Consider the following 288,358-nt stretch of genomic DNA (forward strand, 5'->3'; position numbering starts at 1 on the left):
GGGCGGTCAGCTTCAGATCACGTAAGGTGCCTCTTACCCCTGTCCCATTTCTACCCAGGTTGGGAGGTAAAGCTCCGCAGATAAACTTTCGAACTCTGGGGCTGCCCTGACCAGGGACAGAGACTTTTGGGGCATTGGACTTTTGGGACTTTGGGTGATTTGGGGTTGCTGGACTCAAGAACCAAAGGGAAAAGGGCATGCCCCAATTTGCCTGGGGTGGGTTTTTTTTTACTCATGGGTTGTGTTATGAATCCTGTTGGTGGTGTTTCCCCAACATAATGCCACATTGTTTCTCTCTGTTATTAAAAGACTTTTGCTACACTCAGACTATGTGCTTGCGAGAGGGGAAGTATTGCCTCTTGGAGGCGCCCAGCGGGGGTGGTATATATTTGTCCCAGGTCACTGGGTGGGGGCTCGAGCCGGTTTGCATTGTGTTATTGGAATGGAACCCCTAGATATTGAACCCGGCCCTTGTTGCTGCCAACTCTGACGGGCAGAAGGGTTACATTTTTGGGGGCTCGTCCGGGATCACCTGGGTCAGTACCCCTCGCAAGCACCTGTTGAGTGATCCACTACATTGGGAAACAATTTATATTTTTTTTGTTTGTGCTTATATTTTGAGGAAATTACTGTTTGTATAATGGCTAATATGTCAGGTTTGTTGGGCCCTGGCTCAGCAGCTTCTAGCTCAGAGGCTGCAGCCTCGGCTGATGATTGGACAAAAGCTCTGGGGCAAATATTGGAAAAGGTTGTGCTGCCCCATGCTGAGTCAGACTCTTGTCGTAAGTTAAGATTATTTGCTGGGGAGGAGGAGTTTGAACCCTGGTTAGAGCATACCACTGAAATGCTGCAAGAGTGGGCCGTACCAGATGCAGAAAAGCGAAGATGCCTTATAGAGAGCCTTGGCGGCCCAGCATTAGATGTGATTCGCACCCTGAAGCTCATTGACCCTGGGGTCAGTGTGAAGGACTGCCTAGAGGCCCTTGAACACACCTTTGGGAGCATAGAGGGCCCTGAAGACAGCTACTGTAAGTTCCTTAATTCCCGACAACAAAAGGGCGAGAAGGCTTCAGCCTACATACAGAGACTGGAGAGACTGCTTCAGAGAGCTGTCATGAGGGGAGCAGTGACTGCTGAGCAGATGGATCAGACCAGACTGGCTCAAATTGTAAGAGGAACTCAGTATCAGAACCCGATTCTACTTCATCTCCAGCTAAGAGAACGACGGGAACATCCCCCAAGTTACTCCCAGCTGATAAAAGAGGTCCGAGAGGAGGAAGAAAGGCAGGCTGCCAGTGAGTTTTGGGAAGCCCAAACATCGGAGCCAGCCAGCACAACACCACTGCAAACGGCCAGTGTACTGATGGTGAGCACCAGAGAGGAACTTGCCCAACAAATGCAGGTCCTGACGGAACGGATAGCTGAGCTGCAAAGTACCGTTGACCGAGTTAAGACTTCCAGGAATAAGAAGCCTCAAACTGTGGCGATTGAGAAGCCCGCACTTAGAGCCACCATCCCCCCCAGGCGAAGGGGGAAAGGTCAATTCTTCTGCTACCGATGTGGTCAGGATGGACACAGTGCTGCCAAGTGCCGTAATGAAGAAAACCCCTCCTTAGTGTATGGAAAGCTGAGGATCAGTTGGGAGAGATCCGGTAGCTGCCAGAGGGTCTGGGGTTGGGGACCCCCCAGGTCTGCAGGATTTGAAGGTTCCCCCAGAAAAGACTGTCCAGCTGGGATCCCTGCAGGACTGATAGGGCCTCGAGCAGAGGTCATGGTGAGGATCGAAGGGGTGGAGTGTAAAGCAGTGCTTGACACTGGATCTCAAGTGACTATTATATTTCAGTCATTCTACCAACAGATGCTTAGGCACCTGCCTATACAGCCACTGACTGGCCTTGGCCTGTGTGGCCTCAGCATGGATGAATACCCCTATCAAGGGTATGTCATAGTGCACCTGGAATTCCCAGAGGAGGTTGCTGGGGTGAGAGAAGAGGTAGACACAGCTGCCTTAATATGCCCTGACCCTAAAGGGACTTCTGATGTGTCTGTGCTGATAGGGACCAACTCCAGTCTCTTCAAGGTACTCGCGGATTACTGCAGAAGGCGGGCTGGGGACCAATACCTGAATACCCTGATGATCCATACGCTTTGTGCTGAAGCCTATAGGAAAATTGAGAGCGCTAAAAGGGACACATCTGAGCTACCGCTTGGGGCACTGAAGTACGCGGGCACAACCCCCTTAGTAGTGCCTGCAAGGACGGAGCAAGAAGTGCTTGTCATGAGTACCTGTCTGAAAGGCAGTAAAGGGACGTTAGCAATGATAGAGCAGCCGATGGGAGGAGAGCTCCCTGAAGGAGTGCTGGTCCCCAGTGGAGTCATAACCCTACCTGCTGAAGCCCAGGAAAGGGTGACTATACTGATTGCTAATGAAACGAGTAGTGATATTTTTGTGAAGCAAGGACAAAAGATAGCAGACCTCTTTGAGCCTGAGTCGATTGTAAAACCCCAGTGTGAAACTCAAGTTCCGACAATAGACCCAGCAAAGTTTGACTTTGGAGATTCACCAGTGTCCGAGGACTGGAAAGATCGCCTGAGGAAGAAACTTCGTGAAAGATCCAAGGTGTTCTCACTGCATGAGTGGGATGTGGGATGTGCAAAAGGAGTAGAGCACAATATCAGACTACATGACTCTCGACCTTTCAGGGAGAGATCTAGGAAGATTGCTCTCTCTGAGATGGAAGATGTGCGACATCATCTTCAGGAGCTGGCTGCGAATGGCATCATTACAGAGTCCCGCAGCCCATACGCCTCACCCATTGTGGTAGTCCACAAAAAGAATGGGAAAATCCGGATGTGTATTGACTACTGCACCCTAAACAGCCGTACTGTGGTCGACCAGTACACTATGCCTCGAGTGCAAGACGCCTTAGACTGTTTGCTGGGAAGCCAGTGGTTCTCTGTGTTGGATCTTCGAAGTGGATACTACCAGATCCCTCTGGGAGAAGAAGATAAGGAGAAGACAGCCTTCATTTGCCCATTAGGGTTTTATCAGTTCGAACGCATGCCCCAAGGGATTTCTGGAGCACCTGCCACCTTTCAACGTCTCATGGAGAAAGTTGTGGGAGACATGAATTTACTGCAAGTGTTAGTTTATTTGGATGACCTGATTGTGTTTGGAAGAACCTTAGAGGAGCATGAAGAAAGACTTCTTAACGTGCTTGATAGGTTGGAGGATTATGGTCTGAAGCTTTCAATTGACAAATGCCAGTTCTGCAGAACCTCAGTGAAGTATGTGGGTCACATTGTGTCCCAAGAAGGTGTGAGTACTGATCCTGATAAAATAGAAGCACTCACTACATGGCCACGTCCAAGTAACTACAGAGAACTCAAGACCTTCCTTGGATTTAGTGGCTACTACCGCAGATTTGTGAAAAACTATGCTACGATTGTAAAGCCTCTGAATGATCTTACCAGGGGACATCAGTCCAGCAAGAACAAATCTAAGTCCAAGAATAAGGGGAGGTCCCCAAAGCCTCCTGTGCAGAGACACAATGGCCCCTTTGCACCATTTGGGCCACGGTGGGATGAGAGATGTGAAAGGGCTTTTCGAGAAATCATTACTTGCCTAACTCATGCTCCAGTCCTAGTTTTTGCTGACCCAAGCAAACCATTTATCCTGCATACTGATGCCAGTTTGGAGGGTCTGGGAGCAGTCCTGTACCAGGAAGTGGAAGGCAAATGTAAACCTGTAGCCTTTGCCAGCCGAGGATTGTCTGATAGTGAAACTCGCTATCCCACCCACAAGCTGGAATTTTTGGCCTTGAAATGGGCTATCACTGAGAAATTTCGAGACTACTTGTATGGTGCTCAATTCCAGGTGTGGACAGACAACAATCCACTGACTTATGTGTTAACAAGTGCTAAGCTGGATGCTACAGGGCAGAGATGGGTGGCCGCCTTGGCTAGCTATGAGTTCAGCATTCAGTACCGATCAGGGAGAAGCAATGTAGATGCAGATGCATTGTCCAGGCGTCCGCAGGCTCCAGAAGTTGCTGTGATACCCACAGATGGAGTGAGCGCTATTTGCAGTGTGAGTCGCCGAGAGCCAGAGGCCCGTGAGGGCTTTCAGGGATGTGTTGCAGAAGCTTTGGGCCTGCCCCCTGAATGCATGCCTTCTGCTTCGGTGAACTATTTTGCATTAGACCAATCTCCTTTGCCCATGCTCAATGCGGCTGACTGGCAAGAAGCCCAGCGGCAAGATATTGACATTCGTGATACACTACTTGCCAAAAGGGAGGGGCGAAGCCCAGCTGCGGTTGTCCCACCTAACCCGGAGGGTAAACTACTATTGAGAGAATGGACCAAACTAAAACTGATTCAGGGAGTGCTACACCGAATGACCACTGACCCTTTACAAAAACAACGAGCACAACTAGTACTGCCAAAAAAGTACAGAGCCCTGGCCATGAGGGCCCTGCATGATGACTTTGGGCATTTAGGGATGGAGAGGACCCTGGAACTTATTCGTAGTAGGTTCTATTGGCCCCGAATGGCTGAAGATGTTCGCAGGAAATGTGAGACTTGCGCTCGATGTGTTCAAAGGAAAACTCTGCCCACGAGGGCTGCATATCTCAAGAACATCACCAGCAACAAACCTTTGGAGTTGGTATGCATTGATTTCTTGTCTGTGGAGGTAGACAAGAGGAATGTTGGAAACATTCTAGTAGTGACTGACCATTTTACACGGTATGCACAAGCATATCCCACACGTGATCAGAGGGCCACCCCCGTTGCTCGAGTATTGTGGGACAAATATTTCTCAGTCTATGGATTCCCGGCTCGGATACACTCTGATCAGGGGCGGGATTTTGAGAGTCACCTTCTGAAGGAGGTGCTGAAGATAGCAGGAATTAAAAAGTCTAGGACAACGCCTTATCACCCCCAAGGTGATCCTCAGCCCGAGAGGTTCAACCGAACCCTATTAGATATGTTGGGAACTTTGCGACCAGAGCAGAAGGCAACCTGGAGCCAGCATGTCGCATTTCTGGTGCATGCCTACAATGCCACAAAGAACGATGCTACGGGAGTCACCCCATATCTCTTGATGTTTGGGCGAGAACCAAGATTACCCATAGACTTGTGCTTTGGTGTATCAGAGGATGGAGATAGCTATGAAACTCATCAGCAATATGTATCCCGACTAAGAGAAAAGCTGCGGGATGCTTATCGCTTAGCTACCGCTGCGGCTCGGAAGAACGCAGACCGCAACAAACATCGATATGATGCTAGAGTGCGTTCGCAGGAGCTCCAGCCGGGGGACAGAGTCCTGCTGCGAAATTTGGGTATTGCTGGCAAACACAAGATAGCTGACAGATGGAAGGCAATACCTTACCTGGTGATGGAAAAGCTGGGAGATCTGCCGGTCTAAAAGATCAAACCTGAAGACGGTCCAGGGCAAATAAAGACGGTACATAGAAACCTTTTGCTCCCTGTGGGGGAATTGGTAAGCACCCCTTGTGAGATGGGCCACGGCAGGGCCGCCGGGCAGAACAGAGATGCTAGACCAAAGCCGCCATCCAACACAGACAGTGGGCCCCCTGCAGCTAACTTACCCCTATTCTGCACATCTGAGAGTGAGTCTGAGGAGGAAGACACAACCCTGGTGTATCCTGGGATGGAGACAAGATTTCAGTCTCGATCAGCTGAACCAAACGAGAGTTTTCCCTCTTCCGCCCTAAACCCAATGGCGGAACTATTTAGGCCCCTTTCTGATACCCCGGTGCTGCTGATGAGACCCCCCTGTGATGACACACACAGGTTATTGGACAATGGGGACAGACAGGTAGAGGATGTCCTGGGCACCTTGGACCCTCCAGCGTTAGAACTAGGAGTGCAGGGGCCTACGCCAGTAGCCGAGGGACCCTCCAGGGAAGCCTCTCCATCCATCACTCAAGAGGATGTTCCCCCTACCTCGGCAACAGAGATTCTCAATAGACGAGACAGGGTGATAAGACCAGTGAAACGGTTAACTTATGATGCACCTGGGGTGACTAGTGAGGAGCCAATACATTTAGCACACAGGCTTGTGGAAGCTAAAGTGGGCTTCCTGAGGCCCTTTGGAGGAAACCAATGAGTTGGTATAAAGGGAGTGTGATTTGTCGGGACGACAAAGTCTCGGCTGGGGGGAGGATGTAAGCAGAGTCAGGATGAGCTCCACCCTGACATCTGGTGGTGAGGTGTGGCAAGTTGTGGAAAAGAACTTCAGGGGCCGATCTCATTTGCATAGGCACACCCACCACGCCTAGAATGAGACCATAGCTGCCCAAATGGTCACTTTGGCTGTTGTGGGATCCCCAGTGTCTCTGTTATTGGGGCGGGAAGAATAAATTGTTATTACCCTGATTATGGAAACTGTGCTTGGAACTGCACGTGGCCTTTTGTTATGATGGAGGGATTCACCATCAACTAAGTAGCACTCGCTAGGCAAGGGTCATGGGTTCCAAAACTGTGTGAATGGAGAGAGGCTGGGGACAAGTATTAATACTTGGTGGCATGGGCCCCTTGGTGCGGGCCTTATATGCTAATTGCACTTCCTCCTCTCTCCACTGTGGAATATCAGAGCTAATTTTGATTTCATTAGAAGTCTAGTTATAGGCTGCTGAGCTCACTTTGGGCTGACAGTGCACCAGCACTGGGGCTCCCCTATTATAAGCTGAATTCACCTAAGAGCTGAAATCGCTGAGTGTTGTGTTAAGTAGTGGGGGAGCCTGAAGATATATTGTGGAGCAGTTCGATGCGGCGCAGTGTGTGGATGGCAGGAGCTGCTTGTGGGCCGTGGAGCTGAGTGAAGGAGTTCGTGGGGCGGCTGGCGGAGCGGAGCGCAGCTGAGCGAAGGAGTTCGTGGGGCGGCTGGCGGAGCGGAGAGCAGCTGAGCGAAGGAGTTCATGGGGTGGCTGGCGGAGCGGAGCGCAGCTGAGCGAAGGAGTTTGTGGGGCGGCTGGCGGAGTGGAGCGCCACTATGGAGCTATGGGGCGGTCAGCTTCAGATCACGTAAGGTGCCTCTTACCCCTGTCCCATTTCTACCCAGGTTGGGAGGTAAAGCTCCGCAGATAAACTTTCGAACTCTGGGGCTGCCCTGACCAGGGACAGAGACTTTTGGGGCATTGGACTTTTGGGACTTTGGGTGATTTGGGGTTGCTGGACTCAAGAACCAAAGGGAAAAGGGCATGCCCCAATTTGCCTGGGGTGGGTTTTTTTTTTGCTCATGGGTTGTGTTATGAATCCTGTTGGTGGTGTTTCCCCAACATAATGCCACATTGTTTCTCTCTGTTATTAAAAGACTTTTGCTACACTCAGACTATGTGCTTGCGAGAGGGGAAGTATTGCCTCTTGGAGGCGCCCAGCGGGGGTGGTATATATTTGTCCCAGGTCACTGGGTGGGGGCTCGAGCCAGTTTGCATTGTGTTATTGGAATGGAACCCCTAGATATTGAACCCGGCCCTTGTTGCTGCCAACTCTGACGGGCAGAAGGGTTACACTTAGATACAGTGAGGGATAAGATTCCTTTAGCACAGTGGAGTCTTTTCCCTCGCCTCACCTCCTCAAGAAACGAATGACTGCACGTTACTCTTACCACTAAAGAGAACTATGTGCATGCTCCCTGAAGGAAATATACCCAGAGCGTTTACACCAAGTACTGTGAAGTCATCATAGCTCTATGGACTATGAACATTCAGGACCAGATTCTTCTCTCAGCTCCACCTATGCAAATCTAGAGTAGTTTCCATTTAGTGTCCTTTTTCAGTGGTGCAAGGAAAAGCAGAATTTGGCCTTGAGTCTTTTTTGTCTGCCTGAAGGAACACGCAGCAACTCTAGGCAATGTGATATTTTAAGGCAAGCAAAATGCCATAAACAGGCTGCACCCACTTGAATTGCCCCCCTGTAAGCAGCAAAGAAGAACTCCATCTACCAAGTGCACTGGAGAGAAGCTCTTGAAAGAGGAACAGAACATGTTTTGTTTTACAGTAGTCTAATAATTTTAGGCTTTATGCTCAGTTTGGAAGCTCAGAAGTACTGTGAAGCCTACAGCTGCCAGCTCTAGAATAGACAGTGGTGTAATACTCATTTAATTCCTCTGCCCTTTTATCTGATGGTGGACTATGTTCCGAAGCTTCTTTTAGGTCTAACTGGAGAATGAAATCAATCATAGTGTGCACATTACAGGAAAAGTGCTGTTGGTGTCAATTACCTAAGCTCTGTGAACTAACTCTTCTAATTTCCTGTTAAATCAGTAATGTTACCAATCTCACTCTATTATTTTAAATAGGCCTGTGACTGCAGTTGCTAGGAGCCGAGTGCACACAGACAAATTTGAATGTGTAATTAGTCCCACAAACTAATGGCAAGTCGAATGTGTCAACATCATGGGTAGCTGCAAGAGTGGGAGGCTAAGTGATTTGGGCCATGTACCGATACTGGTATCCGTCCAGAGTAACTCACTGAAGTCAGTGGAGTTACCCCAGACATATGCTGGTGTAATGAGAGCAGAATCTGGCCCATGGTCTTTAAAGTTTCTTAAAGCTTCATCAGGGGTTATTTTTAATATGTTTTATGTTCTGTCTTGCTTTTATCACTGATTTTTATCACTGTAACCTCTTCAATAAGCAGATTTTCACACAATGAATGCTGCAGTCAGGTTAGCTGGATGTAGGTGTTCCCAGAGCTACTATGTGTTGAATTCCAGTTACTTGCTCAGAGAGCTATTGGTCCCTGGGGATAAGGGAATTACTTGCCTCTGTTCTCTCCCTTGCTAGCTATAAAAACAGTTCCTCTGCCTGTGGCCACATCTGACTGCCTCATGCATCCCAAGCACAGCCAACGCATTGACAAAGGAAGCATGGTTGCAGACAGCAATCCCACATTAGTCACCACCTCACCAAAGAAACGGGTGGGGGACAGAATCTGCAGCTAAACATAGAACTGAATGGTGCAGGGGGGTGATGCTCTGTCAAAATTAAAAATGAAAATCATCAGCTGCAACTCTTTTATGACCCCCTAAAATTAAGGGCCATGGGTTGCCCAGCACACACCATACACCCAATGAGCCAGTCTGCCTACAGTGTGTAGCTCAGAAAGGCATAGACAGGAATAATACTGCTTTAATTAGCACTTGGCTATCAGTCAGCCTTCTGCACTCTAGGCCAATTGCATGTCATCTCAGCTCACATGTTACAGAAATCACATGGAACTGGTGGAACCAGTATTAGTGCAACCAACCTTTAGGATACAGCTGGGTTTGAGGGGAGATCATCACTTTGGGCTGTACCACATTTTGGAGTCAAGTATTCGCTTCTACCCAGTGGTCAAACCCCACCATCTATGCTAGAATTTCCCTGGATTAGTAAATCACACGTGCCTCACTGCCTCATTCATAAGGCACTTCCTCTGTCAGTTTCTGTAAAGCAGGTTTGGGATAACTAGATTCCCAGGAGCCACAGGGTTGATTCCTGATAGGAAGGGATCTGTCAGTCCTCTTTCCAAGGTAAATACACCACAGTGGTGCACATGAGATAAATACTTTGACAAAGATAGGGCACGGTGCCATTTCCCATGTGTATGGGTCATTCAAAAGAGACCTGAGATTCATTCAGAGATACTGTGGTGAGGAAATCACTACAAATACCATAGATGACAAATTTTAAAACTTGGGTCCTGTCATATAATTAAAGATTCAACTTCACTTTCCGTAAATGCATACTTGTGGTGAAGATATGCCAGAGGGGATTTACCACTGGGCAGGTAGCATAGGGGCCACAGGATCTAAAGCAATAGACACCCAGAGGCCCCAAACCACCACAGAAGGAGAGCGGAATGCAAATGGCCACTCTTCCAGCCCAAAGGCTAGACTAGCAGCCGGTCACAGGGCAGGACGCGCCTCCTGCTGGTCTCTCAGGGAATTAGCATTCCAGCCTCCAGTGTGCCCTCTGCAGGCCGGTGTCCTGCTTGCCGCTGGGCCCCACTGTCCCTCCCAGACCCCAGTGCCCCTTTTACCTAGGGTGCTGCCCCCTGGCAGTACCCCCACAGTCTCTGGATCTCCCCTCCCCAGGGAACCCCCACCTCAGTCTTTGGCTACTACCAGTCACCATTGAGCCCCCACACACTGGGGAGGACTGCAGTGTATAAGCCAATCATCACAGGCAAGGGGGGTTTGGACCTGCTGCCTCTGCCTACCTTTGGGCTGCCCCCTACAACCCCAGTACCTATCCAGCCTTACACTAGGCCTGCAGATGTGGGGGGGGAAGGGGTATTCTAGGCCTGAGCTCCCTTGGCCTTCCCCCCAGCCCTGCTCCACCTCAGGTACACTCCCCAGCAGCCAGGCCCATCTCCTTCCACAGCTAAAGGAGACTTTATCTGAGCATCGAGTTCACAGCCCTTTTATAAGGGCCAGCTGTGTTCTGTTTGGGGTGTGGCCCCAGCTGTGCCCACTTCCCCAATCAGCCTGGGAGCTACCTGCCCCAAGCCACAGCCCTCTCCTGGGCTGGTTTAAGCCCCTCTGGGCAAGAGCGGGTGACCCAGAAAAGACTGTGTTGCAACCCTTCCTATATGTTGTTGAAGGTCAAAGTGCTTAGGTACCATGTTTTTGGGCACAGGACAGATATCTAGGGAGGCTGAGAGAATTCCATCCCCCAAGTACCTCATGTAGATACCCCCTAGCCTCACCCCAAAAGCCTGTTTGCTTGGCCTTGTACAGAGAGTGGTGAATTTTGTCCTGAGAGAATCCCTACCTAGTGCACTTCCAGTCTGACAGAAACAAGGAAACAACCTGTGGGCTGGACCCAGAACTGCAAACATGGGGATTATCAGTACCTGGCCAAGTGCCATATCATCAAGCTCACATCCCAGAGCTCTCTGTCTGCATCTTACCCAGGGAAGGTCTAAACCAGCCATAACATAACAACTCCAAGCAGGCTTGGCAGGTTTTCCAAGCAGCTCACCTACACTGTTAGGTAAACAGTAATCCCATGCTTAAGGTCTGGGTGATGCCATAGATGTATAAAGATGTCCATAGCCAAACAATTGTGCAACTAGCTTGTAACATGCATGTTGATAAGGCTATTAAGGTTTACAAATATCCTGCTTTTCTTTACAGTTTATAATTTAATTAATTGCCAGTTAATTGTCTTATTTTTCCCTTGCGATTGATGTCACTGAGCAGGATTAGACAGCATCAGATGTCAGAGAAAGAAGGGATGCAGCGTCCTATGACAGTATAAGAGGAGATGTTTTTATGGACAAATCCCTTCCGATATGCACGAATACCTCAATGAGATATCACAGAGCATGAGCTCAATCCATATTGTAATGGGATCATTAGCAGAGGTACCAGCTGTGTGAGGTTTGTATTCACAAGCCACAAGTGAGTAACAGGGAAATATTGGTGTCTTGGAAATATTTGCCAGGCATAAATCTCTCTCTCTTTTCAGAGTGCTCAGTTTATCTGCAATGGGAAAATATTCTGTTTCTGAAATAAGGCTTGTACTGGGAACCGATTCTGCTACCATTGTAGTCAACAGGAAAATTCCCAGGGAGGCGGATCGGATTCTAAATGCAGCCTTTATTTGGTAATGCTATCCAGGTGGGAAAACAGTGATGCGGCGGGGCCTTCCCTGCTGGGGACAGTGACAAAGAACCAGCTAAATAACATGTGCCTTAGTCAAGTAAGAGCCCCTCCTCTAAAGCAGCAAGCACCCTTTTTCCCCTGCCAGTCTATGGCCTCCCGGTCATAGGGGAGAGACTGCCCCTTTAGACATTTTGTTGCAGAAAGAAAGCATTTTAAACATTGCCTTGTCCCCTCCCCCTTTGTCACTGAAGATTATCAAAGGCAATCTCCTCTGGATATAAAAGGTATCTCTGAGGTCCCAGGATTTGAAATGGTGCCAAGAGCATTGCGACAGAAGGTCAAGGGGTCCAGTGTAAACTGGCGGCTTTTGACTAGACTCTGATCTCACTTGGAGTCTGTCTACACTTTCAGCTCAAGGTGTACTTCCTAGCATGAAGAAAAGGAGGACTTGTGGCACCTTAGAGACTAACCAATTTATTTGAGCATGAGCTTTCGTGACCTACAGCTCACTTCATCGGATGCATAAAAGTGGAAAATGCAGTGAGGATGTTTTTATACACACAGATCATGAAAAAATGGGTGTTTATCACTTCAAAAGGTTTTCTGGAGCCATACTAGTGCTAGCTCTGAATGAGCTACTGCACAAGCTGCAGGAGGGGTTATCTGTCCCAAGTATGTACCCATCCAAGACACTAGGCACGTTCTCAGGCCACCATCAGAGCTGCACTTGGTTTTAGCATGCTAGCTCATTCAGAGCTGGCACGGGTTTGTCTCTGTGAGCTGGGAATCCTACCCTTAGGCCAGTGTACAAATCCAGAGTAACTCCAATAACCTTAGTCTGAATGAGATCAGAATGTGGAGCAGTGTGTGACACCGGGAGTTTGAGAAAACCACTGAGAGGCTCCAGTGTAGGTGAATGGCCCATTTGAACCACTGCATTAATCAGTGTGAGCTATCTAGGTTATCTCTAATACTGTAATCAGAACAGTCAGCCAGCCAAACTATGTCTGCTCGTTTTAATTCATTACTTACATTTTGAGAACTTATCCTTTAAAAACAGCTATCAGTGATTACATAAAAGAGATTAGCTAACGCTTCAGCATAAATCAAAGCTGGTTCGAGATGTTTCCTATGTGCATTGTGAAACCCATGCTGACAGAGGACAAGTTCCTCATTGCTCACGGAGTCTCCCCTCCCCCCATCTGGGGAATGCAAAGCACCAACTCGGGAGAACTGTACAGAAAAACTGCTTTGAGTTCTTCTTATACTTCTCAAGATGACTGTTTAGAAACAAGCTTCTGAAGAAAATTTAGAAGAGACGGTGTACGGCCTATCCATTTTTTTCCTTTTATGTGCATAACTTTTTCCAACTAAGATACATGATAGAAACAAGAGGGAGTGGGGGAAGAGAAATATCCTGGACAAAAAGAAGCTTACTGTAAAGCAGATTCCTGTGTCTGAATGCAAATCGATCTTGACACACAATTCTGCTTCGGTATCAAAAGAAAGAGTTAAAGTATAGTATGCAGACACTTAACAAATTATCTGGATGTACCTTTGTTTTATGGTCTTTTTATGATTGTTGTTTTATTAATTATTATTATTGTTTTATTATTTTAAAGAGCTATTACCATTTTTGTTCTGCTTGTTTTGATAACAAGAAGAGAGAGGTTGTCTTAAGGTCGAGAGAACTGGAATTTCCCCTACCACATTGTTCCACTTCTTGTCTTCCTGCTTGTCTCATTGTGCTCTGGCTACCCGTTGAACTTTCAGGTTAAAATTTTTCAAAAGAGGCCTCTGATGTTGGATTCCTCAGTTTTTGGGCTCTCAACTTGAGCCCTCTTGAGGCTGATTTGCAAAAGTGTTCGATACCTGCAGTGCGCATTAACTTCAAATGGAGTGCTCAGCACCTGCAAAACATCAGCCCCAGCGAGGCTCTTTACATTTGCTGATTGTAGCACAGCAGCTCCGAGTCGCCTCACCAAGGTCCAGGCCCAATGTGCTAGGCACGGTGCAACCACATAGTCAGAGACAGTCCCTGCTCCCAAGAGCTTACAGTCTAAATCAGGGGAGGGCAAATGTTTTGGCCTGAGGGCCGCATCGGGTTTCTGAAATTGTATGAAGGGCCGGTTAGCGGAGGCTGTGCCTCCCCAAACAGCCAGGCATGGCCTGGCCCCCGCCCCCTATCCAAGCCCCCCAGCTTCTCACCCCCTGACGGTCCCCCGGAACCCCTGCCCCATCCACCCCACCCCACCCCCGCTCCCGGTCCCCTGATCAGCCCCGGACCCCCCGCCCCTAACTGCCCCCCACTGACCCATCCAACCTCCCACTCATTCCTGACTCTCTCCCCGGGACCCCTGCCCCATCCAGCCACCCTTTCTCCTTGACCGCCCCTGGACCCCGTGCCCCTAACTGCCCCCCACCACCCCTTTCAACCCCACCTCCTTCCTGACTGTCCCCCGCCCGGGACACCTGCCCCCATTCAACCCTCCTTCTCCGCCCTCTGACCGCCCCAACCCCTATCCATGCCCCTGACCACCCCGCGAACTCATCGCCCTCTATCCAACGCCCCCCCTGCTTCCTGCCCCCTTACCGAGCTGCCTGGATCACCAGTGGCTGGCGGCGTGGCTGCACCAGGACAGGCAGCCACGCCACGCAGTACAGAGCACCAGGTCAGGCCAGGCTCTGGAGCCCCACCGCCCAGAGCATTGCGCCGTGCAGTGGCGTGGCTGCGGGGGAGGTGGGGGGAAGCCTCCCAGACCAGGAGCTCAGGGGCCAGGTAGGACAGTCCCACGGGCCCTACTTTGCCCACGTGTGGTCTAAATAGACAAGCCAGAGAGATAGCTCCATTTAAATCAATGGAAGTTAGGCACCTAACTATCTTTGAGGATCTGGGCCTAGATTGATGGGGGAAAGGAAGGATTATTATCATCATCCTCATTTGACAGATGGGAACTGAGGCACATAAACATTAAGTGACTGACCCAAAGACATACAAAAAGTCTCTCGCAGAGCTGAGAATTGAACCCAAATCTCTGTCCAGTGCCTTAACCACAAGATCATCCTTCCTTTCTGCTAATCTTAAAAAGGTGCCTCACACGTGCTCAGCCAAAATGATGACAGCTATAAATTTTTGGTATGACCAATATTTCCCTGCCCCAAGATTGGCTGATGCTGCTTGGAAATAAATGCTTCAATCATCATGACCTCTTACCCCGGTGCAACCAGAGTGCTTTCCAGGGTATGTTCATACAACTATTACAGATGTACACATTTTATGAAAAACTTGAATTTTTAAAACAGAAGCACAATTGCGAATCAGGGAATGTAGCTCTTTCTGTTGCTGGAGCTTAGTCTTGCCTGATCTTTCTACGGGCTTGTCTACATTACCCGCTGGATCGACGGGCAGCGATCGATCCAGCAGGGGTCGACTTATCACGTCTAGTCTAAACACACAAAAGCAGACTCCAGAATCATTCTTAAGATCATCAAGGTCCAGCTATAGTATAAAGTGCTTGTTCTGTGTTCTCACTGTCACTTAATTTGCAAGTGTTTTAGGACCTGATTGTACAAACCCTTACTCACATGAGTAGCCTTTACTAAAAAAAGTCAATGGGAGTATTCACAGCAATAAGAATTTGCTCACACATGAGTTAGGACTTTCAGCATCAAGCTCTGGGTCCCATTCTGCACTGAATAATAGACCTATACAATTTTGACACACTGTAATGCAAGCAAGGCCTTTTTATGTTAAATATCCAGTGGGGAGAAGGAGAGAGTCTGGGGCAGCCAATCACCCACATACCGAAGAGAAATCTGAAATTCCCACTATGTTTCTTTACACAGCACAACATCTGCGAGAGACATTCCCATCTTCACAGCTCTGGTAATTTACCTTATGAATATTTGCAGCATCTGAGATCTGGAATCATGGTGTTTCATGCTTATAGTAGACGACTTCCAATCAGAGAAGTTTCATATGCAATTTCCCCGAGGTCTCAGAATTAAAAAACATAAGACCAGACTGTGGGGGGAAATCTGATGTTTCATCATTCATAAATGCATTTTCTATCCATAATATGAAAGGGAAAAGTTTTGGGTTTTAAAAAAATAGTTTGGGGAATTAGCAACTTCCTTCTTTCAAGCAAGTATTGAGATAAGATCCAGCAATAAAATAATTGTAACTAGGTTTGTCTTCGAGATTATGCAAAACGAATGATATTTCAATCAGAGAATTCATCAGAAGAGCTGTATCATTATTAAGTGAAATTAAGAACAAAGCAGATAGCCCAGGTTATTTGCTGTCCTCAAGAAGCCGTGGACGTGAAATGAGTTTGACCATTTCAGTCTGGTTTCCGGGGGCGGCAAGTATCCAGTCACAAAAAGTAACCTGGCAAACATGCTGGCAATTGCAGAAAAGGCTCAAAATTGGAACCTTGGAGACGGAACTATGCTCTTACCCTTTAGAAATGATGTCTGCAGGTTGGGACTGAGAGGCAGGGTGAGAGAAGCTTGCTCTGCTGCTGATCGGGTTGTGGGTAAACAAAACTCCAGGAGAATCTTTCCTCTGATGAACACTATCATTTGGGGAAAAAGAAGCAATTGTGGTCCTTATATTTCCAAAAAGGAATGAGTTTATTTTTACCCACATGACACCTATTTTCTCCACTTTTCCTGTTGAGACAATCAAAAATATAATTGTTTGAGGGAAGGGGCACTTTTAAAGAAGAAGGTGTATTTTGTAACTGGCTCAGGAGCTTAGGCTGTAGAGAATTTTCAAAAACTTAATTGACAGCTGAAATTCTGAGACTGAATCTGGTGATGAAGAGAGGAACTCATGTCATCAGTCATGAAACTCTTCAGATAAACTGGATCTTAGACTCTACACTCTGGAAATACCTAAAGTAGACACATTCTGACATCTTTCCTATCGCTTTAAATTAAATACTGTACATAAGAAGTGTTGCTCCACAGAAGGAGTGCAAGCTGTGGAGAAAAGCCTTTTGGATTTAAGGGTTCTTTTCAAACAGAGGACCTCCAGAGTTAAAAGAATGAGCTGCAATAGCATGAGCTAAAGCCCTGCGTGGCTGTCTTTTGCCCATTATTTAGGATAGATTCATATATTTATATTATTGTTGGATAATTATGTATGGTGTGGGTTTTCTTTAACTTGATGTTCATCTGTATTTACCCTGCCTTGTGAGATAATTTCATCAATGTATATGAGGTGCTCCTCTGTGACAGCAAAGAAGAACATAAGAATGGCCATACTGGGTCAGAGCAGTAGTCCACCTAGCCTAGTACCCTGTCGTCCAACAGTGGCCAATGCCAGGTGCTTCAGAGGGAAATGTAAGTACCTAGAAAGAGAAAAAGCTATAATTTGTGGGAATCCTAAACCAAATCTTTATCATTAATGTAGTATGGCTGTTGGATTCTGGCAGTCCAATTAAACCTAATATCTGGATGCATCTGTGACCCATTGGTGAATGTGTGTTATGGGTGGAAGGGGAGGCTGCCTCTATGCCCAGTCCTTAGCAAATATGACTCTATTACAGCCACCCGCCACTGAACTTGGCTCTTTAGGTCACAGTGTAGCAACTCAAGCTTTTTAGCTCTGAGGTCCCTGGTTCAATCACTGGCATCTCAGCCAAGATGTTGGCTGTCACACATTGTTAGCAGAGTCTCAGTTTCCAGATCATTAATTGTAAAAATTGGTTATTATTGCTCATATGTAAAACATAATAACTTGCTCTTGTACCTTGGAATGCATTCTCCTTTCATCCTGCCAGTTTTTTACATAGCACTGTATAATGTTTAATTATTATATATATATATATATATAAAATTCCAAATAAACACACTAATTAACTTTTGTTTTAAGAAATGTAATTAGTTAATGCCTATTCTCTGCTCAGATTTGAACACTTTTGAGTGGGAAAAGTTCCCCCGGGAAAGCTTGACAGAATTTGTTTGATGTTGAACACCTTCATTTCTTCAGCAGTAACGTGAGCAGAACTGATAAAAAAAAATGCATTATTACAGGAATTCAGATCTTAAAATGTTTGAATGCCAAGTTCCTAAAGTTGCATCTCACTGCAGCTTAATAAAAGGTATCTACATTTACAGCAGTGGTATGAATGTTTCATTTCTCTCCAAAGTGAACTGCCTGCCTGTCAGACCAAGTATGGAGAAAATACAAATGCTGGTCGCACATTAGGAAGCCTGTCATGGGCTGCTACAAAAGGCCTATCACCTGCAGCAAGAAGGACAGTTTTTGTGGGCATGGACAGAAGAGGTTCTACCTTATGTACCATTGCTCTCTGTGCACTGACTGCCCATTGGGCAGTAGATAGAGTTCAAGGTTTTGGTTTTACCTTAATGAGCTGGGTCACATGTATCACAGGGCTCAGTCCAGTGACAGGTGCTTGTCTAATTTGTTCCTAAAAACCTCCAAAGATGGGGTTTCCACAACCTTATTAGGTAACCTATTCCAATATTTTACTATCCTTATTGTTAGAAAGTTTTTCTGAATATCTAACTTTAATCTCCTTTGCTGCAAATTAAGCCGATTACCTTTTGCCCTACCCTCCGTGGACACGGAGAACAATTGATCACTGTGCTCTTTCTGAGAACCTTTTGCATATTTGAAGACTTATCACGTCCCCCATCAGCCTTCTCTGCACTAGACTAAACATGCCCAGTTCTTTCAACCTTTCCACATAGGTCATGTTTTCTAAACTTATTTTTTAGCCCTCTCTACCTTTTCCTTCTCTTCACTTGGGGCTGCTGGAGCCTGGAATGTCCTGAACTAGATGGGATGCCATTTTTATATTTGCCACTGCCTCCCCAGGTTTGTGGAATGCCCTTTTGCTGGCCTGAAGGGAGGTCACAGAGTTGGTGGGCCAGATTTCAATCCCTTTCTCTTCTGGTACCCAAGGTTGGTGGGTTTAGAAGTTTATTTTCTGCATGATTTTATTCTTAAAACATTTTCTACTGCTCTTTTACTGTGTAGCTTTAAGCATGTAAAAGGTCTATGCCAGAGGTACACAGGGATCTGGCAGTACGGTGATCCAGGATAATATGCAACTGAATCAGTACTTATACGTTAAAATTAATTTTAGCCCTTAAACAAATACTGTGTGTGGAGAGAATCTGTGTTAAAAGGTGGGTCAAAAAGTTGGTGAACCCCTGCTCCAAGTCCCTATTGAATCACAGGGCCTGATCCAGTTCACACTGAAAGCAATAGCTGTGTTTCTCCACTGCACCTAAGCAGAGTGGAGAAGAAGGGGGTGACACAGAGCTATTCATAGCTTCTTGATTCTCCATCACCCTGGCTTGGCATGAGGTACAGCTGCAGAAGAGCAGTTTTAACTTACGATGCTAGTGTAAGGGGCTTTGTTCCCCTTCCCCACTCCTCTCCTCCCTGGCACCTCTCTCCATTCCCCTTGCCCAACACCCTCCCCCCTCAGCCCTCAGTATGTCCCTCTCCTTATTCTACTGGCAGTTTTCTGATAAAGGTGCTGCTGGTTGTGCTGCCTTTCCAGCTTTACAACAGCTGGGATTCCCTCTCCACAGTGGGAATTCTCCAGGGGGAATCTCCAGCTGCTCTAAGTGAACTTGAAGGATCAGAGAATCAGGCCCCAGATATATACTGGCCCATTGTGTCAACCTGGATTATTAGTTTTCCCTGTGGTGGTACACTATGCTCTGAGGTCCCGCAGAATAATAATTATTGTGTGGGACACAAGTCCCACACAATAATAATTTTCTTCAAATATTTAGACTTTAATATTTTCCCCAGCTGAACTGTAAATAAAATTATTTCCTAAGAGCACTTATTTGAGCTTGATTATTAAATGCATTGCCAAAATCTGGTTGGTTAATATACTGCCTGCTACTCAAGCTGAAGTATCTAAAAGACAAAGAAAGAAGTAAACGAAAAGGAAATCAACATCTTGCTAAATTGCATGGTTTTTAAAAATCCTATAATTGAGGCTGCTACTTCATTTCCATTTGTAAAATGGATTGAACTCCCCTTCCATCTACTAATAGATTTGGTTTATCTCTGATACTAATTACAGCATTTGCATGGCTTGTACAGACTGACTACAACAGCTCAGAAGAGTCATATTAACACAGTTAACCCTTGAACCACAATGCAAACTTGAGATATACTGAGGTCCAATCCCCCATTCCTCTTACAATGGATTTCAAACTCCAGAACAGCATGGGTTTGGTTTGGTTTTTTCCCGGTTTACTTGTTGCAGTTCTGCTGCAGTTCTTACTTTAGAACCAGTAGTGAGAGAATCTGAAGGTTTGGATAGAAGTAGCATCCAATAGTTTGAATGCTTAATTAAACGTACCCAGGCCTTCTTTGACATAATGATTGGGCTGGGACAGAAATATCTCTTTTCCCATTCTTTCCAACTACCCTTTGAAAGGGAAGTTGATGTTAGGAGGTCCAGAAAAAAGCTATTGGTCACCTTCCAGGAGATGAACAATCATTTCCTCAGAACTCACTATAGCCAATCAAGGTTCATTCACATGTGATCTGTCTCAGTCTTATTACTCCAGACCTCTGTGTTATAGTTAAACTATAGACACACACTGGGTCATCACATATCTGTTTTCAACTCATCTTGATTGAAGGTCTTTATTTAACAATAAGACTGCCAATGCTGTCATGTGTAATCCTTTTTATTCCTAGAAGAATATGCAGCTACAAAGACAAGTAAACCAGAAATGTAAGACACTGGACTAAGCCCCTTTAAAGAACCTAAAAGTTTTTGGAGGCAGGGTGTATTGCCCCTTTAAGGGATAGTCTGGCACTCACAGCAAAGACAGCCCAGGCCTGTCAGGGTGGTTTGGGGCTGGGCTATATAAACAGGAAAAGGAAGTTGAATAGGGAGCATAGAGGTAGCTAAAAGCCAAGTTGGTGGTAATAGGTTGCAGCAATAGGGTTACTATTCGTAACCCTATTATAAGTATTTTCCCAGACATGTCTGGCTTTTTGGTTCTTAAATCACCGTCCGGGAGGACTTTTTAAATAGCTAAAAATGTCCGGGATTTTGCCATTATTATTTTTCCCCAAAGAAGAGTTGATTATTCAAGAAAGAGAGGTTTCAGAGTAGCAGCCGTGTTAGTCTGTATTCGCAAAAAGAAAAGGAGGACTTGTGGCACCTTAGAGACTAACAAATTTATTTGAGCATAAGCTTTCGTGAGCTACATCCGATGAAGTGAGCTGTAGCTCACGAAAGCTTATGCTCAAATAAATTTGTTCTTTTTTCAAGAAAGAGGGTGAATGTTGATCACTCGAGAGAGTGCCAGCTTTTTCCCCCTAGCTCCCAGTGCTTGCGCCGCAAAACAGCTGTTTTGTGCAGCTGGGAGGGAGGAGGGAGGAAGGGCAACACGGCGTGCTCAGGGGAGGAGGCGGGGCCAGGTCAGGGATTTGGGGAAGGGGTCCAATGGGGCAGGGAGGGGGCAGAGTTGGGGTGGGGACTTTGGGGAAGGGGTTGGAATGGAGGCAGGGAAGGGGCAGGGAATTGGTGAAGTTGCGGTGGGGCCAGGGGCAGGGGGCACAAGCAAATACCGCCCTTCCCCCCATGGATTTCCTCTTTTTTGAATGTTCAAATATGGTAACCCTAAGGTTGCAGGCATTGGCTTAACTTGGGCCCTAAAGGCCTTTGTTTTTCCAGCTGGCTGTATGTTTGGTTGTCCTGAGTTAAGGCTCTTATGAACTGATCCTACCATGACCTGAGGCCTAAGGGAGATAGGCTGCCTGGAATAATAAGGGAACTAGGAACACTGCTGACTGGGGTTGGTATGGAGACTTCCTTAAATGGGACATGCGTAGATTTGTTAGTTTAGTTTTGTCTGTCCTCTTCTTGGATCCTATATATGCAGGGGTCATCTTTTTGCTATGTGAGTACAATGCCCAATACAAATGAGTCCTGAGCCCTGATTGAGATTCTAGGCAATATGAATTATAATAAGAAATTATAATAAGAAATTGAGAGTCATGTTTTAGCTTCTATTAATTATTTTAAAGGCTCTTGAAAATGCTTGATTAGATTCCCAAAGAGTTAAGTGTAGCAAAGAATCATGCAGGACTGTGGGCTCTCTGCCACAGTGTTGTAATAATGACACAAACACCTACCAGTCCCAGATGTCTACTAGAGGGTTTTATTTCCAAGATACATGGCTGCTGGTTTCACAAGAACATGCGGGCTATGGGGGAGGTTCCACCCTAATATATATGACTTGTCCAAAGAGTCTGCAGATGTTTCAATTTGTATTGAAGCTAAGGAGCTCAGATATGATACACAGCTGCTGAGGTACTGCTTTCTCTCAACAACTGGTGAGAAGGCAGTGTGATGCCATCCATGTTAAATAGCAGGCAGCTGGGTAGCCAGTTTGTCATCTAAATGAAAACCAACCTTCAGGCCATACCATACCTTCCTGCAGTAAATCCCAAGAGAAGACCCACAAAACTCCATAAGCTGCTACCCATACTCCTTTAAAAGTGTGGGAGGGACTAATGGACAAGCAACTGTGGGGACCTCCCACAAGCCCTGTGTATCCTTGAAACTCCATGCTGCTTTGATGTCCTCTGTCCACTCTGGCATGCACAATTGTGCCAATAATGCCTGTGAGGTGGACCCAAAGGGAGTTAATGTTGCTGCTGTGTAGTATTCACTCAATATCCATGGGGTTAAAAGGAGCAGAGAGCACCTGTGACCCCACCCTCAAATTTCTGTGACACTTGATCCCTGTGGAACTCAGGTGAAGGGGCTTCCTGACTTCTACACTGTCCATCAGGTTTTGTTCTAAGCTGGCTAAAATGGAAAGGGGCATTGGAGTTGTTTCTATATTACCATTAAGTAGCTTTTTCTTTGAGTCCCACCCTGCCACCCCTTCCATGCAGTAAATCCCCATTGAAGGCAATGGGAGTTCCCCCCTGTATAGATAGGTGGGGTTGGGAGTGGGGGGCCAGATCTGAGTCAAGTCTCAGATGAGTTTTGAGTATCTCCCCTGGGGATGGGTGAGCCTCAGGAGGCTTAGAGATTCTGTTCAGGTTGGATAAGCATTATAAAGTTAGATGCTTATCAAACCTCCTTCGAAACCTTTGAGTCTGAAGAACTGCTCTGGTTGTCAAAGTAGTTCTGCTTTTGGAGAGACCATGAGAACAGGATGTGCAGACTCATGGATGGAAAAATATTTTGGGTGATGGCTCAGAATGATTCTCACTTTATGCAAACCAGTGCATCCTCTCTATCCTATCTGTATTTCTGACAGGTTGGAAGTGCTGGGTTTGCTGTATAATATCTGACCTACAGTGCTCCATTCCCCCTTATACAATGGGGTCTTATTAAAACGGCCTTGTTGGTGGGAAAACAAAACCTGTGGGCTGGGTAGCATGGAGAGGTAAAGGGACTGTCTCAGCAGTATTATACCACCACCTTGTAACAACCCCCAGCCCCTCCCTAGCCCTGCTATGCATAGGTGCTGGAATTAGGGGTGTTGGGGGTGCTGACACACCCCGTGGCTTGAAGTGGTTTCCATCATATAAAGAGTTTAGTTTGGTTCAATGGCTCTCAGAACCTCCACAGTACAAATTGTTCCAGAACCCCTACTACAACCAAATCCTATACGTGATGGTATCCCTTTAAATATTTCCTACACAGTAGTTTGGTTCTAAAGAACCAAAAGGGGTGTGTGGCTGCTAATGGAGGGGAAGAGTCTGGGAATACGCCATGTATGTGGTATGCTGCTTCAGGATGCTCTGTGACATGACCTCCTCAGACTGATTTCACGAATAGTGATAGGGTTAGAGACATGGATACCTTCTGTTCCCCAAGTGGAGAGCCCTTCCCAGGGGCTTTCGGGGTGCCTGCTCTGTGGGGGCTGGGGTTACTTTTAGTTTCTGATAGGTTTCCATCAGAAGCAGCATTACCTCTGGAGGGGATGTACTGGTTTTGTGCCTCACTTGTCTTCTGCATCTACACTGCCTTCCTGACCAGCTCTTCCTCTTCTGGGCCTTCTGATAGAAGGGAGTCTGCAGCCTGTTTCTCTCTCCTGGCAAACTCCTCCCTTCTGCAGCCCTGGGCCTGTGCTGAATGTGTCCCAAAGGACCCTTCAGCCACCTGAAGTAAATTCTTATTTCCCTATAGGCCACAACTACTGTGTAATGTCCCCCATTGCTACATTTCATTCAGTGCAATGACTTCAAGGGCACCATTTTCAATTCCCACTACAGAGCCAAAATTAATACTAAGCTTATGCAGCGTTAGAGCAAGGCAGAGCTTTAAGTGTCCACCAAGAGCGTGCATATTTCAACATAATGTACTGTTCCCTAAAAACAAATACTGCTAAAAGTACCACTCCTGCTTTCACTGCAAATTTCAGCCTGTCTGAGCTATAGAGTATAGAGTACAGCAATAGAGTAATTCTCTACTGATATTTGTGTCCCCTCAATATTGCACCAAGATGATCACTTTATTAACATGACAGTAACTGTATGTAATACAGCACATCCTTGACCACATACAATTATAGCCCTGCCCAATGGAAAGTATAAGGGCTTTCCATATTGTCATTATATGCCACAATCTGAAGGGTGGATAGGTGGGATTTTTAGAAAGTGGATTAGCCCCAGATCCTCAAAGGTACTTAGGTGCCTAACTACCACTGAAATCAAGGGGACTTAGCAGCTCTGGGCCTGAGGCTCCTATGCGCCACTGACTTGCCATGAGACTTAAGCTCTGAAAGTGCCCAAGTAGCTTTTGGGGGGGAATGGGGAGGGGGGACTTGGGCTCCTAAATCACTTAGGCAATCTTGAATATCCCATCCTATAACTGGCGATGAATAAACCTGTTTTGATATAACAGGACCCTAGCTGTGCAGCTATAGGATGAAACTGCAGAGTACAGGGGGCAGTTTGAGGCCAAATCACCATGGGGGGGTCCTGCAAAGGATTATTCTTCAGGTCTTTGAGGGACTGTGTGGTTTGCCCCTGCTTGCTATACTTGCCCACTTCATGGGCCAGTGTGGAGAGATGGGAATGGAGGCTGTGATACCCCACCCCGCACTGTCCATGTCCTAACCACAGGGCTGCATGGAGGAAGCAGTCCCTGCCTTTCTCCAACTACAAAGACTGCAGTTGTGGCTAATGCTAATGTGAGCTACACAAGGGGTGGGAGAAGACTCCTTGTTTCTCTTCCTCATGTGTCTGTACATGAACCAGCCATGATCTGGCCTTTGAAGGGCAGGTGAGTGTTCTGGACCAGCCTAGGGCACTGTACTCAGGGTTGGGATCAACCTTCTCTGCCACTTGTAGGGGTGGAGAGGGGAGGCTTGTTTTAGTGTTCCTGTTTGGACCCATCTCTGATTATTGGGGGAATGCATATGGGTAAAATGCTGTCCCTGTTGAAGTCCGTGACCAAACTTCCATTGACATCAAGTGGGGCTGGAATTTCACTCTGTGTGTGTATCCTATACAGAGCTCACAGACATAGAAGATGCCATCATTATGTTTGCTACAGCTTATTCTTGAGTGTCTTGTGCAGTCTTTTCATGATGCAATGGGCTTTCCACCACTTCCCTTGGGCGACTACCTTGTGACCTAACAGATCTTGCAGCTAGGAAGTTTTTCTTGTGAGGAAAAATTTCCTGAGGCTTAGCTTACATTTTTCTTTGGTCTTTTTTATCTCCTTATTAGTAGTTTTGCCCCTCTCCAGATGGTGTCTATTAAAGATGGGATCAAAGCAGTAAAAAGTAGACCTGACTTTCTTACTCTGAAGTTCCAGGGTCATGGTATTTTGATCTAGAACTTTAGTTTACATCCTTCAGATCAGACTCTTCCCTCCCTTTATACTGGATACATACATATTCTTGAAGAAATAAGGTTGGGTGGGAAGGGAGAGAAGCTTGTCAAAGATATCTGGTTATAAGCAATTGCTCTTGGCAAGAGCAATATATTTACTGAGAGCCTTGGGTCTATATGTGAGTCAGTTTTTAGATTAATAGAAGGATTATAAGATGCTTGCATGAAACACATAGAGCATGCAATGTAAGAGTGTGAACATTCTGTGATGTGGTCTAATGAGTTAACAAAGCACAAGGAAACCTGTGGAAAATATTAGCAAAATCTGTCAGGATGTTTGTCTTAAAAGCTGATCTGGATGATCTCATGTCTCTCTCTGAAATGTTGGAAGATAAATGTAAGGTACTGGTTGAGCTGGGTGAGCTAGCTAGCATGAGACTGGGATTTAGAACAGGGGTTCTCAGGACAAGTTTTTGGCCTCAGAGTGCGGTCACCAGCTCTTGCTGGCGTCTACTCTGACAATTTTTCCTAAAATATTAAGTTAACTTTAGGAAAAATAAATATGCACATATACACATCCAAATCATTGTAATTTATTTATTGCTAGCTAGTAAGTCTGTTGTGAAAAGTGATATTAACAAACACACAAGTATCACTTTTCACAGCAGCCTTACTTAGCTCTGGTGAACCTGGGGACAAATTAAGCCCTGGATGCGGGGGATCAGGGGAGGCAGTGGGGGCCAGAGGCAATGGGGGGGATTGGTGGGGAGCAGGGGAGGCAATGGGGGACTGGAGCCCCGTGCCCATTGCCACACAGCCAGAGCCCGCCACCCCACTACCCCAGGACCTGAGCCCTGCCACTTCGGGGAAGGTGGGGAACTCACTGGCTGCCTGCTCCTCCAGCATTGTGCCCCAGGTGTCTGTAGAAGGGGCAGGGACCAACTGCTCCTGGCGGCCCCAGCAACCAACACCAAAACTGTGCATCCAGGAGTAACAGGGAGGTGGAGGGGCCTCTACTTCGCCCTCTCCCCCCCCAGTCACAGCCCAGGAGGGTGTGACCCCAAGAAAAGCCCCTGGTGGCCACATTTGAGAACTGCTGATTTAGAGCACGCTAGAATGCCTTGCAGTAGCTATGGAGGGGAGGTTTAGAGAGTGGGCAGATAAGGGAAGACAGCCTCTATAGGCAGCACCAAAGAGCAGATGTCACTGGGAATCCAGTATATTTATTGACCTAAAACTAGTACCAGACCTGACGGGGGGAAGACAGAATGGGTACAATTAAAGGGTACAAGTTATGCAGAAAATTGCCTTTTCCTGCCTCTCTGAAACAAAACAACCTACACAACCTAACAACCTGTATAAATTGGCTGACAACTGTCCAGTGCTAATGGAAGAGGAGCTGAAAATATGAGGGCAGTTTTCCTGCTACAAAAGAGCAATGTGACACGATCAGTGACCAGGAAAACAACAAAATGAGACCAAGGACTCGGCATGCAAGTACCTGGTGAGGCACAGCCATGCTGTGACTTAGAGGACAAGTTGCAAAAGTCTCTGGGGGTAGGAAGAGAAGGGTAACTTCCTTCAGGGAATTCTCCTCTGACCTTATTACAACATACACCGTTCCTCCATATTATGGCCTTAGTAGATAATGCACAAGGGGATAAGGAAACAAAATGCAATCCGATAACCGTAATTTAATAATGTCATGCAGAGGTCAGCTTGCTGTCTTTTTATTTAGATGAGACCTCCCCTGCCTTGGCTTCTCATTCATGCTGAAGATGACTGTGAACTGTGCTTGAACAGGACTGCTGGCAAAGACTGCTTTCAGAAGCAGAAAACCACTCCCTTTATCCTTGCTTGATCTCTTGGAGTGAAAATATGTGCAGGGCCCTTGTCAGGCAGTAAGAACCCTTGTGAGAAAGAAAAGAAACATTAACAAGCAGACAAGGATGAAACTTTTTTGCCTTCATCAGATTTTCTCTGTGTGTGCAGCCAGGATTCAGGGACAAGAGAAGGTGGTTTTTAGACAGTGTATTTGCTTAACAAATGTGCATTTGCATCGATTTGCTGTGGCCTAGACTTTATTTGGCTAGCACTTTTTTTTAGTTAAACGTTGGGTTTAAATTTAAAGAGAGCAAATCCAAATAAGTCACCCTCATGGTCTGTTCTGAATTGTCAGGATACAAAAGACAAATGAATGAGAATCAGCATGATGTAATGTGGCACAGCCCAAGCCAAAATCAGTGGCCCAGTTCAATAACATGGCACTTTGCTGTATTAAAGAGAATAAGAGCCTGGTAATCTGATTTTACGTATCATTCCTTATCACCAAACTCTGTATTCAGTGGTACTCTGGATTTTCACTGAGCTGAATCCAAGTGACTCCACTGAAGTCAAAGTCCAATATGTTTTCTTTAGTGAATGAGTCAGCTCCTACTCTCATATACACTAGTATAAATCCAAAATAACTCCTCCAATGTCAGCACAATTACTCCTGCTTGGCTTTGCTCCATTTTGTACATCTGTTTTCATAATGCATTACATATTGCAAGGTACCTCTGGTGTTTAAAAGTAAAATCCAGAATGTAAAGGGCCTGATTCTCATTTACTGACCTCTTTGTACTGCCAGAATGATGTGAAGAGGCCTGAGTGTAAATGAAATTAGGTCCCAGGTAATTTGATTTCCTCATTGACCAGGCAGCCCTGGTGAGGTTAAAGATGAGATTTTTTTTTTTTCAAAAGCCCTAAAAGGGTTTCTTTGATTTCCATGCTGTATTGGAGGCTTAACTCCCTCAGGTGAGTTAGAAAATCCCACCCTAAATGGGTTAAGTTAAGGTTGTCCATACAAAGTAACATGCAAGTAATTAGTGCTGGGCTTAGGTTTGTCCTTTTCAGCCATTAACCATTCCTAGCCATGCTTGCTTTTCACTAGTTCAGAAAAAAAGCTACAGGATTAAGGTGAAAATACTGTTTAAGGTACGGTGGGGCTGACATTATTTCAGTTTCTCCCGTGTTAATATTTTTATACCATACTCTGGAATATGACACTTAAATCCTGCATTTTGTGTCCTTTGGGCTGAACAAAGTAGATACACTACAGTTCTTGTACTAAGGAGGCAGGGCTGGCTGCTCCCTTCAGACCCATCAATTTCTTTCCATCAGCTGGCTAGAAAATACTCCTCTCCCTGTTAGGGACTGAACACAATGCATCAGAACCATCACGGCCCAACTCCTGCCAGCTGCAAAGTGTAGCTCAGGATCTTTCATGTGGCTGAACTGCTGCTCCTGCCAGCTGGGAGCTGGGGCTAACTGACACATACCTCCTCATCTCACAGAGCCGGGGTACAAGCAAAGCACCCAAACTGTACCTTCACTTCAAATGTTTTCAAAGCTCTTGCCTCTTTACAAAAGAGCATCTGCTCTAATTCCTCAGCAAGGCAAGATGACAGTGGTAACAAAAGTATTTACTGTATATGGCAATGTTCAAATCGGCACCAAACCTTCTTCCGATGGAATTTTCTGAATCCTGCTGTCTCGTCCATAGTGGCTGCTGCTGACTCACTGTACTGAGGCTTGGTCGTCCCCTCCCCCATGGCCAGGAAGGTACTTTTCAGACATTGTAACACAGCTTCCCCACCCCCAGAGGGTATTACCCATATATTTGCAAAGACATTGTCTGTTTCCCCTCAAAGAGCAAGTGAACAGTCCTCTTTCACTGACCACACTGCTAACCATGCCGCATCCTGCACAGGTCACGTGACAGACCACTTACTTACAAAGGACTGAATGGTAGCGTGCAGCTTACCATGTTATTACAGAAAAGTGGTCTAGCATCAGAAATAAAGGGCCATATCATCAGCTGGTATAAACTGACGTCTGTGAAACTCTGCTGATTTGCACAGGCTGAGGATCTGGTCCACACAAGTCTAAGATAACGTACTGAACTGCAGCCAGAGACCCGCAGTAGCCTCACGGTTTTTTATTAAAGTAGGTTCGCAACTTTCTCTTCTTTCAGTGTTAAGGCACTGCATGGAACAGGATGAACAGAACCAGTTTCACACTTTTTCTCAGTCACTGATTTTTTTCCAATAGGTGATCTTTCACTTGTGCTCTAGGACTCTGATGGGACAGGGATGAATGACACAATATTATGCTTGAGATGCCTTCCAGTTTTCCCTGTGCCACTGGATGCATTATCAATCTCTCTCTCTCTCTCTCCCCTATTCCACTGTGTTTGGGTAGGGACTTTACATGTGAACTATGAGAGAGAGGGATTTAATCAGTGACCTAAATATGGAGTTTATTAAAATCAACAACTAAATCAAAACCGAGTACATTTTTTTAAAGTGATGCTTTAATGGAGGTACGGTGTGGATATTCCCAATGGCAGCAGAAACTCAGAGATAGGACCCACCATTCTGAGTATCATCAACCATACTGACTAAAAGATGGTGATGAGAAGAGGTGACCATATATACTGGTCTATACACTGAGTAATTTCTGCTAGTCTGTCGTTCTCGGGGAGTTTTGGGGACCTACCTATCACACAAGTAGATGAATGGGAATGGCAAAGGGGCTTGGAAAAAGCCACACGGACTTTGGGAAACCTGCAAGGGGCTAGAGAGAAGGCTGGGAAGGCCTGAGGCAACAGACAGGACCAGAGTAGGACTGGTTTAGCAGCCAATCTGAGGTTGGTAAAATCTCTGCAGGTTGGACAGAAGCCATGGCAGCTGAATCAATTAAAGAAGCATGTGCAAGTGTGGTGGAGTTTGGGAGCAAAGGGATTTATGCGCATCATGGGTTAGTTGTGTCCTAAGTCACTGTCCTTAAATAAGAGTTGGCCTGTACACAGACTGGCTTATAAGTGGATATATACAGTAATCATCAGAGAAAATACATCCATGCAGGTGGCTTCTGTGCCATGTGTATCCTTAAATGGCCTCAGTACTATATAACTTAGTGGAGTAGAGAAGATATGTCCATTAGATTTTCTGTCACACATAGGGCCTTCATCTGAGGATTTTCCCATAAATTCTGTTAGTTTCCTATACGTAATAAGGAAAACTAATAAACGTGAATTTTCACTCTGTATTCCAGTTTTTGATTTTTGTGATTTGTTACACTGAGGGCAGACTTTGAACTTGCATTCCTTTTCTGAGGAGGTGTAGATTAGGTGCTAAAAACCAGCCCCATGGCTTCCAGTGTCTTCCATAAACTTCTTCCCCAGCTGTTGTTCAGTAAGCACACATTTTCTATAGCTGTATGGTCTTCTTTGATCAAATAGCAGGGAAGAAGCTATTTTTTTGCCTTTTTTTTTCTTCCAGATACTATAGTTATCTCCTTTGTTAGTTTTCATGGCAGTTCAAACAAAACCGTTCAGCTTCCTCCATGTCAAATATTAACCAGCAAAAAATTCTTTAGATGTAAACTGGGGACGACTATTCATTTTTCAAGTAATGCATGAGTCATAAAAATGAATTGCAAAGGCTTATCAGTACTGTCTGCTAAAGCTGTTCAGAAAATAGGGTTTTTTCCCTGGAAACTCTTTAATTTTGGCAAAAAATGGAAAGCCAAAAATTTTCAGATGAAAATTTTCAGCCAAAAACATTTGGTTTCAAACTGAAATTTTGGATTTGGAAATTCTGCCATGAAGTCTCATTTCCCCCATTCTCTTCTACAAGCTCTCGGGCCAGACTACAACTTCCATGATCTCCCCTTTTGCTGAGCCACTGCATGTCTCATAGGATTTACTGGTTGTGATGATTATAGGTGATGTAGTCTGGCTGGACACGTCGTCCTACAGAAGAGAATTGGGATATAAGGTACCCAAATGACATCTCCCAAAATGCACCATGCCAGTTCTTCCAAATCAACATTGGTTTTGTGTCAAAAACTGAAATCTTTTCAGTTGTTGAGTATTTCTTTTGACATAAAATCTAATTTTACCACAAAAAGCAGGCAATTTTCACAAATATTAGTCAAAAACCTATTTTCCCATAAAAACAATTTTAATGAATTAGCTCTATGATGTAACATCAAGAAAGGACATCTAGATAGCTTCTGGCCTTCCTCTGAAAAAGCACTGAACTGGCAATGCTTTGCCATCTTCTTAGCTTTGAAATCCAACTGTTGCTTTCTTTCTGTTTCCCTCTGACATTTAGATCTCTTATACCTTGTGTCATGTAATCTTTGTAACCAATGTTCCCTTCATGATGGATTCTAAAATAGAATGAAAGATAACGTAGAATTACTAAGATGGCTCAGAATGAACATAACTATTCCAAAATGCTTCTGTACTATTCTTCAGGTTGATGATCCAGTACAACTTCTTCTGTTCTTCTGGTTTGAAAGTAAAATAGTCAGTCAGCCCCAAGCTGTAAAAAGTGAATACAGTCACCAAGCTAAGATGACAAATACACTTAGGAGAAGTGGTACATCATAGACACGTGTGATTCTCCCTGCCCATGTACTGCACCACATGGGTAAATGTACTACATAAATGGCATCCCAAGATGAATAGAGGCGGCTGGGTATTGTCAGTCATCCACTGCAACACAGAGCTGGAACTCCATGGGGATGATCCAAAGACCACTGAAATCAATAGAAAGACTCCCTTTGATGTCAGTGGGCTTTGTAAAAGGCCTCGTGGGCAGTCAAATGTGTGAGAAATTGTCTTATTTATTTGTTGATATATTCTATCACAACATATCAATATTACATTTATAATTTAATTTCTAACAGCAGGATCTTATCTCATTAACGTCACAAGAAAGACTTCTGTTGAATGGAGCTGAATTAGGCTCTAAATGACTTACCTTTTCCACAACCCTAAATCGGGTCTCTTGGGCTTAGTCTTGGGTCCTTCCCTGCACCCCATACTCCTCTGCTCTGGAATACACTGTAGTGTGGAGTGAAAGCTCATGAGCTGCAGTGGTACTGCATGGACAGAACTGACCGATGTGACAGGGACAAATCACTCTCATAATATAAATACAGCACATCCTGTCACAGTTCTTATTACCCAGAGTTGTATTCCTTATCTTAAACTTCCTTATTTTTAAATGTAAGGCCTGATATTTTCTAGCCAATTAATAAAAAGGGTTGGGGGAAGAGACTTTGAAATCTTCTGTTTGTCACAAATTTGTCGTCTCCAGAGTTCTCAATCTGGCACCAAACACAAATGAAAAATTGACTATAAAGAAGCGTCAAAGGTGCTGGAAAATTGTTAGCCATTTTGTGAACAATGATAAACAGGGCTGGTTACTTCAGTGTCCTTAGGACTAACTGTAAATGTTTGGGTTTGGCCATTATTGGTACGTGAATTAGACATGTGCTGAACAATTTATTTCTTACATTTTCACTGCACATGGGATTGTGAGATTAGGCACTAAACTATTCATTACATCATGGCCATGACATCAAATAATCCCCTAAATAGAACTGCATCTGTCTTGGAACTAGGAAATTTGGATTGGGGGTGGGGTGGGAGAGCTGAATGATCTTGTGTGCTAGAAGGAAGGCAAACAGAAGAAATATAGCTTAGGTCTGTCACGTCCTATTTGGCTCATAAAACTGTCCATTTTAAACCTTAAACAAGATTTCTTATGTATAGTCTAGATTTGGGTGTTTAGTAGACTCCAGATACAGATGCTGGGTAAACAGGCTATTCCCATTTAAAGTATCTGTGAGGTGGGCTGCATGCATAGCCCATTCTGGCTAGAATATGGGTGCACACTAATGTTGGTTTTGCAAAGTATATGTGCACCCATTTGAAGGATGCTTATCGGGAGTGGGACCAAAATTTGTCCCTGGTAAATAACATATAGTGATTTAAGACACATCCTCCTATATCTAGGCATGATGGGGTGAGTTAAAATCATCAGCCCTAGCTCGATTTCCACATATCCATATGTAATATATTCAAATCAATAGTGTATGGTCTTTATCTGCACACTTAATCACAAACATAAGAGTTATTTATAGGGATGGATTTTATTCTGAATGCAGTTATGGCTCATACAATAAATAAAGGACTTCCAGAAATCTTGTCTCTTACAGTGAATATTCTTTGGTCCCAAGATGCACCATTTACACAAATATTACAGAGCTTTGGAAGTGCTCTAAACTGACTCTGTTTCATGGAAGTACTGATTCAGGGCCAAGTGGTTGATTATATCAGATGATCTCACAAGGAGTTAGAAGGCTGAGAAGAGAATTAGAAAACCGTGCAATTAGAATAATGCACTGTGTGTGTGGAGGGAAGGGGGGGGGCTTAGTTTATTAGAAAGCTTTAATTCTTTTATTTCTATGTAACATTTTTGGGTGACTAATATAAGCACTATTGAAACTAGAAGATAAGAGCCCTTAGCTACAGAACTGAACTCATGATCAGGCCCTCTTAGGGTCACTAAGGAAAGGCTACAAACTCCTGCTTGGAGTTGGAAAAACAAGCATGATTGTATGACCCATTGAAAGGAAAATAAGCTGTGTAACACCTCAGGACAGGGAATAAGGTACACTCAAATAGGAGTACTGGTGTGTTGCCTCCAGGCCAAATTCTACCCTTATTTACACAAATGGGGAAGTCAGTGGGGTTTTCATCACTGCACTGTAGGCAGAATTTGCCCTCCTTGTGTGCACTGAGGGTAGCACTATGTGTACACTGTACATGGATCCCTGAAAATGAGCGTGGCCAGAGGGAAAACCACAGCTAACACAGTGGGGTCTTGGTCAGTGATTGGGGCTCCTAGGGACTACCCCAATATTAACAAGCAATATATGTTCCTCCAGCCAACATGTGCTCACCAAAGATGCTAGAAGAGTATAATTCCAAGTGCACTGGATCCAGTCAACATCACTTGAGAGCTGTTGGCTGGGATTTCTGGGCTGTGACCTGCGTCTCTGTGAGGTACTCAGCCATGCTCTGTGTGGGATGTCTCATTTGCATGCAATGGTTTCTCAGGCCTAGCCTTTCCAGCAGTGCTATGACGAAGATGCATCTCCCACTGTATGTTTCAGAGCCCTTCTCCCCATCTATGCCGCCGGGATGCGAATATTATTCCCTTCCAGGCTGTGATGTGCACATTGGTAAGCCAATGTTCTCTCTACGCACTGTGTGGGCTGACAGCAATTTACTGAGAACACTTTTAAATCAGCAGTTTATTATTTAGTATTTCTCAGGGCTAGAGGTGCACATAGCATTTTACAGACATAGATGAAGAAATGGTGCCTGGCTGTTACTGTTAATAGAGTGCGGGCAGGCTCTTAATGCCACTATCCTTGCTGGGGTTTGTAGCTCCTGTGTGCTAGGTTTCCAATATGACTTTGAAAAAGATGTAGTGAACTTCAGGTATCGACTTGCCTGCCTTAGAGTTTATTTATCCCCAAAGTGGGTCCAGCACTGACATCTGCTGTGCAAGCTTCTCCAGGCCTTCCAACTCAGCCCTCTACTGAAGAGACTGCCTTCAAAGGGTGAGGGGGTAATTCAATCTCCTTGCCCCTTGGTTTTTATGCAAAGAGTGGGAATACAGGGTTGAGTGTGTGTGTGTGTGTGTGTGTGTCAGCTGAGGTGGTGGTTGTGACATACACACCATCTCCATTCTAAGTTCTCAAGGGCCACCACCCAGCCTTCTGAAAGACCGCAGCTGGATTTGAACCAGTGACACACAATACTGTTTTTTAAAATACTCTAATATTTCCCTCTTTCTAAATAGGAGAGGATTCTTGAACAACTTTGAACATCATCCCTAATCGACCATAGCAAATTATTGGTCAGATTGCATATCCCATAATCCAGTAGTGAGCAGTTACTTGCACAAGTAGTTCCATTCTCTTCTGTGGAATTACTCATCCAAGTCACTGCTAACCGATGGGACTAAGAGGTTCACAATCTGGCCCTGTGCAGTTTACAGCAGTTTTTATAGGAGAGTAAGAAGATTTTACATGTTCTTTTACCTAGTTGTCCTAGTAGTGAGAAGGACCATTAATTGGAAACATGAACTCTGAAAAGAGTAAAAATCAAAGTTGACCCAAGAGCCTGAAGGCATAAAATCTACTGAATTACCAACCCTGTTTAATGAAATGGAGCAGCACAAAGACAAAGTTCATGTATAGATTTATACATACCAACAATACTGCACTCAAACAGTTTACAGAACACATTGTAAATTGAAAGATAGAAAGCGTGGCTTGTATAAGGATTTCACAGCGATTTGGGATAAAAAAGACATACTATAATACTTTGCATTTCTATAGTGCCAGAGGGTGCCATTCTGCTTTAGAAACATTAATCACCTACTGCAGTCCTCACACCACCCCTGTGAAATGGGAAACAGTTGTTATCCCCACTTTGTAGCCATGGAAGTGGTGGGTAAGTGACTTGCCCAAGGACACAGAAAATATGTGGAAGAAGTAGGACTAGACCTCAGATCTGCTAAGGCTTAATCCTGCGTCTTAAAAACAGGTCCTTCATCCCAGACACACACACTCATCAAGACCTTTCCTTTTTGTAACAGGGTGACTGTCCCCATTAAGGATAGCAGGGGCCGAGTCCGTTAATCCGTGGTCTACAATGTGTCTCTCTGTAAGGTTCCTGGGAATTTTGGAGTAGATAAAGACCTTGGGAAAGCAGAGCTAGATGTCAGGAGAGACGGAAATGGTCCCAGGGGAACAGCCTGTGCTTAGGAAAAACCAAGACTAAGGATCAGGAGCCTTGTAGTACAGGGTCAGAGCAAGGGTCCCTACTCTCTCAGCCAACAGGGATGAGCCCTGGGAAGAGCCCTGGGAAGGAGGGCAGTATATATGCTTTTTCATACTTCAAAAAAAGGGAGATTCCACTTGGGCAGGGGTGAGCAAACTTTTTGGCCTGAGGGCAACATTGGGGTACGAAACTGTATGGAGGGCCAGGTAGGGAAGGCTGTGCCCCACAAACAGCCTGGCCCCTACCCCCTATCCACGCCCTATCACTTCCCACCCCCCTCAGAATCCCCGACCCATCCAACCCCCCCTGCTCCTTGTTCCCTGACTGCCCGCTCCTGGGACCCTCCGCCCCAAACCACCCCCCAGGAGCCCACCCCCATCCAACCCCCTGCTCCCGTCCCCTGACTGCCCCGACCTGGCCACACCCCTGCCCCCTGACAGGCCCCTCGGGACTCTCACGCCCTATCCAACCCCCCTCCCCGTTCCCCGACCGCCCCAGAACCTCCGCCCCATCCAACCACCCCCTGTCCACTGACTGCCCCCCAGGACCTCCTACCCAACCCCCGCACCGCTGCCATCCCCTTACCACGCTACTCAGAGTGGCAGAAGCTAGCAGCCTTGCTGCCCGTGCAGCTGCGTGGCTGCAGGAGAGGGGGAACAGCGTGGGAGGAGCCAGGGGTGAGCCTCCCAGGCCAGGAACTCAGGGGCCGGGCAGGACGGTCCTGCGGGCTGGATGTGGCCCGCAGGCCGTAGTTTGCCCACCCCCACTAGGGGAAGGGATGCTGCTCGCTGACCTCTCCCAGTCCAGGGAGGAAAGGAGTTAAGTAAAGAGGGGCTAATTTGGAAAAGCACTTCAAGGCTACAGCTGGCCTGACTCAGGGCCAATGAAACAAGGAGGCCTGTGGGACTCCTGAAGCAGGAAGAAAAAAGGTTGGACTTGTGGCGCTAAAGAAGATATTTGTACCCTGTAAAACAGGTAATAAGTCAGACTCCATGAAAGGGGGATTTTGTTCTCAGTACTGGGGTCTGGAAGTCAATTATTGTAGAGAATCCCAAGGGAGCTGTGTATAGGGCTATCCTGGAACATGGGGGGGTTCTCTGGAACCAATGATCATATTACACTTTGCAAATAAAGGATATAATCTCCTGCTACACCGATGCTGTACTTGATGTTAGCAAGAAGGCAGCTGCCTGAGAGAGTTTATCTTATGTGGTATGTTTCTTTTAGCAGGTTAGTGTTGTGTGCAATGTAGATTCAGGAATGTTGACTAATTGTGTCTCTTCCAGTCATAAGGGATTCACGTGACAAAATGCACTACAAGACATGAAATACTTTCAACATGTGCCTGGCTCGGATACTGGTTTAGGTCTTTTGGATTGCTTAGTTTTCTCCTTAATGGGTTTGATGAATGCGCAGCTCCTCAACAGTAAATAAAAAATGTCACTTGCTATATTACTGGTAAACTTGAACTAAAACAAGGGCTGGATTTTGCCATCATTTATAGTGGGGGAAATCCTTTTGGCATCCATGAAAGTTGAGCACCTGCAACTGATAGGATAATTGGGCCCCAGAAGTGTGCAATGTTAGCCCATACCCCACCATCAAGCAGATGAATAATCCCATTGACTTCAGTGGGACTACTCACGTGCTTAATGTTAAGTATGTGCTTAAGTGTCTTGTTGGAAACTGGCCCTCGTTTGTACTAGGAAAACTACTAAGTAAAGATCTTTAAATGTTTCTACTTGGACACTGTGAGTGTGTCCTCACAACTGGGCATATGAAGGGAGTTGGGGCTAATGCTTTGAGCCATAGCTTGTGAGTCTGGAGACCGGGGCCCAGAACCTTGGCTACCACCAGTGCAGCTCAGGAAGTGGGGGTGCAAAGTGGCCTCTATATATCCCTCAATCTGGACTCTGCTCTCCAGTCAAGTCCCTGGCAGGCCTGAGCAGCCTGAAAGATACTAGCTGCCAATGACCATAAGGAGTTTTTGTGGCAGCCGGGGATCAGCAGGGTGTAGAGATGATGCCTTAGCCATGGCTCTTCTGCAGGCAGAAGTGAGTGGAGAATCAATAATCACTCTAGCAAGCAGTTACTAGCCCAAGCCTCATTGGCTTAATTAGTGTAGGGGGCTGAGATTCCGATTTTACCCCATGGTGTATTCTCCTACATTTGGATGACCCCATACCCAACTACACCAGGTCTAGGGCCATAATCTGCTGCTGGTGTGATGTAAAGCAGCTGTACGGGAGTGAAAGCTCTGGATCCTGGGTTAAATCCCCAGCTCTGCCACTGGTTTGCTGTATGACCTTGGGTGAGATGCTTAGTCCCTCTGTCAGGAACAACACTTACCTGCCTCACTGGGGTGATGGGTGGTTTAATTAATGAATATTTGTGGAGCACTTAGATTCTTCATTTACAGGTACTATACACTTGCTAAGTAGTGTGATTTTACATTCAAATCAATTTGTATAAGGTCAGCACAGGACAGAGTCCTTGGTGAATATTTTTGTGTTCAGGTTTCTAACCAGCATTACTGTTTACAGCAATGCATCATCATTAACAGGAAGAATTTAGAGGAGGCATGAATAAAGTGAATGCAATGATATTACTTATGCCTATGGAAGTACTGTATGACAGATAACCAAACCATTCACTTTATGTTTTCCTGTTACTTTGTGGAGGAAAATGCAATCCAACTAAATTAGCCCCTGGTTAAAATTCCATGGTAAACTGATCCGCACAGAGGTCAGGATAGACTTTCCTACATGTACGTCATTATGCTACTGACAAAGTATGCTATGAGGGTTTTTTGCTTTCTATTGAGACATCAGGTATCAGCAGGTCACTACCAGAAGTAAGGTTTGTAAGTGAAACTCTCCTTAACTTCAATGCACTCTTTGATAGTGGGGTTCCGTACTACCAGGGGACAGCGTTGGCAGAGGGAAAGGGTAAGAGAAGCATGAATTTGTCCTGCTGTCCACTGAACCACACAGCAATGGCAAGTATAATACTGCTGCAGTTAAACCTGCTGCTCTGGTTTGCCGTCATTCATTGTTCAAAATAGAGCTGCTTAATGACAGGATGTGGGAAATTAAACATTTCTGACATCCTGATAGATTTTAATTTTTTTTTAAAAAAGACATTTCCTGAAGAATGTAAATAATGCAGTTTAAAAATGGGCTCAGGAAAAAAAGCTTGGCTGAAAAATCTGATTGAGGAGAACCAGTGTGGTCTGTTGTTTAGTGCCCTGGATAGGACTCAGAAGACCTTTGTTCTATTCCTGGTTTTGCCCTGACCTGCTTCTGGACCTTGGGCAAGTTTGTTTCCCCACTCTGTGCCTCTGTTTTCCTTCCCACCCTAGGTTGGTCTGTCTGTATTGCAAGCTCTTACTAGGCGTTTGTACAGCACCTAGCACGTTTGGGCTCTCATCCTGGTAAAAATAATAGAACCTAAAAGGTAAATGTGCTTCTGCACTGTTTTCTTTGTTTAAGCTACTCCTTTAAAGGCATGATCCAATGCCCCCGGAAGTTAGTGAGTCCTTGGTTCAGACCTTAAATGCTTGGGGAGAGGGGCAATTACAGATTAAAACAGAACGAGGGATAAGATTAAATCTCAGATCCTAAGGGCATCTGCAGAGAAGGCCTGATTAAATAAATGATCTAGTTATCAGTGTAGATCCTCAAGCATGGCAGAGTTGTGATTGGAGTAAGGATGTGTGTGCAAAAGGTGGCTTTAAGTTGTCTTTATGCCCCCTTGATCCTGAGGCTGCCTTGAGCTGATACAGTCCCCACTCTCAAGTTAGAACAAGTACCTGGTCCACCATGCTGTGGCTGCTTATAGCCAAAAGGAGTTATTCACTGCACCTAGAGATCTTTGGGGTTCAGGGATTATCATCCACACACCCTTTCACCTGGGCAAATCCTGTGGGCCAGCTGTGGGGAGAGGAGCTATTATGGTGTCTGTCATTTAATTCCAACTATTTCACATTGATCTTAAATTTATATGTGGCATTATATAGCTCCAGTCCTTTAGTCTGTCATAGGTTAACGGTTTACAGTAGACAATATATAGTTACAAATACACTCTTCCTCTTAAGTAGGAATTGTTTTCTTTGGGTGAGCTGCACATGGAAGTAAATGGGTTTGGTGGGAAATTGATTTCATCGACGTGCATCCATTAGTCTAGTCTCTGGCCTCAAATAGCAGGCATGACCCCTGCACAATTGCCATGTGCTGGGGTGGGGTAGGGTGACCAAACAGCAACTGTGAAAAATTGGGGTGGGGGGTAATAGGCGCCCATATAAGACAAAGCCCCAAATATTGGGACTGTCTTTATAAAATGGGGACATCTGGTCATCCTAAGGTGTGGCCTCTGGATCTGCATAATTGCTGACCCAGTTGTAGTGCCATTATCCCTTTTCTGGTCTGCCTCTAACTATCCCCCCTCTTGCTACAAATATTCCCTAAAGTTTGCCCTGGGGTATGCGAAGCTAGTATGAAATTTGCCCAAGTGTCCTCTCCACAGTTACATTTAGCCCCCATCCCTCCAGCAAAGTGGAACTGCTATGGTTCCATTGTATTGACACCTACTTCAACTTTAACTACTTAGGTCAATTTCACCCCCACGATCACTTGACGTGGTCTTAGAATGCTTGGTGAAGAGCAATTAATTGCCATACTTCTCAGCTGTGCCCTGTTACAAGGGTTATTCTGTCCTTTAGATCCAGAGTGCATTCCTGCAAGCCTAGTCCTATCTCACTTGTGCTAGTTTAGGGTTATTTGCTACATCGAAAATGCTGACTCACAAAACTCCGAGGTGTAGAAAATATTGGCTGTGTTAAGAGAATTCTTCCCAGATCACTTTTCCTCTGTAAATATTTTTTTCTTGTGTCCCTTATTTTTGTCTTTTGGCCCCACATTATGCCACGTATTTTGTGTTTTGGCAGGCCGAGAGCTATTTCTAACAGCCATCGCCCTGGCCTCCCCAGTCAAGTGTCCTTTCTGTATTACCCTGAAGTGTTTTATGTACCTGATACAAATGTCACACAACTCTCACACAGCTCATAAAATTTGATCCCATGCTGGAAATGTTTTGTGGGAATATCGTGGCTTAATATGCTGCAGCAATTCACAGGTAATGCTCTCGCAATGAGCATCAGAGGTTGCGAAGAATGTCATTGGCTCAAGCAAGTTTGGTGTGTTATCAGAAATCCACACGAAGAGGACTGGAACAAATGGATGCCTGATGAAGTTAAAAATAATAAGCCGTCAAAAGGGAAACGAGAGCAGCCTCGAACAAACCCAGCTGTCTGGTTGGCTTAGCTTTGATCCAGTCAGAACACTATCTAATTGCTGAGATGAGTACCAGCTACTGCTGTTTAAGAATGACAGCTGGAATACTGAATAAAATAAATAATGTTGCACTAGGCCATTCCAAGGTGTGCATTCATAGGTTACTGATGTGTAGTGAAACAAGACTAAAGACCTAGAGTGCAATTTCAGCCCCGTGGAAGTCAATGGCACAGCTCTAAGGGGGCCGGATTTCAGCCCTAGTACTTTAAGCACTGGCCAGAGGGTGGGACCTTGGGGGGAAGAGGAGGAGCAGGGGTGGGATTTCAGGGGGTAGAGGAAGGGAAGGGGCAGGGCCATGAAGTGGTGTTGGGGTCCTCCGTGTGTAATGCTTTCGCCTTTTGAGAAGGTGGTCACCCTTGTCCCCAGCCATATATAAAGCACAGCCTTTATATAGATAATAGCCTCATCTTTAAAGCATTTTACAAACATTAATTCACCTTACAATATTGCTCTGAGACTATGTATTATTATAACTATGCATTATTTTTATTATATTTATTCCCTTTTGCAGATGGAGAAACTCATGCACTGAGGTTAAATGGCTTGCCTTAGGCCACCTAAAGTCTTTTTTAAAGTGGAATTAAAACTGAGGAGTTCCTGGCTCCCAGTCCTGTGTTCACACCACTAGATCCAAATAAAAGAATTTGAATGGTGTAATCACAGTGACATAAAAGCACCATTTAAGGTGTCAGCTACAGGTAAGAATATATCCCAAACTGGCTGGGCTCCTGAGCTGGCAATTAATATGAAAATAATGTGCTAGAGATTAATTTAAAACATTTTGTACTTTTTAGCTTGTTTATCTTATATAATTATGTCAAATAACTTAGACTACATTATGACATTTAAAATATTGAGTGTTTCTGCAACCAAATCCTGGCACCCTCAGATACTCCACTTCTGTCTTACTTCAAAGCCAAATGCTTCTTGTTAGATTAAAGCTTCATAAAGTGTGTGATATCCCATTGTACCACACCCTTTTTTGTAACAATGTTGAAATAAAACAAGTCAGGATTTGCCTAGCTGTTTTATGATGTACATCTGGGTTATAACTTCTGCCATAGTTTTGCTGTGACTGTAATTACAAGGTACTTCCTGGTATTTCTAGTTGAAAAGTAACAAGCTGGTTTTTTCCATTTTAAAAAAGTGGCTATTTACATATATAACTTTTTTTTAAAAAAAGTTATATATGTTAAAATAACCTTAGGGACATGATTAAAGTAACAGAATAAATTTGCTACCATGTCCTTAACTGAACTCATTGTGCCTAATTATTGCAGATGTTTTAGAACATTGTTTGTTTGGTGTGCTTGCAACAGAAGTTGCTTTAACGTTAGCATGCACACTGCCATGGTGTGCATTTGTCAGAATTGTGCATTTCAAAGACGTATGATCATAATTCACAGGCCACCAAAATGATGATCATTAACCTACTCTATTAAAAAGAGTTATTAATGTCCCCCGATAGAGAGAAATGTATTAACTCCCAGAATAAAATAACTTCAATTTCGCTTCCCTGCTTGTTCACTGTTTTTCCTCCCTTCTCCCCATTCAGGTAGAGCACCGCACAATTGTTTAGGGGTCCGATCCTGAGGTGTATGGACTGTGTTCAGCATGTTCCAGGAGGCACCGATCATGCAGGATTGAACCTCCAAGTAGGGTTTTCACTTTTTTTCTTAAAGCATCAGGAACTGGCCATTGCTGGAGGCTGAATGCAATGTGCAACGACATGGAACGGTATGGAACCACATGGCAATTCCCCTGCCACCTCTTGACAGCCAAATGATGGGGCTGGAAGTACCAATGAAAATATGTTTTGCTTCTTTAAACAGGAAAAAGATAAAATAGGGTGAAAATGGCTTCCCTGTGTGAGAAGGGGAGTGGTGGGAGCCCTCAACTGTCTCCTCATTCCTGTGTTAGTCTCACACTTCCCTTAAAAGTATGTTAAACTGGCACTGGTTTAAGTAGCTCATGTCAGTGCGTTCGTGCACAAACACACACACATCTGTATTTGCAACAACAACAAAATCCCTTAAAGATGCTGCTAGGTTTGTGGGTGATGGTTCAGCAGCTCAGGAACTGAGTTTGGTACTGGCCAACTCTTTGGAAGGCTGTTCAGTAGTTTAACACCCCAGCAATAGATTCAACATTACAGTGTTTAGGATTTGTAAAGTTTATGACCTGCCAACCCTGACAATGACCTTTAAGAATATTGAGTGAAATTCACCCTTGCGCAGACAGATCAGCACAAGGCTTAGGCCCCACTTAAGTCTCACAGGAGACTGGGAATCATTAGCTAATTGTTACAAATGCACAACAAAAACGTTATAGGACAGCACTCCAAGAAATGCAGTCAGACTAGATACCTGCACTTCTCAAACGACTGGAGGCAATTGGCTTTTGCCCTTGGGTCACACAATGTACCCAGAGCATATAGAGAAATGACCACTCACTTTATTCTGGTATTACTCTCTTACTACTTACCCAAGAAACCAGAAAAGTCTCTTAGATCTCGGTGTGTATGTGTGTGCATGTGTATATTTGTTTGACAAATACCATATTATTTTGTAATGGAATCAGCTGTGCTCTGTAGATATTCACACATTATTTAAAAAGCATGCAATTTAAATAATTAAGTGGAACAGCTTCATAGGCCCAACATGTAAAATATACATGTATGAAAAATACTGTGTGTATTTAAACTATCTGCTTAAAAAAAAAGCCCTTCAGAACTGTTGGCACATATGCTCTCTTTCTAACATGCCTGTTGCACAGTATCTTGGCTGTTTTTCAAAATGCGTAAGGCATTACCAATCAATTGCTAGGCTAACTTAGAGATATAGGATTAGATCCCCAAAGGTGCTCAGTACCAAAGCAAACTAGTGTCTTGCCTCTTTGGCCCATAAAAATGGAATTCATTTTGTTGAGCTACAATTAGCGTAAAAGGTTCAAAGTTCAAAACTGGTGAACTTCTGTTTTTTTTTTTAACATGTGCACAGTACAATGATACATATAGCACATAATCCAATAACTCAGTGGTTCTCAAAGCCAGTCCGCCGCTTGTTCAGGGAAAGCCCCTGGTGGGCTGGACCGATTTGTTTACCTGCAGCGTCCGCAGGTTCGGCCGATCGTGGCTCCCACTGGCTGCGGTTTGCCGCTCCAGGCCAATGGGGGCTGCGGGAAGCAGCGCGGGATAAGGGACGTGCTGGCCGCCCATTGGCCTGGAGCAGCGAACTGCGGCCAGTGGGAGCCGCGATCGGCCGAACATACGGACACGGCAGGTAAACAAACTGGTCCCGGCCCGCCAGAGGCTTTCCCTGAACAAGCGGTGGACCGGCTTTGAGAACCGCTGCTATAACTGATCCCATGTATTTATCCCACAGGACTCTTTACATAAGCAAGGGCAAAATCCATTAACAAAGTTAACAGAATTGGGCCCATAATTACTTTTTTTTTTAAATACAGTGGCAAAGGTAGAAACCCTTACTCCAATGCATAGCCCCCCTGTTGAATGATTAAGGCTGTTGCTCCCATTTAAGTCAATGACCAACTTCCCACAGATTTCAGTGGTGTAGAATTAGGCCTTTAGATTGGTCAAAGTCTGCAAAACAGTTTTAGGATGAAATCACTATATCGATTTGTCATTGCTTTTTTTTTTTTTTTATTTGCTGGAAAATGTTAATAAAGCCACATACTACAGATCAATGCTATCCCAGAAATTTTTTTTGAGTGGGATACATTAATTATTAATCTTGTTGTTACTGCAATGCTTACCTGTCTCAAGGGGCATTGGGAGGGTTCATTAATTTTTGTAAAGATGTAAAATGCCATGTAAGTGGCCATAATTATGACTGAAGTGCTTTGAAAATGGAAACCATTACATGAATGCCAAGTATTATTATTTATGGAGCACTGACCGTGTGCTTGGTACTGTACAAATACAGTGCCTGATACTTCCAGCACTTGCTACAGGACATGGTACTCACCATCATTCATAATTCCAGCAGCAACTGCAGCGAGACTGCAGACAGATACCGAAGGGAGAACATTTTCCGATACGGTAAAACCCTGATTTGGGGATTAAGGAATTAATAAATCTCAAAATTACAGCAGGAACAACACATATACAGTAGAACCTCAAAGATACGAACACCAGCGTTATGGACTTACCGGACACCCTGTGGAACTAGAAGTCCTCAAACAGGCAGCAGCACAGACAAAAGGGGGCGGGCAAATACTATACTGCCTTTGGGCTTTAGCCAGGGGGGAGGGTTGGGACAGCAGCCACAGAGTGGAGCAGGGGTCAAGGCTGCAGGTGGGTGGTGGGGATCAGGGCTTCTGACCCTGAGGGCTTTAGATCGAGGCAGAGCTTTGGGGCTTCAGTCCTGCAGGGGATGGGGGGCTCGGGGCTTTAGCTACAAGGGAAGCGCCAGTTTCAGCCCCCGCACTCCCGCTTCTAGCTAAAGCCCTGAGCCCTGGCCCTCCCCTCCTCGCTGAAGCCTGGAGTGGAGCCATGGGGAGCCCCAAGTCCCAGTGCCCCCCGCAGGGCTGAAGCCAGGAACAGAGCTGTGGGGCTGAAGCCCTAAGCCCCGGTGCTCCCCCCAGCTCTAAAGCGCTGAGCCCCAGTGCTCCCGCTGGGCAGAAGCCCTGGCCTGGAGTCCCAAAGGTCAGAAGCCTCAATTCCCCTTCCCTTGCAACTGCAGCCCCAAAACCATGTGGGGCTGAAGTCCATAATAACTATTTCTTCAGAGTTAGGGACAACCTCCATTCCCAAGGTGTCCGTATCTCTGAGGTTCTACTGTATTGCAGCATAGCGCACTCCAGCGGTTTCTTTTTGTCCTTCAAACCCCTGTAAAGCAATATCCAATGTGTTGAAGGTATCGGAATGTGAAGGGATGTTGACTTTGTTCTTCATCAGCATCACTTTTCTTATGTGATTTGTTTTCTGTCAGGAAAAATAGTTTGTATTCAGAAGGTTGGTGTTTGGAAAATGAGGTTCTCCTGTAGTTGGAGAGAGACTGAACGTGATGCACAACGCGACACTAAAGTGCTCAATAATGAAAATAGTATTGTTGTTCAGAGGTGTGCTTGAACCATGGACCCAAACTTTGTGGGATTTCGGATCTAGTTCCTGATGGAACTGTTGTGGTTTAGCCCTCTTTCTATTTGCACGAGAGGGCTTGGAAACGTAATAGTGCTAAAGGTTATTATTTAATTAAATGTGACTCTCCAGGTTCTACATATAACCCAACTCCGTAAACCCTAAACACAGATTACTCATTTAACAACCCACTGTAAATAATCTTCTTTGTCCAATTACCCCATATCTCTCAACCCAGCCTCTCCTGGTAAACTGAGTTCAGCTGTATGCAGGGGCAAGAGCGTTCCCGGCTCAGAACAGAAAGTACAGTTCCCTATACCCAAGTCCTATTCCCCTGCTGCACAGCACTGCTGTGGAATCAAAGAAGGAAAGAGGTGGTCTCTCAAGAAGCCAGGTCCCAAATTATTTAGGGCTTTACAAGTCAAAACCAAATGCTGCCCTGCCCTCCAATCATTTAAGCATGTGCCTTGCCCTATTGATTCCATTAGAAATACTCACATGGTTGTAGTTAAGCAACTGTTTAAGAGTTGGTCGACTGGGGCCTCATTACAAACTTTTTATTTTAAAATTATTTAAGTGCTAAGATTATTAAAGTATTATGTACTAAAAAGCACTGTACAAGCTCTATAAATTATTATATTTTATATATATATATATATATATATACATACACACATAAATACACCTACTTGTTCTAGGCCCCTTGACAATTTTCAAAATTAAAAATCAATGTTTAAAAATATAACCATCCAGTACCAATCTGAACCCCAAAATCAGCTGGTCTTTACCTAAGGATATACAACTCACCCTCTGCAGAGTCCTCAACCCCTGTCTATGATTCAGCTGCCTTCAAAATCCCAGGAAACCAGGTGGACTCTGCAGCATGCCTTAAAGGCTGATAGCCTTGAGTTATTTTGGTCCAAGAATTAAATAACTTGAAAAGAGAAAGTGCTATCCTCCATAGGGGCTAAATATTTATTATTAATAACAACAAAACATTTAACAAAGACAAGGACCAGGGCCCTCAACCTTGTTGACAGCTGAACGATGCAGGGCCATCACTTTGTCCAGGTGGAGCATGGGGCAGGGGAGGGGGCGCAAAGGTCCACCTGTATGGATCAGCTGGTGGGATCCCACATCAAGCCCTAGGAATTAGAATGAAGGCAAAGTCCGCCTCTGCTGAATGGCAAAGTTGGAGCTACAGTGCAGTTCCTCAAGTCTGCTACTCTGGCCTGTGGGCTGGAAAAGCAACTGAGTCCCTCCACACCACTTACAGGTGATGATAGGACTACTGTGTCTCATCTTCTGGGTTGATCACAACACCTCACTTTACAAACCTGGCACAAAGAATCCCTCCATGGACCACATTGATATAGAGCCCCCTGCCATGCATCCTCATCATAGGCTTGGGTGGCGCAGAAGTCCTCATGCATACCTGCCTCATCAGTATGAATATCACCCCGGCCCCTGATCCTGCAGTCAGCTCCATGTGAGGTTTGTAGGGAGTAGGGCTCTGTGTAGGCTCAAGCCTCTGCACACGCAGATTCGACTGCAGGATCAGGGCCTGTGAGTGTGACCCACAAAGTGCTTTAAATTGCAAAGCACCGTGCAGTGATGAATGTGATTCACATTAATGAAGCTTACTTTTAAAAAAAACCCTGTGATATAAATGCTAAGTAGTATTAAAGCATCCTAAAACAAACAGCATGTGTGGGGCTAGACATTATTATCAATAAGAAATTTTATATTAAACAAGGAAGCTGTACCCTGATGTAATTGGATCAAGGCAGGTGCTCCCCTGAGCATGGGTGGAGTCCTGGAATCAGCCCATTCAGAATCAATTGTACGATTGGGGCCCGAATGCCATTGTTAATAATAAATGAAGAAAAGCATTTAAAACAATAAAGCATTAAATACATGCTAAATGCTAATGTTATGAAGTGCATTGGACATGAAACATATTCTGGAGGTGCTTAAAATGCGATCAACAATAAAACCACACTACCCAGCATTATTGCGCTGTGCAGGCTGTTTCATGGCTGCCGGGGTGCATGTGCATGGTCTTAAGGGAATGTATCTCTTTCAGTACTGGAACCCCAGCGTCCACCCCCACTCCTCCTTGCTTGCTTTTCTGGCGGCTGCTGGTTTGTACATCATTCATAATAAGACAACACCACCTGGCAGCATGGCTTAGTGTAAAGTGTTGCCAGGCCTTGGGAGTGTGTGTTCCTCGAGGCAGGGGAGGGTCGCTCCCTGAATGCTTCCCCCTCCATGCACGCTGCTTGCTTTGCTTTGTGTAGTCTTAATGATAAAACAATCCTGGGCAATATTGCCCGATACAGCTTGCTGCAAGGTGTGTGTGTGAGGTCTCCTTTCACTGTATTAGACCCCCGTGTCTCCCCCGCCCCCCGCTGCTTGCTTTGCTGACCCTCTGTATATCCTTAATAATAAACAGTGCCTGGCAATATTGCCTTGTGGAACTGGCTGGGAGTGGGCGTGAAGGAGGAGGGTCACCCCTCACCACACTGGCCCTCGGTGCCCCCCACTCCCCCTGCTTGCTTAGCTGGAGGGGTGCACAGTGCATCATAATACAGGTGCCCCGCCTGGCCATATGGCCTTGCTGCCCGGTGCTGGGAATGGGTGTGAGAGGGAAGGCGGGAGGAGGAGGGTGTCTCTCTCCCCTGCCGGGGAACCCCAATCTGCACCCTCCCGGGGGGCCTGTACAGGCCGCATGCTAAAGCAGCCCTGCCTGGCAATATGGCCTGGTGCAGCCCGCTTGGGGGGGGAGAGTGTGTGTGTGTGTGTGTGTGGGGGGGGGGGGGAGGGGGTGTGAAAAGGGGAGGGTCTCCCCTCCCCTGACTGCTTGGCTGGGTTTGTGCGGTGCCGCCGCCGCCGCCCGGCCTGCTCCTCCCCCCCCCCCCCCCAGCGGTCTCTCTCCCATTTCCGTGCGGCTGGCCACCCCGCTCCCCACCCCCATCCCCCCAGCGCGGAGTGTCTGAGAGCCGTTGGCTGCTCTGAACCGTTTGGCTCCTTCCCTTAGTAACAGCTTTCACATTCTGCCTCAATTCCTCCTCAATCTCAATCACACACAGCGATATTGCCTCCCTCCGCCCCCCCCGCCCCCCCCTCCTCGGGACTTGATCTCTCAGCCCTGCCCCCCTCCTCCCCCCCCCCCCCGGCTTGGGATATAATTGAATATCACAGCACGGTTTGGTGGCGAGTAATCCCCCCCCCCCGCTTTTTTTTTTGTTTTTTTTTTCTATTTTTTTTGTCTTTTTTTTTTTTTTTTTTTTTTTTGTGTGCGTGGAGTGGGGCACCTCAGCTGAGAGGGCGCTGGCATGTGTCTCTAGCTGTGCAAAGAGGAGGAAACCCAGGGTGCATTTCTTTTGCCTCCATTGCAAAGGAAAAGGGGGGAGGGCAAAAGCAGCCACTCAGCCATCAACTGCAAGGTAAGGACTTGGGGTGTTGTGTGTGTGTGTGTGTGTGTGTTTTTTTTGCACTAGCATTTAACCTCTCCTGGGCTGCATCAAGTGCATCCAAAGGGGGGGGGGTTATTATGGAGCTTCTTTGGGGGAGGCGGGGAGGGCTTTGGGGAAGTGATCAGGGTGGGTGGTGGGGGGGGGGAGGGAGCTGTGTTTGTCTGTTGCGAGTTGGGGTGGGGGATGGGCACCAGTGTAACCTGTCTTTATTTTTCAACTGGGTTCTTCCCCCCCCACCACCTTTTTTTTTTTTTTTTAAAATGTATTTTTGGGAGCTGGTGGTTTTAATTGTAAATGGCACCTCTTTTTAAAGCTTGTGGGGGGGGGGGCTTTCTTGCCCCTCTTCCCCCTTTCTTGTTTTTCCCCTCCCCCTCTCCCCCTTTTGGATTTGATTTTAAAGGCTTTAAGGGGAAAAAAAAAAAGAATTTGCACAAATTGAATCAAGGAGCCATCATGAGGCAGGCTGGTTTATAGCCTATTTTTAGGCTGATCTTTGTAAAGAAGAAGAATCTTTCTCCCTCCCCTCCCCCCAGTGCATATTTACTACTTCTAAAACCCGGGGGGGGGGAAGACCACCCAAAGTGTGACCTTAGGTTTGTATTTATTTTGCAGTCGGTTTATGGTTTGTGTCTGCAATATATAATGTTAAGAAAAGCTTGGGGAGAAATGGGCTTGTGTCTGAACTCATGCTGGAGTGGGGGAGGGGAATCTGTGTCCACACTTTCCTCTGTGTGATTTTTTTTTTTTTTAAATTTCCTTTTCAACTGTGTATGTTGTTTTCATTTGTAACTTAGAGGAGTGTGTTTCTTTTTTGTTTAACTCCCCTGGAGATATAGCCCTGGATTTAAGAGAAGAAAATATCTGTAGATGTAATTTTTTGTTTTAAAAGTGTAAAGTGCCAAAGTTATTGTTGATCAGTTTCCTGTTAAGTTCTGGGTGGAACATGATCACATCTTCTTTTACAGGGTAAGGGCTACATGTAAAAGACAAAACATGGGCCTTAGTTTATGGAAATAAGCCTTTATACCTGTTAATGGGCTGTGTGTGTGTTTTAAACTTAATAGTATCAAATATCCAAAATGAAGCAGGCAATCTTGTTCTGTGTATTATATATTTTAAAAAGATCTTTATGCCTAAGTTATGTATTTTTCTGTGCTGTTAATTGAATATATTTATCCATTGTAAATACAAAATATGTAGTTCATTCTACCATTTAATGGGATTAATTGTACATTGAAGTTGTTCCAGGTGAGTTAAATTTTCATCACCAAATTCCTTTAAGGAAAATTTATAAGATCATAGTCTCTTTATTGAGAGAGAGATTTGTACTTCATGACAGAGTCTTGTTGCTTGAGATTGAATGTTGAGTTTTCAAGATAAAGTTTCATCTGTAGGTTGCTGTGTAGGATTGCAGAGTGAAGTTTGCTCATAGAGTTTTTACTATCAGATGTACCCAACATCCTCATTTTACTGTCTGTATAAATCAAGACTTAACTGATTTATGGAAGAGATCACAAAATATACTCATTCTTTGCTGTTAAAGCATGAGAGGTAAAGAGTCATGATCTGGAAAATCCAGTCTTGTCACATAAAAATTAGCTGAGCCTGATTGCTGATACCTTACTGGTCTAGTATATAGAGTAGATATTTGAGGACAAAGCATATTAAAAAGGGAAGGGTCTTTATTATAGATAGGCCCTACCTAAAGCCCAAGGTCAATATCCAGAGAGCATGGCCCATCTAGAGAGAAGTGCTACAGGCAGAATTCACTTTTGGATTTTGAATAATGCCTGAAGTTTTAGGGCTGTCCAAGTTTTGGTCCTTGATTGTGCAGTGAACTTTGCAAAAGCTCAGATATTTGGTCTTGGTTTGGACATCTCCATATTTATCTTTTCAGCATACAGTTCAAACTTATTAAGGCTCAGATCCTGGAAACACTTATGCAGGTGCTTAACTTTAACCACAAGAGTAGTCCCATTGGTTTTAATGAGACTATTCATGAGCTTAAAGTTAAGCATGTGTTTAGGTGTTTGAAGGATTAGAGCCTGAGGTTTAAAAAAAGCTTTACTGTCAAGGTAAATCTGCTTAGTATGCTGTCGGTGTTATGTAAATAATAATAAACATTTTATGGTTTCCCAAAGTGATTGACTTTTTTTTTTCTTTTGGCTAAGATCTAATGAAATAACACTGTATTTTATTCGTAATCACAGACCATGAGAGTGTAGTCTCAGGTGGTCTCTTACATTTTGTTAGTTAGGGAAGTGCAGGCTTGTCTCCATGACCACATGGTTCATATGGGATTGTATCTTAGGAACTTTGTGGCAGGTCTCCCAAAATAGTATTCTGAACACCTGGAAAACATTTAGCATTCACTCCATAAGGGAAGGGGGAGGGGAAGGAAATACAATTTAAACATGTAAGAGTAGTTGGGACTTGGGTTCGTAATTTTAGAACATACAAGAGTTTACAGTTTGATTTTGTTCATTTAAATGTTTCTCTGCTTCACTGAGAGTAATAAATGCTGATCAAAATTATTAGACCTATTTGCTGCTCAAGGTCCCCCCCCTTAAAAACCATTAAAAATTTTCTTTCAGAAAAAAATTACAAATGCCACTTTTTTCTTCCAATGATTGATATTTCCTACATTGCTGTGAAGTTATAAAGGATTATATAAGTGCTAAGTATTGTAAAACTTTACTTGTGACTTTGTAATCATTACCAATCAGATAGATGTGATGGTAGAGAGCACTGTTAAATCCTACAAACGTGAGGAGCTGGATGGAGTAAGTTGAAATGGTTAAAACACGAATATATATATATATTGTGTGTGTATATATGTATATGTGTGTGTATATATGTATATATATATATATATATATATATATATATATATATATATATATATATATATATATATATATATATATTCACTTTGTTTTCAGTTAAGTTTTTCAGTGAGGAAGAACAGATCCAAGTGCATGTAAAGTAAATTGAAAGGTTACTTACACAGGAGTTCACATTCAAGTCAGATGCCCACTGTTATAAATGTTATAGAAGCAAATTAAGACCCAGTCCTACAAGAGGTTCCACCTGGATAGACCCACACTGAAGTCAGAAATTCTGAAAATACAAATGCACATGCTTAATTTTAAGTACATCAGTGACCGCCTTAGGGTTCTGTACACGTGCATAAAGTTGATCGTGAGAGTGTTTGCAGGATCAGGGTCTTAACTATACTTTCTGTAAACTGTATTGGGATGTGTGTGCATGAGAGAGAGAGAGGAGATGACTTTTTTTGGTGTGTACAATTAATTCCTACCAAAAGAATATATTTACTGCTTGTTGATTGTTATTTCTGTAGATATGGTAAAAATGCTTCTGAACTAGTATCTGGTGAGTGAGGGAGTGTAAAATAAACATACAGATCATTAAAAGGTGAATGACATGACTAGTGGACCTTCTGAATGACCACTTGTTGAATAAATAAGTCTGTTCCTGTGTAGCATTGCTGTATAAATAGGGCCCTACCAAATTCATGGTCCATTTTGGTAAATTTCACAGTCCTAGGATTTTAAAAATCATAAATTTCATGATTTCAGCTACTTAAATCTGAAATTTCATGATATTGTAATTGTAGGGATCCTGACCAAAAAGAAGTGTGTGTGGGGGGGGAGGGGCGGCGAGCCACAGGGTTATTGCCGGGGGTATGTGTGTGATACTGCTACCCTTGCTTCTGTGCAGCAGCTGGTGGTGGCGCTGCCTCAGAGCTGGGCAGCTGGAGAGCAGTGGCTGCTGGCCGGGAGCCTGGCTCTGAGGGCAGAGCCGCCACTAGCAGCAGCGCAGAAGTAAGGATGACATGGTATGTATGGTATTGCCGCCTTTCCTTCTGCGGAGCTCGGCCCTCAGTCAGCAGGCGCCGCTCTCCAGCCGCCTAGCTCTGGAGGCAGCAGCATAGAAGTAACGGAGGCATCGTATGGTATTGCCACCCTTACTTCTGTGCTGCTGCTGGCGGGGAGCTGCCTTCGGAGCTGGGCAGTTGGCCAACAGCCACCGCTCTGCAGTTGCCCAGCTCTGAAAGCAGCACAGAAGTAACGATGGCTATACTGTGACCCTCCTAAAATAACCTTGTGACCCCCCCCAACTCCCTTTTGGGTCAGGACCCCCAATTTGAGAAATGCTTGTCTCCCCGCTATAATCCCTATAGTATAAAGTAAACGTACACAAAAGACTAGATTTTTTTGGGGTGGAGGCCAGATTTCGCGTCCTGTGACGCACTTTTCATGGCTGTGAATTTGGTAGGGCTCTAAGTATAAAGTATCACATCTTCAGATGAATAGTTGAAAAAGGAATAACTACTCATTATTTCCTGTTGTAGGCTCAGGATCCACCAAAAATCTTGGCTTCCCCAGGTGCAACTTTCTGAACACTTCAGTGCGATGTTCTTTTATTTAAATTATCATAGTTTCCATAAAGAAACTTAGAGATAACAACTGTTTTTTCACAGACCATGTTTCATCCGAAGATCTCAAACAAGGTAGATAGGGGACTGCTTCACTCATCATGAAAATGTAGCCCCTGTGAGATAAAATATGGCAAAATAGTAAGTTGAAAATGTCTTACCCAGGTGAAGCTTCAGGAGAGTCTGCAGGGTTGGGCATTTGACTGGTGCAAAAATAATTGGTCAATGAACTGGTGAAATATTGGTCAAATGTCAAAAATAGTCAAATATTTTAAACCACTTTTTTTTAGAACAGGAACAACAGTCACACAAAGAATAAGACTTGATGGTCCCCTGTAGGCATAACCCTAGGTACTTATGCCTTTATTACAAAATAAAAAGTTAGTTAACGGAGTTATTTTAACTCAGAAAAATGGGCAATATAATGAAATAGTGATCTGAAAAATGGAAGAATGTCACTGTGATATAATCCCCAAAATAGGCCACCACGTACATCAGGTAATTCTTGCTGGAATATTTGGCAATATTTGACCATGGTCAATTGTATAAATGTAGTATTTATTTTGGCAGAATGTGATACCTAATTGTAACTTGTTAGGACACTGAAACTGTGTCTTCACTAGGAAAAAAAGGTGTGCTCTTCGCTCCTGTTAACTAATGTGAGATGAAATCCAAGTGAATACAAGGCCGAACGTAGTTTTGATATGAGTTAACTGGTCGAGTTCAAGACCAGGCTCCCTGGTTGTCTTGAACCTGACCTGCCATCAGGGAGCCTGGTCTTGAACTCGACCAGTTAACTCATATCAAAACTACGTTCGGCCTTGTATTCACTTGGATTTCATCTCGCATTGGTTAACTCGAGTTAAGATCACGCTTTTTTCATAGTTCAGACAAGGCTGAAGTTGGTTTCAAAAAGGGGATTTTTAATGACCATGAGTGGTCAGAAGTTTAGTTTTAGCTATCTCTGAAAGACCTGCAGCATCATAATGCCTGACGTCTCCTAAAACAGTGATTTGGATACTGCTACTGCTACTTCAGGCTCTTGTGAGACTCTTTAGGTTCCCTGTCTTCGTAATGAACCTCTGTTCTGGGCTTGTGATCTGGTGTCGGGAATTGGATGTGAACCAGTCCAAGTGGCATTATGGATTAGAGAATGTACAGTTACATGGGAAGTGGTGTGCTTGTACAGATAAGGTGAACTGGTACTGTCATTGGCTGAAAAACATACTGAAGGGGTTTAGGTCAGGACTGACTTGGAAGGAAGATTTCTGCTTACTGAGTCACCAACACCACAATATGGAGCACTCATGCATCTTTAGAGGTTTTCCATGCAACTACTGAGCCATCCTGACAGATCCTAGTTTTGACATCTGAAAAGATGATCTTATACCGTGAAGCTGCTTAATGCATTAATTTTTCTTTTTAAGAGTATGAATTAACACCTTTGTTTGGAAAAGAGAAAATCTTGGGTAGACATTGATGGTCATGTTTTCAGATGCTGAGCACCCATAGCTCACTTTGAAGTTTGTGGGAGCTCTGTGTGCTTAGCCCCTCTGCAAATCAAGCCCTAAGTGTATTTCACTGGCTTTTGCAAACTTCAGTTCAGGCTATAAGTCCTATTTCTGTTGGGTGTCATGATAGTGAAAGACTACCTCCCCCTTTGCAGTCTGTGACTTGAAATTTAGAGTGTGTTCCATTGTTGTAATTTTTTTCCCTCCATGTTGCAAAAGAGTGATCTTGATTGATATTGATGTCTAGCTGTAAACATTCAGAATAATCCACAGAACATCCTGGGTGTCTTGTTTGTTTTGTTTCTTTTATGATCCAAAATCCAGTTCAGCCTCTTTTCTATGTACTACATTACGGAGAAACTCCAAATAACCTGTCTGCCATAAGCAAGCATTTTGGAATACGACTTTGGATAGCTGGAACTGCATTGCTAGACATTTTAGTTGGTCTGCTGGAGCTGTGTATTAGGCTTCCCCACCCCCTCTGGCGAGGCAGGCAAGCAGCTGTTTTTGCAGCTGATGCTAGTGCTGCTCTTAACCCATTGGTGGGGCTGCAGAATGATTTAATCACCTCCCCAGTAGTGTAAGTTGCATTTAAAACTCATGTTGAACTCCCACTGACATCACACTGTTGTAAATCTTATGAATTAAAACTACCAAATTGATTATGGAAACTTTTTTTTTTCTTTTACATATGCAGTTGCATTGTTTGTTGGCAATGGCTTGAAACTACATAGCACAGTCTCACAAAAGCTCATGCTCAGATAAATTTGTTAGTCTCTAAGGTGCCACAACTACTCCTTTTCTTATAGCACAGTATATTTCCAGAGCCTTATTCAAGGGGAGAAATAAAATTTCACTTTACTGGTGAAAAGTGAATGGTGCTAAGTACTGTACCTGACATGAAAACTGTGGACCTCAGCCTTGAGAGACCCTAAATTTTTAACTTTTTGAATATGTTGTGTTCCCTTGACATTCAAACAGGCAGTGTTAAAGTTCACGTTCTTCAGATGGGCAACCTATCGTCACCAAATCATGTGAGCTGGGGATTCTTGCAAACACAGATGCACTTGAGGTGAATGTCAACACCCCAGTGGCTCAAAAGGAAGAGTTGGGCAGGGAAAGTTGAGGGACTGTGTTGAAGGGCACTTAGTGCCAGAATGATGCTGGGTGGCCTGACTGAGGAGTGAAATTGAAGATGTTTCCTTTTGTCCCTCATTTTGGAGGGGCCAATCAATGTTTGTCTATCAGGATGATTTCTAAAAGTATTTGTTTTCCTGTACAAATAGATATCAAAGGCGGGATTTTTTTGTGTGTGTTGGCCTAGCCTCTGCCCCTATTGGAGCAAATGCATTTTTGTCATTGACTTTCAATGGGGAATACTGTTGGCCCAACTCTGAGTGATCTGAATTCCTACACCAAAATATCAATACCACATCCCAGATCTGCTCAGCAAAGAAGACGACTCTCTATTTGAGGTTTAGCCAAAAATTGTTGGGAGGATTTAGTTTTGATGCTGCATTAATTTTTTTTTTTTTCTGTCTAGGTGTGTGGGCGGTAAAGGAGGTCAGTGACAAAAATTAGGTTTAGAAGTTCTTGAGCATTATTTGTCCCATATGAGGTTAAAGGAAGTATTGGTGGCTCTCCATTTGGCAATAAATCCTTCTGTCTGCAGTGTTTTGTACAGAGACTACTACTATTAAACAATGAATCATAGCTAATTTTTGTATGGATGTCAACATTCTTATTCTATTGCAGAGGTTCCTGCTGGGAGTCTTAACATAAACACACATCCCTAAATAAAAGCTCTTAAACCTAGATTTTACTTGGAATGTCCTTTACAAAAATACAGAACTTGCTGTGGTTATCCGCAAGAACCTTTCACATCCTGTTTTTCAGAGTGTATTTTCAAATTTAATACTGTAGTGACTTTTAATATATATATTTTTTTAAATTCACTGCACAGGTGTAGATAATGCAAAAGGCAGAGAAACATTTGACATCAGCATTAATAAACAGTTTGCCAAACAAGTTATGGCAGGGGTGGGCAAATGTTTTGGCCCGAGGGCCACATCGGGGTGCGAAACTGTATGGAGGACCAGGTAGAGAAGGCTGTGCCCCCCAAACAGCCTGGTCCCCGCCCCCTATTCACCCCCTCCCACTTCCCGCCCCGACTGTCCCCCTCATAGCCCCCAAAACATCCAACCCCCCTGCTCCTGGTCCCCTGACTGTCCCCTCCTGGGACTCCCTGCCCCAAACTGCCCCCCCAGGATCCCACCCCCTATCCAACTCCCCTGTCCCCTGACTGCCCCGACCCCTATCCACACCCCCCCCCCCGGACTCTCATGCCCTATCCAACCCCCCCTGTTCCCCGACCCCTGACCACCCCAAAACCTCCGCCCCATCCAACCTCCCCCTGTCCCCTGACTGCCCCCGGGATCCACTACCCAACCTTGCACCATTGTGTGCGCGCTGCTGCCGCCCCCTTACCATGCCGCTCAGAGCAGCAGGAGCTCGCAGGCCTGCTGCCCCTGTGGCTGCGGGGCAGGGGGAACAGCGGGGGGAGGCGCCAGGAGCTCAGGGGCTGGGCGGGACGGTCCTGCGGGCCAGAGTTTGCCCACCTCTGAGTTATGGTAACAACATATATTTGGTAGCAACACATTAGCTGTTTCTAACTGCTAATATAACACCCTGGTATGGATTATAGAAACAGGCTGCACCTTGATTTGAACAGGCTGATTGTGTAGAGATAGCACTTGATTCTCATTTCATTTTAGGTGTGTGGTAATCCACCTACATGTAGCAATTGTTTGATATTTCTTGTTTCAGTTCTGAATTCATTGCACTGTGTAAGCAGAAAGAGTTTATAGCAACATAACCTCAGTGTTTTAAAGTGAAATACCACTCAGGCTATAAATTCCAAAGAAATTGCCCACCAAGCAATTTTAGATTGGTTTGATGTGACACAAAAAGAGATCTGCTGCTAAATTTGAAGATTAACATAAACCAACAATTCTATCTCAAGGACACTCACCATTACTGGAAATAATTTGCTCATTCATTGGTGAGTTGTAGAACCCACCTTCGTCTTTTCATTATTGCATCTGCTACTTGTGTAGATTGTAAAAGGTCTTTGGTGCCTTACTGGAAATATCCTTGCATTTATGTGCTTCATGTTGGCAAAATCCATGTTGTTTGGTTCTTCCGGTGTGTCCCCATACTAGGTTATTTTTATAAGGTTTATTTATTCCAGTTCATCAAGTACCTGTGCAAAGTTCTCAGAGCTTTCTTACTGTGTACATGCTGTATTCATTATAACTTAGACTCTCCACCATCAAAAAAACCCTTGCATACTCAGACCATTCAACAGCCCCATTGAGCTTTCCATGCACCATAAATAATATCCATTTTTCATCTTCAAGTACATAAAAGGTTGTTACAAGGAGGAGGGAGGAAAAATTGTTCTCTTTAACCTCTGAGGATCGGACAAGAAGCAATAGGCTTAAATTGCAGCAAGAGTGGTTTAGGCTGAACATTAGAGAAAAACTTCCTGTCAGAGTGGTTAAGCACTGGAATAAATTGCCTAGGGAGGTTGTGGAATCTCCATCATTGGAGATTTTCAAGAGCAGGTTAGACAAACACCTGTAAAGGGATAGTCTAGATAATACTTGGTCCTGCCATGAGTTCAGGAAACTGGACTAGATGACCTCTTGAGGTCCCTTCCAGTCCTGTGATCCTATGATTCTATCTTCTGGGTGAACAGATAGCCTTTGGGGCATGTAGTAAGGCCTAACAAACCCGTGTTCTCTGGGTGGGTCAGGTGGATATTACTAGCTATTTCCACTGAATATTCTTGAGTTTAAAACAGGAGAGGACAAATGTCAAGCAAGCAGTGTTATCCTGAGGTCCTGGCCTGATCAGTATTGGTTAGGCATCACCAGAGAGAGAGAGGCATGTTGATTGCTTAGGGGTATGAAGTAAAAAAGTAATTTCTGGATGTTGTTTATATTGACTAAGGCTCATCAAAAGATTTTAAAAAAATGAGATGAAAAATGGGAAGGGGGCAATAATTTATAAATATGTTATCCACTTTCTGACTAACTCTTTTAATACAGTGGCTCCATACCAGAGACTGAGCTGGTATGTCACCTAGCATATTGGATATCTGTTAGTACTAGTGCTTCTGTTATATGGGCTGAGATGTTTTGCTTTTGTCATTTTAAGTTACCACAACTGTTAACATTAAGGGCCAGTCTTCAACTGGACCCCACTGAAGAACTGAAAAACTTGCAGGCATGTCATTGGAATTTGTAAAATCCTGTTTGTGTATGCATTTATTAGCATGCTCAGTTGAGCTCCCCATTCCTTTTCCATGTCTAACTACCGCATTTTGGAATAGGTAGTTGGTGTTTTTTCAGAGTACAAAAGAGAGAGACAGCACTTTTGTGATTTGATTTGGAGAGACTGAATGAAAATGACTTGCACTTTACTTGCTTTGACAGTAGTATAAATGGCAAAAGCCAGTCAGTATAATGTTGGTTTTGAAACCCACCGATTTCTGTTCACACATTGCTTATTCCAGGAGAATCTGGACTTAATATTAAAGCTTTTAAAGTTTTTTTTTTTTCTTTCTTTGTTTTTCGGAAAGACTTATACCTACTTCTGTGCCAATTAACACCACCCCTCATTTCCCTGCCCTTCCCCCCCCAAAAAACAAACAAACCCCAAACAAAACCATTACATACCCAGCAATAACGTGGCAAAATGTTGTGTGTTTCATTTCTGTCTCTCCCCAAAACTCACCCCAATTTGCCATCTGCCAGTGATGAGCTTTTTATTGTTTGCTGTCACATGAATAAATAAAATGAAGTTAATAGACCTAAAACTTCCATGTCTCTCTTGGCATTTCGCATTTCTTTCTGTTCTTTTCCTCAGCCTCATTCACTTCTTCCCCACCCCCCCCCACCCCTTTTCTGCCTTTTTCTCTCAATTCTCTCATTTCCTGTTATCATTTTGTCTTTTCTGTATTTCTTTGTTAATATAAAGGCTTTCTCTGGCCGTTTTTGTATTTGATACTCTTAAGCCAAAACAGTCCTCTCACCTTATTCTCTGTTTACTGTTTTATGGTTTCTCTGCCCTACTCTTTCTGTCTTCTCTGCTTCCCCGAACTTATCTGCCCTCTCTTCCCCAGTCCAACTTATGCATGTGGAAGTGATCTTGTGCAGTCTTTGAATCAATGGGAATTTTGCTGTGTGTAAAGTCAGCAAAATCGGGCATTCTTCCTGCACTGTGTCATGCTGTTTAATTTCATTGTGTGTTGCAGACTGAAACTTACTGGAGACATTAGTAAGTTTCATTCAGCAGCCTCAGTTGCAGACAGTATGCTGATGCGCAGAGACTAAGATGTGGAGTGGGGCAGCTATGAAAGGAAACAGAGTTGGCTGCTTTTGGTAATGTCTTTTATTTAATAAAAATAAACATCCCTTCTGGCACTAAGGGTTGATCCAACTCCAATTAAAGTCAACAGGAGACTTTAATGGGAGTTAGCTTGGGACCTTAATAGGAATTTCAAAAGCTGCACTGGATTAAATGAAAGCCTTTTGGTGTTTTTCTTTTTTGAGCAGTTTATTCCCATGCTTTTTAGCATAAGGATTGTTTAAGAAGTGACATTCAGGTTCTCACTTAAAGCAACAAAATCCAATTCAGTCATAGTCTCACCTAGTTTGTATTATGGTAGTATCTAGATGTCACAATCAGGATTGGTGCCCCATTGTTCTAAGTGTTGTAGAACTTGATCATGGAAACTGAAGTCTGTAAACCGACTCCTTTAGTATGGGCCTCAACCAGCACAAATCAATTTGTGGAATTGCAGCTATAATGTTGGAGGATAGTCTCCAAAGGGCCTACAGTCTAACTGCATCCAGGAACTGCTGTAATGCCTGGAATACTCTGCTTAATATTTAATCTCGAGAAAGTGACCACTCCTGATGGGTAGTTGTCCAGGAACCAAAGAAAATAAAAGTAGGAAAAATTGATGTATCATAAACCTAGCAAAACCTTTTCTGATAATGAGTGTGTGCCTTTCTCTGAAATACACACAACCATCACAGGAGAGAAAATAAGATCTACTTTGAAAGAAGGCAGTAGAAATGGTTTTTACTTGAATGTATTTAAAATATGATTATAAGCTCTCTGGTGCAGAGACAGTGTCAACACATGACATAAAAATATCGCTACCCGCCCATAGGTCATAGACTCTACGTAGATTACTGTTATTGCAATACCGCACTCTTGTCACTTACAAATTTCCATATTCAGGAGTATATAATGTAGAAACTTGCTCCAGCCAGAAACTTGGCATGTAAAGTCGCTGGGTGTAATCAGGCAGTCATATTCAGGGAAAAAATCCCATTGGAATTGATGGGAGTTTTGCCTGAGTAAGAACTGAAAGATTAGATCCTCTGCCTGGGAGTAATTTTATTTTATTTTTGTTGTTTTTTCCATTTCTGAGGCTTGGCCTATACTAAAGGGTTAGGTTGATATAAGCTGCCTTTCATCAATCTCTAGCCATGGAAGTGTGTTCACATAAATTTGACTCCCGCCGACATAAGTCCCTCTGTACCAGGGATCTCAAGCACATGGCCCGTGGGGCTATTTCCTATGGCCCGCCAAGCTCCCTGTGCCCACCCCCAGGTCAGGCCCGCAGGATTACCCCCCGTGGCGCCGCGAGCCCCACGCTGCTCCCTGAAGCAGCCGGCAGCAAGTCCCTGCAGCCAAGAGGGGAGAAGAGGGCTCTGTGCGTTGCTTTCACCTCCAGGCACTGCCCCCCTGCAGCTCCAATTGGCCGGGAACCAGGAACTGTGGCCAATGGAAGCTTGGGGGAGGTACCTGGAGGAGCGGCAAGAGCAGCGCACGGAACTCTCTGCACCCCAGGGAGCCTGCCCTGGCCCCGATGCGTGCTGCTGCCACCCCGGAGCCGCTCTAGGTAAGTGGCGCCGGGCCGGAGCCCGCACCCCAAACCTCTCCTGCACCCCAACGCCCTGCCCTGAGCCCGCTGCTGCACCCTGCACACCTCCGGCACCTCAACTCCCTGCTCTTAGCCCCCGCCACACCTCGCACCCTTCCTGCTCCCCCTGGGGGCAGGGAGGGGGCAGAGTTGTGCTGGGGACTTCGGGGAAGGGGTTGGAATGGGGGTGGGGAAGGGATGGGAAGAGGCAGGGCCTCATGGAAGGGTTGGAGTGAGGGCAGGGCCGGGGCAGCGAGGGGTGGGGGTGTCAGTGATGCGGCCCTCGGGCCAATGCACTAGTCCTCATGTGGTCCTTGTGGTCATTTGAGTTTGAGACCCCTGCTCTATGCTGATTTAGTAACATCACCTCCCGAAGTGGCGTAGAGTGATACTGCATTGACCTAATTACATCAAGTGTCAGTGTAGACACTGCATTGCTTACGCTGACTATTACTGGCTTTCAGGAGTTGTTCCACAATGCCGATGCAAGTGCTCCTGGTGAGGACACGCACCACTGATCCAAGGAGACAAGTGTGCACGCACACAAGCAATTTAATAACTGTGGTGGCTGTATGCCAATGTAAGTTAGGTTGACATAATTTTGTGGAGTAGACATGGCCCTACTATTGCCAAACATAGTTTAGTTTATTTATCTGACTCTGTGTTTTTGACTCTGAGGTTTTTAGTGTAGACCAGGGCTATCTTGTTATAACTACATCACTCAGGGATGTGGATTTGCTGAGCGATATAGTAATACTGACCTAACCCCTACTGTAGACGGTGCTATGTTGATCAGAGAGCTTCTCTTGTCAACATAGCTAGTGCTTCTTGGGGAGGTGGTGTACCTATGCTGATGGGAGAAGCTCTCCTTGGCATAAGAAGCATCTTCACCAAGCACTGCAGCAGCACAGCTGTAAGTGTAGACAAGCCCTTAGAATAACATTTTGCAGGTCATTAGTCCACAATCTGGGTTGAGACATATAGTGTCGCGCCCCCCCCACGCCTCAAAATATTTTGTCTGAATTATTAAACATCGATTCTTCCAGTATGTTTTATAGCATTCACCAGTGTGCCCTAAATTGTGACAGCTCTCGACTGTGTATTATTAGGATGCTTGGAAAGATATGGATCCTGAGTTGGTGTAAATTTTCATAGCTCTGTTGACTTCATGTTGACATGCCTTCAGCTGAGAAATCTGCACCTTGGTGAGCAGCTGCTATAGTCTACTGTTAAATGACTTCTTTTGGTGGCTTATAGATAAGTTGTAAAATATTATTGTAGTTTCATTACAGCATCAACAGTAAGTTTTTTGGATTCCTAATGCAGTTATTATAGAATTACTGAACATAAATAGATGAGTCATCACTTAAGGATTTCAGCTATTTTTTGCACCACTGCTGTTTACCTAGACAATCTCTTTTCAGGAACTGTTCAAAGAGAATAAGTTGCAGTTTTTGAAGGGCACTGAAGGAAGGACCCATGGAATTATCTTGCAGTTTAGTGTTAATCCCCCCTGCTGTCATAGAAATTATTTCTGCAGATTTCCATAAGCTTCCACACCTCCATTGCAGCAACATTGTGTGTCCTTGGAAGTGTAGAGAACTCAAACATCTAGAATTCCTATTTTGAGACTAATATATATGGTAAGATGCTGTGTTAACTTTTTTAACTGCAGTAAAGAATTTCCATACAGAAAATGAAGTACTGCCTCCTGGTTAGGGCTGGGGGCTAGGAGTCAGGATCCCTGGGTTTTACCCTGTGTTCTGTCACTGTGTGATCTTGGTAAATGACTAACAACTTTATCCATGCAAAACTGATCTTGTACTTCACAGGGATTTTCGAGGCCATGTTTATAAAGTGCTCTGAGATCTTTTACAGATGAAAGGCTCTCTAGAAGTGCAAAGTAGTTTTAATTTTATTTTTCAACCTTTGCTAACTTGGAGTTCATAGCTTAGCCAAAAATATTCCTTTTATGCTGATATTTTCCATGCTGGGTCTACAGTCTGATAGGATTTTTTCCTCCAAGTTGGACAAAATTTGGGACCTGAGTCTGCAAAGGCTTGCCTACTGTGTTTTAATTTATGCACTATGAATAGTCCTGTTGAAGTAGTAGGACTACTCAGTGTATTCGCAAAAAGAAAAGGAGTACTTGTGGCACCTTAGAGACTAACAAAGCTACAGCTCACAAAAGCTTATGCTAAAATAAATTTGTTAGTGCTCACGAAAGCTTATGCTCAAATAAATTTGTTAGTCTCTAAGGTGCCACAAGAACTCCTTTTCTTTTTGCGAATACAGATTAACACAGCTACTACTCTGAAACCTGTCAGTGTATACAGTTACTCACATTTGTAAGACCTTGTAGGACTGGGTGAGTTAGAATCTAAGACAATTTCTTCCAAAATTCCCATGTCTGGTGGATCGTGTCACAATGTGATGGTATCCTGACTGTTCGGGCTTGCCTGTGTAGCTGTGACTAAATGGCAGTATAATCATGTTGCTGAAATAAAATTTAGTAACATGGTTATACCACAGTTTGGTCTGGTATTCACAAGCAAGATATAAGAGTTGCTTTTGTGTTTGTTTATGTGCCTTGCAAAATAGTTATGAAAATTTACAAGCCCAGGCACAAAATGTTCATGTGTGCCCTTTACCATGATTCTTGATAATGAAAAATCTAATGGTATTTTACTTGCCTATTAAAGAGAGACATACCCTGGGGCAGATAGAATTTTGCAAGCCTTGTCATGAAAGTGTACATCTTGTATGAAAATTAATATTAGACAAGGCACTACTGTGTTATAAGACAATTTCCCACCATTCAACTTCTGGCAGTGTAGAAAGGTTCTAGAAGGCAAATCATGGTCTTTGGGGAAAAAACAAACAAACCCAACACCATAAGTGACCTTTGTGCGTGTGCATAATTTGCCTGCTTTACTAAAGATTTATAACAACCTGTTTTCACATTTCATCTTTTGGGCTAAAATTTTCCATCCCTGCTTGATGATGAAGTTGGGGTTCATTCTGTTTTTTAACAGTTTCAGGAAAATCTCTTCAGGAGTTTTTGAATTATAGGAGAATTTCTTTTAAAAATACATATTATTACCTTGTATAGACGTACCCCAGAAAGTACTGACACTTGTACCGTATTCTGAACATAATCTACATAGCGTAATTGCTTGATCTTAAAATTAAAATAGAACTTAATTAGTGGTTAAAAATATCACTTGTGAGCATGCTCCTTAGGCTTCTAAGATATTTCAAAGATCTTAATGAAGCCCCTTTTCCTTTCAGACGTATCTTTACGTTCTTCTGACAGACTACTCTAGGAGGCTGGGATATTTTTCAAGGGAATACCAATTGACTCAACTAAAAATTCTCTAGAATCTCCAGCCTTAACATTAGGACAACTAATATTATTGGTGTGGGGGGAAAAAATTGTGTTTACCATGATTTTAGCGCTCCCCTATCATATTATAACAAGAAAGGCGGCAACCCATTTTCAGTTTAGAATCATAGAATAACACGGTTGGAAGGGACCTCAGGAGGTCATCTAGTCCAAACCCCTGCTCAAAGCAGGACCAATCCCCAATTTTTGCCCCAGTTCCCTAAATGGCCCCCTCAAGGATTGAACTTACAACCCTGGGTTTAGCAGGCCAATGCTCAAACCACTGAGCTATCCCTCTCCCCTATGATTTCTTATGATTCTCTGAAATTTCTTATGATTCTCTGAAATTTTCATATTTGGGGCTGCAATTTCCCAGGCTGTCTCTGTCTAAAGATGAATTAAAAAAAAAATTTTTTTTGTGGGGATAGTGTGTGTTTATTTCAGTAGAACAGAAAAAAGATTGCTGTTAAAATTTTTGTTAACCATTTCTTTTGTTGAAATTTGGCACAGCAGTACCCTAGCCAAGAAAGATTCTTGGAGAGTTGTAATCTGATGAACACAGGTTTTTATTTGACCAAGCTGTGAGCCTTTGAAAATTGTAGTCTAAGCATATGTGCTAATTTTGGAACAAAACAATTAGAGCTAATGCCTCAGTTCTGCACACGTTTACCCATGTGCATAATATTAAAGTTAAGTCTGTATAGGTGGTGCAGCATTGATGCCTATACTTGTAAAGGGCCTATCTTCAAAAATTGCAGTATGCTTTGGATCAGGCTTAAAATGTTCAGCTAGGGAAAGCTGCACTTTATATACCTGTCATGTGGCTAACCCAGCCAAAGTGAGCAGGCCCTCAACAATTGTACACCATTTAATGTACCCTATTTGGGAAGTTTTCTGTTTAGTGACACTCTGGAGAAGCGGAAGAGGCTTTTCACAATATTGAAAGGTTCATAAGCTGGGTCAAATGGAAATCAGTTTTCAGGTCTGCAGATCTTTTACTGTGGGGTTGAGGTGGGGATTGAGTAATGCCCCAAAGGCAAGAAGGTTTCTCTTTCCCACTATCCCAAAGCCACTGGAAAAGGCACCAAGACTCCTAGGAAAATGGGCTCCAGAACAGGATGTTCAAGATAACGCCCCTTCAACCTGTACCATTCAGGCTTTCGTTCTACCTGACACAGAAGTTCTGTTGGGAGTCTGTCTTCACACCAGAGTTAGCCTGAGTTCTTACTTGGGTGTTGCACCAGCCCCCCCTCCATTCACATGTGCAAACCTCTCACTTGAGTTAAGTGGTGCTTTCAACCTGGGCACAGCTGAGGAGTAGGTTTAGAGTCCAAGTTCAACTTTCACTTGGACTGATAACTTGCAGTGACGACGCAGGCTAAATTATTCAACTGCTGATAGCTCTCTAGTGCCTTTCCACAACTCTCCTGTCTGTCATGAGCGTACAAGTTCTCCCACAATTCACTGGGACGGAATCTTAGAACGACTCAGCTTACTGCAGTACAAATATCCATGGCGCATGTCCCAAGGAGTCCTAGTGACATACTGGAGTGAGTACAACACCTGAGAGATACAATAACATGGGTAGGTCTTTGCAATGTAGTTGCATGCAGCCAGGTGCCAATCACTGCAGCTAACTCTGTAGTGAAGACATGCTGGGAGAGCAGAGAGCCAGGACAGCCCTGACCTGATGAGACAAGAAGCCAGTAGAGGTATGTCCACCCAGCCCACAAGCAAGCCTTCCAGTACTGGTTAATAGACTCAGGCTAGCAGAGCTTGTGCTAGTGATATAGAAATAGCTGTGTAAACAGTGCTTTGAAGTTGTGGCTCAGGCTGGAGCTCAGGCTCTGAAGCCTAGGAAGAGGTATGGGCTTCATAGCCTCTGCTCTAGCCCGAGCCGCAACTTCAAAGCACTGTCCATACAGTTCTAGAGCACTAGCTTCAGCCCTGCTAGCCTGAGGCTATGGACCAAGCTGGGACGCTCACTCCCGCTTGATCCAAAATGCTGTGTAGACATACTGTTAGGGACCAGAAGGCCCCCACTTGTCACTTGGCCCCTCACCTTCCACTGAAGATGTAGGCCAGCAGATGTACACCTTTGTGCAGCAGCACACCAGCCAGGTTACAAAGCCTTCATTCATCAAGTGGGCTGCCCCCTTGCCGAATGAGCTGCCATTTTTTTTTTATGTAGCAGCACCTATTTGAGGCATTGCTCAGTGAGTCCTATTTCAGTGTCAAATCATGCCTTCTAAGGTTCGTAGAGGAAAGGTTCGCTTCTGTAGACATTGTGAGATTTATGGGACACAGTGTTATGGTGGAGCCTGGGTGTAGAGTTCCAGATTATGGAATTTTCTTTAAAAACCATCCAGCCACAAACACCGTAGGACATTCCTTCTGTGTATGCACTGAATGATCTTTAATTATGATCACATACTGTTTCAAAATGGTGCAATACAATATCATAGAATTATTTCTATCATCTTGTAGTACTGTGTATTTCTCTTTACGTCAGACTACTTTAAACCTTCATCCTGCAAGTTGCTTCACACAGATACTGGCTCCTGCATAGGGTCCCATTGACTTCAGTGGAGCCTTGTGTGGGGCTGTGCGTTCACTCACACAGAGTTCATTGAAGAATCAGGGCTTTGCTGTCATTTATATAAAATTATAGTACTGTTCTTATACAAATACTTCATGTTAAGTAGAATAACGGAGTAATAGAGAAATAGCTCACCTAAATTTGCAGATGAATTATCATTAATTGTCTCTTCCCAGGCTGTGCTGTTGGTTGAAAATAAATTGTATAGTGCATTACTGTTGACTTAATTATTTACATACGTTAGAGAGAAGAGAACTTATAAAAAGAATGCCAAAGACATATGGAGCCATCACAAAAATGAAATGACCAAAAAGAACAAATACAAATATAGCATAAGGTGATTTTTTTTCTGTCTAAGATTGTAAGAAAAATGATGTAACTATACCACTATTTGAGATGTAGTATGCGATCATGTTAATTAAGCTCTCTTATATGTACTGAGACTGAATAATATGTAATAATAATGTAATCCACTATTGTGGACATCTGTGTATGAAATGCTAAAAATATTTTTTTAGTACAAACAAAATATACAAAAAGATATGATTGTCCAAAACAAATGCAAATTAACAAACTATAGGGAAATAACACCAACTACCCAGCTTATCAATTGCTTGCCATGCTATACATATGTATTAAATAAAATATTACCCGCGCTATCATCCTGTTCTGTTGATAATCCTGTGTGGTGAGCATTTTACAAATGTTGTGCTATATGCAGAGCATACTCTTAGAGTCTTGTTAGTGGGAAGAAAAAGCAAAAAAGGAAACTACATTTTCTCAGGGTTTTTCATTACATGACACAGAGCAGCGCACATATACTATTGGCCAACTTTTTTTGGCGTTCTCTAAATTACAAGTTCTTCTTTTCAAAATGAAATGTGTTTATATTAAATTGAGATTTCATTTAAAAGTATGTTACGGCTTAAACTACTTTTAATCTCTTAAAACATTTATAAAAAAATGTACTAAATCCATGAGCCTCTGTTAAAATCTTTGTTAAAGGCTGCATTTCTACATCAAGAAAGTTGGTTTGCCCCCTGATTCTAACTTTTGAGGTCAAGCTTTATAAATATGACACAGTAAATCATGTAGTATATTAAGGGCATGTTTCGTTTAATAAAAAATCAATTTTATATGTTTGTGTTTGTTTAAATTCCAGTTACCATCTTAATGTAACTTGACACAAATTAACTTTTTCCTCATGATCTAGTAAATAAGGAATATGTCATTCACTATTTTCTAACATACTAAAAATGTACAATTAATAAGAATCTGAAAATATTAAGCTATATAATTGCTAAATAAATGTATATAGTTATAGTTTACGTTCCTAGGTAGCAAAAAGATGTACAAATCTAGTGTAAAGGCTCTACTGAGTTGTAAATCAAGATGTTTTAATTGTTATATCAACTAATGAGAATGCACCCTTCTTCAGAAAATAACTGAAGTATAAGTGGGAAAGTTGATTAAAAAATTATTTAAATTTAGACTTTCCACTTGGTGATTTAAATCACCGGTTTAAATTGTCTTGGTTTTAATCAGTCCCCCCTGTTAGCCAATATTTATTTTACAAATATAGGTTTAAGTATGTGGAGGCTAATGGTAGTAATTTATCAGCAGATTATACAGCTAAGTTGTTGCATGAGGCATACCCAGGATACTGGGTGATTGTTGGAAATACTATAATAATTAGAAATGGTTAGAGATGGGCCTAACCCAAAGCTACAGATCCAGATCTGAAATTGCCAAACAGTTTGGGGTTGGTTAGAACTGGTGTTAGGATATTCTAGTGATAAGGGACAGTCCTAAACTTCATATTTGGAGTCCTGCTCTCTCCAAGTTCGGGGTGGTTTGGATATGGGATTTGGGTTCTGTGCTTGACTCTATCAAGTATTAAAAAAACAAACAAAAAACCCAACCCAAAATCTAAAAATCCAAAAAACAACTTGAAAATGAAACAGTGTTCTGTATCAGTTTAATAATAGACTGTATTTTTAGGCCGGGCTGGTAGTGCTGCCTATCATTAAGGTTGCCTCTCACTTCCCATTATCAGACCCTGTTTTCACTTCCTTATAACCTTCCCAAACCGTAACCATTTGGGCTGAAATTTTCAATGCCTGGTGACTGTTTCAGGCAGATTTTTTGGAAAATTTCAAGTTAATCTGTTCTAAAGAATAAAACGATGGGAAAATAATTGTGTTGTCCTTGTTAAAACATTCTGGTGACCTTCTGTGTCAGGTATGTGTCTTTTGTTGTCCCCGCTTAAATTTGGTACAAGCAACCTTAGTTCTGGCATTTCCCAACTTTTGCGTGCTTTGACTAATACTCTTTTAGTGTAGTTTTTATGCATATTTAATTGAAAGTTAAAATAGCAAGATAGCACTAATTAGGACATAATCGAATGCTCAAAGATAGAACAAGAAACTAAATTTTTTATTTTAAAGGGTTAATATTCATCAAACATTTATGAAGATACCTAACAAATTATGACAAAACATTGTCTAATAAGGATGAAAGGGATGAGATTTTTAAACACTGACTGTTGTTACAAAGAATTTTGACTTAATGTATTTCATCACCTTGATGTACATTTCCAGTTTATTTTCTCCAAAACTTCAAAATACTTTTTAAGGCTTTGTTGCAGTTTATATTTTCTCCTTATATTGATGGGTGATTATTTGTGTATAGAATTTATGCAATGGTGTTATTTTGGAGGAACGGACTGATTAATTTTGTCTGTTTCATTTAAATCTTTATAGAACTGTCCAAATCTAAACTACGACATTGGTGGGATGGACGGTTTCTGCAGGGAGCCTGAGAAGTCAGTTGAGGAATAGAGGTGGGAGAGGGAGAGAACTCTGCTCTCAAAAGGGATTGATTCTGGCTGTAGAGAGACAAATCTGAGTCCTGATTCAGGTCTGCACTGAATCCTGCACCTACTGCTGAAACTCAAATTCCTCTCCAGTTGTTGTCATCTTGCTGTGGGTTGTTTACTACTCTTTTGGATGGCTAATCAGAAGGGCCATGTGACTTACATTAGAAGGCCAACCTGGGATGGGAAACCAACTTTATAGGAGAATGGCAGAGGTGGACTATAATATCTAGGCTGTGTCCGTTCTTGTTAGGGAATGGAAAGGTGCAAAAGTGAGGAAGGAGTGGGGACAAAAGTTGGAGGGAAGGGTGAGCGGGGCCTTATAGTGTATGTCTACAATGCCATTTAAAAACCTGCAACGGGCTCATGGGGCTTGGGCTAAGGGGCTGTTAAATTGTAGTGTAGACGTTCGCCTTTGAGTCTGGGCTCTAGGACCCTGCGAAGTGGGAGGATCACAGAGTTCAGGCTGCAGCCCAAGCCTGAATGTCTACAGAACACCATGATTAAACAGCCCTGCAACCTGAGCATCCCGAACCCAAGTAAGTTGGCATAAGCTGGCCGCGGATGTCTAATCGCAGTGTAGACACACGTATAGATTCATAGAGTTTAAGCCCAGAAGGGACTATCTTTTTTTGTTTTTGTTTTTCACCAAAAAAATTAGTAGCAATTTTACATCTAAAACTTGTAAAATTAAAAACTTCCTAATTGTGAAGGTGGTTAAGCACTGAATAAATTACCTTGGGAGGTTGTGGGATCTCAGTCATTGGAGGTCCTTAAGAGCAGGTTAGATAAATACCTGTCAGGGATGGTCTAGAAGATAATCCTTGTACCATGAGTGCAGGGGACTGGACTAGATGACCTCTCGGGGTCCCTTCCACTCCTTTGATTTAATGATTTGAAATCATCTAGTTCAGAGTTTCCCAAACTTATTTTGTGGCGGCCACTTTGGAAATTCATGCCCCATACATGTCCCCCTCACTGAGGCCAGGTCAGGAGGTGGATGGAAGGAGTGCCCAGTATGGGGGTGAGAGGTTGTACCCACCAGGTGGCAGTTGAGGAAGCCTTCCGCTTCCTGTAACAGTCAGGCGGTCTCAGCTGCCAGGACCCAGCTCCCTACCCATTTTGCTTCTCACCCCTTTTGGAGCTGCTCTGAAGGGATGGGGATGGGAGGGGAGTGTAAGACTGCGCCCCTGAGTACTAGACCTCCTGCCAGACACAGCTCTCTCTGGCCCTTCAGCGCAGCCCCATCCACTTCTACCCAGGTTCTGTCTGGCAGGGGAAGCGGATGAGGCTCTGTGCCCTGGGGCTGCACTGAAGTCCAGAGGGGACTCTGTCTGAGAGAGAAGGGAGTGAAGGGGTCAGGACTCCCACGGTCAGCCTTCGGCTCCCTGTTTGCAGAGTGCCTGCTGGCTTTCCTAGCAGAGGAGGGTAACTGCCAATTGGTGGCTGCTGCAGCAGTGGGGTAGAGATGGGCTGGGAACCTGGTCCTTGCAGCTGAGCCCAACTACACAGAGCCCCATCCACTTCCCTGGCCAGAAAGAATCCCCTGCTATCCTTGGCCCTTCAGTGGGGCCAGGGGGGAGGGGTCCTTGGGCCCCCAAAATAATGTTATTGCATGTCCCCCATTCGGGAACCTCTTCTCTAGTCTGACCTGTATCTCACCCAGGCCCTTACATTTCATCCAGATGCCCCTGAGTTTAATGACTTTAGTTTGGCTGCAGCTTTTCAGTCCTCAGGGGACTGAACTACTGTGTGCCACAGGTGAGTACAGGAGGGAGTGACTTCTCACTTCTGGTGAGCACAGTTGTTTTCTGTCACTTAATGCACAACATGAGGATGTGCATACTAGCTTTTGTGTGCTCTAAGGCTTAATGATACCATAGGATTTACAAATTGTTTCTTTTTTTTTACAAGAAAACATAATGGCTCTTAATTCAGTGTCCCTTTTGAACAAGGTGTGCACTCTGGCAGGAGGTGAGAGGCAGTTCTCAGGTAGGCCAGTCCCAGGCTGTTGATGGCTCCTTGGTATGCAACAAGCAGCTTGGAGGCTTTATTCAGCCTTCTAGACTGCACTATCTGGCCTACAGGTCTTGCACAAGCACTTACTGAGTTGTGACCAACCTTGGAGTTTGTGTAGCACAGCATTACCGTGAGAAGGAATGATGCACCCCCACCCCAAAAGAAAAAAACTATTTCTACTATTGAAGATGACAAATCCTGGGGGTGTGGGCTCTGGGGTGGGGCTGGGGATGAGGGGTTTGGGGTGCAGGAGTGTGCTCTGGGCTGGGACTGAGGGGTTCAGAGGGCAGGAGGTGGATCAGGGTTGGGGCAGTGGGTTAGGGCGCAGCAGCGTGTCGGGGTGCAGGCTCCAGGCAGCGCTTACCTCAAGCAGCTTCTGCAAGCAGTGCCATGTCCCTGCTTCGGCTTCCACATGGAGGCGAGGCTAGGCAGCTCTATGCGCAGGCACTGCCCCCACAGTTCCCATTGGCCACAGTTCCCGGCCAATGGGAGCTGCAGAGCTGGTGCTTGGGGCGGGGGTAGCGTGCAGAGCCCCCTGGCTGCTTCTACACGTAGGAGTTGGAGCAGGGACATGCCACTGCTTCTGGGAGCCGCGCGGAGCTGGGCAAGCCCCCGACCCTGCTCCCTGGCGGGATCTCGAGGGTCAGGTTAAAAGGTCTGACAGGCTGGATGCAGCCCGCGGGCCATAGTTTGCCCATTCTTGTCCTACAACCTGTAGCTCTTATTTCTTTTTTGCTTTTCTGTAGAGCCAAAAGACTCTTAACAGATATCATGACCCCATTGTGCTAGGCACTATACAAACACCTACGGAGGGAGAGATCCTGCCTCACATAGTTTACTCTAAACAGACTAGACAGACATAGAACAGAAAGGGAAACAGAGAAGGAGGTGAAGTAACTTGTCTAAGTCAGTGGCAGAGTTGGGCGGGGGGAAGAAACAGGTCTCCTGACTTTCAGTCCAGGGCCCATCTACTGGACTAAAATCCTATGCTCTTGGTCATCCGCCTGCTTTCCTAAATGAGTCTAACTTAACCTCTGTCATTATTAATTCTCCCTTTATTTATGTACTTTGAGGTAGCACCCATAATATGCTGGGTGGTGTCCAAACCCACTGGAAATCACATTGGCCTGCATATCTGTATTGTTGCTCTGTGGCAATGGATGCTGATTTTTAATGAATGAAATGGCCATATTCAGTTTGATTTGAACTACAAGATTGTCCTGGTATCTAGCGGACCAGTGGGAAGGGGGGTGGGAGTGTTGAGCATTGTTGTTTTAAGGGTTAATTTTTGTTTGGCAGTCCATTTTATTGATTGACACCACAATTAATTCAGTGTAAGATTCCAATATCACTGCTTTGCATGAATTAGGTTTTTTTTGTTTTTTTGTTTTTTTTACATTTTATAAAGTGTCTGAACCTTAAGCTTTGCATATAAATAACTGAAGGAAATAATAAAGAGTATGCAAATGTTTGTTTGAATACTGTGGGGGGTAAACGTATGATTTCTAACATAAATGGCTGGTCTGCTCTCATTATTCTGCATACTGTGGCAAAGGTGAGCTCTTCCAGAAACAAGGTTTTTAGCTCCTACTGCTGTGTTGCCCCTTTGCAGGCTGTGCAGCGCTCAGGAAGGCGGGCAAGGTGCCATACTTGGCTGCACTCTGAGTCAGCCAACGAGTGCAAACACCTTGTGGGAGAAAGCTGACTCAAGCTATCTGTCCAATAGTATTGTTGTGCCAGCAGTAAGAATTTAAAAGTATGTAAAAGATAAAACTTGCTGTTTCCACAGATCACTGCCATGGAAAACAGAGCAAGTTCTGTCTAGATTCAGGGCCAGATCCTCACCTGGTTTAAATCTGCACAGCTCCACTGAAGTCAAGAGACTTGCCAACTACTCCATCCATATTGGCCAGGGGTTAATTTGGAAGCCATGGCCCTCCACTTTCAAAGAAGCATAAACTAAAACCAGGTTGGTTGAATGGAACTTGAGTTATGCAACAGTACTCATGGGGAACTGTGATCAGAGGAGGAAAGAGGAGAATGCCAAGGCATCAGGAGACTAGATTGGATGCCCAGCTCTGTGCCATTGCCCTCCAGGAGCTTCAGACTTAGTTACTGACATTCCCTCATGTCCTCTGTGGCTCCCAAATAAGGGTCAGAGCCTCAGATGGTACAAATCACCATAGTTCCTTTGGAGTTTAGATTTCCTTTTTCTGTCTGTCTGATTTAGAATTTTGTCCCTTTTATATAATTTCTTGGCCTTAGCTGTCTGTTATCTCCGCTAACAGGAGGGGCTACATGGTATACCTGATAATCTCCCATGAAGCTCTCTTCTTCTGTGATCAAAGGAATAAAAGTATAGCTTTTCCTCCCTTAGAGGGATCTGACCTACTGGGTAAGAAGTCGGTCACCCTTTGCTGTATCACTGTTCAGCTCCACAAGAGTATGTTACCCACTCAGCAAAACATATGTCTTTGTTTTATCTGCTGGATGACTCTGTGTAGTTGTTCACATACTGAGTATATGACAGGTACTTACTCTGCCTCTAATCTCTATATGGCCAGCAAGAAGGGGAGCCCCATGCCTTGGGATGGGCACCCCTTCCCAGCATCCCTTGATATAGGAATAGGTCAGTAATTGATGTCTGGGACTGAAAATGTTGCTATAGGAGCCAGAGGTCTAAATCTTTGGTTTAAAATTAGGGTGAAAGCCAGCAAACTAGAGAATAATGTCGCCACCACCTCCATTAAAAAGTGGTGTGTGAAACGGAATAGGAAATGGTTAGAATTATAGGACTGGAAGGGACCTCGAGAGGACATCTAGTTCAATCCCCCGCACTCTGGCAAGTCTAAGTATTATCTAGACCATTCCTGAAGGTGTTTGTCTAACCTGCTCTTAAAAATCTCCAGTGATTGCCTAGGAAGATGGAAATTCCACAATTTATTCCAGTGCTTAACCACCCTCACAGTTAAAAGACTCAATTGGTATGACTGTCCAGTATGTCGTCTTGTGATGAGTACAGACAGATTGGGTTTGGATGACTTTGAACATACCTGGTAGGTATTGGAAAAGAGAGAGGTTGTCATGGCTGATGAGCAGGTCAGATTGGAATTGGTACGAAGAGAGGTTGATATTGCTTTTATGGTTGATATGGGAGGTCACATACTATTTCAGCACATGGGGAGGGAAATTGCTCATTAGGAGAGAAATTGCATTTGGCTTTGGGGAAGAGCTCTGTGCTAAGGAATTATTCAAGAAAGGCTATGAATGCCAATTTGTTTTATTTTTGGGGGGAGGGTTGTTGCTAGAGGGTAAGAGAGGCATTTCCTTTTCCCTATGCTAGGCTATATTAGAGAATTTTTTCTTTCTTAGTCTTATCTCAACACCACGATAGAAGGAAAATGCTTTTTGTCCTATTGGATTAGAGTGCCTATGGCTGTTTAATAGCAGGTGTCTGTTTTTTGAATTGAGAACGAATGTACCATGTGTCTAGGTAGAACAGAGTACACATGACTTCAGTGTCAGAAAGAAAAGGTAAGATCCCAGTACATGTTTTGCTTACAATGAGCTGAGTCAGATGAGAAGAACATTTAATGGTCTGACTGAAAAGTATTGGGGGCTAGGAGAATCTGTGCTTAAAACATTTAACCAAATAAGTTATGAAAGGTGATATTGGGTAACCTCGGTCCACAGGGTGTTCAGTGCTGGGTGGTTGTTATCCTGTTACAATCCTTGTGGATTTTTACAGGGCGCTTCTTCCTTGCATGATGGGCAGATTGTAGGATGGTGCTGATCAGAAAATTTGACAAATGGACGAACAAGGATGGCATTGTTGGTACAGTGTAGGTGGGAGTGTATATCTCTCTAGTATACTGGAGATGAAAGATGAGGTGAGGTTAGGTTGTTATTTAATGTTTTGATGCCAATCTGGTTTTTGGTCTTGTTGCCCTACTCTGTCTGACAGGTTTAGTAGCGACTTTATGACAACAAACTGGATCTCCAAGTGGGACATAATCCCTTGCATGACTCAACAGCAGCCTCCAGCCAATTGAATAGTGATGTATTGATAGTCTTTATAGGGATTGTTGGCTGCAATGCCATGCCTCCAGTCAACTGAGGTTAAAATATGTGTATGTATATGAATTTAGAGCAATGAATGCATATAGGGTACAGTCACATGCTGCATTTAACTGTATTTAAGAGCTGTATATATTACAACCACCGTCCTACTCTGAGCTCCATGTGGGCACAGCCTTGATCCCATGCAGAGACCTATTGACTTCAGTGGGTCTCCAGGTGAGAGCAGGGAATCACCTGCACAGAGCTCAGTGCAGGTTCCCAGTGTTTAAGCATAACAAAGTGCTAGTATGATTATCTGCCATTCTTGAGGTGGGGGCCCATACGGCAACATTCTTTTTATTTTGTAGAACTGCATTGTCTGATTGACACAGTGAGTAAAAACAAAATATGAAACTACCCCAAAAGGGGGCAAACAACAGTACTAGCATGCACTTAAGACTGCAGTGGGATGGGACCTTTAGAATGAGGAGATTTACTTTACTCTTTTCAGTAAGATAGACTATAAGTGGTCAAAATTGTGAGAGATCAGATTTTTCCTTATAGCATGATGATGATACTCATGGTTTTTGGCAATTCCATTCTTTTTCAGTAGTGTGAGTAAGCCCTTTTGTCACCTCTCACTTGCCCCAAAAAATTAACAAAGGCTCACCACACACAATGATTTGGAAAGAAAAGTGGATAAAATTTGGAATTCTCATACAAATGGACATTCTCGTAAGCAAACCAGGGGAATGTGGTCTAGATAAAATTACTATCGGGGGAGGGTTCAGAACTGTTTAAAGGCCATATTCAGAATAGTTATTAGTAGTTCACTGTCAAACTGGGAGGACGTATCTAACGGGGCCCTGTAGGGGTCAGTTCTGGGTCTAGGACTAGTCTGTATTTTCATTAATGACATGGATAATGGAATGGAAAGTATGCTTATAAAATGTTTGCAAGCACTTTGGATGACAGGTTTAGAATTCAAAATGACCTTTACAAATTAGAGAATTGGTCTGAATTCAGCAAGATGGAAGTTCAGTAAAGACAAGTATGAAGTAATTCTCCTAAGAAGCAAAAATCAAATACACAACTGCAAAATGGGGAATAACTGGCTAAGTGGTAGTACTGATGAAAAGGATCTGAGAGTTATAGTGGATCACAAATTGAACATGAGTCAACATTGTGATATAACTGCAAAGGAGGCAAATGTCATTCGGTGTGTACTAACAGGATTGTTGTGTGTAAGACATGGAGATACCTGTCCCACTCAGCAGTGGTGAGCCCTGAGCTGGAGTATTGTGTCCAATTTAGGGTGCCTCACTTTAGGAAAGATGCTGACAAATTGGGGAGAGTCCAGAGGAGAGCAACAAAAATGATTAAATGACTTGTGAAGAAAGGTTAAAAAAACTGGGCATGTTTAGTTTTGAGAAAAGAAGACTGAGGGGGGATCTGATAACAGTCTTCAAATATGTTAAGGGCTGTTATAAGGAGGACTATGATCAGTTGTTCTTCTTGTTCTTTCCCAGAATTCCACCCTTGTTCATACTGTGGTTACCATTCACTTCTCCAGGGACACGTGATAGTTGAAGCACAGAACACATAGGCTTTGCAAAGGCTTCCTGCACAATTACTTTTGACAGCACAAGAGATATACAGATCTAGGCAAAACAATAGCATACGTATAATGGGATTATTATCCCTGCAGCAAGGGAGATGGATATTGGACAAAACTTTCTAACTATTAGGATAGTTAAGCTCTGGAATGGGCTTCCAAGGGAGGTTGTGGAATCTCCATCATTGGAAGTTTTTAAAAATATGTTGGACAAACAGCTGTTAGGGGATGGTCTAGTTTTACTTGGTCCTACCACAGTGCAGGGGCCTAGATTTAATCACTTCTCAAGGTCCCTTATAACCCTACATTTCTACGTTAAAGATGCAGTAACTAGAAATGTTTCTAATTCTCTTCAAAACTATTCAGTCCTTTACACAAGGCTTCAAATCTGTTTTGGTGGACATGGGAAAAAGCTATTGGGTATAAGTGATGACAAGAACTCACAATACATGGAATAGGAGCAGTCCAGCATTGTTGGACTATTGTGAAAAGCTGAGACATTCTTGTGAACTGTGAGAAGAACATAACTCTATTAACAACTATTAGAATGAAGACTTACATTTCTCCAGCAAGTTTGTGAATCACTTGTGGGTTCCAGATGTAAGGGAAAAAGTTGGCCGTACAATTATGGAGTCTGTCTACCTTGAATTATTCTCTGTGTTGCAGGTCCAGGGTATTATTTCTCAGGGCATGGGGAGAGATTTCTGTTTGTACCTCACAGATACAACTTTCAAGTCATGTTTACTAGAAGTCCCTCCAATATATATATATATATATATATATATTTTTGCATTGCAGTGATCCATGTGATGACTCTAGGACTTTAAATTCCTGCAGATTAATGTGTGGCTCTTTTTTGAAACTTTGGAACACATGGACACATTCCTCACAATGAGAGAGGAAAATATGTGTAATAAATAAACCAAGTTTGGTGCTGTTTCTTATAAGTGAGTTTCCGGCATAATTGTGTATAGTTATGTTAGTTACATATATATGTGAAAATTACTTAGTGTGAATGGTTAGCTTTTCCATCTCTGCAGATTTTGGCTCGTTGACACTTGGCAATCTGTTCTTTAGGCTTCACTGAATACTCTCTCAGAACATCCAGAAGAATTTGGTTGTGCCTTTGGGTATATCTACTCTGCACACTAAGTCTGTGGAGCGTGGGCTAGTGGACTCAGTGTTTCCAAGCCCATGCTTGCGAGCCCCTACTGCATTGAGAACCTCGATTTACAGTTGCTGGCCTGTGTCTCTCAGCCATGCTAAGGCGTCCATGCTGTATTATGCAGACCTTCTGACTCGGGCATGTACCTTGAGCTGCATCCACGCTGCTAAATGACAGGGTTTGGACGCAAGTCACAGTGGGACTTCGGCTCCGACACACGCCCCTGTCAGGGCCCTGGGAACTGGGTCCTGAAAGCTTGCTGACCTGAGTCAGACTGAGTTGTTTGTGGATGGAAGCAGAGATTGGGCTCAAACCTGAGTCAGAGCCTGGACTTACCCTTAATATAGGTTTGTAGACATATCCTTAATGACCCTTGGCAGTTATAGGTATGCCTCTGAGGCATGGAAACAGTCAGTCATACAACGAGAGGACTTAGAACTCAAATACAACTTCCTTCAGGCAGTTTTGTGAGGAATTAATTATTTCCCGCAAACACCAAAGCAAAAACAAAACAAAAAGGAAGTTTAAAAAGCATTTCTGTCATCTATTGCTTGCAGTTAATTCATCTAATTTTTTGTATTGTTCCATCATGTAAATTTTGCACCTGTCTTCCAGCCACAACTGTGTCAAGGGGGAAAAAAATAGTATCCTGTGAATAATGTCATATGCCTGTGGTGATACCGTTGGGGTTTGTACAGTGCCTAACACAATGGAGTTCTTACCAACAAGGATGACTTTTGCTACACTTGAAGTGGCATGTAGGGTATGTATAACTACACAGTGCAGTGAAAGGTGGGCTGCATCCAGCCTTACTACAGAATGTTGCTACATGTGACAGTGCCCTGTTGCTGGTGCCTTTCTCCACTGCCTCCCCACCATCCTAGAGCCTTTTCCTGCTGCTGGAGCCATTCACTGCAGTGAGGAAAGGCACTGGGAGGTGGGAGCTGCGGAAGCCTTTCTCTGTGGCAGGGAAAGGTTCTGGCAGAGGAGAGGCAGTTGAGAAAGTCTCAAGCAGCGGGATACTACATTGCTAAAATAGCATTGTGGACAAGGGAGATACTGGTTGGGCATGTAGAAAGCCATGTAGGATACGTACCCACAGAGTTCTGGCACGTAGGGCATGCTACTCCACATGCCTAAGCTGTCCTGAACGGTCTACACTACTGTTTATACCCATGCTAGTTATACATGTGCTAGCAGTGCAGTGTCTGTATATGCTGCTGCAGATGTAGACATACCTTATAGCTTCTAGATGCTGTGATAATACACATAAATAGTAAAAATGGATCTTTATATTGAAAGGTTTCAGAGTGGCAGCCGTGTTAGTCTGTATCAGCAAAAAGGAGGAGGAGTACTTGTGGCACCTTAGAGACTAACAAATTTATGCTCAAATTTATTTATGCTCAAATAAATTCGTTAGTCTCTAAGATGCCAAAAGTACTCCTTGTTCGTTTTATATTGAGAGCTTTCCCGTACCTGCTTAACATCTGGACAGGGAACCTGGAAAATCATCACTATCTAACTGACATCTCCTTTTGAGGCCTGCCAGAATATTACATGCTTTTGGCACTGATTCCAAGTAAGGCTTACCGCATGGGCTGCTTTCCCAAAGGACTGGATAGCTCTCTCAAATAGGGCAGTCTCGCTATCCAAGGTGAGTTAGTGCCTGATTTTCAGAGTTGCTGAGCACCCACAGCTCCCACTGGAGTTGTAAATGCTCAGCACCTTTGCAAATTAGGCCCTGAAGTGTATCACTACTTTGAGAAGCTTAATGTTTAGCAGTGAAGCATTTAAGAAGCATTAGGACCAAGGGGGTGGAGATGCAGTTACAGATGTTGGTGAGAGAAGGGTCTGTGCCCACTGAGGAAAGATTGAGGTGAAAACAAGTAGTTATGTTTAATGCAATAGAGAAGAGGAAGCCAGTGGAGATGTGCAAAGAGTGTGTGAGAGACATGGTCAAAACGAAGGATTAGGAAAAAAAAATCTTTGCAGCAGCATTCTGAGTGGATATAAACAGGGCAAGATTGCATTTGTCAAGGCTGGATAAAAGGATATTGCCACAGCTGAGATGAGAAATTATGAGTTTTAGCTGTGTGGATAGGAAAGGCCACATCATAGACATGTTTGCAAAGATTTTGCAAGATTCAGACATAACCTGGATGTGAGGGCTAATAAATAAAGTGCAGACATGTTGGTGTTTGTAGCTCATATTTGTGTGTGGTGTGTCTGAGGCAAAACTATTCTAATGTAAGCCACTGGTAACTGGAGAAAGAGAAGGGGTGGGAGTTATGTGCTACCCTCTCATAATAAGAGGTGATCAGTTTCTTGTTTCAGTCCTTCACGTATCAATGGCTAATGAAGTAGCTGTTCCTTCTCATTTGCTTTGTCTCTTTCTGGTATTGGAGGTTCTGCTGAGAGATGGTGCTTTGCTATGACCAGAAACGCGACAAAGGAACAGAACATGACAGGATTCTTTATCTGTAGTTGGGATCATTTTCAGAATACCTACTGTGGAGCAGTTGTGGCAGATTGCAGAACACATTTTGATCTCATCAGTGGGTCAGAGAATTTCTGTAGCGTCAGGGGAGCTCCAGGCCTCAAGAAATTGATATTCTGAAGTAATAGCCTTTTTGTGACTAAGTCATCGTCATTGTGATGGTGGAGTTCTGAGTAGCAAAGGAGAAGGGGAAAGGAAACAGTGAGCTAAAGTAAACAGACACTACCCGGGGAGAAGATTTGGGGTAGTAGAAGGCTCGTTAATCTATCAGACAAAGGCATAACATGGTCCAATGGCCAGAAGTTGAAACTAGATAAATTCAAGCTAGAGATAAGGTGCCCATTTTTAACAGTGAGGGTAATTATAAATTGGAACAATTCACAACAGCTGTGGTGGATTCTCCATCACTTAAAGCTGTAAATGAAGACTGGATGTCTTTCTAAAGAATATGTTGTAGTTTATTTAACTAAAAGATGTGGACTTGATGCAGGGATTACTGTGTGAAATTCTATTGTCTGTGTTACACAAGAGGTCAAACTAGATGATGGTATTGGTCCCTTCTGGCCTTAAAAATCTAATAGAACTGTCTTAAGGTAGAGAAAACCTTCCCTTTTTTTATTTCCATCTGCCCCCAAATATAAGGATCCCCTGAGCGCACACCTCATGGGCACCAGGAGCTCCATAACCAAAGTTGTCCTCTCTCCTCCATGAATATTAGAGGAATAAACTTTCAGAACATGCAGTTTTAGCTGCATGACTCTTAGGGTATGTCTACACTGCAATTAAAAAAATATCAGCACCGAGTCTTAGAGCGCACGTCAACTGCCTTGGGCTTATGGGGCTTGGGCTGTAGGGCTAAAAAAGTGCAGTATAGACATTTTGGCCCAGGTTCTGAGGGCTTGTCTACTACACTACCACTAAAGTCCATGAAACTTGCGTTGCTCACAGGTGTGAAAGAACCCCCCCCAAGCGACGTAAGTTACATCAACTTAAAGGGGTGTCTACACCTTGCTATGTCGGCAGGAGACGCTCTCCCGCTGACATAGCTTCCACCTCTCATCGAGGTGGAGTAATGACGTCGGTGGGAGAGCATTCTCCTGCCGATGTAGCGCGGTACTGAAGATAAGCCCTAAACCTGGGCTTCAGGCCAAGTCTGAACGTCTACACTGCAATTTTATAGCCCCTCAGCCTGAGCCCTAAGAGCCTGTCACCTGACAGGCCAGCCGCAGTGGTACCAAGGATCTTTTATAGCTATAAGAAAAGGAGTACTTGTGGCACCTTAGAGACTAACCAATTTATTTGAGCATAAGCTTTCGTGAGCTACAGCATCCGATGAAGTGAGCTGTAGCTCACGAAAGCTTATGCTCAAATAAATTGGTTAGTCTCTAAGGTGCCCCAAGTACTCCTTTTCTTTTTGCAAATACAGACTAACATGGCTGTTACTCTGAAACCTTTTATAGCTATGTAGATGTACCCTTATTGACATCTGTGGGAGATGAGAAGCAATGCATACCAAATTTAAAATGGGACCTTGGAATGCTTAATAGCTGGTATTCCAGGCATTTACTTTGACGGGCCTTTTCGCTTCCAAAAGCACCATTATTTTAGAGGAGAATGCTTTGATTAGCAAGGTATGCTTCAGGTATATATAGAAGTATCTGTTTCAAAGCATTAATCTTTGAAACCCTGGTTTATGGTTTCTATTAAGAGATTCAGTATTAAGACATATGTATTAACCATAAGTATAGTTAAAAAGAAGAGCGAGCAAAGCATGCTGGTATCTGTAAATTGAACAAACATGCTATCAGTGTGTCATGTATAGTACTTCAAAAAGATTTAAAGTAGATTTTTCAATTCTGAAAAATATTCCCAGCAAATCAGGACAATTTTAGTGGTATGTCACAGTTTGGGCCTAAATTATCTGACATTCCTTTAAAATATCTTGGATTGCAGGAAATTTTAAGTGGTTTCTATGGGTGCGATGGCAATGCTACCGTTTAAATTTGCAAAGATGCATGCATTAGAAGTTTTCCTCTTCTTTTTATCTCCTCAGAGGCTTACCGTTGAACTTCAAACATACTTTTTGTGCCATTGCTAGTTCTGTTTCCTGCCAAAAGGTGACTGTGTGCGCGAGCAGTTTAGTAAAACTCGTTTATCGTTTTTGAGTTCTCTGTGTATGTAGGGAAAGGCAAGCAGGGCTTGTATGCTCCCAATAAATTTTTTCATGCTGCCAATACATGTTTCTGCTACTTTCCAGATAACTAAAACACCTTTTTGTAAAACTTTAGACTTCTGTTTTCTGTGTGACCATGTACCTTGGACAGATTTGCAGAGGTTGGCTTAGAAACTAGTTGTGTTCACAAACAGAGTCTTTCACTCGCTGAGTTTGTAATGTTTTCAGTAAATTTATAACAATGCGTTGAGTTCCAGGGATGTGTGAGCTTGTGTGTGTATATATTTATAAAAAGAGCGAAAGATATTTGCATGTTGAAATAAATACATTGTGTTTGTTTCTATGTGTGCCATTGTGTATTTATGAACATTCAGATAAACATGGCTGGTTGTGTTTACCTGACGGTGTAATTACTAAAGTCTCACATGTCTCTTCAGAAAACACAAAGATATTAATTACAATAGAGCTCTGTTCATACAGTTTTATGATTATGGAATTTAAATGCACAAAATACAGGGAATTCCCATGGCTACCAACAAAAATTCCCATTGCAATCATAACCTGGTTCCCTTGTGTATGCACAGTATTTGCTTAGAAAATTTAGCCCAAACAGTTAAAGTTTTGCCAAGTTATAGGCAACTGAAAGCAGAGTCTTATGGGAAGTGTTGAGCAACCCTAATAATAGGTGGTGCTACTGGTTATAACATGTGGTCACAGCCTCTGTTGTCATTGTGTTCCTTCTGACCGCCATAGGCAGCGAGCCGGAACTCAGTGGAGTCTGTCTGCTGCTCTGTCAGCTCCTTTTTTTTCCTTTTGGGAAAACTAAGAACATAAGAACGGCCATACTGGTTCAGACCAATGGTCCATCTAGCCTAGTATCCTGTTTTCCGATAGTGGCCAATGCCAGGTGCTTCAGAAGGAATGAACAGAACAGGAAATCATCAACTTTGCATAATGACAGGTTTCAGAGTAGCTGCTGTGTTAGTCTGTATCCATAAAAAGAAAAGGAGTACTTGTGGCACCTTAGAGACTAACAAATTTATTAGCGCATAAGCTTTCGTGAGCTACAGCTCACTTCATCGGAAGCATGAAGTGAGCTGTAGCTCACGAAAGCTTATGCACTAATAAATTTGTTAGTCTCTAAGGTGCCACAAGTACTCCTTTTCTTTTTAAGGAAATCATCAAATGATCCAACCCCTGTTGTGCACTTCCAGCTTCTGGCAATCAGAGGCTAGGGACACCCAGAGCATGGGATTGCATCCCTGACCATCTTGGCTAATAGCCAGCGATGGACCTATCCTTCATGAACTTATGTAGTTTTGTTTTTGAACCCTGGTATAGTTTTGGCCATTTAGTGCATGTGTGTGTGTGTGTATATGTAAATTTACTGTTGCCCTTTTCGACCGAAGCATTTAGGCAAAGTTTGGAGCCCTGGGGACCAGTGTTCCAGTTGGAAGTAGAAATTGATGGAGTCTGGTAATTTTTTTTATTCCATCTTGTTTATTTACAAGGAGTGTACGAAGTCCTGTGTCTCTGAATGCAGACGGAACCAAGAACACACAGTTACAGCAGCCAAGCCTCTTTAGCCAACACCAGACCCAAAAGCTCTCTTTCTAGCGTTTTCCAAGCAGATCGTGCTTACAAGCTCCCACTTGGCTTTCTCACCTCTCCCTTTCTTTCTGTTCTTGTCTGTCGTCAGTTTGTGTGTGATCTCTTTTCCCTGATATATACGCACGCTGCTACCCAAAACAATACTCTGCCAAAAGTTTCTGGGCCAGGGTCTCAGACACTTTTTTGTTTTAGGTTGGGGCTTGTACTTACAATGATGTTAACTGAAGAGTGTGTTCACACCTGTCAATCTCAGTGGAGTTCTAGCTCCACTCACAACAAAGTTTCACCCAGCTCATAACCATACAGATATCAGATATATTTGCTAAATCATCCTCCGCCATTGGGTCTGAAGTCAAGAGTCAAGTTAACCCACTCTCCCTTTAATTATGGCAGTCATATTCCGGGTGAGGGGTGGGTGGTGGTGGTAGGGGAATCAATTATTATCAAGCTGCTTCTATGCTACCATAAAATCCTCTACAATATAGGGGCACAGGCATGATAGCATGGAAGTATGGTAGCAGTTCTCAACCTGCAGGTCGCATGCGCTAAAAAAAATCAAAATTTGCTGCTCTGGTCTGGCAGGGGGCAGGGCTGGTTGAAGGGGAGACAGCATCTTGCAGTCTGCACCAGCGCTCCTGCCAGCAGGGGGCTGGTGAGTGCCACAGGGGTGGGAGAATGGGACTGTGGGTAGGTTTTGGGGGCTACCCTCTGGACAGTGAGAGCTTGGGGGGCATTGGGAACTACAGATTTGTCAGGGTGGTGCAGCACCCCCAAGTTTGGGTGGGGATCCACTCCTGGCCTCCCTTTTCAGGTCCTGGCTGCTGGCCCTGCACAGTGAGGTCCCCGAGATCCCGTCTGCCTGTCCCTGCATGGTGGGGTCCAGGTTTGGCTGCAGCTCGGCCCCACGCGGCAGGGTCCCGGGGTCTGGCTGCTATCGGGTCCTGGGCGGTGGGATTTGGGGTCTGGCTGCCTGGCTCTGCGCGGCGGGGTCCAACTGCTCAGCCCCACATGGTGGGTCCGGGTCCTGGCTGCCTGTCCCTCACCCAGGGCTCCGCTCCTGACTCTTTGCTGGGTAGGGGCTCTGAGCATAGGGGACTGTGGGTGGGGTTTTTTAAGGGGGGAAGGAGGTTCTCAGGCTGTGGTTCTCAGCCTGTGGCCCATGTAACATAGGCAGCCCACAATTATAAACAGGTTGAGAACCACAGAAGTATGGAGAATCATGAAGAATCCCTGTCTGGTTGAAGGGTGATCCGCAGGAAGATGAGGGAATGTTCATTTAAATGTTAAATAAGTAATAAGGCACAAAAGTCTGTATTAGTGCTCATTAATGCACATCTCCACATATATAATGAGCCACAGGCAAAAGTAGCAGGAGGGGTCTTGAGCAGAGAGTGGGAGCAAATTATACAAATGGGGTTGGGGAAAGATGGGGGGGAAATAAAATTTAGCAGAAGGGGGAAAAAGAGTTAAAATAGTTGTAGAAAGCCCTTTATTTTGACTTGAAGCTGTTGATTTATTGGATTGTGGCATGTTGATGTAGGTTTTCATTTATTATTGTAATGAACTTTACCTGTAGAGAAGGAGGTTCCAAACTGTGGAATACTGCTACTTAACTGTAGCATCACAAGAGCACTTTACCTAGTCACAGTGAAGACACCTAAAGTTGTGTGTATCATGTAAATAGAGCAAAGTCCCCATCAGGCATTATCCCCGGGCACCTTTCTTTGAAGTATTGTTATTCCCATTAGTGGCTTAAAGAAAAGCCACTCTTTTGCAGTAGTGGGACTCAGTAGCAAAGTTGTTCTGAAACTCATTTTATAATTGGCTAATAAGTCACACCTTTTATTATAGCTTATTGCATCCAGTTTAATACCTGCCACCTTGTTGGATTGTGGGATCCCTGTTCAATGGTAGAACTTAAACCTTTTTTTTGACGAGTCTGTAAGAAGTTTATAAAAGTACAGTCTACTTTTTTGAAACCTACCTTTCGTGGTAAGCTGGTTTTTGAATTAGACAAGAGACTTATTTTGTGCTTGGGCTAATCGGAATGCTGCAGGTTAAGAAGGATGTAGTGAACAGCTGTCACTCTACTGAATCCTATACCTTTAGATGAAATCTACGCCATTATAGGTATGAAAAAACAAAATAATTGGAATGGAGTATTATCACGGGATCAATGTCTACTGGTTTGAAAACTAACATCTCAGCTTTGCTTCAGCCATTTGTTTTCTATAAATGGCTGTTTCTTTTTCCTTGTCATGGATGTAGCAGCAGGTGCTCATTATTCTGTGACAACATTCTATTCCATTGACACTAAATTTGAAATTCCCATGTGTTAGATACATTTTTGAGAATTTGGTATAGAGGAGAAATGTGTTTGACAGCTTTGGAGGCTGAAGTCCTTAAGTTAGCTTGCATACCAGGTATAGCATGGTCAGCAAAGGGGCAAATTCCAGCATAGGTTTTTTTAAATGGAAGGGTAGTCCAGTGGTTAAGGTGTTAGCTTTCTGCTTGGGAAACCTGAGTTTGATTCTAGCTTTTGCCACAGGCTTCTTGTATAATTTTGGACAAGATGTTCAGGCCCAGATTTTTAAATGTATGTAGGCATTGCTCCACTCAGCATAAATCAGTTAGGTGTTGCAGTGCCTAAATACCTTTAATCCAGGCCTTAGTCTTTCTGTGCCTCAGTTCCCCATCTATAAAATGGGGGTAATGTACTCCCTTTCCTCACAAGGGTGTTGTGATGATAAATAAAGGTAAATTAAAGATTGTGAAGTGCTCAGATACTAGATAATAGGGGCCATATAAGTACATAAAATATAATTAGATCGATAGAAAGATAGACATCTTAGCCTGGAGAAACCTTCTCTAGTTGAAAACCAGTAGCTGGTGCAAATACATAATTTCTGCTGAGTAGTATATTTTACTGTTTTTATTCTGTAGTTTTTGGGGAGTTGGTGTGAAAGAAATGTGGTAGTTCTTTGTCTTGGGCAAACATACTGTTTATTTTTTTTCACCAATAGACTTATTACATAATGTGAGTTCATTATATTTCAGTTATAATTTTTGAGTGTTTTCTCTAGACCTACTGAAACCATGATGATTTCCTGTTTTCATGTGGTTTGACAGATCAAATAAATACACCGAAAGCAGTTGTTTTAGTATTGGCTTTTGTATGCGTAAATTGGACTGTATAAAATCAAATATGAAATTATTTAACATTAAAATGTTAGTGTTTTGGTAAACAATTTAATTTTATTTTCATGAAAACTGTGGCAGTACTGCTATATGATTTGTTTCACCCCCCCAGTAAAATGAAACTATGTGTGTATGTTGCTTGCGGTGTTGTTGTTAGCCAGGATATTAGATAGATAAGGTAAGGGAGGTAGTGTCTTTTATTGGACCAACTTCTGTTGGTGAAAGAGACAAGCTTTCGAGCTACACAGAGCTCTTCTTCAGGGCTGAGTTCTGTGTAGCTGGAAAACGTCTCTCTTTCACCAAGAGAAGTTGGTCCAGTAAAAGACACTATCTCCCCCACCTTGTCTCTGTGTATTTATATGTATATGTATTTACACGCATAATTTGTAAGTGATGTGTTTTTATAAAAACATATGGCCTAAAATTTCAAAAGAGACTTGATTTTGGGTGCCCCGATTTTTTGGGTGCCAAACCTGAGACATGTTTTATAGGGTCTTGAATTTCAGAAAGTGCTGAGCCAGAGCCACCCAGCTCCTTTAAGGTGTTTCAAAATTGGGCACAAAAAATCACTAGTTACTTCTGAAAACTTAGGTCTGGCTGTCTATCAGTAAACCTTGCCACAAAATTGCCTACTAAAATAGCTATCAAACTGCCTTTAACTTTTTCACTTATTTGATACTATTGTTTTTAAACACAAACTCTAATCTAGTACTTGAAATCAGTTCTAATGCTAGTGAAAGGAGCTACCAATAATATTAATTTAAGTATTCTTTCAAGTAGTTTTTAAAGCAGTTTTATGGAGACTGTTACAGGTATATATGTAAAAAGTAGCTGAAAGTATGCTTTAGTGCAGTGGTTCCCAAACTTGTTCCACCGTGGCTTGTGCAGGGAAAGCCCCTGGCGTGCCGGGCCAGTTTGTTTACCTGCCGCGTCCACAGGTTTGGCCAATCGCAGCTCCCAGTGGCCTTGGTTTGCTGCTTCAGGCCAATGGGAGCTGCTGGAAGCGGCAGCCAGTATGTCCCTCGGCCTGTGCTGCTTCCAGCAGCTCCCATTGGCCTGGAGCAGCAAACCAAGGCCACTGGGAGCCACGATTGGTTGAACCTGCGGACACATCAGGTAAACAAACCGGCTTGGCCTGCCAGGGGCTTTCCCTGCACAAGCGGTGGAGCAAGTTTGGAAACCACTGCTCTAGTGACATTACCATTACAAGAAATCTTTTTGTGTCCGGTCAGAACAGATTTTTAACTGTAGACTTAATGCAGCATGTTCATTTGTATGGATTGCTACAATTGGATTTTCACACGAATAACGTAGTAAAGTGTGTGTGTGTCTGTAAAATGTAAAATTTTTGCTTGACTTGGGATTGCTAAATAATTGGTCATCAACATTTCTGTTTTGCGTTACAAGAAAACTGTGGTTCAAGAAATTTGAGTGTTGAATAAACAGTGCATTGGGTGACAATTTCTTTTTACTCTTCACTCATCAAAGAAACAGGAACTGAGAAAGAGAAGAGAACATGATTTTTATTGCCAATTATCATTATAGTATGACAATAATAGACTCGTAATGCCCTTTTAGAACTATACAGTTAAAAATAAACTTTCCATTACATTCTTCTTGATTTTGAAATAGTCTGTCTACCAGCAGATGTGTGGTGTTAGAAAATAAAATCACAAAGGTTTGTGATTGTATAGCTCCCCTCTAATAAAATAGTGCACTCCTCCCCCATCTCCCCTTAATTCTTTCAGTTTTCCAGCAGCAATAATTGGAGATTCCTTTATAGAGTGGGGAGCAGGTAACCTTGGAGATAGTCTTGTTTCCTTTACTCAAAGTCCTTCTTCCTCAGTAGTTCTCATTGTGTTTGGTCATTGTGGAAGCAGTTAGAAACACATTATTATTCTCTTAGGTTTTTCTTTTTTGATAGTCATGTTGCACCCAAGATATCTATGGCCTTCTATTCAAACATGTACAGGACAGGGTCCTGGTCCTAAAGGAGCTTAAAATCTAATATGGAAGGATACTGCACAATTTTTTAATGATTTGGTTAAGATGGAAATCAGGGGAAATATTCTGTAGATCAGGCGTGGCCAACCTTTGGCTCCAGAGCCCATGCTGCTCTTCAGAAGTTAATATGCGACTCCTTGTATAGGAACTGACTCTGGGGCTGAAGCTACAGGCGCCAACTTTCCAGTGTGCCAGGGGGTGCTCACTGCTCAACCCCTTGCTCTGCCACAGGCCCCGCACCCTCCCCTGAGCCTGCCATGCCCTTGCTCCTCTCCCCCCATTTCTCCCCCACCCCCCAGCCTCCTGCATGCCATGAAACAACAGCTGATCGGCAGGTGTGGGGAGGGAGGGGGAGGCGCTGATTGGCAGGGCTTCCGGTGGGTGGGAGGAGTTGGGGGGGGGAGAGCTGATGTGGGGGGCTACTGACGTATTACTGTGGCTCTTCGGCAATGTACTTTGGTAAATCCTGGCTCCTCCTCAAGCTCAGTTGGCCACCCCTGCTGTAGATCATCTGGTTTCATATGTGTAGGCACGTCTGTGTGAGCCAGGAGTGTCTCCCCAAAGTGTAAACTGGCCACATTTTTTGGGAAAAGGATCCTTGAGAGGAGAAGCCACAGAAGTCTTTAAACAATGATTTGAGGATGTTAGTAACTCAGCCAGAGGTTAGGGGTCTATTGCAGGAGTGGGTGGGTGAGATTCTGTGGCCTGCAATGTGCACGTCAAACTAGGTGATCACGATGGTCCCTTCTGACCTTTTAAAGTTTGAGTCTATGAACACCATAGTGTGTATGGAGAAGGGACTCTGGTCTTTGTGGGAAAGCACTTGTGGAACTCAGCCTCTCTTTCAGACATGTTGTATTTATTATTCCGAATGAGTGAGTGCAGCCTGATTCAAACTCAAGTGTAGTCAATGGGAGTCTTTTAAGGGACATGGGGGTCAGCCTGTAGATATAATCACCTCTTTATGCCAGAGATGATCAAATTGGAAAAAGTTTGTATTTTCTTTCTTTCTCTCTAGTCTTTTATAACACCTCTCCTTGTTGCCCAGTTTCTCTTCCATAAAGGATTTTCTGAGTCCATAAAGATCTCTGTTCAGGTGCTTTTAATCATCTTTCATTCCACTTTTGTTTATTTTCTAAGGCCATGACTGATACATCCACAATCTTTCATTTTCGTCTTTTAAATTTTCTGTTGATGAAACCAAAATAAAGTCAGAGACTTTTTTTCAATTGTCTCCTTAGTTTGTGGGCCATAAGCCCTCCCCCACCCCAGTATATGTTTAGTTGTTCACGTGGTAATTTGTATTTATCTTAACTGCCAACTAGTTTCTTGTTTGGTAAATTATCTGTGTTTGTTTGCAGCTGATCACTTTTGTTTCATAGCACTTTCTATTACATGGCACGGTGGTCTCCTAGGAGAACAGGCTTTACTTCTAGTGCTCTAATGAGTTGTTTTTCTTAGCTTTCCCAAATAGTGGCCCTTTCTTAGAAACAGGCCAGTAAGCGTACTCATTCTGGTGTGAATATACATGAGAGTTTGGCAGACTCATTCTGCCTTGTTTGGAAATTTCTCAGGCATTGAACTGAATAAAAGTGAACCTGACAGCAACTTGATCGAGCCAAAGTGGCAATTAGATGCCAATCCAGTCTTGTTTGATCCTCTTATGCATTTTCTACCTAGGGATTCCAGTGTGCCTGAGTTCAATTGCTTTACAGAAAGAAGTGACTCAGCAATATGCTAATCATCCAATATCTCTAAATCAGGAATAAACTAAAATGCTATATGAGACTTGAGGCAATGATCTAAAAGGACTTAGTCTCTGAAAGAGTAAAATTCTTCCAAAACTAGTCAGGAGGACACATCTGCTAACAAAGGAGAATTTTCCTATTTCCTTGACTCTTCCAGTCCTGGTGATGATGCAAACCACATAATCAAATAAGCCCTTGAAATAAATAAATAAATGAGGATAAATTCTTTAGGTTTCAAATTCCTTTCTTAAAATGTTATCCTGGAAGTGAGAAAAATCCTATCTGCCCAGAAAAAAATATTTTTGACATGCATCCCTGCCACCACATGCCCTGATTTGAAAAGGTGGATATGAAGTTTTGAAATCTTGTTTTTATAAATATTTTAAGGCCGCAGCTTTCATTTTTTTTCAGATCTGTTTGGCTCATCTGAATATTTGCTACAGTACAGTTTGTTTAGCATAATGTTCAAAGATGTGTTTACATTGCCACCAGCTGAAATACCTTGGATTCCCTCAGCCTGGTTATTTTGGTGGTGAGATGGTGTTGATTTTTAAGGGAACTTTGAAGGCTGTCTCGTACCTAGTACGATAGGGCCCCAGTCCTGATGGACACTTGAGCTTTCCTGCAACATAAATGTTTAATACTATTAATAATCCTTTACTGGCACTGTAAAAATTGGAAAAAATTTGCTGCACTTTGTAGTAAATACTGTGTAAGGTTGCTTTAAAAATTGTGTTCTTTAATAATCGAAGCACCAGAAATGACATCGAGGAGGAATTAGCCTGAGGCTGTTGGCTAAGATGGTTGCTGTCATCTTGATGGTACATTTGTAGCTTTTCTTTGTTCAAAGTTAACATTCAGAGAAGACCTGGCTGCAGGAATAAGAGGGGTATAGCTGTGTCTGGTGTATAAATGAGGGAAGTCAGGGGCCACAAATAGACGGCCTATAAGCTGAATACACACAGTGGAGGAAGGATGTTTACCATATAGTATACTTAAGAGGGACAACCATGTGTGTAGTGGTCTTCTCCCTCTCCCAAGCTTCATAAATTTAATATTTTTAAAGATTGTCAAATCTCATAATCCAAGTATTGTTCTGTGTTTTATTGCAGAATTGAATTTATTTCCAGACTTGCCAGATTACTTTACAATTTTATTATAAAGCCAAAAAACAAAAAAAAAACAACCCCTATTCCCCCTAAGAAGGTAGGCTTACTGGCATAGAGAGTAAGTAGTCTAAATATTGACCGCCGGATCCCATTGTTTCTGGGATTTCTTCTCCTTCCTATGGGACTTAGCGTGAGAAAGTGAACATCCTTTCCATGAGTTCAAGCCATGGTGATGAAACTCGCACTAAGCCTGATAGACCTGAGAAGAAATCCCACAAACAATGGGATCCGGTGACCCTGAGCTCCGGTCCACCGGTACCATCATTACTGCACCCCACAAGATACGGGAACCTTCCAGTCCAGGAAAATCCATAGTGCTGGCACCGATACCGGGCAAAGAGAAGGGTGTGTCTGACACTGGGGAGATCTAATCTGTAGCTGAGCTGCAACACGTGTTTGCCTTACCAGACCTGGAGTCGCTGCATCCTTCACGTCCCTCCACCTCTAGAGAGACTATTTCTCTGCCACGGATTCTACCCCAGAACAGGACCCTCGCCATCTGCTCTGCTTCTGCCAGCTCTGACAGTACCAACATTTGAAACAGAGTCCACTTTCTCCTCCGCCGACGAATCAGAAATGGGAGAGGAACTGGCCATGCCCTTTCATCCCTATGCGCCTTTACGGAGACCACAACATCCATTGCAGCATCCACCACTTCTACCTTGGAGTCACTGGTACCTCATGCCGTTGGGACTATCACAACCTCCTTCAAATCCAACCTACTGGTCATACTCTGAACCCTGATCCCAATACCACCCCTTAGAACTGGCTTGGTCCACAAGAGAACCTTCACCTGCCTCCCTCCCTAGCAGGCACTCGGATCCACTGGTAGAGGAAGAACCCCTTGTTCGATCCCGGTGGTGATTTCTGATCCTGGCAAGAATTCCATCTTCCTCTCTGGATGCAGTGGTGACTGCAGCATCCCTTTCACCGCCGGATGACTTTAGGCAATATCAGGAACTATGGCAGAGAGTCATGGGGAAACTCCAAATTTCCCCAGAAGAGATCCAAGATACCCGGAATAAACTGCTGGATATCCCCCATACGTCAGCACTGGCCAGAATTGCACTGCCAATTAACAACACTATCCTGGAGCCTGCCAGGACAGTATGGCACACCCCTACCACATGCATAACTACCCCAAAGAGGCCGAAAGCCATAACTATGTCCCTGCCACAGGGTCTGAGTTCCTTCTTTCGCACCCTCCTCCAAATTCCCTGATTGTCTAGGCTGTGACCAATTCAACTACACCTTCCCTCCTCTGCTGCTCCTGCCTCAGGTACTGCACAAGATCTGATGAGACAGAGCAATGGTCATTCTGATTGCCCCTTGCTGGCTGAAACAATTCTGGTTTTTTAATCTCCTTCGCATGTCAGCCAGCCCACCTATGCACCTCCACAACTTCCCCAACAGGCTGACTCAGTGCAATGGCAAGATCAAGCATCCCAATCCACATGTGCTCCACATCAGAACGTGGAATTTGGATGGGCATCTGCTTTTAGAACACATGTGCTCTCCGGCTGTACAAGACATCCTCTCCAGCAGCAGGAAGGACTCCACTAGGCAATGTTACCGAGCCAAGGGGAAATATTTCCCATCTTGGCGCCAACAAAAAGGGCTTTTACCTCAGTCAGCCGAAATCCCACTCATTCTGGATTCTGTTCTGGCTTTGGAGTTATCAGGTTTTACCCTCAACTCTTTGAGAGTTCATCTGGCAGTGATTAGCACATTACACCCTCTAGTGGAAGGTTGCACCACCTTTACACACCCACTAACTACTAGATTTTGGAAAGGCCTCATCAGAACCTTCCCAGTTGTCCAAAAGATTGCACCCTAATGGGACCTGAATCTAGTTCTTTCCATGCTAATGAAATTACCCTTTGAACCGTGAACATCATACTCCATGTCCCTCCTTTTCGTCAGTCACCTTCCTTGTTACTATCACTTCCACGAGAAGGGTTGGCAGCCTTGGAGATATAATCGCAAATCCTCCTTTCATAGTTTACCACAAGGACAGCGTCCCCCTAAATCTATACCCCAAATTTTTACCAAAGGTGGTCTTCCAGTTTCACATCAATCAATTCATTCATGTATATGTTTTCTTCCCAAAGCCTCACACATCCACAGGGGAATGTTGACTCCATTCTCTAGATGACCAACGAGTCCATGCTTTCTACCTACATAGAACAAACCCTATCAGGAAGTCCCCTACACTGTTTGTTGCAGTAGCTGAAAGACTCAAGGGCTAAGCCATCTCTACCAAAAGAATCTCCAAATGTATTTTTGATTGCGTTAAACTCTGTTACCAACTATCAGGCCTGACTCCCCATACTGGGGTGAGGCTCATTCCATGAGAGCTCAACCCTTGACCGCAGCCTCCCTTCAGGACATGCCACTTATGTACATATGTAGGGTGGCCACATGGAGCTCTGTGCACACCATCCCAGCTCGCCATGCTTCAGTGCAGGACTATGTGGTAGACAACTCCTTCACTATGGCATTTCTCTTCCTGTCTTCCTTCCCCTTTGCTACGGATCTGTCTGATTCAGGGTGGAGAAGGAACTGGAGATGTGGTTGATCTGCCCCACCCTTTATCACCTTGGACGGAAGCATGGGGCGAGCCAGGGCGCATGTGTAGACCAACTGACACTACTTTTAAATTCTCCAACGCTGGAGAATGCATAACCCTCAGTGGAATACAGCTAGGGACTACGCATCTCGAAGAACCTCCAGTTACAGGTGAGAAACCTCCTTATCTGTAGACTCAAATACTGCTTCTGTTTAAGCATGGTTCATAATTGGGCTAGATAGTTAATTTTCAAAAAATGGAGGATTCTGCAGACATTAATGGTGTCAGTTCCCTCACTTGTTAGGGTGTTTCCTCATCACCCAGGGTGAATGTATTATTCCGTCCCTATACCCTAGATAGTTAACAGAAAGAAATTCAAGTAAAATCATCCATTTAAAATTTGTATATGTGTCTCTACTTTAAAAAAAAAAAAAAAAAAAAGCTGAGGTATGAGATATTTATACACAGGCACGGAACCATACATGAAATCAAATCCCTGCCCCACTGGCAATTTTGCTCTATCCGGGGGAACTGAAACAGGCCAAGTAAAACCATCTCCGTACATACATTTTCCCATCATATATGTGCATATACAGTACTGGGTTTCATTTTGCATTACTTCTACAATTCACTTCCGTTTCCTTATCATACCCTTTATGGCCATATCTTTTGCTCTGTGAAAGTGGAGTTAGCAGTGGGAAAGGAAAGCACCTAGGTTACTGACATGACTTTTGTATTTGTGCTTTATTATGCCCATGTGTCTAAAGGGCTATAATAATCAAATTAACCCTTCACCTGCAAAGTAAAACAAATGATAGATTACTTTTATAATGTATTTGGGTAGTTTCTGAGACTAAATGCTGTCCTTTCACTTTTGCCAATACTGTTAATAAGTATGAAGTAATAGGTATTCTGAATCATTATGTAAACAGCAATATAGTTTATCAATAACGCATATAATTCAGCTCAGTCTGATATAAAACCAAGCTATTAATTAACTGCTTCTAACACTTGTCCTGTAGTTTTATATATGAGTTTTATGTTAGTCAGACACTAGAGCAGTGTTCTCCAACCTTTTTACGCCCAAGATCACTTTTTGAATTTAAAGGCAACCCAGGATCTACCCTGCCCCTTCCCTGAGACTTTTCCCCGCTCACCCCATCCTCCCCTCTCCCCGTCACTCACTCTCCCCACTCTCAGTCACTTTCACTGGGGTTTGGGACGGGGGTGCGGGCTATGGGCTGGGGCCAGGGGTTTCGCAGTATGGGAGAGGGCTCTAGGCTGAACCTGGAGTTGGGGTGCAGGAGGAGGTAATTGGGTGTAGGAGGGGGCTTCGGGCTGATGCAGGGTGTTGGGGTGCAGAGTGTGGGCTCTGGGAGGGAGTATGGGTGCAGGAGGGGGCTCTGGGTTGGGGTGCAGGAGGGGGCTCAGGGCTGGGGCAGAGGCTTGGGGTGCAGGAGGAGGTTCGGGGTGCAGGAGGAGGTATGTGGTGTTGGCTCCAAGAGGTGGCTCAAGGCTGGAGGTTGGGATGCGGGCTCCTGCTGGGGGGCATTTACCTCCGGCGGCTCCTGGTGGGCGGTGCAGCGGGGTAAGGCAGGCTCATCCTCCCCATCACGAGCTGGGCCTCTCTCCCTCCCCCCCACCGCCAGTAGTGCATCATGGGTGGCCACGCTGCTCCCGGAAGGGGCCAATGTGCCCCCTGGGGGGGAAGGGGGCACGTGGCACCATGTGCTGCCCCTCTCTGCAGGCGTGCCCCCGCAGCTCCCATTGGCCACAGCTCCCCATTACCAGCCAATGGGAGCTGCGGGGGCAGTGCTTGCAGGCAGGAGTAGCGTACGGAGGAACCCCCCCCCCACGCGCGAGGCCACCAGGGTGTGCTGGCCGCTTCTGGGAGCGGCATGGGGCCGCGGTAGGCAGGGAGCCTGCCTTAGTGGCAGTCAGCCCCGTTGCATGGACGGAGATTGCAATCGACGGGGAGAATCCTCAGGATCGACTGGTCGATCGACGGGTTGGTGACCACTGCACTAGAGGAACAGCAAGATGCAGAAACGCTTTGATAAATGATTGAAGTTCCACATTGTTATGCTCCCCCCCTCCAAAATATATTGAGCATTGTTTTAATCTGTTTGACTTGACAAGCAGTGCACTGGCATGAAAACATAGATGGTGGTCCACTCATAGACTGCTGGAAATTGTGAAACAGACATGCCAAGGATGGCACCGATTGGAAACTTATTCGGAGAGGCAAACTTAGCTTCACAATCACCCTCCCATACAGCCATATCTGACGAGTACTTTCTTCTTTTTCTTTAGGTTAGGATTGAGGTCATGGTGGGAGGGAACTGGATACAGAATTTCAGGATAAATGCCACTGTTATATATTTGTCCTAAAGAAAGTGGAGAGTTCAAGTTATTGAATCTCTTATGGTTCCAATGTTCAAGTAGTTAAATTAAAAAATAGTAACTTTCCAGGACCTTAGTAAATCAGATATTTATGTAATCTCAGTATTATGCTGCCAAATTCTATATATTGTATAGCGCTTAAATGACACAATAAGATGTATTATTAATTACAAAGTGCTATTTTTTTAAAAAAAAAACTAAATGGATGAAAGTATAAAATAGGAAATAAGGTTTTATTAATTTATTAAGCAAATAAGAGCCATGCCACAATATTTGGTGGCTGTGACATATCAAACAAAAAATAAAATTAATATATGGGGTATTTTTGACAACGTTTATTTTACTCTTCTCGCTATAGTAATAAACGGCTATAGCAATAAACAGTTGCACGCTTGGTTAAGTAGCACGTTTTATTATTATCACCACAGAAAGTAGCAAAATGTGATACAGAGTGATATGCACAGGTGCCAACTTTACCATGTACCCAACTCTGCCTCAGGCTGTGCCCCCACTGCACCCCTGCCCTACCCCTTCCCAACCTGTTCCGCCCCTCCCCCAAGCGCATCGCATCCTTGCTCCTCCCCCCAGAGCCTTCATGCTGTGAAACAGCTGATTGTGGCAGGCAAGAGGTGCTGGGGGGGAGGGAGAGGCGCTGGGGGGAGGTGGAGATTCTGATGGGGGGCTGCTAGTGGGTACTCAGCACCCACCACTTTTTCCCTGTGGGTGCTTCAGCCCCGGAGCACACACGGTGTCGGCACCTATGGTGATATGATCTTTAGGAAAAAAGAAAATCTATATTTTGGAACTGAAAATGAAGAAAGGTGTAAATCATGGAATATTTATTAGACATTTATCACATTTTTTTTGTTTCCAAAGCACCCATCACATGGATCTTAAAACCATGATTAGATAAAGCGGACCCCAGTGGGCTAGGCTATTAGTGGCTCTAGTAAAACCAAGCTAAAGGCAGGGTGGAAGAAAGTGTATGAGAGGAACGAGAATAATTGTAGTAATAATGAGAATCATATAGCACATTTCATTTAAAAATGCTGTACAGACATTGACTTACAGCACCTTTTTGAGGTTTTTGAGTTGTATTATACCCATTTCAAAAAATGAAAGAGAAATGAGAGAAATTAAGTGACTTGCTCAAAGCTGGACAATAAGTATCAGAGTTGGGATTAGAACTCTTGTATTCCTTGCTCCTGTTCCGTGATCAATCTTCTAGCTCACAGTGATGCAGAAATATTGACCTGAATAGAAGGTCACCAAGACCTGAAGACAACTGCTGAGGGACTCTAGCACAGATCCTCTGACAGGGGATTCCATAGAGGAAGTTCCTGAACTCAGGAGTCCTCTCTCCTGGCCTGATCTGTTTTGAATAGTGAGATTCCAGCAACTATAACTCAGCCAATGTTGACTGCATGGGAGGAACTCTCATTCAAGAAATATAGTAACTCGAAGAAGGGGAGCATATGAAGTCTTCTGTCTCCCAGCCAAAGGAGGTTTACTTGCTACAGTAGGTCTATTCTTCATTCTTATTTAAAATATTCCAAGCTATGGGGCTTCCACCAGTTACCTTAAGAAGCTGTTCCACAATGTGCATGATATCATTGTTTGGAAGATTTCCCTGATATTCAGCCTACATTTTCCTTCTAACTTCTCACTGGCTGTAGTTATGTCCTCTTGAATCACTCTGCATAGTTCCTCTTCCTCCTGGATCTCTAGACCTGTTAAATATATATTTTTAATTATGTCCCTTCCCCCATCCTTAGTAGTAGCTTCCCAGTATCCCAGGCTTAGATTATTAAGGGCTTTATAAGCTATCAGGAAGACTGGTGCTTATATTGTTGATTTTTTTGTTTTTAAAGAGCATGTTGACAATTTGTGGGTTGATAAATGCAAGATGTGGCAACTAAGCCTTGACTGTTTTGTTTTAGAAAAAAATGTAGGTAATATGCCTGACATTGCTCATCTTTTCTAAGTACTTTGGAAGGTGATAAATCGAAGGTCAGCTATTATACTCAGAACAGCTTAAATAAGATTAAATTCCAGTCACTCTTGATGGCATTAGAATACCTCTGCCATTAGTGGTGGAAACATGTTACAGAAAAAAAATAAGATTGTGTAATCTTTTATGATGAACTCCAATGAAAACCAAAACAGAAAGTAGGAATGGAAAGGTGAGACTCTGAGGAGAGCATTCAGTCAAGTTACCATGGTGATAAGATTTAGAACAGAACAGCTTTCATAGAAGGAACTTGTAAGGAACTGCTGATTGTTTTTGCTGATGAAAACTTACTGTCTATGGGCCAATGTTCTTTTGGGAATAAACTGTTCAAATTGAGTGGCATGATTGTAAATACAGTCCTGGACACTCAGCATTCTCTTGTTTCAAATTCCTGTTCAGTATGTCATGGTAAAAAAAACAATATTATATAGATTTTTTTTTTTTTTTAAATTTCAGTACCAGCACTCATTGCTGTGATTTTTGGCTTGTTTGTATTTTTGTTGTAATATTTCTTGTATGACCTGTTGACCCTGTGGACTTCCTCCTTTAAACCTTCCTAATTTCTCAAAGGCAAAATGGTAACTTTGTTAAATCTGATGGAAAAAAATATTTGCAGAGGAAATGGGGAACTTTCCTCTAGCAATAGCAAAAATGTTTTTAGGTGAAGCAGCATAATAAATGGAACTGTGATCAAACATGCAGTTCTTAGGTTAGGAGGCTACTTTTATAGACATAAAACAACTTGTTTGGAAATGACTACTAGTTGAACGGCGCATCTACAGTAGTGGAAGGATGATGTATCATGTTCATTTGGCAGTGCTTTCAGGGGGAGCAAAATGCATATATTGACTTCAGCATTCAACTTCAATTTGAGAACATCTTTCTAGTGTGGTACTTTTAAATGATTACAAAATATGTAATATTTCTTTTACCAGTCTGTGTTGAGATAAATCTGTTCCTACAGCAGGAGAAGATCAACACAATTGAGATGCTATAAATATAGTTAATAAGCACCTTTTGACTCTGCAGGAGAAGCCACCCACATGGGACAATGCTCTTTGCCAGTGACCAGAGATTTTTGCAAGTATTGTAGGCCAGTACCCAGGCATTAGGCAAACAAAGAGGATAGCTCCTCTCCAGAACAGGGATTTTTCTTTTTATGTGGCCAGGATCCAGGCACAGTAGCTCAGTGGATACAAAGGTCACCTGTATACCAACCAGGACATTCTCCTTTCCCACACAGGGAACAGTAACCCAAGAGGATTTCCTTAGATAGGAATTAATGGGCAGAACTGTGGACTCCTGACTCTGAAGAAGCCACAAAGCCATCTCCATAGCTGCAAGAGAATCTAACTGGAGGATTTCAGAGGTATGAAATGACTCATTCATCTCTATGGGATGTTCTGAGATGAATCAGAACTCTTCCTGGAAATTAATACAGCCTGACACCATAATAGCTTGGAGAAGTGTAAACAGGTTCATGAATCTCAATGAGTGTTCTCCGACCTCTCTCCAAAGTATACCTCGGCCATTGTACGGAATCCTGTTCATCAAGGCATATCCCAAAGGGAGGTAGCCTCCTTGCAGGTGGAGTGCCATCTGGAACAACCTCTAGCTAGGTCCTTAAAGTGGTGTGTGTGGATGTTCAGTCTATATCGATCACTGGTGATCTTATTGTGCCACCAAAGTTGTTGTGGAATATCAATTTTCAAGACACTCTCACTGAGTCAAATGGATTTCAGAGCATTTTGAATATTAAAATAATTTCCTTATTGAGTGTAGGAGGTTGTATCTCAGGAAACTTTTTGACCAAATGACTCAAAATTTAGACACAGAAGTTTACCTCTGCCCCTGTTCTGCCAGACTAATATCCAAGATAATCGCACTATGGATGTGGACTTTAGAGCATGTTGAAAATTAAAAGAAGCTCGTTGTGGGGAGTTGTACGTTGGGGAATCAGATTCCCCCCCCCAATTTTGCACCCCAAACTCTAACCCAGCCTGTGTGACATAGATACAAGACACTCTTTTTATGTATGTCGATTTTAGAGCAGTTTGATTGTTAAAAGTCCTTACAGGGGGCACTGTATCTGCTGAACTCCTTGACCAAATGACCCCAATTTGCATCACCAACTCTACCTTCTGCTGACCCTAATGTGGTGGGTTGATAGTGGCACCACAGTTATGGTTACTGCAGGGTTTCCATTTTAACAGGGAGTAAATAAGATCTACAAAAACTGTGTGGTTTTGGGTTTAGAGTATCATTTTAAATGTTCTGTAGTTTATGCACTGCCTCATTTTCCTATAGCTGTTTGTGGAGGTGGATTGTGGGGTGAGTGTGTGTGTGTGTGGGGGGGAATATCATTGGAGATTTGTGTTTCAAAAATGGTATCGTGACTAAAATTTTTCTAATCTGACATTTCCTTCAGATCCTTCTCACAAAACTGTAGCACTTTGAGGGGTGAAATTGATCCATGTGAATCTTTTGTGTTGATTTTTGAGTGACAGATAGGCATAGCTGCACAGTCCATGCTATTAGTCACAGTGCTCAGCCATGGTGTTTGACTAATTTGGAGAGACTTCTGCACTACCAGAACAATAATCATTTTCATACAGTCACAGCTTCCGTGTTATTTCAGGTCTGGTTCACATTATAGCACATCATTACATGTATCTTGTATATAAAGTATTGCATTCCCATTGTGGCCCCAGACACTAAATGAAAGGTGGGTTGAATACACAGAATGCAACACTTCAGAGGAGAGGAGTCAAAGTTGTGGCTCTTAAGTTCTAGGGGCAGAGATAAGCTACTATGTGAGTACATCACTCAGTGAGTATCCCTGAGAGAAGAGTTTCTGAAGAAACAAGAGCTTTCACAGAAATGAACTGACTAAGCAGAGTTGCTAAAGCTTTTAGATTGCAATAACTTCTGAAATATCTTAAAACTGGACTTTGGTATCACTTAATAGCTTATCTCGGGCACTCCATGCTATACCTTTCATGAGGGTTACATACCTGTGCATCCAGAAGCGTTCTAAGAATCTGAAAGTATTACGAGCAGTTCATTTAAGCAAGTGTAAAGGTATGGGCAGTCCCTTTGTGCCCCCTTGTGGCCCAGTGTGGTGCTGCAGGTGTGCTTCACCTTACTTTCTTCAAGTGGAGCAGCAATAGGTTCATTTTAACTATGGGGGGCAAGGAGAAGTCAGCACATGTTAACCAAATAGCATGTCCTCTTTTTAATAAGTCTGGGAGAGAAATCTGGTTCAGCGCTCCCAAAGAAAATCTACAAACCAAGTCTGTGAGTCAGGTTAGGCTTGTCTCCTGGTGCCCGAGAGAGAAAAACTGCCACCCCTTGTAGCCTGCTTGGCTTTACTCCCCTCCCTGTGAGGTGGGAGGATCCCAGAGCCCAGACTGCAGCCCAAGCCCAGAAGTCTACACTGCAATTAAACAGCCCTGTAGCCCCACAAGTCTGAGTCAGCTGGTGTGGACCAGCCCTTGGTTTTTAATTGCAGTGTAGACACGCCCCTTTATCTCCTCAGTTTTTTGTTCCTGTGTTTAACTAGCTCAGCTCCATAGTGGGGCAGGGTCTCCTTGATTGTTCTCAGGCTGTAGGCTCCAGCCTCTACCTTTAAAGGGGTTGTACACTTTTTTCCATACGTTCTTTCACAAGGAGCTATGTCTTGGGAGCCCCTTGACCAAATGACTCCAAATTCCACCACAAACTCTACCATGTTCCATGTTGTGGCATGCCAGTTTTCAAGATAATTCCATATATGTATATATGTGTGTGTGTGTGTGTGTGTTAGAGCAATATAACATTAATAGTTACTCCTTGTTATGGGAGCTGTATTAGAGGAACCCCTGGGCCAAATAACCCCAAATTTACACCACCAACTACTCTTAGCCCCGATAATGCATCAGAGTATGCATGTGGATTTTAGAGTAGTTTTAAATATTGTTTTTTAAACCAGAAGCTTTGCTCTCAGGGCAAAACTTCTGAAAAGATGGCGGGCAGATGGCGGGCAGAGGGCAATTAATGTGCACAACACATTCTTAGAAGGCGAGACTTGAACACACAGTAGATGAGTGTTGCTCGGATTCAAAAGTCACAGCATGACTCTTGAACCATCCAGTTACTGATGTCAGACTGCCTCCAGACAGTTTGGTTTGCTGCAACACCCCAGTCTGGCTCCACATCTGCAAATGGCTTTCTCTGGCTCATCAGCATAGTTCCAACCACACTGTAGATCCCACTTTTACCCTCAACAACTTTTAAAATATTTGTTACTCAACAGTGCAATGGGTGCTGGACGCTTCCTGAATGGGTAATGGTAGTTTGGAGGGACTCATTCATAGTTTGAGCCCACGTGTACACACAATTATAAGGACCATCATGCCACATGATTTTTTTTTAGCGGAGTCCTTTGCTCAGACATCTTCTTCAGAACTGATCAGCTGGCCCTAACCAGGGCTCCCCCCGAAGCACAGCAATTTTCAAGACAATCTGGGGGGGATGTAAGCTGTTTCTACACAATTTACATGTTGATTTTTGTTTTTCTGCTTTGAGATCATGGTCTGCTGAAGACCCATTTCCAAGTGTTACACATTAACTGATATTGACAGAAGATTGCTTTCGTGCATTATGTTGCTGTTGGGTCTGACCAAGGCTGTTTCTCTTCCAGCACCCTCACACAGATCATATAGCTAGCTTCTTTGCTTCCTTATTCCTATGGATTTCATTGTTCTGGATTTTCTTTAAATATAATCTCACTCTGACTCATTTGTCTACACTCTTCTGCTACCTCTGTTATCAGACATGTTTTGTTGTGCTTTTCACTTTAGGTCAATTAAAATTCTGGTCTGAATGATCCTGCAGCCTAGTTAGTGGGTGAGGAGTGGGGGGATATCTATACTAACTCTATTTTCATTTTGGTTGTGGCTCCCGTTCCAAGTACTATAGCTGGAAAAAAGCAATACATCAAGGGAAAGTCTAGTAGCCAAGATACCATCGATATGTAAGACTTTTGTAGTCCACAAAGAACAAAACTGAATGAGTAAATTTTTGTTGTGAAAACTCAAGCAATGTAGAAATCTCTGAAAGTGCATCTCCAACTGAAATGTAAACAATATGTTCCTAATTAGAAGAAAAAAACATGAGCACAAGTTCAAATGAAGAACCAATTCTTTTAAAATCCACCCAGTGTTTTAGCAGTAGAACTGACCCTACCTTCCATATAGGATCCATTGTGAAATGGATGATGGGGGAGTGTGTTTGTAGACTGAATGGTTAAGCATTCTGACAGATAGCTTGGGAAATCATTGTTCCTCTAGTGGTTTATGCTGGAAACTGTACTATGTTAAAGGAATAGTACAAAGCTGTGTATATACTTCACATTTTTAACCAAGTTTGTAGCCATTTGGTGATGGTGGTTGGCTTTAACTGTGGTTTTATCCACATGCAACAAGATTAACACTTGCTGGTAACCATGGCATCTAGGAGTGCATCACCGTGCTAGCAGCCTAGGCTGGCATGTAGTAGTCTTTCTTTAACTGGGTTGGCCTACTGTTTTTGGCAGTGTAGATGGGACTTTTTAAGCATGTTTGTGTGACCAGTTTGGTTGGAGCTCCTTTCTTCCCGATCTCTCTGTAGTATAACATCTCAGTGTTCATTACCCCTTGTGCTGCTGTGCCTGCTGCTCTGTGTACATAACCTCTGGGTATTCTTTTCCCTGATGAAGTATTGGGGGATAGCTTCCCAGAATGTACTGATATTTATTTAGGTCCACAGACTGTGTCTACAGTGTGTGTAGACACGACTCAACAGTATTTGTTGAATTGGGTCAAATGAGCTACCAAAAAAACAAACCAAGCCAAAACTCCATAAACAGTTGCACTTGTAAGGTGGGCTTTTTCAGAAGCATTAAATGGTGACCTAAATCTGCTCCCAGTGAAGCTGACTTTAACAGAAGCAAAGTTAGCCTGTTGCTGAGTGCTTTTAAAAATCTCACTTGTAGTGTATATAGGGAGTAAACTTAAAGCCAGTTTGTTTCAACCTTACATTATTTCATTTACTGTGGGATGCTTTTTGGAGACATTTTTGTCATTCATTTGCTTTGTGTAATTTATATTGTATTGGTATTAGTTACCTGGTCCAAATCACATAACAAGCAGTGATACTGATAATAGGATAGATATTCTAAAATTCAGTAAAATAAATAATGATAGTCGCCTGCAGTTTGGTCTTTAAAGACATGCATCAAATTAACAAATGCCAGTGGGGTAATTTGGAATAGGATTGTGAAAGCTTTCAGGAAGGTATCTTCACTCAGAAAATTGGTCCTCAAGGACTCAATTACAGATAAAAAACGCAGAGTAGTTTTAAAAGGCAATATAGACATCTAGAAAACTCATGTTCAAAGTTGGGGTCAACAACTAATTAACACAAGTGGGAGTTAAACAGGTTCAATGGACCCTTTGGTTTTTGATCAGACACAATGATGGTCTCTCAGTGTGGTAGGGGTGCTGTGACGTTTAACCTTTTCAATTTACATTGTTTTGTTTTCTTATAGCAGAACTTGATACTTCGTATTTTAATACATTTGGTGGTTGGGTTGAGCCAAACAAAAGGTGATTGACTTTTTGTCATTTTTCTAGTAGGCCCTTTTTAAAAGGGGCAATGTCAAGTTTAAAAATGCATTTAATAAATCAAATCCCCTTACCTGTATCACTAATACAATAGGACCAAGATTATAACAATATCTTGAACAACCAAAGCCTTCAAATTATTGGGGAAATATCAAACCACAGACTTGAAAGAATTTCTGGGGAAAGATTTCAGAGTAACAGCCGTGTTAGTCTGTATTCGCAAAAAGAAAAGGAGGACTTGTGGCACCTTAGAGACTAACCAATTTATTAGAGCATAAGCTTTCGTGAGCTACAGCTCACTTCTTCAGATGCATATCGTGGAAACTGCAGCAGGCTTTATATATACACAGAGAATATGAAACAATACCTATTCCCACCCCACTGTCCTGCTGGTAATAGCTTATCTAAAGTGATTTCCAGCACAAATCCAGGTTTTCTCACCCTCCACCCCCCCACACAAATTCACTCTCCTGCTGGTGATAGCCCATCCAAAGTGATAACTCTTTACACAATGTGCATGACAATTAAGCTGGGCTATTTCCTGCATAAATCCAGGTTCTCACATCCCCCCCACCCCCATACACACACAAACTCACTCTCCTGCTGGTAATAGCTCATCCAAACTGACCACTCTTCAAGTTAAAATCCAAGTTAAACCAGAACATCTGGGGGGGGGGGTAGGAAAAAACAAGAGGAAACAGGCTACCTTGCATAATGACTTAGCCACTCCAAGTCTCTATTTAAGCCTAAATTAATAGTATCCAATTTGCAAATGAATTCCAATTCAGCAGTTTCTCGCTGGAGTCTGGATTTGAAGTTTTTTTGTTTTAAGATAGCGACCTTCATGTCTGTGATCGCGTGACCAGAGAGATTGAAGTGTTCTCCGACTGGTTTATGAATGTTATAATTCTTGACATCTGATTTGTGTCCATTTATTCTTTTACGTAGAGACTGTCCAGTTTGACCAATGTACATGGCAGAGGGGCATTGCTGGCACATGATGGCATATATCACATTGGTGGATGTGCAGGTGAACGAGCCTCTGATAGTGTGGCTGATGTTATTACATATCTATTCAGGGGACACCATCACAGGGCCTAATAACATCAGCCACACTATCAGAGGCTCGTTCACCTGCACATCCACCAATGTGATCTATGCCATCATGTGCCAGCAATGCCCCTCTGCCATGTACATTGGTCAAACTGGACAGTCTCTACGTAAAAGAATAAATGGACACAAATCAGATGTCAAGAATTATAACATTCATAAACCAGTCGGAGAACACTTCAATCTCTCTGGTCACGCGATCACAGACATGAAGGTCGCTATCTTAAAACAAAAAAACTTCAAATCCAGACTCCAGCGAGAAACTGCTGAATTGGAATTCATTTGCAAATTGGATACTATTAATTTAGGCTTAAATAGAGACTTGGAGTGGCTAAGTCATTATGCAAGGTAGCCTGTTTCCTCTTGTTTTTTCCTACCCCCCCCCCCCCCCCAGATGTTCTGGTTTAACTTGGATTTTAACTTGAAGAGTGGTCAGTTTGGATGAGCTATTACCAGCAGGAGAGTGAGTTTGTGTGTGTATGGGGGTGGGGGGGATGTGAGAACCTGGATTTATGCAGGAAATAGCCCAGCTTAATTGTCATGCACATTGTGTAAAGAGTTATCACTTTGGATGGGCTATCACCAGCAGGAGAGTGAATTTGTGTGGGGGGGTGGAGGGTGAGAAAACCTGGATTTGTGCTGGAAATCACTTTAGATAAGCTATTACCAGCAGGACAGTGGGGTGGGAATAGGTATTGTTTCATATTCTCTGTGTATATATAAAGCCTGCTGCAGTTTCCACGATATGCATCTGAAGAAGTGAGCTGTAGCTCACGAAAGCTTATGCTCTAATAAATTGGTTAGTCTCTAAGGTGCCACAAGTCCTCCTTTTCTTTCTGGGGAAAGTAGTCGAGGAAGAGGAATCTAAGTAAGGTAAAGGGAGGCGAGAGTGGACTAGACTTCAGTTAAAGAAATGAACTTAATCCATTAATATTTACTTACCATTTACATTGCAGTAGTACCCATAGGCTTCAATCAGAATCAAGGCCCCATTGTAGTAGATGCTGTAGAGACACCCAATAAGATATAGTCATTGCCCCAAAGAACTTAAAATCTAAGAAGACAAGCAACATAAGAACCAAGTATGGAGAAAGGACTATAATCAGTAGGGTTGCCAACTTTGTAATCGCACAAAACCAAACACCCTACCCCTGCACCTTCCCTGAGGCCCCGCCCCCTGCTCACTACATTCCCTTTCCCTTGGTAGCTTGCTCTCCCCAACCCTCATTCACTTTCATTGGGTTGTGGTATGGGAGGGGGTGAGGGCTCTAACTGGGGGTGCAGTTAGAGTGGTGTGGGGTGGGGCCAGAGATGAGGGACTCAGGGTGCGGGAAGGGGCTCCGGACTGGGGCAGGGAGTTGGGGTGCAGGAGGGGGTGAGGGCTTCAGCTGGGGTGTGGGTTCTAGGGTGGAGCTGGGGATGAGGGATTTGGGGTGCAGGAGGGGGGCTCCAGGCTGGGGGGTTGGGACCAACGGATTCGGAATATGGGAGGAGGCTGTGGGTTGAGGGAGGAGGTTGGAGTGTGGGATAGGGTACAAGCTGGGGGTGTTGGCTCTGGGTTGGGGCCGGGGATGAAGGGTTTGGGGTGCAGGAGGGGGCTCCAGGCTGGGGGTGGGGCGGAGGGATTTAGAGTCCGGGAGTGGGCTGTGGGTTGAGGCAGGAGGTTAGGGTGCAGGAGGGGGTATGGGCTCTGGACTGGGAATGAGGGATTCAAGGTGTAGAAGGGGGCTCTGGGCTGGGGCAGGGGTTGGAGTGCGGGCTTACCTCGAGTGGCTCCCAGTCAGTGGCGCAGCGGGGCTAAGGCAGGCTTTCTGCCTGTCCTGGCACTGCACTGCGCCTGGAAGCGGCCAGCAGCAGGTCCAGCTCCTAGACAGGGGGCCAGGAGGCTCTGCATGCTGCTGTCGCCCGTAGCCGCCCCCCCCCAGCTCCTATTGGCCGTGGTTCCCAGCCAATGGGCATGTGGAGCTGGTGCTCAGGGCGGGGGCAGCATGCGGAGCTCTGTGTCTCCCCCCACCTAGGAGCCGGATCTGCTGCTGGCTGCTTCCGGGGTGTAGCACGGAGCCAGGACAGGTAGGGACTAGCCTGTCTTAGCACCGCCAACCGGACTTTTAACGGCCTGGTCGGCGGTGGTGACCAGAGCCGCCAGGGTCCCTTTTCAACCGGGCATTCCAGTTGAAAACTGGACACCTGGTAACCCTAATAATCAGAGGTATACAATTTTACATACACATCTGTAGATTTACAGTTGTTCTTTTAGATGTCCTTAGTTAAAGCATTTTTGCTTAGCCTGATCAATTTAGCTAAAGATTTTTACTTACATTGCTTCTCTCCCCAAGGATGCTTCTCACTGAATTATCCAATACTCACTTTTCTGGAATTTACTGTTACCTGAACCAGAGTCAGTTCTCCTGATTGCAGCAGGAGATATGACCCTGTTGAGATACTGAAAAAAGGGGCTTTCAGATAAGTGAGTTTCATACATTTGACATTGCAATTTAAGGATTGGGAGGTAGCTCTCTCAGGGATGGAAAAACTGCCTATGCAGTGATCTAGTCCTGAAAGGTCTGGGTGTTACACTGATCTGTCTGTGAAATTGTTGGTTATCAGCTGTATTATTTGGAGTACAGTAATTCCTCACATAATGTTGTAGTTATAAAAATACGACTTTAAGTGAAACGATGTTAAGCAAATCCAATGTCCCCATAAGAATTAATGTAAATGGGGGGGTTACGTTCCAGGGAAATTTTTTTTCACCAAACAAAAGACTTACACAGGCACACAGACAGTATAAGTTTTAAACAAACAATTTAATACTGTACACAGGAATGATGATTGTGAAGCTTGGTTGAGATGTTGAAGTCAGGGGGTGGAAGAGGGTGGGACATTTCCCAGGGAATGCCTTGCTGCTAAATGATGAACTAGAACAGCCGAGCCCTCAAGGGTTAACACGGGGTGGGCAAACTTTTTGGCCCGAGGGCTACATCGGGGTTGCGAAACAGTATGGAGGGCTGGGTAGAGAAGGCTGTGCCTCCCCAAACAGACTGGTCCCCGCCTCCTATCTGCCCCTTTCCACTTTTCACCCCCTGACTGCCCCCCTCAGAACTCCCAACCCATCCAACCCCCCTGCTCCTTGTCCCCTGACTGCCCCCTCCTGGGACCCCTTCCCCTAACCGCCTCCTGTGACCCCCCCATCCATCCTGCCCCCCGCTCCCTGTCCCCTGACTGCCCCCTCCTGGGACCCCTGTCCACACCCCCGCCCCCTGACAGCCTCCCCAGGACTCCCACCCCATATCCAACTGCCCTCTGCTCCTCGTCCCCTGACTGCCCCGCCCCCTGTCCACACCCCCGCCTCCGACAGCCTCCCCAGGACTCCCACCCCCCATGCTCTCTGCCCCATGACAAGCCCCCTGGGACTCCACTCCCAACCCTTCCTGTTCCCCATCCCCTGACTGGCCCACCTCCACCCCATCCAACTGCTCCCTGACTGCCCCCAGGGACCCCCTGCTCCCTTACCCCCCCCACCCCCTTGCCATGCTGTTCAGAGCAGCAGGAGCTCGCAGCCCTGCCGCAGCCAGCTGCGCTCCCTGCTCTGCCCGGTAGGAGTGGCGGTGCTGCAGGGGAGGGGCCGGAGGCTAGCCTCCCTGGCCGGGAGCTCAGGGGCCAGGCAGGACGGTCCCACAGGCCATAGTTTGTCCACCTCTGGGTTAACAAGTTGTTAATGTAGCCTCACACTCTACAAGGCAGCACAAATGGAGGGAGGGGAGACAGCATGGCAGACAGAGAGAGATGAGCATGGCCCCTTTAAATACGCTGACTCCACTCTGAGTACATTGCCTTTTTAAGTAGATCAGCAAGTTGAGACAGCCCCTGCTGCCCTCCGTCCTGAGCCCTGTCATTTCCCCCCTCTGCTCTATGGAGATGAGGCAAGCGGGGGGCAGGAGCAGGGGTGGGGTACACCCTGACATTAGCACTCCTCTTCTCCCCCATCCCCGCACAGCAAGCAGGAGGCTCCCGGGAGCAGCTCCAAGGCAGAGGCCAGAAGCGGCACATGGCAGTGCAGGGAGGGACAGATGAACTGCCCAGCAATTGATAGCCTGCTGGGCGGCTGCTGCACAGGGCACTTAGGGGAGCAGGGAGCTGATAGGGGGGCTGTTGGTCCACCCTGGTTCCAAGCCCCCACCAGCTAGTTCCAACGGGCTGCTCTTTCTTCAAGCAGCGGATAAAGCAGGCAGCTGCCAAACAATGTTATAAGGGAGCATTGCACAACTTTAAACGAGCACGTTCTCTAATTGATAAGCAACGTAACCATGAAACAACTTTAAACAGGACGACTTTAAGTGAGGAGTTACTGTATTGCTAATGTAGGAAAAGAATGGAGAAAAACTACCAGTCCTCCTTGCTTCCAATGCTGGATTTGCTACCATCAAAAGTGAATACATGGCAAATAAGTGGATAGCCTGAGATTACTTCCTTGTGTCAGTGAGTGTTCAACGTGGAGACGTGTCACTGAGTGGCTCCTTTCTGTGAAGGAGTATAATCCCGGATTTAGGGGGAGGTTCTTTGCTCTACAGCTCTGCACCTTACCATTCTTCATTGTCCTGGTAAGCAAAATTAGAGGCAGATTATCTTTCCTGTTTGAATTATGGGTTTGACAAACTAGCAGAAAGGGTGTGACAGAGTCCTGAAATACTTCTGAGAGCTCATTTTTATTTGCCCTACTTAGTTGCCCTTTTTTTGTTTTCTTTTCCTATTCTGTGTTCTTTTGTAACTATTTGCTTCCAGCTGCTCAATTTGTCAGGACTGTGTTTAGATTTAAAATGGATGCTGACGACAGTTATGGCATAAAGCCCCTCCCAGAGAGCAGAGTGAGAGCTTTCTCTCTATAGCTTTGACCTTAAGAACTGCACTCTGAAATTAATACTAGGAAAGGAAGGAATTGGAGAGAGGCAATCCTGGCACCTAATTTAGGCTGAAGAAAGCCTCTCTTGTTGTATCCGACTGTTTTTATCTGTTTCCTCACACCTCTTACTATATTCATATTTAAAACAACACAAAATGTGTCACACCTGTAACTAGACTACAGAGCTGGATTTTATCATCTTTCACTGTCCACCAATGTATTCCATTGTGACACAAAAATTTGAAGTGACTTATGCTCTCAGTAAGCGTAGTGATCTAACAGTATGCGTCTCAAGAAATATCTTTTAGAGAACTCCAATTATAGGCAAGTAATGTATCTATATACTGTTTATGCTGAGTGATGCGATGAAGATTTCTGTCCTAATCCGAGGCTCTAGCTGGGTAAAAAGACACACTCACTTTTTCCACATAAAAAATCATGCCACTTAACAAGTGGATTTTTTCCTCCTTCTGATTCCGACAATTTCTGCATCAATAATGCAACTAAGCAAGGGAGAAGAAGCACATTTGCAAATATCTGAATTCCCAACATATTTTGCATGCATTCTCATCCTCTGCGGCGCCTCCATGCACTTGCATTATGAAGGATATGTTTCTCTTTGATGCGTGCTTATGGATAGCTTGTAGAATGTTCTGGGAATAGTGTAAATTCATTAATTTCTGCTGCACAGGATGCTTGTTTTTGAATAGAGTTGTCTGACATTTTCGTACCAGACCACTTATTTGACCAATTTGGTCAGGTTTTTTTTTTTTTTTTCAAGGATTAATGGACAATTTTTCTGTGGGTGAATTTTACAAATTCAGTTGGTTGTTGCTAATAATTGATCAAACAATTCGGGTGAACAAATTTTGTTTGGGTTATTTGCAAACTTTTTGTTGTCAGTTACATGGTATTGTTTCTGCTCTCTGATTGGATGACTGATTTTTTTGAAAATAGCCAATAGCAAATAATCTTATGCAAACACGGGTATTCAAATGGAGAGTAGCCCCCTCTAGCCATTTGTGTGAACAAAAAATCATTTGTAAGTAGTGAATAAAAAGGGGTAGGAACATGGCTGGAGTGAGCAGCTATTTGGATATCAAACACATGCTTGCGAATACTGTTTTGCAGTATTCTTCTACCTCTGGATGAGATAATTTATTTCTCAATAATTATTACTGAGTTTTGTGGCTTTAAAAACATTCATTTAGAGAACAGGGAATAGTCTTTTTTTTTTTTCTTTTTTTTTTAAAGATACATTAAGGCTGGTAGACTAAAAAAGTAATCTTCCTCAACACCAGTCTGCTCTTGAATGTCCTACCTGCAGGATTTTTACAACATATTTCTTCAAATGTTTGCATGCAGCTAAAATAAGCTGACTTTCTCAGTTTTCTAAGTTACTGTACAACTTGGTAAATTTAACAGCTTTGCATGTTCTTCCAAATGTGCACACTTATATCGACTAATGTGATGTACATGTATCCTTTACCACTTCCAACCCCAATTAAACATTCAAGATGAATGTTCTACAGTCAAACCAAGGATTTTTTTGTTTTAGTGCTTACAAAAGGTGCTACATAAATATCACAGAAAACTGAAGTCTTTTATTGCTAGAACAGATTTGGCATGGGCAATAACATGCCAACATCTAAGAACCTGACTCTGGAGAAATATATCAAAAGGCATGGTCCAACGATAGGCTCCTTCGGGATGGACCCTTGTGTCTGTGTGGATTTCCACTGAATGTGGATGCAAGTGTCCAGGGCCTAATGGCATAAGACAGTTCATTGTCCATAGTCATTTATTCATAAGTTCTGTACCTGCAGAAGGATAACAATTGCAAGGGTAATTTTTATGCTGTGGACACCTGTCTACTAGCAACAGGCTGATAGGAAAACTAATTCTTCTTGTTATTACCACTCCCAATCACTGCTGATTTAGTCTGTATATAAATTCTGAGGTGAAAACTTTAGTGTCTCTTAGTGATCCCCTGAGCCATCTGGTCCCACAACTGATACTGTTTTTTTTTTTAATCTGTGTTTTATTCTGTTAGCACATCTATTTTTAAATATTAAAACTTATCCTTTTATTTGTCTCTACATTTCTTTTTCAGCATCATCTTCCTGTGACTGGAGGCAGCAGACAGGAGAACTTCCCTACATCAATGCACTGCCAATGGTAAATACAATTTTAACTGCCTACAAAAAAGTGGTACGATTCTTTCTTCCAGTGCCATTGTAAGTCAATCTTATATTGTAAATAATGTTTTTGAAAGTCTTAGGCCATGTCTCTACTACAAAATTATAAGAACCTAACTTGCGTAAGCGTACAGCCACTGCAGTTATTAAATCGCTTGTTTGTATGCAGCATTTGGCTCCTTGTGTGGGATGTGCGCGTGCTCAACAGGAACATTTGCATAGATTGCATTGTCAGTTTTGGACATTGTGGGACAGCTCCTGAAAGCTAGTAACAGTTGACGTAAGCAACACAGTGTCTACACTGACACTGTCGACCTAATTACATCAACTGTGGTGCTACGCCACTCGGGGAGGTGGTGTTACTAAATAGGTGTAGAGAGATACTTACATTGGCGGGAGCCAAATTTAAGTGAAGACACTTCTGCAGCTAGGTTAATGCTAAGCATCTTACATCTGACCTAGCCCTGTAGTGTAGACCAGGTCTTACTTTTAGAAAGCAAGTAGAATTTTCTGCAGCAAAAACCAAAGCTTTATACCAGTTGACAAAGGAATTTACAAGTATTTCCAGATTTCATCCTGTGGGCAAATATAGCAACATATTTAGTTTCAACCAATAGTTTAATTCTGACCAAGAGCATGGGCAAATGGTTGATTTGGCTAGATATTCTACTACCCCCAGTAGCATGCTTTTGCAATTTCATTTCAATACTAACAGCTTCTTTTGTTAAAAAGTTATGCAGTGCCAGCAGTTTCTTGTTTCAACATATTTGCCAGCATAAAACTAGTGAAGTTACTCTTTGCTCACAGAAATGGGCAAGCCTGATGTAATCTTTTCTCACTCCCTCTGTGTAATGTTAATAAGCATTGTAGATTATTGCAAGTTTAAAATTGCAGACTGTTTTAAAGTTATTGTTGCTTTTGTAGTGGTTGAGCAGATAGAGAGCAGAAGTGAGGGCTGGGGGAGTAAGTCACAGAAGCGAGGACCAGGGAAAGGTTTCAAATTATTGCCTCTATCTCTGGTCAGCTCCCTGTGTGATTGCTTTCCTTGTAATTTTGATGTCCTCTCTTGTCACAGTGCAGCAGTTTTAAAATCATAACCTGTAGCTCTAATCTGAAAAGTGACAAATATGCTTGGTTCACAAATAAAAAAGATGTTTGGTTGGTTAGGTGGTTTTTTTTTTTTTTTTTTAACTGAGAACCCTGAAAATTCCCCCTGGGTTCTGAGAGGTGAACTGGGTCCTTCGTTTTATATAAGCATGAGTATTAAAAGATATGCAAATCAATTACAGCCTTAGTTAAAGTTTCACAACCTCACTGCCTTCATCTTGTGCTCTAAGTAACCCCAAAAAAAGGCAGTGGGTTTGTATAGATGTAACTCATTTGTCCTGATATTGAATTTAGTAAACTACTCTGATGATGCATAAGACGGAAAAGCTGCATTGGCTGGACAAGACAACCAGGAGTGAAACATAATGCAATATTACCTTGTCATTAAAGGGAGCAAATATAACTCCGAGAAAATCACCTCTGTGCAGTGGACCTATGCCTGGGGTGGGCAACATACGGCCTGCGGGCCAGATCCAGCCCGTCTAACATTTGTCTAGCCCGCCAGGCTCTTTGGCTGCCCCCTTTTGATCTCCGGACTGCTAAAAGTCCCGCGGCACAGCGGGGTGCTCAGGCAGGCTGCCTGCTTGCTGTGGCCCCACACCGCTCCCAGAAGTGGCCGGCTGCTGCTGGTGTGTCTCTGCATGCCCCTGGTGTGGGTGGGGAGATGGCTGTACACGCTGCCCCCACTCCCAGTACCATCCTCACAGCTCCCATTGGCCAGAAACCGGCCAATGGGAGCTGAGGGGGCAGTACTTCACAGGCAGCGCATGGAGACTCGCTATCCCCCTCCCACCAAGGGACATGCAGAGATGTGTCAGCAGCAGCCGGCTGTAGTCACTTCCGGGAGCGGCATGGTGCCATGGCATGCAGGCAGCCTGCGTGAGCCCTGCTGCGCCGCTGGCTGGGAGCCATCTGTGATAAGCGCCTCCTGGCCAGAGCCTGAACCACGCACCCCTTCCCGCACTCCAATCTCCTGCCACAGGTCAAAACATCCTCATGCACCAAACTCCCTCCCAGAGCCCAAAACCTTCACCCTTTCCTGTACCCCAACGCTCTGCACAAGCCCAGAGCTCTCTCCTTTGCCCAAACTCCCTTCCAGACCCTGCATCCCCTCCATTAGTATAGTAGAAAAGTGCGGGCCATGACTATGTATCAAAATTTGTGGAGTGGCCCCCCTGAGAAAATTATTGCCCACTCCTGACCTATGCAAACCCTATGCACCACTTAAGTCTCAGCTAAGCCCTTAAAATGGGGTATGTGTGTTTCATAGGTAATATGCTGGCCCAGTGATGAATTTCACCCACAGGGAGCAGATCTGTTGAGTTATGGAGATGCCATTTTCATCCATTCACTTTTCAGGGTAGAATGGCATTCACTGTCCAAAAGCGTGAGACTAGCTGTACCCTCAGATCTTTCTATTCGCTCCAAAATTTTATTGCTAATCTCAGCTACTTTCCAACAGAAAGCAATATTGCTTTCTTTTTATTTCAGAACATCTTTTTAGCCAAGATTTGAAATATAGTTCTGTGTTATTGCTTCCCTTAAAAACATGACTCATTCTGTATTAAGCTAGTCTTAATACTTCATTAAATTTTAAAATACTGAGAAGATCTGTATTTGAAATCTTGTTGCATTCAGTCCTAATTTTCCATCCCCACAAAGTATATCAAACACAGAATTGTACAGTCTCAAGGGCGTGCTATTTGGTTCAGTAATAATAAAAGATACTTAACTGCTACGTGGAGCATCAAGAAATGGTCTTCAGTACTTTCATAAGAGCTGCTATCACTACAGAGATGAGACATATTTTACTTTCAACTATTTCAGAACAGTTACTTATCTTTTCATTAGAATTATACCCAAATACTAAGAAAGTTAAAAGACAGGTCAGACAAGTTTTCCATCTTCCCAAAGGTGGGTATTACTATATGAGTTATTTTCCTTGTGGACTCTGTAGATAAAATGGTGACAGTAGGTGACCTGAAAGGAATTTTTATTTTCCCCCCAAACACCTCTATCTTGGGTTGTGGAATTAGGGTTCAATTCTGCAAAGTACTAAGTGCCAAACGCTCAGTGCAGCAAAGCACTTAAGCTGAAATACATCTCTAATATTGAGCATGTATTTAGTCACACTCAAGTTCATGGCACTACTCAGATATTGATAGTATTGCACAAGCTTAAGTACTTGGCTTGATCGGGATCCTTGTACTCAGTATCTTTGTAGGATTGAGTCCCAAGTGTGTCTGATCCTTCTATTCAATGATCCAGCAACACTTGTTTTGTGGTTTGTTTTGTTTGTTTTTTTGTAGTGTCAGTGGCCTTTCAGGATTCTCAGTCAGAAAGAAGAGTATAAAACACACAAATCTCATAATTTCTCTAATTTGCACCTTTCTAATTTTAAACCTGATTTAATGTACACTCTGTGCAAAAGTAAGTAACTATGTTAACAGCATGTAAATAAGTAAGTTAAGATGCATTTTCCTTAAGAAAAATTTTGAAATTGAATTAATGGGCATTACATCATTTTACAGTATTTCACTGTAGCGAAGCAAAAATTACAGTATCGCTGTAGTCTTCAGATATATACTCCCCACTCAACTGTAATGTTTCTGAGAACCTTTGGAGAAAACCATGAATGAGGTGGCTCAATTTAACAAATAATTCCCACTAAGTGAAGGGAGTTGAGTCTGTATTACTACTTATCCATAGAGCCCAAAACTTCACAGCCCCACTTTGAGGAAGTGAAGTAGGTACATATTTACTCAAGGTCTCACATAGTTCGTGGCTGTGTCAAGAATAAAATTCAAGACTCCTAGTCCCCTCTTTAATCACTAGATCATATGGGTTTGTCAATAAAAGATCATAATAAACTAACTTTTCTTTTTTCTCTTTGATAGGCTACCCATCTTACTTGAGAAAGGAAATGCAGTGTTCAAAGTGCATCTTGACTTTAAATTAAACATTTGGTATAGTTCCAAATTACATTCACATAGGGAAATTGGAGAACTCTAAAAAATTATAATTGTGTAAGGTGTTTGCAATTAGCTTTATAAAAATCAGATACCAAAGGTAATTTAGTAATAGTTCTCTTTGAATTTGGGAGGTCTTGAATGAGCTCCCATAGGAGTTTTTGTTGTTAGTACCACCAATAAACTTAAGAATTATTACTTATTAATATTTCCATTGTGTGGTGTGGAGAGTACACTAATCAAATCTGAAGCCAGTATGAAGGCAACATAAGTACTTGGGAGACTATAACTGAAATACAGCATGACTCTGACAAAACGGAGAAATAGTCTAAAAGTCAAGAAAATGTGAGTCGGTGATTCACAAAGGAAGGAATAATCAAACTGAAAAATATAAAATGGGCGAATGCAGCAGGCCATAAATAAACTGGAGTTTATTGTAGGTGATCAACTGAATGAGTCAACAATGTGATGTGTTGCATAAAGGGCAAATGCTATGCTGGGTTTTATTAATAGAAATATCCTATGTAAAACAAATAAAAAATTTATTCTGCTTCATTTGCCACAGGTTATGCTTCAGTGGGACAATCTGTTTATTTTTTCAAGTGATGGTCCCTGTGTATTCCACTGAGGGTTATGTGCATGCACCATGTTCCTGGAGCCGGAGCTTTTAAAAGTAATAGCTTCCATTGGTCCATGCATACGACCTTGAATTGCCATTTGGTTTCACCTGAGGCGATAAAGAGTGGGATGGAGTGACCGCGACTTCAATTTCTTTTCACCACCACATCGTCTGAGTTGGAGCTTCTGCTTTTCTCTCATACTTGGTGATGCACTTTCCAAACTTTCCAGAAAAACTGTTTCTATTCTTGTACATAGCTGTCTGTACTGCTTGGGGAAAGCCCATGTCATGTCCAGGTGCAGTATCTGCTTCTCCTTCCCTGCCCCTACCCATGAAGGCCAGGGCCTACACCTTAAGAAGCACCTCATGGAGGTTGCCATGGGACCACAGTTGGATCCTGGCTGAAGACCAGCCCCCCTTCCCCTCCCCAGATACATTAGCCTGAGCGGTCCAGGATGCACCTCCCTCCACGGAGTCCCATTTGGGTTCTGCAGGTACCAGTGCTATGGACCCCGCGCTGGGGCCTAGCTATGAACCACAGAAGCATGTGTGTAAGCATGGCTGTAAGTCTTCTCCCAGATCCAAGAAAGATGCTGCACCGTCCATGATTTCTAGCCACAGAGAAGGGGCGCATTCCAAGGCCCACAAGAGTGAAAAGAAGTCACATTGTTCGCCAGATCTGCTGGTCCCAGTTCCCGAACCGTGCAGCCCTTCTGCATCGGCTCGGCTGGTGCATTGTGACTCATCAGTCCCAAGGCAGGCCCCCTTGCTGGCTCTGGTTCTGTTTGTGGACCGGGTGCCGTTAACGCCGGGGAGAATGGGATGAATAGTTTGCCCAGGAATGGTTGATGTCTCTGCCTGTTCTAGTCTATTCGCGTGCTAAGAGGGCCTCTTCTTCTGTGTTGGATCTGCTGCCCTCTGGTTGTGCTCCTACAGCACACGCCATTCCTTTGGCCCCGTCGGTGCCCCCATTTGTACAGGACTTTGGTTCCTCCAAGTCTGAGGATTCAGATACTAGATGTGGTCCACTGCTTCCATTCTGAAGGCATGACTAACAGAGGGTTCTGACACCACCGTGGCAGTATCCTCTCTTTCCTCAGCCCAGGAGCCACTGGTACCCAGCTCTATGGGTAGTTCTGCAGCAACAGCAGGATCAACCACGTTGGCTATATTGGAGCTTGCGTCCCCTATATGTGCCTTCAGAACCTTCTTGCTCAACCTGGAAGGAATCCCTTGTCTCACCATCGCATCCTTCATTGTTTGGAACCAGGACCGGATGATGTGCAAGTCAGCCCGGCTCCATCGGTACTGACGGATCCAGAGAGATTCCCGATGTCACCCCTGGATTTGGCTGTGTCATTGACTCCCTCTTCTCTACTGGATGACTTCTGTCAATTTCAGGAGCTGCTCAGGAGACTTGCTAAGGCTCTTCAGATTCCATTGGAGGAAGTGCAAGACAGTCAGCACCAACTACTAGACATCTTGCATGCATCAATACCTGCCAGAGTGGCCCTACCAATCAACAATGGCATTCTCCAACCAGCACGCACCATGTGGTATAGCCCAACCACATACGCTGCCACCCAAAGATAATGGTAAAGAGGTACTATGGGTAGCAAAGTCTCTTCCTCAGCCAACCTCCAGTTCCATATCTTGAACTACCTAGCACTGATGGCCAAATATAATTTTTTTTAAACTATGGGCAGATGCCGGATTTTGCAGATAAACTACCTCAGCAGGATCGTGCCTGCTTCTAAGCTATTTTGGAGGCGGGCAAGTTGGTCTCTAGGACATACTTCAGGCTGCAGTTTATTCTGCGGACGTGTTCTTGAGTACAGTGGTGACTGGAAGAGTCATGAGGAGAGAATATTGGTTACATTCCTCAGGTTTCTCTAGAGAAGTACAGAGCACAGTTGAGGACCTCCCTTTTGATGAATCACATCTCTTCAGGCAGAAGATCGTAGAATCCTAGAACTGGAAGGAACTTTGAGAGGTCATCTAGTCCAGTCCCCTGCACTCAAGGCAGGACTAAGTATTAATGGATGATTTCTTACAGTCACTGAAAGACTGTAGAGCCAACCTGCAATCCCATGGCATATATATGCCAGTGCTGAAACGAAAATTTTATCGCCCACACGATGCTATAGAACTCCCCAGTGCTACCACCAGCAAGCCCATGAACCTCCACAGAAGTGCCTGAAGGTCCACATATCTCATCCACATTGTCCACCAGTGCAGCCCTCTGCGCAGCATACCCAATCTTTGCATAAGCAATATTTCTGAGTGCATCTAGAGCAGTCAACCACTTTATATCCCAACGCAGTTGCCAACCACCCCTTTTGGGGGCCGTCACAAACTTTTTACCAGCATGGAGCATAACAACAATGGACAAGTGGGTCCTGCATGTCATTTGACATCGCTAAATGATTGAGTTTGACACTACTTCCTCTATGCCCTGAGCCCGTATCAGGGATCACTCTCACAACAATATGCTTACCCTAGAGGTGGACTTCCTCCTGCAGAGAGGAGCAGTGGAACCAGTCGCTTCAGCCTTTCAGGGCACAGGGTTCTATTTCAAATATTTCCTGGTGCCCAAGAAGAAAGGGGGATGGAGGCAGATCTTGAATCTCCGACACCTCAACTTTTCCATTCACAAACTGACAATTAACTCTGGGGAAAGGGGAGAAAAGGGGAATGTTTGTGTTTCAGTAGCTTCTATATCAAATATGCTCTGTTTGCGACTAAAAAGATACTTTTCCTAACTCCAGCCTGGAGCCTCTTTCTCCAGGAGTCCAAAGTTCTGCTGCCTTGCAAAAAATTGGCAATAGAGGGTGCAGATTCCATACTCCAGAAATATTTGACTAGATACCACCAGAAGACCATGTCCACATACCTTACAAGGGCTTCTCCAGTGAATCTTAGGAGCTGGGCAGCTGTTGTAAGTGCTTTCCTGAGGTGCAGAGCTTCTCCCTTGACATATTAAGTGTGTATGAACCTGTGGAGAAACTGGAAATATCTGCATTATTTTTATGAATATTGTGCGTGCCTTTGTGTTCATGATGGATTACTTGCTACGGCGTTAGATCAAAAGGGGCTGTTGGGGAATCCAGCAGGAAGGACTATATGGTGGCGTAGATAAGGAGCATCCCAATAAACTTTCAAACACAATAGCCAGTTTAATAGCTGTGAAGAGGTGACTCCTCAACCCCATCCTGGTTACATAGATGTTTTGTCAAGGCTGAGAACCTGGAGATAAAAAGACACTGATCAGCTAATAGATTTGCTCTGCAGAGTGAGGTGGGGAAGTAGTCAGTTATGGCCAGCTGACACAAACTGACGGAGAGTCAGGATCTGCAGCAAGGCAAGCTGTGGGCAGGTGAGGATGGTGGGAGAGGAGGAGGGGGAGTGGCTAAGTCACCTCTGCCTAGGGGATTGAGTGGAATGCTACACATAGGTGAGACAATATGTGTATAGGTCTCTTTGTTGTTTTCTGTCTGAGTGCTGTGTATCTTTTGGCAAATAAATCGTACTTTATTGTGGAGAAGCTGCTTTTGTGTCACTGCACGTGGTTACTGTCCAGAGGCTCCTGAAGCAAATTTGCAGGTGCCAAGTTTGCTGGGCCTGCTAGGTAACCAGAGGGGGTGTAACCCACAGACCCAGTTGGAGAGTGGTTATATGTCATCCCAAAAAGAAGTGGAGGAGTGGGCCTGTCACTTGAAAGGGGTGTACTTGGAGAAGTGGAAAAAAGGTCTTGGAAGAGGCATCTTACCCAAAGATCCATTACAGAACCTTCCCTCAATCCCTGTGCAACACACAAATTCCACAGGGCCCTCCCTTGGCCTCCTCACACGCTGCAAGATCGGAAGGAGAAGGAACAGCAGGCCTTTAACCATGCATGAAGGGTTGAAGGAGGAGGGTATATTGGTTTTATTTTCCTAAATGCTGGGGACTTATCTTTCAAAAGTTAGGGGAACACTGCGTACTGAAATCCTCAGCTCCTAGTTGGGCAATCAACCAGGTGTCCCAAGATGCTGATTTGTGCACACGTTGTGGTGTTCTTAGTGTCTGTGTTGTATGCTGGCAGGGGACTGAATCTCTGGAGAGTGCTTTTATATGAGCTGTGGAAAGATAAAGATTCCATCAGAGCCTTTGGGCACAGATAATGGAAGGGAGTGAGACCCACGCATGTTTGTATCTGCAGTGCCAATACATTCCTGCACTTGTGTGTGTTCTTGGCTCAGCAGACATGAGATGGGATTTTAGTACTGTTGAAACCTCAGTTTTAAAGGACTGATTTACTCTTTCATGCTGTGTGTGATTTTAAAACAGTGTAATTTTTTGTAGGACTCTAGGTTTTTCAGTTTGTCACTCTGAACTCTAGAACAATGGAAGTCTTTTGGGGACTGTGTGATCAAAGTGATACATTTTATAACTCTCTCTCTCACCCACCAACATCAGTAAATTCAGAATTTTGGTGGATGATAAGTGTATTGTGAACTTGGATTTCTTGGTTCATGGTGGTATAAGGAATTGAGGCTTAGGTGGTCTGGCCTAGCTGTCACAGGACATGTCAGGGATGATAGTTTTTGAGCGGGAATTGGAGAAATTGCAAGAGCCAGGTTCAGTAAGCAAGAGTTGGGGTCAGAGTCAGGCAGAAAAACTTCATGCTTCCTATGTCTGTACAACGTTGGTATTCTATGTAGACTGCACTAAGTTGTTCAGAGCCTCTCCCACACCCTTTGTAGTCTATGCCGAGAGAGTCAAAGGCAAACCATTGATAGCTCAACATATCTCACACTGTATCTCTGACTGTATCAAATTCTGTTAAGATCTTGCAAAAGTCTCTCTTCCCCTGAAAATAACTTCTCACTCCCCCAGGGCTCAGTGCATTTCCTCAGCTTTTCTGAGCAACATTCCCATAACCGATATCTGCAGAGAGCAGCATGATTGTCTATATGTAACTTTTGGGACGATGTTAACTTTGACAAGTCAGTATTGCAGTCTCTGTCCAGATATCCCACAGTCCCACCACCTGTAAGGGAACTGCTACAGAGACCCCTGCAGTGGAATGTATATGTGCACAATCACTCAAGGGAGGAAAAAAATGGTGGGTTACTTACTTTCTTTGAGATGTGATGTGCACATATAAGTTCCATGACATGTTCCATGACCTTCCCAACTTCCCTGATACTTTAGTCAATAATTTCACAAGTGGCGAGAAGGGATGGAAAGGGAGGCAGCAGACATGCCCCCGGTTCAATGCACGAGGAGAGCAGGGACACGTGGTACTGTTGGCAGAAGTCTCCGGCTTGAGTTCTTTGGGTTCACATACTCCCGCAGTGGGCTGTATATGTGAACAGCACATCTCAAAGAACAACAGTTATTGTAGGTAACTGGTTTTTTTCTTTGCTCTCTTAAGGATCCTTCAGGTCACTGTGGGCACTAAGCATGTGTTGCAGATGACTAACAGCAGAAATACGAGTAGGAGCACTATAAGAAATAATACTGAAAGACAAAGGCCCTCATCCTTCAAATACTTGCACATTTGGTTAACTTTAAGCACATGAGTAATTCCGTTGAAGTAAACAAGCCCCTCTCATGCTTAAAGTTAATCGTGCTTTAAAGTGTTTGCAAGATTGGGGCTTAAAATTGCTCCTGAAATTCATTATTAAGACTGTTTGCTTTCACAGTTTATGGAATATAACTAAAAAAATATTCATTTCCAAAAGTTTGGAGCAAAGTAAATCCAGTGACAAAATAATATTTTAGAATTATCAATATATTTCTTTTATGAACCAGAATGCGGTAGCCCAAGAAGTCACTGGAAAAGTGGCAAAATACAATAAAATAATCTGGCACAGAATATGAAATTTAACTAGTAATCAATAAAAATTCTGTCAGAGAAATTTCTTGACTTAAACTGGGACCCTAGACTCTACAGCATTTTAAAAAAATTGGTAAAATGTTTATCTAAGGTGCAATAAAGCTCTTGCCTATAAATCCATAACACACATGTTACATGTATAGGATTGGGAGTAGAAGAGTAAGAGAATCAACCATATACCTTTGACTAATATGCTGCTTCAGCTGGCATTTTATAGAACGTTATTATCATAGCATTGACAGTTATGAAATACAGTGAGGTATTGCATTTAGTACAAGAAGTTTTGTTTAAATACGTAACATAAGTGGCACATTAGGGTTAAATTAAACAAAGTGAGTGGAGAATTGTGGCAGGTATGAATTTAGATCACAGTGTAAATATACTTTACAAAAAAACAAGTAGAACAGTTCATGTATGCATGAAACTGAAGAGAGGTTTTACCAGTGATGTAGCCATATTCTGCAAGGGAACTTCAGTCAAATTTTTCTAATCTATCTTTGATAAAGTTATGAAAATTCATTTCACGACTTGGTTTTCACTCAAACTTGGGGTTTTTGTTACTTAGGACACATTTCTGCTCCCTCTGAAGTCAGTGGGAGTTATTATGGGATAAGGATAATTGGTTGTGAAGGTGCAATATTTTTTGTCTGATTGGTTGTGGTTGAGTAGTTATAGTATATATGGACTAAGGACTCTAGGGCATTATTATAGGACTAGCATGAATTGGTAACATATAATCGATTGGTATGTAGATTTAGTAGGACCTATGAAAATACTCTCTCCCCTATTTGAGGATTAATTTGAGATACCATTTATCCCATAATAGTTTGATGGCCTTTTTAAAAGGTTTCTATGTGCCAGTATGGAAGCCTGCCTGGGCAGTGTAAGTTTTTATTTTGGCAGGAACTAAAAATTCAAGTACACGGCTGCATCCTGATCACTTTATGGAAGGTTTTGTTGTCTTTGTAAGAAGTTACTTTTTAATCCCTTACTGAGCAAACAGTCAAGGAAGACTGTTCCCGAAAAGAGGACAGAGCAAAGAGAGAAGCCACATCCTTCCTGCCATGAGTTTAAGTTCATTATGGACAGAATCAAATGAAAGTGAAGCCACTGTGCTTACGAACAAAATGTAGTCACCATTTCTTCTCACAGTGCCATTTGTTGAAGTAGTTTCTCTGCCAAATTTCAAAGTATTTTACAATTTAGAAATAGGATTTGACTAAGAATTCTCAGAAAAATCATAATTAAAAAAAGTAATCTAAATAGCCAGAATATTTAGCCTCTGGCAGGTAACCCGTGCAGTGGGATCACAGGGGTGGAAAGCACTGGGCCAAACGGAACTGGTGGAACATTCTCTGTAATAGAAAAGAGAAAATGAGAACCATTGTTAGTCTGTTCCTATTGCTCTTGCCATTCCTGATGCCTAAATCGTGTATATAGGACTGAACCTCCCTATGGAGGTTGTGGAATTAAAGGCTACATCGCTGGGCCCTGGATGAGCAAAATCTTATTTGAAAATGGGTGTCATGCATTTTCTCTTTAACCTGGTTTTATGTGCCCACACTGAGCTCCGGTTTTGGCAGCACTGTGCTATATTGGAGTGGCCACTTAAGAACTGTTCAGAACAAAGGAGAATCTGAAGCCTATAATATAGTTCTTCTAATCTAGGTTCTGATCTTAATCCCAGATTTAGTACTTTCCCAGAGGAACAGTCTCTGACTTCAGTACTTGCAAGAATGGGGGCTACTCACGTCAAGATGTCCCCCATGGTTTGGAATTTCTGTCCTCACAAAAAGAACACACAAGGTGCAAAAATGACAAACTCCTATAGGCAGCAGGGCTCTGCATGTCTTCTTAACACATGGTTTAACATGTTTGCACACATGTTCATGTGGAATCATATCTGAGAACTATGTCATAAAACAGTTAAAAACAAGAGCAGGAACAGAGCCCAAGTTCCTATTAAGGATAGAAGAAAGAGAATTTATATAACAGTCTGAATCTGGCAATGAGGCATAGCAGAGTTCGTAAAACCAACGTAGGCAGTTTCATCATTTATTTTTGTTTTCCTTGTTAGAAAAATTGCTCTTTCTGTGAATTACTGTATTTGAGGTAAAGCGAGTATATTAAAATGAAAAGAGACACATATCTGGTGGAGGTGTGGGTGTGCGTGGTTGTGAAGAAGACAGCTTTAAATTTGTGTTAATTAATGATAACCTCGAAATAAAATAGAAATTAGGAATAGTTAAGAAATGAGAGGAAGACAAATTGGCTGTTAAGCAGTTTCTGTTTTCAGGAATAAAAATATAAAAGTATCAGGTACGTACATAAATTAGTTGGAAAAATAGATGGTCAAACCTTAAAAGGAACGAAAACACAAATTTATGGTCACAAGATCAAATGAGGCATTAGCTCCTTTTCCTCCCTTCTGGTGCAGTTCACCAGAAGTTCAAGTAATTCAACTGTACGATTCAACTTGAACAGAAAACAGAGCCAGAAAACCTGATTACTAACAGCATATACAGAAAAATAATCGAATTAACTTAATGCTTGATGTCAACTTTCCCATTAAAAGACAATTGTATATGTTGGAATTTCATCTTCGTTACATAGAGCCCTGTTTTGCATATAAAACTCGCTTACAAGAGCCACTATCCCAACAATTGAGAACATTATTGTACTAATGAGCAGTCATACTGGATTTAAGCAACAAATGCTTGAGAAACAGGGTCTTTTCTGGGGATTGAGGGTTGGAGAGGAGCTGGTGACCGGAGGTATAGCTAAGGGTAGCAGATCTCCATGAAATAATCTGTTGCTACTATAAACCGAAAATGAAGACAGATGGATTTTGTGTCAAATGGGTGGCCGTGTTAAATATTATTTGTTTATGGTATTACTCATGGGGTGCTAGGTGCTTTCCAGACATGTAAGAAGGGTTAGTCCCTGCTTCAACATGCTTGCAATATGGTACAAACTGGGCATTTCTACAGAATTCATGTCCTCGACAGTAGCTGGTTGGATTATGTGAATCGTCTCTTGACAATGCAATCAGTTTAGAAGAGCTTTTCTAATAGCAAAAAAAGCAAACAGAAAATGTGTACTGATCATGATAGTGACATTAAAATTGCAGGTCATTTTAATTATAATGCCCTGTTTTTGTATGTATGTAACTTTCTCAAAAATAATCCTTTTGGGCTGGATCTTTCCATGTTTGGGCTCAGTCAGGATGTTGTCTCTGCCATTGCAGTCATGAGATGCCTGATCCAAACCCATCAAAGTTAATGGACAGATCCCCAATCTTTCACTCCGGGCCCTGTGTGTTCCTCTTTCTTCTGCCAGTCAGGCTGAGCACCAGTTTTGATAGAGAAGATTATGAAGCCCAGACTGTTGAATTCTGAATTATCCCTGCTTTGCTGCACAGTTGTTCCTTGCTTCCCTGCAGCAGGTTCCTGCTGGTTGAAGTTTCTCTACTCTGTCTACTTTATTGTAGCCTAGATAAACCCAGTTCTGCCTCTCTTCTGCTCCAGCCTGCCACAGCTTCCAGAGCGGGTCCAGACTTCACAGTGTATCCCAGCCATTCTTTCTGCACACCCTGCCCCACTCTCACCTCAGCTGGCTGGCAGTGAGTCCACTAGTGGTCTGGAACTAGGGGAATGCAGCACACTTCCCTGTCCAGGCTTGCAGCTGGCCCTGCAGCTGCCTCTAAGCCAGGGGAGGCAGAAAGGGGGTCACAGAGGAGGATTCATAATTGAGACAGAGGTATCTTTGTCCCCATCCTTCAGCTGTTCCTCTCAGTGAGGAATGCTTTTGCATCCTGGGGACCAAAGACTGACTGAGCAAGATATCTTTAGCCTTGGTGCTTCCTCCCAGCAGGAAATGGATTTTCATAACCTTCCCGCCTCTTTTCCAAGAAGCAGTTTAAATGGGGCTCCCTTCTCTTTGCATCTGCAGCTCCATCCTCTGTACTCTCCAGAGACTTGTTAGGGTCCTCAGTGGGTACGAAGAAACTTCTCATAGCCAGCCAGGGTCATACAGATCCCTCACCCTTCCATCCGAGGGAAGGGGAAATGCACTCAGATTTAGCCTCCACCCCCAAATCCCTAGCCACCCTACTCTGTCCCTATACTCTTGTGTAATAACAGGGCGATTAACTAAAAAAAAATTAATCGCAATTAAAAAAATGTGTTGTGATTAATCGCAGTTTTAATCGCACTATTAAATGATAGAATACCAACTGAAAATTATTAAATATTTTTGGATGTTCTTTACATTTTCAAATACATTGATTTCTATTACAACACAGAATACGAAGTGTGTCTGCTCACTTCATAATATTTTTAATTATAAATATTTGCACTGTAAACATGATAAAAGAAATAGTATTTTTCAGTTCACCTCATACAAGCACTGTAGTGCAATCTCTTTATTATGAAAATGCAACTTACAAATGTAGATTTCCTGGTGCAAATGCTGGAGCAACCAACTAGGGGCAGAGCTCTTCTTGACCTGCTGCTCACAAACCAGGAAGAATTAGTAGGAGAGGCAAAAGTGGATGGGAACCTGGGAGGCAATGACCATGAGATGGTCGAGTTCAGGATCCTGACACAAGGAAGAAAGGAGAGCAGCAGAATACGGACCCTAGACTTCAGAAAAGCAGCCTTTGACTCCCTCAGGGAACTGATGGGCAGGATCCCCTGGGAGAATAGCATGAGGGGGAAAGGAGTCCAGGAGAGCTGGCTGTATTTTTATGAATCCTTATTGAGGTTACAGGAACAAACCATCCCTATGTGTAGAAAGAATAGTAAATATGGCAGGCAACCAGCTTGGCTTAACAGTGAAATCCTTGCTGATCTTAAACACAAAAAGGAAGCTTACAAGAAGTGGAAGACTGGACAAATGACCAGGGAGGAGTATAAAAATATTGCTCGGGCATGCAGGAGTGAAATCAGGAAGGCCAAATTACACTTGGAATGGCAGCTAGCAAGAGATGTTAAGAGTAACAAGAAGGGTTTCTTCAGGCATGTTAGCAACAAGAAGAAAGTCAAGGAAAGTGTGGGCCCCTTACTGAATGAGGGAGGCAATCTAGTGACAGAGGATGTGGAAAAAGCTAATATACTCAATGCTTTCTTAAGACCTCTATCTTCATGAACAAGATCAGCTCTCAGACTACTGCACTGGGCAGCACAGCATGGGGAGGAGGTGACCAGCCCTCTGTGGAGAAAGAAGTGGTTCGGTACTATTTAGAAAAGCTGGACGTGCACAAGTCCATTGGGCCGGATGCGCTGCACCCGAGAGTCCTAAAGGAGTTGGCGGATGTGATTGCAGAGCCATTGGCCATTATCTTTGAAAACTCATGGCAATCGGGGGAGGTCCCAGACGACTGGAAAAAGGCTAATATAGTTCTCATCTTTAAAAAAAGGGAAGGAGGAGGATCCAGGGAACATTAGGCCAGTCAGCCTCACCTCAGTCCCTAGAAAAATCATGGAGCAGGTCCTCAAGGAATCAATTCTGAAGTACCTAGAGGACAGGAAAGTGATCAGGAACAGTCAGCATGGCTTCACCAAGGGCAAGTCATGCCTGACTAATCTAATTGCCTTCTTTGACAAGATAACTGGCTCTGTGGATGAAGGGAAAGCAGTGGATGTGTTATTCTTTGACTTTAGCAAAGCTTTTGGTATGGTCTCCCACAGTATTTTTGCCAGCAAGTTAAAGAAGTATGGGCTGGATGAATGGACTATAAGGTGGACAGAAAACTGGCTAGATCGTTGGACTCAACGGGTAGTGATCAATGACTCCATGTCTAGTTGGCAGCCAGTATCAAGCAGAGTGCCCTAAGGATCGGTCCTGGGGCCGGTTTTGTTCAATATCTTCATTAATGATCTGGAGGATGGTGTGGACTGCACCCTCAGCAAGTTTGCAGATGACACTAAACTGGGAGGAGTGGTAGATACACTGGAGGGTAGGGACAGGATACAGAGGGACCTAGACAAATTAGAGGATTGGGCCAAAAGAAATCTGATGAGGTTCAACGAGGACAAGTGCAGAGTCCTGCACTTAAGATGGAAGAATCCCATGCACTGCTACAGACTAGGGACCGAATGGCTCGGCAGCAGTTCTGCAGAAAAGGACCTAGGGGTTACAATGGATGAGAAGCTGGATATGAGTCAACAGTATGCCCTTGTTTCCAAGAAGGCTACTAGGCATTTTGGGTTGTATAAGTAGGGGCATTGCCGGCAGATCGAGGGACGTGATCGTTCCCCTCTATTCGACATTAGTGAGGCCTCATGTGGAGTACTGTGTCCAGTTTTAGGCCCCACACTACAAGAAGGATGTGGAAAAATTGGAAAGCGTCCAGCAGAGGGCAACGAAAATGATTAGAGGACTGGAACACATGATTTATGAGGAGAGGCTGAGGGAACTGGGATTGTTTAGTCTGCACAAAAGAAGAATGAGGGGGGATTTGTTCCAAAGAGGATTGATCTAGACTGTTCTCTGTGGTAGCAGATGACAGAACAAGGAGTAATGGTCTCAAGTTGCAGTGGGGGAGATTTAGGTTGGATATTAGGAAAAACTTTTTCACTAGGAGGATGGTGAAACACTGAAGTGGGTTTCCTAGGGAGGTGGTGGGTTTCCTAGGGAGGTGGTGGAATCTCCTTCCTTTGAAGTTTTTAAGGTCAGGCTTGACAAAGCCCTGGCTGGGATGAGTTAGTTGGGGATTGGTCCTGCTTTGAGCAGGGGTTTGGACTAGATGACCTCTTGAGGTCCCTTCCAACAGTGATACTGTATGATTCGTTTTGTTACATAACTGCACTCAAAAAAACTTTAGAGCCTATACATTCACTCAGTCCTACTTCTTGTTCAGCCAATTGCTAAGACAAATAAGTTTGTTTACATTTAAGGGAGATAATGCTGCCCACTTCTTATTTACAATTTCACCAGAAAGTGATAACAGGCGTTCATATGGGTCTTTTGTAGCTGGCATTGCAAGGTATTTACATGCCAGATATGCTAAACATTCGTATGCCCCTTCATGCTTTGGCCACCATTCCAGAGGACAGGTTTCCATGCTGATGACTCTCGTTAAAAAAAAAAATGCATTAATTAAATTTGTAACTGAACTCCTTGGGGGAGAATTGTATGTCTCCAGTTTTGTTTTATGCACATTCTGCCATGTATTTCATGTTATAGTAGTCTCAGATGATGACTGAGTACGTGTCGTTCATTTTAAGAATGCTTTCGCTGCAGGTCTGACAAAACGCAAAGAAGGTACTAATGTGAGATTTCTAAAGATAGCTACAGCACTTGACCCCAGGTTTAAGAAACTGAAATGCCTTCCAAAGTCTGAGAAGGAGGAGGGCTGCAGCATGCTTTCAGAAGTCTTAAAAGAGCAATATTCTGATGCAGAAACTACAGACCCCGAACCACCAAAAAAGAAAATCAACCTTCTGCTGGTGGCATGAGACTCAGATTATGAAAATGAACATGTGTTGGTCCGCACTGCTTTCGATTGTTGTCGAGCAGAACCTGTCGTCCGCATGGGCGCAATTCCTCTGGAATGGTGGATGAAGCATGAAGGGACATATGAATCTTTAGAGCATCTGGCATGTCAATGTCTTGCAACGCCGGCTGCAGCAGTGCCATGTGAACACCTGTTTTCACTTTCAGGTGACATAGTGAACAAGAAGCAGGCCAGCATTATCTCCTGCAAATGTAAACAAACTCTTTTGCCTGATTGATTGGCTGAACAAGAAATAGGACTGAGTGGACTTTGTTTTATTTTTAATAACATTTATTTATTGAATAATAAAATTTGTTTAAATTGTTTTATTTTTGAATACAGTTTTTTGTACATAATTAAAGATTTATAAGTTCAATTTTCATGATATAGAGATTGCAGTACAGTACTTTATTAGATGAATAGAAAAATAGTTTCTTTTGTTTTTTACAGTGCAAATATTTGTAATCAAAAATAAATATAAAGTGAGCACTGTACATTTTGCATTCCGTGTTGTAATTGAAATCAATATATTTGAAAATGTAGAAAACTTTCAAAATATTTAAATAAATGGTATTCTATTATTGTTTAACAGTATGATTAATCACGGTTAATTTTTTTAATTGCTTGACAGCCCAAGTAATAACACTATTTGGATGCTCCTGAGTAGTGCAGCTTTCTGGCTGAAGTTGGCAGTCCAGGGTAAAGCCTTATCTTCAGTTGCTTGTAGTTTTCTGAAAAGGTTGGAATACAACATAGTACTCCTGGGGGAATTCTGCACTACTGCGCAATGCCCAGCTCGCACGTAGAAGACACTGCTGGGTGTTAAGGAGAGGGAGCTAGAGGGTTCCTGGAAGCTGCAGTTAGTTTCCAGCATGCCCTGAGGGAAGGAGAGAATGGCGTGCAGGAAATGCTGTGCAAGCCTGGGACCGAGCATCAGGCTGTTTCACCCTCTGGATCCCTAGGCTCTGGAGTGTGGGGGAGAGGCAGTGTTGATGTCTGGACTTGCGGGGAGGGCATGGATGGACTCTGGGGGGGAAGGGAGCATGGGTATCTGGGCAAGGGGGGCTCTGCGCCTGGGCTCTAGGGGGGAGGGTTTGTGGGTGTCTGGCCCCCTGGCTAGGCTCTAGGGCAGGCGGGGCAGAGAAAGAGGAACTGGGTTGTCACAGGGGTTTCTTTAACTCTCTACTCCTGAGGGAATTTTTGTGTGTCTGTATTGTTACAGACATATTTGCTGACAAGTATTTTTGAAATAAATTCCCAAAATAATTGAAATTGGCGTTATTACGTACTGTTGTTTTAACACAAAAAAATTGCAGAATTTTGCAGAAATTTAAATTTTTTGGTAAGAATGTCCCCAGGAGTAAACGTAATGATGCCATTTTGCAACAAATCCCAATATATATAAATTTAACTTTCTGCTACTGACTTGCTCAGTGCTAGCACTTTTTCATAATTATTGGTATGTTTTCACCAATATTGGGTTATTTATATATCAGTGGTTTTTTTTTTGTTTTTTTAAAGTTAATTTTGTAATTTAAGGGAGCTATATGCGTGTATTGGAACTGCAGTATAAAGAGTATTTTCTTTTGTTTATGTACACCACCAGATATGATTACCTGGTATAGTTGTGTTCTGAAAATCAGTTTTGCCAGGGTGTCCCTATTAAGTTTTTATGTCATAAGAATAACATGTATATATGTTTTTATATTTGCTTTATAATAAGTCATTTTATATATAGCTGTTTAATTTTAGTTCTTTATATGGGCTGATATAACGTTTTATCAATAAGGTTTCACCTAGGAGTATAATCTTCTCTTTTAATGCTGTTTAATCACAACATGTTGATTTGTGGCTATTTTTTTAAACAGTATTGATTTTAGAGATGGGACCGAATCATAACATTGGTATCCAGGATCCAGTTCAGATCTGAGATTTCCCCAAAATTCAGGGCTGATGAGGTTCAGATCCAGTAGTACTTCTGAACCCCCTTTCAGTTTAGATATACCTTTTTGACTTCATGTGTAAAACAGAAATGAGGGAATCCTTCTCATAAACTGTTGAAGACATTATTTTTGTATTTCCCAGTGCTGTAGCATATTTAGGCCAAATTTTGAAATCACATATGCTTGGGAGTAGTCCCTTTGAATAAGGGCCTATTCCCAAGTCAAATAAAGTCGGTGAGAGTGTATGTGAATCAGTCCTTGCTGGAGAGACTCTAATTGTTTGTAAAATTCTTGATCGTGTTACAGTTAGTTATGAATAAATCACAGCAGATTTTGTATTTTTTTCTCATATGTCATGTAATTTAAATGTGACCCTGTATATTTGCCACTGTGTTAGGTTTTTTTATTCTGTTTTACAATAGTATGCATGAAGTATATGGCTTAATTCTGTTTACTATGTATTTTTATGTAAATGCAGTTTTTTTCCATGTTAAATGCACACAGGTCATTACTTCAATGAATATTACTTCAGTGTATTCTTTAGATTGTCTCCTTTTCTTGTGTTTGTACACCACCCAGCACAATCCTGTAGTAAACATTTATATTACTGAATGGATCCTTTGAGAGGTACCACAATATAATTGTTTACTACTGTTATTGCTAACTGTTATGTTATACTGTAGAAAAATAATGTTGCAGGTGTATTGTATTTAAGGAATACTATGTGATCAGTTATTAAAGATCATATTGTAATGCAATATATACATATAATGCAAGAGGCCGAGATGACCTTGCATTTGCTGACGTTTATGCACTAAATTGCATAACTTTAGCATTGTGTTAACATTGGTTCTTCTCAGAATATGTGTCCCACTGTAAGCATGTACATGCATGAGATCAGATTGTTTCTGAATGGCAGCATCCACATGTGTCTTATGACTGACTCCTTGTGCTCCTGTATGAGGGCACAAAGGGTGGAGCATCTGTGGCCCTTCCTCAGTTCCCTCTTACTTCCCATTGTAGCAAGATAGAAGCTGGTGAGTGTCCAGCCCTCTAGTTCTTAGCTTTAGTTAAATTCTTTCAAACACTTCATAAAACTTTCAAAATGCATCTGATTTTCTGACTTATGACTACTGTGAACAATATTGACTCATATGGACTGAATATTTATGGTCAACCTTCATGTGCACTCCCTCTACAGACCTCCCTGTATTAGGGTTTTCAATATGACAGGTACAAAACCTGTAGGCTTCAAGCTCTGCCCCTCCTGACATAGACTAATTCCATTGAAAGATGGACACAGCAGGTGCCTCTTCTGTTTAGGAGAATCCCACATACTTAGCATATGCTCAGTGAGCCTTTCATTCTGCACAAGAACTGGAAAGTCTCAAAACATACAGTTGAAGATTCGGCTCTTCTAGCAATCTGTGAAGGCCTCTTCAGATCCTGAGGATGCTAACTCTAGAGTCCTGATAGCAGTTAGGCCAGTTTCCTCCTATAACCTCTCTAGTAGACAAGCAACAGCAAAGACCAGCCTGGAGAGGATGACCCTGAGATCAGACCTGGTATCTTCATAGATGCTGATGCCACCCACATCGAAACCAACTCTAACATCTTAGGTATTCAAGTCTGGCACCAAGAGCAGCTGCTCCAACAGAAGCAATGACTCCAGTTGAAGAATAGTGTCTTATCACATGGACAGGCCACCTAAAGCCTGAAGATAAAACCATCAGCTCGTACACATCATTGAAGAAGAAAACAAGTTTACTTACCCTACAGTAACAGGTTCTTCAAGATGATGTAGTTAGTGCAGATACCATGATTTGCTCTCTTCCATTCCCCCCACCCCGCTTTTGGAGTCCCCAGCAACATGGGCTTTGGTTTGTGAGGGAACTGGGGGAGGATCGTGGCAGACACAGATAAACTTAGGAGTGAGTGATGTGCCAATTCCTATATCTGACTCCATTATTTGTTACGGTACATGTGTTTTCCTTGCTGTAGTCTTTTTTTACCATTTCAATTTCCAGGTTTTCATATTTTCTGAATTAATTTAGGGAAACTCTTTGCTCCTTTGAAATGCTAACGTATTTGGTGTATGTTCTAGTGGGGTTGTCTATGCAGGAATGATATATTCCATAGTTGTTTGCAATGTTGTTGTAGCTGTGTTGATCCCAGAATATGAGAGGCAAGGAAGGTAAGGTAATATCTTTTATTGGATGAATTCCATATATGATCTTTCAATACTTGTGCCCAAAGGAAACCTGCACAACCCCTTCAAAAAGCAAGCCCTGGGAACTTAAATTCATAATATTGCTGGATACTACAAACAATGGATTTAACAGGGACATTGGTTTCATGGCTCATTGCAACCATAACACACACCTGCCTGCTAACCCTTAATGGCCTACTTCAAACCCCTTTTGTATAACAATCTAACCCTTTTTGAACACTCTGTCTTAAGTGACTTCTTGCAACTTGTGTTACCCCTTACGCTTCACTGTGTGTTCCAACTTGTATTTAGCTCAGACACTCTGACTCTGATTCCTTTCTCCAGACCTGAAGAAGAACTCTGTAGGTGGAAATTACGAGTTTTGAGACAACAGAAGTTGGTCCAATAAAAGATATTACCTTACCTACCTTGTCTGTTTTAGGAGTGATAAAGATGATTGGAATAAAGCATATAATATTTTTAAAATATGGTCAGACCTGGGAAAATGAAATAGGCCTAGAGTACAATAATTTAAAATAAAGGGTGAGTCCTGGCTCAGATAATTCAGAAGCATAGCTGCTTTTTTTTTAAAGACTGATCTGAATATGCTTTAACTTGGTTGTGTAAATACAACTGGTTTGAAGTTACTGAAAAAGAACTTTATTTAATTTATGAAGTCCTTTAAATGAGACTCCATAGTACCTAAATATAACAGAGAGCGAGAGAGAGACAGAGATATTTGGGTGTTCTTAAGCTTGTCTCTGCACATCACAGGTTGATCTTAGAGTTTCTTGTTGTAGCCTGCAGGGGACTCTACCTGGTATGCACTGAGAAATGTCAATGAAAGCAAAGTTTGAACAGATTGTTTCTAGAAGTGACAAGCTACAAGTATTCATGACGTATCTGGAAGGGGAGTTTAAAGTACATAAGACTCATAAGATAGAAACCCAGATCTGACCTCTTGAGGAAGTCTGCAGGAAGGGAAATGCCTTGTTCCATTACAGCGTTTCCAATGAATTGACAGCTGGGTAGGTCTGTGATTTTGAGGGGATGGTGGGTGGCCAGTACTGTGTGAAGGTGCTTCGAGACATGTATAGATCTCAGGGCATTCATGTTGCCTTGTCTTTATCCATTTGTAGCATGCTTACTCAGGAGCTGGTAGCAAGCCAGCTGCTCTGAACAACAGTAACTCCTTGTGACTTTTCCATTGTAAAATGTGAATGTCAGGAGATGTTGCCATGTAGAATGGCTGCTACCACCCCAGAACTTATTTGCCAGCTGGGCACTCTTACAAAAACTGGACAGAGATCCAACTGTATGGGCTTCTGTTGTCTGGGGGTGGGAAATGGGTGAAGACTATTTAGACTCTGGACCCATTTTATGTACTCACCAGCTGAATTTGGTCGGTATTTGTGCCTAGTTCAATGGGGTCCTGAGCTGCCTGGAGGCCTTTAGGCTCTCTTGAAATACAAATGATCGTCATACTATTTAGTCTTAAATTTTCCCCTTTGCCCCTCCAGTGGAGGGAATGTCATAATACTTAGATTGGCTAGCACAGGTAGCTGAATAGCAATTCGAACAATAATGAAGAGATGATTTTGATAACACTAGTGCAAATTCTGAAGCTTAGTTATAGAGCAGCAGAATCCTGGAAAGACCACACAAAGGAGAACATGTTCTTGCAATAAGTGTAATTGGTGTACTAATGGGTAAAGAATTTCTGGATTCTGATTTATTTATGAAACAATTTTTTTAACCGCTCTTTTAGTCTAAATGCAAAGAAGGATGCACTGTACAGAAAAAGAGGGACTGTCCCCCCCACCCCGCACTCCCCCGAGATTATATTGTAAATCAAGAGGGGGAGGCTGGGGCTTTTTTGTGGTGGTAGGTGCCAAAGGCCAAAAATGAGGGCAAGAGTGTTTTGAATGAGGACACATTTTTATGTTTCCTGACCTCAGCCCTATGGCTCAGAGTGAGAGAAGAGAATGTAAGGACTCTGAACAGAACTTCTTTATAGAAAGTAAAGCTATTACAAAGTTTGGCTAGAAGTGAGGGTATCTGTTGTTTAAAAATATAGTATTATACATTTTGGGAATCTAAATCTGTAAAATATTTTCTAAAGCTAATAAGAAGAAAATTCTACGCAAGCAGAAGACTATGTAACTGACGTTCAGAAAAAAGACCAGGAACTGATTCTTCTCATACTTGAGTAATTGAGAATATGCTATGTCAGTTTTAAAATAGCAGAAATCATATTTATTGCTGTGCTAATTATAGTCACGTTATTTTGTCCCAAGTGCAGTACAGATTTGGTAAAAAGCTCTTCCTAATACTCTGTTAGCCCCATCTATACCCAGAACAAGGGACTCATTATTAAATCTGTTTCGGTAGTGGAAGCATTTAATGTCAGTTGTAGGCATGGAATTTATTGTATATAGCTGCCAACAATCTTAATCTTAATACACCTCTACCCTGATATAATGCGACCCCATATAACACGAATTCGGATATAACGTGGTAAAGCTGTGCTCTGGGGGACGGGGCTGCGCGCTCTGGCGGATCAGCGTGTCTGGCTCCGACGTGCCGCTCTGAGCAGCGTGTTAAGGGTGCCGGGCCGGGTCCGAGGGTTTGGATAAGGGGCAGAGGGTCTTGGGGGGCGGTCAGGGGACAGGGAGCAGGGGGGTTGGGTAGGGAGTGGGGTTCTGGAGGTGATGGGGGGGGTCTCTGGAGGGGGCGGTCGGGGGACAAGGAGCAGGGGGGCTTAGATGGGGGTTGGGTCTTGGGAGGGGTGGCTAGGGGCGGGGGAGTCTCTGGAGGGGGTAATCAGGGGACAAGGAGAGGGGGGTGGGTACTGCATACACAGTGTTAGTTCTAACAAAAATGATTTGCTGACTATTAACAGAAATGCTCGAGGCCAAAGCAAGTTCGATATAACGCGGTTTCACCTATAACGCAGTAAGATTTTTTGGCTCCCAAGGACCGCATTATATCGGGGTAGAGGTGTATATGGTGATTATTTTCTGCATATATGTTATCCCACCCCTGAAGCAACTGGACCTTCCAGCAAGGACTGCAGAATGCTAGGAAAGGCCATGCAACTGTTTGGCATGTTCAGTAAACTCGGGCACCATCTGATTATTTTTATCACACACTGAACCTGAATCTCTTTCTGTGGGATGGCAGTCAGCATACATTCAGTAACAATAGGTGTAGAGCAGATCAGCTTGGGTCTCTGGTAGTGAGGAAGGCTGCAGCAGATGGTTCAAGAAAAATGTGTTTCACAAAAAAAATCGCACAGGAGATTTATCTTTTATCATTTCACTTTCATGTTGTTCATCAGCCTTGTATAGTTAGATTACAATCTCTTCAGAGCAGAAAGTAGGTCTTGGATGTTTACGCAGCACTTGCACAATGGGGCTATGATCTTGAAAAGGGTGTTTGGGTAGCTGGGTATTTGCAGTTCAAACAAATAGTGTTGGTAATAATTTCATAATTTCTGTTTTTAATTGTTATGTAAGTTCTCTGAGCAAAAGATGGATGCCTGAAATAGAAAAGGAAAAAATTGTTAAATAAATAAAAGAAGAATGAATCAAATCCCAGTACAGTAATTCCTCACTTAACATTGTAGTTATGTTCCTGAAAAATGCGACTTTAAGCAAAATGATGTTACGCGACTCCAATGTCCCCATAAGAATTAATGTAAATGCGGGGGTTGGGGGTAGGTTCCAGGGAATTTTTTTTCACCAGACAAAAGACTAATATATATATTAATAATATACACACTAATATATATGTACAGTATAAGTTTTAAACAGTTTTTAATACTGTACACAGCAATGATGATTGTGAAGCTTGGTTGAGGTGGTGAAGTCAGAGGGTGGAAGGGGGTGGGATATTTCCCAGGGAATGACTTACTGCTAAATGATGAGCTAGCACTTGACTGAGCCCTCAAGGGTTAACACGTTGTTAATGTAGTCTCACACTTTACAATGTAGTCTCCCACAGTATTCTTGTCAGCAAGTTAAGGAAGTATGGGCTGGATGAATGCACTATAAGGTGGGTAGAAAGTTGGCTAGATTGTCGGGCTCAACGGGTAGTGATCAATGGCTCCATGTCTAGTTGGCAGCCGGTGTCAAGTGGAGTGCCCCAGGGGTCGGTCCTGGGGCCGGATTTGTTCAATATCTTCATTAATGATCTGGAGGATGGTGTGGATTGCACTCTCAGCAAATTTGCAGATGATACTAAACTGGGAGGAGTGGTAGATACGCTGGAGGGCAGGGATAGGATACAGAGGGACCTAGACAAATTGGAGGATTGGGCCAAAAGAAATCTGATGAGGTTCAATAAGGATAAGTGCAGGGTCCTGCACTTAGGACGGAAGAACCCAATGCACAGCTAAAGACTAGGGACCGAATGTCTAGGCAGCAGTTCTGCGGAAAAGGACCTAGGGGTGACAGTGGACGAGAAGCTGGATATGAGTCAGCAGTGTGCCCTTGTTGCCAAGAAGGCCAATGGCATTTTGGGATGTATAAGTAGAGGCATAGCGAGCAGATCGAGGGACGTGATCATTCCCCTCTATTCGACATTGGTGAGGCCTCCTCTGGAGTACTGTGTCCAGTTTTGGGCCCCACACTACAAGAAGGATGTGGATAAATTGGAGAGAGTCCAGCGAAGGGCAACAAAAATGATTAGGGGTCTGGAACACATGACTTATGAGGAGAGGCTGAGGGAACTGGGATTGTTTAGTCTGTAGAAGAGAAGAATGAGGGGGGATTTGATAGCTGCTTTCAACTACCTGAGAGGTAGTTCCGGAGAGGATGGTTCTAGACTATTCTCAGTGGTGGAAGAGGACAGGACAAGGAGTAATGGTCTCAAGTTGCAGTGGGGGAGGTTTAGGTTGGATATTAGGAAAAACTTTTTCACTAGGAGGGTGGTGAAACACTGGAATGCGTTGCCTAGGGAGGTGGTGGAATCTCCTTCCTTAGAAGTTTTTAAGGTCAGGCTTGACAAAGCCCTGGCTGGGATGATTTAATTGGGGATGGGTCCTGCTTTTGAGCAGGGGGTTGGACTAGATGACCTCCTGAGGTCCCTTCCAACCCTGATATTCTATGATTCTAAGGCAGCACAAATGGAGGGAGTGGAGACAGCTTGGCAGACAGACACACACACACCCTGTGTGAGAGAGAGAGAGATGCACATTGCCCATTTAAATATACTGATCCCACACTAAGTTCATTGCCTTTTTAAGTAGATCAGCAAGTTGAGACAGCAGCTGCTGCCAGCAAGCTCCCTCCTTCCTGAGCCCTGTCGTGTCCCCCCCCGCTCTATGGAGATAGGGTAAGCAGGGGGGAAGGGAACACCCCCTGACATTAGCACCCCCCCACACCCTCTGCCAGCGAGCAGGAGGCTCCCAGGAGCAGCTCCAAGGCAGAGGGCAGGAGCAGCACATGGCAGTGGGGGGGAAGGACAGCTGAACTGCTGGACAATTGATAGCCTGCTGAGCGACTGCTGCACAGGGAACATAGGGGTTGGGGAGCTGATAGGGGGGCTTCCGGTTCACCCTGGTTCCAAGCCCTGACCAGCTAGTTCAAAACAGGCTGCTCTTTCTGCAAGCAGTGGACAAAGCAGGTGGCTGCCAAACAACGTTATAAGGGTGCATCGCACAACTTTAAATGAGCATGTTCTCTAATGGATCAGCAACGAAACAACATTAACCGGGATGACTTTAAGTGAGGTGTTACTGTATTATGTTGTGGTGTGTGTTTTTATTTTTATTTTTTTTTAACTTGTTTGTTTTCTTCGGCCCTGGTACACTACAATTTTTAACCAAGTGTGTAACCAGTCTGAGGCCTGGTTGGCTCTAAACAGAGTTTGCGTCCACACCCAGTGTGATTCATATTCCAGTAATAAACGTGTTGCCTGACAGTGTTGTTTTTTCTTACCTACGATGGTATGTGGTGACAGTCTTTTCATCTGTTCGGCATACTGTGTTTTGCAGTATAGATGGGTTCCCCGCTAACTGGGCCTATGCAACTGGTTTGGCTGATCTGATCTTTCTGAGCGGTAGGTCATTTTCTGAGTGCTTTGCCCTATGTGCCTCTATATGCACACACTCCAGTGCTGAGGCACTATTTGGTAGCTACTTGGTTTTTCCCAGAGTGCAGTGATACAAACCCAGTTGGGATGAACAACATAGCTAACACATGGTTATGTTGTGAAAAATGGTGCCACGTTGATACAGCTTGCAGAGTTTCTTTAAACTGGGTCAGGTATTTTGAAAAGCACAGTTGTACTTTTTGTGCAGTCAGGGCTGAAATAGCTGCCTCCTTGTTACTTAGGTGGAAGTAAAGCTGAAGAGTAGTTCCATAGACTAATTGATTCTGCAACGTATATGTTGTATGGTGGGATAATCCTTACAAAGCTGGCTCTGCTTGTGTAAAAAAATAAAGCTTCCACAGTTTTCTTTTAACCACAATGAGCTGTGCCTTAATAATTGTCGTGGGGGTATTTGCATTTGTGTTCCCTTTTACTTCACAATCTTAAGCACGTTCACTGACGAGTGTGCCCATCCTGAGGCTGAAAATGAGAACAAGGGTAAAATGTGCAAAGGTGTTTAAGCAATATAGGAGTCCAATTCTCATTGAAAGTCCATGGAACTTAGGCTCCTAAGTCACTTAGCTACTCTTGCACATTTTGCCCTTAGTGTCCTGCCTCAGTCTCCTTTGTGAATGTCTGAATGACATTTGCACCCCATATTTCATCACAAGAAGATTGTGTAGGTAAATAGCCATGTGTGTTCTTTAGACAGTACCACATGGGTCACAAGTTGTAAGGAGAGCCAGGTTTGGAGTTCAGCAAAAGGGATGGGAGGGCAAATCATCCATTCCTTCTGCCATTGAAATAGAGCTGTTATAGTTCTACTGTTTGTGTGTGGTGATTGTAGTGGATGTCTGTCCACCAGTGGTTAGGTGGTGAGTACGCACATGATCTTCTTGGCTACTGCATGTGAGATGGGTTCTGTCAATGTCAGCCAATGGTCTGACAATGCTTCTCTGGAGTTGCTACCAAGATGCGCCATGGCCTCCCAGAGAAAATTCCACCTCCATGCAGCTCCCCAGCACCTAGAGGACTCTGGATTCTAGCCCTAGTACTAAATGGGATTATTGGAAATGTACTGATCTGTTATGCCAAATATCTGTCACAAGCAACAGGGATAGGATATATAAAAATTATCATAACAATTTTTAAAAAGACAGTATATATGTATTTTTATATTGATCAATACTGTAAATTATTCTGAATGTGAGTAAAAAGAAACTAACTATATCTTTCTTTGTAACCTCTCTGACTGTGTTCTTATGCATGCAAATGCAATGTGGGTTACCAATACTTCTGGCCCTTATACTCATCCCTGTTAGGCTCTGATTCTGACCCACCCTTTAAGACATTGCTTGAATAACATCTACTGACACAGAGAAGTTTCCTTTTAGACGATCAGTGTGTGCATTAATCCAGAATGCTTTTGAAATGATTTATTGAAAATCATTTCTAGACATTCCAAAAGGAAAACCCCGGCACAGAGGATGGAAGGTATGGAAGAGGCATCCATCTAATCCTTGAGGGCCTTTTTCACCTTTCCTTTCTTATCTCCTTTTAAGGAAACTGTACGGCTCCTCTACTACTTGCATATGACAGTTAGTAGTAAAAATAAATGATTAAATATACAACAGATGTAAAAATATGTGATGTGATGAATGAGTTGTTGGGTTCCCAGCTAGCCTAGTATCTTAGTTTCCCCTTACTGCTTTTTGTCCCCGTCCCCCCCTCCTTCTGGCTGGTGACTTCTCCATTCTGTAACAGTTGTAACCTTAAAGGTGAACTTCAGCGTGAGAGAAAATGAGTTAAACCAGGAGATAGGCTGGGTGGTCCCACTAACCAGAGCTGGCAAACAGGAGACCCTCAAAGCCCAGTGCCTGTACCCCAGCTTTCATCCCTTCCCATGAATTTTTTGGGGGAAATTAGAAATGTCAGGATTGAATCTTGCCTTTCATTGAACAACAACAAGGGAAGGAGAAGGTAATGTTTAGCCATTTTCTTTTTAATGGAAACCAATTCTGAGAAATGAAACTGTGGTCACAGGTCCCTCTGATTTGGTGAGGGCCTGAGGCTCACGTGGCTGTGGGAACAAGTACTGCACAGGATGCCACTAGGGCCACCTTGATGTCCCTCCCAGCTGCTTGCGTGCAGCTGAGCTCATTGCTCTGAAGTGCAGCCAAATGCTCTTATGCACAAAAAGACTAAGAGCAAGAGTCACAGGCACTCTCGAATTTGCACGCTACCGTAGAGAGGTTTCCTGGCTATTAATAACGTTATTTTTCTGTAAAAATACTGACTTTCACCAGAATGCACATACAGCTCTCCAGTGGTTGAGGCAGCCTAGTGTTCGGTCTACTGTAGTTTATTTGGACAGTTGTTTCTTGCAAAACTTTTTATTTTTCTCTTTTCAAGTTGGCAGCTGGATAATGACCCCTGGAGAAGCAGATGGGCTCCACTTCTGCCGCAGGAGGCTTAGTCAGTTTAGAATGTATTAAACAGAAGCCTCTTGCTGACCTTCCCCAGAATGCTCAGGCTGACCGTAGACACAGTGAAGAGATCACCATAGACAGCCCCTTTATATGTGGGGGCGGGCAGAGGAATGTTTTGCAAAAATAAAAACTAGAAGGAATGCCCCCTGGCACGTTCCACAGCCTTCAGAAATTCTATTCCGCCCCTGACTTCATCCCTGCCCTGAAATTCCTCAGCACCACCTGGCGTGCTAAAGACACCCCAGAATGCATCATGCTGCACCAGTAATGCAACAGCTGCAGGGGGGTATTGTTCTGTTATGGATTGTCTCCTTCTTCCCTCTGCCTGTTGGCCACTGAAAGGAGAGTGTGTATGTGGAGAGGCCATATGTGGAGAGATCTCCATTTAGAGCACCATGTGACTGGTGGCCATATGGAGAGTGATCTCTCCCTGCTCCTGGTAGCACTGTTCAGAATACCCTTGAAGGGACACATTTCAATATGCATGCTCAGCAGTGGGCATGGTTTGCAACAGCTGGGGAGTGGTGGAGAGCACTTCCTTTCATCTGACATTTTGGCACAGTCCTTTGCCAGTGCAAACACCCCTCCTATGCCAATTAGTGAGATGCTGTTAGTGGAAGTTTGTGCAATCAGAGCTAGACAGAAAGTGATGCCATAAAAGTTCCATAATTTTCGTATTCTCATCTCCTGGGAGGGAGACTCATAACCCCTGGTCTAGCTGGTATATGAGTGCCTTTAGAGGGAGAGTCTCATCTTTATGTATGAAGATAAAGGAGCATCACTCATACAAATCAGATGGTCCTTAGTAAACTTACTTAGATTTTAGTCTATGTATAGATTTTACAGGAAAGTGTGTGTCCATTTCAGGTTGCATTACATAATAGCAGCCTCTTATAATTTAATATGATTGTCCTAGCTACAGCTATATATAACTAAGGCTACATATAAGAAATTAATTTGGAAAAAAAATGCAATAAGATTATTTTAGCAATGGCTAAGGTGTCTATCTGAAGTAGGCTGAACTAGTGGGGTTTTTGTGTGTTTGTGCAATTGACATTTTGTCAGTAGGTGGCTAATTACTAATCTGAAAGGAAATAAACTGTAGATTGTACTTTCAACAAATTAATATTTAAGTATATGTTTTAAACTTAGTTTTCTGCTCATTTAAAGGAACTTTTAATTTATGTACAGTATGCATCCTTCTTTGCGTACAAGTTTGGTTTGGAAGGTAAATCCAAAGTGTGCGTCACTTATGTTCACATTTAAAAAGGTGTTTCAATTTTTACAGAAGCCAGAATGTGAAAGGCAAGAGTGGAGTATCCCTCAACATCACTTTCAGATGACAATTTCAATATCTAACAATGGCAATCAAGCAAAACAAATTTTAAAAAGCACCTGTGTTGAACAGAGGCTCAAGGGGAAGCAAAACAATGTTTTGGCTACCTATCACCTTCGTTTGTTTCAATAGAATCATTGTTACTACTGCATTACTAGTGTGTATAGGCTGGAATTTGAGGCCTCCCATTACATAGTCAGCTTGTACACAAATCAAAGACGAGTGAAGAGGAGTAGGTAGAAGAGGGAGGCTCTGAGGGGGAGCATCTGATTCTTCAAGAGCAGAACTGTACCTGTGCGCACACAAATTGATAAATCACATGCATGTTTTAAGCTCCATGTCTGTGGGGCCAGCTGGATCCAACTGGGAGTATCTCTTGGTGTTGTCTGCTAGATGGGGCACCCCACGTGGGATGTGTATCTTCTCCTACTTTGTCCACTTCCCTCCTGTCTCCTCTCCCTCCCATGGGTACTCATCCATAAATTGATAAGGCATCTGTACAGTTTCTGGCCTTTTAATGAATTCTTAAATCAGAATAGGGAGGGAGATGTTTATATGTGAACTGCCTTATAGTTTGAGTGCATATGATATTTATTTTTGGGAAGTTACTTCAATGGAGAGAGTGTAGTACTTTTATACTAACTAGGCAAAACACAAAGTGGTGTCAAGCAACATTTTAAAAAGCTTTGGATCTATTTTGTTGCTTTTAAAATAGTTTTAAATGCATATCACCAAAGTTTACACAACAGCACATCAAAATTGTGGCTCATGACTTCTCTCTTATAGTAAATGTCTGTGTGTGTATTTGTTTTAATATCTCATTACACACCCATATGCACGCTATCTGTCAGTCTAACTTTACTTAATGAGCATTGGAAAAGAAATGTTCACTTATGGGGGGAGAAAAAGGCTTTGTCTGTTTAGTTTCCTCTAATTATTCTTCATAACAAACACTTGTAATAACAAATTTAACCCTGTCCCCAGAAGTGTTGCAAGATTATAATATACTAGCTGGCACCTGTGAAATTCACAGGCTGATGTGATTGTATCATCAAAGGTACTTCTGACAGCAATCTTAATCCTCTGCATTCAGGGTTTCCCAGTGCTTGCTACAAGCATGAGAAAAACCTACTATTAGTGCCAAAGGTTTAATAATTAATTTAGTTATATGTTTGCCTTTAGATATTTTTACTGTACATTTGTGGTTAGTATAAGACTGTTCAGTTGACAGGATAAGTTGTTATGAAAGATAGTATAAGGCTCAATGTAGAACTTGCAGTTTACATTGCTCTGCTGGCAACAGTCATAGTTATTTGAAGATGACCTTTGAATTTCTCCTCCATTGCCAACCACCCAAAGGAATATTATTTGAATTTAGTTCATAGAATTTCATGGCTGTGAAGGGAACAATTAAGGGAAAAACCTCTAATATATACATATGAAAGAGAAACCCCTTATTTCCATTTTCTTGCAGTTATCTAAGTCTTATAAATGTAAAGACTTTACCATGCCTTTTTTACTCTGTGCATTCTCTTGTGCTCGTTCACTCACTTTGCATGCGTTCACTCACTTTGCATGCATTCTCTCACACACGCACACACACACACACACACACACACACACACACACACGCTTTCCTCTGTGGGAGAACCAAGTACAACAATTTCAGTGGTACAGCTGGAGTGGCTGTGGTGAGGAGCATGGGCTTACGTTTAAGGCACTGCTCTGGGTTCCATTGTTGGCTCTGCCAAAGACGACTTCTATAACCTCAAAGAATTCGCTAAACCTCTCTATGCCTCTGTTCTCCAGCTGTAAAATGAGGATAAATGTTTTTCCCTAGCTCACATTGGTTTTATTGAGGAACCAGTTTTAGGCTTGGTTTGAAAGTGGAAGCATATGTAATCAGATTAAAATAAGATTCCAATGGTATAAAAAAGTTGTGTGAAATTTCTTTGTGGGTTTTGACTACTAGTTGTTTCATTTAATAAGATGAGTGGTTTTTAATACACAAATATGTAATGTTTTTGCTCAGTGGCAAATGGAGAAAAATAAGCCTTGTCAAAAGCCTTTTTGTAATGAGGAGGTAAAGTGCTGAGTCTTTGCAAGTGCATTTTTATTGTTTGGTTAAATTTGTGAATGAATCATGCTGCTCTTCAAAGCAAGAGCTTGAAACACTGGCTTGATTCAGGTTTAGCTGATAAGCAACTGGCTGGTTACAGTATCTTCTTTCAACCTGGTCAGGTCACCTCTGTTCTAACTTGAAACTCCATTGCTGTTATAGGAATCTCTTGAACCAGAGTGCCAATATAGCAAACTATGTGCTGCTGTTGTGATGTGATTTATGAACAAATGCGGGGGGGACTAGGTTAAAGCTACCCAACTGATACTCACTGAAACCTGAACCAGGAATTTAACTAGAGACTCCAGAGATAAATAAGTAGTGCATTAATCTTATTTGTCACAACTCCTTAAGGCAATTGAAAGATATCCTTGGTCCTCCATCCTTTAGAGTTAAAACTAATGTATATTTCCCTCTGACACAATGTTTGTAGAATGCTATATTAAAAGAAACGTGAGATCAATCTATAAATTTGAGAACTCAGTGCTGAAACAGCAGCCCTAAATTGTGACATTCCCCCCCCCCCCCCCCCCCCCCCAGTCTCAGCCACCTTCCACTTGAGGGTTGCAAACCCTCACTGGATGCCAAATGAAACTTAAGTCTGTCCTGACAGCTATCTGAATTCCAGTGATATGGCTTCAGTTGTATAATGATATAACTTGCTTCCTGCCTAACTTGGGTTCAGCTTCCACTACTTATTTGGGAGTGGCAGGGCAATTTAAAGTTCATTCTTGGAATCGATGCCCCATGCTGGAAGGGGAGTCTCAACTCTGACAACAGTCATTGCTCAGCTGATGGGCTGCCAGTGCAACATGAACCCAGGCTAGGTATAGAAAAGAGAGTGAATAGAGAAATTGGTGAACCTGAACCCCCTCAAGTTATATTATGTGACCTACCTGACTGGCCTGAGCAAAAGTTGAGGGGAAACAGTAGCAGGCAGAATCGGGCAGCCTCATGTTGGTGAGCTATAAATAGGCCACCATGCCAGGGCCTAACTACACTCCACTTCCTTGGCTCTTGGGCTGGGTTTGCGTATGAAGATTCTGCCTCTTCCTCCCACTCTGAATGTTCTGCTGCCACGTTTCCCTGCAAAGGGAGTAAAGATCCCAGTGCTGGGGGTATCTATTCTCAGCTGCCTCTGAGGGGAGACGAAGCTGCTGCTAGGAGATGATGGATAGCTTTGGTGCCCCACTCCCACAGATATACATATGCAGAGAGTGGTTTCAAACTTGTGGAGGGTGGGATGGTGAAAGGGAATATTTCTCTCTGCAGCTTTCACCTCGTCAGTGTCCAGGAAAGCCTATAGCAACTATTCTCTCTCAGTCCCTCTCACTCACATTGTGTTGACTCCATCTCCCTAGAGAGAAGTGAAGGAAGTGGTGGTAGTTAGGTACAATGGAGGTGGTTAGAAGGGGGGCATTACCAGTTTCGGCTCCCTGTGATACTGCTGAAGGAGCTGCTGAACCTGTGGCACGTATCCAAGCGGAGTGCACAGGGAATGGAGTGGCTTTTCTCTATGGGATGGTGATAGCGATGATGGCAGCTGCCATAAGCAAAAACTTGAGAGTAGGGGGCTCTGGAGGCAGGTGGGTGAGAGTACAGCTTTGCAAAATGGGAGAGGAGAGAGATTCCCCCCCCATAAATTGCACCATGAAAAAACGGTGATATTTTCCCCCAGAAAAAATAACACAAATAAGCCTTTTGATCACTTTACCTTTTGAAGGCTGCCATCGCAGCAGCAAGGGATGCAGACTTCAGAGATCTTTTTCAAACAAGTAAATGAAGCCGTGCTTGTAGTATTTGCAAGATTAGTCATGTAAGTTATAGAACACGTAGAGACAACCTTTTAAAAACTGAACACTTTAATACTCCAGTTTGGTAAAAGAGAGTCCTGTAAATAATGAGGATATGAATATAAAGGCTAAAGGCGTTAGCGAAAGTATTTTGAGTTATGATTAGGCAAAAGAGTTAAAACAATTGTTGAAAATGACACTTTTTCAGTATCTTGTCTCCAAAGCAGCCTGACCAATTAACTGTCAACTTTTCATGCACAAAATTGGGCCCTGATTGGAGAATAATCGTAGGAAATTTTATGCAGAAAAGAGACACCCCTTTGAGCCCTATCAGAAAAAAAGTATTAAGTTGAGGGCTTGGAGGTGGGAGTCAGAATTTGAATTTTAATGAAGTTTTATGGAGTCACTACTGGGTCTCCATAAAGCAAACCCTTCTTGCAACAGTCTTGATATTTATGCTTTGGTTTTAAATTTTATATCATACGGATCAAACGTTCAGAAGTGCTCAGTTTTGGCCTACCTCTGTTCCCTTTGAGTCAGTAGGATTTTATTCACTGATTTCAGTGGGAGCAGAGTTAGGCCAACACTGAGTGCTTTTGCAAATCCTAATCTGTGTGGGCAGGGAAGACTGGACTGTAAGTAGTGCAGACATTTTGATAGTGCTTGGAAGACTTGGTTTTTATTGTTCTTAACAAAATAAAGGAATCGCACAGCCATAGTGACAAGATGTCCTTATTTAATAGGGACTGTCACAATTTTTGGGTCTTTCTTATATGGGCTTCTATTAACCCCCACCCCCTGTCCCGATTTTTCACATAAAAATGGCCATACTGGGTCAAACCAAAGGTCCATCCAGCCCAGTATCCTGCCTACCGACATTGGCCTATGTCAGGTGTCCCAAAGGGAGTGAACCTAACAGGTAATCTAGTGATCTCTCTCCACGCTCTGACAAACAGAGGCTAGGGCACCATTCCTTACCCATCCTGGCTAATAGCCATTAATGAACTTAACCTCCATGAATTTATCTAGTTCTCTTTTAAACCTTGTTATAGTCCTAGCCTTCACATTTGCTGTCTGGTCACCCTACGCACAGCACAGTGTGGTTCAGATCCTGTTTACTGAATATATAACACTCAAGGCATATACATATTGCTGTTCTGGTTGGGTTCTGTGAACTTCTCAAACATATAGAACGTGGTGAGCACCATCAGAAGACTCTCAAACTATTTAAAGGAATACTATCCTATTCTCTTTCAGTACAACTTTCAGTAAAGTAAATCTTCTTAAATCTTTTAAAAGATTTATTATGGAAGTGATTATGGAAGTGACAGGGATTAGGAGGAGAGCAGAGTTAACTTGGAACATGACCTTGGTGTGAAAACTAATGTTTTACAGAGAGATTTCACATTAAATAGAGTTTGATTTTCAAATATTGGGAGAAGAGTTTTTGCTAACTAATATTCAATGATCTCATTATATTTAAAGATGTAATATTCCTGAATATGTTTTTTGTCTGTAGCATTTTGATCCTTGTATCGTTTTTATCTAGCAGAAGGTTTATAATTCACTTCTGCTAAAAACTGATGGGCTAGGATTTGGCTGAAGTATTTTACAAATGCATGGTAATGGAGCCACGCACATTAAGGCATTAGAAGTGACCATTATTCTAGATATCTTGGACCCTGATCCTGTCAGCATTTATGCAGTGTGCTTAACTGTAAGCAAGTAGTCTCACTGGCATCAATGGGACTATTCACATGCTTAAAGTTAAGTACATACATAAGTCTTTGCAGGATCGGGGCCGTAAGTGTTTCTTGGGTCCACATTGTGTTTAGAAATGTTTGACTTTTTTTTCTTTGTAGAAGAAAATTAGAAATACTATTTGTTCCATTACCAAGGAAATACCACTCATAACATTTATATCGTCAGTCAATAAAAACATTTAGATAGCATTTTATATGTTCAAAGCACTGTACTGACTTTGTACTATATTACGGCCTGTTCGTTTAACATATGAGCTGACAGTGTGTGTTTGTACTATCTTTATCTCTGAATTGCATTATAAAATTAAAATCCATGTTTGCCGTCAGTAATATATTTGCTAACTGAAATTGCATTTTTAAAAGGCCCACCGGTGTCTCATGGAACAATTTTGAGACACTAATTAGAGATCATTTTATTTACGTGTTTGGCTTTCTCTAAACCACTTTCCCTGTTTTATTTTTTGGGGAGGAGGGGTTCGTTCCTTCAAGATGGAATTGAAAAGTGGATCTTTTTTGTTTTTTTTATATATTAACCAATCCCCTGTTTGGTAATGCCTTATTTTAATTTCTAATTCTCAACTTGATGGTTGGCTGCTCTCAGAAACAGAGGATAAGAGCAGAAGTTCTCAAATGTCATTAGACCGACCCCCTTCTGACAACACGACCCCAGGAGGGGAAGACCGAAGCCCGAGCCCCACCACCCCAGGCAGGGGGGCCAAAAGCACAAGGGCTACAGCCCCAGGCAGGGGACCTGTAACCTGAGCCCTGCAGCTCAGGGCTGAAGTCCTCTGGCTTCAGCTTGAGCCCCAGAAGGTGGGGCTCGGGCTTTGGACCCGGGCCCCAGTAAGTCTAAGCGAGCTGTGGCCATCCCACTAAAACAGTGTCACGACCCATTTTGTGGTCCTGGCCTACCGTTTGAGAACCGCTGGATTAGAGCATCGTGCAGGGAATAAGAAACAGGAAGTAGATCAAACTTTTCAGTGACAAAGTTCTTATTTTCATATAAATGGGGGAGGGAGAGGTGGACCAGCAATTACGACAATTTTAAAATAAAGATTGGATGATCTTCTAAAAGATCGGCTCTAGGAATTATTTTGGGGAAGTTCTATGGCATGTGTATACAGGAGGTCAGATTAGAAGAACATAATGGTCCCTTCTGGCCTCAGAATCTACGAATCTGTGCATGTCGAAGTGGTCTCGGTGCCACTAGATGGGATAGAACACCATACCCAGAAGGTGTGTGGGTTACACATGCACAATAGTCTAAAAACAAAGCCCCTCTGCTGTACTGACTTCAGTGTAGGTAAACCACAGTGCTCGTATGGATTTCAGTGCAGGACTGGGGCTTACATTATTTTTATTTATATTTCCATTTTTATTGTGCGTTCCTTTTCTCCTCTGTGTCTGGTCTTTTGACATGCTCACAGCACAGAAAGAAAAAGTTTGTCAAATGTTACTAATATGTGTTCTAATGCTGAAGAGAACAGCAAGCCATTCTTTCTTCTTAAAAATAAAATTATATACTGTATTTTATACAGACAGTAGTAATTTATTGAGACATCAGTAATTTTTGTGCGAACAGAACTCAGTTTTTGTAAATAGAGATTTTCATACTACTGGGTCTTGCTTTCTTTATAATTACATTTTAAAAAAGCTAGCATAAAAAGTTAAACGTTCCCTTATAAATCACAAAACCAAATCAAAAAAATTAAACAGTGGTTTTAAGCTTAAAAAATGTATAGGCCCAATTCCACTAGAAGCAATATTTGAGTACTGGTCATCTGAAAACAGGCATTTGTAAAGGAATTGCTGACACATCTTTATAGCACTGCAAACAATACTATAACTCAGAAAAAGACAAACTTGGATTTTAACAATATTTATAATAATGTTCTGTCAACAAACGTTTTTCTTTGTAACCAAAGGTTACTTCTGCTAACTGAGAGGAATCGAGTTTACACAGGATGGCTGAGTCTATGCCAGTTTATCATCTATCTCAGTGAGGTGCTGCTTCTCTAATAAGGGTGTAAAATTCCATGCTGATCCAGCAGCATGTCCTACTGACAGCTTAATCCTGCATAGTATGGTTTGGTATGGAATCCTGCCATAAAAGTCCATTAACTGTTACAAAAAAAAAAAGTGAAAGCTACTGAAAATATTTATTAAAAAAAAGGAAAAAAAAAAAAGACATCTTACACTGCAGTGCTTAGCCAAACCAAATGCAGCACCTTTACCTCTGGCTTTCTGTGGCTGTCAAAACCACCTGCATTTAGAGTCCCGTAATAAGAGTGTCTTCATCATTAATTTGAAGCATATAAGTAATATGTATTTCCCTCTTTGTTTACATTTTTTAATATATGGACACATTCAGCACTAGAGAGAAAATGTTCAATACTGCATGGTATATATAATATATGTGTTGCCCTTAATATTTTGTGCCTGGCTTCTGCCTGAAGTAGAATTTTTTTTTCAGAATGTTTGAGTCAGTAAGTGTGAGATTTTTCCCTTCATCTCATAAGCTCCCCTGCTCTCCCTCCCCGTTTTTGTTTTTGTTTTGTTTTCACAAGGCTGCCATTTTGCAGCGCAAGAGACTTGGTTTCACTGCAAGAGCTGTGCAAGCCAGCTCTTGAGGTTTTCCTTTTAAAAAAGAATTTTAGGAAGTTAAATGCAAAAACTAAAAAACAACTTTCTAGCATTATGGCAATGTTAAAGTTTCAGGATCAAATATTCTTTACGAAATTCTAAAATTCTAATATTCTGTCACATTGCATGTAATAGAAGTAATAGCTTCTATTTAAATATAAAATCTTTGGCCTTGATCTTGCAAAGACTTATGCACATGCTTAATTTCATACTCAGAGTCAATGGAACCACTCGCTGTATGAAAAGTTAAAGTTCCTAGGTCTTTGCCAGATTAAGACCTTTGTTGTTATTGGATACTATAAAATAGATGGGATTTGCAACAAGGCAGGGTAAATACAATTTTAGGGATTTCACTGACTTTTGAGTATTTAATCTTGTAGCCCTATGCTGTAGCATTAAAATTAGTTTTCGGGTTGGTGTTTTTCCATTTAATTTTATTATTCAGTTACAAAATTTTAAGCTATGGATGTTTGTTAGTAATAAAAACCTACCATCCTTGTCCCATTCTCAAAACTGCAAAAAGTTAGGACCAGCATTTCAAAGCTATACTTAATGAGTTAAATGGCAAAAACTGTGCAGTCCTGTTGCCTGTCCCCCTTGAACTTCCAGCCCCCATATTGCAAGTGTACATTTGCATATTCTGCAACTCTGTTAACATGTACAAGTGTTGGTTGTGCAAGGGTGATGTGCACATTTTTGCAGGTGTATGTGTTTCACCCCCTGCTCTGAAAATGTTGACTTTAATTTCAGTATGTTGTAATAAAAGTAGAGGTACAGTTTACCAAAAAAAATCACAACCCAGCTTTAGATAAAAAGGAGGTTGTGAGTAGACTGAGTTCCTATGCTGTCCTCAAGACCCTGAGTTAGTGTCCACAACACTCCCCCCTCTGGCTGTATTGGTGGCCCAAAAATAACAACAACATAAACCCTTAGCCTAAGCTTCCTCCCTGAGCATTGCTTTTCCTGGAGCAGGGTCTCTTATTTAGCATCATCTATGTACTTAGCTTTCTATGGTACTGAAAAATAAAGGCTGCCACTTAGGGTTGCCAACTTCGTAATATTTAAAAACTGGATCTCCAGCAGGAGTGCTGGAACCTCCCCTTCCCCTCCCCTTCCTCTTGAGGACCCGCCCTGCCTTGCCTCTTCTCACTGAAGCCCCGCCTCCCTGTTTGCTCCTCTTCCCCCTCCCTCCATCGCTCACTGCTTTTCCGCTCCCCCCCTCCCTCCCAATGCATGGGTCAGGAGAGGCTCACCTGCAGAGCCAGGGTTGGGAGCTGCAGCCGCCCAATGCAAGTAGGAAGTGGCCCTGGCTGCGTAGGTGCTGGCACGGGTGATGACTCGGTGCCTCCACGCCTCTCCTGCCCTCAGTAACCAGACTTTGGGAGTCCAGCCACTAGATCTGGGCAGACACCATCAGGTCCTCTTTTCAACCGGACTTTCCAGTCAAAAACCGAACACCTGGCCACACTACTGCCACTACCCCAAAGAATTTACAATCTAAGGGTACGTCTTCACTAGTAACGTTAAAGCCACGGCAGCGCTTTAACATGGCTGTGTAGTCTCGGCACCAGCCCTGGGAGAGAGCTCTCCCAGCACAGTAAAAAAACCACCCCACGAGGGGAGTAACGCTGGAGCACTGTCTACACTGCTTCTTTACAGCACTGAAACTTGCTGTGTTCAGAGGTTTTTTTGTTTTTTTTTCCACATCCCTGAACAAGGAAGTTGCAGCGCTGTAAAGTAGCAGTGTAGACAAGACCTAAAATACAGAAACACTGAAAACTAAACAGACTGGAGCAACACCACTGAAGTTGGCTGAGTTACTACCCTAGACGATCAATATAAATTACAGTAGCATGTGGCCAGTTGTTTAGGGTCTATTTGAAAGACAAGTTGGTTGCGTGGTCACTCTTTTAAAATCTTGTTGAATAGGTGTGCCTTTTACCTAGTCCGTGTTTCCTCCTCTTTGTGGCAAATCAGTTGATTGTAAACAGGTTTCCTGTTGTTGTACTAACGGAGGCTAATTGATGGGTGAATTTCCAGTATTCTGTTTGTACAGTTTTTTGTGTGTACTCTATGGGGAATTGTAAAGAGGAAAGGGATTCCTCTCAAACTGGCTTCTGTTCAGTGCATTGCTTTTCTGTCAGGCCTCCCTGTTCTGTCTTGCTTGGCATCACCACAGCAAACAGTATGAATTGGTAATATGAAGCATAATTTTACTATGAAAGTAAAATACTTGCAGTTGTAACTAAAAATTTGGAAGTTAGTATAGCTTCTATAAACATTTCAACCTCTTGCTTCCCCTGGTTTGCTTAGACAAAAGGATCATTATCCCGTTAATGATCTTAGTTTACTAAGATTCAGCCTGGAGTTAAATGTTATATCTGAGATATAAACAGTGTTTTATAATAACTTTTTGACATCCGCTTTAGCAGCACTAGTAGGTGCTGATGCTATACAATTCACATCTCCAGATAGATTTATAGGAAGGCATCAGAACAACAGATATTAAACTCTAGCAGAAAATTTAAATTACATTGGTTATGAGGTCAGGACCTTTTCTTTCAGTCATGAGCCACTATGGATAAGCATGGCTAGAATGAAGAACTTGTGACACTTTAAAAGTCCACTGTTACCCATTACTATCCCTGTGATTCTCTGCTTTCCAGTGGTAGCATTTTTGTCAAGCCCTGATAGGTCATAATAGTTTGGATTTTAAAACTTCCATTGGTCTCTCTGGCCTTAAAATCATGTAATTCAGATTGCTGCTGCTGTTCCCTGTTTTTCCTTCCCTTACACTTCAGTTCCAATATCATTTTAGAACCCACTGCCTCGGACTTCTAGAGGTAGAAAACAAGGCTCCAATCCTATATTTGGATCCATTCAGGAGGGCCCGATTGCATGATAAGGACCCAAGTGTTGTATTGCCTCTGAAAGCTTGATGCCTGGCTTTCAAGTGGTGTAAAGCATTAATCTCTAACTCTAGTGTCTCATTTAATATTAGCTGCTAATATCATGTCCGAATTGAAGTGGGTGTATGAATTAGATATCTATTAACATTTAATTTATAAATTACAGACATCTTTGCACTCTGAGCATATAAACAATTCAGTACATACAAATAATACAAAAATACATCAAGGTGTGCTAATGCCATCTCAATGAAATGCAGCCTCATCTCTCTTTCTCGCTTAGTTCTTTCTGTAGATTAAAAGATTCCATCCATATAGAGTGTTTCAGCTGTCAGGAATGCCAAAGGGGAACGATAGCTGTTGGCTTCTTAAACCTCCTGTCATGAAGTTTAGGAATGAGCCATGCTGGTGCAACCTGTTTGGTCATTGATTTGGATTACAATGCATTAGCTAGATCTCTTGGGAAATTTAAACGTGTATCAACTGCTGATAATAAGACTTAGGTATATTATAACTGAGTTATTTTAGAGGTCAAGGGTGATTGGTTTTAAAATGGAAATTTTGGAATACTAAATGCCCTCTGATGTATTTCCTTTCATGTTTTCAGCCCTTCATATACAGTAACTTTGGGAAGTGTATGTTATCTGTGATGTCTTTTTCTATTTTATGGCTTTTAGTCCTGCTTAACTCAGTCTCTAGAAAATAATTAGCATTCATACCCATTAGCCACTCATTTTTGAGGTTTTGCCTTGAACTTTGGCCAAAATTATCATGAGTATTCCATTACAAATGATTCTTTTACTACTAATCTGATCCCAGTCTCACTGAAAACAGCATTTTTCTGAAACAGAGATTCTTATAGGGACTTTTGTGGAGCTTCTAACCTCCACATGGACTCCATAGGGTCTTTTGTGTAACGTGCTGGGTTAAAGGAATTTAAAGAATCCACAGGCTTTACATTTGCTTGGTTTGTGAAGCATGGAGACTCCTTAAAGTCCATTTCCAAAGTGGCCAGGTTAAAAAATGTTGGAACAGTTCAAGTAAACACATAGCCATATTTGCAACACCTATAATGTTAATTTATATGGTGCAACATAAATAGTTCTGTGACAGGGGAGCCAATTTTTTTCTTGACAGCTTTATATTTTAACTCTTGCACCTCTATACCTGTGCAAATTCCTGTATAAAAGTGGAGATGAAGCTGAAGAGATGAAAGTATCAGAAACATAAAATAATAAAAACCATAAGAGAACATCCATAGTTGCCATATTGTTTTGTCATCTTGGAGATTATTTTGCCATTGTGGTCCACACTAAAGTAAGTTGTTGTCTCAGTACTTAGACATTGGTAATGATTAAGTTGGATTGTTGTAAAATTCTAGGTAGTCATCCTGAGCAGTCAGCCTGAATGGAATTTTTTGGCACTTCTAACTTTCTAATCTGAAACTAATGCTTGTGTTTTTATCACAAAGGCAGGAGGCAAGAATAGAGTTGAAACTTTACTTGGAATTTCCTTTTTTGAAAAAAATGAGCATATACTCCTAAAGCAATTAAGATACATCTGTTTGTGTAATATTTTAGTTTGCCCCTTAAGTGATTTATAGGAAACTGGGAATGTTGCTTTAATAGATTCAATAAAAAGACAAATAGAAAAATATCTGTCTTTTATACTTTTTCCGTCATTCTTTCAAATATAAAATTTGAATAAATAAATATTGACAGAAAGTATCATAATATGGTTTGTGTTACAGGTGGTGTAATACCAAGGGCTGCACTGCTGCTACATCACAATTTTGTGAGGTTTCAGAGAGTAGTTCTGGTAAGGACACTCAATGATTTATCTATTTATTTTTTAAATAGAGGTGGACTATTATTTTTGATATAAATTGGTATCATGCATTCATCTTATTGGTTAGGTATTAATATGTGCAGTCTGCTGAGTTTTTACATTATGTATTATTTTATTTGATAATTTTGAACAGTATTGTCTCCTTGAAGTATGGAGCCATTATCATCTTAATATGGATCAACTTTGTACTTTTTTTTTTAAATGTTTCATACACAAGATATTGCACATGGGCTGAAGGATGTATATTTCAAGTGTTAAAACTTTGGCTAGTTTAAAAAAAAAAGCACTTCAGTGGTCATATTTACTCAGACAAACTGTACAATTACTAGTCCTCTTTTCCCTGATTCTAATTTACTACAATAATGAGGTTTTTTTTTATTTTATTTTTTTAAAATGTATATAAGTGAATTCCCCCTCTGGTCTCTCTTGACCTCTTGAATTTTTCTTTAACCTGCTTCTCTTATCTTTAGTCTATTGTCTGTTTCATGGCCAGAGCCATAATAGAGGTGAGATTACTCACTTTTTTTAATAAAGGGAAGATTATGAACTGAAAACCGACAGCAATGTTCATGTACTGTATGAGAGCACAATTGTGCCTGTTCTTGCAGTAGTAAGTAACTGATACTGTACTTGTATCTGTGGAATTTTTAATATATGCTGTAATTTAACAAATATCTTATAGGTGTAGCAGACTTCTTTTCCCCACCATCCATTACAGTTTACAGTAACCCTTCATTGTGAAGAATCATACATCTATAGAGGTAGGGTTACCAGATAGCAACTGTGAAAAAACGGGACAGAGGGTGGGGGGTAATAGGCACCTATATAAGAAAATGTCCCAAAAAACGGGACTGTCCCTTTAAAAACTGGACATCTGGTTACCCTATATAGAGGACACTCAAAGACAGAGGTTGGTTGTTTCAACAAGCCACTTCAAGTGTACACAGGAACAGAACAGAGAGAAGGATCTCACTGACTTCAAGTCTCGATTCCAGAAGTGTCTGGTTACTCTAGCCCCAGTCCAGCAAAACACTTGAGCAATTGAAGTCAGTGGGGCTACTCTCGTGCTTTCATTGAGAATTCCAAATGGGATCACCTATTCTTTGTGGTTTAAAAAAAAAGAGGGGGGGGGGGAGAGAGAGAGAAAAGAGGGGGCAGGTAGGAAGACCTTCAGATGTGGGAGTAGGGTTTGTTGGCACTGGGCAGTGCTGAGGCCCACAGCTAGGAATGGGGAAAGGGACATCCATTTGTAGATTTGTGCTGGTAAGAATAAAGAGGGAAGCAATTTTCCATGTTATCACTGGATTGTGAATACAAGCATTCCCTTAAAATTTGGACATGCTTGTATGCATGTCTGTTTTTCAACATGCAGTTATGTTTACTAGAGTATGGAATATATACACAGACGCACGAGCACAGATAATAATATACACTTCCACACTATTATGTAGTATGCATCCGATGAAGTGAGCTGTAGCTCACAAAAGCTTATGCTCAGATAAATTGGTTAGTCTCTAAGGTGGCACAAGTACTCCTTTCTTTTTGCGAATACAGACTAACACAGCTGTTACTCTGAAACTTCCACACTGTGATTTCTGAGTTTCAGAGGGGTGGAAAGACATGCCCTTCATACTTATGTAAAAGAAAAGTGGAATAATTAATTAATTAACATTAATCAGCTATTCTTTTTCTTTATCCTCCTGCACCCCCAGGTGCACAGAGCCTCTGCCAGCTTCCACCGTTTATTTCGGTCTTGTGCTGGTCTGTTCAGGCTTCTGTCATGTTGATGGATTTAGCTTCTTTCTTTTCTGTTCTGCATAATGTTTCTCTAGATCTCCCTCTTTTTCTCTTTCCAGGTGGTGTACATATTATTACTTGCTATGAAAGTCGTGTTGGTAGCATCCTTAAAGCGTATCCCCAATTGCCATATCTTACCATATTTGGTGGTTTAGATTGGCTTGGTCTATTTAGACTTTCCAGTGTTGAAAGAAGCACTTTCGAATGGACTCTGAAAATCTACTGCAGGCATTTACTTTGGAATGAATTGGTCTTCTCAATTTCTGTTGTAAACTTCAGTAACTCTCTTCCATAAAGGAGGACAGGATGCTCATGTTAAAAATTCATATTTTATGTCCATGCCAATCAAGCTACTTTTCCAAATCTTTTCAAGTTTATGAAAGCTGTTTGCTGTTTTTGAAATTTGTTGTTTGTCATCTAGCATGGTGTCACTGTCATTGCACATCTCACTCCTGACATAGGTAAAGTGACTGACTTTTAGTGTTTCTTTCTCCACTCTAAGGTTACTTTTGGAACACTGATAGCCATATATTTTTTCTTCCTCTTGTTGATACAGCAAAACAAGTTGGTATGTTTATCTGCCAAAAGCTTTTCTTCCATTAAGTGATATGTTGAATAAGGAGGACAGTGTCATCACCAAAAACAAGGTAATCCAGTTGTGCTTTGTCATTTGTCCATAAAATTCCTTGGTTGCCTTCTGCAGTTACTTACCTCATGACATAGTCAATGACCATTGCAAACAATAGTTGGGATATAATACACCCATGCCTTGCTCCATCAATCAAGCCATTGACTGATGATGTCACTATCTCCGACTACACATTCAGCATTATATAGATCTTTGGTGATTCTGATTATTTTTTCTGGTATTTCATAGAGTGCTATAATTTTTTAAAGCCTGTCTCTGTGTACTCCGTCAAGCCTTCTAGAAATCTATAAAATTTATCACAAGAGGTGCTTGCCATGCCTCGCTTAATTGTGTAATATATCTGAAAACAACAGCATGGTCTGCACATGATCTCAAGGACTAAAACCTGGATGTTCCGTCTAAGTTGAAGATCCGTTTGTTTCTTGATATCTTCCAGGATGATGTTGCCCGTGATTTTTCCAGGTACTGAGAGTAATGTGATTCCCCTTCAATTATTGCAGTTGGTTAGATCACCCTTCTTTGGCAATTTCATTATAAAGCCTCTCTTCCAATTCTGTTGGGTTCTTTTTCTTCATTACATCTACCCAGAAACACAAAGAAAGTCTGGAGGACTATTCTATCTCTCTCTTTTAAAGTATCTATTCAGTAATGTTACCTTCTCCCAACTGCTTTCCCATTTTTGCGTTTACTGATGGCTCTTCTAACTTTTTCCATTATTCTATCTCCTGAATCAATATCAAGCTCTAGTGGTAGGTTGTCTTCATGTATTTCTAGTAGTTTGCTAGGGGTTAGTCTATTTAAAAGAACCTGAAAATGTTCTGCCCGTTTTTTCCCGTGTTCTGCTTCTATACTAAGAGTATTTTCATTTGCATCTTTAATAGGGCTTCCAATACTGGTAAAGTTTCCTGTTAGCTGTTTAATGATCTTATATAAGGTTGTCAGGTCAAGTCCTGAGCAAGCACTTTAGCCTCTTGACATATTTGTATCAATATATGCCCTTTTAGCTCTTCTAGTGTTCCTTTTTACCTTTACCGAACTTCTGTATGCTTCTCACCACTTGCTTGTCTCTTCACACGCATTCTCTTAGCCTGCATGAGTTTTTTGCTTTACACTTCTCTTTTTCACTGCTGCCCAAGTAGCACTGCTAATCCATTCTTCCGTTTTAGATTTCATTGTTGTTGGAATCGTCTTAGCAGTCTTTGATGTTTTCCCACAGAGTATCAGTGTCTTAGTTCTTCAGTTAACTCCATTAGAACACTGAACCTGTTCTTCAGTTCAAGCCAAAAGCACTTTTTGTGTTTGGGTCTTTTAACTGTGAACTGTTGATGTGTGGTCGTCTTTTCACCGTCTTCATTCTATTTAACTTGATATTCAGCTTAGTGATAAAAAGACCGTGGTCACTGCCCACATCTGCTCCCCTGTACACATCCACATCTGCTAATGAGCTGCGAAACACTACTGAAATGCAGAAGTTTTCTGTCTGGTTCTTTGTAGTACTGTCTGGGGAATTCCATATCACTTTATGGATTTCATTATGAGGAAATAGTGTTCCACCTATCACTATGTTGTTTACACTGCAAATTTCTACTAACCGTTCACCATTTTGGTTCATGTCCAAATCCCTGCTGCACTTTCCATAACTTCATGCAACCCATCATTGTTACTGCCAACATTTGCACTAAAATCGCCCATAGTCACTAGGATATCATGTTTTGGGACCTGGGTTAACGCATCCTATAACAAATCCTAAAAAGAATATTACTCATCTGGCTTTTTGTTCCCTGGTGCATAGCATTGCATGACTTTTAGTTTGAAGACTCTAGTCTGAACATGAACTCTAATAATTCTTTCATTGCCTGATTCCACTTAGTCAGTGCCTACTCTGCTTCATTCACCATTAGGATTGCTATGCCAGCTTCATGTCTACTACCCATGTTCACGGCGTAGATGATGTCTTATTTGTTTCTCTAATGTGTAGTTTGTTTGAACCTGTCCATCTCCGCTTGCTGATTCCAAGGGCATCAAGATGGTATCTATCCATTTCTTTAATTACTTGAGCAGTTTTAGTAGCTTCATACACTATTCTCAGATTCCAGAATCTGATTTTCATTACTGACCTGGCTTTGAGCACCAGGACTTTTCAGGACATGGGTTTCCTTATGGGTTTGAGAAATGTCCATCATATTCTTCAGTTGAAGTTGGTCTCCTGTTCAAGCCTCCTGCATACCAATATGACTTCTGTAGGAAGTTTTCTGTGGCAAGTTTGTTTTTACGTAGTGAGATTACCAGTGCTATGTACAACCTAAGGTCCACGGCTCCTTATTCATTATTCAGAGCTGCCCACATGTGGACACTCCCCATCCAACACCTGGGGGATGCGCTTGGTAGCTTTGGATGCCGCCAGATTAATCAGCTATAACATAAGGAAATTCTGAAAGGCATTCACATTGTAAGTATATAAACTAATTGCAGGTGAAGACGTCGGGAAGTCATTGAGATCAAAGGAATATGGTATTGAGAATCTGTAAAAATGATTTAAATGCTGTGAGCATTATTTATTAGGGTACAATGATCTCTAGAAAAGTTAGTGGGCTTTCCCACCCCATTAACTTATTATTTTACTGACCCATGTTTTTAAGTGTGTTCATGTTTTTAGAATTGTAGAAATGTGAGAGCTGCAGTTTTCCCTTCTGAAACCGTGTTTCAAATGTTTGAGGGGAGTACACCTTACACTGTTGTCGGCATTGGCTATATTTGCAAACCTATCTCATGTAATATGGCAGCATTTGGTAAGGAGAAGCCCTACAACTAAACTAGCAGAGGTAGTTACTGTAATTACCTCATCCCCCAAAAGAAACAGTGGAGGTCATTTGTGGGGCAATTAGGAGACATCTTCACTGCAGCTGCCTGTATAATAGCTATCCTGCGGATACAAGATGCAGCATATTTCCATCACTGCTGCTGCTTGGCTTTTACAAACTGCAAATATTTTCTCTTCACAGTAAATTTTCTAAAGGGGGAACAGTCTAATATTTCTAATTGCACCTTAGCAATGTAAATACTTTTCTCTGAACATGTAATTTAGTTATTTTACCATTAGCTTGGAGAAAATGTTTAATTCAAAATGTTTTCTTTGTAAATGGCTCAGAGACCATCTTTATATGTCTTTATATACATAAAAATACATTTCAATTTTATATATCACGTTAAATGTTTCTGGATACTGAAACTATATCTCAGTACACTCTATCCTTATCATGCTGGTGAATGATCATCAGGTTTTGAATAATGATTATCTTCAGTTGGGATGAACTGAGAAATTTCTCAGGAATAAAAGCAGACATATGACATTGTCCTGAGCAATAAAGGGGAGGAAGCATTGCCCTGGTTTTCAACTTCTCCTCGTGTGTGGCTCCTTTATGCCTTTCAAACCACTTTTACGAATAGCTTCTTTTTCAGACCCTACTGGTTTTCTTGCACAGGCAATTAGTGCAGAGCTTTAATGTAAAAATGATCTTTTGTGTGCATATGTGAGAGATGCAGTGAAGACTTCATGATGGTGTGATATAAAGGCTTTGAAGGAATTGAATATGCTATGTTCCTCACAAATACACCATTATGAATTCTATGTATCTCACATATTTAACAGAAAAGCAAAAACATGTCTAAAAATTATGACGGTTTTGAATATTTTGTTGAGACTAATTGTTGTACCTGGTCACATGTACAAGCAGGCTACCTTGGTAGTAAAAGGCCACCTTTACAATGCTTTAGATTAGAAGGAAAGAAAAATAATACATTCTTAAATCTCTAAAATTAACTTTAAAATAGATTTTTACATGGAAAAGTGTCATAATTTAAAAGTCCAGTATCTAGGAACTATCTGGGGCTAGAACTAAGTGGTGGAAACCAAAGCATCTCCCTTTTCAAGTGCTATAAAGCTCCTGTTTCTAGACTTGCAAAGTTGCAAGATCTGACTTTGTCACTGGATTAGGACTGTCTATGTCCTGCCTTAAGAATATTTGGTTTCAGTCAGGGAATATAGGTCTCGAGGGGAAAAGGAGGAAGCATATTTGTGGCAAGTAAATTTTTAAAAGAAAATGGTTGCTGCTTGGAAGTTTAAAGTGTTAGAATAACTCCCAGCAGAAACTGATTTCTGTACAGGGCATAGGAGATGTTGTCAGAGATGATGGAATTTACCATGTGGCTCTACAACATATCAGCTGCACATCACTTCCACATGTGTTCACATACACAGTAATAAAATATTATGTGTATGTGTTTCAGTGGAGCCCAGTTAGGCCTTGATTCGGTAAACCACTTAAGCACATGCTTAACTTTAAGGAGAATAAAGTAAGAGTCAAAAGAGTAGGCACCTGCTGGAAGCACAGGTATGTGTTTTGTCAAAATAATGTGGACACCTTTGAAGGGAATCATCAGGACATATTCATATGCAAAGCACAATAGAGTTAAGGGTCTTCAAGTGCATTTCCTTATCAACACAATCACTGACAATTGAGGAGATCAGCAGTTCACACTAACACCCATATTAACCTCATTTCACATGATTTACCCAAACTCCAGTACCCAGCTGCATTTACAGACTACTCGGCTCCACAAAAAAAATTTCCCTTTTTAATTTCAATATATAATCAACCAAAAAGCATGCAGCCAGTTCCTCCCAATCACACTAAGGTCCAACCTCAGTTGAATTAAGAATTGTTTCCTTCAAAGGTACACAGTGGAAAAACCTAAATAATATGGTGTTTGACATAACAAAGTTACGGTAGCGTGCTTGAGTGTGATTGGGAGGAACTGGAGATTGGATGTGTGCATTGTAGTTGGGTTTGTGTTGGAAATGAAAGGGAGTTTATTGTGCCTCGGAGGAGTCTACGTGTGGTACAAGTTGTGGATAGAATTGCATTGAGGTGGGCTTAAAAACAAACAAACAAACAAACACCTATCTAGTTGCAGGGCTTCCAGGTGGCAGCTTGTCAGAGCTGCCTGCATCCCTGCTGAAATCTCAAGTATCCAGCCCAACTCCTTGTACTGTTCGGCCTCCACAGCGCTAGCTGTGGTGCCTGCTGAACAGGTAGTTTCATTGCCCTCTCCTCCCCTGGGACTATTCTCCCTGCAAATTCCTGCCAGGGAGAATATCGTGAAAGCAGCAGCAGCAATAAAGAAAAAGAAAAAAAGGAGGGGGAGAGAGGAAAATAGAGAACACAGTGTTTGCCCCAGGAACTACCAAAGCCCCTCATATGCTCTAGGTACTACTGACAACAGCCCCCTACACTTAGAACTGCCAACACCAACAGTAACCCCTTGCTCCCTTCTCCAGGCACTGCCCATCCAACTAACCCAGAAATCCCCAGCCCCTGTTGCTCCAGAAACTACCACTACCAGCTCCCTGTCCCAGGTACTCTCTCATATGCACCCACCCTAGGAATGCCCAACAGCAGCAGACATTCCCCTGCTTCAAGAACCACAAGCCTCAGATACCCACACATCCAGCTGCCCTGGGAGCTACGACGTGTGTGAAATACATTTTTTGTTTTATACTGGTTTTATTCAAAGAATTGCCTAATAGTTTGCACTAATAGGAAGGATCGTAGACTGGAATCCTGCATATAGTGCAATAAAAGAAGATATGTGAATGCTTTATCAGTTCTTGCCTCCTTTTTTCGAAGAGATGTAAATTATGAAGTAGGACAGTAATGAAATTGATCCGTCTCTTCGAAGGTGTAAACCAGACTAGCTGTGGGTGCCATTTTGCCTATGGCTCCAGTAGTTCATATCCACATGTAACTGTTCCCAGGCCTGGGTGGAAGAGTCAAGATCAGCAGTGACAAACTGCTACTATGAAATTTGCTCTACATTTAATGCAGGGGGGAAAGGTGGCTGGAATCTCACAGTGCCAGAAATGTACTATTTGTGATATACTGTTTATTTCTTAGAATAGCCTTTACTGGTTTTGAAAGAAGTTTGAACTTGGCCTTAAAAGACTTTTTGTTGTTTTTGTTTTGCAATCAGTGGTTAAACAGATGTTAAGTAAACAAGAGTTTATCTGAAAAAGGGTATGTTACAGCTTGTACCTCCACCCAGTAACAGAGTACTTGTGCAAATCTGGAGTCATCCTGACTGCTGCCAGGTAGAATATGAATTGTCTGAATTCATGGTTTTCCATTGTTGCCGCATCCTTTAGATACTGGGCCTTAGTGTTTTAAATTGCATTTATACATTTGATAGCTTGTATCATAATTTATTTTTTAAGTAATAAAAAGGTTGTTGAACAAAACCTGGTGGGGAAGGTTTTCAAGAATGCCTAAATCATTTAGGAGCCTAAGTCCTATTTTCAACAATGATGCAGTTTGCGGCAAGATTTTCAAAGGTATTTAGGTATCTAAAGATAGATGCTGAGTGGGACTTTCAAAAGCACCCAAGGAGGTTAGTTGCCTAACTCCCAAATCAATGCAAATTAGGTAGGTGTTTTTGAAAATCTCACTTGATACCTATCTGCATCTTTAGGTGCCTAAATACCTTTGAAAAATTGGCCCCTTGGAGCCTAAGACTAATTGAAAGTCAGTAGGACTTAGGCTTCTGTCATGTGGGTGTTTTTGAACACTTTTCCTGACATTTTATTTTAAATGTCATTCTTGTTAAACCCTGAAGTCCAGAAGCATGTTTGTTGATCTTTAATTTTTAACCCTCCCCTCTCTAATTCAGTTTCACAGTATGAGCAGTTGTTTTAAGTATCTCATCCCCCCTTTTTTAAACTGAGAGATAGTGCTGATTTAATTATTTCTTCCTGCTTAGTCAGCCTTTTAATTACATATAGGTACATATGGGGTGAGGTTGGAGGTTGTGTTGTTCTGTGTGGGTTTTTGTTTTTTTTTTTAATTTCCTTTGATTATGTTTGCATTGGTAACAGACTTGGTTTTTGTCATGGTTGAGCATTTTTGAATGAAAAGGGAGCCTGGATGCAGATTGCTTGTGGGGTGCGGGATAGTGAGAAAAGTGGCTTATTTTCCAGATTTAACTCTCCAAAAAAGCAAAGATGGTCTTGAGAATGTATGTGGGAGAGGAAGAGTCCCCCTCTAAACTATATATATATATATATATATATATATATATATATATATATATATATATATATATAAAAAAAAAACAACAATGGGGAGTCCTTGTGGCACCTTAGAGACTAACACATTTATTTGGGCATAAGCTTTCATGGGCTATAACCCGCTTCATAAGATGCATGGCGTGGAAAATACAGTAGGCAGTTATAAATATACAGCACGTGAAAAGATGGAAGTTGCCTTACCAAGTGAGGGTCAGTGCTAACGAGGCCAATTCAATTAGGGTAGATGCAGCCTATTTCCAACAGTTGACAAGAAGGGGTGAATATCAACAGAGGGAAAATTATTTTTTGTACGTACCCAGCCACTCCCAGTCTTTATTCAGCCCTAATTTGATGGTGTCAAGTTTGCAAATTAATTCCAGTTCTGCAGTTTCTCGTTGAAGTCTGGTTTTGATATTAATGTTACCTTTTTTGTTGTTGTTTTACCAAATAAGTCAATTCGCGGTTACTTGTCTTAGCTGTTCCCAAGATGTTTACCTAGGCCTGAAGGAAACTTGTCAGATTGCTTAAATTTTTATTTTATTCTAGGCTCTATGGCTTGTTTCATGGCTTTGGAGAGCTTTGAGCAGTCTGTGTGATGAATGCTGGCACATATTTTCATTACTAAATACCAGAGTCCAAGTGCAGTATACATTCTCAGTGTGTTTAATATCTGGATTAATGTGGGGAGGGAAAGGGGCGAGTCTAAACTACAGTGTATTTCTATCATTAATATTCATATGCATGAATCTGCATATTTGACATCAGTCCAAAACTCATGGGTAGTAGTGCCCTTCATGCTAATAAATGGAGACCATTATAGAAAGATACTCAGTGTCATCTCAACACCCTTAATTCACTTTGTTCCCTCTAATCAGAGGAGATGCTGCTAGCTATTTCTTCATCCCAAGGCAGGGGAATGTATCTGGCCTAATCTTAAATAAGTAGCAGGTTCTGAAGTAGTAATGCTCAACTAATGGTAATTAAAAATGGAGATTATATTTCTCCCTAGTTAAAAGTTTATATTTTCAGTAGTAAAAACCTCATGAATTGGAGTTGAAAGTTCTCTGAATCCCATGAAATTCTATTTTTTCATTATGGTATTTTCTCACAGGGGCTTTCTATTTCACCCTTCATTTTTCAGAGACAGTGGACTCATAGTAGTTAGTATTCAACAGAACATCTGCCTCAGGAAAAATTTGGCAGCTTTCATGCACTTACAAAAGAATTTCAGAAAAAGTATTTGTTATCCCTAAACTAGATGCTGACAGAGCTGATAATTCTAAAACCTTTCTCCTGGGGAATAGCATATAGGAACAGTCTTAATAATGAGGAAGCAAGTCAGTTTTATTTGCATTTAGAAAAGATCAAACTCTCTCCACCTGCTCTGTGAACAGAACACCTAGTTATTGTCTCTTCCCCCCCCCCCCTTCTTCAAATTGCTAGCTTGTATAGCCACTGAAGAAGTTGTGTGATGTGCCTGGTAATCCAGGAGCTTTTCTGAAGCAATTTAACAATTAGAGAACACACATGACTCCTCCATTCCAATAGTGATTATAGAAGACCCCATAACCATTCTCTGTGCCTCTCTTTCTGTCACGCCACCTGGGAAATATTTCCCTTGCCTCATGTGTGCTTATGATTTATGTTGATAGTATAGCATAAGCTAGTTTTTATCTTTTATAGGTTAGTTTTGACTAATCTTTATGCTAATACAAAAGACATTTTATTTTCACATATGAATTGCTTTAAAAAAAAAAACCATATAGGGGTATTTTGCGTTTGTGGCTTTTTAGACCAGAGCAAAACAAACATGCTCGTGATGCTTCAAGGTCATATTGTTGAAGGAGGTCATGTTCACTTAGCCATCTCTGTCTAAGAGACCAGTGTACTTGGATCTGAGGCCCTCAGTTGCTCACTGGAAAAGAAGGAATGGGCCACAGAGGATTTTTCTGCGTACTTTGAGCCCTTAGTACCTCCAGCAACTTCTTTTTAAACAAAATAATAATAATAAAACCCCCCAGAGCAGCATTCCAAGGCAAGTTGTAAATGAGTGTGCCTGTTCTGCAGCACCCAGCCTCAGTTTTCCCTTCACCTAGGAGCACCCCAATAAGTCCACCAAGGCTCGTGTTGCATACCAACACACCTTCTTGGGGAGTAGTTTATTAACCTACAGGGACTAGTTTATTAACCTGTTTGCGCGAACTCCATCTCTTTCGTCCCAGTTTCCCACTGCATACAGACCTTCTTTCCTGAAGGTCTGTCTGTGTTGCAGATTCAAATAAAGTCTCTTTCTGAGGTATTCCACTGAGGCCTCTCCTTTCTGAGGCCAGGCTAATTTTTCACCGTCCCTTTTCTCTGAGGTCTGTTTTCAATTTTCCCAGCTAGTACAGCATCTCAGTCCTCCTGACTTCTCCCAGTCTCTGGGATAGCCAGGCCATTGTTCTTGGGCTTTGCTCTCTGGAGTCTCAGGCCAAGCTGCCAGAAGGCTTCCCCCACTGCTTCTCTCAGAAATCATGTTGGAGCTCGGCCCCAGCTCAAACGGCTCCCTGGCTCCTCGTCTCTGTTTCCAGAAGCACTCCCCGATACTCCTTACTCTTTCTCACAGAAAGCTCTCAATCTCCCTCTTCTGTCCACTCTTCCCTGCCTTGTAAAATCCAGATACTTTCCTTTTCTGTCAATCAGCAGCAGCCAGTTGGTCACAGGGCCTTCCCTTTCATTCTGTGACACAAATCAAGACACTGAAGCAGAGGGTTTCAAGAAGTGTTCCAAATCGAGGAACACTTACAAATTTCATTATTATATAAGAGGGGCCTATTATCAAGGGGCATCAGTGAAAAAGCCTCCTTGGTTCCCACAGATCCATCGATGGAGGTGGATTATGTTTTTATTTCGGTATGTGACAAAATTACCTGTTTTTGTTAGGGTCTAAACTTAACACTGGATCTATTATTATTTTTGTAGCACGGTAGCACTGAAAAATCGTGATCGAGGTCCCGTTGTGTTAGGTGATGAACAGACAAGCAGCAAAAAACAGAGAGTGCTGCTCCAGAGAGCTTATTGTCTACATGGCAGACAGTGTGCAACAGGTGAACAAAACAGACAGGCTGGGCGTGGTGGAGGTGAGAGAATGAGGTAACAATAAAATGAACAGTGTTTAGTAGAAGGCAGAAGTCACAGCTTGTTGGGAATGAGCTATGACTAGGGAATAGCAGGACAGACCTTGTGGTGGGAGAGGAGGACGAGAGCATAGAATGGTGATAATCAAGGAAATGTCTATGGAAGAAAGTAAAGAGAGGCCTGGAAGGAGGGAGCTGAGAGAGGAAGATAAAGTCATTGGTGTTGATGATGATCAAAAAGGGGAACTCTGGAATGGAGAGACGAGAGAGAGAGCAATGTTTGGTGAAGAGCTAGTTGAAGTGAATGGTTAGTTTGGTGAGTGGGAGAATTGATTTGAGGTGTGAGCAAGAAGATGAGTGTTTAGTGGTTGCAGAGGCCATCAGCATGGAAGTTAAAGTCACCGAGGATAGGTGGGAGATTATGATGAAAGGAAGATGGCAAGCTAGGAATCAAAACCCGGTAACAGCATTGTGGGGAAAGAGGCGAAAAGAGCTGGAAGGAGTGCTGATTACAGAAGGAGTAAGAATAGGGAGAAGCTGGAAGCGGCAGAAGCTAAGCATAACATCCCCACCACATTCCTCTGGGAATGATTCTTGGTACAGAGCGCAGGAGCAAATGAAGTTGCTCTAAGAGACTGCAGCTGCTGAGGTGGTTTCACCAGGAAGATCCAGATCTCTCTAAGAACCTGGAGATGGCTGGGGCAGGAGGTGAAGGTCACAGATGGCTGTGATGCTTTTAGAGATGGGACAAGCATTCCACAGAAAGCAGGACAAGGAGAGATCAGAGGTGATGAGGGATGGTCATGAGGCTAGAAAGGGAGGGACCAGAAGGGCAGAAGTGGTGATGGGGGGTGGAGTGGATGGGGGGCCAGGTTTGGGGCAGATGTCACTGGAGGTGAGGAGAGGGTGGTTGAGGAGTGTGTTGGATTTATGTGGCTGGGAGGAGGGGGATAGAGATGGGGAGGAGAAAAAGAACAGGTAAAGCTGGTGGAAACTGTAGATGGTGAGGGTAGTGGGAAAGGGGAAACAGAGCAGGTGGAGAGTTTCAGGATCTATCTCTGCGACCGCAAAACAGATAATTGATTTCTTAACAAAACTCAAGTGGTATGCTCATCTACCTTTTTGTCTGAAATCTCTTGTCAAGATAGCGATACTACTGCAGGAGTATCAAGGATTCCTTCAGCAGAAAACAGTTGTAAGGACCACAGAGACTGTATCATTACTGTCAGTAACCTAACTATAATAATCATAACAAATGGACCTATGCCAGATTGCTGGGTCATTAATTGTTATTTGCTAACAGGGTTTCCAAAACAAACAAGCTAACCCTCAGTCGATCAGAAACCAGCTAATTTATATGTCTAGTGTAACTTTAAGCGTTTTTCTTACAGATAAATAGTTATTATTTGAAGCTCAGAATAAGTCTGTTCTCAAACCAATCAGTATGCAGCTGATCAACAGTAACACAGTGAGAAACTGTGTCACTCTTAGAGCACCAGTATCCATCAGTACAAACGATTGATGTAGATGTAATCACTGTGTCTAATAGAAATAAAGTCACTATAATGGAACATTGTCACAGGATCAATGTCTCCTGTTTTGAAAATAAACCCCTCAGCTTTGCCTTTGCACTTATGTACCAGCAGGAGACCATATAATTCAATTAATCTTAAATAGAGCTGTGAATGATCTATTGTGGGAATATCAGTGGCAACATATTTGGAAAAATAGAATATTCTTGATGATTCTCACATGCCAGATTACACAATAGGTTTTCTAGTGGGTGGAGACAGGAATAAATCAGCTGTGAAGAGACCAACCTTATACGATCACTGTTAAATGTTTGATTGTATAGATTTCTGTAATTTTTGGATCTGGTAATCACGCAGTCACTCTGCTCGCACACCCTTCTTCAGTGGTAGATTGCCACACACAGAGGACATTTGTGAGTGTTAGGCCTTTTTGAGTCCGGACAGAAGCTGTCAGTTGCAGCATTTTGCCTCCATTTCCGGTTCAGAGGGACTCATCTGTGGGTTTTGGGGGTGTTTTGTTTTGTGTTTTGTTTTTCAATGGCAACTGACACTACTTCCCCAAATAAGTTTTGTTTTGGGCTCTCAACCTGATTTTCCTGAATGATTTCATGGGCCAGCCCTTTGATCATCAGATCAGCATTCTCGTTCAGTTCTCTTCTCTGAAGACTGTGTTCTGGGGAGCTGCTGTTCACTCAGTGAGATGACAATGGAATTGCAAGCACTCTCCTTACTTTAACCCTGAGTTAATTTTTCACTTAGGCCCTGGTGAAGCAAAGCAGTTGAGCACATACTCAACTTTTAATGCTCAAATGGGACTATTCATATGCTTAAAGTTATGCACACACAAAGTGTTGAGTTCGATTGGGTCCTAAAAAACAACATAGTCCCAATTTTCTCCTTTCTTGTAGTTCTCCTGTCCAGATCCCAAGAATCTTAGCATCTCCCTAGTCTGCCCCTTTTTCAGGAAAGCACCTAAACACATGTTTAAGTTGGCATCTTTGTGTTCAGACTACAAGAGCCTTGTTGAATTTAAGTAGGCATCCTAAAGGAGCTTTACTGTGTCCTAAGGGACATTCTTCTAATGGTTTAAGAATGGAATTACATAGCCTTACTTGGCCAAGGAAAGACTACTACTTTTCTGAAAGGCAACTCTTGGGGCAGAGAAAGCAGATCTCTCTCCACAGGATTTGTACCAAGCAACAAGGTGGGCTTCTATGCTTGCTTTTTGTCGGGCATTACAGGGTAGATATAGCCTCATATGTGGGATTTGGGAAGTGGGTTTTTCAGGTTACCTTTCTGAGGTAATCCCACCGCTCTCTCTATATACAATGGCTGGATTGGCACGGTCAAGTGGAATTTCTTAATTTTTTGTTAATTTCTCTATGCATGCCTACGACAGCCCAATTATTTCAGGGGTGCTAAGGTTGACTCTTTTAATATGTTATTTGTTAAAGTATTGTTACTTTAGTAGTTACTGCTGGGCAATTCAATTAGACCTTGGGGGTGGGGTGTTTATCAGTAAAGCTCTTGGACCTTGAGTCCGTCAACTAGAATGCCCCTTCTTGGTTCCCATCACAGATATCTGACAGTGTCTTCTCTCATATTTTTGGGGGGATAGATATAATTGAGTTAGAAAACTCCCACCAGGTGTTTCCCCCTCTACCCTGATTGTGCCTATGTGCACGAAACAGCCAAAATTAGTCCTTTAAGATTTAACTAATAGCTTCTGTGATAATGTTGTTTAGAATAGGAAAATGAGAATCAGCAAATTAGGGAAATCAGGAGAGTAAATCCGTTTTCTGTCCGGTCTGGACAATTTATGTGGTGTATTGTCTGTAACAGAGTAACAAGAATTTAAATATGTAAACAACATTGAATGACATAAAGCCCTAGTTTAAATATTTAAATATAAAATTTAATATTTAAAGTTTAAATATTTCTGTAGTCAACTCTAGACACTTGCAAAAGCCATGGCCACCAAGAAGTACATTTTTAAAAATACTGAAAATGGGTTATCCAACCTTCCAGCTACCTGGATAATAGCCCCTTCCATTCCATCAAAATTCCGTGGAAATATATGTAAGAGCTGTTGCTTGTGGTTTACTATTCAAGTGAAATATTCCATAGTAGCTGGGTAGTCTTGAGGGACTATGCTGATTTCACATAGAACAGTATCCTGTTAATTCATAGCTCAGATAAACCATTTTAAATAAATACTGAAATATAAAGTAAGTAAAAGGGTATTTTTAGTGCATTTTAGTCTACAGATATTAAAGAAAGTGCAAACAAATCTCATGTTTTTTTTAAAGCAGTTAACAGACAAATTGTTGCCATTAAATAACTGCATTTGAAATACACCAATTTATATTTAACTAGAAGGAATTTTTAGTAAAAACTCTACTAAAGTATTGCATGTGCCTATATTTAAGATGTTACCTAGCTTTAACCCCCCCTAAAAACACAAGAAATGTACATTTAGTAGCCAAAAGTGTTTCATTAATTTAAACAATGATAAAAATATCAGGGGCTAATGAATAATAGTAACTTCACTGTTAAGACCGACTTTTCAGCATCTAAGCTTAAGTTTATCTTTTAAACAAATGTGGGTAGGTATAGCAGATCAACATTAGCTGTGACTTATACATTTCTTTGCATACACCTTCAGTGTAGGAAACAATTTCCAAGAATTGTTCTCAGAAATGAATATTCTCCTTGATTTTAAAATCAGTGACACTCACTGAAGCTGTACAATGGGGACACAATAATTCCATTTTTTTCATTATATGATTTGTGCTGACCGTGGTAGTCAGAATTTTACTTCCCTAAGAAAGTATGCAGCTGCTAGCTTTGCATAACCCATAATATCTGAATGCAATTCTGAATATACTGTAACTTGTCTCTTTAACATAATATCTAGGGGCCCACTCTCCTGCATCACATAGCATATGAATTTGGGGAAGAGATTAATGGTTCAATAATTAAATACTGTTTCACTCTAGGCAAAAACAAGAAATAAGCCATATCTGTGGCTTACGTTGTAATAGAACTATGCTAGGTGTTTCTGGAGACTTAATGCCCAGATTTGAAGCTTGTGAGGATCTTGGTATCATTTTAGTTCATTTTTCTTTTAGGGTTGTAATTCTTTCTTTAGGAAATTCCAAACTGACTGTGTCACATTGTGTGCTCTGTACACTCAAATTGGCACAGAAAGATGGAGACTGCAGCCATAAATTTGGTCAGTAAAGCTGAAGTGTATAATACAAATATTTACAGACTGAGCTAAGGAAAAAAAGTCAGACTGGGAAAAGAAAAATAATGTTTCAGTATTTGAAAATAGAGCTGTATTATAGTGATTTAAAAGTAAGACCAAAGCATTAGAGATAAAAGATGAAGATGTGAAAAGCAGCTCATGTTTTAGACTGCTAGGAGGAAAACAATCAAGGCATGACTATATGGGATGCAAGTAAGAGGGAGCAAAAAGAAAAGGAGTACTTGTGGCACCTTAGAGACTAACCAATTTATTTGAGCATAAGCTTTCGTGAGCTACAGTTCATTTCATCAGATGCATACTGTGGAAAGTGTAGAAGATCTTTTTATACACACAAAGCATGAAAAAATACCTCCCACCACCCCACTCTCCTGCTGGTAATAGCTTATCTAAAGTGATCACTCTCCTTACAATGTGTATGATAATCAAGGTGGGCCATTTCCAGCACAAATCCAGGGTTTAACAAGAATGTCTGGGGGAGGGGGAGTTAAGAAAAAACAAGGGGAAATAGGTTTCCTTGTATAATGACTTAGCCACTCCCAGTCTGTATTCAAGCCTAAGTTAATTGTATCCAATTTGCAAATGAAATCCAATTCAGCAGTCTCTCTCTGGAGTCTGGATTTGAAGTTTTTTTGTTGTAATATCGCAACTTTCATGTCTGTAATCGCGTGACCAGAGAGATTGAAGTGTTCTCCGACTGGTTATGTGGTTGCTGGTGAGTATACACATACCACACAACAGAACCACTAACCCAGGAACCTATCCTTGCAACAAAGCCTGTTGCCAACTGTGCCCACATATCTATTCAGGGGACACCATCACAGGGCCTAATAACATCAGCCACACTATCAGAGGCTCGTTCACCTGCACATCCACCAATGTGATATATGCCATCATGTGCCAGCAGTGCCCCTCTGCCATGTACATTGGTCAAACTGGACAGTCTCTACGTAAAAGAATCAATGGACACAAATCGGATGTCAAGAATTATAACATTCACAAACCAGTCGGAGAACACTTCAATCTCTTCTGGTCACGCGATTACAGGCATGAAAGTTGCGATATTACAACAAAAAAACTTCAAATCCAGACTCCAGCGAGAGACTGCTGAATTGGAATTCATTTGCAAATTGGATACAATTAACTTAGGCTTGAATAGAAACTGGGAGTGGCTAAGTCATTATGCAAGGTAACCTATTGTTTTTTCCTACCCCCCGCTCTCCCAGACGTTCTTGTTAAACCCTGGATTTGTGCTGGAAATGGCCCACCTTGATTATCATACACATTGTAAGGAGAGTGATCACTTTAGATAAGCTATTACCAACAGGAGAGTGGGGTGGTGGGAGGTATTTTTTCATGCTTTGTGTGTATAAAAAGATCTTCTACACTTTCCACAGTATGCATCTGATGAAGTGAATTGTAGCTCACGAAAGCTTATGCTCAAATAAATTGGTTGGTTAGTCTCTAAGGTGCCACAAGTACTCCTTTTCTTTTTGCGAATACAGACTAACACGGCTGTTACTCTGAAACCTGAAGTAAGAGGGAGGGCTCATTATGAAGAATTACAGAGAAATTTGTTAATGTTTTCATATTTGACATCTCCTTTTGACTTTTTTGAAAGCAAAAGAATATTTTTAAATAACAGCAGTTAAGAGATAAGTAAATTCAGAAATAGTGATACTTTTTCAATTTGAACTATGCAAACCTTACAGCAAAGGCTGTTTTCCTTTGAATTCAGAAGGTTAGAAAGACTCCGTAATAACAGCATTGTCAAAACCCATAACAATCCTAACAAGGCCAATTTATACTGTGCCCGATGGTAGGAAAAAAGTCTCTCAAGTGAAAACGTGAAAGAACAAACAGGACAAGAAGAGACAACACTTAAAGACTTACGAGAAAATGGGAAAATGCCAGTTATCATTTAAACTGATTTCTTAATGAATACATCCCCAATAAAATTTTCTCCTTGGATTGGGCCAGCTCTTTACCATAAGAAACTCTATCAACTTCAGACATGATCTTGCAGGTAAACTTTTATCAATATAGGGCACAAGCATTTTGTAAAACTTTTACTTCGTGTTTGTAGTTTTTAGGTCTTGAGAAATGGGCAGTTTTTTAATACTAGTGAAATTCAGTGTTCTTGCAAAGAATGTATTGGCATTCTTGTTAAGACCTGCTGTTGTGTTCTGAAGTTTTCTAAGTTGCCCATAAAAATTAACTCTGAAGTTGGAACTTAGCAATGAAACTGGAAATCCAAAATACCTTTAATTTGGAGTTTACTAAGAAAGGGGGATCACATCAACTGCAAAAAATGTTCTCAACCTCAGCCCAATCTCTGCCCTGAACCTAGATTGAATCTGTTTAAAGGTGAAACATCACTAGTCCCTAAGGCTCCCCTACCTTCCTGGATGATGCTTCTGTATAGATACCCAGGGCCCCTGATAGCAAAGTTTTACTGCTTGCTTCATGTAGAGATACATGTCTAGCAGATGATGAGTTCCAGAACTTACAGACTTTAAGATTAATCTGCAAAATACTGTGAAGAATAACCTTTGGAGAAATGGTGTATTGCTGGGGAGATTCCTTTTACTGTACATGGTGTTTATGTAAATTATGGAGAGGGGTTGAAATAAAACTTTCCAAAAGGTTGTATAAGTAAGCATCTTCTTTTCTCAGTGCTTATCTAGCTAAACAATTTACTCTTACTGGAACTTTAGCAAAGGTTGTGGTGGATTCTCTATCACTAGCAATTTTTAAATCAAGATCGATTTTTTGTTAAAAAAATATTCTGTAGTTCAAAAAGAAATTATATGGGGAAGTTCTGTGGCTTGTGTAATAACAAGAGGTCCAACTAAATGATCACAATGGTCCATTCTGGCCTTGGAATCTATGAATAAACCAAGTATCTGGACCTTTTCAGATTAATTAATTCAGTTGGTTTTATTTTAAAGAGCGTGGCCATAAAAATGGTAAGAATCTTAAAAAAATAACTAAAAAAAAAACAAAAAAAAAACGATTTCCACCTTTGTATGTGCATGCTTAAAAACAAAATAGAAATTATTTTCCATGGTTTCTTGTAAAGTGGGGGGAAAAAACCTGACTAATGTTTGTGTCTTTGTTGGAGGGATTTAGTACATTTCGGGAATATTCATGTTGTGGTCATGGTACCATTATGTGAGAGTAAATGCAGGAGTCTGTTTATGCACAATGTTTTTCAAAGGCATCCAGAGCATTGGATAGACCTCTTTGTTGTGCAGTCTAAGTCTACCAGAATGAAATAATGCCTTTGCTGCATTTTGAGAAATACTTTGTATTTACAGGGTTCAGGGCTCTGCTGTTGACCCACATAGTTAGCAGGTGTTAGAAGCCTGCATAAAGTTGCTGAAATTTCATTCATTGTGGTAGGTGCCCCTCATTAACTCTACCCAGGATATACGGGCAGTGGGAGTCGTCCTTTAAGAAGAGGGAACTAGGATACAGGAGAACCTGGAGGGAAATTCTAGGTTACTGGAGGAAACTTAAGATGATGTTTGTTTTTGATGATTTTTGATTTACCCATCAAGCCAAATCACAGGAAGGTATAAGGTAGGTGCCTAATCAGGGCCGGTGTGTTCTCTTTAGGATGGGATGAGGAACCCCAACCCATTCATCCTTGTCTTAAAGAAAAGGAGTACTTGTGGCACCTTAGAGACTAACCAATTTATTTGAGCATAAGCTTTCGTGAGCTACAGCTCACTTCATCGGATGCATACTGTGGAAACTACAGAAGACATTATATACACAGAGACCATGAAACAATACCTCCTCCCACCCCACTCTCCTGCTGGTAATAGCTTATCTAAAGTGATCACTCTCCTTACAATGAGTATGATAATCAAGTTGGGCCATTTCCAGCACAAATCCAGGTTTTCTCACCCTCCGCCCCCCCGCCCCCCACACAAACTCACTCTCCTGCTGGTAATAGCCCACTTGTGCTGGAAATGGCCCACCTTGATTATCATACACATTGTAAAGAGAGTGGTCACTTTTTGGATGGGCTATTACCAGCAGGAGAGTGAGTTTGTAGGGGGGGGGGGGGGGGGAGGAAGGGTGAGAGAACCTGGATTTGTGCTGGAAATGGCCCAGCTTGATTATCATACTCATTGTAAGGAGAGTGATCACTTTAGATTAGCTATTACCAGCAGGAGAGTGGGGTGGGAGGAGGTATTGTTTCATGGTCTCTGTGTATATAATGTCTTCTGCAGTTTCCACAGTATGCATCTGATGAAGTGAGCTGTAGCTCACGAAAGCTTATGCTCAAATAAATTGGTTAGTCTCTAAGGCGCCACAAGTACTCCTTTTCTTTTTGCGAATACAGACTAACACGACTGTTACTCTGAAACCTATCCTTGGCTTAGAAAATGTAACTTTTTGGCATATATAACATTTTTCAATCTAAATTTCGTAGCAATCATAGCTCTCTTCTTATAAGTCCCAATTTTAACAGTGACCTAGGCATTGTTTTCAATATCACATGGGCTTATAGATACCTAAGTCACTTTTGAAAATGGGACTTTTAGGCTGTGTTGAAAAAATTGGAATGGTTTCTAAATATCATCGAAAAATTTTGGATTCCAGGAAAATTTTCTCTGTTTTGAGTTAATGTTGTTAGGACCAGATTTCGTATTTTCGGCAGGGCCTGACTGTAATTAAATTTTTAAAATGTCAAGAGGCCTCTCTGCTGTGGGGTCAATACGTAACTGCCAAAATTTGAAAAAATATTTTCAATGGACAGTTTTCAAATTAACCTGAGGGTTTAAGGGCTGATAAGACCTTCATCTGTCACAGGATTCTGCATGAAAGAATGAATAAATAATTAATTTTCTCCATCTCTTCACAATGATTTAATTGAATCTAGAGTAAAGAGCAATATTAATATAATTTCAAGTGCTGAAAAGTACTAGCCATCTCATTCCTTTCCCTCAAGCATATATATACGTGCGCGCGTGCCACACACACGCACACACAGAGGAAATAAGTTAAGGGAGTGTTAATACATTTAATTCACTGGTTTATGGACAGTAATTTAAAGTTTTTCCGCTCTCATATTTTTTCCTGTTCTTTTACTCTTCTGGCTCATTCTGTCTGTCTCATTCCACTTGTTGTACACCTACTTTGTGAATGCTGCCCCCGCCCCCAAAGAAAAAACAAAACAAATCACCACCACCGCTTTGGGCCTTGTTCTAATTCTGGGAAGAACAAATTCAATCAATTTGTGGGTTAGCTAATTTAATGTCTTTATATTCCTGGTATTATTATTTTTCCTTCGCAGAAATCCTATATAGCTCTGTATGTTCCAGGAGAAAGTGATGGGATGGCTGTGCTGAGTTGAGCACTTATGATGTATTAATATAACTGGCTGCTTTGGATCCAGTTGTTACCTGACTTCAGCCCCTATATTGCCTCAAAGCTGATAGAACTTGTATGTGGTTGTAACAGCTCCCCAGGCCATTCCAACACATGCGAACTGCTGGAGTTGGAGATCACTCCTGCCACGCCACATCCATGCCCCCACGTCAGGTAGGCTGGCCAACTTTCTACACACACAAAACCGAACACCCTTGCCCCAACCCTGCCCCCCTACACTCCCCGAGGCCCTGTCCCTGCTCACTCTCTCCACCCTCATTCACTCGCTCATTTTCACTGGGCTGGCTCAGAGGTTTGGGGTGCGGGCTCAGAGGTTTGGGGTGCGGGCTCAGAGGTTTGGGGTGCGGGCTCTGGGGTGGGGCTGGAGATGTGGGGTTTGGGGTGCAAGAGGGTACTCTGGGCTGGGCGGTGGAGCTGAGGGGTTCGGAGGGCAGTAGGGGGATCCGAGCTGGGGCAGAGGGTTGGTACACAGGGGGTGTGAGAGGGGAGTGATGGCTCCAGCTGTGGAAGCAGGATCTGGGGTGGGGAACGTTTTTTTGTCACAGGCCATTGACCCATAGAAAAAAATCAATCACGGCTACTCACCCGCCCCGGAGGGGTGCAGAGGCTCAGGGCTTCCCCCTGTAGCGGGGCGAGCTGACACTTGTGGCTCCAGCCCCGCAGGGGAGCACCAAGACTCAGGGATTCCCCCCACTCTCTCCCCCCCCCCCCCCCCACGACAGGGCAAGATGGCACTCACGGCGCCGTGGACCGCATGAAATTAATCCGGCTTGCAGGCCCTAGGTTCCCCAACCCTGCCCTACACATAGGAGCCGGAGGGTGGACATGCCAGGTGCTTCTTGGAAGCTGCGTGGAGCGGAGGCTAGCAGGGAGCCTGCCAGCCTCTCTGCGCCACCAACTGGACACTCAGTGGCACGGTCAGCAGTGCTGACCAGAGCCACGAGGATCCCTTTTCGAACGGGCATTCCCGTCGAAAACTGGACACCTGGTCACCCTAATGTCAGGAAGCATGAAAAGGGGCGATGTATAGCTGGCTATGCTGGCCCTCCTCCTCCTGGAGATTTCTGTGCATTGGGGTAGCTGGCTAAGCCAGCTTTGCAGCTGCTTCGCACTAGTACTCCAGTGTGAATTGCCCACAGCAGGACCCAGAATCCATCCCTTAAGGTCTCATGGAACTTTCAAGAAGTAGAAGTTTGTCAAAAGGAAAGTTTTAGTGGCATCTTGATTACCTTCTGGGCTTACTTAAACATTTTCATCTGCATTGAATTTTATTTTTAATTCTATGTCAAAAGTTTGTCAGACTTCCTCTTTTCCCATTGTTGTACAGCGGAGTGCATGGTGGTTCTTTGCCTGGCTGTTGCTCTCTACATGGAGGTCGGTGGAATTAGATAGTGAATTGTTTCTTGCATGTATAGAGCTGGGATCCCTTGGGATGAAAGGTGACATAGATGTGTTGTTTCAGAGTAGCAGCCGTGTTAGTCTGTATTCGCAAAAAGAAAAGGAGTACTTGTGGCACCTTAGAGACTAACCAATTTATTTGAGCATAAGCTTTCGTGAGCTACAGCTCACTTCATCGGATGCATAGATGTGTTGGTGTCAGTAACAATTTTAAACAAGCGCTGTAGAAAATAGCTAAAACCAAGACTCTGAAAGAATCTGGAAACTTGTGCAACCCTTTTCTTGTAATATTTCTCTGATATTTTAATGTCCTCACTGGGGAGATTCTATGTTCATTTAACATGTTTCCTTATTTTTCAAGGAGTGTTCCGTATTTCAAAAGTTTGTGTTACACTCTGCCACCTTTTGGCAATGAGATTTAAAACCTGTTTTCATGTGGGACAAATGCCAGTTATTTCTCCTTACTTCACTGAACATCTTGCTGGAGAACACTTTGAACCAGCCTTGCAAAATGTTACTAGCTGACTTGCCTAAGGTGAATAACACTTTTGACAGACAAGTAAAATAAAAAAAAGCTTATGCTCAAATAAATTGGTTAGTCTCTAAGGTGCCACAAGTACTCCTTTTCTTTTTGCGAATACAGACTAACACGGCTGTTACTCTGAAACAAGTAAAATATTAGTTTTTCCTTATCTTCATTTATCAGGATAAAGAACAGGTGGCTGGTACGTTTGTATCACAGTTTTGCAATTCTGCTTTGAATAGCTGCCTCTTGGTAGTAATAATGCTATTTATTTGCTAAATATTAAATATTTGTATTCACACCTGATTTCTCCATATTGTCTGTCTCTTATTTTTCTTATGATGCAGTGAAATCTGAAAAATCTATAAAATGGTAGTAGGGGCACCAAGCCAGTGTTGTTGTTATGAATTTCTGCAGGGTGTGTGGGTATATAATATAAGGAGACTTCCACATTGGTCCCTAAAATTCAACTGCTTTTTTTTTTTTTTTTTGATAGAGGACTATTGTTTCCTCTGCCCTGGAACGCCTCTTTAGCTAGTGGTTTGGGGTAATAGGGTAATGTACAATGTTTGACAACAAAACAGTCTGTCTAAACAGGACTAGTATTTTATGTTGGTTTTATGCTGGGTCAGGGTTCTCAAACTGGGGGTCAGGGCCCTTCAGGGCGTCATAAGGTTATTACATGGGGGGGGGTCATGAGCTGTCCGCCTCTACCCCAAATCACACTTTGTCTCCAGCATTTATAATGGTATTAAATATATCAAAAAGTGCTTTTAATTTTTAAGGGGGGTCGCACTCTGAGTGTTGCTATGTGAAAGGGGTCACCAATACAAAAGTTTGAGAACCACTGTGCTAGGTGGAGTTGCCGATACATACAACATAGTTGAAAAGGACATATATTCCCTATGTTTAGCAACACGAGCCTTAAAAGTTATATTTAAACTTGTTTTAAAATTCCAAGTGATTATAGAAATTATAGAATTCACACACTTGTTCTAGTATTTTGCAAGGCAAAATGCTTAAGCTTGCAACAGAACAGCTCTTCATAAATTTGTCAACCCCAGAAATGATTAGCTATATTACCTTTTTGTTTGTGGATTTATCAAGAAAAACTGCCCACTTTTTTTCTTTTCCTTATCAACATGTTTGTGACTTTAAGGTAAGTTACTTAACTAAACATGTCAACCGTTATTTGTAAGAAAAAGGTATCAACATACTTTTAAAATCTGGACATTGGGTCCTGCTAACTAGCAATTGTAAGCATTGTTATGCCTTCAGAAGAAAGAGATGAGAAAGATTCAAGTAGCATAGACATTTCAAGTTGACCTCTTTCTCAGTTTAAAGAAAAAGAATGTCCTAGAAAGAATGTAAAGCCTTTTAAATTTCAGCTATCTAGTGACCCTGGTCGTATGGGTTGCTTTTGTTTTGTTCTTGTTTTGTTTTTGCTTAGCTTTTCGTCACTCACTGCTGTCCTTTAAGTTCCCTCTCCTTGATCCTTAGTATCAGATGACCACACAACCATCCTACAAGTTACAGTAGGAGATAGGTGAGGAAGCCAACAGGTTTTATTCCTATTTTGTGAAGTGATATTCATTTTGGACAATCCAAGAAGGCCTATTCTCTACTCTTTCCTTTTATGTTTTACTGGCGCCAGGATAATGAGGAAAAATATGAGATCTTGTTGCAAAATCATGGGGGGGGGGGGGGGTCGTCTCAAGTTTTCATTTTTGACTAACTTTTTCAAACTGTGATACCAGTGAGCTCAGTATGGCCAACCTAAAACATTCAAAAACATTATTTAAAAAAACCAGACACGTAAATGTTGTATCTTGTCTTCTGGTTTCTGAGCCTTTAGGGTGCACTCAGTTCACATTTTTAAGCTTTTCTCTGCAACTATGAGAGCTAGAAACTAACTTTTTTTTTTCTTTTTTCTTTTTTTTTTGGGAAGTGGAAGCAGGGATTCTGACTCAGTCTCTTGACCCCAGTTGTTGGGGCTTTAAGAGAAACACCAAATATTGCAATAATTGGCAGCACTGTGGTTGATGGTATTGAGTGATTTTCTGCACCAGTAGACATGCTTTTTTCAGGGGCCAAAATTGATTTTCTTCTCCAAATCTGTAGCTTCACTGTCTCTGATTTAATTTATGAGCTGTACGTTTACAGTTGCACCATACCTTTAGATATAGAGGAAAAGCAAGACTGTTAGCAAGATTGTGCCTGACGGATTCTATAGCATAATGGGGGCTAACAGGTTTGGTTCATAGTAGAAATGAATAACATGGACTGTGCAGTTTGGCCTTATATAAGACTTGTGCTATTCCTCCATATTGTCCCCTTCCTCCTTGTGTGAATTTCAGACTTCTTAAAGTTAGGGACTACAACCACTTGTCAGAGGCACGTAAAGTTTGGTCAGGCCTCGAGAGAGATTTTCACAGCCTTGTAAACATACCTCAGTCTTGACTTGCCACACTTCTGCTAGCACAGTTCTTTCTTGAATACACACTGTCAGTCATACCAAGTTGTGTGGTAGTTTGATTATGTCTGAGAATTTAGGATGAGACCACTACGTTTTCACTGTGACCTAGATTAGCATTGTAATCTAGGTCTTTGGAGGCAAAGGCTGGTGTGTTAACTTTGTTGTAAATATTAAGAGATTCTTTCAGATAGTTGTTTGGATTATATGCCGCAAAATATTGCCCAAATTTCTGTCAGAAACTATGTACTTGGAGATTCTTTTTGTTGATAAATGCCATTGACAATCATTGTTACTGTGCAGACGTCAAATTAAAAAAATGAAATATATATTCAAATGTTAATTAAAAGCAGATAAAGCCTTTATTAAAAGGAATACTGTTTGGTCAAAATTGCCACCAAATTTATATTCTCTTTAAAAATATAAGGGTTTTATAAAGCCCACAGTATTACTATGGTTTTATTTTAACGGAAGTATGTTTTTTCCTAAACAAATATATCCCTGCAGTCTTTGCAGCCTATACATTGCAGCATTGTGCTGTTGCTTGAGAACCTGAAAATAAAATTGATTAGCAAATAAAAGTGATTTAAAGCAAGTATTCTAGTTTAATTGTCCAAGTGGAAAGAAGTTTAAATCGTGAAAGATAAATTCTAGTTTAATAATGTGATTTGCTACAAACTACATTACCTATATTACGTTGTTGTTTTTTGTTTTTTTTTTCAAATGAGGCCAGTCCTTTGGCTTCTGTTCATTGAAATTGTGCCATCAAATTATGCCAATCTACATCAATTGTGTATCTGTCTTGATTTTTAAAAGAGTGATCTTTTACAGTGGTGTAAGATAAATGGCATTTTAAAGGTGGAAATTCAGACAGATTTTACATAGTGAAATAAAATCCATATTTGCAACATTGTGAAGAAGTGTCTTGTTTTTATATACCAGGGGTGGCCTCCTCAGAAGGAGCCAGAATTTACCAATGTACATTGCCAAAGAGCCACAGTAATACATCAGCAGCCTCCCATCAGCTCCCCCACACCGCTCGCAGTGCCTCCCACCCACCAGCAGCCCCACCGATCAGCGTCTCTCCCTCCTTCCCCGCACCTCCCAATCAGCTGTTTCGTGGCATGCAGGAAGCTCTGGGGGGGGAAGGGAGGAGCGAGAGCATGGCAGGCTCAGGGGAGGGGGCAGGAAGGGGTGGAGTGGGGGCAGGGCTTGGGGCAGAGCCGGGGTTGAGCAGTGAGCGCACCCCCTGGCACATTGGAAAGTTGGCGCCTGTAGCTCCAAGCCTGGAGTCGGTGCCTATACAAGGAGCCGCGCACAAACTTCTGAAGAGCCACATGCGGCTTCGGAGCCACAGGTTGGCCACTCCTGTTATATACCATTTGTTGAGAATCATAGAATATCAGGGTTGGAAGGGACCTCAGGAGGTCATCTAGTCCAACGCCCTGCTCAAAGCAGGACCAATCCCCAACTAAATCATCCCAGCCAGAGCTTTGTCAAGTCTGACCTTAAAAATATCTAAGGAAGGAGATTCCACCACCTCCCTAGGTAACGCTTTCCAGTGTTTCACCACCCTCCTAGTGAAAAAGTTTTTCCTAATATCCAACCTAAACCTCCCCCACTGCAACTTGAGACCATTACTCCTTGTTCTGTCATCAGCTACCACTGAGAACAGTCTAGATCCATCCTCTTTGGAACCTCCTTTCAGGTACTTGAAAGCAGCTATCAAATCCCCCCTCGTTCTTCTCTTCCGCAGACTAAACAATCCCAGTTCCCTCAGCCTCTCCTCATAAGTCATGTGTTCTAGTCCCCTAATCATTTTTGTTGCCCTTCGCTGGACTCTCTCCAATTTTTCCACATCCTTCCTGTAGTGTGGGGCCCAAAACTGGACACAGTACTCCAGATGAGGCCTCACCAATATCGAATAGAGGGGAACGATCACGTCCCTCGATTTGCTGGCAATGCCCCTATGTATACATCCCAAAATGCCATTGGCCTTCTTGGCAACAAGGGCACACTGTTGACTCATATCCAGCTTCTCGGCCACTGTAACCCCTAGGTCCTTTTCTGCAGAACTGCTGCCGAGCCATTCGGTCCGTAGTCTGTAGCAGTGCATGGGATTCTTCCGTCCTAAGTGCAGAAACTGGCATTGGTTGTTTAAAAGTGCCTATCTGACTTACAGTTCTTTGCTTTATTTTTAGGGTTATATCCTTTGTCGTGACCTCATGGTTTAAGTGGGAATAAAGATGAGTATAAGCAGTGATGAGGTTAACTTCCTGGTATATAGATACTTGCAAGAGTCAGGTGAGTACATGCATTATGATTATCAAGTGAATATTTCTTAGTTCCTTTGATATTCAAGAAGTAATTCATCTGTAATTGGCTTTGTCAGATCCATGCAGTTGGGATTTATAATTTAACCAGGTGGATTCATCTACTAAATGTGAACTGCTTCTTGTGGCTTTCTCTCTATATGTTCCTCCATCGTGAGGATCAATTCTGGTAAGTTGCCTCCTGCAACTTAATCGGCTTTAGTAATTTTAAATTTGGTAGCTTCTAACTAATAAAATAAGGGCTCATTGAGTCTCTGGAAACTCATTTGCTCAGAAGAAGCTTTGATGTGTTGGATGGCCAAGATTCTTCATGCTCTGGGCCACTTGAAGAGGTCTGCTCCAGAAAAATACTCTTGTTGTATGCTTCTATTCTGGAGTCCTCTGAAGACTCTCCTATAGGTTGTTCTTGTGAGACTGAGTTTCTTGAAAAAGCATGAAAATAGAACAAGCTGACATGACTCTATTTCAATCAAGAAAACATCAGTGAATGAGACAATAATGAATCATAGAATTTGTAAATTCCCTTTTCTAAAGACACTGTCTGTACAGGTTTCTTTCTTGTGAGTCTTTGCTCCTTAGTGCAAGACTAACAGAAGTTTCCTAGCTCTTGAGGATAACAGGGTAGAGCAAAAGTCTAATGCTGTTGTCATACACAGAAGGAAGGGTTTTTTTTCCAGTTCTATATGGAGCAATGACATCTGTAGTATACACTCAAAGGGTAATACTGCTTTAAACAGTTTGAGTCCTCTAATGGTGCTTACTGTTTTTTATGTTTAGAAGCCCTCAGAAACCAGTCAGAGCAACAATATGTAGCTAGACATGCATGTTTGTGTATATTTTGTGAACACAGTTATTTGGTACCCAGCTGTGCCTACATGGTGTCTTTGTGGTGTTGTCTGAAGAGCAAAAGCCACAACAAAATAATTCACTGTCCTATTGGATGCACTAGTTAGGCTAAGTTCTTCTATTTCTTCCAACCCATCTGTTGGAGGCTAATTTTCATATCCCTTGTGCCTTTTGCATCTCTGTCTGTTTGAATCTTTGTGTGTCTTTCTCTCTACCTGCCTTTCTTACAACAATATAGTTGTAGCTGTGTCAATCCCAGGATATTAGCGAGACAGGGTGGCTGAGGTATTATCTTTTATTGGAAAGAAGTTTGTCCAATAAAAAATACTACCTCACCCATTTTGTCTTTCCTACAGCATGGCAGCCCAAAGCAGAAGCTAAAAAAAGACCCCTCTGGCTCCATCCTTCACCAACAGATGACTTCTGTGTCTCTTCTCATTCAGCTTCAAGGGAATACTGCTTTGGGAACTTGCTTGAAAAGAGAAACAATTTTCAAGAAGCTAACACCAAGGTTTTGTGACCATAAGATAAGCTCAAAGGCTGGCTGTCTTCATCAATAGGCGCTATGGTCCATTAATGATGGCAAGTGCAATATGAGAGGAAGAAGATTTTTCTAGCATGCTAAATACATGCATTCTGTTTTAAGTTCCAGTGACAGGCACTGAGAGGTTGTACCTGATTATGAGTGACTTTACTGCCTTTGGACTATCCATCTGTCTTCAGGATCTTTGGGAATGCTTGATAGCCTTAATAGTATTTTAGTGACCAGACCTTTTACTGATAGCGTAATGTCAAGCACGAGGCAGAACATTTAGACTTCCTTCCTGTTTTTTTAGTTTATCCCCTCTCAGTTGAGTAGACTAATAGTAAAATTTTCAGAACTGCCTGGTGACCAAGGATCAGATTTTAAAAGGTATTTAGGTACCTAAAGATGCAAAGAGGTTCCTAGTGGGATTTTCATAAGCGCATAAGCAGGTTAGGCACCTAACTCCCATTGATCTCTGTGCAAGTAAGTTGGATTTAGGCTCCTAAAACCCTAAATCGCTTTTGAAAATGGGACTTAGGCTGCTAAGTCACTTACATTTGCTTGAAAATTTTACCCTAAACTTTTTTGCTTTACCAGCCAGTGCCTAATGTCTACTGTTCAATGTGAAATGGAGATTAGATCCAAAGCAGTTGAACAATTTCAAATTCCTCACAGTTGTGATGCTTGGAGTCAGAGTAGCCCAGTTATGTTCCTGGTTTAGAACAGACATAATTTAATCTCAAGCAAAGAGGGTCCCTTCTACTACAGCAGATGGCTCAATTGTTGATCATGAAGGTACAGATATGGAAGACATATGTAGAGATTGGCCACAAAAGCCTGAAGTATCGCTGTTGGTACTAGTACGGAGCGATCACTGGATTAAAGAACACTCTTTGCAGGGATTTGGATTTGACATGTATGGTCCCTTTTATTCCAGCATCTGAGTTTGAATTTTGCTCAGTGGCTTCTAGTAATCTCCAGACTTTTTGAAAACTTTAAGTTTTGGAGTATTAGCTGTCCATTAAGGTGCTCCTTTTGGGAAATCAGTGCTGTAGAAGCATTTTTCTCTTAGATCATCGAGCACTTGTCAGGGACTGTTTTGTTCACGTGACGGTGCAGGTCTGGGGAATAAAAAACAAGAATTAATTTAAAAAAAAAGGGGGTGGGGGGATTATTTACTGGTTACCGGGTCACCATAATTCTTTGATCTGGGTGATTTAGTTTCATGGATTTTCATTTCTTCTTCTCAAACTCCTTGTTTTTCAAATCGTATCATAGTATATTTTCAGTAGCAATGAGCTGCATACTTTTATAAGGGCAACTTATCAACCCCTTATACATTGATCAAGACATCAAATGGATTCTTGGGTTTGGAAAATAATATCAGGAAACTTCATAAGGCTTGATAGATAGTTACCAATTTAGAGTGTCCCACTCACTATTCAGTAACCATTATTGTTCTGCTTTTAGATTTTTTTGTCATTTACTCAGTTCCAACATAAAATCCTCCTCTTCTTCGGTTGAGTGGGATTTTGTGGTTTGATCTATGGGCTTTTTGTTCTGAGAAGATGGAGAGTAATACAACATCTGCTCATGGACTCTTCAAACTGAGAGAGAGAGCAACAAGAAGCAGTGATGGATGAGTCTTTCTGTCCCTATCTTACCCCCCCCCAAAAAATAAATAAATAAAAGAAGAATACAGTCAGTGTTCTAAATGAATTTACAGAAAACCATTATAAATTCTTGTTCCATTTGCAAATTTTTGTAACAAATGTATGCTATATATAAAGTTTGAAAGTAGTTTTCCAGAAGGGAATTTTAAGGGGATAATTGTCCATAAGTGGAAGGCTGATTGTCTAAAATAAAACGTTTCTGCATAATAAATGTATCTTTTCAGGACAATCAAATACATAACAAGTTAACTTCCAATACCACTCTTGAATCAGTGTGCAGCAAGCATGTCGTTTTAAGTGCCAGCACACACACATAAAATGCTCTGTCATGAATTTAATTCTCTGCTACATAGACATTTTATTCTTTTTTGTATGTAATAAAAAAAAAATCTATGAGCACAGAAAAGTAACAGATAAATCTCGGCAGAACCCTTTACAAGTTATCAGGTTATAAAACAATTAATCAGTTTTACTCAGGGACTATGCAGTGTTTAAGAGAAAATCAACAAAACAGAAACAGACAAAAATAAAAGGAAAAGTATCATAAAATAGAAAAGAAATATTAAATGCTTTTTTTATCCTACCACGTGTATTGCAAATACAAACCTAATATAACTGAAATTTTATTTATTTGTGTTTAACTTGGTGTTTGTATTGCTTACACATTTAAAATAAAATATAATAGAGGAGTGTTTGAGGTTTCTCTTTTATGTGTTTACTATAACATTTATTTGTCTCTGTAACCAGAAGATCTTGCAATATTTTGAGAAAGAGTTGTCAATATATGAGTAAATCAGTTCTGATAGTTTCCCCCTTGTCTTTAGGGTTTTCTCATTCAGCATTTACATTTGGTATAGAGAGCCATATCAGCCAGTCTAATATAAATGGTGCTCTGGTGCCACCAGCTGCTTTGATTTCCATCATCCAGAAAGGTCTGCAGTATGTAGAGGCTGAAGTCAGTATTAATGAGGTAAGGAGGTTTCTTGTTGCCTACAAAAGCATTATGTGCTTGCTTACATTACATTTGAATACTAGTATTTTTTTCTTAACTCTCTTGTGTCCTATTTATTTACTTTTACTTCAGATTCCTTACTGCTGGTGTTCACCATGACTCCACTGGTGGAACCAGAATGGAGTGACATAACTGTGTAGGGGTTCTGCCCAGTGCAGCCACACAACACCAGGCATGGTGTGCTGGCTCATTGCTTAAAGGTCCGTTATCTGTAGAGTTTTTTTCCCTAATATAATGTTGTAGTTAATCCAGAAAATACGCACGCTATACAATAATAGAACAAAAGAACAAGAATTCTTAACTTCTGTTTGAAGGTTTTCGTTCCATGGTGAACTGAGATTAATGATAGGCAAACATCTAAAGGTTCTGGGGTTCAGTTTGGAGAATACTCCAAAAGCTTTGGGACACATTCAAATTCTTTAAGATTTCCTACCTTCCCTTTCAACTCGGGGGCAGTCTACCTCTTACCATCACCTACCTGCCAACAGGCCCGGAAACTTCCTTTTTCGTTGAATTGTTGCTCCCATCTCAAGCAGTGGCATCAGGATTTTGAATAAACTGCCTTGTTTGTTGGGATTTCTAAAGTATATGTTGTGTCCTTAATGAAAGTACTGGGGAAGTCCTAGCTTTAGTAGAGAGGCTCAAGAGAGGAGAGGCTACAGGGTTCCACCAACTATTGCAGCTACAGCCCCTGTTAAGGTTGGTTGGGGGGAGATGGGGGTGAGGAGGGAGAGGAGAAGAGCCGTACTGCTCTAACAGTCAGGGGCCTGCCATTGGGGATGGCTCATGGAGAGAAAGGAAGGGCTCACTAAATGGAGAAAACATTTGAATTTGGTTAGGACAGGAATGATGAACGTGCCCAGGAGACTCCTATTTTGCCTGAACTGGCTTATTGATCTCTAGTCGGATCTATTATACATGATGTTTCCATGTTTGTTCCATGAGTATGTTTCCAGCAGTGGAGAAAGATGCATATCTAAAAGGCTGATCCTACAAGGTATCAGCTTCTTGCGGTAGAGGCCTTTATATTTGTCAATTAAGCTATGGCATACAAATGGATTTTGCATCAATTCTGGTGTCCCCACAGTCTCACTTGGGTCTTTGAGTTGGTTTAGTTGCAGCTTCCGCAGCTTGAGTGAAAGAAATCCATTTCCTCAGAAAGGGTCATAAAAACAAAGCAAGTGCTCAGAACAGGAGAAGGAGAACCTCTGTTTATCACTAGGAATCCCTCTAGGTTCTAAAAATAGACCCTCGTAAGGGTCTCGTATAAGAGACTATTTTTGACTGGGTCTCGCCCATTTCATGATAAAATTCTTTGTTGTTTTTAAATTATGCTAAATTATGCTAACACTGTTTAAAAAGAAAAAGAAACAAAAACTACTCAAAGCTCCAATATTGTGTTTATGGAAAATGTCATAGGACTTCGTAAGCTGTAGTCTAAACTTGCAATGTATGCGGCTCTTGAAACGTATAGTTGGATTTTGTTTTTGTTGCAGTCACTCATGTTTGAAATGATATTCATAAGTAGCTTACAAAAGGTTATTTCAAATGAAAGGCGCATAACTTTTGATCCCAGAGCCTCTACTAGAGGCCTACCATGGCTTGTTTACTCACTATATATGATCACTCCAACTTTTGAGTAAAATTCCAGGCATAACCGCAGAGAAATAAATGATGACATGTTCTGTATAGCATTTCTCTCTGCATTTGTGACTGGTTTTATATTAAATTACAATTTTTGGAATGCATAGTTTTTCCTGGAATTTTTGTAGTTAATGACCGCTAACATTTGGTGTTATCTTTTCTGTGTGTTTTTCCTCTCCCCAAATTAGGATGGTACCTTGTTTGATGGTAGGCCAATAGAGTCTCTCTCACTGATAGATGCAGTAATGCCTGATGTGGTACAAACAAGACAACAGGCCTACAGAGATAAACTTGCACAACAACAGGCAGCAGCTGCCGCTGCTGCAGCTGCAACTAACCAACAGGGCTCTGCAAAAAATGGAGAAAATACTGCAAACGGCGAGGAGAATGGAGCACACACTATAGCAAGTAAGTCGAGGCAGAAAAAGATCTCCGCCTATGTACACAATTGTGTGGCTATGTCTTTGTTATATATAATAATAATAATAATAATAATAATACCTAGTTCTTAGCTAATACTTTTTGTCAGTAGATGCAGCCTCTTATTGTATCTACAGAGTACCCCTCAGATAGTAAATGCATCCATCAGATGAAGGGGCTTGTATATGTAACCCCATGACTTGTGGAGAATAAGTTTATATGTGATGCTTTAATAGTCAGTTTCTCTACAGTGTGTGATCATCAATACTGTAGGCCAGATTCTCATTTCCAGCCTGGCTCCTTGTGCCACTGGGGATTATTGCTGTAACTTGCCATCTGAGAATTCCCCCTGGGGTAGGGGAGCTCTCATCTGGAATAGAGCCATCAGAGGTGACTGCTTCTCCTCGCCCTCACCCCAGCACGGGGGATAGGGAGCAGGGAGGGCATAATTCCACTCTACCAATCCTCAATTAGTTTAACTTAGAGTAGTGCCTAGGTTACTCTGCTTCATACCAGTGCCAGCACAGGGTCAGACTGGCTTATTCAATCAACCATCTATACCCAGTTTCCTGGTGGCCAAATCAAGAAGATCGCAACTGCAAAGGAGAAGAATCCAGCCTTGCATGGAAATGTAATATAAATCACTTGGATACCAAAAGATGTGTCTACCTTCTTGCAACAGTACAGATCACGGTTTTCTTGATTCATTATTCAAAGTTATTTGACACAAGTTCTTGCAAATTTTGTTTAACTCAGTGGTTTAGTATTGGAGCTGTGCTGTTTAGTTGTGATTGGACCTATAAATCATAATTTTGGGTAAGTTTACTCTTATAATCAGGTTCATAGTGTGAAAGCTCACAGAAAAGAAATTTAGCTTTCTGCATGCATTAATGGAAAGGCTCTATTTACATGAACGTTTTAGTGAAAAAGAATGCAGTAGGGCACAAGAGCAGCCAAATAAAATTGTGACTGAATGGTCACTTAAAGCTTGTGCATCATTTGACCAGCTTTACAGTTGCATTTTATTAGTTTCTTTCATTGTTTTTCCAGATTCATTTATTATGGATAATAAAACTGTCTCCGTAAATTTTGTAAATTTCAAAACTCCATAGTAATATTTCCTTTTTAACTGTGAGTTGTAACCTCAAGCTCTAGAACTGTTTGCTAAGCTAGTGTAAAAATATGATATTCCAGCAACCCCTACTGGCTGGAACACCAAATCATGTTGATATTGATTCTCTTCAATCAATACAGTTTTTTATATGGTGCTCTAATAGCTTCTTCTCCTCTCACACACACGCACTGACACACACACCGCTAAAACACCTTTACTATTAAATTTAAGCAATGTATGTACAGTGGTTTTGTTTAAACAGTGACTGCCATGGATAAAAGTGGAATAGTTTCATGTTTACCTCTCTTTATATTCATCTTGGTTTTCTCCAAGAAAACCCTCTTGATGTGAAATTATATTTTTTAAAATAGGGAAATATTAGTGGTAGCTGGCAATAAAGCTGTTTTTAAACGATGAATTACCCAGAGTGTATTTTACAGAACAATGACAATTCAGTATGCCTTCCACATGGAAAAACAACATGTAATCATAATTTGACAGTAGTTGTCAATATAAGATAAATATCTCAGTTATCAGTGTACCATGTATCAAGAAAACCAAATGTCTGCCCTGTTAATTAAGATCATTTTTAGAAGTGAAGGAGCTGAAATGTTGATTTCACACTCATTTATAGCCATTACTTTAAAGTTAAAATGCAGAAATTTGATATTTCATGTACAGTAGAGGCAATTGATTTCACATTCATAAGATAGAAATCAGATACTCTTTTATTCATCCATTTAGTACAAGGCCTGACAAATAGAGAGTATGCTTTTTTAAATACAATTTTACAGTGATTTTTCAGAAGTGACTATTAGCTTTGGCCTTAGTTTTTGGTGCCCAATGTGAGACACCTTAAAGAGGCTTAAGGGAGGGCTTTTGGTGCTTTTTGTAATTCATGGTCCCTTTACGGTTTCTCAGATTGGATATCTGAATCTGAAATCACTGTTACATTAAAAATCTTAGCCTGTAGGTTCTGAGAATTTACCTTTCCAGAATAAACCTACCAGTTAATATTCAGCACGTGAAATATATTACCCCAAGCTGTAAAAATCCAAGCTCTCTTCTGTTGTTTTCCATAATTCAGATAATCATACGGATATAATGGAAGTGGATGGAGATGTTGAAATCCCTCCTAACAAAGCAGTGGTGCTGCGTGGTCATGAATCTGAAGTATTCATCTGCGCCTGGAACCCCGTTAGCGACCTTCTGGCCTCAGGGTATGTTTTCACAAAAGGAAGCAAAAACGGCCGTTCTCATTGCAACTTGGTATTCATATACTTTGCAAACACAGTACGCTATGCCCAGTAGACAGTATCTCTTCTGCCACTGTCTTGAAGTTGCTGACATTAGAACTTTTTTACCCCGACGTACAATTTTCCCTACAAGGTATGAGCGCCTGGCAGCATACAGCTGCCAGAAGATTTTCAGTGCACTCGGGTGAACTTTAAATGTTATATCCTAACTATCAAGAGTGTTGAGTGCTTGCTCCAAATACTGGGGATGCTGTCCATCAACTATGTATATCTGACTAACTGACCTTCCCCAATATGGGTGGAGAGGGGGAAAGGAAGCCAATCAGATTCTCCCCATTCTAGTACCAGTGTGGTATTCACTCCTTTGCAGTCTTTCAGTTCCCCCCTTCATTGTTCCTGCCCTGGGCCTCTTCTTTTGCCTCCTGTCAGGAGCTGAATGGCAGCTTCTAACAGCTGCCTCCCTGCTTGTGGCAGAAGAAGCAGAGTTGGTTTTCCATCAGTGAAAACTATGGCCTTGTATTGCCAGGGTGAGAGATACAGCAAGGACACGCAAGACAAATATAAGGCGGATAAAAGGTGGAGACTTTCCAGCTGAGATCAGGACTGTTGCAAGTATGCCAGTGCACTCAGACCTTGAAGAAGGCACTGACTCTTGCTGTGTCTTATCTGTAAGATGGAATAGTAACACTTTGCCCACCTCACATAAATGATGTAAAGATTAAATCATATAACGTTCAGAACGCTCTATATAGTACATGTAAATCTATTACTTTGTACTATAGATCAGTAGTGGTTGGATTTTTTTCTAATAATCTTAAACAACCAGGTTACCTAATCATTATCTCCTTTAAAAACTTAATTATTTTACCTTCCAGTACTTGAGGTGTGTGTGATAATCTAGATATTCTGATGCTAATTTATAGGGGGTGGGAAGAGAACAATGTTAGGATTTGTTTTGGAAAAATTGACAAATCTTACAGATTTGCTCTGTCAGGGAGGGGAAAGCCTGCAGAATAAAATTTCTGAGTGGAAACCAAATGTGTATATGAGAAGTAAGACTGCTTCTATGAGTCTGATCACACCAGACTATTATAACTGTCCCTGAAGTGACTGTAACTGGAACCTGCTCTCAGATCTACTGACTTTTTCCACTGATGTGTTTTTGAATGTTTTATGGAAAATATATTAACATACAGGGTTTTTAAAATCAAGTTTCTAAAGGGGTATCACACCATATGTCTGTGCTTCTTGAAGAGGACACGGTCCTTTCTGTCGTTATGAATTAATTTGGTGTTATGTTCTTTGCTTAGATCTGGAGATTCCACAGCACGGATATGGAACCTCAGTGAAAACAGCACCACTGGCTCCACGCAGCTGGTACTCCGACATTGTATACGAGAAGGAGGGCAAGATGTACCAAGCAACAAAGATGTGACATCCCTGGATTGGAATGTAAGTGGAAGTTACAAGTGCTCGAAATACCCTGAGAAAAAAAATGCAGTTTTGCACAGTCAAATGCTCAGGATATATCTGCACTGGAACTGGAGGTGTAATTTCCAGTTTGGATAGATGAATGCATGTTAGCTTGAGCAAAGCTAGCATGCATTCATGCTGCTAAAAATGGCAGCGCAGCTGCAGTGGGACAAACTATCCACCTGTACCTAGAGTCTGAGGGCTTGTCTATACATACAGCACATCAGCACAGCTGCAGTGGTTCATGAAGACACTGTCTACACCAATGGGAGAGTTTCTCCTGCCAACAGAGATACTCCACCTCCCCGAGAGGCAGTAGCTATGTCAACAGGAAATGCCATCGACATAGCACTGTCTACACCAGGAGTTCAGTTGGTATAATTGTGTTGCTCAGGGATGTGGATTTTCTGCACCCCTGAGAGAAACAGATATACTGACGTAAGCCTGCAGCGTAGACCAAGCCTCAGATATCATTGGCAGGTAGCTCACCCAGGCCACCATAACTACACTGCTACTGTTAGCATACGAGCTTGATCATCTACCCAAGCTGGAAATTACACCTCTGGTTACAGCATGGACAAAACCCTAAATGACAAAGGTTTTGCATCTTCTGTTATTGCTGCTGAAGTGCTTCTACTTTAGAGTCACATCAGAGTTATATTTTTGTTTTATTGTATGCATCTCTCTTTAATATACTGCAGGTTCTGGACTAAATAGCATGACCCTTCTGCAAAACATTTTCTATTTGACGTTTGCTCTGAGCCCCTTAGTTTTGAATTGTATAATAAATGTAATCACTTTTTTGCTGACAGAGTGAAGGTACACTTCTAGCAACCGGGTCGTATGATGGATTTGCAAGGATATGGACTAAAGACGGTAATTAAAATGCTTTACATTTCCATTATATTTTTCTGCATAGTGCCTCACAACATGTCTCTCTCATTTCTTGAATGTAATAATTTCAACGTAAATTTTCAGGTAATCTTGCCAGCACCTTAGGGCAACATAAAGGACCTATATTTGCATTAAAATGGAACAAGAAAGGAAATTTCATTTTAAGTGCCGGAGTAGACAAGGTGAGATAATAATTAAAATTATTTATTTTGTGATTAAATTATACGTAGCAAACACTAAAATAAGAATTTAGAAGATAGAGTCATAGGATGGATGGATTTATAAAGAAACAATCGTGCTAGATAAACTTGATCATGTGATGTAAATGTATATGTGATGATCATGTGATGTAAACTTAAATGTATACCCCAAATTAAAAAAACACAGTAAAAGAACTAAAAAAGAGCCACCGTGGCTTAACAACCATGTAAAAGAAGTAGTGAGAGATAAAATGGTATCTTTTAAAAAGTGGACGTCAAATCCTTGTGAGGTAAATAGAAAGGAACATAAACGCTGTCAAATTAAGAATAAAAATGTAATAAGAAAAGCCAAAATGGAGTTGGAAGAACAGCTAGTCAAAAACTCCAAAGGTAATAACAAAATGTTTTAAGTACATCACAAGCAGGAAGCCTGCTAAACAACCAGTGGGGCCACTGGACGAAAGGAGTACTTAAAGACAACAAAGTCATTGTGGAGAAACTAAATGAATTCTTTGCTTCAGTCTTCACGACTGAGGATGTTAGGGAGATTCCCAAACCTGAGCCGTCCTTTGTAGGTGACAAATCTGAGGATTGAAGTGTCATTAGAGGAGGTTTTGGAATTAATTGATAAACTTAACAGTAACAAGTCACCAGGACCTGATGGAATTCACCCAAGAGTTCTGAAAACTCAGATGTGAAATTGCGGAACTATTAACTATGATTTGTAACCTGTCCTTTAAATCAGCTTCTGTACCCAATGACTGGAAGATAGCTAATGTAACGCCAATATTTAAAAAGGGCTCTAGAGGTGATCCTGGAAATTACAGACCGGTAAGTCTAACGTCAGTACCGGGCACATTAGTTGAATCAATAGTAAAGAATAAAATGGTCAGACACCTAGAAGAACATAAATTGTTGGGCAAAAGTCAACATGGTTTCTGCAAAGGGAAATCATGTCTTACTAATCATTAGAGTTCTTTGAGGGGGTCAACAAACATGTGGACAAGGGGGATCCAGTGGACATAGTGTACTTAGATTTCCAGAAAGCCTTTGACAAGGTCCCCCACCAAAGGCTCTTATGTAAATTAAGTTGTCATGGGATAAGAGGGAAGATCCTTGCATGGATTTAGAATTGGTTAAAAGACAGGGGACAAAGGATAGGAATAAATGGTAAATTTTCAGAATGGAGAGGGGTAACTAGTGGTGTTCCCCAAGGGTCAGTCCTAGGACCAATCCTATTCAACTTATTCACAAATGATCTGCAGAAAGGGGTAAACAGTGAGGTGGCAAAGTTTGCAGATGATACTAAACTGCTCAAGATAGTTAAGACCAAAGCAGACTGTGAAGAACTTCAAAAATATCTCACAAAACTAAGTGATTGGGCAACAACAAATGAAATTTAGTGTGGATAAATGTGAAGTAATGCACATTGGAAAAAATAATCCCAACTATACATACAATATGATGGCGGCTAATTTGGCTACAGCTAATCAGGAAAGAGATCTTAGAGTCATCGTGGTTAGTTCTCTGAAGAAGTCCACGTAGTGTGCAGCAGCAGCAGTCAAAAGAGCGAACAGGCTGTTAGGAATCATTAAAAAAGAGATAGAGAATATCTTATTGCCCTTATATAAATCCATGGTACGCCCACATCTTGAATACTGCGTACAGCTGTGGTCCCCTCATCTCAAAAAAGGTATACTGGCATTAGAAAAGGTTCAGAAAAGGGCAACTAAAATGATTAGGGGTTTGGAATGGGTCCCGTATTTAGGAAAGATTAAAGAGGCTAGGACTTTTCATCTTGGAAAAGAGGAGACTAAGGGGGGATATAATAGAGGTATATAAAATCAGGAGTGGTGTGGAGAAAGTGAATAAGGAAAAGTTATTTACTTATTCCCATAATATAAGAACTAGGGGCCACCAAATGAAATTAATGGGCAGCAGGTTTTAAACAAATAAAAGGAAGTAGTTCTTCACTCAGCTCACAGTCAACCTGTGGAACTCCTTGCCTGTGGGGATTGTGAAGGCTAGGACTATAACAGAGTTAAAAAAGAACTAGATAACTTCCATGAATTGAAGTCCGTTAATGGCTAATAGCCAGGATAGGTAAGGAGTGGTGTCCCTAGCCTCTGTTTGTCAGAGGGTGGAGATGGATGGCAGGAGAGAGGTCACTTGACCATTACCTGTTAGGTTCACTCTCTCTGGGGCACCTGGCATTGGCCATTGTTGGTAGACAGGATACTGGGCTGGATGGACCTTTGGTATGACCCAATATAGCCGTTCTTATGTTGGAAAATTAGTTGACGATTTGAATGCAGTGGATAAAATGGGCCTGGTTCTCTTTGTTATAACAATGTAAATCAACAGTAACTCCCCTGAAGTCAGTAACATTACACCAGTGTAAAACCAATGTATCTGAGATTTATTTTCTGAGGTACAGTATCAAGTCCTTTATTATCTCCATATTTGGGGTCGGGAAGGAATTTTCCTCCAGGGCAGATTGGAAGGCCCTGGAGGTTTTTCGCCTTCCTCTGTAGCATGGGGCATGGGTCACTTGCTGGAGGATTCTCTGCTCCTTGAGGTCTTCAAACTACAATTTGAGGACTTCAATAGCACAGATATAGGTGTGAGGTCTTTTTTAGGAGTGGTGGGTGAAATTCTGTGGCCTGCATTGTGCAGGAGGTCAGACTAGATGATCATAATGGTCCCTTCTGACCTAAATATCTATGAATCTATGAATCTCGAAAAATGGAAGAATGAAAAATGGAAGTGAATCTAAATGGGGGGAAGTGGCCAGTGCCGCGGCGATCATTGCTGAATCAGGTTTTAGACCACATCTTTAAGAAAAATAAAAGAAGAGGTAAACAATACAGCAATTAAATTCAAAGCTGTTTCTGAATTGAGAGGTTTTTCAGACAGCAGTTAGAACAGGAGGTACTGAAAGGTAGAAACATAAAGGACTGAGAAGGATTGTTTAGGATTTTCAGGGCTTATAACTCAGAGTGGAGGTATGAAATTGTGCAAAGGTAAATGCAGGCTTTGCTGTCAGGAAAAAATTGATTATATCCAGTTAGATTGTGAACGATCTCCCAAAAGAGGAGGTAGAAACCTTATTGCTTCAGTCATTTAAAACTCAACTGGAGAATGCAACTGAGAATATAGTGTAAGAAAATATTCTGCATTGTCTGGGAGATGAAAAGATTTAAGGATCATGGATTCCGTGAACTAACTTCTGTAAGAAAATATCAGGCCTGTTCATGCTTTCATTGAATGCAGTGACAAAATTCTCACTAACTTCTGTCACAGTAGAATCAGGGCCATAGGATATAATATAGGATAGTTAATATTATAGTTATAATTTAGGATAGTTGACTTACTCATATGAAATATTTGTATAGCAGAAAGATGCCAGTATTGGCAAACTGTTCAAAGAAGAGTTTAGAAGAAGGTAACAGAAATAATTTAGAAGCTGAAGAGTTTGATTTATGAGAACAGATTTTAAAAGCTGTAAATATTTTTAGCTCTTCTAAGTGTCAGTAACATAGAGCACATAATGCCTACAAATATTTGAAGTTAAAGGAATTATTTGCAGTAAGACAAAAAGGTATAATGATGAGTGATGTGATGAAGTTAAAAAGAGAAAAAATTAAGATGCAGTCAGGAACTGCTTGCTTCCTGGCAATTAAAATATATTGGCGTAGTCTTTGAAAGGAAGTGGTAGAAGACCCATTGTTTGGGACATGTGAAACTAGACTTGATAAAACACTAGAAAATGTATAATAGTGACCAATCCTGGCCAGCAGGAAGATGGGAGTAGAGGACCTAATAGAAGTTAATGATGGAAAAGACCTATGATTTGTAGCAATTTTACAAGTTTGTTTATTTTTTAACTCAGACCACAATTATTTGGGATGCCCATACTGGAGAAGCAAAGCAGCAGTTTCCCTTTCATTCTGGTAAGTACTTCTCTGCAGGTGACAGCTCAGATTGATCAAAAACAGAACAAAAAGTTTTAAAACGTTAATGTGCTGGGCTTTTTAAAATCTAATATACCTATTTATAGCTTGTTAATTTTGATCTGACAGCACAGAAACTGTCCGAGTAGTATACCTTTGTGTGTGTCTGCTACCATCATTGATAACCTGTATTTCAATCTGTTACGTTGTATGTGGGGAAAAACTATAATAGACATGTATTATTGTCAACGGGCATGTCCCTCTTGCTAAATAAAACAATAATGAAAACTAACTTTTATATCATCTGTGTGGGTTTATTTAAGAACTTACCCAAAATGAAGATCTGTGTTTGTGTTTTATATCTTTATTTATGATGATCCAGAATTAAAATAGTTTTATTTAAAAATCAAAACAGACAAGTCCATTTCATTATTTTTTTACCCCTGGTGGCTTGGGAGATGGAGCAGACGAAACAAAGAATATGTCATTTGGCACCTCTTCAGAACTCCCTCATATTTTTCCACCTTTGTGACTCCCCTAACTTCATGGGCTTAATGGCATGGCAACAACCAGAGGGGTCACTACTGACTAACGTAAAGCTTTCACGGCTACCTGGGAGGAGCTGGGAGTGGTATTTGCGATGAGCTTCCAGCTCCTGCCAGCTGGGGTGCAAAGACCATGATTAAGTCTCAAATTTGGATTGATTCATAGTGGCTGCTTGTGCTATTAGACATCAATGTTTGTCTTGCCTTCTGTATAATTGTTTCATTTCAGATATGTTCCCTGTTTTGATTCTTTCCTATTAAACTTAGTTTCATGTGTCTACCTTAAACTGCATTTGCTGGTTACATTTCCCACTGCTCTAATGTGTTTAAAACCCTTTGTTAATTCTTTCGACTTGATTTAGTCACTCCCTGTTGGCATTTGTTCCAAGTTACAAGGCTGATGCACTGAAGATTCACAAATCAAACCTTTCTAAAGTATATATCTTATCTTAAATATCTCTCATTTTTCTAGCACCAGCACTAGATGTTGACTGGCAGAGTAACAACACATTTGCTTCTTGCAGCACAGATATGTGTATTCATGTCTGTAAATTAGGACAAGATAGACCCATCAAAACCTTCCAGGGTCACACAGTAAGTAGTGACTTGGTTTCTATATACTGAATGAAGTTTTAAAATCTCCTTATTACTTACTTTTTTTTTGAAAATGTGTGTTTGCTATTTGATAGTATCAGTATATTATTAGCAGTATTAATCAGAGATCGGGGCTGTATTGTGCTAGGCACTGCGTGCACGTGTAACATCCAACCAGTCCTTGGCAAGAGACAATAGGTGGATACCACAAACTGGGTAGGCTGTACAAGGTAACAGTGAAATATTTATGATTAGAGTAATCAGCAGTCACAGCACACCAGCTGCCTTACCATTGTCAAATGATTGTTCGGCACCACAACATAGGTGAACTTCAAAGAGAGATTTGAAGAAGAGTAATGTGGTGGCTTTGAGATGCACCTGTGCAGAAGAAGGCACAAAGGTGCTTTGGGAAAATTTGACTATTGGGCAATAAAGGTTGGTATTTCTGGTGGAGTGGAAATGGGAGTTGATAGTATTTTGAAATGTAGCTGTACAAGCACTCATATTTACTGTCTAACTTTATTTTTGTAAGCTGTCGTTTATAGTGGAAACAAAGACTTCAACTTTACTTTCATTATTCAATTTTAGAATGAAGTAAATGCAATCAAATGGGATCCGACTGGTAATCTTCTGGCGTCCTGCTCTGATGACATGACTTTAAAGGTAACTGCAATTTTGGACAATAGTACATTTTCATAGTGATCGTACACTGCAACCTCTGTGTGTGTTTGTAGAGCTCTCTCATGTGCACTACAAGCCTTGCTATTTAGTAATTCAGGAATTTTAATGTCATGATTTTATTCTTTAATATTTGTCCTTTTTTAAAAACCTGACTCAGACATTCCTAAAATCTCTCTATTAGTTAAAGACAGACTTCCATTCAAAGGGCCCAACCCTGTGAACTTATGCATTCACTTCACAGTAATTTGAGTATAATTTACTATATACATGTAGCAGTTTACAGGATCGGGCCCATTAATAATTGCGCGATCACTGACACTTGTAGTTACAAAGAAGTTGCTCAGTCATGCTCAAAGAGAAATGTTACAATCAAAGTAGTGTATGGGTTCTGTAGGACCAGGCTGCAGCTAGCTCCTGTGCTGGCTTTCTTCATAGCTGTCTTAATAGTGGTGGTGGTACTATCATAGCACCTAGAGCTCCAGGTATGGACCAGGCCCTCATTGTGATAGGTGGTGCACAAATACAGAACAGGAAGGCAGCCCCTGTCCAAAGAGCTTTACCGTTTAAGTATTAGGCAAGAGATAACAGATGGAAACAGACAGAGTGATGGGGAAGTACAAGGAAACAAGGAGGCAGTATTTATTATCATGACCGGCAACGGTTTCAGCATATCAGCAGCCTATTCATTATCAGGTTTTTCTGCAGGCATCATGGCAGAGGAGAGTTTGAAGGAGGATAATGAGTTAGTTTTGCGGATCTTTACAGGGACCTTCTCCCATGCACATGGGGTAATGTGGGAAAAAGCATAAAGGTGCTTGCGTGAGAATTTAACAAGTGAGCAGTAGCGTCTGTCATCATGCAGCCTGTCTATTCAAGTGTCTGCCTCCCATGCAAGTACCAGTAAATGGGTCTAAAAAGACATTCTCAGGATGGCCACGTTTACCATATTGCTTGCTACCCAGTTTCCCTGAAAGATTGTCTGCAATCCGCTGGCCTTGCTGACTCAACTGGATTTGTGCACATGAATAATTCACAGCTGCATGACACCTTACAACACAGCTTGTGTAACTGGGGGAAATTATGGAACAAAATAGATTAGTATAAATAGTCTGTCATTGCATTAGGAGTGAGAGCTTAGATACCACGGTGGTAGGTACCTTAGAAAAACTGAAGATGGACTTGAATTGACTTGAATGCCCCTACCATTCTCATTTTAGAGTTGACTTTATATAACAGAAATATGCAAATAGATACTGCGAACGTTTCAAATCAGAAAAACTCTGTTGTTTGTATTTTATTTATTTATTAAAAGGGCCTGGTGTACTCTGCAACTCATTCTCATGGTGCCTTTCACCTCCAGGTTGCTGCTTCACATCTAAACCAGGTTGACAGCAATCTCTTCATTTCACAAGCGTCAGATGATCTAGTGGTTTTCCAGTGGGGTTACTACTGGATAGATATCTCCATCATTAAACCCCCGATTGCAGTTAGCAAACTTATTGGCCTTTTTCAACAGAGTCCAAGGAGTGAACGGGAAAGAAGATTGAACTACTCTTTTTAAACATGTTGTTTCCAGGTTATGTTTGAGGCACCTGGATATGGTGGTGCGGGGAGCCTTAGACTGATGATGCCAATGTGTTTTCAAACCAGTGGATAAAATGAAGACTTTAGTCTCTAGGGTTCTTCATACAGAAACTTTTACTGGTGCTGAATGCTCTTCACAGTGAGGGAAAAGGAACTAGTTTTTATTTTTTGATCCAGCTATTTGAAATGAGAAATATAATAAAATCTTTCCTCTCTCCCCTCCTGGTGCCCACTATCTTTAAAAGGATTCTGATTCAGGAAAGCATTTTAACTTTAAACACATGTTTAAGTGCTGGCCATAACAGAGATGGACTTAGGAGTATGTTTAAATGCTTTCCAGAGTCAGGGCTAAAGCAAGGTGAGCTAAAATGATACCAAATTAGATATCATTAAAGGGAAAAAATTGCACTTGTACAAATAACCTGAATGAATATCAAGTTTCAAATGTATGCAAGGCTTTATGAACACTCCCCAAACCGTTTTTGTAATGAAAACACAAACCCTTAAAGGAATACTTTGTTTTGTTTGTTTGTTTTATTATTTGTATTATAATAGCATGTAGGAGCCCTAGTCATGGATTGGGATCCTATTGTGCTGTACAAACCCAGAACAAAAAGGTGATCCTTGCCCAATCTAAGTAAAGTCTTATTGCCCCACCAAGTCGAACACCTTAACAGTTTTGTATTATGCATATATTATTCTGTTTGAAGAAGTATATTTCTCCAATATCCTTTTCTGCATCCTATCATAGTAGCACAAAGTCTATTTAAAAACAAAGCTCAGTGATAACCGTGACCGTTCACACAACCTTGACACATACACCACTATATGCTTACCTTATCTTCACATGTGACCATTGACTTCAGTGATCTTCGGATCAGACTTGCAATGAGCATGCACGCATTTGTTTAAGTAGGAAATATTGCATGTCACTCCTTTGTTTAGTTTTTAATCCCATGCTGTTCTGATAACTTAAAGAAAACAGACACCTGTCTCCACTATAAAACAACCAGCGATGGTGCATGATGTGGGTGGCCTAAAAAGCTGTCAGTTGGGCCTTGTTAGCTGTGAGCAAGGAAGAGGGTGGGAGAATCACTATGTTCTAATGTAGTGTTTAATACCCTAAACATAATCTGTTTTTTCCTTCCATTTTTTACCCTAGATCTGGAGTATGAAACAAGATAGTTGTGTCCATGATTTACAAGCACACAACAAAGAAATATATACTATCAAATGGAGTCCTACAGGACCAGGAACAAACAATCCAAATGCCAATCTTATGTTAGCAAGGTAATATTTAATCCTTTTATCATACCAGTCAAGAAATTGACCATTTCCTCCCCCCACCCCTTTCTTTTTTGCCTTCTGTAAATGTATGTTTTGCAATACATTTTAACAGCACAGGAAGGAGCACTAGTGGACCTCTACTTTAAGAGATACTCTGGCATTAAAGAAGAGATTTTAACAACATCGTCAAAAGAAAAAAAATTGAATAAAATTGAAATTTAATCCTTCTGTTTTTCCTTTGGCAGTGCATCCTTTGATTCTACTGTTAGGTTATGGGATGTAGACAGAGGAATTTGTATCCACACTTTAACGAAACATCAAGAACCTGTGTACAGTGTAGCTTTCAGCCCTGATGGCAGGTACCTGGCCAGTGGCTCTTTTGACAAATGTGTTCACATCTGGAATACACAGGTACATGCTGTTTTTATATGAACCAGTTTGTTTGATTGGTGTGTTTCAGGCTTACTCAATGGATCATATATTGTTCTAAAGCTGTTTCAGATGCTGTAGCTTTGTATATTCGATATAACTAAATATTAAATATAGTATGTGAAAGTAGCTTTCTTCAGTTCAAATGGGCCTCTTTGCAAATTTTTGACAAGGTAAAACTTAGAACTTAAAATATGACTTTTCTGTGTAAACCACAAACTAATTCTCTGACATGTTTATTCAGTGTCACAGCTTCAGCATAAGGATTCAACACGTGCACACACGCTGGGGTCTGAAAAGTATAAATATCTGACTTGTTCATACATAGTTTATAGCTATTATCCAAAACAGCTACAGTCAGTGATATATGATGTTGTTGAATGTGTTGGATCCAGTTCCAGAAAAGAATAACTGTGCATCCAGAAATTCTGAAGTGTAATTGCTGTTTTGCAAGGAGACCTCTGTACTAGGATTGCTAATACTCTGACATAGGATCACAAGGTTTGTGTCACTGAGCTAGTTTTTGATTACAATCACTCCCACAAAAATGCTGAATTTAATTATATAGTGGTCACTTAGTGTGTCTTCCATAGTAACTATACCTCTATCCCTCGAGAGACAAAAAAAATCTCATCGCGATATAGGTGAGACTGAGTTATATCAAACTCCCTCCCCCCCCACCCGTTTCTTGTTCACTGATCGCCCCCTTCAGAGACCCCCGTCCCTAATCACCCCCAGGACCCCACCCCCTACCCAACCCCCCTGTCCCCTGACTGTTCCGACCCCTATCCACACACCCCGCCCCCTGACAGGCACTCACCGGCAGCAGCGGGAACCAGAGCAACACGGCCCCAGCACGCTCCACTCCGCCACCTCCCAGCCGCGGCGCTCTGCTTCCTGCCGCCAGCGAGTGCGGGGAGGTTGGGGAAAGGACGCCCACCGTGCTCACTTGCGTCGGGAAGCGGAGCGACGCAGCCCCAGCCTTCTCAGCTTTCCTTGCCCTGGCCCCAGCTATGTGGGGGGGGTTGGGAAAGGTCCCACACTCACCTGCGGCGGGAAGCGGAGCACCGCGGCTGGGGCGAGGGAAGCGGAGCGGGCTGCTCCCAGCCCCCTGCTAATCCCCGGGGCCACTCTGGGACTGCAGGGCCCCCAAAAGTGCCCCCCCACAGCTCCTGCCTACCAGACCTTGGGTGCTAGGGGGAGCCCATGACCGCCCCTGAGACCCTCTGCCCCTTATCCATCCCCTCGGTCCCAGCCTGGCTCGGCACCCTTAACACACTGCTCAGAGCAGCGTGTCAGAGCTTTACCGCATTGTATGCGAACCCACGTTATATCGGGTCACGTTTTATCGGGGTAGAGGTGTACTTGAACGAACTCCTCTGTTTTGTATAGGAATAAGTTGAAAGTAGCTTTTCTGGTTTACTCTACAACCACCTATTCCAAGAAGCTGTTTAAGGAGTTAAGAATTGTTTCTCTAAACCTTGTCTTGGTGTGAGTTTTGGCCAGTTTATGTGCGGGTAGCTGATGTCTCCCAATATTAATGGTTTTATTAGACTTTGTTGCCTCTTTGATCTTTCTCAGTATTGTGCACTCAATATGAGTTTCCTGATCAGGCCAGTAAAGTATCCATACTAGTATATTTGAATTTTTATGACTTGGGAATCAGATCCATACATACTTTACTGAATGAACCTCTTCACTCAGAAATGTTATCTCAGTAGATTCTATAGTGACTGATTCTTATGATGGATCACTTCATGATTACCTGGTCTGTTCATTCCTTCCAAAGCACCTGGCATTGGCCACTGTTGGAAGACCGGATACTGGGCTAAATGGACCTTTGGTCTGACCCAGTATGGCCATTCTTATGTTTATGTTCTTATTTACACTCAGGCCCCTTTGCACTGCCGTATAGCGAGTATTTCACATGTATGATTATACCTGCCCTCTCCAGTTCATCTGTAATGTCAGTCATATCCTTTTTGAGGTACAGAAATATCATACAATACTTTTTATCACTGACATTTCTAGCAGATGGTAAAGCTACCCAGAAAATGAGTTGTTCACATATTTCATTACAAAGTACAAACTCAAAAATAACTCATAATTGAACTCTATTTCCTCAAAAGTTGCAAAACAAGCCCATTTCAAGTGCAAGATGGCTGTGATATTTCACTGAATTTTGCAGAAAGGCAAAGCATTCTGAATGAAGTCGTCTGAAATGAGGTGGCAAAAATGTTTGCACAAAACTTTGCAGAAATACTTTCACCTATTTTGCGCAGCTGAAAAAAGAATGCTGTATGCAAATGAAAGTACAAGGGAAAATTTTGGTAGGCAGAATGTAACTCCAGATGGAATTAAGCTAGGACATTAGGAATAGGACACTTATTTTACAAAAAGTACCACTTGATCTTTAATAACCTAAAGTGACCATGACTGTCAGATGTGCCTCTTATCCAAAAGATAGCATGGATATACAGCAGTGATGGGTAACCTGTGGCCCATCAGGGTAAGCTGCAAATGTAAACAAAACGTCTGGCGGCCCGCTAGCGGATTACCCTGGTGGGCCACGCGGTTGCCCACCACTGGTATGCAGGATAAGAGTTTCATAAATGCTTTAACATGATGCTTAAGTAGTACGTGAGATCTTACATGGACCATTTCCCCTGGGGAGAATTTCACCCTTTAAAAGTAACAGGGAATTTCTACATACTGTACAAACTCTACTTACTAGTGTGCATTTTATTCTACTTATTGTATATCTCTTTTTCCCTTGTAGACGGGTGCTTTAGTTCACAGTTATAGGGGAACAGGAGGGATTTTTGAGGTTTGCTGGAATGCAGCAGGAGACAAAGTTGGAGCAAGTGCTTCAGATGGTTCAGTAAGTATAGTAGAACAATCTCAACGTTTCTTACACATGTATATTTTTATTTTATTAGACAGTTGGATAGGCTGGAGGACTCTTGACTAAACAGAGAAATTTTGTTTATTCTGAGGAAGAGTGAGTACAAATAGCCAATTATGTAAAATTTTACCTATAAAATGTGGCATAAAGCTGCACTTGTTTTCCATTCAAATTAACATCGGAAATTAAGGCTGGAAGTTCTCTCTCTTGGTCATAGGGGTTTCGTGAAGTGTAATCCATTTTTATTTGTCAAGTCCTTTAAAATTGTCAGATGCAAGTGTGAAATGTTACGATTTTGAGCCAGGAGAGGCTATAAAACAACATGTACTATAGAAATATGTACGTACGTAATTGGTCTGTTCATTTCAGTATGGAAGCTAGTTGTTTCTTGCAACTGGTTTCATTTCAAGAGAACTGATCAGTGTAGGGTGCTGTTTTTTTATATCTGATATGAATGAAGTATCATTTGAGTTGCTATTGAGAATTAAACAAAGACGGGGTACGAATTTCTGAGCACTCATTGGTTACAGGTCCCTTTTATACAAGTAACATTTTGCTTACATTGCTTGGAGTGCCCAGGAGATGAGCTCCTAAGTTCTAATAAAGCATGAATCTGCCCTTTTTTCCACTGTAGCAGTGTGACAAAGTCTGGCCTTCTAGGTCTTTTGATGTCACCCTGCAACAACATTGCATTAAAAATACTAATGTGTGACTCTGCACGGCAGCCAGGCAAACAGTGGCTTCTTCTGCACGGCAGCCAGGCAAACAGTGGCTTCTTAATGTCCTGGGTTAATAAGAAAGGAGAGAGACAGGAATCAAGCCCAACACAAATCAGAAATAAGAGTATTGAGTAAGAGCTATTATGGGCGCGTACTCTGAGAGTTGGTAGCTTGAAGGAGTGCCATAAGGAAGTCAGTAAGTGAGAGAAGCTAACCTGGTACCTTCACAGTCCAGAGACTCAAATGAAACCAAAATAGATTGGTTTGTTGTGGTTCAGAACAGAAAGTGGGCAGCTCTCTTGAGTACAAAAAGAAAGGAAGCCACATTGCAGAGACTTCATCTCAGTTAAAGTTTTCATACAGTCTGCATCATGTAAAAATGGGTAGCCGGTATTTTGGTATCCCTAGGAAGGTGTCAGAAACCCTAAATTATCTACTGGGAAAGTGTAGAGATTTGTCCTCTACCTATCTTAAAGGGAAGATCATTTGAATATATTCAGACAAAAGTTACAGATATCTCCCCATTAAGTTCATTTGTCATGTGACACTAGTTTTAATTGAACATTTAAAAAAAATAGTTTTCTACTGTCTCTGATGAGGTTTGTTAGTAAAATTATATCTTTAAATCCACCCACAGCTTCCCTGCTAATCCAGAGCTAGTTATACCATAAACTGGGTGGTGATGAAACAAATGATGAATGCAAATGTAGTTTACATGTGACTTTCTTTTTCTGGTAAGGTAGCCTCAATTTGTAGACATGAAGGATCTCCAGGCTCTAGCAATTGATCCATCTTCTGATTAGATTATAATAGGAAACTGTACTATTAGATGTTCTTTTCTTGGCTGGTCCAATCGGTTCTAATATTTTCACCCTCCCACAATGAGATTTAATGAGATCTTACAGTACTTCACAAATTGACTCCAGATAGATTCCTTGGCTTTTAACTACCACATACTAGGCAAAACAATTCATAGTATCCTTTTTTGTTGTTTTTGTTTGTTTCCCATAACAAAAAAAGAAACAGTTGAAGTTCCAGTTAGGTCTTGTTTTGAATGACTGGGATATAACCATGTTAATCCCTGGGGTTTTTTTTAATCTGGAGAAGCAAAATCCAAATAAAACCCCTCATTAACCATTGTGTGTCTTTACATTTTGTCACAATATTCTGGTGAATCCAATGGTGGTGATTATTATATGTATTAGCAAAGCATTCAGAGACCCTTAATACGGCCTTAGTGTGCTGGGAATTGTACAAACATAAAAGAAAAAAGATCAACCTTGCTACGAAGAGCTTGCAATTTAAAGAAGGACAAGACACAACAGTGGGGTGTAGCACACCACAGGGGTTGGGGATTGTGGAACAGAAGACAAGGGTGGCAGTACTAGGAGCACCTGGTTACGCATTATTAGCACAGCACACAGCAAAAAAAATTGCCACTTTTTAACCAAATGGGCACCAGGAGAAATACACAGGGAACAACAATATAAAGGGTAACTTTTCAATAGCACCTAAATCGTGTGTTAAAAAATGACTTAGGTACTTAGAAGCCCCAGTGTGCATAAAAGTCAATGGGACTTTGGCTGCTAAATCACGTAGGTGCTTTTGAAAATATTACCTAGAATCTTTTGGTTTTGTTCGTTGTATTCATAGTTTCATATGATGCACAATGTTCATCATGGGGGGTGGGGGGTTTCCTGCCAATAATAGATTTGTGGTTAATTTGCAAAAGCTGGTTTGTTGTTTTATGACCTCATATTACATATAGAATTGTATAGCTGTAAAAATGCTGTGCAGTGTGCATTTCTGTATGCGTATTTTTTTTCTTACAGGTTTGTGTATTAGACCTACGGAAATAGCGCTACTAGTTGGAAGCCATGGACCGACTATGAATGTGTACATAGCCAAAATGACTGTCCCTAACCCATGTACTGCTATAGTCCCAATTGAACCATGGCCAGTCCAGTACAACCAAACCTAAAAGAAATATATACATATACTGTATATAAAATAAAATAAAGATTACACCCTGAAGAGGATGACAGAGTTTTGTCACAGCTTGTGAATCCTGTTCACCAAGTGCTGGAATCTGCTGTGCCCCAAAATAACATTTAGAAGTTTCGCGTATGAAAAACAGAAGAGAGAGAAATATACCCTACAAGAGCAGACCATACATGTACCAAATTTGGAAGATACTAATGACAGCCTTTATTTCTCCCTTTTAAATCCAGAGTCACAATGGTTTGTGGTTTTGTTTCCCCTCCCCCTTCTCAGTAGTTGAGCAGTTTGCGTGTACGGAGAAAACGGACTTGCATAAACCTGCAGCGGTATTTTGTTCTTTGCTTTTAAACATTGGTGGTTTTTTTTGTTTCATTTTGGTTAAGTTTACGGATGCATGAAGTGAGGGAGTGAATCGGTTCCTTGTTTATATTTTTCCACCTTTAAACAGAGTTTCTTTTAAAATATATATATTTTAATGCATTATTTCAAGAGGTAGAGTGAACTTGATATTTGGTACATTCTGTGGCTCCGAGAGCACAATTTTGAGTGGGGAGGGTGGGTGGAAGATGGGTGACTGGGGGAGAGAAAAAAGAAGCTCACCTCTGAGACATGATGTTTCATGTCCTGTTAATCTATAAAGTACATCAGCAATGGGTATAATGCTGTGGTTTTTTTCTAATGACATGGCTGAAATGCAGTAGTTTCTTATTTGGGACATAATTCTGCCAAACTTAAGAACAGAAGGGCACAAAAAAAAAATACAGGGATGCAAATAAAGAAATAAAAATATGCATCTTCTGTTCCTTTGAGACCATAGCTAAATTATGGTTAAATTGTGCACTATTGTGAAAAGGAGCAAAATGTAGTTTTTGGTGGGGGTTGGGGTGGGGGTTTGGTTGTTTGGTTGGTTTTTTGTTTTTTTAAAGATTAAAATCTTTTTGGACGAGGGTTCATGCCACAGCTTCTACAAGAGTTCCCCATCATTGTTCGTAGGAGCTCAGATGTCTAATGTAACGAAATTCCAGTATTAAAAGTATCTAATGTAATTTTTCTTTATACAAAAAAAATCTTTGGCATATATTTGATAACACTGCCGTTATCAGGCAAAATGTTTACTACCTTAGATTTAAAAAAAATCTTAAAAACAGAGGACTTGCTTCAAGTTTATTTTAATAGCAGTGATTCAGCTTATTTAAAAGATGAATACTTGCACTAATTCCCCTGCTGCTCCAGTCCTGCAGTTTGTTGTATCTTGTGACTACGTTTTTTTCCAAATATAAGGTAGATGTAAGCTGCTATTTTTTTAATAATCACTACTATATTGTGTCTTTTACTCTGTTTACAATATCGAATATTTTTCTTACAGCGACATATATAAGCGGCAAACCTTTTTCTGCTCATGTGATTAAAAGTATATTGATAGTGATTTTATTTGTAAATTATAGCATGAGGGTTGTGTTTATGCCTATATGGAGTTGAAAGGGTTTTGTCTCGCATAAAATTCCAGGCGTATAAATCTCTATAAAAAGAGGTTGTCAATCTCTGTCACAAACGTTTTACTTAAGAAATGGTTTATATTATAAAGCTTTGCAAAGTTATCAGTTTTATAACACTATTTCAATCACAAATTAATTTTGTGGCTCATGATCGCTAAACTTTAACTTTCTGTAGTTAAGTATAAATTGATTTAACCCAAATAATGCAGCTTTTACATTTTAACAGAATTGTTCTTTAGGCATTGATTTCTGCTATTGCCACAGACTAACATGACTTGAAGCAAGTCTGAGTTTGGCTAAGGTAGGGTCGCAGTTTGCCGGTGGTAAAGAGAATACATACGTTCTTAATATGTACCCCAGTTACTATCAGTGGGGCAGATAATACTATAATACACCAAATTTTAAAAACAGCAACCAAACATTCATATCCATAAAGGCAGTCATCCATGATGGTTCTGTGCCAGCTATTTTTAGGGTTTTGGAACATATTACTGTTTAGAACATCTACCCTGTGAGTTACAATATGTAGGAAACCTAATATGTTGAGTGTCTGGCACTTGAAATATTGCTTTTATTGCTGGAGGTCCATGATTGTGGCTGACCTCTGTCGTCATTAAGAAAAAATAAAAAAAAATCTGTGCAATAATTTTAAACTGTGCTCCCAGGAATAGACACAAATGTTTTGAGTATATTTAAGCTGCATTTTTCCTTTAGCAATGCATTTGTCGATTGCACTGAATTTAAATTGAAAGTCAGAGGTGATTCTTGATAGTACTTTTGTATTTTAATATGGACAGTTTATTCATTTTCATACAAGTTATTGGATGGTTGTTTCAGCGAATTAAAAAAAAATGTTGTGGAATTCTGTGACATAACTGCAAAACCACAGCCATGTTTGATAGTATTGCCACTTTTCTTTTTCTCAATCTTCAGCTGTTTTAGTTTTGAGTAATTCTAGTTGCTTAAGCATAATGTCAAGTATCCATAATTAGAAAATACAGAGCTTCATTTCCACAGGACTGTGGGTTTTCAGATGTTTGTACACACTTCAGGAATATCAGTTTCATAGGCCTGGGTGTCTCTGGATACATGAGCCAGACGTCAAGCTGGTGTGAATCAGCGAAGCTCTGCTGAAATGGAGCTATGAGGATCCGGCCAGTGTATTTTTTTGCTGCTGTTCTTTATCAACATGCCACAGTACTGCTCCTGTTCTGCACAAACTTTCTCTTGTCTCTCATGTATTATAGAGCGTTAGCCATGTGTATGCATGATGCTTATTTCCATGTTTTATGTGAGGGACGAAGGAGTACCATGGTCATTAGATTCTTTTGTAGTGCTGAGACTCATATATATAGTAGAACAAAGTAGATTTTCCACACTCCTGCCTTTAAGGGGTACGTGCCTAATATTATTAAGGCCCCAGTTCTGTGAAGACTTAAGCACATGTTTAACTTTACATGCTAAATGTCCCACAGAAGTCAATGGGGCTGCTCCCAGCATGTGAAGTTAAATGTGTATCAATCTTTGCGTACGTTTGTAAGTTAACATTTTTTCCAGCACAGTGAATTCTTGGGTGGGAACTTTAGTTTGGGAAAACTGGGGTCACATTTATTGATGGGATGAGGCATGGACTGCTGTCATGTTTGCAATCTTTTTTTATCATCAGCTTTGGAATTTCTTGTTTCCCATTTCTGTATAAGGAGTTCCTAGAGAGATCCTCATTTTCTATTTTTACTGTTGGCTCCTGTGATTTAAAATTGGTGTAAAGATTCCCAACCCTTTGACTTTCTAGTATTGTTTACAAAGTATTTAAGTCCTCATACTTTTTCTTTTTTAATTCTTTGTAGTGTTGATAATTCAGTTTGTTTGGGGAATACTTCTTTACAGGGTTAAATGGTGTGTCTGGCAGAGGACTGGAACTCTTGTATGAAATACTAAAAGTGCCTCTTTTTCTGGGTTGGGGGAGGGAAGTAATAATTACCAGAGTTTGAATGACATGACAGTTGAAACGTGTTTCTAGATTTTAGGACACTTTAGTGAATCTTAAGAGAAAGGCCAAAGATTTGTACCAACTTTAATTTTTATGTTTTTAAATGCATTCCTTTTTCCTTACACTGCTTACCTCATGTTAAGGTATTTAAGGAGACACTGCTGACTTTAAAGCATTCTCTATCTTTAGGAAGTGTAGTAGGTACAATAGGGCTGTTGTACCAGTTCTCCTTGGCTATGGAGCAGTCTAACAGCTAATGAATTTAATTCTGTCATATGAAGGAACTTCATTAGAATTGCAAATGTGGCTTTTCAGCTTGTAAATGAAAGGTTGTATGTTTCCTCTGTTTAGTAAAGAGAAGACATAGGGGCCAATTTTCCAGTCCTTACTCAGGCAAAAGCTTCCCCCTGAAGTGAAAAGGTCAATGGGATTTTTGACTAAGTAACCGTTGGAGGATTGGGTCCTTCTAAGTATTGGACAATGTGACACTTAGGTATAATGGGCCAGGAAAAACTCCTATTGACTTAGTGAGAATTTTGCTTGAGCAAGCTCTGCAGGATTTAGTTCAGTAGTCCTTTAGCTTGGCAAGCAGTACTCTCCTACAGACCTCTTCTTCCTACCGAAAATGCCTGTAGAACTTGTATGAAGAGGGATCTCCAGAAGTCTGCACAAAGCAGGAGCAATATTGTGGCGTGTTGGAAGAAAGTACTGGTTTGGGAGATGGCAGTAAATCTCCATGAAGACGCCTGGCATTTTCCCTGGTGAAGAGGAAGGTGTGATGCAGTTTTCACTCAGTTTTCACTCTAGCGCAAGCTCTGAAATATCACGCTCAATAGTGAATTTTTCAATATGACTATGATTGAAGGCAGACAAAACAACAGAAAAGTGCACCGTTTCTTTTTAAAAATTGCAGGTTTTGTGTTAATAGTGCTTCAGCTCCGTAGTTTTGAAGAGCTACAAAATTCTCTTCAGCCTTTGTTTCCAGGCTTGAGGCCTGATGATAACTTGGGACATTAATTACTTTTTTATTTTAAGTAACAAGCATTTTTACTTCATAATGGTTTCCTGGCATTAGAGGATAAATTTAGGGAAACAGTCTGCATGTTGTTGCTAGTCCAGTGTACTTTGCAATCTTGTTTCACAACAGACTGCAGTGCGCAGATCAGTAATCCTAGAATACAGAAATAATTTTTTCTCTCTCTCCTGACATTCACACTGTAGTTGTAATGGTTTCATTTTGAAGTTACAAATCCTTTGGGTCTAATTCTGTGAGCCTTCCTATAGCACTGGATTAAAATGTCTGCATCATTTCTTCAGTTATCCAGTTAAACTACAATTGTTGTAAAAGTGTAAACCAGCCCATGACAGTTTTTTGTACTTGTTTAAAGGACTTTTATTGTTCAGTTTTCATGATTATTGTCTGAAGAAGACTGATATAGATGTTCTATACTGTCCTGGACCATGTTAATTACACTATGATGTTATTTTGGTTCTACATCACGATGATTTGTCCCCAAACCCCATATCCCTTCTAGGCACATTTTCTGTTGCAGTTTCCCTTTGCATTGTATTGCTCTGACAACTGTAATTTGAATCAGATCTGAAAGAGGTCCAGAATAAAATATATTTTGATATTATGTTGGCTGGATGTTCTGTAAAACATTTAATATCCTATATTTGGTACAGGATAGTTGCAAATAGTTGGCTTGGTAAAAAGAAGAGGAATGTTACAATTGGTTTATATCTATGTTAGCACAGTTTCATTGTTCTTTAGTAAGTAATGTAAAGTAACACCTTGTGTAATGTTATTGGGGTAGTGCTCGTAACAGCAGAAGTGCTTTATGACCTTGATTCAGCAAGAGACGTTGGCCCCCTTAGTTTCAATGGGACTGCTGCCTGCCTCTCCTGTGCTGAAAGTTACATGCACGTTTAACTACCTGGCTGAATCGCAACCTATATGTAGAATTACACATTTGTTTTTAACAAGCTGTTTGAAAAAAATGTGCAATAATAGGTGTGTGTTCTTCCCATCAGGCACCCGGTGGACGTGGGAAAAGGTAGGTAGAAGATTATGAAGTTCCTTTCACAGCCCCATTCTTGAAATGAAAGGCTGGGTCTTAAGGTTTTCTTTCTCCTATTAAGCTGTGGAGTTTCACTTCACAGAGCTCCACTCTTATTCCCTGGCTAAGTTTGATTATACAGAATATTTTTATGCCTGTTCTATTTAAGACATTTGGAACCATTTTTGAGATTACATATGGAATAGCGTGCATCCGTTTGTATATAATGAAGCTATAATTCCTTCAAAATTTAGGTGATACCATAAACCAAAAGAGGGAATTTATATTTTCTTGTTTGTTTCGATGCCAGTAGATCTCAGTAATGGAATTATTGCTTTGTTATATAGTTGTGTTTATTTGCTGTACCACATTCAGGAAAAAATAATGATATTCAGTCTGGTTATTTTTACAGTTGAAATTAATCTAATGTATGTTATCAAAGCGTATCTTTAAAACTTCTGTTGCAAAATTTTAGTTAATGAGTTTAAAAGTAAAAAGCAGCTTGGGATGGGGAAGTAGTTATTTAAATGCAAAACTGGTCTTGCCCTCCATCCACATTGGTACATGAATTCTTTATAGGACTTGTCTACTATAGCTTGAATACTGTGAGAGGAACAACAGTGAAGAACAAATCACTTTCCCTATATCATTGGTACCAACATGTACCACAACCACCGGCTCCTCCCCAACACTGCATATAAGTCGGTCTAGATGTCTCGAGAGATCTGCAACCTTTGCACCTAGTAGGCAATTCACTATGCAATTCTCCCAGTCATCACAAACCCAACTATCTATATTTCTAATGATTGAATCCCCCATTACTATTACCTGTCTTCCCTAATAACTGGGGTTCCCTCACCTAGAGGGGTATTCTCAGTGTGTGAGGATACCATGATATCATATGGCAGGAGGGTCCAACTATGGGACTGTTTCCCTCCACTCCAGTTTGATGATGTCCTTTCCAGAGACTTTCATCCTTCTCAACAGCACAGAGGTTTTCAGATTGTAGGTGGGATGACTCTACTGTGTCTCGGAAAGTCTTGTCTATGTGCCTCTCTGTCTCCCTCAGATCTTCCAGTTCAGCCACTCTGGTCTCTGAAGGCCATGAGCTGCTCGAACCAACTGCACGCATACGTGACGTGCCGAGAAGGCAGGTAATGGTACATGCTGCACTCAGTGCAATAAATTTGATAGCCCCCACTTTGTTGGTGGACTTTTGCCTCCGTTATTTTTACTCCTGCAGCATTTTTGTTTTGGGTTTTTTTTTTGTTGTTGTTTCTTAGTTTTAAGACTCTTAAACAACAGGGTCTTAAAAATGGCTAAATAACAGATCAACTCAGATTATGCTCCATGAAGCCAAGACTTCCTTGTGAGGGATCAACTAAGAGGAGCCCATCCAAAATTCCTCAGGGCTTTAACTGAGGAAGAGAGAACACTAAAGTACTAGACTGGATCCAATGAAGGGCTCTCCTAAGGGTTAAAAATAGTGAAATTGCAGGCCCAAGGTGCACTGGACACCAAGAGCCACAGTTTATAGGTTCCAGACAACTAGAGCCTAGTCAGAAAATAGGAATAAGGATATACAAATTTTCAAGTAAAATATACAAGTGACATGGACAAATGCACTTGTGAAATATTCAAATTAGGGTTGGTGATTAATCGCAGTTAACTCACGCGATTAACTAAAAAAAGCGATTTGCGATTATTAATCGCACTGTTAAACAATAGAATACCAATTGAAATATATTAACTATTTTTGGATGTTTTTCTACATTTTCAAATATATTAGTTTAAATTACAACACACAGTGCAAAGTGTACAGTGCTCAGTTTATATTATTTTATTACAAATATTTGCACTGTAAAAATGATAAATAGAAGAAATAGTATTTTTCAATTGATCTCATACAAGTATCACAGTGCAATCTCTTCATCATGAAAGTGCAACTTACAAATGTAGATTTTTTTTCTTTTTGGTACGTTGTTTTGTTTTTGAGTGCAGTCATGTAAGACTTCAGCGCCTACAAGTCTGTTCAGTCTTACTTCTTGTTCAGCCAATCGCTCAAACAGGTTTGTTTACACTTGTGGGAGATAATTTACAATGTCACCTGGCACTTTTGTAGCTGGCATTGCAAGGTATTTATGTGCCAGATATGCTAATCATTCGTATGCCCCTTCATGCTTTGGCCACCATTCCAGAGGAAATGCTTCCATGCTGATGACACTCATTTAAAAAAAAAAATGTGTTAATTAAATTTTGACTGAACTCCTTGAGGGAGAATAGTATGTCTCCTGCTCTGTTTTACTCTCATTCTGCCATATATTTCATGTTATAGCAGTCTTGGATGATGACCCAGCACATGTTGTTCATTTTAAGAACACTTTTACAGATTTGACAAAATGCAAAGAAGATACTATTTCTAAAGATAGGTACAGCACTCGACCCAAGGTTTAAGAATCTGAAGTGTCTTCCAAAATCTGAGATGGAATAGCTGTGGAGCATGCTTTCAGAAGTCTCAAAAGAGCAACACTCCTATGAGTAAACTACAAAACTCAAACCATCAAAAAAGAAAATCAACCTTTTGCTGGCGGCATCTGACTCAAATGATGTAAGTGAACATGCGTCGATCTGCACTGCTTTGGGTCATTTTCGAGCAGAACTGGTCATCAGCATGGACACGTCTTCTGGAATGGTGGTTGAAAGATGAAGGGCCGTATGAATCTTTAGCGCATCTGGCGCGTAAATATTTTTCAACGCTGGCTGCAACAATGCCATGGAAATGTCTGTTCTCACTTTCAGGTGACATTGTAAACAAGAAGCAGGCTGCATTATCTCCTGCAAATGTAAACAAACTTCGTTTTCTGAGTGACTGGCTGAACAAGAAGTAGGACTGGGCTGACTTGTAGGTTCTAACATTTTACATTTTTTTTTTAATGCAGTTATTTTTTTGTACATAATTCTCCATTTGTAAGTTCAACTTTCATGATAAAGCGATTGCATTACAGTACTTGTATGAATTGAATTTTGAGGTGAATTGAAAAATACTATTTCTTTTGTTTTTACAGCACAAATATTTGTAATAAAAATAAATATAAAGTGAGCACTGTACACTTTGTATTGTGTTGTAATTTAAATCAATCTATTTGAAAATATAGAAAACATCCAAGAATATTTAAATAAATGGTATTATTGTTTAACAGTGCAATTAATTGCGATTAATTTTTTTAATTGCTTGACAGCTCTAAAAATTCCTCAAGATAGTTAAGTCCAAAGCAGACTATGAAGACTTAAAAAGAAACTGGGTGACTGGGCAACAAAATGACAGCTGAAATTCAGTGTTGATAAATGCAAAGTAATACACATTGGATAACATCCCAACTATATGTACAAAATGATGGGTTCTAAATTAGCTGTCACCACTCAAGAAAGAGATCTTGGAATCATCGTTGATATTTCTCTGAAAACATCCACTCAATGTGCAGCAGCAGTCAAAAAAGCGAACAGCATTAGGAACTATTGAGAAAGGGATAGATAAGACAGAAAATATCATAATGCCATTCTATAAACCCATGGTATGCCCAAACCTTGAATACTGTGTGCAGTTCTGGTGGCCCCATCTCAAAAAAGATATATTAGAAATGAAAAAGGTACAGCGAAGGGCAACAAAAATGATTAGGAGTATGGAACAATTTCCATATGAAGAAGGATTAAAAAAGACTGGGATTGTTCATCTTAGAAAGGAGATGACTATGGGGGATATGGTAGAGGTCTATCAAATTATGAACGGCGAGGAGAAAGTGAATACGGAAATGCTATTTACCCCTTCACGTAACACAAGAACCAGGGGTCTCCCAGTGAAATTAATAGGCAGAAAGTTTAAAACAAAGAAAATTACGTGCTTCTTACAACACGCCGTCAGCCTGTGGAACTCCTTGCCAGAGGATGTTGTGAAGGCCAAAAGTATACCTGGCTTCAAAAAAGAATCAGGTAAGTTCATGGAGCATAGGTCCATCGATGGCAATTACCCGGGATGGCCAGGCATGGCCCCCTTTCAGAAGCAAACTTGGGACCTTTAAGTTCACGCCTGCATGGGGGGGAGTTACAGCACGCATCAAAGTGTGAAAATGAAGTAAGAACTTCATTCTTACCTGATGCTACTCACACCCACGTAATGCAAACTGCAGGACAGTGTAGACATGCCCCGAACAGGACAGTAATTTGGAATGTTACGATGTAAGTAAGGCCTACCTCTATTTAAAGTACAGCTCACTCCAGCCATGCTTTTAGCCCAACTGTGATTTCAGTTGGGTAAATTAGAAGTGTGTCTTTTGAAATCAGTGACACATACCCTGGTGCAAAGCTGCTGTGGGCAAGATCAGAACTAGGCCTACTGCATGGAGCTGTGGAGCCCAGAAAAGCCCAAGAGGCTCAGTACAGAGAATATGAACTACCAACAATTAGTCACAATCTCTTACCCACCTCGCATTTCTTGCACCTTAGATTTAGGGGGGTTGGTTTCTGTTTTAATTGGTTATCTGGAGAAGTTCACTGAGGAGCAATTGCAGGAACTGAGCTTTTTAACAACAGGTAGCTTGATGAATTGCTCCTTTTTTACTGAAGGTTGGTGAGACAATGCTTTCTGTGCAGAATTGTAGGGAAGAATTTTCCAAAGCACTCAGTGTTGTCTGAACTCTGCTCCTGTTAAAGTTAGTGGTAAAACTGCCAATGACTTCAGTATAAACAGATTTGGACCGACACGCAGTGCTTTTGAAATCCAGTGAGTAGTGTCAATGGGAAGAGATTAAATTTATGACAAATGTAGAGATCCGCCCCCCCCCTTACGTTAAAAAAACTCCATACTTTTAAAAATCAAATTCCCTGAACCTGATGTAATAAAGTTTAAGATTTAACAACTTTAACTCCTTTTGGTCTTTACTCACACTTTGAATTTGTCTCAGCTTGGACGATGAAAACAAACTAGACATTATGCATTATCTTTACAAAGTCAGTTTGGCCCTTCTGCTGGTTTTATGATTTTGTAAACTCTAGTATTTACAATATATAAATGTTGGGGACATATATGTATGCCTTGACATCTCCTTGTAGTTACCGGTAAGTGATTGATTGTTATCCACTTAAAAAATTATGGCTTCATAGCATGAAGATAGTGGTGAAGAATTCCAATTACTTTTACTTAATTTCCTTTTTAAACTGCTATTTGGAAGCTTTGCAATTCTTTCATTTTCTATTGCAAGTCTCATCTATCTTCAATTTGCTCAGATACTGTAGCAGTGGAAAAAAGTCAGATAAGTTTGATGCTGATAAAAATGAATACAGACAATCTGCTTTCTGGCAGTAAGTAATTTCAAGCCAGAAGCCAATTCTCTAGGCCAGGGAATATGAGTGTCAGTAGTTTGTTACAAGTGCATTGTTTATAATTACATATTCAGTTTAGTAGGTAACTTGAAATTTGTTAAATATTCTATCAGTTCTTTCATAAAAGACATTCTAGTTCTTGCAATTAGTTTAATAAAGCATCAGTCATTACCACTAAACCTCATTATATTTTTACTTGAAAACAAATCCCTGGAGTTATCAAATTTTTCCATTATGTGCTTTTAAATTGCCGAAATGTGCAGTCAGAAACCCATTTAAAATGTCTTTTAAACAGAGTTACAGTTTATTGTTTCTCAGACTGCAGCTATGCCTCTGAGTTTGGATTTCAGGTCTGTGATTTCTTATGAAGGCACTGAAGTGCGAAATACCTGTTGACCCATTTATTTGTCTCCTAGCTGATTATCGTTTGCTTGGCTGGATGGATTAATCAACCCAGTGGTTTCTGTCGTATGTTTTATTTATAGCAGGTAAGTTATGCTTCTCTATTGGACTCAAAAATCTGTCCTGGCATTGGAAGGTTGATCATTAATGTACTACATGACTTTGTTCCTGCATAATTTTCCTCTGCAGATGCAGGGTTTTTAGGGATTCCATCACTGAACTTGTATCAAAGGGACTTCACTTCATCCATTCTTTTTATCACCACCAATTTTTTTTGTGCTGCTCCTTTCAGGTGGACTTCTAAAAAAATTGATATTGGATATTTTCCATGGTTGGGTTTCCATAATAAAACAAATCAAGTAGTCAGGAAGACTAAAGTGAGTGAGCTTCTTACACTGTCCACCAACACCAGCTGCTCTTCTTCTTGACAAACATTCAAATGGGGGACTGAGCTCAGATTCTTCTTGATAATAAATGAGGCCACTCCCAACAGTAAATGAAAGAGGGGAAAAAACACTGGGAATGAAATGTTCTAATCAACATGAATTGGGACTGCTTTAAAACTATTTATTCTACATGTTGCAGAGGCCCCACTGGAGATCAGGCCCCATTGTGCTAAGCACTGAACGTTCATGTAGAAAGAGACCATTTCTGCACCAAAGAGCTTACAGTCTAAACACACAATACATACAAAAGAGTGGGAGGGAAAACAGAGGAGTGAAGTGATTCCTTAGATACTAAGGTCAGAAGGGACCATTATGATCATCTAGTCCGACCTCCTGCACAACGCAGGCCACAGAATCTCACCCACCCACTCCTGAAATAAACCTCTCACCTATGTTTGAGCTATTGAAGTTCTCAAATCATGGTTTAAAGACTTCAAGGAGCAGAGAATCCTCCAGCAAGTGACTCGTGCCCCATGCTACAGAGGAAGGCGTAAAACCTCCAGGGCCTCTTCCAATCTGCCCTGGAGGAAAATTCCTTCCCGACCCCAAATATGGCGATCAGCTAAACCCTGAGCATATGGGCAAGATTCACCAGCCAGATACCCAGGAAAGAATTCTCTGTAGTAACTCAGGTCCCAGCCCATCTAACATCCCATCACAGGCCATTGGGCCTATTTACCATGAATATTTAAAGATCAATTAATTACCAAAATCATGTTATCCCATCATATCATTTCCTCCATAAACTTATCGAGTTTAATCTTAAAGCCAGATTGGTCTTTTGCCCCTCACTGCTTCCCTTGGAAGGCTATTCCAAAACTTCACTCCTCTGATGGTTAGAAACCTTTGTCTAATTTCAAGTCTAAACTTCCCAATGACCAGTTTATATCCATTTGTTCTTGTGTCCACATTGGTACTGAGCTTAAATAATTCCTCTCCCTCTCCGGTATTTATCACTCTGATATATGTATAGAGAGCAATCATATCTCCCCTCATCCTTCTTTTAGTTAGGCTGAACAAGCCAAGCTCCTTGAGTCTCCTTTCATAAGACAGGTTTTCCATTCCTCGGATCATCCTAGTAGCCCTTCTCTGTACCTGTTCCAGTTTGAATTCATCCTTCTTAAACATGGGAGACCAGAACTGCACACAGTATTCCAGGTGAGGTCTCACCAGTGCTTTGTATAACAGTACTAACACCTCCTTATCTCTACTGGAATTACCTCACCTGATGCATCCCAAGACCGCATTAGCTTTTTTCACGGCAATATCACGTTGGCGGTTCATAGTCATCCTATGATCAACCAATACTCCAAGGTCCTTCTCCTCCTCCGTTACTTCTAATTGATGCATCCCCAGCTTATAACTAAAATTCTTGTTATTAATCCCTAAATGCATGACCTTACACTTCTCACTATTAAATTTCATCCTATTACTCCTGTTTACAAGGTCATCCAAATCTTCCTGTATGATTTACCGGTCCTTCTCTAAATTGGCAATATCTCCCAGCTTTGTATAATCTGCAAACTTTATTAGCACACTCCCACTTTTTGATCCGAGGTCAGTAATGAAAAGATTAGATAAGATTGGTCCCAAAACTGATCCCTGAGGAACTCCACTGGTAACCTCCCTCCAGCCTAACAGTTCACCTTTCAGTAGGACCCACTGTAGTCTCCCTGTTAACCAATTCCTTATCCACCTTTCAATTTTCATATTGATCCCCAACTTTTCCAATTTAACTAATAATTCCGCATGTGGCACCATATCAAACGCCTTACTGAAATCTAGGTAAATTAGATCCACTGTGTTTCCTTTGTCTAAAAAATCTGTTACTTTCTCAAAGAAAGAGATCAGGTTGGTTTGGCACGATCTACCTTTTGTAAAACCATGTTGTATTTTTCCCATTTACCATTGACCTCAATGTCCTTAACTACTTTCTCCTTCAAAATTTTTTCCAGGACCTTGCATACTACAGATGTCAAACTAACAGGCCTGTAGTTACCTGGATCACTTTTTTTTCCTTTCTTAAAAATAGGAACTATGTTAGCAATTCTCCAATCATACGGTACAACCCATGAGTTTACAGATTCATTAAAAATTCTTGCTAATGGGCTTGCAATTTCATGTGCCAATTCCTTTAATATTCTTGGATGAAGATTATCTGGGCCCCCCGATTTAGTCCCATTAAGCTGTTCGAGTTTCGCTTCTACCTCAGATATGGTAATATCTACCTCCATATCCTCATTCCCATTTGTCATGCTACCATTATCCCCAAGATCCTCTTTAGCCTTATTAAAGACTGAGGCAAAGTATTTGTTTAGATATTGGGCCATGCCTAGATTATCCTTGACCTCTGCTCCATCCTCAGTGTTTAACGGTCCCACTTCTTCTTTCTTTGTATTCTTCTTATTTATATTTCTATAAAACCTTTTACTATCGGTTTTAATTCCCTTTGCAAGGTCCGACTCTACTTGACTTTTAGCCTGTCTCACTTTATCCCTACATGTTCTGACCTCAATAAGGTAGCTTTCCTTGTTGATCCCTCCCATCTTCCACTCCCTGTATGCTTTCTGCTTTTTCTTATTCACCTCTCTGAGATGCTTGCTCATCCAGCTTGGTGTACAACTCCTGCCTATGAATTTTTTCCCCTTTCTTGGGATGCAGGCTTCCGATAGCTTCTGCAGCTTTGATTTAAAGTAATCCCAGGCCTCCTCTGCCTTTAGATCCATAAGTTCTTCAGTCCAATCCACTTCCCTAATTAATTTCCTTAATTTTTGAAAGTCAGCCCTTTTGAAATCAAAAACCCTAGCTGCAGATTTATTTTTATTAATCCTTCTGTTCAGTTTGAACTGAATTAGCTCATGATCACTTGAACCAAGATTGTCCCCTACAACCATTTCTTCTATGAGGTCCTCACGACTTCCCAAAACCAAATCTAAAATGGCATCCCCTCTAGTTGGTTCAGCAACTACTTGATGAAGGAATCCATCAGCTGTTGCATCTAGGAAAATCTGAGCCCTATTATTATTACTAGCACTCGTCCTCCAGTCTATATCTGGGAAGTTAAAGTCTCCCATGATCACGCAGTTTACATTAGTATTTACTTCCTTAAAAACATTAAAGAGGGCTCTATCCATACCCAAATTAGATCCCGGCGGTCTATAGCACGCCCCAAGCACTATCCCAGGGGAGGCTCTAGTAGTTTTCTTCCCCAATGTAATTTTTGCCCAGACGGACTCTGTCTTGATATACAACGCTACTCCACCACCTTTACCTTTATTTCGGTCTTTCCTAAACAGCACAGACCCTTCAATACCCGTAGTCCAGTCATGACGACTATTCTACCGTGTTTCTGTTCTCCCTATATCATCTGGTTTCACTTCCTGCACCAGTAGCTCTAGTTCCTCCATTTTGTTACCTGGGCTCCTCACATTGGTGTACAAACATCTTAATTTTTGCTGTTTGACCTCGCTCACGTTCTGTACCCTATTAGGCACAGTCATTCTACAGCCAGTATAACCTATTAGACTGGTATCCACACTGCCCTTCCTCCTTATATACATTCTCCTACCCGCAGCTGTATCCTTTCTTACTTTGTTTTCTTCCCTCTCAATGCTAAAATCTGGCATGGAGATTGCCTGGACATCTCCCCCAAATTCCTAGTTTAAAGCTCTCTTAATCAGTTGTGCCAGCCTCCATCCTAGAAGTCTATTTCTTTCCCTACTCAGATGAAGTCCATCCCGAGAGAACTGTCCTCTATCCATGAATGCCTCCCAGTGGCCATACATCCCAAAGCCCTCCTTATCGCACCACTGCCTAAGCCATCTGTTGATAGTCGTAATCTTGTCACACCTTTGTTGCCCTTCTCTAGGAACAGGCAGAATCCCACTAAAGATCACCTGAACCTCGATTTCCTTAAGCGTCTTCCCCAGCCTAGCATAGTCTCCCTTAATACTTTCCAGCGAGAATCTAGCCGTATCATTTGTTTCCACATGAAGGATAATTAGGGGATTCTTTCCTGCTCCCTTTAGGATCCTTTTCAATCTCAGGTCTACATCCCGTATCTTAGCACCTGGAAGACAGCACACCCTTCCTTCTATTCTCTGGATCAGCTCTGGTTACAGGCCTGTCTATTCTTCTCAGTAAAGAGTGCCCGATCACATAGACCTACCTTTTCCTGGTGACAGTGCTATTCTCCAGTCTATCCCCTGTTCCCTCTGGCTGCAAGTTCTTTCCATTCCTATTCTCCCTTGAAATCCTCTTCAACCCATCCTGTATCCTCCTGGGGCTCATATTTGGTGTAGTCTCCATTGACTCTTCCCCTTTTCCTATAGGACTAGCTGCTCTTCTCTTCTTCCTTGCCCTTCCACCTTCAGTGACTACCTGCTGAATCCCTTCTTCATTTTCCAGCTCTGCAAACCTGTTCTTGAACTCTATTTCTCCTTCACTAGCCCGTCTTTTCCTCTGCCTGGTTCTTTTAGTCACGTGCTTCCACTGACCACTTTCCTCACCAAGTCTCCCCTCAGAATTCCTCAGTCCTGCTTCCATCTGCAAGTCTGAGCTTTTCCCTTCAGATACCTCATGTCTTCGCTCCATAATCTGCTCGAAACCCTTTCTAAACTCAACCAGACTTTCCACCTGCATCTCCAAACCTCAGATCTTTTCCTCCTTGTCTGGGTTCTCACTGCATGTCCGCAGCAGATCCAGAATAGAACCTAGGTCTCTTGACTTCCAGGCCAGTGCTCTACCCACTAGACCATACTGCCTTTCTACTCTACCCAGTTTAGGATGATTTATTTCAAAACATGGTTGGGGATTATTGCCTTCTCCCCAGATGTGAGCATGGAGTGGATCCTTCTCCACTAACAGACACCACCCCATTTTGGAAAGTTAGGTCCAGGGTTTTCCTGGCTCTGGGTTTTAATGCAGAAGGGCGCAATCTGGCCCATACATTCTCAATGACATGACTGTGTATTCTTAACATCTTCCATGAGGAGTAATATTGTGGGGAAGGTACTGAAATTGTTAATGTACATGATACCTTTATAAAAGAATTGAATTGCTAAGGTGTTTCGATAGTATGGTAATGAGGTTTGGTATAAGTACTGAGAGAGAGAATCTCTGCCACTTTACGTTAAGCATGGTTTCAGGCAGTAGGTGTTTTCTAACATGCTAAAAAATGCTTTTGATCAAAAGTTGCTCCCGTCTGAGGGGTGAACCAGGGAAGCCTGTATATGCCTGATTTCTAAATGCATAGGTACGTTCTCTACCAATCAGCTTCCTTTAGAGATGCCAAAACCCGTTGGCTTCAAAGACAACCAAGCACATGCTATGTGGGAAGCTTTAAAAAAAAATCCCGCTTTTGTGACACCAGTATATAAAATAAGCATTAGATTGCCCCTAAATGGGTGAACAGCAACCAAAAGATTACTTCTGTACTGAAGATAAACACAAGAAACTTCAGACCTAATGGTGAGCGGGGGAAGGAGGCCGGGAGCAGGAAGCTATAAACCACTGGAAGGTTACCTCTGAATCCATTCCTTATAGTAGCATCTACAAGCCCCAACCAAGATCAAGGGCCCATAGGACTAGACACTGCACATATACATAGTCAGTCTCTTCCCTAAAGACTTTACAATCTAAATAGACAAGAGAAACGAAAGGTGGGAGGGGAAACAGAAACACAGACAGTTGAAAGTGACTTGCCAAGGTTACGCAGCAGGTTGGTGACAGGACTTCAACCCTGGTCTCCAACTCCCCATCCAGTGCTGTATCCTATATCACACTGGATCCGGGCCTTTTAGTTGGGTGCATCCAACAGGAGATTACTATATTCACATAAAGGACAACGCAGGCAGCTTGTACAATGTGAGGAAAATCTCATTGTTAAATAGCATTCCTTTATAAACATGGAAAAAACACCTGTTCTTTTCAGTGGTGGTCCATATTTTCTGAGAGATTGCAGAAGGTAGTTTTCAGCAACTGGGCACCCAAGGGTACTATGCGGCGTCGCAAGTCCAAGAATGAGGGAATTAGACAGAAGATATGGCAGCTTTTATATCAGCTCCAACTGAAGGAGAATGCTAACTATTGGTTGCTAAGGTTCACAACCTGGGCGATTTGTTAGATTCACAGCTTCTGGTTATAGGAATGGTTACTTGGAGTTCTTCTTTGAGTGCTTGCTCACGTCCATTCCATTGTAGGGGTGTGTGCTCGTCACGTGCACCAGTGCTGGATGTTTTTCCCTCAGTGGTATCCCTAGGGGACCGGCTCTGCTGTCCTCTGGAGTGGTGCACATAAGTGCTAGTATAAGGGGCTGGCTCCCTCTCCCTCAGTTCCCTCTTGCCACCAGTGACGGTGTGCCCAGTCGTGAATCTCTTGTATATAGTTCTTAGTTGGTATCGTTTATTAGTTCCCTTAGTGTCTAAGATAGAAGTAGTTAGCCCCATATGGGACTTAGCCTAGGGATGGGGCATGCCCCAATCCCCAGTTTTCAAGCCTTGTGACCTCTGCAAAAAACCTATGCCAGTCAGTGATCCACATCAAAGCTGTCTGAAGTACTTGTCGCTCACTTGTCGCTCACTTGTCGCTCACATTTGTTAGAGTTTCAAGCCACAAGCCATAAAAGGAGTGTGGCATTTGTTTTAGAGCACTCCTTATGGAGTCAGCCCTCACACCGGCCTTGGAGCTGGCTAGATTGGACTCCGCTCCAAGTGCCACAACATTGGTGTGGAGCGTGCTGCCGACATCAACCTCTGACCAGCACCCTTCCCCAGTACCTACTAAAAAGCAAAAAAAGGCCGGGAGAGGGCATTCTATGTCCTGTAAAGGGAAGAAGGAAAGCAAACACCTGCACAGGGAAGCTCCTCTCCTCCGACCCGTGGCCACACTTGAGCTGTCGAGCCTCCTTCGAGACCTACCACCCTGGGAAGCAGCATAGGCACTCAGCACCTGGTGGTGCCGTCCTCACCAGGCCACTTTTAGGCCGCTAAGGACATATTATGCCCACCAGTGCTGCCGATGCCAGCTAGTGAGGTGCCCCATTAGAGGGGTAAACCCGCCTTGGGACTTCCCAGCATTCCTCATCTGTGCATCACTGCTTCCCGCTGCAATGGGTGCCCTGCCAGCGCTCACCTGAGCAGAGCCACCAGCCCCCAGATACGGGTCAGCCTACCTGTCAGGATTCCTGGCATCATTCCCCCAACTCTAGGCAGCGTTCCCCAGGAGCCCAGCGTCAATAGCTGGCTGTCTGGCTCAGACCTGTAGAGGTGGGTCATCAGTCCCCGGAGTCCCGGTCCCTGGAGTGTCCAGGTCGGTCTCCAAGCTCAAGGCACCACTCCGTAGAGTTGTGATGCCAGTCCCCAGAGTCCTGCCGCTGGTCATCGGAGATGTGACATGGAGAGCCATCATCCTGGTAGAGGTCCACGGTGGAGATCAGCAGAGAGGGCCAATGGGAACATTCAGATAGGCATCATAGGTACAGTTCTGGTCCCCCAGGCAAGTCTCCCCCTCCTCAGGCATTGAAAGTGCGGAGGAAGAATTGCCTGCTGGCCAATGCCACCAACCGGGGGCATCAGCATTTCCCTCTGGCCACCAGTGGCCCCATGGCCCCAGGGCCAGAGGCTGGCTCCGTGGCAGATATGGAACCTCTGGGGGTTTCCCCAGCCATCACAAGGACACCGGTCAGTCTCAGGGGCATCTGAGAAATGGTCAACTACAGTCTCCCACCCACCCGCCTGACAGAGTCAGAACAAGGTCCTCGGGGGCAGCCAGCCTCAGCCAAGGCAGAAGCAATGGAGTTGGCAGACCCACCTATATTTGCCTCCTCATCCTCTTGGCCTGATGAAGAGATAGCAGGGTCTTCTCACACAGTTTCCCAGGACGATGTAAGGGCTCACCAGGAGCTTCTAAAGAGGGTGGCATTGAACCTGTGACTCAAAGACTAGGAGTTGGCTGAATCCTCCAGCTCCCTGTTTGATGTTTTAAGTGCAGCAGCCCCTCCACGGTGGCATTGCCCATTCACGAGGGAGTGATGAAACATATCAATACCTTGTGGCAAACCCCCTCCTCCCTGCCCCCAACTCCAAATGGGTGGAGAGAAAGTATTATGTCCCCGCTAAGGAGTTTGAATACCTGTATACCCACCCCGCTCCAAGCTCACTTGTTCTATCAGAAGCCAATGAGCACAACAGACAAGGCCTACTGGGATCAGTGCCTAAGAATAAGGAGGCAAAGAGGCTCGATCTCTTTGGCAGAAAAATGTATTCTATGGCCAGCCTCCAGTTGAGAGTGGCCAATTCATCAGCCCCTACTGGGCCATTATGATTTTAACATTTTGCAGTCTATGGCCAGGTTCGTAGACTTGCTGCTGGAGGAACCCAGGAAGGAGTGCCTGGCTATCCTTGATGAGGGCAGAGCTGCGGCCAGGGCAGCCGTCCAATTGGCCTCAATGTGGCAGACTCTGCTGCCTGGCCCTCGCTTTGGCCATTTCCATGAGGCATACGTCCTGGCTAGTCATCGGGCCTGTCAAGGGAGGTTCAGCAGTCCATCCAGGACTTCCCATTCGATGGCCTGGCACTGTTCTTGGAACAGACAGACAGCAAGTTACATGGCCTGAAAGACTCTAGGGCTATCTTGTGCTCTCTGGGCCTTTACACACTGGCACCTGACAGAAAGCGGTTCAAGCCACAGCAGTCCACAGGTTCGGGAGCCAGTCCTGATTAGAGCCCTTCCACAGGAATGGCAAGGGCTACAAGCACTGGCAAGGCCAACATCCGGCCTCCTCAGCTCACTCAAGCTTTACCCACATTACCGGGCATTTAGCAGGCATTTTCAAAGTGCGCTAGAAGGCGACCTTCTAGCCTGCATCCTGGATCCAGCACCCCTGTTATTTTCTAACCATTTGTCCCCTTTCCTCCTTGCCTGGGTCTCTCTAACATTGGACTAGTGGGTCCTCAGCATGGTCGCAGGGGGGTATACTCTCTAGTTTATTTCTATCCCTCCCTCACACTGTCCCTCCCCGTCCCTCTTCAGGGAACTTTTTCATGAACATCTGCTCACTCAGGAGATGCAAAGCCTCCTGTGGGTGGGAACCATGGAGGAAGTTCCTTTGCACCTGAGGGGAAAAGGGTTTTACTCCTATTTTTTTATCCCAAAGGCCGGAGGTGGGGGATCTATGCCCCATTCTCACCTGCGAAACCTCAACAGATATCTCAAGAAGTTGAAGTTCACGTGGTCTCCTTGGTCTCCATCATTCATTCCCTGGATCCAGGAGACTGGTACACCACCCTCGATTTGAAAGATGCTTTCACATATCAATATTTCACGGACACAGAAGGTTCCTATGATTTGCAGTTGGGACTTCCCACTATCAATTCACAGTGCTCCCTTTTGGCCTAGCACTGATGCCAAAGATGTTTACAAAGTACATGTCAGTGGTGGCGGCCTACCTCAGACGTCAGGGTATCCAGATTTACCCATACCTCAATGACTAGCTCATAGAGGGCCGCTCCAGAGTCCACGTCCAGTGCAGTGTTAAGACGTTGGGAGCCACCTGTCAAGCTCTAGGCCTGTTGATAAATGAACAAAAATAAACATTGGTTCTAGTTCAAAGGATAGAGATTATCAGAGCGGCCCTCGACTATCTGAGCCAGAGCGTTCCTGCCAGAGGCCAGGTGCAGGGCAATGTCAAATCTGATCACCAGCATCACTGCCCATCTGCTCACCACTGCACGGGTATGTCTCAGGCTATTGGGTCACATGGCCACTTGCACATACGTTGCTCGACATGCGAGATTCAGATGACATCCCCTCTAGATGTCACTGGTGTCAGTCTACTCCCCACCCAGGCATCACCTGGAAAAGTTCCTCACGATCCTGCCACGGTACTTACCTCCCTGCAGTGGTAGTCTGACCCAGTTCTGGTGTTGGAGGGTGTGCCGTCTGTTAACCCATGATCCACGGTCTCCCTGATATCAGATGTGTTCGACCTCGGTTGGGGAGCGCATGTTAGCACACTGCAAAGTCAGGGCTTATGGTCACAAGAGAAACTCGCGCTACATATAAAAGGGTCATCTGTCTGGCTTGCCGAGTATTCCTGTCCAGTTGGGTGGTGCAGGTGTTGACAGACAACACGGCCTCCATGTTCCATGTCAACAAGCAAGGGGGAGCTCATTCATTGGCTCCGTGCCTGGAGGCCCTCCATCTGTGGGACTTCCCATCCCACATGTGATCCACCTGGAAGCCTTGCACCTCCCCAGCATCCAGAACACACTAGCAGATCACCTCAGCAGGGCCTTCTTTTCTCACAATGAGTGGTCCCTTCACTTGGAGGTAGTCAGGATGCTTTTCCAGAAGTGGGGAGCTCCCTGAGTGGACCTGTTCGCCACCAGACAGAACAGACAGAACAGAAAGTATCAGTTCTGCTCTCTGCAAGGTCTTGACGGAGGCTTGCTTTCCTGTCTTGGTCAGGAGACCTGACATACGTCTTCCCACCAATTCCACTCATCAGCAAGGTCCTCTTAAAAAATCAAGAGAGACAAGGCATAGATCATTATGATCTCCCTGGTTTGGCCTCCTCAACATTGGTTCGGCATGTTCATTTACCTAGCCGTAACTGCCCCATGGTGCAGCAGGTTCTCTTGGAGAGTAGAAAGCCCTCCACTGGGGTAACTTACCTGACAAAGTGGAAGCGTTTCTCCTACTGGGTGTCAGAAAGGAATATCTTCCCGGCCCAGTCATCTCTGTACTCCATCCTGAATTACTTGCTTCATTTGAAGCACCAGGGCCTTGCCTTCTCTTTGATCAAGGTGCACCTGGCCACCATATCGGCCTTCCATTCCCATGTCCAGGGTAGGTCGGTATTCTGACATGAGATGACAAGCAGGTTCCTGAAAGGTCTCAAAAAGGCTCTTTCCACCGGTCCAAGACTCGGTTCTCCATGGGACCTCAACCTGGTCCTCGCCATGATCATAGGCCTGCCCTTTGAGCCTCTAGCTTCGTGTTCCCTTTTCCACTTGTCGTGGAAGGTCACATTCCTTATAGCTATTACCTTGGTGAGACGAGTCTGCAAGATTAAAGCCATGACTTTGGAGTCCCCATACGCAGTGTTCTACAAGGACAAGATTCAGCTGCGTCCCCATCAAGACTTTCTGCCAAAGGTGGTGTCGCACTTCCATGTCAACCGGGATATCTTCCGCCGGGTGTTCTGTCCAAAGCCTCACACGACCAGCGAGGAGAGGTGTCTGCACATTCTAGATGTTAGGTGTGCCCTGGCTTTCTACTTGGAGTGTACCAAGCCATTCCGCAGATGGACTCAGCTCTTCATTGTGATAGCTGACAGGATGAAGGGCCTTACGGTGTCTTCTCAGAGAATTTCAAATTGAATCACCACCTGCATCCGTACTTGTTATGAGTTGGCGCAGGCTGTGCCTTCACCAGTAGTGAAGGCTCATTCGATGAGAACTCAGGCATCTTTGGCTGCTTTCCTGGCACATGTCCCGATCCAAGAGTTCTGCAAGGCTGCAGTGTGGTCTTCCGCACACATGTTCAAGATGCATTATGCCACCACCCAGCAGGCCAGAGATGACGCTGGATTGTGTCGCAATCGACATGTCCATGAACTCCTACCCACCTCCGGAAATACTGTTTGGGAGTCCCCTACATTGGAATGGACAGGAGCAAGCACTCGAAGAAAAAAAGGTGACTAATCTTCTGTAACCTTCTGCATCCGATGAAGTGAGCTGTAGCTCACGAAAGCTTATGCTCAAATAAATTGGTTAGTCTCTAAGGTGCTACAAGTCCTCCTTTTCTTCTGTAACTGTTGTTCTTCGAGATAGAATCATAGAATATCAGGGTTGGAAGGGACCTCAGGAGGTCATCTAGTCCAAACCCCTGCTCAAAAGCTCCTGAGATGTGTTGCTCCTGTCCATTCTATAACCCACCCTCCTTCCCCTCTGTCAGAGCTCCGGCAAGAAGGACCTGAGGGAGGGGAGAGCCAGCAGCACCCCTTGTACCAGCCCGTACGCACTCCGCTTCGGCTCACTACAGCCAGTCCCCTACGGATACCAGTGAGGGGAAAACTTCCACCACTGGTGCATGTGGCGAGCACATACACCTACAATGGAATGGACATGAGCAACGCGACTCGAACAACAGCAGTTGTTATGGAAGGTTAGTAACCGTTTTTTGTTTTCATCAAAAGAGCATAGCAAGAAGGATGTGTTCTTTTCCCATTGGAGGAGGGCCTCAACACAATTATCCAGATCTTTGCCACCTCAGTTTGGATTACTTCAGTGAGCTCCACCTTAGACTGTTTGACAAGTTCAGCTTCTAATAATTATGACAACACCTGCCCACTTACTAAGCAACGTTTCCTGAAGTGAGCACATGAAATGTGCACTGTGTGATCTGCCCTGGCTTCTGGGTAAATGTTAACGTGTAGGTTTGTACTGTGCCTATAATAAAACTCTCAATGGTTCAGTTCCTGACAAAATAAGACTGTCTCTTCAGACTCTCTCCCCAAAGATCAGACTGTCATTGGATTCAGTTTAGGCATCTAAGGTACTGGCCATCCTGGTTTGAATAGGAAGGGATGCTTGCAGGCCAATTTCAGGGATGAGTTCTCAGGTTTGCAGTCCTTCCACTGCTCCCAATACCCCCTGCAAGGTTCACCTGTTTTCCAAGGCTGTTTCCATAGGTGAGGGCGAGGAATCGATTGGGTTTTTGGGATGGGGTTAAGAGTTTCAGGCTGCAGGTGTCTCTTTTAAGGAAGTTTTTCTGATGACCCATATGAGCCGGATTATTAGCTGGTTTTAATTAGTGTTGGTGCAGTGTATAACTCCTATATGTACAAAAAGAGATTAAAAGAAATATGCAGAAGACGTGACATTTGAGTGATGTGTGTAATCTGAATGAGGCCCTGAATAGGAAACAGAAATGCTTCTTGGAATCTGAGTGAATTTAGTAAGATTCACAATATAAGTGGTGTTATTATGTCAGTTTCCTGTAAGCCAATTTGCTGTACTTCCCACCTTCCTTTTCCACTGTACAAAACAACAGCCGGAGGAGTCATTAAAATGAAGATTGCATCCTAAAATTGTCTATAATTCAGATACTCCAGTGATAGAAAAATGTATAGTTTCAAAAGAAGCCATATGCAAGAAAGATCCTTGACCAAATTGCAGAGATTTTAGTTTGTTCAAACCAGCCCCTCTGTGCTTTAGAGGAAACAATTTACTACTTTAGTAAATAAACACAGCTGTTAAAAAGTTCAGATTAGGCAGTCGGATTCATAGTCTGCTGAGTAAATGATAGTGTACAGCCTTTGCTATCTACAGAAGCAAAGACTCCCAAGCTTCCTTAAAATCCTGCCCTTCAAAGGAAGATTAAACAAAGATGCAGCAAATTATACAGTGGGGCCACGATCCTTAGAGCGGATGTCTGTACAGATTGTTAGAATTTCATTTCTGAGAAACAATATATAGTGGGAGTGCATGTGTGAGAGAGAGTGTGTGAGTGTGTTTGGTGCTTTTTGAAGAGTGCCAGGGTGTCAGCCTTGTAGAAGGAGGGGGCGAGTTTCAAAGACACAAATGGTAGTTAGCACCTAATCCCCATTGAAAATGATGCCTTTGAAAATCTCACCCTCAGATCCTCTAATCTTCTAAGCTGGTACAGCATGGGCAGCAGCCCTGCAAGCTTCCTCAGCTCAATCTTACACCAGGATTTAAGCATCATACTTTAAGCAATGTCTGTATATAGCTTATTGCAGAGGCAACCAAGCAGGACGAGGTACAGCCATATTGCAAACAACTAGCCCCTGCCCCAAGGAGTTTACAATCTAAAGATCGGGCATATTGCCTGCAATCCAGTAACAGGTAGTGTCTGCATGTCTTGCCAACTGTGTACCTGCTAGGTAAGTGGAGCATCCACTGTGGGCGGAAGGCGCCTTCTCCTTTTGGACTATACAAAGTTCCAGGGTGAAAGTTTGGCCCTATCGAAGTCAATCGCAAAACTCCCATTGACTTCGGTGGGACCAGGATTTCACTCCATGTCTCCAACTGTAGGCAGAACCCATTTTAAATCTAGGAAGTGGGTTTAGAAGTTCATCACAGTTGCTTGGTATGGCCTATACCCGTGTTGGTGGTTGCAGTTCTCCCCTAAAAGCTGCTGTTTTCCCATTCTTTGCCATTGGTGACATAAGTCGCATTAGCATTTTTCTAATACCAAGGGCTTGATTCAGGTGCAGGGTGCTGAGTTAGGGGACTGGTGCCCAAACTTTTCCTATTGTGCCCCCTCTTATCAGTAATGGGATCTATCTGTGCTTCCCCTCCATTACTGCACAGTTGGCTCAGCAGAGGCTCTTGTCTCTGAAGGTGGAGCTGGCCTGGAGGCAGAGAGTGAATGGGGGCAGAGCTGGGCAGTGGGCAGAACAGAGCTGTGGCAGGGGGAAGAGCTGGGCTGGGAACAGTGCAGGGGCCAGAATGAAGCCGTGGCTGGGGTCGGAACGGGGTTGGGGCAGAGTGGGGCTGGGTGGAGCTTCCTCCAGTGGGGGCTGACACGAGACTCACGCCCATCCGCCCCGCAATGTTCCTCCACATCCGCCCTAGGGAGGTATGCCCCATGGTTTGGGGATCACTGCTCTAGGGCAATATGGAAAGGAGCATGTTCTAAATCTTTAACTTGGAAAAGTGCAAAATTCATCTCTGAGGGAAAGCAATGTCTAGAGAGTCATTTTACACTAAGCCATTAATTTAAGAAAATAGGACAACCCATCTTCCTAGCCAGCTACCAGCTATTTTATCCCAGTCCTGTTTCCTGTGGTGGACCAATGCTAGTTGCTCTCTGCACCTGCCAACTCCAGTCAGCAAAGAGTAGAATGAGTTCCTTTCACTGGATGGATGAGGCAAGCCTCACACATACAAGACCAACTCCAGTGGGAGCAACGCAAGGCCCTGTATTCAGCGCATTGTGGCTGTGGTCAGTCTGGCTATTTGGAGGAGGTTCTTTCCAACTGTCTGTGGCCCTGGGGTGGAAAATTGAAAAGAATGATGAAGCACTGGAAAACCTGAGGTGGTGGGAAGGTGGTGATGAAGGAAGGCAGAGTAAAATGGGAATGGAGCTGTGGGAGATAGTGAGCAGAATACTGTAAAGTGGCCAGTTTAAGAATGGAGGGGGGAAAGCTGGCGAGGCAAGCCAGAGAAAAAGGGTGAGAAAGGACCAGGAAAAGAAATCGAATAACAAGGGGAGACAAGTAAAGAAGCAGTTGCACAATTTTTGTAAATGGATATGCAAATTTCCCTCTGGCTCCTGGCCAGAGTGTTCCCAAGTGGGAAGAGTGTTCCCAAGTGGGAAGAGTGTTCCCCTTCATTCTGCATAGGTTTGGCACCCATATGGTTCATGTGTACTCTGCTTTTGTCAGCTAGTTGTAATCTCTGCTTGACTGATACAGCAGTAAGTAGTGGGTGGCCTCTAGTGAAATGGCCTCTAGTGGGCTGGAATTGTGGTGGAAGGGAAATTTGAATTAATCGCTCCAGCAAATGACGATAGTGCTCGTTTCCAGGGAGTTCTCTCTGTGAACATATGTGTTGAATGGATGGAGCATCCAATCATCATCTCAGTACATAGGGTTGCCGACTTTGGTTGGATGAATTCCTGGAGGTTTCATCACATGACATTATGTTTAATTAAAGATTAATCTTTAATTCCTGGAGACTCCAAGACAATCCTGGAGAGATGGCAACCCTATCTGTACAGCACCTTCACACTTCTAAGGAGTCTGGCTATTTGCAGGGGAAAGAGCCATTTTGCCAGGTGGAGCTGGTGCAGCATATTAGAAGGGACATATACTGTTGTTTCTCCTCTTTCTCCATTTGCCCTTATTCTAAACTAGATCATTCAGAGTGGGTGGGTGAGATTCTGTGGCCTGCGTTGTGCAGGAGGTCAGACTAGATGATCATAATGGTCCCTTCTGACCTTAGTATCTATGAATCTATAAACATGGTTGCATTGTGAGTGGCAAATCATGACAGTGAGCCAGTGTTTGGGGGCTGGTTTTCTCTTGGACGTGTAGCAAAGCAACACACTAGCCACCTTTGGGAATGGAAAGTGGAGGCTGAGGTGGCCCACTAGTAAGAGCTTCTGAGCAACTGGTAACTTACTGGGCTGTGCCTGGCTTTGTGTGCAGCTGCAGTAAAACTAGGGGTTATCTCTTCACCACAAAAAAATGTTTGTAGATCAAGACAAGTTGCCTTGTATGAGTAGCTGTCTCGCTGTAAAGTCCTAGGGGAAACAAGGCACTGCATTTTTTACCTCTAGATAGCTGTCTGAGGTCAGCCACAGATGTGGGGTACAGGGTGGATTATCTCAATGAAAAAAATATACCTTTTTGTTCTTTTTTGGCAGGGAAGCAGCTAGTTGCTTAAAAATCATGGGTGCTGCGTTTTATTTTTTAACGATCCTATAGACAGTTAGATGAGGTTATTTTTCAAATTCCTATTGGGGATGTGAAGAACTCTCTTTTGAATCATGCCTAAATAGTCATTTTGCAATAATAAATTACCACAGTTTAAAAATTCACAGGATAAACACCCGTGATTAAAATACATTTATTTTTTTTAAAAAAGCTGATCAAGTGATTTATCTGAAAAGATGCATCTTGGTTTTTTAATGATCCAAGTTCTCTATTTGGGAACATGAAGTTTTTCCATCTCACTAGAAAATGTAATAATCACTTAATGTGCTTAATGGTTCTGCAGGTTAGCACAGCGCTGGTCTCGCAGCTGTGTGAAGGGAAGAGGTTCCTTGGGAGGCCGTTTGACTGTGCTTGTGTGCATGTTAATGAACCCCCAGGATTTTGCTATTCTGGCTCCAGCACTTTTGCTGCCACTTGAGCTGATTGCCATTCTGGATAATTACAACAGTGAATCTCATATTTAGTGGAAACAAAATGCATTGATGACAAACATGTTTCCTGTCAAAAGCGGAGAGGACTGATGTGAATTCAGAATGTGCAGTGAAGATAAGTGTGGAGACTTGTTAGGGAAATCAAAGACCTCTTTGCAAGCATTGTGACCAGCTCAAATTTTTGGTCACAGCATTTCAAATGTTTGCAGGAGGACAGAAGATGAAGTTCTAGTTTCCTCCTGCCCTGGAGCCTACAATTCCAGAATCTTTTCTGGAACCTCAGGAACAGCTTCAGCCCCACCCTATGTTCATTAGCTTTAATGAGCATGGGCTGATGTGCCTGAAAGCACTGGACCTGAGACCCCAGGCTCTGTTTGAATACTCATATAAGCTTTCACTACAGTAGTTCATACAGCTCTCTTTAGCTATCTGTTTCACTAACCCTATGGCAATAATGGCTCTGTACGTCTACACTTTGGCTGGGAGCAAACCTCCCAGCTCAGGTGGACAGACTCACATTAGCTGGGCTCGAGCTAGTGTGCTAAAAATAGCAATGCGGACACTGCAGCTCAGGCTGGAGTTCAGCCTCTCAAGCCTAGGGGGTTGAGTGGGTTTAAGAGCCCAAGCCGCAGCGTCCACCATGCTCTTTTTAGCACGCTTGCTCAAGCTTTGCTAGCTCGCTGTCAGCTGCAGTGTTGACGTACCATTAGCATCTAAAATCTGCCTAATAGGTGATTTCCCCCTTATTTCTATACTCTCGTATTAGCAACCTACTCATCCTCAGAAAATCACTCTTGCATGCTTCATAGGGCACTCAAGTCTGCTGTCCATATGGTTTTGAAACACACACACGTAACACCCTAAATCATGCTTGTAGGTTCTGTTTAGGGAGCTGGTGTATGATACCATCTTGTCCCAAATACTTGTCTATCTTGGAGCTGGCAGGGCTCAAATTGGGGAGGATGTATGAAGGATGTTATGTCATATCCCCTTATCTCATTCTTGCTGGTTTAAAAAAATGGATCTAAAAGCTGACCTCTCCCATTACTCCTTCCCAAACCCCATTCAAACCCTGTTCAAGTCTCGCTACTCATCCGGGGTGTGTAGTTATCTAGTCAAGCCATGCACTTTGCCACCAGTTGCCTGTGTTGAGACAAAGCTACTCATTTTGGACCATCATTTTTTGAGGATCAAAATACCTTAAAGAGGAGTCTGTTCCCATGCATTATGGGGCAGTTTGATGTCCTATTTCTATTATAAATATAATTTAATTTCTAATAGTTACATGCAAACAAATGTCTGCTGGCAATTAAAGGAAGTAGACATATGCTAATCGAAAGCTCTAATAATTACACAATCTTCAAATTAATTAATGAACCAAAGGCAGCCAAACATTAGCATTTAGAAAGAGCTTTTTTGCATTAACCACTAATGAGTTCATTTAAATCTATCATGCAACACATTTTGGAAAGCATGGGCCATATTTAATCATATTCAATCAGATTTAATAATGAAATCCTTAACAGTAGGCATTGTTGATTGTGAAATTACCATAGAATTCTAATTGTTAAATAGAGAGGGGACATTTCTAGTATGTGCTGTTAATTCAATGGGACTTCTATGTGAAAATTGGTCATATATGTATGAGCAGAGGTATGAATATACTGAATAATAACTGCTTTTGAAGGTGTCTGAACTACATGTGTATTCCTATCATTTTAGATAAGTTAATGGAGGATAGGTCCATCAATGGCTATTAGCCAGGTTGGACAGTGATGGTGTCCCTAGCCTCTGTTTGCCAGAAGCTGGGAATGGGAGACAGGGAATAGATCACTTGATGATTACCTGTTCTGTTCATTCCCTCTGGGGCGCCCAGCATTGGCCACTGTCGGAAGACAGGATACTGGGCTGGATGAATCTTTGGTCTGACCCAGTATGGCCGTTCTTATTCTTTCCTGAGTAGCATAAAAATTAATCTGAAAAAGAAACTTGGAAATTCTATGATCAAGAGGAAATAAATTTTGTTTGGACTACGTACCAATTGCTAGGCAACTGCATTTTAATTCTACAGTTCATTGGCTCAGATTCTGTTCTTTGTTTAATTTATGTATATCCAGAGTTTACCAACTCATCTGAAGTCAAAGGAGCTACTCTAAATTTTTCGGGGTATAACTGATAAGGGATTTTGTTCCATTGTCTCTTGTTCAGTCAAAGGATCCTCTTCTGGTCATATTGAAGTCAATGAGTTTTGCCATGGGACTTAATTGGGGGAAGAATCCATCCTCTTAACTGAATATGATCTCACTTCCACTGAAGTTACCCCATTGTAAGCCAGTGCAATTGAGATCAGACTCAGGCCCCTAGATTCTAGTATCCTGATACAGTATCCACAGGAGGTAACAAACTCCAAGAAGATGACTAACAAGGGTGAGTTGTTATAAAATATTATAGTCATATCCAAGGGACTCAGGTTTGGAGCCCAGTTGTTCGAAGGGCTGCACCAACACATTTCAGAGCATGCTTTCTAAGCTGGTGGGCAAATTCACCAGCCAGGGCAATCCAAATAGAGCTCAAGCTGTTGAGTTCAGTTCCAGGTCCTTTGCCTGTGGGGCTGGTTCTGTTAATAAATAGAAGATGCAAAAAGGCTCAAAGTGTAACACATGAATGAGATTTCATGTGACTGCTGTGTTTCTGTGGCACAGCTGAACACATACTGCCTGGCAAGGTAATATCTTGTGAGGCTGTCTCATACATTACTCGAACACATGTTAATCAAAAGATGGAAGCGCTCCTTTGAGTCCAATGTAATTAGATGTATGTTATCTTTTCTCTGTGTTTACTGTAAAAGTCTCGTGCTACTGAGTGTGTGAACCAGTGCAGCTCAGCAGACTTTTAAAACAAGCAAATCAAGAGGCTGGATTGGATCCCAGAATGCTAGCCAAAGCCATCACAATTGGAGAGAGGCACCATTCCTGATAATCTGCTTTAGACCAGGTATAGCAAGAGAGTTCTCACAAAGGCATCTGTATTCTGCTAGTCAAATGAAGGGGAAGGTGGTACTTGTGAATTAGCCATTTTCTACGTGGGAATGTTGCACTGGTTTGAAGTGTTTTTACACCAATATAACAAAACTAGTGCAAACTCCTGTGTGGACACGCTTATTGCAGTTTAAGAGCTACTTATTTGGTTTAATTTAAACCTGTTCCCAATGAACTAATGGTTAAACAAAACCAATCATTCTTAAACTGAAGTCAGAGAATCCCGACAGGGATTTGCACAAGTTTAACAATATTGATTTAAATTCACAGCTTAAGTGACGCAGGTGCATATTTCTAGTGTAGACAAGGCCCGAAATGTTAATTGGCTATTACAATTGTAACTGCACAGACCAATGAAACTTTGGCCTATGGTTTGTAAATGGTGCTGTACCAAAAAGCAGCTGATATCAGATGGGCACCACTAGTGTGAATATGAAAATCTCACATTAAGGCATTTAAAAACCCAGGAATACGGCTTCAAACTGAATGTCAGTTAACGTTATGATTGTTTTATCTTTACTAGCATCTGAAGATATCCAATGGAGTTTTAAACCAGCGAATCAAACGTTTTAGTCACTGTGTTTTCATGAGAACACACAATGTTATTTCATTATCCTAATATTAACTGGCTGGTATTTATGCATCAGGATGTGGTGAGCCATCCCCATGAGTAACATTTCACTAAATGCTATCTAGTGATTACAGCAGGAGACTAGGAAGCAGGACTCTTGGTTGGTTTTATTTATTTAGTCTAGATGACCCTTGTGGTCCCTTCATTTCTATGATTCTCAGCTCTGGTTTCTGTGTGTGAGAAATTAATCCCTTAATTTATAAAGTGTACTTGCACTTCATGTCTGCACAGATGACATTGTTTTGTTAAGAAAACCAACCTAAAGTGTGTGTGTAAGATCTGTACTCTCATTTGGGGTATCTGTAGGAGGAAATCTTTAGTCTTTCCATAATATTATCAGATGATTTTTAAATCATATAGAAGAAGAAAAATCTTTGAAGAGAAAAATATTTGTTGGGCATATTTGCAGATGAGCTAAAACGTCTGGGTAGAGATTGTAGCATAATATGTGTTCTTTCTCCAGACTAAAAAATTAATTTCTAACCTGGTGGTGTATTGGGTGTTTTTGGCTTTCTGCAATATGGTGACTATTCACTTTATGTGGCGGTCTTGCCAGTGCTTCATTTGTAATGAAAGAGGTGTCGGGGCTCGAGCAATGAGGTCCCCGGGGCTCACGCAATTTTTTTACTTTCATAACTGACGTGGCAAGCCCAGAGGTGCTGGGACTCTGAACTGAGAAGCCTAGAGGTGCTGGGGCTCACCCCAGCACAAATTAAGCACTGGGATTTGCTGTATTATGTTACACTCTCACATGACCCAATTGTCACATGACATGAGGAGGCAACGTGGTGGTCTAGTGGAGAGGGGAGTAGGCTACGGGTCAGAAGACGTATTCTATTCCTGGCTCTGCCACTGACCTACTGTGTGCCCTTGAACAAAGTTACTTCATTGCTCTGTGCCTCTGTTTCTCCTCACATTTTGTCTGCTTTAGACTGTAAACTCTTTGGGATTATCTTCTGGGATTATCTCTAATTTTGTGTTTGTAGCACCATGTGTCCTTGATTTTGGCTGGGGCCCCCAGGTGCTCTTGTATTGTCAATCATCATAATAAATAATACGCCTAATGCAACATGTAGCAGCTGAAAATGTGAGGAAACTTTGGCATAGGCAGCTGAAAATCTTGGAGGGCTTTATGATTGGACTGTCTCATAGAATCTATGGAATTTCTAGGGCACCTACCATGATAGTGTTTAAGGATTTAATTTTTTAAACTGAAATATATGGAGATTATAGCAACTTTGCTGAGACAGCATTAAGAGATGTATTGACAATTTACTTCATCATCATCATGTTCCTATTATGCCTCTGGCATTTAGGGCAGTGATGAAGCTCCTCCACTCCTGTCTGTTTCTGGCAAGTCTTTCAATAGATCCCCAGCTGTGCCCCAGGTTTTTTAGCTCAGCTTCCACAGCTCCTCACCATGTTTTTTTTGTGCGGCCTCATTTTCGCTTGCCTTCAGGTGTCCATCTTATTGCTACTCTGGTGATGGAATCAGTTTTCATCTGAAGCACATGACCGATCCACCTCCAACGTCTCCAGGCAACGATGGTGCTCAGATCCTCTTGGCTGCACTGTGAAATCAAATAGATCCTGGTTTGAGATTGTTCTGGGCCAAAAGATAGGGAGGATTTTTCTGAGGCAGGTTGTAGGGAATGAAGACAGTTTGGACAGGTCATACTTTCTCATTTCCCAGCATTCTGCACTATAAAGTAGTGTTGAAAGTAAACAGCTCTGATAAATCTTGAGTTTGGTTTTGGTGTTGTATTTTGATGATTTCCAGATTGTATTTAAACTCCTTAAAGTGTTCCTGGCTTTACTGATTTTGTTCTGGATGTCCTGACTTGTTCCACCATCCTGGCTGATGGTGCTGCCCAAGTATGTGAATGTTTCTACATTGCTGAGAACATAATCCTCTATCTGTACTGGTGATAGTGAGGCAATGTTAAAGGTCATGATGGCTGTCTTATTACGGTTGATTTTCAGTCCAATTTGCTGGCTGAATGCATTGAGTCAACTTGTTTTTTCTTGTATATATGGTGTTGGGTATGTGATAGGAGAGTGACATCATCAGTCCAGGTCTTCAAGGGATGAGAAGAGTGTCCATTTAACGCCTCTTGTCATGTCTTCTGTTGTACGACAATTTACATACACCATTAAAATAAAAGGGGGAAACAGAGGCTGCATTGTTTCACATCATGGGTTTGAAATTCTAAGAGATCATCTTCTAGTTATCAAACTGGATTATTACTTGTGGGATTCCCAGTACACTGAGGGACAGGAATACAGGCTAAAGAAGGAAAGTGATAAGCTATAAATTGGATATATAAATTGGGAATCCTTAGAAATATTAGAGTCTGCGACCCTGATCATGTTCTAATTGTCTACAGTGAACATTGTGCATGAAATCATCTGTCTTAAGAGACTGCTCTAAAGTATCCAGAGATATATGGAGTACAGTTCTGGTCCACCTTTAGTAGTGATCATCTCCATTAAGAAACTGATTTGTTGGTCCATGGAGTACTTAAGGCAGGCTTTACTCTGTGTCATGTCCTTCTCAGACCTTTAGTGATGTAAAAATTCAAGCTGCTCTCACAGATTGAACTAGGCACATGATCTGAGCTTTTGAGAAAATGGGCTGAGCTGTGTAAGTTCATACAGTACATATATATAGCTACTGGCCCTGATAAAAACATCCTGAAATGTTCTATAGCATTGGACCAAAACACTGTACTGAACCAACATCCCTGTGAGTTGCAGTGCAATTAGAAAATAAATAGTACAGTGCTTCATAATCACTGTAGATGAGTTTTGACTATAATGTCAGAATTATGCATCACATTTAAAACAAAGGATTTGAAACCTATACAAAATTCTCATTGTCTAAATGAGAAATAGGCTAGAACAAGAACCCTCAATCTCTGCACCCAAGAGCTTTTGAAGTACTCAAAATTCAGATCTAGATTTTAGTGGCTTCAGCCTCATCTCTAGTTAAAAATATGAGAGAGCTCCTATATTGTTTACTAGCATTGATGTCATAAATATCTCCATTAAGTAGCAATTAAGCTGCTGGGATTTGGGCTGTGCGCCATTTATAAGAGGTAATTATAAAAGAATTGGATTAATTAGCCACTGAATTATTTATGTAGACATAAATATTGCACATGAGAGCTGTGTTAAATAGAATATTACCACAAAAAAAGAAAGGTAAAGATAAATTGAGAGAATTGAGAAATACATTCTCTTTCTAGTTCTTCCCCCAAAACTCTGAAATTTGTGAAATAGGTGAAAATTGTCAACTATCCATTCCCTATGTCAATGCACATACATCATCTTATTATGTTTATATATAAAAACACACATACGATACAGTAATTCTGTGTGCTTTTGTAATCTTCCCAAACCATCACAAATAATAAGCATTGAGAGAGTTCTCTCTTGTCAATACAATGAAGTCAATCTTCTGTCTGTTATGGTATAATTTAGAGCGGAGGGAAATGGCTGATTTCACAGATATTCACTTTATCGAATATACAGACAGATGTATTATAGGGGAAAGAATTTCTATGTGAGCAGCACAAATAACTCTAGCAATCAGCAAATCCAATCTCCTTTTGGCACTACAGCTTATCTGCAGACTAAAGCTGCTTGTCAGCCGTAAAAATAATACGATACTCGGATCTAGAGAAATGAACACAGTGCAGACTACTTGATATTGCAAACACCCAAGTGACTTAGCCGGAAGACATCCATCCGTGTATGAGAATAAGAAAACAGGCATTGAAGTAAAATTATTAAACTCTAGCCCAGGTTTATCGGTTCTCATTCTTCACAGCATAAACTTGATCACTAGTTGGCCTCAGGAAGAAACTTTGCCATACTGTGTAATATTGCACAGTTAGGAGTGGAAAGGTTTGGGCTCTTCCTCCGTAGGTAGGTGGAAGAGGTGAAGAAAAGCAGCAAGAACATTAATTGGTCAGGTACCTGCTCTCTGACCTCCCCAGGGTGGCTTGGAAAGCCGAAGTGGATGAGTTGTTTGGGGTCACAGGCTGCTGTGGATTTTGATTGTTTTAACTCTGTTTGATAACAAGAGAGTTAGTCCATGGACCTTATGAATGGCACATCTTTCTCTACCAGCCTGCTATCTTTTCTTTCTGTTCTGTAAAGCGGCTGGGGGAAAGCTTTTGGTACCCTGGTGATGTGGTCTGATGGTGTGAAAGAGCCAAGGCCTCAGGGTGGGAGCTTATTATTTGTGAGGCCTGATGGAATGTCTGATTTCAAGACATAAAGCCTACTCTTACCCACTGTGGCCAAGTTCTGTAAAACTTAATAGGAATGAAGCCAACAGAAGTTTGGACACTTTGAAAATAGGCAGACTGCGACATTCACAAAATATTGAAAGTCAGGCCCAAGCCCAAAGGGTTAACAATCTAAGCAGACAACATACAGCTGAGAGGAGAGGGCCGCAGCCAAGAAATATTGTTAAACATTATCTTTCTCATGCTACTGTCCAGGGGACCCACCATCTGAAGCTCTGCATTGGCTGTTGAGGTGGAATTTATGAAAAATTCTCAGTATTGGCCAAACTCTCTTCTCAGTGAGACCAATAGCAGTTTTCTCATTTACTTCAACGGCAGCACAGAGCAGAGCTTATTTAACATCTCACCCGATGTGCAGTGCTCAGAATAGAGAGAGAAGGGGGACACATGATGTTTCAAGTAAAAGTTAAAAATACCCCCAGGATTCTCTTGAGTATGATGCAATGGCTCATTGGTTGCCATTTGGAAACTCTGGCCAATGTCATCTTGTGTTATCTGAAGTTTTGAATGTTTCATCAATCTGGCACACACCTTAGGCAGCCTGCAATGGAGGGCTGCAAGCTTTTTTATTTCCTGACCTTTGGTGGAGAAGATGGAGGGAGGGGCAACTTTTTGGTCCCAGCCCATGGCAGCAGGAAGGATTAATCCAACACTTGTATGGAAGCTGCAATAGTTAAGGTATGAAAGGAATCCTGTTTTAGGAATAATGTGGTATGAAGCTGCTTCAGCAGTACAGAAGAAAGTGAGGGGAACTATTAGCAGACAAGCACTAATGGGATCAGTTTATTCCTATTTTCTTCTTGATTTACTAGCCACTCAGTGAGCAATAAACTGCCTACTTTTAATTACTCATTTGCACAGTCAGGATGGTTTCATGCTACTTTAGAAGAAGGGATAGCATAAATGGAACTGACCAGACATTCTGAAATGCTGTATGTGCTTTGTAATTCTAACGAGATGATAAAAACTATTTTATGTTCACATTCTCTGATGGATGCAATTTTCTTTTGAACCATTACCAAAAAGGAATTTTATTTTATTTTTTTTTGTAGCTGTTGCTTTAACCCTTTTCTGTGGCTGTGGAAGCTCTTTATGTTTCTGTAGCAGTTTCCCAGGGAACTTCTGGACACACAGAGGGGCAATGCCAGCAGGGTGTGTTCTGAAGATGTCCCTGGTGATGAGTTTAAATGCACCCAATTGTGCACGTCATAGATCATGGTAATTTCTTTAACCATAGGCCTAATCTTGCTCCCATTGACTTCAGTGTCAGAACAGGGAGATCTGAATCCAGTCCCAAGTTAGTAACAGATAAACTTTTATAATGTGTCTGGATCCGATGAAGTGAGCTGTAGCTCACGAAAGCTTATGCTCAAATAAATTGGTTAGTCTCTAAGGTGCCACAAGTACTCCTTTTCTTTTTGTGAATACAGACTAACACGGCTGTTACTCAGAAACCTGTCATTTATTTCTATGCAATTTGCTTATATCTACCATTTACTTACATGTAGAACTTAGTGGCCCTGATTGTCTCCTGTGCCAAGATTCATTTAGCTAAGATTCATTTAGTTAAGAAGTAGGAGGAGGCAGTCAGGAAGCCATTTATGGCTGCCTCATTCTTAATCTACCCTAGCCCTACCATCAGCATAAGTTAGAGCAGCCTAACTGGGGCAGCTCTAATTTAAACTACCTGGCTAAAATCCCCAGGAGACCATATGTCGAGTTGAGAATTGGAGGAGCACAGGTTCACCTGGCCCTGAGTCGCTCCTTCCTACATCCTACAACAGACTACTGGGCGTAGATGTCTAGAAGCTGGCTATGCTATTTTATACGGAACCAGTCAAAACAAAAAATTAGATCAAACAGTTTTCTACTGGAAAATGCAATTCTGTCAATACCAAAACATTCTGTAGGAATGTCACAATTTTCTCATTTTTAATTTCTTATATTAAAATATTGCAGCATATTATATTTAATATGTTTTATATTATAACGTTTTGGCCTTGTCATGGCAAAATGATTTGACATTACTGAAATGAAATATTCATATTTTCTGTATCAACATTTTTCAGGCTTTCTTTTCCATAAGAATTTTTGAAAATTTCACTTTTTGTTCCAATTCAGAATGAAAACAAAATGCCAGAATCTTGGAATTTTCCCTTGGGATAGAAATTCCTTTTTTTTTTTTTTTTTTTTTGGGGCAAACAGTAATTTGACTGAAGCTGAAAGCTTCCTTGTGCTTAAAGAATTCTCAGCTGGCTTCCTAAGGACAGATTCCACCACATAGCCTTATCTGAGTAGTGCAAAATGGCCAGAATGGTATTTATGGTAAGAGGATTGGCCATCAGCCCTTCTGGGTGAAACTTCTAATCGTGGCTTTGCCAGTGATTGCTGTGTGTGACCTTTAGACAAGTCGCTTCCCCTGACTGTTCCTCAATTTACCTATCTGTTAAATGAGAGCAATGCTACTTTACTTTATGGGGCCTGGAGGTTAGATTAATAGTGTTCGTATTGGAAATCCATAGATGAAAAACACAGTTAGAAGCATGGTGGATTTGATTTAAATCACTAGTCAGGAAGACTCAATTTAATCATGGATTTCTACATAAAAGTGTATTTTTGTTGGCTGTTATAACCTTAATAATTATTCTTCACAACTCAGATAGATGTAGATTTTCATTTTTAGAAGGTACTCACTGTACATTTTTAAAGTGATTTATTTTGAAAACTTTTCAGATTAGTTTTATGGCTATATCAGATAATGAATGATTGTTTGGTTATTTCATTTACCAAAGGTAACTGAAGCAGATATTTATGAAGTCAATGGGAGGTGAACTATCTCCAGTTCAACAGGTTAATCATTAATATTTGGAGGATTCTTTTGCCATGTTGTATTAGGAGGAGAACATCACCAGACAGACGTTTAAAATGTTTTATTTAACTAAAACAACAACATTATGTATTCTGGATTTTTTTTCTTCAATGGCAAACATAATATTTTAACAAAACAGGCATATGATTTTTTGAATTTAATTAAACATTCAAGTTTTTTAAAATCAGCTTTGTTTTTGTTAAAATTGTTTTTAACTAAAATAGTTAAATGAGATATATTTAAAAAAACAAAACAAAAATTAAATAGACTGTCAGCCAGGTCAACATGAGAAACTTAAAATACTGGCTTCTGCAGCTAACTCAGTCGTCTTCACTTTCATTTTCCTGTTTGTTCATAATCTGGAAAAGAAAAACAAGTTTTCCTGCTTTTCCAGGTCCCAAACGACTTCTCAATTTGGAATGAATTAGTCCAAAGGAAGAAAATATTCTTTCTACACCAGCAGAAGAAGCTACTGCAGTTAAAAGTGAGATTATCACTTCAACAGTCTCTGAAATCAAGTGCTTAAGTGACTTCCACCAGTTCACTGGTGTGACTTTCTTTAAAACATCATCAGCAAACATATATTTCTTGAATGGTTCACCCTTAGCTCTGAAGTTTATTATAGTTGGCATTATGGAGGGATGATTGCTGGATGTCCATGTCATTGCCAGCTCCACTTCTTCAGCAGTTAAGGTTTGACCCTGGTACCGAGTATTGAGAATAAAGTGAGCTGGAGATAGTGCTCGTCCCATTTGCTTTTTAATTTAACTCTGTAATTTAACTCTGTCGTTGCATATTTCTCTTTTTATGATCTCACTCAGGTCCTTCCAAATTTCAACAGTGTCAGCAATAAAACAGCTGTTTCCTTGCATTTTGTTCAAGGCTACAGAAATAGGCGTCAGGGTACTCAGCATGTGTTCAACGTTTCTCTTAAGCCCAGTGTTGAGAGCTTTGGGTGTGACAGTGCCATCTATTTTTTCATGGTTTTGTTCACAAACCGTCATCAGATTAGGCCAGTTTTCTTGATATCGTGCTCAAAACAGTCCACTGCTGAGTTCCATCGCACATCTTATGGGAGAGTTAACTTGGTTCCTCCTACTTTTCTCAGAGCAGCTGCTGCAAAGTGGTTGTTAGGAAGTATTTGCAATTTCAACATTAGCTTTTATTTCTGGAACACTGACGTCTTTGGCTAGGAGGTGCATCAAATGAACACTGCAGCTGTATGTTATTAGCTTGGGACTCTCTTCATTCTCTTCTAAATTTCTTCTCATCTTGGATACATTTGCAGCATTGTCTGTGACCAAGCTGTGTACTAGACGTTTGATTTTTTTTTTCACAGTTTGTTATAGCTTTTACTGCTACTTCTTGTAAGTATTCTGCTGTGTGTGCATTTCCTGATGTATCAATTGTTTCTGTAAGGAAGACATTCCCTTCTGTTGTCACACAAGCACATACAACAGGATCATTGTGGACATTGCTCCATCCATCAAGAATCGGGTTAACAACTTCACCCTTTAGACCTTTTGCACACTGCTCAGTTTCTCTTTCATACACTTTATCCAGCAATTTGCCTGCAACATCTGCTCTGTTGGGTGGAGTGTATCCTGGTCTTAATGACCTGAACCATGTTAATGAAATGTGGGTTCTCAATCATACGGAAAGGTGAGTTTGTTGCGTAAACAAACTGGGCAATTTTTTTCAATTACCTCTTTTTGTAATCTGCTGGTCCTTATCACAAACTTATCTATGGTGGTTTCTGGATGATGGAGATTTTTTTTTCTTTTTGCTACAGGTGATATACTGTGGCTATGTGACATACATGAAATGACTGAAACACTGTTATTAGCAGATAACTCTGAAACTATTAAAAAAAAAAAAAACCCGAGTCTGGTGGCACCTTAAAGACTAACAGATTTATTTGGGAATAAGCTTTCATGGTCATAAGCTTTTGTTTTTTATCCACAAAAGCTTATGCCCAAATAAATGTTAGTCTTTAAGGTGCCATGGGACTCCTTGTCTTTGCTCCGAGACCTTTTGTCTGGCAAAGAAAAAAAAAATTCCCTGTAATCTAACCCCCCCATTTACATTAATTCTTATGGGGAAATTGGATTTGCTTAACATCGCTTCACTTAGTCACATTTTTCAGGAACATAACTACAATGTTAAGTGAGGAGTTACTGGACTTCAAAGGTGAAATTGTAAAAAGAAGATCTACCTCCTTCAGCTATTTATTTTTTATCACAGCTGCATCTAAAATGATAGTACCATAGAGTAACAACTATATTTTTTGCTCAAACGTGAGAATTCAAGAATAGTCCAGAAGGAAGACAGGCAGTCCTTAAGAAAGAAGTATGAAATAAAAAAAGTTTACCACCCTGAAGATCCTTATTGTTAAGACATGTTCCTTTCATCCTTTTCAACGCAGCTTCCTCCTGAGAAGGAATACTTCTCATGATGTTGTTTCATTCGAGGCAACCAGGCCTTGCATTTCTTTGTTGCACTGTTTTGCTTTTTGCACGCATGCCTGTCTTACCCGCAGGTAGAGGAACTTCATTAAAATATTCCTAAATTAGGTCTCTTTTACTGCCAGCTGCCATTATAGGTTTTCCATTCTAGTGAGGGAATGGTATGGTAGATCTCAAATCAATGAAGGCTACACTCAGAAAGACCTCAAGACTTCTGCAATATGCTGCTCAAACAGCTTCACTTTTGTTTCTACTGCCTGTCCCTCCTTTCTCACATTTATCTCCAGACTTCTTCTCCTTGTCCAGATCTATTCCGCCCCCAACAATCTTCTGTTCATTGAACTTTTTGAAACTTTTCACTTTTAGAGAGAGGTAAGGGATTGACTCTGTGTACACAAATTTGCAGAGGGACAGTAGGGTTGAGGTCTGTTGTTTCTCACCTCTGTATTTTATTTATTTATTTTAAAACATATTTGCTGTTAACAAGCATGTTATCTCTGGAGACACAAATCCACAGTTTGAGAACTGCAAAACTAAGAATCTTTGATAGTATCTTCTAGACTGGGCACTGAGTCCCTTTGGGTAGATAGAAAGATTAACCTAAATAATCTATACATATAAGACCCTATAAAATTGGGTCCCTAATCCATGAACTATTGGAACTCATTTGCAAAACTTCTCTAAAACATTACATTAATTATTGTCTCATACTATAGAATTAGAATTTATAATCCCTGTTCCATGATGATATCTTCGAGCTATAACGTATCTAATTAAAACTATCTTTAGATAGGTATTTTCCTCAAAAAAGCATTTTATCAAAAAAATCCTATTTAAATTAAAAAAATCCATTTTTTTTAAATCACTGATTTTTGTCCACCCAGGTTAGAAGGGCAAAGGGCTATTCTTAAAATAATATGTGAAGTTAACATTTTAGTACCTTCAGAGTTTGATTTGTCCCTACCTTACTCTCTTCCCCCATCCCAAAGCAGTTGCAGCTCAAGCTGGTGGCATCAGGGGAACTGGATGAGAACAGTATGGAATCTTGCTGTGTGGTCTGGGAACATCCTTTCCCCTTTGGCTAACACACACACGCACAGATTCGTCTGAGTAATGTGAATGTTTGTATGAAACAGCTGCAGATGCTTCTGATTAGATTTTCAAATGTGGGTCACTCCGTGGCAATGTGGTTCAGTGCCTTTCATCTACTTTCCGTCATCACCAGCTGGCGGAGGCAAGGAGTGCTACAAAGGTAGCAAGTTCAGGCCCTGCTGTGGGGGGTGGGAGTGGAAGGAAACATTGCCATATGTTCCTTCACAGCAGTCGCTCTGGTAGACTTATTACTGGGACTGATAGCTCCACAAGAGGAGTCCCAGCCCATCCTCTTTACACCCATTTTAAAGATAGGAAACTGAGGCTCAGAATGGATCAAATGACTCATCCAATGTCACAAAGGCTGAACCCAGGTCTCCTGAATCCCAGGCCTGTCAAGGTGTTTGGGGTGAGGAAGGAAGAATGAGATGATCCTCAGTGCATCTAGAATCAAAGGGAAGGTTTGAGGGGGACCAGGTTGGGAGGGGGAGGAAACACATTAAATGATGTTTGCATAACATCTTATTCCATATAGCAGCTCTTATCTCAGATGCCAACTAGCCTAGGGCAAGAGTATCCTTTGGAGATGGGTTCTCATTTGCTGACAATGGTATGAAGCAAGAAACTGAAATGCACAATGTATTCTGAAATTCCTTGCCTGATGGAACTGAGTGTCTCCTGGCACCCACAATAAATGAAAGGAAAGTAAATGAAATATAGAGAGTATTTAACAATGACCCTGTTATATATGAGTAGGTAGAAACATTAAGTTCCACAGTACTTTTACAGTAGAGGTTCGGACCATTACTATTGTCTTTTCAAAGGATTTAAATGTTACAGTTTTAACATTAAGCACACGTGCGTGTTTCAAAGCTGTTGTGATGATAACGGCAGCTAAAATTAGTTGTATGTTATGCATGTGAGGCACCATGGTCCAGTGGCTAAAGCACAGGGGTCAGGGAACCTGGGTTCTATTCCTGCCTCTGCCGCTGATGTTCTGTGTGGCCATGGGCAAGGCACTTCACCTCTCTGTGCCTCCCCTGCCACCCATCTGTCTTTTCTTCAGGGGAAGGACTGTCTGTGTGTTTGTACAGTACCTAACACCTTGGAGTCCCCACCTAGGCCAGGGCCTCTAGACATTTCTTAAATAATAAAATACAGATGTGCAATTGGTGACCAGGACAGCTTCTCCATACACATTTTCCATTGACCTTGTACCCAGACCTCCGAGGAAGGACTGCCAGTCGCACCAGATGATGTGATGGCTTCATGATATTGACCAGAGTTCACTAGGAATCTTCATTTCCACTTACAACATGACCTTGGCTTGAATCTAAAGCTCCAGAGATGACATTTATCTTTGCCCTCTAAGCCACACGGCTCATTTTAGTAATAAATAATACATCAAACACTATGATATATCTGGCTCTTCCAAAGGGAAGGACTTTAGGGAGCCAGGGTTTCACCCCAGTATCTAAAAGTGAAACCTTCCATTGACTTGAGAGGGGTCAGGATTCCACCCTGTGTGATCTTTCCTCTCAATGTGTGTTGGCTGGCTCTCTGTGCCAACATTGTGATTGATGACACTTAGTCAGCTATTTGCCACCAGAACATCCTTCAGACCTGCAGCATGTAACAGAACAAAAAGAAAACTGCCAATCGAGATCATGCTAATGACAGCTGAATGGCCCTTCAAAACGAAGTGAAATGTTGTGAAAAGACAAGAGAAAAGCCTAGTAAATGAATCTTATTTATCCACCTCTTAACAGTGTGATCCAAGGGAGTCCTAATTTCACCTAACTCTGGATTCTGTTGAAAATTGCTCAGAAACCAGAGGGCCTCTGCTAAACAGCATAAAAAGGAGCAAACGCCCTAATCTTTAATACTGACATGAGGCAGGTAGACACTAGAGGGACAGGGAGAGTGGTCTAGTGGAGTGAGTATAACCCCGGGACTAGGTTCAAGTCCCTGTTTGGCCACAGACTTTCTTTGTGACCTTGGGTGAGTCACTCCACCCAGTGTCTCATGGCCTCATCTGTAAAGCAGGGGTAATGCTCCCCTGCCTCCTGTGGGTGTTGGGAGGGTAACAGCTATTAATGTTTGTGAGGTGTTCACATAGTACAACGATAAGAGCCATGTGAGCACCCTCCTGATGCACGCTGGGACCTGCAGCGTGTAGAGGTGTAATGACCCCATTCGAGGGCTGCATTATGAAACTCAGAGGCCTACATTTGGCCTTCACCAGGACCACTCCCTATACTGCATCACATGCCTGCATGTGTGTAGGATTAAGGCCTAATTTGTATCCTTCCCTGTCACTAGTATAAATGACACCAGTGTAATCCCCAGTTACCCAGGCATCAGACATGAAAGAAATATTCTTTGGTCTGTGTATTGCCTTGTCTCCTGAAGTTCCATGTCAGATTCAGCCTTGGAGGCTGGCATCCTGTGAGGTGAGAGGGAGCATTGCTACTGAGGCTCTTGTGTGCTTCCCGCATATGTAACTCAGTGGTTCAGTTCAGAAGGCATGGGAGGAGTAAGCAACTGTTCGTTGCTTTGAAAGAATGGCATGCGGCCATGTCAACAACTCCTACAGCCTCTTCTCTCCCCTCCCCCCTTTTTCCCAGGGGAAGTTGGGCTTGATAATGGATTATGGTATGAGCAGGAGGCTGGGAGTCAGCAACCATGTGGAGCTGTGCAAAGCTTTCCTCATCAGGCACGTTTTGCTTAGTTTGGGGCTTGCCTATGAAGATTAAGCTCAACTCAATTTTGTCATAAGACTGGTTCACCGACCTCAGCCAGTTTGGGCTGAGTCTGGAGACTGCAGAACCTGAAAGCTTCTCTCCTTCATGAACAGAAGTTGATAGAAGATGGATGAGATTTTTTTTTCTCCCATATCCTGGGAGTAACACGGCTACACCAACACTTCTGTAAGCAGAGTCAGGATGAACTCTACACTGACATCTGGTGGTGAGTTGTGGCAGGTTGTGGAAAAGAACTTTAGGGGCTGATCTCATTTGCATAGGCACACTCTGGCTGCTGTGGGATCTCCAGTTTCTCTGTTATTGGGGCAGGAAGAATAAAGTGGTGTTATCCTGATTATGTGAATCAAGGACAATGGAACTGTACTTGGCTTTTTGTTATGATGGAGAGACTCACCATCAATGAAGTAGCACTTGCTAGGCCAGGGACATGGGCTCCAAAACTCAGTGATGGGAGAGAGACTGGGGACAGGCACTTGTACCTTGTGGTATGGGCCCCTTCTGAGCGCCTTAAATGCTAACTGTACCTACTCCACTCTCCACTGTGTAATAGCAGAGCTAATTTTGATTCCATTAGGAGTCTGGTTACAGATTGCAGAGCTGAATTCACTTTGGGCCAATGGTTGCACGAGCACTGGGGCTCCCTTACTATGAGCTGAAATCACTGAGTACTGTGTTAAGTAGTAGACAGCTTGAAGATATATTGGTGAGAGGCTTGCAGGATGGTTACCGGGGAGCAGTAGCTGGTGGAGCGGCTCGCAGGTGGAGAGGAGCAGCTGGTGAAGAGGAGCGGCTGGCGGTGAAGGTTGCAGCAGAAACCCCTGGAGAGGTAGGGTGGTCGGCCGTCAGAGCACGTAAGGTGCCCCTTTACTCCCCCACCCATTTCCACACAGGCTGGAGGGTGGGGGAGTTAAAACTGCAGATGAAATTTTGGACTCACCAAGGACAGAGACAGAGACTTTTGGGGTTGTTGGATTTTTGGGACTTTGGGTGCCTTTTGGGTTGTTGGTCTCAAGAACCAAAGGGAAAGGACTTGGCCCAATTTGCTTGGGTTGGGGTTTTGCTCATGGTTTGAGTTATGAATCCTGTTGGTGGTGTTTCCCCCACCTAATGCCGCATTGTTTCTGTTATTAAAAGGCTTTTGCTACACTCAGATTCTGTGCTTGCGAGAGGGGAAGTATTGTCTCTTAGAGGCACCGGGGGGTGGGGGGTGGTATATACTTGTCCCAGGTCGCTGGGTTGGGGCTTGAGCCGGTTTTGCATTGTGTTATTGGAATGGAACCCCTAGATACTGAACCCGGCCCTTGTTGCTGCCAACTCTGACGGGCAGAAGTGTTACACTTCAAAAAGCAATAACAATAACTAGTACAGAGAACGTGTTAAGGTGCAGTTACAATACAGGCATTTTGTGGACCTTGATTAGACAGATTGTTTCCCAAGCAACCCAATTTTTCTTCTCCTCCATTAAATAAAAGCCAACTGACTAATCCTTCGAGAAGCAACTGGAAGCGAAGGGCACTCGGCATCTTTCAGGAGGTGCTCTCAAATTGTAGTGTCAACCCCTAAAGCCTGGTTTCGAAGGGTGCTCAGCACCCACAGCTCCCACTGACTTCAACTGGAATTGTAGGTGCTTAGTCACTCTAAAGATCAGGCACTTAGTGACCAAATACTAACCAAGACAAATCAACAAGTTGGGTTGCGGTGCAGATTCCACCCCAAGATCTCCAGTATGTTTCTGGAGCAGGAGAAAAGATGTTTAGTTGCCAGTACCCTGCAATGTTGAAAATCCAAACCAAATGACACTTCATCCGTTTTCGGCTGCTCTGCAGTTTCTACAAGATACCACCAGGTGGCACTCGTGATTTAGAAACATCCCAGAAATGGTATCCATTGGCAGGCACTGCTTAGAATGGTACTTTTTTGATTTTATAATACCAGGGCTTCATAAGATACCTAATTATCTCTGTAAAATGGGTTGGGTCTATGAAGACTTAATCAGTACAATTTGAAATACTGGTAATATGGCTGTATAATTTTCCAGCAACAATCTGTGCAACTTTTATTTTAATGTGGGGTTAGGAGTGTATTATTTTGAGATGTGGGTTATGGTATTTATATTCATGATGAACAATCACCAGCCATATAAAATATGTTTAGAGAAGTATAATATAACAGTAAATGATATGCTCCGAGAACACACTTTTTGGGTTTAGATTCTCTGATATAATTTCGGAGGAGGGGGCAAGAGGTGGAAGGAATAGTTTGTCCCTGTTCCTAGAAACTGACATGCATGTATTTGCAAACCAGCATTTAGGGCCTGATCCAAAGCCCTGTGAAGTCAACTGGAGCCTTTCTATGGAATTCAATGAGCTTTGAGTCAGGCCTTTACAAAGTTACTTTATTTTGAATAATTTGAATGGATTTCACACTAGATTTAGAGAGGGAGGAAGAATAGGAATTGCCTAATGCTGCAGCTTTTCCCCCTGCCAACAGGGAAAAAAGGGAACAGTTGTATTTGTGGGATCGCTGTGCCCTGCAACTATCCAAGCATGCTGTTCCTCCTCTTCACCTTGCCCTAGGTTATTATACTCTATGCAGCCAGTACTCAAGAACCACTTATCTTGGGAGATCATATTTGAATGGTGAAATCAAACATGTAAATGTTTACTGGAGGTGCCCAATTTCATGTAATTTCAGACTGAATTGCTTTTCTGTAGTAACTCTGCAACAGAGACTTTAAGTTAGACAGAACCTCGGGTAGTAGGTGAACGGAATTTTAAAATGTGTTCCTGATGGATTTCTGTTGTCATTGCTAAGGTTGTTTGAAGGTGCAGACGTTGTCTGCCATACAAGCCGCTAACACTTATTTCTCACTTGTTAATACATTACCACAATACATTTGCTGTGGAATTATATTTGCCTTCCTGCCAGTATTACTGTTGAATTGCAGGGTGGAATATAAAAAAGCTTGGAAAACCTTTTTATTGTATAGTTAAGAAGCTCTCAGGAAATTAGCATTCACGAAGGGGATTTGGTTTGTGTCTGTTTGAATCCACTGGATATCTGACTTACTTCAAAGCCTGGAAACATGGATAGTTCAGTCATTTGTGTTAAGCTGCATTTAATTTAGATGAAAAATGCTGAATTTCACAACATCAGCAAGACTTTTATAAATTAGCGGTTTTACCTCCTGGGAGTTTCAATAGGGAAAAAGCAACAATTTCTATTAGATTAGATTAGTCCTTCATTCAGAAATTCTGAATTGGTGGTAGTTACAATGAAGGATGGGGGGATTGATTTGGATATAATAATTTTCCAAAAAACCCTCTCCACATGAAGGCCCTGGTTCTGCTTAACTTGATCCATGGAGTGTAGTTTGACTGAAATTAATGGGAAAGTTAGACATGCATCAAGTCTTTGGGAGACGGTTGCCATCTTTCCTGACACCTGAGAATGGTAGCAAATTCATTCTCTGTTGGTCGGGGGACTGGGGAAACATATAACATGCACTGGGTATGTTATATTTGTAGGATTGGAGTCTGCTTTGAGGTTCTGAAAGGTTCCATTAATTAGGGGTTTGTGCCATTTTTTATTATATGTGTATTTCTGCATTCTGAGGTTCCTGCGGACATGGACAGCGGAATAACATTTTATTTACTTTACTACTTTGCCCTTTTCTAATATTAATAATACATATTTCTTATAAACTGTTTTTCAGCCATACATCTCAAAGTGCGTTACAAAGGAGTTAAGTATTACCATCACCATTTTATAGATGGAGAAATTGAGGCACAGAGGTGAAATGACTTGCCCAAGGTCACCTAGCAATGCAGGAACAGAGCCAGAAATTGAACTCAGGTCTCCCAAGTTCCAGTCCAGTACTCTATCTACTAGGAAACACTGCTTTTCCTAATCTAAGGGTATGTCCGCCCTGGGAGGTGGGGATGTGATTCCCAGATTGAGTAGACATACTCACGTTAGCATGCGTTGAGCTATCATGCTGGACACAATAGTGTAGCTGCAGTAGCATAGGTAGCAGCAGCTAGCTGCCATGAGTACAAATCCTGTGGATACCATAACCAGGGCTGCTAACCCATGCCACCACTGGCTGTCCTGCCATGGTTACACTACTACTTTGAGCTCACTAGGTCAATGAGAGCTAGCGCAAACATGTCTATTTGAGCTGGGAATCTCACCCCATCTCCCTACTAAGGATCTCAAAGCTCATTACAAGCGTCAGTTCAGGAAGCCTCACAAGTAGAGCTGGGTACGAAATGGTTTTCCTGTCCGATGAAAATTCGAGAGATTGAAACGTTTTCCCATCCCAAATTAGGGCAAAAAGTAAACCTAAAAATTTTTTGTGAACTAAAAAAAAAAAAAAAATCCAGATTGGGTCCATTTTCATCGCTTTTTAATTTTACTATAACTAGCTTAAATTTAGGAAGAAAACGTCATTTTGAACCAGAGAATTCGTTCCAATATTTTGCTTCAGAAATGTCAAAATGAAATGTTGCAACAATTTCAGAACTTTTTCTCCAATCTTTTAAGTTGAAAAATTCATCAAAACCAATCCTTTCCTGCCCTGCCAAAAGTGCTGGTTTTGATGTATTGGCATTTTCTGACAGGAAAAAAACAAGTTTAATTTAATAATTCCTGACCAGTTCTTTTCATAAGAGTCTTCGGAAGATGTTAAAAATAATTAGCCTCATTTACATAAGGATGAAAGAGTTGCTTTTCAAATTACTTAATAGGGGAGTTAGGTGACCAGCTCCAATTGAATTTCAATGGGAGTTGGGTATCTAGTTCCTTTTGTACTTTTGAAAATTCCGCCCAAAATATACAAGGACTCTTATCCATCATGATTTGAGACAAGAGCCAACTCCCAACCACTGATGGGGGTTAGGAAGAAACTTCCCCTACGGTATGTCATTCTGTAATTGCCCATTGCTGGGGATTCTTTCACCTTCCTTTGAAGCATCTGACCACCTTCAGGGCCAGGACAATGGAGTAGATGGCCTACCTGTATGATGTGCCATGACACTTCTCATGAGATACAGCCAGACTTAAAAGACTTGCTGAATAAGTCATGGCAAGTCAATGGAAAAGCTGAATGCACAACACGAGTCAAGACTCTCAATCCCATGCTGTGACTCCTAGGAAAGTCTCTGTTTGTAAGTTCCAAAATTTAGTGAGAATGTCTCTTCCTTCATTATTTCTCGCTTGCCTGGAAGAAGCAGAATGTACTAGAAATCTTGTGGTGGGAGGGGAACACACACACACTCCATGAGACAGCCTGGTTTTATGACGTTTCTAGCCCAGATTTGGCAAAGTCAAGAGGTTTGGAGAAACTGCTGAAACACGGATGTTTCTCTGAACCAAACTTGAACCTCAGACCATCCTGAGGCCATCCCCGCTTATAGCCATAACACTCTACTCTGTTCAACCCACGTAAGAACTTTTGTAGAAGTGCAAGAAAATTGTAGAACAGCCATTTAAATACTTAACAGGCTGGCTGGTGGTAGAAATGGATCAAAATAACCCACCATCCTCCTTTCTGGCCCGGTATGTGAGCCACAATCACAAACAGCAGTTAAGACCACTTGGTGATGAGACACCATGCAAACTCATAATCAAAATATAACAACTGCCATCCATCTGGGTGTGACAGAGAATAATGTGCTGGGCCAGCAGCTCACAGCAAAATATGTTCACATGCTAGCCTGGTGCGCTCCAATGCAAGGAAGAACGTTGTTTATTGCTTAAAAGAAAAAAAAAAAAAGTAATAGACCATATAAAAATGAGAACCTGGCTTTGTTTTCCAAAGCTTCAAAGAAAAGAGAGCATGCCTCACTGCTTCTAAATTAGATCACACATTTTCTGGCTGATGGCAGTATCTTAGTGCTCGCCCTAAAGGCAAAGATCTGAACAAATTACATTTTAATATCTCAGGCTCATTTATCCATGCTGAGATCACACAAGAAGCAAAGGATTGTGTGGCAATCCAATGGACTTGTGGGATCTGATGAGAATGGGGAAGGCGCAACTGTTAAAATACAATTAAATATTTCCTCTGCTTGCGTGACCGCTAATATATGGTATGTAGCTCATGTCACCAATTTGGTGAAGTGTAAAACTCCAGGGCATAAAAGGCGTGTGATTGACCCACTCCTGTAGTTCATTGCCTGGCCCTTTATTCAATCAAATGCTTTATAACCATGGAAGGAACTGATGTTGACATATGCTATCAACGGCATCGATGGATGTGCTTCTGCATCTCTTCTCTTGTCAAGAGCATTGTTGTAGGGCTGCAAAATAATGCTGAGTGGTTTTGCTATACCCTTGAGGGGTCTAATTCTCTCCTGGATGCATGCGTGCAGCTCCCATTAATGTGCATGCATCAGGAGAAGGATCAGACCCCTTAGGAAGTACGAGGTGACACATTTGACAAGAGAGGAACAGTTGCAGGCACGTTTCCATTCATAGCTCAGAACTCGCCTTTCTTTCTCTAATTGATGGCTTGCTACAAATATTTACATTTTTGGAATGAAAATGTTATCTGGTCTGGAGGCAGTGATGGTGGAGAAAATACCACCTTCCTGTGCATGCCCAGGGCTATTCCCAAAGGAGTAGGCTGCCTAGAACAACAATCAAGAAGTGGGGGGAGGGGAACGGGGAAGACTACAGGGCAGTTTGGCTTCAGATCCAATGCAAAACACAGGTGTATTTTTAATGCTAGGATCATTTGGTGCTCCTGATGGGAATGAACAAATTGCTGGGGAGATCCACCCAAACTGAAAAATGCCCTGGTTGTTCTGAACAGCAGCCCTTGTTGGAGAATATTGAATGGAATTAGAAACTTTCTGGAGTCCTGCATTTGTTTGAAAAGACCTCCCACCCACTCCTATGGCCACTCTTCCCCACCCTAACACAAAAAGCTCCTTTCCTCAGATATCTACCACCCCCTCTCACTCACCATCCCCAGGATGCCCTTTTGCCCCTAGCCCTTGTCTTCACTAGGGACAAAACTAACCTGAGGTGAGAACACGCCTAACATGAGGGAAAAACCTAGTGAGGACAAGACAGTTTGTATTTTCCAGTTTAACAGAAGCTGGCAGGCCAAGGTAAACCTTTCCCTGCTACTCCTTAACTGGCCTGCAAACACATGTGAAAACTACAGACTCTCTTGCCTTTCCTCACTAGGATTTTCCCTCCCGTTAGCTAACTCGAGTTAAGAACATACCATTTTCCCTAGTGAAGATACACCCTGTGTGTCTTCAGGTGAGCAGCCTGCTAACTACAACTTCTTTTCAGGCTCCTTTCCAGTATCCATCAGTAGGCTGATTTCTCTTTAACTCTTCAGGGCGAACCTTGTGGATGCTTCCCCAGCTGCGACCTAGAGCAGCTGCCCTCTCCAATCCATTAGGGATTACCTAGAGCTGGTGGGAGTTGGGAGGGGAGGGCTGATGTTGCCTGCTTCTCCAAACTGAAGCAGCAGGAGCTGAAAAAGATCCTGCCCAGCTGCTCTACTTTGCTCTCACTGCTCAAAGCTGAGGTACCCCCAACTCTTTATGGGTGGCTTGTCATAGGAGCTACTGAAATGGAGAGGTTGTCTTAGAAATAGGCCTGAGGCTTCTGTCTGTAGCTAGGGAAACCTTAAGCACAGTTTCAGAGTAGCAGTCGTGTTAGTCTGTATCCGCAAAAAGAAAAGGAGTACTTGTGGCACCTTAGAGACTAACCAATTTATTTGAGCATAAGCTTTCGTGAGCTACAGCTCACGTCATCAGATGCATGCATCCGATGAAGTGAGCTGTAGCTCACGAAAGCTTATGCTCAAATAAATTCGTTAGTCTCTAAGGTGCCACAAGTACTCCTTTTATTAGGCACAGTGTGAAGGAGGCTTTGTTCAGGCTTCCCCGCTTATTCCAGTGCTTCCATGAATAGGTGCTGGGTGGCCTTGTATGGCATACAAATATCTGCTAGGATCTAGGGTCAGATGCTCAAATTCCTGTAACTCCCTATTTTATTAGCCAGTGTTAGCTGAGGGATATGATGGTCCTAGGAGCATTCTGATTATGTTATCCTGCTTTGTGGCATCATCTGTTTAACTGCAACTGGATCTAGTATAAATAACTTGTGGTGTCCAAGCATGGTTGAAAACACACCCACCCACTCCTACAGCCTCTCTTCCTCTCCTGGAAACAAAGAGCCCATTCCCCTCAGAATTTACCACCCCTGGCTCTCACTTACCAATGCCTTGTCGAGTCAGGGGAGCTATGATCATTCACTCCAGCTGAGGATCTGCTCTCATAAAATAAAGAGAGAATCATTTTGCCCAGCACAACACTTCTGAATTCTCAGGTCGTGATTCCCCCAGATCCCTAAGGTTTTGAAATGTGACCCTAGAGGTGGTGTTGGAAAATGCGTGGTAGAGAGAGAGAAAGGTAGTACATCTTTGAACATCCCCGGGTAATCTCAAATGCTGTAGTTGCCTGAATTTTTCTATGTTTTATGTGGGAAAGCAAGGGATTTTCACAATCAAGCTTCAAAGGTTAAGACGAGTGAAGTCAGCAGTAAAATATGTGAATTTAACCTTTAGCTGTTACTGTGTAAAAGACTTAGTTTCATAATGTTTTTGCTGGAATGACACACAAAATGGGAAAAAAACAAGGCTTGCAAATGTAGCCTTTGATGTCTGTCTGCAGGGTCATTTGGTAAGAAATGTTTTCATGACTATCTTAATACAAATAACTTAAAACTTTTCCATGGTCTCCCTATGTGAACCACTCAGACATGCACTTGGAGTTGGGAACAGGGATTGGGGCCCTAGAGAAGCAAAGGGGTACTACACATTATTATTATTATTTTTTATTACCATAACATGTAGGAGCCCTACTTATGGACCGGGACTCTATGGTGCTAGGCATGGATGCTTTGGCTTTCTGTTGGTCCCATCTTTGCTGCATAAGAGGCAAAACTTCCATCCTTCCCAAAGAACAGCACAATTGGGCCCTGATGTCACTGTGTTACTGTGCTAAAATAATGAAATCCATGTTGACCGTTCTCATGACAGAAATAAAATTAACAGGTGCCCTCAGAGAAAGGCTGGCTCTGTGTTGCCAACTCTAGTAATTTTATCATTACTGTTGTGATTTTTAGTGTCTGTCTTAAAGCCCCAGCTCCTGGGATCTCATGATTATATGAAAGCTGAGGTTCTCATAGAAACAAAAAATCTAGCCCCCACAGTTGCAGAGAAAAGCCTGAAACACAAAGCAAGTATGACCTAGAGCAGGGGTCAGCAACTTTCAGAAGTGATGTGCCGAGTCTTCATTTATTCACTTTAATTTAAGGTTTCGCGTGCCAGTAATACAGTTCAACGTTTTTTAGAGGGTCTCTCTCTATAGGTCTATATATTATATAACTAAACTATTGTCATTTGTAAAGTAAACGAGGTTTTCAAAATGTTTAAGAAGCTTAATTTAAAATTAAATTAAAATGCTGATCTTACGCCGCCGGCCTGCTCAGCCCGCTGCCAGCCTGGGGTTCCGTTCACCTAGGCCGGCAGCGGGCTGAGCAGGGCCTGCGGCCGGGACCCCGGCTGGCAAGGGGCCGGCAGCCAGAACCCCAGACCCAGTGGGCAGAGTGGGGCTGTCGGTCTGGGGTTCCATCTGCTGGCTCCTGTCAGCCAGGGTCCCGGATGCCGGCCCCGCTCAGCCCGCTGCCAGTCTGGGATCCCACATAGAGTGGGTACCTACCTTCTCCCTGGTTCTAGCCCATTCGCTTCCTCTCTCTCTGCACTGAGCTGAGGGTGGGAGTGCACTGAGCACAGGGCTGAGGGTGAAGGAGCAGGCTGGGGGTTGGGGTGCAGGGTCTGGCCAGGAGCTAGAATGAGGGAGGGGGCTTAGGGTTGGGGCAGGACGTTTCGGTGTGGAGTGCTTACCTGGGCAGATCCCATTTGGTGCGAGGGTGCAGGTGGGAATGTGGGGGGTGGGTGCAGGAGCTCCCGTTTGGTGCTCAGGGTGGGGGTGGGAATGTGGGGGGTGCAAGAGTCAGGGCACTGTATGTGGGGGGGCTGGGTATGTGTGGGGGTGCAGGAGTCAGGGCAGGGGGTTGGGCATGTATGAGGAGGGTGCAGGAGTCAGGGCTGGGGTCGTGGGGGGATGCAGTGATCAGGGGCTGAGGGTATGTGAGGGGGGTGCAGGGGTCAGGGCGGGGGCTAGGGGCATGTGAGGGGGGTGCAGGGATCAGAGCAGAGGGCTGGAGGCTTGTGAGGGGGGTGCAGGAGTCAGGGCATGGGGTGTGGGGTGCTGGGTATGTGTGAGGGTGCAGGGGTCAGGGCAGCGGGCTGGGAGGTGTGAGGAGGGTGCAGGGGTCAGGACAGAGGGCTGGGGTTGTGGGGGGGTGCAGGGGTCAGGGCAGCGGGCTGGGGGTGTGGGCTGGGGTCGTGGGGGTGCGCCCAGCCCCTTGCCCTGAGCTGCTCACGGCAGGGGGCTGGAGGGGATAGGCCCCGTCCCCACCTCCTCCCTTCCCCAAGGCCCCGCCTCCGCCTTCTCCCCGCCTCCTCCCCGGAGCAGCGAGCGCGCTGCGGCTCCGCTTCTCCCCCACCCTGGCAAGGGCCATCAGCGGATGGGCGTCAGGGAGGGAGAGGAGGAGGGGCAGGAACCCAGCACGCTGGGGGAAGAGGCGGCGGCGGGGGGGGAGCTCACCTGCCCTGCAGCAGCAGGACCAAGTTTCTTCACCCTGCCCCTGCGGGGGGGGAGGGGGGCAGAGAAGGGCAGGCAGGATTTTCAATGGCACGCTGCGGCCTGCCGGGGTCCTGGCCTGGGTACGGCAGTGGGCTGAGCGGGGCCAGCAGCTGGGGCCCGGCAGGCTGCAGCGTGCCATTAAAAATCGGCTCGCGTGCCATCGGTTGCCGACCCCTGACCTAGAGGCTAAAAAACAAGCAAGGAAATAAAAAAGAACCCAACTATTTTATTTATTTTTTTTAAATCTCATGTTTTTTAAGTCAGACTCATGATATTTGACTGTTCCAGGTTGGTAATATTGTGTAGCCCACTATGAAAAAAAATGACTACAGCTCAGATCCACAGAAGGTATTTAGGTACCTAACTCCCTTTGATTTCAATAGGAGTTAGGCTCCTAAATACCTTTGCGTAACTGGGCCTAAATAACTTGATACAACTTGTGAATGATTGTGGTAAAAAATTAAAACAACTGCAACCGGAAACTTTGGTCAACATGCCTGAAGAAAGGAGGACAAGCTAAAGCTAAAAGATTAGTATGTACACCACCCCCCAGGATTTCCATTTATAGATCAAAAAGGCAGCTCAGCAAGGATTATTTAATTTTTTCTTCTGTTCTATTTACAGTCTCTGCTCTGCTTAATTATCCAAAGTATTCATCATCTTACAGTGCTTTAGATGCATATTATACAGTATCTTATGAAGTGTATTTGTTATGCAAAATTGTTGTAGCTCATTATGCTGGCTGTTTGTACTCATTGTCATAGGAAAGAGAGGTTCTTGTGTCTCTTTCAAAATTTAATTCCCTAAAAAGACTATCTGAGTGAGAAAACACAATACATATAGCTCGCTGAGATAAGAATTTCCTATCAACAACTACTGTAATATCTGAGGCCATAGTTGGAAGTGACTTATCATGTAGATATTGATTGGACAGAAAACGGGTGTAATGAGACATGACCAGTACTCCCTCACCTGTATAGTTTGCTGATCCATGGAAAAGATGGTTGATGAGTGATGAGCACACCCAATTCCAAAAGGTAAAGGAGAATGTGGGGAAAGGAAGAGCAGTGCAATGGATCATGAAAATAACTAAGAGCTTGGCAACCTGGGTTCTATTCCCAGCTCCGACTGACTGCTGTGTGATCTTTGGCAAATCACTTAATTGCTATATGCTTTGGTTTCCCTGTTTGAATAATGGAGATTTACCTATCTCACTGGGGTGATGTGAGATTAAATTTGTTCATATTTATAAAGCACTTTGAGATTTCTGGCTGGACAATGCTACATGGGTGAAGGTACTGTTGTTGCTACTATCAACTATACAAGAATGGGATTTAATCAACACAATTGAGGCCTTTCTTATTTTAAACTAGATTATTTTATTTGTGTATGGGATACCAGATGAGATGATCAGCATAATAAAGAGTTTATGTGATGAAAGTAGATGTGTAATAAGATGAGATAAGGCTTGGGTGAGTAGTTTGTTATTGCGACTGGAGATACACAAGGATGTGTGATCAGCAATCCTTGGCTGAGGACAATACTACAACTTTCATGGAAAGACAAAATAACAAAAGCAAAAATGAGGCAAACTGACAAAGCAGGGCATGTTCGAAAATATCAAAGAAAGAAGGCTCAGATGGTTGGAACAGGTACACCATTTGGACAATGGGAAGCAAGCATTGGGTACTCAAGGAAGGAAAGAGAAAAGATGGAGGAATGCCAAGGAAGAACTGGCAGAAGACAGTGACGGAGGATATTGAATCAGCTGGCATCACCTGGGAAGAATTACCACAACTAGTGAGCGACCGTAATCGGTGGAGGAACGGAACTGCCCACCATGTCATCAGCACAGCAGGAATAAAGCTCTAAGCTCAGCCTTCCACTGGCAGCGGCAACACAGCGTCTGCTTAGAAGAGGAGGGAAGGATTTGCGTTCCAGGCAAGCTGTGCATTCTAGTGGATCATCAAAATTCCTGGGTTGAGATTCTGTGCTGTGTTTCTAAGAGGAACAGCAAAGAACTCACGGGCCAGGGGGAAAGAGTGCAGTGCTGGTAAAAGCTCCGGGCTGTTCCAGGGACTGCAGAGGCCCCTGGTACAACTTAGACTGGGAACCTGTCTAAATTACCAGCAGGCTCCTGGAGTCTCCCCATGCACCGCAACATTGCCTGGAATCTCCATAGCACTCTGTGCTGTGATCCTGCCCCAACACACCCTTCCTGCCCCCAGTTTTGCCCCTGGCATACCCCCTTGCCTGGGCTTGTGTGTGTGTGTGTGGGGGGTCCTCTAAGGGCATCCTTATGGCTGTCTGCTGCAGTTCCTATGAAGGGGGAAATTCTCCCCCGGTCAGGACCTGGGCTTTTAGACACCCCTTTACACAACTTCTTCCCTTTTACCTGGTTATAAAGGGGTGAGAGCAGGGCAGGAATCTCACCTCGGTGTCCTAGGATAGGTTCTGTCACTGACCTACTAGGAAAACCTGCCTTAATTCCCCATTTGTAAAATGCAGGACTATTGTGGGGCTTAAGTAAATTATGGTCTTGACCCTTTATACACTCATGCACATGCATAACTTTACTAACATGAGTAAAGAGATTGTAAGCAGCTAGGGGAATGGTCTTTTTTTGTTCGGTGTGTGTACAGCGACTAGTATGTGTTCCCAATCCCTATCACAAAATGATTAGTAACAATAATTCCATTGATGTGATTTGAAATCAAGGGCTCAAATTCTGCTATCATTTACAATGGTGTAACTAATAGTGGAATTTGCACCTGGCCCACTTCTTTTTGGTCCTAGCTCTGCATTTAGATTCGGTGCTCTGGGAAGTGATGCTATTCAGAATGGCTGGCTTGTACAAGGACAATAATGACAGCAGTAATATTTTACATAACTTCTGTTAATACTGTTTGTTGTTAAAGAAAAGGGGAGACCGGGGTGCTGTTCCTTTAAGCAATACTTTTAAAATGAGGAAATGTAATGAAAAGGTGATGGAGGGTTTAATGGTAGTGAGTTAGAGTTTTTATTATGAATGTTGATTAGTTTTGTGATTTCAGTTTTTGGAGTGTGTGACTGAGTGATAAGGGATGTGTATGAATGTTCATGTGATTAGAGGCAACATGTAAGCCCAGAAGGGAGTTACTTTTGCTTGATGTTATTTAATCACCAAATAATTTCTTTGTTTTCATTTCACATACAGCCAATGTAAGTCACAGATTTAAAGTAATCTTCCTCCAGGGGTTGTTTTCAATTATGTGATTTTTTTTTTTTTATAATATTGGGTTTTTTTACACATTTTTCCTCAATATGAGAACAGGACTATCTCCACGCTGCCCCAGAATTTGGACTATCAGTGTGCTCCAAAGGTCTGCACTGTATCTTCCCCACATGGAGGCTGCAGGTACAAACCAAAACGTTCCTAGTCCTCTTCAAACAGGAGTACATTAATGCAAACTAGGAACCTTTTGGCTCATACCTGCAATGCCCACATGAGGGAGTTACAGAGCAGCACTTTGGTGCGCACTGCTATTCACACCCCTATAATAATCCGAACTGTGGAGCAGTGTAGGCTTGTCCTCAGACTGGGATCTGGCTTATCTGGAAGATATATAGTCATTAGAAATAGCCAGTCTGGTTTGGAAAAAAAATGTAAAATTCCACCTCTCCGTCTTTTGAACTGATCTTGAAAAGAATTGAATTTTGAGGCACTACAGATTTCAGATAGTTTTCCCAACTTTTGGGCCCTGATCCTGCAAACACTTGCACAGTTAAGTAATCTCCTTGAGTTCAATGGAACAACTCAGACAGATACAGTTACTTATGTATGCAAGTGTTTCCAGGATTGGGACCATTGTTTGCAGCTGTGGGAAGAAAAGCAATAAACAGTGCAAGAAAATCTGTTGTTATCAGGTGCAATTTTATGGGCTCAGTGGTTTGGATAGCTGGATGGGCACCTGAACTTTGGGATGATTACCCATACTGAAGTACAGACTTTGAATCTTCTGAGGTCTGCACATTACCAATTATCCATAGATCCACCTATCGTTATTCCATCAAGTGGGGGTAGAAAGCTGACTCTGCAATCAGTTGAGAGTTTTGTTTTTGCACCACTGTTTTTTTTTTTTTAAGTTATAGATAGATATAAGAAAGTTGGGAAAAAGAGCACTGTTTCAAAATATTAGGGGAGGGAAAAGTCAATTTATACCACAAAGTGGTTTGACCAGCTAATTTATAATTGACTTACAAGTGATTGGTTCCCCTTTATCGGAAGGGTAATGCAGGGAAATCCAGAGGCAGGACTGGAATTTCAGTCAGATGCTGTTACATGTATGTAGTTACACTTCAGTATCGCCTTATCACTGCGTAGATTGAACACCAAAGCAGCTGGCTTTAGCTTGGGTCTTGGATAACCACAAGTGGCAGCTCTGACAGTGCAAGTGAAAATCAATGTATAGTGGACCTTTTCTAGAAGAAGCCTGGATTCCACAAAGAGAGAGACTTCTAAATCTTTTATCCTGCCTTGAATCTGATGAAAATAGGAGAGTGCCAGTTATGTACTAAGCTGGCATGGGTTTAGTGGGGTGTAGAGGCTCCTACTAGTTAAGTGGAAGGAGGAAAAGCAAAGATAAATCAGTATATTGTAATTTTCTCTCTGATAGTCCTCTTTTAAAAGGCTAAGGTCCACCAGATAAAATAGAGGATGCTTCTGTTGTACTGAACTGTCCTACTTAGGGCTCCTCTAATTTCTGGCTTCTTTCAGTCAGGCCCTTCCACCTTAGTCTCCTTTCCCCATTAAACCCTATATGTTCCCTTAACCTCCCCTGGCTAGAGTGAAGGGAGGGGCTACCATCACCAGTGAAGAGAAGGCAGCATAGTCTAGTGCCATGGTCCCCAGACTTTAGGGTGTGGCCCTGTAGGTGGGTGCAGAGGAACATTTGGGAGGCACGCAGTGGGGCCCAGGCCAGCCCCCATTGCAGCTGGGAGGGAGCACCACGCTTCCATCCCCACTCTGGCCCAAGACCAGCTCCACGCTCAACCCCTTTCAGCCCCCATTCCTGCTCTGCCTCCAGGCCAGATCCACCCCCAGTCCCAGCTCCACGCTGCCCCCTGCTCTGCCTCATTCCCTCTCTGCCCCCAGACCAGCTCCGTCTCTAGCCCCAGCTCCTCCCACATTGCTACTGGTGAGGAAGTCTTGGCTGTACAGTATTGGGTGTGGGGGCACTGACAGATTCTGTTAATGGTGCAGGGGGCACGACTGGAAAAGTTTGTGCAGCACTAGTCTAGTGGCTCAGACACTTAGCTAGGAGTCAGGATACCTAGGCTTCATATTCCTGCCTCTGACACTGACTTACTCTATAACCTTCGGAAAATCTCAGTGCTTGTTTTCCCTCCTACCTTTGTTTGTCTTGTCTGTTTAGATTGTACGCTCCTTGGGTCAGGAACTGTCTCTTTTTATAGGTATGTACAGTGCCTGGCACAATGGGGCCCTGATCTCAGTTGGGTGTTACCATGTTACAACTAATAACAAGAAGGAATAGAAGAGAAAAGCAGGAAAGAAACAGCATAAACCCAAGTTGGTATTTACTGTTTTCTATCCAATGGGCAGCTGTAAGACTGCATTCCTCTCACCATGTGTATGCAATTATAAATCAGCTGCTCTCCCCACAGCCACTCCCATCATTCAAAATGGTGTCTCCCAAGTTAACACGGAACAGGCTTTGCCAGCTTTTCCTATGCTCCCAGTTGCAGATGCTGATTTCCCTCTTTAGAGGGATACTTCTTCAAGTCAAGAGTGGCTTGTTTTGTGTTTCTATAGTAGGGTGGGGCAGGAGAATGGAAGAAGCCAGCACTCCAACATACAACCATGGAAAATGTATTTGGTGTTTGTTATTACTACTTCAAGCCCAGGGGTGTGGCAGCACCTTCTGTACCCCTAGTTCCAGCACCCCTGTGTACATCCTGCTTCCTATGTCTCCCCTTCAGGTCTCTGTCCTAGACCCCAGGGATGTGGCCTGATAAAATGGAAGTTACGCTACAGAGTATCAAATTCAGTGGCCATAAAGCAATCTGCCATTGCCGCCTGCTTAATGGCAGATTGCTTCATCATAGAGAGATGCCCAGAGTCCGTAGAGTTGAAAACTAAGAGTGAAGAGGCTCCCTCAATGGGTAAAAGTATAAAGATTGTGATAGACAAACTTTCATTTCAGAGGTTCCTTCAAACCCTTATACTCTGTGAAAATGAAAGACCTGGAAGGGCAGTTTATTGTATCCTTTCTTGCCCCCTAAGAAAGGTTATCCCACTCTCCAGGCAGCTATCTATATGAACAGTTGCTAATGGAAATGAAAAATATGCATGGAAGTGGGTAGCCCAAACAATATTAGCGGGTGTAGAACAAAGCTACAGAATGTGCTAACTGGTACATCACAAGTTGAAGAGTTGCAATGTGTAATATTGCCAAACATTAAAAATTAGGAGGCTGGCTTAAAAATGAGTTTAGAAATAAATTTTGGGTTCATTTTAATTCCCTTTGGGAAGGTCACATTTTCAAGCTTTCATCTGTAACTGTGTGTGGGGGGGGGTCGGGGGGGGGGAAGAAACTATTTTTATTTTAATTAAAGCCAAGGGTCCCATGTTATCACATGACTCTAGGAGCTGGGGCTTTAAGAAAAACATCAAGTGACACAAGACAGAATAATATTGTGAAAGTTGGCAGCACTTTAATTGAGGTGAATGGTGATCATGGAAGGAGGGTGGGGACTACTGGCCCCACTGAAGTCAATAGCAAGACTCCCATCAACTTCAATTGGGCAAGACTTTCACGCCAGATGTACAGGCAATCGAGTGAGAAGCAGGAGAGTGGGTGGTAACTTCACCAGGTATCCCAGCTGCATACCTGTTACGGTGCCAACGTAGACTACGTCTTCACTAGAAACACTGCATCGGTGCCACTGTGATGCTTCAGTAGACACTCCACTGTAGTTAATTCACCTCCCCAAGAGGACGTAGCTAGGTCAACAGAAGAATTCTATAAATTGACCTTGTGCTGTTTGCACCAGGGGTTAGGTTGGCTTACCTATGTCCCTGAGGGATGGGAATTTTTCACCTCCCTGAGCAATGTAGCTGGGCAACCTAACTCTTTAGGGTAGGCCTGGCCATGGTTGCAGTTGTGCTGGTGGGAAATGCGTGGAAATGTTTTCATGGGGAAAAAAAAGTCAGACTTTTTTTCAAGAAACATTTTTCAGATTTTTTTTGGTGGAAAAGAAGTCATTGAGATTTTAAAATAAAAAAAAAAAATTGGTAATTGCTAATTGCGCCTGCCTGTGGGACCAGAGGGGGTTCAACCAATGAAGAAAGAGTCTGACTATCATTCCCTGGCCCTGCTGCTATTTTGGAGGACATGGACTGGCCATGAATTTGCTTTTCCTTTGTTCCCTGTGTTAAGTTGGTGGATGGATATGGGGAGTTTAGGCCCATACCTGAGCTGTCAAAGCAGCACCCATGGGTCGGGTCCTCAATTGTAAATTTACCTAACCCCCTTTACTTCAATAGAGTTACAGCTCTCACCACCAGCGGAGGAATTGGGCCTGTGTCTGTAATGCCAAGTGTGTGTTAGCTGGTGTTCAAAAGGAATGTCCTAAGGGAATAGTTCTACTCAAGCAGACTGTACCATTTCCTGTATCAAAGGTTACCTCCAGTTGTGTGATCGGTGTTGAATTAATACTTCTTTAAAAGAGGGTGATCCCTTTTCCTACTCTGTGTTCCATGCTGGTGTTACTGAAGAGCTGCAAACATTCTGCAACTGCGCCATGTGTTTCACAAACCATGATTTTGATTCTGAGCTAACTCCTCTAACTCAGCTATACTAGTTACACAGTGGATTGTACAAAACTCTGCCGGTTGTTATCATTAGGTCTGTGCCTGTAAAGTATTTTGCACCGTAGGAATGATTTGACAGGGCACCGGGGATGCTTTTGCAAGAATGTCATGAGATCAAACCTTCTAATGTCCATAAAAGACAGGATGTCAGTTTAGAGCCTTGTCTGTCCCATGCATTTTAAGTGGAGAAATGATTTAGTAAGTACTGTAAATTGCAAAAAGAAAAGGAGTACTTGTGGCACCTTAGAGACTAACCAATTTATTTGAGCATGAGCTTTCGTGAGCTACAGCTCACTTCATCGGATGCATACTGTGGAAACTGCAGCAGACTTTATATACACACAGAGAATATGAAACAATACCTCCTCCCACCCCACTGTCCTGCTGGTAATAGCTTATCTAAAGTGATCATCAGGTGGGCCATTTCCAGCACAAATCCAGGTTTTCTCACCCTCCACCCCCCCCCCACAAATTCACTCTCCTGGATGGACTACAAGCCGTCAGGAACACTATCCCCGATAATGTCACGGCTAACCTGGTGGCTGAACTTTGTGACTTTGTCCTTACCCATAACTATTTCACATTTAGGGACAATGTATACCTTCAGATCAGCGGCACTGCTATGGGTACCCGCATGGCCCCACAGTATGCCAACATGTTTATGGCTGATTTAGAACAACGCTTCCTCAGCTCTCGTCCCCTGAAGCCCCTACTCTACTTGTGCTATATTGATGACATCTTCATCATCTGGACCCATGGAAAAGAAGCCCTTGAGGAATTCCACCATGATTTCAACAATTTCCATCCCACCACCAACCTCAGCCTGGTCCAGTCCACACAAGAGATCCACTTCCTGGACACTACAGTGCTAATAAAAATGGTCACATAAACACCACCCTATACCGGAAACCTACTGACCGCTATTCCTACCTGCATGCCTCCAGCTTTCACCCTGACCACACCACACGATCCATCGTCTACAGCCAAGCTCTGTGATACAACCGCATTTGCTCCAACCCCTCAGACAGAGACAAACACCTACAAGATCTCTGTCAAGCTTTCTTACAACTACAATACCCACCTGCGGAAGTAAAGAAACTGATTGATAGAGCCAGAAGAGTTCCCAGAAGTTACCTACTACAGGACAGGCCTAACAAAGAAAATAACAGAACGCCACTAGCCGTCACCTTCAGCCCCAAAGTAAAACCCCTCCAACGCATTATTAAGGATCTACAACCTATCCTAAAGGATGACCCAACACTCTCACAAATCTTGGGAGACAGGCCAGTCCTTGCCTACAGACAGCCCTGCAACCTGAAGCAAATACTCACCAACAACCACATAGCACACAACAGAACCACTAACCCAGGAACTTATCCTTGCAACAAAGCCCGTTGCCAATTGTGCCCACATATCTATTCAGGGGACACCATCACAGGGCCTAATAACATCAGCCACACTATCAGAGGCTCGTTCACCTGCACATCCACCAATGTGATATATGCCATCATGTGCCAGCAATGCCCCTCTGCCATGTACATTGGTCAAACTGGACAGTCTCTACGTAAAAGAATAAATGGACACAAATCAGATGTCAAGAATTATAACATTCATAAACCAGTCGGAGAACACTTCAATCTCTCTGGTCACGCAATCACAGACATGAAGGTCGCTATCTTAAAACAAAAAAACTTCAAATCCAGACTCCAGCGAGAAACTGCTGAATTGGAATTCATTTGCAAATTGGATACTATTAATTTAGGCTTAAATAGAGACTGGGAGTGGCTAAGTCATTATGCAAGGTAGCCTATTTCCCCTTGTTTTTTCCTACCCCCCCCCCCCAGATGTTCTGGTTTAACTTGGATTTAAACTTGGAGAGTGGTCAGTTTGGATGAGCTATTACCAGCAGGAGAGTGAGTTTGTGTGTGTATGGGGGTGGGGGTGTGTGTGAGAGAACCTGGATTTGTGCTGGAAATGGCCCACCTTGATTATCATGCACATTGTAGGGAGAGTGGTCACTTTGGATGAGCTATTACCAGCAGGATAGTGAGTTTGTGTGTGTGGTTTTTGGGAGGGGGGTGAGGGGGTGAGAGAACCTGGATTTGTGCAGGAAATGGCCCAACTTGATTATCATACACATTGTGAAGAGAGTTGTCACTTTGGATGGGCTATCACCAGCAGGAGAGTGAATTTGTGTGGAGCGGTGGAGGGTGAGAAAACCTGGATTTGTGCTGGAAATGGCCCAACCTGATGATCACTTTAGATAAGCTATTACCAGCAGGACAGTGGGGTGGGAGGAGGTATTGGTTCATATTCTCTGTGTGTATATAAAGTCTGCTGCAGTTTCCACGGTATGCATCCGATGAAGTGAGCTGTAGCTCATGAAAGCTCATGCTCAAATAAATTGGTTAGTCTCTGAGGTGCCACAAGTACTCCTTTTCTTTTTGCGAATACAGACTAACAAGGCTGTTACTCTGAAACCTGTAAATTGCAATTATTTCAGTCTGCAACACTCTGGCAGCTGTTTAAATAGCAAAACTTTCTTCCAAAAATGTGATATATGGAAGAGGGAGAAGTTTCAAAGAGGGAGTTTGGTTTAGTAGGGAAAGATTCTTAGCATTAATTTACTGACGAGAGAGCTAGCTACCTTTACAGGAAATACCCCTTCCAGAGCTCTCCCACGCTCACTGATAATCAAAGCATGGGTTCCCATTTTACTGATGAGATAGGGGAAAGATTTGGGATAGGATTCTGCAGCTGTGAGAGCTATTTCAAAGCCTATTTCAAAAAGTTGGCAGCAACAAGGGAGCTGGAACACTTTTTATAGTGGGGGTGCTGAGAGCTGTTGAAGCAAACTCTAAACCCTGTATATAATGGAAACCACATCAAGCCAGGGTGTGTGGCGGCCCTCCGACACCCCTAGTTCCAGCAGCTGTGGGCAGCACTGTAAATGAGTTGAGTGTTGATCAAGGCAAGGGGTAACATTCTGGCTCTGTGGAAGTCCGTGCCAAAACTTTCATTGCCTTTCCAGGATGTCAACCCGAGAAGCACAAGCACCTGAGTGACATCCAAGAGTCTGGGAAAACCAATCAGGGCTGAGGGTATCAATCTGTGACTGAAACATGCCTGAGCAAAAGGAGAAATGTAATTTTAAGTACACTGAAGTTTACCAAACTATTGTCTTATACTTTGCCTAAAGACAGACATAATTTCCCACAATTCACATGGGAAAGAGAAATGCCAGTGTGCAAAAATAGCAGTGTATGCCAGTTTTAGATGAACTAGATTGGCAGTTTTAAGAAGGTAAAAGGCATGCGTCCCACGAGATGGGGATGTGGGATTCAAGCCGCTTGGCTAGCTCATTGGTGTTATCACAAAAGCCTTTAGTTGTAAGGTAGAGGAATAGAGTGGTCAAAACAATTTTATTTCGCAGGACCCAACTGACCATGAAACAGTTGTTTATCTGCTCTTTAAAACATGCCATGAAGTAAAGGGAGCTCAGTACAGTGGTCTGACTTGGTATGAGTTTAACACCCATAGCTAACTGCATCCCAGATAACGAAGGAAGATATCATGAAGGGCTGCATGTGGGATTTCTTCCCCCTCACAAGAAACACCCTTTGAAGTTACGGCATTTACTGATAGATAATAAGAGAGGTACAAAGAAAATCCTATCTATTTGCCACCTTAGTGTCACTGAATCATCTCTGAAAATGAAGGAATTCTGTTGTTCCGATACCTACGTGGCCCCCATCATCTTAGTATTTAAACAACTCACAATCTGTTAATGTGTTGTGAGGATAAACACCTCTGTGCGGGGGGAGGGGGGGACTACTATTCTCCTCCTTTTACTGGTGGAGAAGTGGGGCATAGGGAGGCTAAATGACTTGTCCTGCTCTGTGTCCCAGCAGGGAATTGAACCAAGGTCTCCCGATTCCTAGGCTGGTGTCCTAACCACTAGCTTGTCCTCCCTCTTGTGTTTGTTGTGCCAAACACTGGACAAAAACAAACCCCAAACCAAAACCCTATTCCAAGGTCCTTAGTTATCAACAGTTGCTGTGGATTATGGCTCTACAGGGGAGGCTAACTTTAACATTTGGCAGAAGTGAGGAGAGCCTTTTTTCTTTTTTTTTTTGCTGGGGTCAGGTCAGCATATTCTGAGTCGTGGTTGTGCCAACTGGACAGCTGAGGCTTTGACATTCTTAAATCCTCTGCTGGATTTAAATGTTGTTATTGTTTGCACTTCTCCCCCGCAGTGAATTGTGTAGTGCATTCTACTTTCCCTGCTAATGAAAAGTGGGTGAGGGAATTAAAATCCTGCTGCTAAAATGAGCCACCGCACAATCTACAATCTTACTGAATACGTAACTGAAATGTGTCATCCTAATTATAAATGAGGGAACTGGAGCCACTAATGTTATTGCTTGCTAACAATGCTCGCAGCATGAGCAGTTTATCAAAAACAAAAGCCTCTCTCTTTCATGCATGTAAGATTAACATTTAATTTGTTTCAGGCCCAAATCCCTATTATTGCATTATCCATCAGGTGCAACAAGACAGGTCTACCATGACGATGCTGGTTGTGCACTTCTGTGCTCCTCGTTTGCCACCTGATATGTCCTTCTGAATTTGGCCTAGTTAATTTTAAAAAAAAGATTCTGAAAAAAACGAGCTTTTTCAAGCACATCCTGTAAAATGTTTGATTGGAACGTAAGGTGCTATCTTCAGAGTCTGGTAACTGAAATTCTATGGGTCAGATTCTCAGCTGGTGTACATCAATGTAGTTTTATTGACCTTAATTGGGCTACGCTAATTTACATGAGCTGAAAATCAGACTCTTAGCATTTGAGTTTCACATTAAATAAATTACACTAGGGCAAGCATTAAAACGGATCTGGTTTTAAAACTTGAAAATATGGCCAACATAAATGGATTCCACAGTATTTTTTTTTTTTTGTTTAACTGATTTATGGAGCTCCTACTGATGAGTATCATTTGACCTATACATCTTTATTAGCTCAGATTCATCAGAACAACAGTGCTGCTATGCTTTTGGCTGATCTCTACAGCAAGAGCCAGATTTTTAAAGAGCTCACGGCCAGATTTTGAATTGTTCAGCACCCGCAATTTTCAAAAGTGCTCCACATCCAAAAGATCCCATTTTGACACAGGTGGAGAGATTTTGAGAAGATTTCAGAATGCTTGGTAAATGGGAGCTGAGCTTTTTTTGAAAATCTGATGCCAAGAAAACACCATATGGGTTTGTCATCTCACTGTAAGAACAACAGCAGCAGTTTCAGATTCTAGAGATCTGCATATTCTAAAAGTTGTCAAACTACCAAAAAGGTCTTTTGACCTGCCATTTAGTGCACTTTTGTGACTTATCTTCAAATATTTTTGTTTGTTCCCAGCTGTATATCTTTGATTTCTGTTTCATACAAACAAATATGCCTTCACCAACCTGGTGTTGGTGATAATGTTGATAACAACTCCCTTACTATGAACTCTCAAAAACCTTTTAGAGTCTTCTGCCAAGAGACTGTGTTTTTTTGGCTATTTTGTTTGAGTTTAGGTAATAAATTGTACCTTGAAAGTTCTTAGAATTCAATTTAATCTTCCATGGACCCAGTACTGAAAAAACAGATGGATCTCTTTAACACAATGTGAATGTTTCCATCAAAACTCCTAGGAAGAAAAATGTTTGGTGGGAAAGACACTTTTGAAGCTATAGGACAACTGTTGATATTGCTTATTGAGTTTTCCTTTCTCCCTTTGGATTCAAAGTCTCAAAAGCCGCCTTTACAGACAATGAGAATGAAGATCTTTCTACAAATATGAATGGACTAGCAATGGAACAAATTCCAACACACCAGGTTCTATTTACTGTCTATTGAGCTTCGTCTTCCAGTTGCCAGCATAAGAGTGTTTCAGCTTTACTGTTGCCAGAAGTAACTTTTCTTGGAAATTACAATAGTCAACTCAGAGACTATTTCTTTCACTTGAAATCCCAAGATCAGAAAAGGCAAATATACATATTTTAAAATGTATATGTAACTAAAAGAAAAAACGGTGTCTATGTAATAAATTATGGACTAGACCATATATATAATGTCTGGAATTACTATATTGTATAGCAGATCCATAACACACTAGTACCTTTGTGGTTGTCACTCCTTAGCAACTTGGAACTTTGCTGTGACAGCAAGGATGAAACTCGTATCCTCTTTGCTCCACAACCACAATCCTTGAATGTGAGGTTACCTTTACTGCTAGCAGTATAAGGCCTATGACACATAATTGAGTATGAT

General features: G+C 42.4%; 1 protein-coding gene across 13 annotated transcripts; it reads left to right on the forward strand.

Annotated features, from left to right (window-relative positions):
• Positions 1 to 49,860: 49,860 nt before the first annotated feature.
• Positions 49,861 to 222,716, forward strand: TBL1XR1 (TBL1X/Y related 1). Of its 13 annotated transcripts, none has more exons than XM_073359336.1 (18): positions 49,861 to 50,042; positions 75,713 to 75,892; positions 97,712 to 97,901; positions 116,913 to 116,977; positions 191,706 to 191,808; positions 195,707 to 195,852; positions 197,727 to 197,946; positions 200,160 to 200,292; positions 201,639 to 201,780; positions 202,614 to 202,677; positions 202,780 to 202,877; positions 206,788 to 206,848; positions 207,866 to 207,987; positions 208,576 to 208,650; positions 211,415 to 211,542; positions 211,785 to 211,950; positions 214,748 to 214,849; positions 217,425 to 222,716. In XM_073359336.1, exons 5-18 carry the CDS (start codon positions 191,751 to 191,753, stop codon positions 217,449 to 217,451), a joined length of 1,542 nt encoding a protein of 513 aa, XP_073215437.1. In that variant the 5' UTR covers positions 49,861 to 50,042; positions 75,713 to 75,892; positions 97,712 to 97,901; positions 116,913 to 116,977; positions 191,706 to 191,750; the 3' UTR covers positions 217,452 to 222,716. The 13 variants fall into 13 exon arrangements, with proteins under 13 accessions (XP_073215437.1, XP_073215439.1, XP_073215438.1 ...); XM_073359338.1 differs by lacking the exon at positions 97,712 to 97,901 and adding an exon at positions 103,389 to 103,514; XM_073359337.1 differs by lacking the exon at positions 97,712 to 97,901 and adding an exon at positions 162,125 to 162,192.
• Positions 222,717 to 288,358: the final 65,642 nt, after the last annotated feature.

Source organism: Lepidochelys kempii, chromosome 9 (assembly GCF_965140265.1).
Source record: "Lepidochelys kempii isolate rLepKem1 chromosome 9, rLepKem1.hap2, whole genome shotgun sequence".
Lineage (NCBI taxonomy): Eukaryota > Metazoa > Chordata > Testudines > Cheloniidae > Lepidochelys > Lepidochelys kempii.

What these genes read in the sequence shown, in the direction of transcription:
- TBL1XR1 (XM_073359336.1), top strand. Translation starts at nt 191,751, where the DNA reads ATGAGTATAAGCAGTGATGAGGTTAACTTCCTGGTATATAGATACTTG. An exon ending in TGACATCCCTGGATTGGAAT is followed by an intron (nt 201,781 to 202,613) that starts GTAAGTGGAAGT and finishes TTTTGCTGACAG; the next exon opens with AGTGAAGGTACACTTCTAGC. An exon ending in AAACCTTCCAGGGTCACACA is followed by an intron (nt 207,988 to 208,575) that starts GTAAGTAGTGAC and finishes ATTCAATTTTAG; the next exon opens with AATGAAGTAAATGCAATCAA.